At 44.7% G+C, this 263003-nt stretch overlaps 8 protein-coding genes, 3 long non-coding RNA genes, 1 other non-coding gene and 2 pseudogenes across 66 annotated transcripts; 7 read left to right on the top strand and 7 right to left on the bottom strand.

Annotated features, from left to right (window-relative positions):
• The first annotated feature begins 31328 nt into the window (after positions 1 to 31328).
• LOC124095828 (5-hydroxyisourate hydrolase) lies at positions 31329 to 34750 on the top strand. Of its 2 annotated transcripts, none has more exons than XM_046449196.1 (4): positions 31329 to 31538; positions 31952 to 32160; positions 33927 to 34062; positions 34553 to 34750. In XM_046449196.1, the coding sequence occupies exons 1-4, from the start codon at positions 31344 to 31346 to the stop codon at positions 34646 to 34648; spliced, it is 636 nt and encodes a 211-aa protein (XP_046305152.1). In that variant the 5' UTR covers positions 31329 to 31343; the 3' UTR covers positions 34649 to 34750. The 2 variants fall into 2 exon arrangements, with proteins under 2 accessions (XP_046305152.1, XP_046305153.1); XM_046449197.1 differs by having other exon boundaries at positions 32021 to 32160.
• Positions 34751 to 49429: 14679 nt separating this feature from the next.
• On the bottom strand, positions 49430 to 52294 carry CUNH8orf33 (chromosome unknown C8orf33 homolog). 2 transcript variants are annotated; one of them, XM_046449074.2, is made up of 5 exons: positions 52170 to 52294; positions 51773 to 52081; positions 51526 to 51610; positions 51104 to 51250; positions 49430 to 50392 (listed from the first exon to the last, which is right to left on the bottom strand). In XM_046449074.2, the coding sequence occupies exons 1-5, from the start codon at positions 52173 to 52175 to the stop codon at positions 50253 to 50255; spliced, it is 687 nt and encodes a 228-aa protein (XP_046305030.1). In that variant the 5' UTR covers positions 52176 to 52294; the 3' UTR covers positions 49430 to 50252. The 2 variants fall into 2 exon arrangements, with proteins under 2 accessions (XP_046305030.1, XP_046305029.1); XM_046449073.2 differs by having other exon boundaries at positions 51767 to 52081.
• A 1320-nt stretch (positions 52295 to 53614) lies between these two features.
• Trnav-uac (transfer RNA valine (anticodon UAC)) lies at positions 53615 to 53687 on the bottom strand. The gene has a single exon. It is a non-coding gene; the product is annotated as a tRNA-Val (tRNA).
• A 2068-nt stretch (positions 53688 to 55755) lies between these two features.
• Positions 55756 to 74270, top strand: Znf16 (zinc finger protein 16). 2 transcript variants are annotated; one of them, XM_046449072.2, is made up of 2 exons: positions 55756 to 55912; positions 71445 to 74270. In XM_046449072.2, exon 2 carries the CDS (start codon positions 71522 to 71524, stop codon positions 73265 to 73267), a length of 1746 nt encoding a protein of 581 aa, XP_046305028.1. In that variant the 5' UTR covers positions 55756 to 55912; positions 71445 to 71521; the 3' UTR covers positions 73268 to 74270. The 2 variants fall into 2 exon arrangements, with proteins under 2 accessions (XP_046305028.1, XP_046305027.1); XM_046449071.2 differs by lacking the exon at positions 55756 to 55912 and adding an exon at positions 65320 to 70842.
• Positions 74271 to 85416: 11146 nt separating this feature from the next.
• Znf250 (zinc finger protein 250) lies at positions 85417 to 108389 on the top strand. 3 transcript variants are annotated; one of them, XM_046449224.2, is made up of 6 exons: positions 85417 to 85499; positions 93962 to 94056; positions 94291 to 94417; positions 94633 to 94743; positions 96596 to 96655; positions 105888 to 108389. In XM_046449224.2, the coding sequence occupies exons 2-6, from the start codon at positions 94015 to 94017 to the stop codon at positions 107210 to 107212; spliced, it is 1665 nt and encodes a 554-aa protein (XP_046305180.1). In that variant the 5' UTR covers positions 85417 to 85499; positions 93962 to 94014; the 3' UTR covers positions 107213 to 108389. The 3 variants fall into 3 exon arrangements, with proteins under 3 accessions (XP_046305180.1, XP_046305179.1, XP_046305178.1); XM_046449222.2 differs by lacking the exon at positions 85417 to 85499 and adding an exon at positions 85726 to 86001; XM_046449223.2 differs by lacking the exons at positions 85417 to 85499; positions 96596 to 96655 and adding an exon at positions 85724 to 86001.
• LOC124095844 (uncharacterized) lies at positions 100194 to 128090 on the bottom strand. 23 transcript variants are annotated; one of them, XR_009227142.1, is made up of 11 exons: positions 128011 to 128041; positions 123668 to 123746; positions 120730 to 120814; positions 120433 to 120518; positions 119551 to 119667; positions 116493 to 119045; positions 114894 to 114972; positions 113479 to 113561; positions 111356 to 111483; positions 111029 to 111244; positions 109924 to 110724 (listed from the first exon to the last, which is right to left on the bottom strand). It is a non-coding gene; the product is annotated as an uncharacterized LOC124095844 (long non-coding RNA). The 23 variants fall into 23 exon arrangements; XR_009227144.1 differs by having other exon boundaries at positions 120726 to 120814; XR_009227153.1 differs by lacking the exons at positions 120730 to 120814; positions 123668 to 123746 and adding an exon at positions 100194 to 100540 and having other exon boundaries at positions 110587 to 110724; positions 128011 to 128082.
• Positions 122412 to 122759, top strand: LOC124095842 (mitochondrial import inner membrane translocase subunit TIM14-like; annotated as a pseudogene).
• A 1788-nt stretch (positions 128091 to 129878) lies between the features above and the next one.
• On the bottom strand, positions 129879 to 132188 carry Rpl8 (ribosomal protein L8). Its single transcript, XM_046449225.2, has 6 exons — positions 132061 to 132188; positions 131728 to 131875; positions 131510 to 131651; positions 131060 to 131278; positions 130300 to 130415; positions 129879 to 130074 (listed from the first exon to the last, which is right to left on the bottom strand). Exons 2-6 carry the CDS (start codon positions 131863 to 131865, stop codon positions 129916 to 129918), a joined length of 774 nt encoding a protein of 257 aa, XP_046305181.1. The 5' UTR covers positions 131866 to 131875; positions 132061 to 132188; the 3' UTR covers positions 129879 to 129915.
• Positions 132189 to 149155: 16967 nt separating this feature from the next.
• LOC124095846 (uncharacterized) lies at positions 149156 to 151760 on the bottom strand. 2 transcript variants are annotated; one of them, XR_006852652.2, is made up of 3 exons: positions 151347 to 151760; positions 150937 to 151074; positions 149156 to 150294 (listed from the first exon to the last, which is right to left on the bottom strand). It is a non-coding gene; the product is annotated as an uncharacterized LOC124095846 (long non-coding RNA). The 2 variants fall into 2 exon arrangements; XR_006852653.2 differs by having other exon boundaries at positions 149156 to 150279; positions 151347 to 151759.
• On the top strand, positions 151704 to 160651 carry Znf7 (zinc finger protein 7). Of its 13 annotated transcripts, none has more exons than XM_046449211.2 (6): positions 151704 to 151898; positions 153706 to 153749; positions 154120 to 154279; positions 155579 to 155695; positions 158450 to 158575; positions 158697 to 160651. In XM_046449211.2, the coding sequence occupies exons 2-6, from the start codon at positions 153747 to 153749 to the stop codon at positions 160457 to 160459; spliced, it is 2169 nt and encodes a 722-aa protein (XP_046305167.1). In that variant the 5' UTR covers positions 151704 to 151898; positions 153706 to 153746; the 3' UTR covers positions 160460 to 160651. The 13 variants fall into 13 exon arrangements, with proteins under 13 accessions (XP_046305167.1, XP_046305170.1, XP_046305160.1 ...); XM_046449214.2 differs by having other exon boundaries at positions 154153 to 154279; XM_046449204.2 differs by adding an exon at positions 152244 to 152376 and having other exon boundaries at positions 151785 to 151898; positions 153706 to 154279.
• Positions 160652 to 170518: 9867 nt separating this feature from the next.
• LOC124095847 (magnesium transporter NIPA2-like) lies at positions 170519 to 199342 on the bottom strand (annotated as a pseudogene).
• A 43-nt stretch (positions 199343 to 199385) lies between these two features.
• On the top strand, positions 199386 to 201407 carry Commd5 (COMM domain containing 5). 3 transcript variants are annotated; one of them, XM_046449227.2, is made up of 2 exons: positions 199386 to 199506; positions 200429 to 201407. In XM_046449227.2, the coding sequence occupies exon 2, from the start codon at positions 200481 to 200483 to the stop codon at positions 201153 to 201155; it is 675 nt and encodes a 224-aa protein (XP_046305183.1). In that variant the 5' UTR covers positions 199386 to 199506; positions 200429 to 200480; the 3' UTR covers positions 201156 to 201407. The 3 variants fall into 3 exon arrangements, with proteins under 3 accessions (XP_046305183.1, XP_046305184.1, XP_046305185.1); XM_046449228.2 differs by having other exon boundaries at positions 199392 to 199506; positions 200224 to 201407; XM_046449229.2 differs by lacking the exon at positions 199386 to 199506 and adding an exon at positions 199546 to 199842.
• Znf251 (zinc finger protein 251) lies at positions 199386 to 226833 on the top strand. Of its 4 annotated transcripts, none has more exons than XM_046449218.2 (4): positions 199386 to 199506; positions 205592 to 205904; positions 206303 to 206416; positions 224036 to 226833. In XM_046449218.2, exons 2-4 carry the CDS (start codon positions 205778 to 205780, stop codon positions 225667 to 225669), a joined length of 1875 nt encoding a protein of 624 aa, XP_046305174.1. In that variant the 5' UTR covers positions 199386 to 199506; positions 205592 to 205777; the 3' UTR covers positions 225670 to 226833. The 4 variants fall into 4 exon arrangements, with proteins under 4 accessions (XP_046305174.1, XP_046305176.1, XP_046305173.1 ...); XM_046449220.1 differs by having other exon boundaries at positions 199433 to 199506; positions 205673 to 205904; XM_046449217.2 differs by lacking the exon at positions 199386 to 199506 and adding an exon at positions 201557 to 204902.
• Positions 219965 to 240724, bottom strand: LOC124095843 (uncharacterized). Of its 10 annotated transcripts, XR_009227163.1 has the most exons (7): positions 240231 to 240536; positions 233828 to 235078; positions 232879 to 232964; positions 232255 to 232468; positions 231151 to 231309; positions 226048 to 230321; positions 222562 to 225616 (listed from the first exon to the last, which is right to left on the bottom strand). It is a non-coding gene; the product is annotated as an uncharacterized LOC124095843 (long non-coding RNA). The 10 variants fall into 10 exon arrangements; XR_006852632.2 differs by lacking the exons at positions 233828 to 235078; positions 240231 to 240536 and adding an exon at positions 240543 to 240724; XR_009227164.1 differs by lacking the exons at positions 232255 to 232468; positions 240231 to 240536 and adding an exon at positions 240543 to 240724.
• Positions 240725 to 263003: the final 22279 nt, after the last annotated feature.

Here is a 263003-nt window from a genome sequence, read left to right on the forward strand (position 1 = left end):
TTCAAGAGTCCATCAGTGAGCAGTCAAATTGGACAAATTTGACTGCTCAATGATGGCCACTTTTTTAATGCACAAGTTTACTAGTAATCCCTACAGTCATCTGGCAAATTACAAGATAACATTCACCATAATACTTAGTGAGGTAGTTCCTAGGATCCTCCACAGAGGGCAATTCCAAGGACTACAAAACCCACAATGCTATGACACTGTATGTCCCAAATTTTCCTGCTATGCGATAAATTGCAAATATTCTTTACCCACAATCTTACATGGAAAAATTTCCCAGAATTCTCTGCAGTAAGCAGGCAAATTTTGGGATTATATTACCCACAGTTCTTTGGGAGGAGGCTTCCAGAATCCTCTATGGCAAGAAGGAAATTCCAATGACTAACTTTCCAACAATTCTAAGGGGCAGAAACCACCATGGTTGCCCATCAGTGAGCAGTCAAATTGAATTACAGTGCCCATGATCCTTTGTGAATAAGTTTTTCAGGAATCACTGCAGTTTGCAGTCAAAACATGGGACTACATTATCCACAATCCTTGAGATTTTCCCAGGATCCTCAACAGTGAGGGGCATTCCAAGGACTACGTTTTCCACAATCCCAAGGGGTAGTAAGCACCAAGATTATCCAATGGGCAGTCAAATAGGACTATAGTGCCCACAATAATTTTTAACAAGTTTCCTAGGAATCCCTGAAGCAAGAAAATAAATTTTGGAAATGTATTACCTCCAATTCTAAAGAGGTAGGAAGGTCCCAGAATCCCTCACATTGAGTGGTTAAACCCAGGACTAAATTAACCATAATTTAGTTATCCATAATTATATATAATTTTCTAAAAAGAAAGATCCCAAAATTCCTCATTGTGAGACCACTTTACCCACAATCCTAACATGGGCAGAAATTCCTAATATTCCCTAAGTGATCAGGTAAAACTTGGGACTACCTTACCTACAATTCTAAAGGGAGAAATATCCCAGGGTACCCAGTGCCAAGCCAAAAAAAAAATTGTGGGACTACACTGTCCACTGTAGAGAATCAGATGTGACTGCATTACTATCACTGTCCTTGATGGAGTCTGCCTGCAAATGGGATATTCTGTCAAGGTATAGATAGGTAACAGCAGACATGCTTGAAAACGAGGTGTCTGCTGTCCTTGGGAGGACTTGCCTGCAAACGGGATGTTCTGCCAAGTGGGCTAGGAGGGCGCTGAGAAAAATTTTATTATCTGTTCTTAACAAAGAGCAGAGCTCAACATACTCTGGGCCGAGAATAGATTAGCCATGAGAAGTGAGTCACTTCTGATTAGCAAGTAAAACTTCTGTATGCTATGTTTAATTAGCTGAAAGACCTGATTTATTGATGTTGGAAGGCTGCCTTCTTTGTTCACAATACTATAAAAAGATTGCTTGTACACAATAAAGGACTTTTTTTCTGCTGCTGCTTCGCTTGCTCTGCTTCTTCTTTCTTTTCCCATGCTGACCTGCAAGTGAATTACTGCAACAGTCCACAATCCTAATGGGAGAAAGTTTCCAAGATCCTCTATCATGAGTGGTGAACCCAGGAATGTATCATGTACAGACTAAGGCTTAGGAACTCCTAATTCCCTACTGTGAGCTGGCTAAACCAGGGACTACACTACTCACAATCCCAAGAAAAAAGGGAAGCTCCCAGCATTGCCAATGGTTATCAAGAAAAAATGAGGGCATGTTATTCTTAAATTTTGGAACTGTATTAACTAAGGCAAAGATGTTCCAAGAACCCCTGGGCCTATGGTAAACCTGCTACTATACTTTTAAATCTTTATGGGGAAGGAATCTCCCAGAATCCCCCAGTGAGTGATAAACCCAAGACTGCATTACCCACAATCTTCACTGGGGACAGTAACAAGTCCACAGAAAAGGAAGCTTCCACAAGCTTGTAGAACATAGTTAACTGTTTCTATGGCACAGGAAGTTCCTAGAATTCTTTGCATGGAGTGGGCAAATAATGGGACTACATTACCCAAAACCCTCAGGGAGAAGGCTCCCAGAATACCCAGCAATGGGCAGGCAATTTGGACTACATTACACATAATCCTCCCTTGAGACCCTGCTGCTATCATGGAAAACCCTGGGACATTACTGATAATACTAAAATGCAGGAAGTGGGATACTGAGAACTTCCTCCATTTTAGAATTTCGGATAATGATATCCCCTCCCCCTCTGAAATGGTTATGTCTAGAACTACAATACCCACAATTATATGGGCTCGAAGCACTCAGGATTCCCCAAAGTGAGTAGTAAATCTGAAATTACATTAACAATAACTCTTAGGGGAAGAGTCTTCAGGACAGCCATCAGTGAGCAAGCAAATAATGGAACTTTAATTCTCAGAATTCTATGAAGACGCATTTCCCAGGATCTCTTGCAGTGAACAGGCAGAACCTGGGATTACATACTCCACAAAACTAAGGAGTAAAACGGCTCCCAGAACATGGAGCAATGAGCAAGCAAATGTTGGAACTACATTACCCATAATCCTTAGGAGAGGACATTCCCAGGATCCTCTGCACAAAGAAGACAAATTATGAGACTACATTACCCACAATTAAAACAGGGAGCATGCTCCCACAATTCCCCACAGATAGTATAAATTGAGTGACTACATTACCCACAATTCTAAGGGGAGGAAGTTCCCAGAATTCCCCAAAGTGAGTGGTATGCTCACGACTACTTCACCCATCATCCTCAGGGAAGGAGGCACCCAAAATACCAAGTGGTGAGTGGAGAAATACTATGTTAGAACTATGTTACCCATAATACTATAGGGGAGGAAGTTCCCAGGATCCTTTGCACAAAGAGGACAAATGATGGGACTACATTAACCACAATTCTATTGGGTGGAATTCACAGAGCTGCCCAAAGTGAGTGGCATGCTCTTTACTACCTCACTCACCGTCCTTATGGAAAAAGGCTCACAGAATACCTAGTGGTGAAGGGCAAACGTTGAGACTATATTATTCATGATTCTAAGGAGGGGAAGTTCCCAGAATTCTTTGCTCAGAGAGGCTAAATCATGGGACTACAATACCCACAAGTCCATAGGAAAGGAAGCTTCCACAAGTCCCCACTGTGTAATATATGGGACTACATGACCCACAATTCTATGGCATAGGAAGTTCTCAGAATTCTTTACATGGAGAGGGCAGATCATGGGACTACATTACCCAAAATCCTCAGGGAGGAGGCTCCCAGAATATTCAGCAATGGGCAGGCAATTAGGACTACATCACCCATAATCCTAGGAAGGAGGATGTTCCCAAGATCCTCTGCACAGAGCCATTAAATCATGAAACTACATTACCCACAACTCTAACAGGGGAGGAATCTCCCACAATTCTCCACAGTTTGAATAAACCGTGGGGTAATATTACCCACAATTCCATGTGAGTTGGTGAGAGGAATTACCCAGAATTCCTCAACGTGAGCCATAAACCTCTTATTCACCCAAAATATTTGGAGAGTGCCTCCCACAATACCAAGCTAAGAACAGGAAATATTGGGACTACATTATCCATGATTCTAAGGGGAGGAAGTTCCCGGGATCTCCAGTGTCAATGGTTAAGCCTGGGACTATACTACCCATGGTCCTTAGTGGCAGAAATTCAAGAGTACCACTTGGTTTCATAAATCTCACTAGCCTTTGTCCTGTGGCTAATTTTTGCCTAGTCCTACCTCTATCCCTAAAATTACTCAGAATCCTGAGGATATAAGTCCAAGCATGTGGCATGCAGCTTCCATGGGTCTCCTGGCAGAGGTGTGTGGGTAAGATTGAGGACTACATCACCCATAATTCTTAGGGTGAGGAAGCGTCCAGGATCCCCCAAGGAGAGTTTAAAAAACCCAATCCCTAACTCTCTTCTTGTTGTAATGTAGTTCAGCATTTTTCTGGCTCTTCGTGGAGGATCCTGGGGCTTCATCTTCCTTAGGATTGTAGGTAAATGACCTACAGTCCAGATTTTTACCCACTCATGGGAAGAGGTGGAAATAATTCTCCTAATAGTTTCTGACCCTGAGGGCTGTGGATAATGTAGTCCAGCATTTTATCAGTTTATTGGGGGTAGTGCTCCCATGAGGTGACCCCCCCCATTGATTGTGGGTAATGTAGTCCAGTATTTTGTTGGTTCTCTCTGCGGGAACCCAGGGAACTTCTGCCTTAGTAGCTTTGTAATTAAATCCCTATATTTTCTGGCCCAGACGGGTTGATTCTGTGCACTTCTACCTCCCCCTCCTTGGATTATAGATAATATAGTTCAGCATTTTGCCTGCTCATAGGGTGGGGATGGGGGGAAGAAAGGGGGCTCTTGAGAACTTATGCCCCTGAGGGCTAAAGACACCTTAGTGAAGCATTCTGCTGGCTCCTGTGGGGGAATCTGGGAGACTCTGCCACCTCAGGATTGTGAATAATTTAGTCACATGTTTTACCAGCTCACAGGAGGCAGGGGAATACTGTGATTTCTGTCCCCCAGGACTGTGGGTAATGCAGTCCCATATTACAGCTCATGGTGAAGGAATTCCTGTGAACCTTCCATTCCCACCCCCACCCCAAGCATTCTGGGTAATGTAGTCCAGTATTTTGCTGGTTCTCTGTGGGAGATCCTGAGAGCTTCTTCCCCCTTAGGATTGTGGGTAATGTAGTCCCATATTTTGCTAGCTCACAGTGGGGAGCACTCCTGTAAGCTGCTGCCCCTTGAAAATTGTGGGTAATGTAGTCCAGTGTTTTCCTGCAGCCATGGTCCCTTCCTGGGTGGGTTCCCAGTTTGGGGTTACAGTTACCTCACTGTGGACATGGCCACCAAGTGTCCTTAGCCACATCATTTCCTTGGGTGGGTCCCAAGGAGAAGAAAGCTTTTGTCACCACACTCATAGCCCCAAGGTGTCCACAGCAATGGTCTCCCCTGGTGGACCACAAGGTGAGGGTTACCTCACTGTGGACATAGACCCCAAGTATCCTCAGCCATGGAATTTCCCCAGGTGAGTCTTGAGAAGAAAGTTTGTTGTGGGCACAGGACACCCATCCCTGGCAGACAGATGATACAAGGGGTTCAGAAAAAGTCACTCTCAGCACCCTCTGCTGGCCATTGTGGGCAGTTGAGGATGATCAGTGCTCACTGTTCAGCATTGGCCCTGCGCCCCCTTGTGGCAATCCTGGAAAAGTTCTGAAATTCATGGTTCTGATTTTACTAGGTCTTAATTTTGAAAATCAAGCGGCAATAGAATCCACCATTCCATGTTTGACCATAAAGGATAAAGATAGCAAAAAGCAAAATACATAGTCAATAGGCAAAAGTTAATTAATTTCTTATATATCAGCAAAACTATATAGAAAAAATTGGAATTTAAAAACTAGAATAAGAAAAAATAAACAATTCTATTTACAATAGCATCCCCAAAATTGAAATGGTAATATAAGTTTTAAAGTACAACTGCACTTTCAGAAAACCTTGAAAAAATTGAAAGAAATCAAACAAAATATAAATAAATAGAGATATTCATTGTTCACGTCTCTACATAGTCAAGATGAAATTCTCTCACACTTAATCTGCAGATTCAGCACAATCACACTCAAATTTCCAGCAAACTGGGGCTGGGGATGTGGCTCAAGCGGTAGCGCGCTCGCCTGGCATGCGTGCAGCCCAGGTTCCATCCTCCGCACCACATACAAACAAAGACGTTGTGTCCGCCGAAAAATAAATATTAAAATTCTCTCTCTCTCTCTCTCTCTCTCTCTCAAAAAAAAAAAAAATCCAGCAAACTGTTTCTGAACCTAGAATAGATGGCACAGACTACAGAAGGACAAAGAACTCACATATCTGTATCACAACACCTGTTGGAAAGCTGAAGTAGTGAGGAAAACGTGATGCTGTGAAGAAATACACAGGTTGATAAATGGAGATGAGTAGAGAGGTGAAAACTCACACATGCCTACAGGCAGCTGATTTTGTCAAAGGAAAAAGACCTTCAATGAAGAAAAGAGCATCTGCTGCACAAATGGTGATGAAGTGTTTGGAAACCTTATGTGAGAAATGGACAGGGAAAACCTTTATAAGTTCACAAAACTCACTCTAAATAGTCCATGGCTTACATCAAAAAATGTGAAACTACACTCACCTATTCTTTTGTAATCCTACCCCTTTGCCCTGTCTGGGATAGAATATTCCATGGAAACTACCTTTGTGTGTCCCCTTCTCTTGCTCTTGCCTTCTACTTTCCACTCTACACTTGCCTCAGCATGCTTCTCTGGTGTTATACTTTATTTTTTTTTTTTAAACTTTATTTATTTATTTTAGTTATCGGTGGACACAACATCTTTGTTTGTATGTGGTGCTGAGGATCGAACCCGGGCCGCACGCATGCTAGGCGAGCGCGCTACCGCTTGAGCCACATCCCCAGCCCCATGGTGTTATACTTTAGCATTCAGGGAAGCAAGGACTCCTCACCAGTAAACAGCGGGAACACAACCATCAACTAATCTCAAATTATTGTACAAACTGTATAAGATGATAAACAAATATAATTCTGTCTACAGAAATATCCAAGGGCTTTAACTATATTTTTATTGAGACATTTCATCTTATGAAGGTATGATAATTTGTTTAGACTCCAAGGTTTTCAGAAATTGTTCCAAAGTATAACCAGGAACAGTTCTAAAAGGGAAAAAAAAGATGCTTCAACAGAGAAGAAGCACAAGTTGGAGGTCCTAAGAAAAAGAAAGAAATCATCTTTGGGTAAAACAAGGTCTTTATATTCTAGATTTTAATGATAAAAGTATTTTCCTAAATAGGAAAATCTTTATATCATTATCTAGACAGATGATATAGAAAGTTAAAACAATTGAGAAAAAGATTTATATGTACTGAACTGACTATAAAATTTTAACTGATTAATTCAAGGGTATTTCAGGATATTTTCCTAGGCTGATGTGAGCTAAAATTTTGTTCATATTTTGACATGATAAAGACCAATTAAATTGTTAAATTTATTCCTTTAAGGAAGGTCTTTATTGCCTAATGATTCTTGCTGTTTAAGGTGAGGATTAATTTTGGTGAATAAATTTACATCCTTGATTAGACACTAAATATATTTAAACTGCTGAATTAGACTCCAATTTTGACATTGCTCCTTGGAGACTAAATTTAATTGATTCAAAGACACTGCTGATTCTTTAATGCCAGATTCATGAGATCCCAATAGACCTCCAGGAGATGAATCTGATGCAATCACACAAGAGTCTTTATTGCAAGCTTGAGCCTGGACTCACAACCGTTTCTGACACAGGTCTCACAACCCTGGTCCCAGGGAGTGAGTCCCGGTCCTTTGTTCAGTGAGGATTTTATAGGTTTTGGGGGGGTACTCTATGTGTCACAACATCACACAGCAAATCATTTCACACCATGGGAAAGTCAAACAACTCTTAACATTGATTAGCACATTCACTGGCGGGAACAAGTTGGGTAGGGTCCATTTTTAATATACATTACAGTGTGGACTGGAAAGTCCACCCATAACTAGGGGGATTCATTTGAACTGATTGGTTTAAGCCACGAAGGGTGTACATGCTGAACTACATGGTTTCCTAACATGTTATCAACCACCATAAACTACTGGGGGATCATCTGGCATCCCTGATATTTTCTCTGCCTCATGCTGATTGGTGGTTGCTAGGGGGTTGCTATGGGTACTCACCTAACCTAACTGAGCCAGGGACACCTGGCACAGCAGATCTCTCCTGTTATTTACAGACAAACAACTCAGCAGGGTGGCTATCTGCCTAGGAGTGATCTGTGGGTTTTTCCAAGGACAAGGGTCCTGCCCCCTTCCTTGGACAGGCTTTGCTCTGAGATACAGGCTGGTTTCTCAAAAATAGAGTCACATCAGTTTCTCAATTCTTGCATATTACTTTTGTTTGTTGGATAATTATGAGATTTGAGAGAACATTTTATTAGGATTGATCTTCTCCAAATTAAAATTGTACATTGATTTGGAGCAATAAAGGTTGCAAACTTTGTTGAAAATTTATTGGTATTATATAAGTTCTCTGACTGGACCTATTATCCATTATATATATATATATATATATATATATATATATATATATATATATATATTAATATTTATTTATAACTCCCTACACTGGAAAGTAACCTTATTATATTTTTAAAGGACAATTGAGATACCTAATTAAAGGAAAATATTCTGAAACATAGAGATATTTTAAGACCTCTCAGAAAGTGATTGAGGGTTCTTTCTAAATCATTAGGATAAATTAACTCATTTATATTGGGAAATTATAATAATCAATAAAAAGTAAATCTTTTCTTATTATTTAAATACTTGTACTATTATCTGTACTTAAACTGATGATACAATGGCTTATGCCAAGCCTTTACTCTATTTTATTAAATAAAGAAAAGGGGTAAAAAGGACCCCAGAGGCACACACTAGGTCTTACAAAATATTTTTAAATTTTTTTCTTAATTTTAATATTGAGAATCTCACTGCTGCTGAACATGATTCAGTAAATTAAATTAAATTTCAAAGGAGAGTTTAAACGAGTCATCATGAAAATGACTGAGAAACCTGGCACAGGAAGGAAAATTTCCACCTGCAGAGTTTATAATCATGCAGCTTCACAAGTTTATCAGGTAAATAAAAATATATTTTTAAATTTTTTATATTCTTTTTTAATATACATTACAGTGTGGACTGGAAAGTCCACCCATAACTAGATTAATTGTACTGAATGTAATGGTTAGTTATCTATATGTTGATCCTATGGTAAACAGGCTGCCTGGGAGTATCTTTTGAGAAAAAGACAGCATATGAGAAAACTAAACCAGCCAATCATGCTGGTCCTTAGAGATTAAGACTATATTTACTTATCTGAACAACTGTCAAAATAGAAAGATTGTTGAAATAAAATTGTCCTATACAGGCCAGTTATTTATTAAAATATCAACCAATATGTTGTTGCCCTAATCATTCTACAATAGAAATTGGCACCTTTCCTAAGTATTATTCCTAAGTATTCCTAAGTATTATGCAAATGCCTTGTCAGTACAACACAAGATATCTAGAAATAGTGGATAGATTTTAGGCTGGTCTCCAAAAATGGACAAGAACAATTACATGAGGATGCCATAACTCCTAGAAACTTTAACTCTCAGTAAGATGGCACCCAAAAGGATGTTTTAATGATTTTTTATATTACTGACAGACCTAATAGACTCCCTAAATGTGAGAATTAAGAAAAAGGATGATAAATATCCTGAAACCTGTAGGAATACAACTTATATTATCACATCACTAGTTTTTGCCAGCTAATATTTTAGAGCTATAATATGCTGAAGTTAATGTTCAGGATTTGAAACAGGTGCATACCAATTTACCAGAACTAGGCAAGCTCTGGATCTCATGATCCTTGAAGTGACTACTTTAAAGATTATTCCTTGCTTCTACAATACATCCTTTATGGCTCTGTTTTAAACTTACAATATGTGAATTTTCTTAATAGTTTTACTTAAATTACTTCCAAGATCCTTCATAGTCAGATAAGTGCTGATGGAAGGATGGGAACTAAGTTAAAATGCTCTAGAAGACAATGTAATTAATGATGTGAATGAGTCCTCTGTTCTATGGTTTGTGAAAAGGCTTAAATGTCATGCCAAATAAAAATGTCTGTTACTATGGCCAAACACAATGCTTCCTAATAAAATTAGGAAAAGCTTAAAAATCTTCTGATGAGTGTTTGGCAGAATAAAAATAATAACCTTGGTCTTCCAAGTTGATTATGTTATTGAGATAATATGTTTTCTAATAATTCCCTTTGCGTTTCAATAGTAGATCATGATGACCTCGGACCAAGAATCCAATGACTGAAAGATATATTTCCCCAATTTTCTTTAAATATTAAGAAAGGGGGAATATGTGGGGAGCCACATTGACTTACTCAACCATGCCTTCCAAATTTGATGCACCATGGGTATCTAAAAGATCACTGTAGTCTGGCATGGTAGTGCCAAGACTCGTGACTCAGTCTCCCCCACACTCAGATAGCAAGGCCACTCTTCTGAGTAGGCATACCCCTGGGGTTGAGCAAGACTCACCTATCCTTTTGTAATCCTACCCCTTTGCCCTGTTTGGGATAGAATATTCCATGGAAACTACCTTTGTGTGTCCCCTTCTCTTACTCTGCCTTTGGGTGTGGCCTTCCTAGATGTCAGTCAATCTTCTGACAGCAGACACCATGAAGCTAGACTCAATCCTCTGAAACCTGGCCCCTTGCCCCATTTGAATGGCTTCTCCCCAGTAAAAGGGTTTGGCACATGACCTCTGGCTCTCTCTTTTCATGGGCCCCTAAGGTGAGAGGAACTTTCACAGGACGCAAAGAAAAAGGGGTGATTATTTCATTCAGCCCAGTTAACCTGGAGTGACCCTGAGTGTTTTAGTCATGAGAAACATGACAACTCACAAAAGTTAACACCAAAAAACCCCAAATAACCCAATCAATAAATGGGCTAAGGAACTGAACAGACACTTCACAGAAGAAGAAATATAATTGATCAACAAATATATAAAAACAAATAGATGTTGAACTGTAAGGGACCGGCGAACGACAGAGGAAGAGACCACCAAGAGACCGACTCATGCAACAGCAAAAGGGGGTTTATTGAAGATCCAGCATGCTGGGGCTGTGTGCTCACTCAAGGAGGGAGAGCAGCCCAGAGCCCCGAGAACAACTTGAGAAGGGTTTATATACATTTTTTTAGGGAGGGCAGGGACTTTACATACATCACAGTCCCCTTCAACAAATCACCATACACTGCGGGAAAATCAAACAACAACTCTCGAACATGATTAGTACATTCATTGGGGGGAACAGGTCGGGCGGGGGTGATAGGTCAGTCCTAAGAAGGGGGGTACATTCAAACTGATTGGTTTGGGCCCTGAATGCCTACGTGCCAAACTGCACAGGGCCCAGGTTATTTAACAACTAAATGGTCAGGGGGGAATATCTACTGGGCAGTCCCATGAATTGTCCTAACAGCTACAGGAATTTCAGGTTTTGAGTGTAGCATAGGGACTTAACAATACCTGGTCTTTTACATTTTAACTCAGGCTTTGCAGCTTAGAAGCTTTACAATGCCTGGTCTTTAACTTCAATTTCTTTTATCCTTTCAGAACATCTCTAGCAATTAGGGAAATGCAAATCAAACCTACTCTAAGATTTCATCTCACTCCTGTCAGAATGACAATCAGTAAGAATACAGGCAACAATAAATGTTGGTGAGGATGTGGGGAAAATGGTACACTCATACATTGTTGGTGGGACTGCAAATTGGTGCAACCACTATGGAAAGCAGTATGGAGATTCCTCAGAAAACTGGGAATGGAACCGCCATTTGACCCAGCTATCCCACTCCTTGGTTTATACCCAAAGGACTTTAAAATCAGCATATTACAATAATGCAGCCATGTCAATTATAGCAGCTCAATTTACAATAGCTAGACTATGGAACCAACCTAGGTGTCCCTCAATAGATGAATGGATAAAGAAAATATTACTCAATGGAATGTTACTCAGCTTTAAAGAAGAGTGAAATAATAGCATTTGGTTGGAGTTGGAGAATATCATGCTAAGTGACATAGGCCAATCCCACAAAACCAAAGGCTGAATGTTTTCTCTAATATGCAGATTCTAATTGGGGTGGGGGGGGGGTACTAGGAAAGAATGAGGGGAGGGGAGGGGATATGGGGATAGAAAAGATAGTAGAATGAAACAGACATTATTACTTTATGTATGTATGTGACTACATGACCAATATGATTCTGCAATATGTACACTCAGAAAAATGAGAAATTATGAATCTATATATGATATATCAAAGTACATAAATCCATTCTACTGTCATGTATAACTAATTAAAACAAAAAAATTAAAAAGGAAAAATGTCATTTATTAAATTAGTTTTAGTTGGTATAATATGGATATCATATTAGTATTACAGGTCACAACGTACCTATTATGTTAGTTTTAGGAGCTACAATATCATATTCATACACCAGCCAATATATTGGTTTAAATACTACTATATAGATATTCTGTTAGTATTTATTTTCATAGGGCACTATTACATTAGTTTTGGATGCTATAGTATTGATATCATAATAGTATTAAAGGCCATGAGGCAGCAATTACATTATTTCTACATGCTACAGTATGTATATAATATTGGTATTAAGGACACAGGGCAAATATTAATCAATTTAAGACACTGTCCAGAGTATAGCTATCATACTAGTTTTAGTTCTTACAGTATGGATATTATATTAGTATTAAAGGCCACAGTGGGGCTGGGGTTGTGGCTCAGGGGTAGGGGCACTTGCCTGGCAGTGTGAGGCACTTACTTCAATTCTCAGCACTGCATATAAACAAATAAATATAAAGGTCAATCTGATGCTGCGTGTTATAGAGTTCTGCTCCATCACATATTGAAGTTTGAACATTAGAGAAACACACCAAGGCAAGCATATAAAACAGGGTTTATTTTAAAAGGGGTAACACAGACTTCTCCCAGGATGGAGAAGGGGGCCATAGCTCGTATCCTGGTATCCCAAGAAGTGAGGTATTCTGCCTTTTTATATGTTTTAAGGCTTTCTTTGTTCTCTGTCCTCTTCCTCTTATCTTTTTCCTCCCTGCATAGTGACTAGGCCCAGGAAATGTTCAGTGGGATGGCCAAAAGGTGGGCTGAAGGGGGGGAGGGCAGAATGAAGCAGGACAGGACACATTAATTAACAACTTTATAGCTTCCTGTAGGGAGGGGCCATTCCTGGGACAAGTGAACTTAGCAACAGGTTGGAGCAGGGGAAGGTTATCTTGATATGGTGGAGGAAGGGCTCCAAAGGCATCTCAACCCCCTCAGAAGGCAGTTTCCAACTTCCCAGACTCAATTAAATTGGCCTCCTTGATCTGACCTGACTCAACTCTTTATAATTAAAAAAAAAAAAAGATACAGGGACTGGGGTTGTAGCTCTGTGGTACAGCGCTTGCCTAGCTTGTGTGAGGTACTGGGTTTGATTCTCAGCACCACATATAAATAAATAAAATAAAGGTCCACTGACAAATAAAAAAATTTTTTTAAAAAGATGCAATAATATGAATTTTACATTAGGCTAAAGGAAACAGGAAATATTTTTATTATTTTTAGACGCTAAAGTATAAATATTACATTAATATTAAAGATTAAAGACCATAGAAAGACTATTTTATTAATTATGGTACTATATTCCATAATATTACATTAGCATTAAAGGCTACAGTGCAGTTTTTATATTACCTTGAGATTCTGTAGTATGAATATTATTTTATTACAAAAAGCTACAGGGAGCTATCATATTAATTTTGGATGATATAACTTGGATATTATATTAATATTAAATGCAAACTGGGCAGATATAATGTTATTATATGTACTATAGCATGGATATTACAGAAATATTAAAGGCCACATAGAAGTTTCTATGTTTATTTTAGATGCTCTTATATGGCTATTAAATTAATATAAAAGGTCACAAGGCAACTAAAGTATTAATTTTAGATGCTATGCTATGAATATTTTGTTGCTATTAAAGGGCACATGATATTATTACATCAGTTTTAGATGTTAGATTTTGGACTTATATTAGTAATAAAAGTGAAGGGGCAGATATTATATTAGTTTTATGTACAATACTATTATATTACATTAATATTGGTAATCACATGGCAGGTATTTATTAATTTTAGGTGCCATAAGATAGATATTCTATTAGTATTAAAAGCCACATGGCAGCTATTATATTAATATTAGATAGTAAAATATGGATATCATAATAGTATTAAAGGTCATAGGACATATAGTAGTTATATATGTTATAGTATAGATAGTACATTAATATTAAAATACACAGGGCACATTTTTTATTAGTTTTAGATATTGTACTATGGATGTCACAATAATATTAAAGTCCACTGGGTGGCTATTCTATTTAATTTAGATGCTGTATTATGAGTATCATATTAGTATTAACTGTCCCAGGGCAAGTATTTTATTAGTTTTAGAAGCTATAGTTTTGAGATCTCATTAGTATTACAGGCCACATGGCACCTATTTATTTAAGAGATTATGCTATGGTTATTATAATAGTTTTAAAGACCACAGTGCAGCTATTGTATTAGTTTTAGATGCTATATGTGAACATCATATTAGCATGAAAACTGAATTTAAAGCAATTACATTGGTTCTTAAAGCCACACTATGGATATTATATTAATTGTTAAAGCCCACAAGATAGGTATTTTATTAGTTTTACAGGCCACAGTATGGATATTATTTTAATAATAACAGGGCAGTTTTATTAATTTTTGTTGTTATAATATCTATATCATATTAATATTAAAGGTCATAGGACATCAGTATTAGATGCTATACTAAAGATGTTATATCAGTATAAAAGCCACAGGGCATTAATATATCAGGTTTTTTTGCTATTGTATGGATATAGTGTTAGTATTAAATGTCATAGGGCAGCTATTATATTTGTTTTAGATGCTATAGTATGGATAGTATATTAAAATTAAAGGCCTCAAAGCCCTATCATATTAGTTATAAATTGAATAGTATGGATATTATAGTAGTGTTTAAGGATACAGGGCACAAATTTATTAATTTTAAAATCTATAATATGGGTAATATATTAATTATAATCACCAGAGTGCAGCTATTATATTAACTTTAGACACTATATTATGAATGTCATATTAGTACTAAGGGCACAGAGCAACTATTAGTTTTAGATGCTATAATGTAGATATTAGTTATAAAGGCCACTAGGCAGCTTTTTTTTTTTTTTTTTTTTAGTTTAGAGGCTACAGTATTGATATGAATACTAAAGGCCATAGGGCAGCTATTATATCAATTTCAGATGCTCTAGTATGGATATCAGATTAGTATGCAAGGTCATAAAGTACCTATTAGTTTTAGATGCAGAAGTATTACTAGTAAAGGTCACAGGGCTGCTATTGTGTTAATTTTAGATGCTGTAATATGGCTACTATATTATTAATAAAGTCCACAGGCAGATATTAGTTTCAGATGCAATAATATGGATATTTCATTAGTGTTCAAGGAAACAGGATAGCTATTATATGCGTATTAGAACTTCACTGTAGATATTATGTTAGTATTAAAGACCACAGGGAAGTTATTAGTTTTAGATACTAATCTACAGATTATGAGTATTGAAGACACAGAACATCTCTTATATTAGTATTAGATACTACAGTATGGGATTCATATTAGTATTAAAGGCCAGACTGTAGCTATTTATCAGGAGCTGCCATGTAGGAACCAAGAGCCCCTTAGCCTTGAGTGATGAGAATGTGGCAAGCCAGCCATGGGCTGTGTGTGTGTGAACTATGAGCATTGAGCACACAAAGTGAACTAACCAACATTGCCCCTCTGTCTGGGTGGGCCTCATTCTGGTCTTTTCACTCGCTCTACCTATGATTTCCACACAGCTCATGAGATGAGCATGGTCTTCCTAGATGTCAGTCAATCTGCTGACAGCAGACATCATGAAGTTAGACTCAACTCCTGAAACCTGACCTCTTTGCCCTTTTGGGGATAGACTGTTCCATGGAACCTCCCCCTTGTGTGTTCCCTATATAAGAATAAAGAATTCCAGTGGCTCTCTCTCTCTCTTTCCAAGGACCCTTAAGGTCACAGAGCCATCTCTGGATTACTGAAAAGGTATTTCTGTGTGGTTGTGTGCTTTCTTTGTCATTTTCTTGAGTTATTGGAAGAGTCAGATTTTGTGAACCCAGCATTAGGTCATCAGTAGAATAGATGGTGACAGCTAATTGTATTAGTTTTACATGTTATAATATGGATATTATGTTTGGGTTAAAAGGAAGCTTTATACTAGTGTTAGACACTATGTATAGTTTAACACTAAAGGCTACAGGGCAGTTACTGAATTAATATAAGATGTTATGTATATTACATCAGTAATGAAGGCCAAAGTGCAGCTATTATTTCAGTTTTAGAAGCTATAGTATGATATACTATTAAAGTATGTATAATTACATATTTTAATTAAAGGCCATAGGACAGCTATTGTATTAGTATTAGATGCTATGCTAAGAATATAATATTAATATTAAAAGCCACAGGGAATTAATATGTCCATTTTCAATGCTATCGTATGTATATCATGTTAGTTAAATGTCACAGGTCAGCAGTAAAGGCCACAGGGCAGATATTACATTAGTTTTAGAATCTTCTTTTTTTTTTTTTTTTTTGGTACCAGAGATTGAACCCAGAGGTATCTAACCACTGAGTTACATTCCCAGCTCTTTTTTATATTTTACTTAGAGATGGGGTCTTATTGAATTGCTAAGTGCCTCACCAAATTGCTGAGGCTGGCTTTGAACTCATGATTCCTCTGTCTCAGTCTCCTGAGTCACTAGGATTTTAGATATGTGCCACTGCACCTGGCTAGAATCTATATTATTGATATTATATCAATTATAAATGCCACAGGGAAACCATTAGTATTGGATGCTGTAATATGGATATGTTAGTATTGGATGCTATAATAGGGATATCATGTTAGTATTAAAAGGCACAGGGCACCTATTATATTAGTTTGATGCTATAATTTGGCTATTAATATAAATGGCCACAGGGCAGCTATTCTTTTAATTTTAGATGCTATTGAATGGATATTATATTAGTAATAAATGATACAGGGAAGCTATTATACTAGTTTCAGAGTATATAGTAGGGATATCATATTAATATTAAAGACCATAGAACAATATTATATTAGTTTTAAATGTATAATATGGATATCATATTAGTATGAAATACCTCGGTACAGCTCTGATACCAGTTTTCAGTTCTATAGTCTAGAAATCATATTAATATTAAAGGCCACAGCTATTATCACATATTAATGCTTTATCATGGATATCATATCAGTAATAAAGACCACAGGGGCCACTTTTATATTTTAGAGGTCACAGTATGGATGTTATAAGCTACCATATTAGGATTTGAGGCCAGAGTATGGATATTATATTAATATCAAAGGCCACAGGGAAGCTATTTCATTAATTTTAGGTGTTATAACATGGATATCTGATTAGTATTAAAAGCCAAAAAGGGCTGGAGTTATGGCTCAGTGGTAGAGCACTTGCCTAGCATGTGTGAGGCACTGGGTTTGATCCTCAGCACCACATAAACATAAATAAATAAAATAAAGGTATTGTGTCCATCTAAAATTTAAAAAAAAACAAACCTAAGAACAGCTATTATATTAGTTTGAGATGTTTGGGTATCAATTTTACATTAATAATAAAGATCACAAGGCAATTATCACATTACTTCTAGATGCTATAATATGAATATTATAATAATATTAAAGGCCACAGGGCAGCAATTATATTAACTTTAGATTGCTTATCATGAATATAGTATTAAGAGATCATAAATCAAATATTATTTTACTTTTTGATGCTATAATTGGGATATCATAGTAGAATTAAACAGCCCCCCAGGGCCACTGTTATTTCAGTTTTGAAGCCACAATATTGATCTTATATTAATATTTAAGGATATAGAGCAATTGTTATAATAACTGTACATGCTACACTACAGATATCATAGAGTGTTATAGGCCAGGGACCTGTATTCCCAGCTGCCAACCCATGCAGCTGGCCCACTGATCCCTGTTGAGAAGCAGCAGCCAAGCAGCAGAGAAGAGAAGAGGAGCAAAAACCTGGACAGGCTGGAGCACAGGGGCCAAGCATGGGCCAAAGCCTCAAAGAGCCTGCCATACTGGCAAGGGCCAGAGGCATGAGGGGCCTGAAGTGGGGTAGATGCACCAAGCAAGCCATGGTGCATTGACCTGGCATCCCAAGATGATACTGACCTGTCTTTACTGACCTGTCATTCCAGAGGAACAGGGAGGTAAAGGAAGTAGGGCAAACCTGAATGGGATTCAGGGCTGAAGAATAGTGTCAGTGATTTTTCAATCCCCAATTAGCATAATTGTGGATCAATGGTACTTTTTTCAAATGCTGATTAGCATAAGTTTGGACCAATAGTGTTGACCCAATTGCTATATAAACCTAGACTGGCACACTCAGATAGCAACACTTGTTGGGGCTCCTCTTGCACTACTTGCTCTGTGAGAGTACTGTTTCTATGCCCTCGTGAATAAATTCTACTCTCACACTCATGCATCCTGGCCTGTGGATTTCATTCTTCAAATTCACAAGAAAAGAACCCAGAAAGAAGAAGAAACTGACAGTGAGCTGCTGGGGTCTGCTATGGCACTGGAGGGCAGAACCCACCATTGAAAGCTGCAACCCTTCTCTGCTGTAGAGGCTGCAGCTTGTGCAGATCCCTCTGCCAATAGAGGAAGAAACTCCAGTTTCTTTTCTTTCCTTTTCTTTTTTTTTTTTTGAGAGAGAGAGAGGAAAAATTTTTAATTTTTTTTCTTTTTTTAGTTTTCGGTGGACACAACATCTTTGTTTCTATGTGGTGCTGAGGATAGAACCCAGGCTGCACACATGCCAGGTGAGCGCTCTACCGCTTGAGCCACATCCCAGCCCCTTTTTTTTTATATTTATTTTTTAGTTGTAGTTTAACACAATATCTTTATCTTATTTTTATGTGGTACTGAGGATTGAACCCAGGGCCTCGCACGTGCTGGGTGGGTGAGTGCTCTACCACTGAGCCACAATCCTAGCCCCAAGAAACTCCAGTTTCAACAGGGCAGTAATTATATTAGTTTCAGTTGCCGTCATGTGGATACAATATTAAATGCTGTAGTACAGCTATTATATAAGTTTTAGATGATATTCTATGGATATCATATTAAAATTAAAGTCCTCAGGTCTGGGGTTGTGGCTCAGTGGTGGAGTGCTTGCCTAGCATGTGTGAGACATTGGCTTTGATCCTCAGCACCACATAAAATAAATAGAATAAAGGTATTTTGTCCATCTGTAACTAAAAAATATATTTTAAAAAAATTAAAGTACTCATGGCAGCTATGGTATTAGTTTTGGATGCGCTCATATGGATTTTACATTAGTGTTAAAGGTCACAAACCAAATACTGGGCTGGGATCGTGGCTCAGTGGTAGAGTGCTCGCCTAGCATGGGCCGGACACAGGTTTGATCCTCAGCACCACATAAAAATAAAGGCATTGTGTTGTGTCTATCTACACCAAAAAATAAATTAAAAAAAAATATTATGTCACTTTTATATGCTATAGAATTCATATTATATCAGTATTAATGGTATAATAGTACAACCATTACATAAATTTTAGATGCTATGGCATTGATTTCACATTACTATTAAATTTCACAGGTAACATATAAGTTTTAGATGCTATAATATAGATATCATAACCAGTATCAATTACCACAGGACAGCTATTAGTTTCAGATGCTACAGTGTTATTATTATTTAGTGTTAAGGGCCACAGGTACATGTTAATTTTAGATGTTATACTATGGATATATATTAGTATTAAAGATCACAGGAGAGCTCTTTTATTATTTTTAGATGCTACTGAATAGATGTTATTTGCCATTAAATGTGACACAGCAGCTAATATGTTAATTTTTGATGCTATCATATATATATATATATATATATATATATATATATATATATATATATCATGCTGTTATTAAAGGTCACAGGGCAGCTATTAGTTTGCAGGTCACAGTATAGATAACATTAATATTTTAACTAATATATTAGTTTTATATGACATATATGGAAGTTATATTAGTATTAAGGCATACAAGGAAGCTATTGTGTTAGTTTTACATGTTATAGTATGGCTATCGTATTTTTATGAAAAACAAAAGGGCAATTATTATATTAATTTTAGATAGTATAGTCTGGATATAATGTTAGTTTAAAGAGCGCAAGGCAGATATTATACTAGTTTTAGATAATATAGTACGGATAGCGTATAAATATTAATGGCCATAGGGGAGCTATGTTATTAGTTTTATTGGTCATAGTGTGGTTATATTATTAATATTAAATTATACGTTTCAGCAACTATATCAGTTTTAGATGCTATAATATGGAGATCATATTAGTTAGAAAGGCCACTGGACAGCTATTATGTCAGTTTTACAAGATACAGTATGGATTCATTAGTATTACTAGACCACATGGCAGCTATTATTTCCATTTCAGAGGCCACATTATTAATATTATACTAACATTAAACACACAAAGCAGCTATTTTATTACTTTCAGAAACTATAGTATTGATATATTAGATTAAATCTAATAGGCCATGGGATGCCTATTAATTTTGTTATATTATGAATATTTTATTACTATGAAAGGCTGCAGGTCAGGTATTACATAAGTTTTAGATGTTTTATGTGGCTATCATAATGATATTAAAGGCAAGGGGCAATTATTTTGTCAGTTTTAGATGTAAAATTATGGATATTACATTATTATTAAAAACCACAGTGCAGATGTTATATTCATATTGTACATAGAGCATGAATATTACATTAATATTTATGGCCACAGAGTAGGTATTATATTAGTTTAGATATTATAACAAGGATATTATATTAGTATTAAAAGCCACATGCCAGCTAATATATTAGCATTAGATGATGCAATATGCATGTTAGTAGACTCTGATGCCGGGAGGACAACAGAGACGGAGGCCTTGGTCTCTCTGTCTGGGTCCTATTAGTCCCCCCAGAAGTCTGGGTTTTTAAGACCTAGTTCAGTTGTGCTTGCAGCTGATAACTGGGTGAGCTCTGGGGTGTATCTGAGTTCTGCAGTTGATCTAAGTTTTGCAGTTTATATTACATTATGGCCACATTGTTTATAGTCTTTTATCTAAAACACACACTAATTAATATAATAGTCAATAATCCTATAATATTTCTGGTACTCATATCACACTTCCCCCCAAGGATTCTGGGTAACATAGTTAATTTCTCTGCCCTACTGCTCTCACCAGAGGATCCTTAGAGCTACAGCCCCTGAGAGTTGTGAGTAATGTAGCCTAGTGTTTTGCCCACTCACTGAAGAGGACTTTGGGTGCTAAAGTCCCTCTGAGGATTGTGGATAATTCCATCCATTGGCTTGGCCACTCACCACAGAGTGTTCTGGGAGCTATAGCCCCTGAGGATTGTGGATAATGTAGTGCAGTGTTCTTGCTCAATTACCACAAAGGATCCTGGGAGCTGTGGACCCTCTGGGTTCTGGATAACATACTCTAGTATTTTGCCTCCACAGCCCTGCTTGGGAGGATCACAGGAACTGCAGACTCGACTCCATGTGTTCCCTGGTACCCTGGAAATTCTAAGTAGTGTGCTGTACCAATAAAACCTTCACCTCTGGGAGTTAGGGTTACAGGATGTGCAGGTATCCCCAGGGATTCCAAGCACTGAAGTCTGGTATTCCGCCCTTGCAGCCCTCACCCCAGAGGATCCTGAGGCCAGCAGGCACCCAAGGGTAATGGGTAGCATCGTTTGTTGTTTTTGACAGTTACAGTCCTCACTGAAGAGGTTTCTGCAAGCTGTAGATCCACAAGGGTAGTGCAGTCTGTCATTTGGCCCAAGCTGCCCTCACTCCAGAGAGCTCTAGTAACTGCAGGACCTGAAGGATTCTGTGTAGTACAGGCCATCATATCCTTTGTAGCTCTCACCCCAGAGGCTCCTGGGAGCTGACAGCCGCATTCTCACAAGCCACCCTGAGGGCTCTGAGCAGTATAGTCCAGCATTCTGCCACCCAGCACTCACCATGAAGACCCCTGAAAGCTTTGGCCCATATGCTTGCCCTGGTACACTGAGGATTCTAAGTAGCATATCCTACCAGTTCCCTGCCTAGCCAAGAATTCTCCACAAAGTCTTCTGCTATACTGAGGATTTAGGGTAGAGTGATAGACCCAACCTGATCTTTTCTTAAAATTGGGAGCCATCTCACCCCAAAGCCATGAAAAGATAATTTCGGCTTTACTATAAATTACTGCAAATTCTGAACTTGCTTGGAATGCCTGCCCGTGCCTTGAACTCACCCATGCCTGGCTCTCTGACCAAATAGCAGCCCTCTCTGAAACTTTAGTGACGCCTCACAAATCTTGGCCTTCCCTGGCCAGATAACAACCCTCTCTGAGGCTCTAATGACCTTCATAAATTCTGATGTCGGGGCCAGCAAAAATGTAAACTGCCATTAGTGTCTCGTCAGAGTTCTGTTATCTGTAACCCCCCTTTGTGTAACTTTCTGGGCTATAAAGCTGGGCTGCAAGAAAGCTGCTGCTGCTGTCTTGTTCCCGCTGTTTTGGTTGGGAGAGGCAGCCCGACAGGTCGAAATAATAAGCTTGCTTTAATTTGATTTTAATTGGAGTCAGTGGTCTTTTCTTTCGTCCTGGTCTAACATAGAGTATCCCAGGACCGTTTGCCCAAGGATTCTCCACAAAGGCCTCTGGTAACTGCAGCTCACAGAGGTGTCAAGAAACCCCCATTAATTCTGAGCAGTAGTTGTTCTGACCATGCAATTCTTACCAAGGCTTCTGGAAACTGTGGGCAGTTTCTGAGGATTCTGGGTAGTGTAGTCCAGCATTCTTCCCACACAACCCTCAGTGCATGGCCCCTAGGAGCTGCAGGCCACATGCTAGCTCTGGTACCCCAAGGATTATGGGTACTGCAGCCAAGGAACTGCCCATGCAGCCATCACCACTGTGGGACTTGGCAGAGGGCCCACCCCACTGGGAACAGACTCACCAAGCAAATCTCAGCATCATCAGGGTTCTTCTAAAAAATTGTAGTCAATTTTTTGACTTGTGGCTCAGCGGTAGAACACTCACCTAGAACGTGCGAGGCCCTGGGTTCGATCCTCAGCACCACATAAAAATAAATAAATAAAATAAGTGTATTGTGTCCAACTACAAATAAAAAAAAATATTTAAGAAAAATTGTAATCATGTAATGGAAAGAACTCTTTAATACAGCTGCAATTGAAAATAATCATAATTCTTTAATATCAACTACCCAATTAATACACAGATTTCTCCAGCTATTTTAAATAAATTTTAGACACAAACAAATCAGGTTCAAACAGGAGGATGCAGTACATTTGATTAATAAGTCTTAAGTCTTCCTTTACTTGTCACCTGCTTATTGACAAAGGTAGTTTATTCATACTGTAGATCTTCACATCTGTTTTGCTTCTTTGTTTCATCTCATAGTACCTAGAATTGAGGCCCTCCACCCCTGATCTATAACCCTACCCACAAGATTTTTCTTGTAACTGACACAAATACAATACTTACACTTAAGGTAACTTTGAATTTTTTATAGTTTTTTTAACCTTTATTTATTTATTTTTATATGGTGCTGAGGATTGAATTTAATGCCTCACACATGTAAGGCAAGCGCTCTACCACTGAGCTACACCCCCAGCCCCAATAACTTTGAATTTTAACACATCAACTTCTCAATATCTCTCAAGTACTTAAACACTATAAGAAAAATTATTCATTGAAACATGAATAAGGGGCTGGGCTGTAGCTCAGTAGTGAAGCACTTGCCTCACAACTGTGAAGCACTGGGTTTGATCCTCAGCACCACATAAAAATAAATAAAAAAGAAATTGTGTCCATATACAACTAAAACATATTTTTTAAAAAAGCATGAATAAGAGCAAGCAATGAGGTGAAAAACAGCCCTTCCCCTAAGGCCCCAGTGAGACTTCAGGCACTGGGCCCACCCTGTAACATCTTGAGAGGGCATCTGTGTTTCTCCCTTCTTTTTTCTTGGATTTCTCCCCCAAAATACACTCAAGACACACAAAACGCATTGAAATGTCATAATGATGAGCAGCCAAAACCTCAGTAAGGAATACTGTTGTAAAATAAGTCCCTCTAAAATATTACCTGAGAAAGTAAAGAACATGGCAGAACTTCTTCCTTCCTCAGCACACCAGGCAGTGCACAGGAAGCTTCTTCCCCATGTTTTCCTCACATGGACCTCTGTCATCCTGAATCCACAGTGAGTCTCCATGGGTAGGTGCCAAGGAGAAGGAAGCTGTGATCCTCACCATAGACATATCCCCTAGGCATCCCCAGGCTAAGAGGTCTCCCCAGGTGGATACCCAGGATAATGGAAGCTCTGACCCCCATTTTAGACAAGAGCCCTCAGACATCCTCAGGCCATGGTGTCTCTCTAAGTGAGTCCCCAAAATAAGAAAGCTCTGGTCACCATCTTAGACAGATAGATCTTCAAGGTATCTCCAGGTCATGGTGTTTCCCCAGGTGGAACCCCAGGATAAAGAAGCTCTGCTCCTCAGAGCCCCCAGGCTTCCCCAGATGTGGCATCTCCCAGGTGGGTCCCCAGGAGAAGGAAGCTTACAGAGGACACAAAAATGACCCCCCCCCCAAAAGCAGGTGGTCAGACAAAAATGTTATGAGCACCCCTGCTGGCCACCATGGCAGTGCAGGACACTAAGGGCTCGCTGTTCAAGAGGGCCTCTGCACCCTCTAGGGCTAGTCACAGTGAAGCTCTGAAATTCATCGTTCTGATTATTTCAGGTCACAATTTGAGGAATCAAAAGAACTAGAGCCAGGGGGACTGGGGTTGTGGCTCAGTGGTAGCATGCTTGCCTAGCACGTGTGAGGCACTGGGTTTGATCCTCAGCACAACATAAAAAATAAACAAATAAAATAAAGGTATTGTGTCCATTAAAAAATTAAGAAGAAAGAAATAGAGCCAACTATCCTATGTCTTGATCAGAATACATGGAGATAGCAAGCAGCAAAGTACGTGGCCCATAGACAAAATCTCATTGATTTCCTATATGTCAGCAATCATGCAGAGGAAACAGTGGAATGTGTCAGTTGGAATGAGAAACTTTTAAAAGCATTAACATTTAAAATAGCACCCCCCAAAATAGAAGTACCTGCATGTAAGTCATAAAGTCCAACCATACTTGCAGAAAATCTTGAAACAGTAGAAATAAATCAAATGAAATGTAAATAAATGCAGAGATAATCCTTGTTTAGGTCTCAATATAGTTAAGATGAAATTATCTCAAACCTGATCTGTAAATTTAGTGCATTCCCAATGAAATTTCTAGCAAGTTGTTTCAAAACATAAACTAGACAGCACCAACTGCAAAAGGACAAACTTCAAAAAGGCACACATCTGGATCCCAGAACCTTCAAAATACTCCAAAGGCCTGCATTTAAAATGTGAAACTGTAAAACTGTAGAAGATGTTCATGACCACATGTTTCATGATGAGGCTTTAAATATAGCCCCCACACAAACCCATGAAAGAAAAAAACTGATAATGTGGATTGTATTAAATTACTCTGTAAAAATTATATTAAGGAAATGAAAAGACAAGTCAAAGATTGGGCAAAACATTCAGAAAGTATATGTCTCAAATACACTTGTGCCCAAAGTATAGTAAGACAATAAGACAACGCAATGGGTAAATATCTGAACAGATAACTCTCAAGAAAATTATGAGATGGCAAAGTATTGGGGCCAATGGCCAGTGTCTCATTGAAGGGTTCTTCTTCCTGCCCAGGGGAATCTAAGCCACCCCTGTCACATCACATGACTAAACTAATCAGAGTCACTCCAAGTGAATTTGGGGAATAAATAAAGACACAGACATAGAAAGTACCTTTCCTTTGGGTTCAGTTACCACTCTTCAGCTGCAGCTCCCATAAAGGGGGCAAGGCAGGCAACAGCAAGAAAGAGAGCAAAGAGCACATGCTGAATCCTTTTTAAAAAATATTTTTTAGTTATAGATGGATACAATATCTTTATTTTGTTTATTCATTTTTTATGTGGTGCTGAGGATTGAACCCAGTGCCTCACATGTGCGAGGCAAGTGCTCTGCCACTGAGCCACAACAGGAGGCCCTGCTAAACCTTTTTATTGGGGAGAAGCCATTCAAATGAGGCAAGGGGTCAGGTTTCAGGGAGTTGAGTCTAGCATCATGATGTTTTGCTGTCAGCAGGCTGACTGACATCTAGGAAGGCCATGCCCATCTCACCATGAGCTGTGTGGGGATCCTAGAGCAAGTGAAAAGACCAGAGCGAGGCCTGCCCAAACAGAGGAACAACATCGGTTCAGACCACCCTGTGCACTCAATGCTTACAGTTCACTCACACAGCCCATGGCTGGCTGGCCACATCTCCACATTCTCTTCACTCAAGGCTAAGGGGCACTCAGTTCCTATGTGGCAGCTCCAGACATACCTCAGAACTTAAAATCTCAAATAATTAGTGAATAACAAAACACAAATACTCAGAAATATATTTACAAAAGGTGAAGACTGTGATAGATCTGGTCCACATGAGTTCTGGAACTAGACAAAGCTCCCATCCTTTATTTAAGGGGGTACATCAAAGGCAGGATAAGTTTTCAAGGGTGGGGTCTTGCTTCGTGAAGTGTTACAGTCAGCAGGTTGACATCTTGGCAGGTCACACCCATCTCAGGTGCTGCGTGGGACATGGCAGAGCGGGATAGAGATTCACATTATCCCTGGGAAATTGACCAGATAAAATGTCCACTGGTCATTCCCCGACACCCAGATGTCTCTAGCCACTAGGCTTCCATGTGCAGTGACCCACATGCAACCCATGGATGGCTCTTGATGGCAAAGAGGCATAGAAATTATTCTTTCTTTTTTAATATTTCTTTTTTTAGTTTTAGGTGGATTCAATATCTTTTTTTTAATATTTATTTTTTAGTTTTCGGCAGACACAACATCTTTGTTTGTATGTGGTGCTGAGGATCGAACCCGGGCCGCACACATGCCAGGCAAGCACGCTACCACTTGAGTCACATCCCCAGCCCTGGACACAATATCTTTATTTTACATTTATGTGGTGCTGAGGATCCAACCCAGTGCCTCGCGCATGCTAGGCAAGCACTCTGCCACTGAGCCACAACCCCAGCCCCTAGAAATGATTTTTAGTATCACTTATCATGAGAAAAGCACAAAGTAAAACCTTGAGATGCACTGCACACATACTAAGCTGCTAAAGTCTTTCCTTAAGTACAGAATCCACATTGAAGATGATGAGCAGCCACGGGCATTCTCATACATTGCTGGTGGAGTACACAATAGTTCATCACTATCAAAAAGATAACCATTTTTTCCAAAATTAGACAAGGTGTCACCATATGATCCTAAGAATATAGAGAATTGCCTCAAAAACACATATCTAGATAACAGCAAGCAATTACATATAGTATTTCTATTCACAATGGCCCAGTACCTTAAAGAATCTGGATGTGCTTCAATGGTTGAACAAATAGCAGAATTGCCATGAATCCATGCCATGGAGGCCCTGGGGGTCTCTGAGCTCCCCTACGTCTCCACACCTGGACCATGTGGTCTGACTTTACCTTTGCACACCTTGCAGAAGGAAAAGTGGGTTATATATGAAAATACCTGTAAGATGCAGGCTCGGATGCCCACTGGACCCAGATGGCCATTTAAGGGAGTGAGTGTAGAACAGGCTGGGGGCTATACCCCTCTTCTCAGAGTGGCCCAAGACAAGGTCAGAAGGGTAAAGGGGAAGGGGGGCTGGCTGTCAGTAAACTGAGGGTGGAGGCCTCTCTCCACAGGGGCTGAGCACAGGTGCTAAGGAAGGGCCTCCTGCCTCCATCCAAAAGGGCCTCTGGCCACTGCACAGATGCCCTTTCCCAGGTGGTCCAATCCCAGTCAAGGGTCAGCTCAAGGGAGTTTAGTCCATTTCCCCCAAAATGGACATGATACAGCTAGATGAGTTTCAGGACTGAGCAGTTTCAGGACTGAGCCCACTGCCTGTCCAGCAAAATGACCTGGAGGTCCTCACCCAGTCTCTGTCTCTGACTGACCACCTCCTCACAGACTTCACCCTACTGAATTCTAGACCCTACTTCTACAGGTAAGGCCACAGGCTGAGGGCTCTGCATGTTTCCTGGGAGGGCTGACAGTTGCCACATCCTGTAGCAGGCCAAGGCACAGTAGTCACTCCCTCTGCCCTGACTCTGGGGGGGCCTTCCTGGTGGGGGACACAGGGGCCCAGTCCTGGTGTTTGCTGGAAGTCTTTAGTGTTCCTTGTCTTGCAATATTAGGTATTCCTCCAACTCTACACACCCTGCTGAGTTCAGGGAACCTGGGAGGCCAGGACCAATGCCCAGTTTTGAGCTACAAATTCTATTTTTGGAAAAGTCTCAAAAACAGGGCTTCCTGTTGAGAGAGAAGAAAGAGCTTCTGCATGATAAGCTGGAGACATCCTGAAGGGCCATCCACATTCTCAGCTCAGGACCCCACAGGAACTAACCCCTTGTAAGGCATGAGCCTGGAAAATCTATTCCCAACTCTGGAGAGAAATCCAGGGTTTGAGGCAGAGTTGAGTCAGGAAGGGGACACCCTGGTTTCCTGGGAAGTGACTGCTCCCTCCCCTCTGCTGCCAGGCTCCTCCCTTGGCCTCTCCTGGGTCCTCTCCTAGTTTCCTCCAAACTCTGCAGCCTCAGAGGTAAAAGCAAGACAGGGATGTGTGTGTGTGTGTGTGTGTGTGTACATGTGTGCTTGTTTGTGCACATATGTAGTATGCATGCATGCTCATGTGTCATGGGCATGTCATGGGCATGTGGAGGGATGGTTTTGAGGGTGTATGTATATGTGTGTCTGCACATGTGTGCATGAGGGATGCCAGTCAGGAAAGAAATGCACTGCCTTCCTCCAGGGGAATCCAAGATCCTTATCCTCCCTCTGCAGAAAAGACAAAAATGGAAAAACACTTTCTTCTTTTGAAAAGTTCGGGAAAAGAAATAAACCAGTGACATATTTTTTATTACAACCCACACACCTGGTCAAAACGCAGCCCAGCTCAGGGTCTTCATCCCCTGTCACTGTATGCTCCGTCCTGAGTTGTTGGAAGGGCTGGAATTAGGGCTCCCCCTGCCCAGCAGAAACAGGATTAAAATGAGCTGATGTTTCCCTCAGAAGAAGGAGTTGAGCAGCAGGAGGACTGGAGAAGAGGGCATTGCCCAGACATTTGGAGCATGGAGAGACCAGCCTCTGGTCTGGGTCTGACATTTTTCATGAGGTTAGAACAGAGATCTCAGTCTGAAGTGTCCCAGGGCACAGTGATGGAGGCAGAGACTCAGAAGCTAGCAAGCTGCTCAACATCAACTTGGCTGTCACCGTGGAGGCTCTGCTGTTCCCACCATCCTGACCTTACCTGAGCCCAGATGCCCTGCAGTCTTCTAGCTCAACCCGCTTTCCAACACCAGGCCCACTTTCCTTGATGCCCCCCCCCCATCAAAACCCATACTGCTCCACAATTTCTCTTCAGCTTCAAATTCAGAACAGTCTCAATGCTGGTGTGATTAGCAAGGTAGATCAAATGAAACAAAGGTTATCTTTAGTACAGGGGGAGCCAGTGTGTTTAATTCCCAGGGTTGCCATAATAAAGCACAGAAATGTGTGTGACTTAAACCAAAAACCTACTATCTCACAGTTCTGGAGGCCAGAATTCTGAAATCAGGGTGTCAGCAGGGTAATTCTTCCTCTGAAAGCTAGTGCAGAGGGTCCTTCCGCACCTCTTTAGTTTCTGGTGTTTGCTGTAAGTCTGTAGTGTTCCTTGTTTTGCAATATTAGAGAAAAAATTATCCAATGATACTTATTAAAGCACAGGGAAAGACTTTATTCAGGATTACTGCAAGAAAAACAGAGACCCAAGCCCTATGCTTGACCATGCCAAACACTGTTGTTGCCCAGGGACCAGGTACAGCAGGGGTCACAGTTTACACAGAGCACATGGCATGTGACATAAGTGCCCAAAGACTTGGGTCACAGGCCAGAAACAGGAACCACCATAAAAGCCACTGGGTAGTATAGTCTAGTGTTTTGCCTGCACAACCCTCATTCTGGGGGACCTTAGGGGTTACAGGATACATTCACCTGGATAGCCCAGAGGGGATAATGACACTCTATGAGGTGGCTGTGCAGGTCAGGTGAACATATCTTCACAATAGTGGAGGTGGAAAGTCACAGCCTTCTCTCCTACTCTACAGTCTCTCCTTAAAGGGCTGCAGAGCATTCTGGTGCATTAGAGGCTCATTTACTTAACTGGTCCCCAGTAGGTCAGTCTGGCTGCTTCTGGTCTCTGGCCCTAAGGGCATTCGCCCCAACACTCATGAGCAACTCCTGGAGTCATCTTCTTAAGTAGAAGCCCAGCCAAGTGTGTGTGTTCACACCTCAAGTGATGTTCCCTTAACTACCTCAAGAGTGGTTTCCACTGAACACACAGCCTTTGCTGAGGGGGCTTGTAGCTCTACCCTGAAGGAGTCTGATTCCAGACCTACAAATAATCCACACTTATTCAGCTCACTGTTGCATAATTAGAACTGCAACTTGGCAAGGAGAAAAACGATCCCATGTGCCAGAGCAAGACAACTAGTAGCTAACATCCAGGTGTAGATTTTTTCAGATTTTAAATATAGAAAGCCTCTGCTTTTTTTTTTAAGAGAGAGAGAATTTTTTAATATTTATTTTTTAGTTTTCGGTGGACACAACATCTTTATTTTATTTTTATGTGGTGCTGAGGATCGAACCCAGCACCCCGCGCATGCCAGGCGAGCGCGCTACCGCTTGAGCCACATCCCCAGCCCAAGCCCCTGCTTTGTATAAACCACATGATTCTCTACATGCCACACATTGATACAATGATGGAGTCACACCCTGCACAGCATCTCTGGCTTGCCTCCTCTTCTACAGAGCGCGTTCCTCCTGCCCTATCAACATGGAAAGGAGGGAGGACAGAGTGCAGCAAGGTGGGGGTCAGGGTCAGGACCTTCACCCTTCCTATGACAGCCTCTCAAACTCCTAGGGAGTTGCTCCCATGTTATAGCTGAGGAAACTGAGGAAAGGACACTTGACCGTTGGGGTAGTCAGAACTGGAAACCCTCCTGGCCCTGATGAGGGCCTTCTATCAAAATTTTGGGAATCCAGAGGCTACACTGGCCCAGCGGTGGCACTGTGCACTCGCCCCAAGCGGTCTGGGATAGATGTAGTGCCTGACCTCTGACCACACACCCCGCCCCCCACCCCGTTAACCAGCCACGCCCAGACCACGCCCCCGTGGGCCAGGCTTCGCCCCCAGCCCAGGGCCCACACCTACGCCTCACGTTTGTACTACTGACCCCAACCTCCACTTGGTATCCCTCCTGGTGGACATGGCGGTGGAGGGGGAACAGAGGCTCAGGCCTACGGACTGGTGGGACAGGACGGGGGGCGGGGGTGAGGGGCCCGGGTGGCCAGTGCCTCTGCCAGTGCCTCGCAGTACCGGGATGAGAGCTGCAGGTCACGACAAGAGCTCCAGGGCAGCCCCGCGGCTGCTGACATTACAGCGACATCTGAGCTGCCCCGAGGTAAGCGGCACAGGCCTGGACACCAGAGTTCCTGTCTCCTAGGGAGTCATATGCTCCCATGTTTTAGATGAGGAAACTGAGGAAAGGACACTTGACCGTCGGGGTAGTCAGAACTGGAAACCCTCCTGGCCCTGATGAGGGCCTTCTAGCAGAATTTTGCCTGGGCTGTAAGCTCCTAGGGCACTCACGAACCAGAGTCGCAGGAGAGCTCTGGGTTCTGGGAAAACAAAGTCACGGACAGGTTGGAACTGAGGGGCTGGAGGGAAGAAAAGTGGGGGTCTTTAGTGGGTGACAGTGGAAGACAGAGCAGCGTTGTTTGCAAACCTGGTACCTCCTCCTGCTACTCAGCAGTTCCAGTGACCCTTGCACTGGGCCTGACTTCCAGGCATTTGGGCTGTTTACTCTTATCACAGAGATGTGGACAGACTGGGGCCTGTGTACAGAGGCCCTCGGGAGCTCACCCTGCCCCTCTTGTGATCCAGAGCAGTGGCCAGGAGCCTGAGGACAGCCCGTTGACCATACATGTGCTTGACACTGCCTCTGGGCTCCCAATCCCCGGCCTCTGCCTCCATTTGTCCCAGCTTGAAGACCTCAGCCAGCAGTGGACAGAGCTAAGAAAAAGGTAGGAGGTAGGCCCTGGGGATGGGAGGGAATCTAGAGCACCTGCTCCTCCAGCACCAGCCCTTCCTGAGTCCCACCCTGGGACACATCCCAGACAGTCCAGGAGTGAGGGCACTGAGGCCTAGAGGACAGAGATGACTGCTGCTCAACTGCCCCCTCAGCCTGGGGGCCCACAGGTTCACAGCCTGGCCCCTCCCTACTGACTCTCTCAGCTTCACTTTCCTCACTGAAAACCACAGGACAATGGAAGTAGATGTCTCACCAGGTGTGAGCATCCTGGGACAATGCCATAGAATGGGCTGAGGCCTGCTGGGGTAGGGGCAGTGTGTGTTTCCTTGCCACCATGCCCATGGCCTGAATTAATACCCGAGGTGGCAGCTAAAAGGCCTCACTGTCCGCCTGGTTAACAGCAGGCTGAACACCCAATTTCTGCTTTTATTCTCCGTATGCCCTCTGGGTAGGAAACAATAATTACCATTTTACAGATGGGAAAACAGGTGGGATGAAATAAAAGCTGGGCTTCCTCAGCCTGATGTGCTCACAGAGCCCAGGCCTTGGGCCCCTGCTCCCTGCACAGGCTCTGCTGGAGAAAACCCTTGAGTTTGGCTCTATGAGTGGGTTTCCCAAACCCTCCATCTTGAAGGAGGCAGGCTCCAAGCTTCAAGAGACTCTCTTCCACCCCTGGGAGTGGGTGGGCAGCGGGAGCAGGTTACAGAAAGGAGGATAGGCGCTACAGGTTCAGGGTCAAGGATGGGGCTTGTTTTCTACCTGTTCAGCTTTTCACAAAAGTCAGGGGGTGCCATTCGTAAGGGTGCACATCTGTAATCCCAGCAATTCTGGAGGCTAATGCAGGAGGATAGCTAGTTCGAGGCCAGTAACAGCAATTTAGTGAGACCCTGCCTCAAAATAAAAATTAAAAGACTGGATATAGCTCAGTGGTAAAGCACCCCTGGGTTCAATCCCAGTAATAAAAAAAGAAATGAAAAGTTTGGGGATGAGGGACAAGATCTCATCTGAGCATTACTTCAAGTCAGCATGGCACTGCGCAGACCTGGAGTCCCACCCACCACAATGTGCACGTGCTTCCTCTGCCCCTCTCACCAGTGAGACACGCTTTACAGTCCAGCTGGTCACATGATGTGGGGTTTTGAAGAGGAGACTTAGCCAAACCACAGGCCTTTAGAACTCTCCATGAGGGATCAGCCCACTCCATGTGGACCCTTTGTGCTGTTGGAAATGGGCCACCATGTAGATAGGCAGTTATTGACCCAGAAAGCCACACACAACACACTACGTGAAAATACAGCTTATGAAACATGAATAATTTGTTTTGTAAAAATGTTTGTAAATACAGGCTGGGGTTATGGCTCAGTGGTAGAGCTCTCACCTAGCCATGTGTGAGGCACTGGATTCAATCCTCAGCACCACATAAAGATAAATAAAGGTATTGTGTCCATCTACAACTAAAAAATATTTTTAAATATGTTTGTAAATAAACATAGTTAAGCTTAGAAAAAAATCTAAGAAAAACATGCCAAATTTGAAGTGATTATTGCTCATAGGTTAAACTGGGAGATTTTTCCCTTTTTGCTTCTTTATTGATTTCTTAAAGAGGCAGTGCAACAATGTCTCTAGAAACTGCCCCACAATCTCTGTTCAGCCATGTCTGCATCAGCCTGCACAGTGTCTGAGGCCAGGGGGTCAGACCCAGGGGGGATGGGGAAGGGTGGCTCCACATCTGACCTCAGCAGCCCATCCTCTCCCCAGCTACACAGACCCAGATGGCCACTGCCCTGGGCTCCTGAGGACAGGCCAAATGAAGCCAGGCACCTATAAGCTGTCCTTTGACACAGAGGGCTACTGGAAGGAGATGGGGCAGGAGAGCTTCTACCCATATGTAGAGGTGAGTGCCATGGCAGGTGGAGAGGGTGGAAGCCCTGACTCACTGACCTGCAGGCCAGGCTTCATGGGCAAACTGGTCCCACTTCTCTCAGGGAGGTGGCAGGCACATGAGTTTGCCTGCTTTGAGTTCCTACAAGAAAGGGGTCCTGGGACCTGGGGCATCAAGAGACTCCGTGTCAACATGCCCAGCCATGAGCATCCATGAGTCAGGCTTGGGGGGTGATTCACCCCCTCTTCATAGATAGTTTCCATCTACACCAACTCTAGCTCCTGGGCCTTCCCTTACTGCTCCCCCCACCCCCTCCACCTGGCTTTTTCCACATCCAGCATGCCCGGAGGAGGACTCAGCCCTCAGGAAGCTTCTAATCCACCACTGGGTTTCAGCTAACCCTTCCCCACCATCTAGGCCGCTTTCCCAGGGAGCATTGAGGGCAGGTGGCTCCTGTGCTGTGGTCCCTCACTGTCTTCTGGTGCCTTTCTGCTTCTCTCAGATTGTTTTCACCATCATCAATGAAACCCAGAAGTTCCACCTGCCTCTGCTGCTGAGCCCATGGTCCTATACCACCTACAGAGGGAGCCAGAGCTAGAGGGCAGCTATGACTCCGGTGGATAAAGCCAGTGCTGCATCCACAGACCTACTCCTGATGGGTTGCTGTGATTCAGGTCAATAAACTCTGGTTGCATCTGCAGTGCTTGTGTCCCAGCCAGAGTGTGGGTAGGTTACCTTGGATCCTCCCAGCCCTTCCTCAATCATAAATGAATCCTGTAGAGTTGGCTTCTTGATAGCTCTTAGACCTCTGCTCCTCACCCGTCCCAGCCTGGCCTGCTGTCTGGCCCTGTGTTCCCCATCTGATCCTCATACCAAGACTCCTTCATGGTTTCCATCTAGCCCTACACACTGGGGTTTGGCAGACGCCTTTTACAATCACCCTCAGCCCTGCATCCCGAGAGCTGGGTGTTCCCTAGGCAGCTCAGGGGTTGCTCACCTCAAAGCCTAGTATGCAGCCTTGGTCAGGATGGTGAGAGTGGGTGGGCGGGTGGTACAGCAAACCCAGCTGGAGTGCTGTAAACAGGGATGAAGAACCTTTACACACAGCTAATCCTTTGGTCCTGGAATTTTTGTGTTGGGCAGAAGGCATTAATGGTCAGCCAAACTGTGTGCTGATGAATCACCTTGGAAAAGCTACCTGTGGTACTTCTCAGAATGAAAACACCTCCACAGATAGTGAGGGACCCTCAAGTCCATGCTGCACATCTGCCTCTCTGCAGCAAGCCTGGCACCAACAACAGAGATGCCTGTGGGTGGAGGCTCTGAGCCTAGGAAATACATTTAGGATCCCATCAGTGAAGCAAGATGTAAGGCACAGTTGGGATTGCAGACATTCTTTAAGCCAGGCACAGTGACACATGCCTGTAATCCCAGCAGCTCGGGAGGCTGAGGCAGGAGGATTGTGAGTTCACAGCCAGCCTCAGCAATTTAGCAAGGCCCTAAGTAACTCAGCAAGACCTTGTCTAAAATATAATATAAAAAGGGGTGGGAGGACCTGGGGTTGTGGCTCAGCGGTAGAACGCTTGCCTAGTATGTGCAAGGCACTAGGTTCAATCCTCAGCACCACATAAAAAATAAAATAAAGGTATTGTGCCCAACTATGACTAAAAAACAAACAAACAAAAAGGTTTGGGGATGTGACTCAGTGGTTAGGCACCCCTGGGTTCAATCCCCAGTATCAGAAAAAAAAAAAAAAGTATAACAAATAGATATTCTTTATTCAGAGGCAGCGGCAGCCCCCAGCCTCCAGCACCACCCCCATTTTGCCCCAAGTCCTTCCATAGACCTTTTTTTTTTTTTAAATGCAAGCCAGACAAAGAAGTCACATTGTCCACAGGTTACATAAGTGGGTGCAGGTTCACAGACAAATGTCTACAACCTTGAGTACATACACTGAATCAGGGTGCTCATGACCTTGGCTACATACTAAATACATAACCCAATGAAATCTCCACAACGGAGCCTGACTATAGCCATCTTGGGTCTGCCCTACATGTCCCTGCCCTAGAAGCATCTACCCCTTGATGAGCTGGCCTCCCCTCAATGGGCCTGTCAAAGGCTCAGAACCAGCTGTTTCTAACTCAGGAGCAGCAGCCGTGTCTAGGAGATGACACTGTGTTTGTCTCCAAGGGCTCCAGTACAGCTGCACCTGGACGCTAGCCATGGGCCTGGAAGCCACCAGTCAACCCAGCTGGTGTCGTCAAAGACCCCTCACCCTGTGTCACCTGTTTCTTCTGTAACTGCTCCAGACAGGTGGATGGAGCAGAAGGCCTGGCCAAGCACTAGAAGCTTGACAGGCAGGTGTCAGAGGAACCAGGAAGTTCTGTTGGAGGTTCCAGCTTCCTGATTCTTCAGCTGAGAAACTCCTGTCCTCAGCTGGCCCTTGGGGGTCGAGACCTCACCAATTTTGTTTACTGCTATTCCCACCCATGCCCAGGACAGTCCTAGCAGAGCAGTGCCACATGGAGGAGTGGATGTTTTGAGTTCTGCTCAGACCTCACTCCCCCAGAACTCAGGAAGAGAGTAAGGGACATGTAAGTCCCTGGTACCCACAGCCTACATGTTTCCCATTGTTAACTGTATGCCTACCAAACCAAGCATCCTGGGGCCTCCTAGTGCTGTGGCCACCCCCCAGGCCTGTGTCTAAGTCCATCATCAAGTGACTGAGGGACTTGGGCCCACAGATTCCAAGAGCACCTTTTCTGTTCCCAGGACATCTTTGGGCTCTACTTGGTGACAGGAGCCTGGCCTACCACAATGAGCCACTGGAGAACTGGAATTGCAAGGCTGAGAGGTTATGAGGTGCCATGAGGTTAAGGAGGGGTCAGCAAGACCCAAGAGCAAGCAAAACCCCTGAAAGGAAACTGCTGGCACACGCAGGCCTGAGGCACAGATACCTGCAGCACCTTTGCCCTGCTCTCAGGTTTCAGGAAACCCTCCTCCAGGGGTAACTGAGAGGTCACCTCTGTGCTTATCTCAGGGGGCAGAACACAGAACCAAAGGGTCCCACCACAGGAGACAAGGCCACCTACTGTGGGTAGGAGGGGGGCAGCCACCAGCCCTGCCCCAAGAACCCCTAAGTCTACCTCAAGCTTGCGGGACATGAGCCTCAGTACTGCAGGATCTATGCTGGAGGTCACCAGTGCCTTGGTGAACTACACCTCCCTCTTCTCCATGGCAGTATTCAGTGCCTGCAGGTGGCACTCCAGCACCAGGTTCCAGAAGTCTGTCTTCTGCCTCACCTCCTGGATGGCCACTATGAACTTCCAGTAGAGCTCATCCTGCTCCCGCCACATCTGTGCAGACCAGACTGTGAAGGGCCACAGGTTCCTCACCCAGGATGTCTCCCTGGGGAGAAGCCACTTCCCACCTCTGCCCCTGTGTGGGGCACACTGCCTCTATAATGGCACACATTTTCACTAGTGCCCCAGTCCGTGGCATATGGGTAAGTGTGCTCTTCACACTGCCTGCACTCCACCCTCTGTGCACAGAATCAAAGGTGTACAGCTGTCTACACAGTGGGAGACAGGGGAAACATTAACATGAGCCCTCCTGCAGGAAACAATGGGCTGTCCTAGTAGGAGCTGAACGGCCCCACCCTGAAAGCTGCTCTACAGATGGGCAAGGCCAGCCTTGCCTGAGTTAAGGCTGTGGGCTGAGGTGAGGCGTATCCCTGATCGCCCCGAAATGAGAGCCAGGGCATCATACTACCAGCAGGCAATGTTTGCAAGAGGGTCCTCGGAAACTCTACCTGCCTTCAAAATGCCCCACAGGGCAGGTGTAGAGCAAGCCTCACAACAACCACCTGCTGACCAGTAGGACTGTCCCTTCTCACCTTCTACCCTTCTTTCTCTTAATAAGAATTAGAAAACATTGAGACTTTATAGTGAAAGTAAACACCTCTCTAACCCCAATTCCTGGAGGCCACCATGTAATCATTCAGTGACCCTTTTCAGAATGTTCCCTACAGAAGTGAAAATATTTATTCTTACTAGGAAGGAAACAGGATTGTGCTGTCACACTGCAGCTTTCCACACGGAAGTGTTCCTTAGAGCACAGCCAGGGCAGCACATGCATGATCCCATATCCCCAACTACTATACAGAGTCCCACAGACCTGCCCACAACTGCTGAGAGTCAGAATGGCCCCTGGCATTTTGCCAGAAGTAATGGTTGAGAGGCGAGCCATTAAGATGATGGTATTAAGTTAAGCTTAATTATAATTGCTGTGACTGGATGATGCTGGATTGAAACAGGCTGTGTATTCAATTGTATATTAGACCTTTACTGTCCGGGCACCCGCTACTTTGGAGTTCCCGTTGAATTCTCGCGGGGGTTTCGAGAGTGAGTGCATTCTCTCCTGGAACACCACAGCCCGGTGGTATTCCAGGAGAGTGCCAGGTGGGAGTTCCGGTTGGTGTGTGGTGTGTTCCTGGAGGAGCCGTGTGGGTGGTATTCGGGAGAGTTCCCGGGGAGTGTGCTGGTGGAGATCAGAAATAAAGTTTGTTCCTGCTTGAGTGGCTCGTGATTTGTGCCCAGCCAGACCACGGCACACAACCAATCCCCTGTCAGCAGATTCAGCTGACAAATCTGAGCTCCACGCCTCACTCACCTTGAACCACTGCTGCAGCTGCATACCTCTCAGTCTTTCTTTGGATCTTAAAATGTGATTTCATGTGCTGGAGAACAGAGAGTGGGGGATAGAAAGCATTCAGGATTTACATGCATGCATGTAAAAGCATTCAGGATTTACAGGCTTCTGGGAGTCAGCAAGACCAGAAATAATGGCTAGAAGCAACTGGCTTGAAGACTCCAGGAGCTGGGCCCCACCTAGGCCAGACAGTGGGATATGTGGAAGAACAAGGCCTCATCTCCCTCAGCACCCACCCACTACTGAGCCTCAGAATAGTCAAAGGAAAGAGAGATCCAGCATCCCCATCTCTCCCTTCCTGCCCTAAGGGCTGAGCCCTACTTAGGAGATATCCTCAGATATGCCTTCTTTCCTGAGCCCAGGAGAGCATGTGTCATGGAGAGAACAAACACATCAGGTCACTCATAATCATGATCTGCCTGTCCCTTTCATAGTTCCCAACCCTCCTCTGCCTTTCTCACTCATCTCCTGTGACTGAGCACCTCAGCACCCTGCTGGGGAGTGTAACTCAGTCACCCATAAGCTTGGCCTCCCACATATTCCCCCTTTCTTAATATAAAAAAAGAATGTAACTGGGAAATTTTCTTTCAGTCACTTGGCTCTTGGTCCAAGGTCATCACAACCTGCTATTGAAACACAAAAAGAATTAGTAGAAAACATATTATCTTCATAACAGTCAACACAATAATCTGGATGATTATTACCTTGCCAAACACTCATCAGAAGATTTTTGATCTTTTCCCAATTTTATTGGGGCGCATTGTTTTTGGCCATAGTAACAGACATTTTCATTGCCATGGCATTTAGGCCTCTCCATAAACCATAGAGCAAAGGGCTCACGCACATTATTCATTACATTGTCTTCTAGAACATCATTACTTAGTTCTCATCCTTCCATTAGCACTTATCTGACCATGAAGGAAGTTGGATGTAATTTAAGTCAAACATTAAGAAAATCCATACATTGTAAGTTTTAAGACATAGCTACAAAGGCCAAAATTGAACAAGCAAGGAATAATATTTAAAGTAGTCACTTTAGGGATTATGAGATCAGCAGTTTGGCTAGGTCTGGTTAATAGACATACACCTGTTTCAAAGCCTGAATATTAACTTCAGCATATTATAGTTCTGAAATATTAGCTGGCAATAATTAATGAGGCAATAAGTTGTATTTTTATAGGCTACAGGATATTTATCATTTTTTCTCTTTACTCTCATATTTAAGGAGTTAATTAGGTCTGTCAGTAATACAAATACCCTTGCAAAAATCTATTTTAATAATCTTTCCAACAATTGTTCATTGTAAATGTAGTCTTAGTCACTAAAGTCCAGCATAATTGGCTGGCTTGGGTTTTTTATCTGCTGTCTAGCATAAGTTTCTGTCACTGGTGTGGTCAATTTGTTGCTCTGCTATTTGGCTACCTCAGTCCCGGGAGCTGGTGATAACTGGCTGGTGACAAACCTCAAGTCAATGTCCAGTAGCTCAGTTTCTTTTTGGAATGTACACAACTATTATAGGGTTTAAGTGGGGTGTGCCTGTCAATCTACATAAGCAAGATAATATCCATAAGCCAATCATCTTCTGCCCAGTGTAACCATACTGTGAGGAAACTCTATATGCTCGTAGCTGTTAGTTGCAACTGAAGGCTTTTCTAACATTTTCTCCTCTTCTATTAATTTTATTGTCAAAGGAGAACCCTGATGAGAAAAGAAAGGAAAAGAAAAAGCATAGAAAAAATGAGAACCAAGAAAGAGAAAAGCGTCCAGACATGGCCCATTCCTGTAGCTGCATTTGTCTCCTGCTGTGGTGAGCAGGCAGTCACTGTTGACTAGGTCTCTGTCACTAGGGTTCTGATCTGAGCTGGATGTGGGGAGCAAAGCAGCCATGGGGCAGGAGACCTCTCTCAGAAGGGGAGAAGAATTAGGCCTTTGCACCAGTGGGGGGGGTGAGGTTCTTTGCCTCACCTGTTGGCCCCCAAATTTTCTCCTGATGGCCCCTCTGCGACTGTGCCTGTCTTAGGTTGTCCCTCCCTTGAGGAATCTTACCCGTCACTGGCTAACCAGCCATTCTCCGGGGCCAAACAGGGTGATGTGGAGTGTGCATGGCATCGTCCCCAAGAGGGCTCTCTGTCTCCTTGATAGATAATGCCCCCGTGGCCTCCACGCCAGCATTTACCCTAGGATCAGCAAACTCAGGTTTCTTCTCCATGGAGGGCCCAGCTCACAGCACTGGGCTGGTGAGGATGTGTTCAGGAAGGAAGGAGACAGGCCAAAGACAGACAGTAATATAGTGACAAAGCTGAGAGGGACAGATGAAGAGGAGATCCCTCATACAGAACTGGCCCTTAATTGGTGTTACTCACATCTGGTCCATAGCTGCTATCCATACAGATGCAGAACAATCCGTTATTTCAACACTGTCTTTTTCTCAAAAGATACTTCCAGACAGTCTGTTTACCACAGAATCAATATATAGGTATAACTGACCATTACAGTCAGGACAATTCCAGTCCACACTGCAAGACACATTAAAGGTGGACCTGGGAAATGGGTCCATACAAGTCTTTTCATAATTTTTATTTACCTGACAAGCTCGTGGAGCTGCATGGCTATAAACTCTGTAGCTGGAAATTGACCTTCCTGGGCCAGGTTTCTCAGTCATTATCATGATGACTGGTTTAAACTCTCCTTTGATATCAGATTTAATTTACTGAATCATGTTCAGTAACATTAAGACTCTCAATATTACAATTTAAGAAAAAACTTTTAAAGTATTTTGTAAAATCTAGTGTCTCTCTGGGATCCTGTATTCCCCCTTTTCCTTATTTAATAAAATTGAGTAAAGGCTTGGCATAAGTCATAGTATTATTAGTTTAAGTTATAGATAATAGTACAAGTATTTAAATGACTAAGAATAGATTTACCTTTTATTGATTATTAAATTTTTTTAATATAGACTAATCGATCCATCCTAACAATTTAGAAAGAATCCTCAATCTTTTCGAGAGATTATCCTTGAAATAGGTATCTCTTAATTGCCTTTAAAAAATATGATTAAGGTTATTTTTTGTGTAGGGAGCAGTGTATACATCTTACTATATTTTTTATGGACAATAGATCTAGCCAGAGAACTTATATAATATCAATGAATTTTTTTAAGTTTGTAACCTTTATTGTTTAAAATTAATATATAACTTTAATTTGGAGAACATTAGTCTTAATAAAATGTTTTTTTTTAATTTTATAATTATCTAACAAACAAAATATGTAAAAATTAGTATCTCAGTGTCTTAGAATTAATCAATTTTAGTCTCTAAGGACAATTGTTAAAATCGAGATTTAAGTTAGTAGTTTAATATACTTAATGTTTAATCAACAATGTGAATTTATTTACCAAAAATAATCTTTGTCTTAAACAGTAAGAATTATTAGGCAATAAGGATCTTACTTTAAAGAAATAAACTTACATTTTAATAGGTTGCTTATCATGTCAAAATACGGACAAAATCTTAGCTCACATTAGTATAGTTAAATTAGGAAATAACCTGAAATACCCTTTAATTAATTATAACTTGAAGATAGAATTTTCACTTAAAAGCAAATTTATAGTAAACACATTTATCTCAAATATCTGTAACTGAAAAGGCAGAGTATCTGATAAATGTAAATATAAAACATAAATTATGGGTTTTCTGTTGAAGAAAAACAATTAGGCAAATATATATTAACTAATCCATTAGGCATGTGCTAATTATTTTATAGATTAACAAATATAGGTTATCTAAATATCTAAAAAATATATATTAAGAATAAGAACATAACTTATAATTGTATTAACTTTATGTAACCACGTGGTCTTAAAATATTTGGATCCATTTTAATTTATTTTTAACTAGGAGTGCACTCTTCTATGTGACGTCACTTGATGTAACTGAAATAAGGTCCTTGAGTATACATATTTATTTTTTATAGTTAGGAATGAGAATAAGGATTTTTTTGGTCATCACAGGAACATTGCCGGCTTTGTTCCTGTGGCGAGCAAATGCATCCTCATAACCTCCAAAATTAAAAGTAAAATATAAAGAAGCATGTTTGATATCTCTCATCAATAGAATATTATTTAGTAACACAACTATAGAGAAAAGTCAGGTTATTTAACTCAGAACTAACTTAAATTTAGGACTGCAACATAGAAACCTGTGGAATTAAATTTTGTCTAAAAAAGATATCTTTCGTTAGCATTTACAGGTAGGCATTCTTAAAAATACAGGATCTGAACAGCTCCGGTAGAAATCTGAAACACAGTAGTACAGGTTAGTGGCTGGAAGGCGGGACTAGAAGTCCCGTCTGAGTGTGGAAGAACCAATCGGAAGCCAGCGAAAGTGTGGGAGGTGGGACCAGGAAGCCTGCTCTTCCGGCCAGGCACCCCGTGGTTACCATGGTGATGCAAACAACATGGTTTTGCCCATTGTTGGGGCAAAAGTTCCCAAAGTTTTCCTAGCCGATTGCATTTTGTTTGATTTTGTCTGCATTTTCCTCCACCTGGCCAAGATCCTACTGCGGTAGCAGCTTGTTTTGTCTCTGCGACCTGCGGTTGCAGCTCGTGAACATCTTGCACTTTTTTCTGTGGCACATGGGTGCTCCAAAGGTTTTTTTTAGCAACAAACGCTAGCATTACCATCAGATCTTAAGTTAGTCTGTGTTTGGCATTTAGGTCAAGTAATTCAAGGGTTAAAAGCACTGCTGGCCGCAGGGGCTAGGACCCCATAGCGAGCAGCAAGCAGCAGCAGCTAAAGTCTCTTGTCCCCAGTGGCTGAGTTACAGCCATTCTGATTCATAGGACAATCATGTAGTAAAAAGGTCCATACATACTTTCTGAGTATTGACAAAAACAATAGAAAATTGAAACTTATTTCTCTCCAGGTAAACATCACATTTTCTCTCCCTTTTTCTCACTCTCCTAGCGCAAACTTCTAGAACATAAAGGCCAAAAAATCTCTTTTTTTTTTTAAGCTTTTTTTTTTATGTGATTCTGAGGATCAAACTCAGGTTCTGCCCATGCTAGGCAAGCACTCTACCGCTGAGCAACAATCCTAGCCCCCCAAAAATCTTTATTTATAAAGATTTATAAAAGCAAGTATAAAAAATCCACAAAAGCGCGCTTTCCATGGAGAGGACTCAACTCAACAACATAGCCCATCAATCATCTTAATAACTATATTTATTTAGAGTCTCTACAATTATACCCAATATTAAAAATTTTAACGTAACAGATTTTCCTTTTGTCTAATTCACTTACTTTCTACAATTCTGCCCACAATACTCTGCAATCCTAAGCATGCTTAACTTCTGGAGAGAACTTTCAACTTCACTAACTTTCTTTAATATTTAAATTGGAGTCCCCTTAGGAGCCAGCATTTGTTGCTTTTGTCCCGGCGGCTTAAAGACCTTTCACCCCACGTTGGGCGCCAATTGTCGGGTTTCTGTTCTCACGACTAAAAGGCTCAGGGGTCACTCTAGTTAAACTGGGCTAACTGGGTTGCACGAAATAACCACACAAGAGACACAAAGACCTTTTTCTTTGGGGTTGCTGTGACGGCTCCTCTGACCTTAAGGGTCTGCAGAAAGAGAGACAGAGAGAGCACTCACTGACCCCTTTTATTGAGGAGAAGCTATTCAAATGAGGCAAGGGGTCAGGTTTCAGGGGGCTGATTCTATCTTCATGATGTCCACTGTCAGCAGGTTGAGTGACACCTGGGTAGGCCACACCCAAGGACACAGTAAGAGGAGGGGACACACACAAGGCACTTCCATGGAAGATTCTATCCTAAACAGGGCAAGGGGTTAATTACAAAGGAACAGGTGAGCATAGCTTCACCCATGGGGCTGTAGCAAGACACACCCATTTCTGTGACTGAGCACCTCAGCACCCAGCTGGGGAGTGTAACTCAGTCACCCATAAGCTTGGCCTCCCACAATCTCCTGCACCTTCTGGAGAGGGTCTGCCATGTGCCTGTTCTGCATGGACACCTCTTCCATCTCCCAATCCAGAGCTCTTCCAAGAATTGTTCCCCTGTTCTCAAGTCTGCTCCTCTTGGTACAAGCAGGTGCTGCCAGCCACACCAATACTGAGGACCTGGGCTTGTTTTACACATATAAATAGTAGTTTGAATAAAATCCATTCCAAATTTGCCAGGAATACACAAACCTGGAGGTTGCATTTTGTTCAGGACTCCACCAGGGCCATTCTCCATCCAGGAACCCCTGCTACTGCCGGCATCTGAGGAACAATGACAACTGCCCACTGGCCACACTGGCACTTAAGCTTGTGGGACATATGGCTGCAGGGTCTAGGCTGTCAGGTGTCAGCACCTGGTTGACCTGCACCTCCTTCTGCCACAGCAGTGTCTTCCCACCCCAGCCATCCTGTGGCCCCAGAGCAATTCCTTCAGCTCTGTCTGTGTGTTTGCCTGTCAGAGTACCCTTTATGTCATCACCCTTCCCACTCCACAGTTAGGGAAATACCCTATTTTCAATTACAGGATAGACAAGTTACTTCATTTATGGATTTCAACAGAGGGTAGCAGAGGGGCACTGCTCAGTTTTCACAGAAAGGCATGCTGGGAGCTGAGTCTGCAGCCCCACACTTTAGGACAGGGAGAGTATCTCCCAGCCCATCCTATGTCAGCACCTTAAGGGAGCTGGTGAGGCACAGGCTGTTAAGCACAATGTCATAGCAGTTCTCAATTCAGTGATGGCCTCCTCGTGACTTTTCCCTTAGTGTGTTGATCTGCCTGCCCCCTCCTCCACTTAGTTTATTTCAGTCCTTCCTAGAACACACAAGGTTCTGGGTTCTATCCCCAGAACCACACCACACCACACACACACACACACATACACACACACACACACAGGAACCTGTAAAACAGGGCCCCAGAGCACCCATCATGGTCAGCACAAATAAGCTCTACCAAAAAACAAACAGTAAGTCAAGCTCAGTGGAGTGTTTCTAGCTGATACTCATGGTGACACTCAGCACATGGGCCAGGCAGCCATTGATGGCCATGACAGGCACAACACATCAACCCTTGCACTGGTGTTGTCCCTGTGAGCACTGACCACACAGATTTCTCAAATCTGAGCCTGCTCAAGCCAAAAGCTGTGGAGAAGACTGTTCTACAAATGCCACCCCAGATACTGAATAACAGCTGCCTGCTCCTAGCCACTAATTTTATGTACATATTGATTTTTTTCTGATGGTGCTAACAATTGAGCCCAGGGTCTTGCACATATAGGGAGGTGCTCTACCACTGAGCTACGTCTCTAGCCTGATTTTTCTTTTTTGATACTGGGGATTTAACCAAGGGCGCTCTACTTTTGAGCTACACTCCAAGCAACCTTTTCTATTTTTATCTTGAGACAGGGTCAGCATTTCCCAGGTTGGCCTCAAACTTGCAGTCCTCCTGCCTCAGCCTCCCAAGCAGCTGGGACCACAGGCATGTGCCATGGCTGCTGGGACTATAGGCACGTACCATGGCACCAAGCTCACCACTGATTTTAGACAAGAGTGCAGAGTGTATGATAATCATGGTCCCCCAGACTAGCATAAGAAGTTGCTCTGGGATTCTGAGTGAGTCCATTGGTCTTAGAAACCCCATGTTTTCTCCCTGGCATGATGGACTGTTTTAATCTGCATTATGTGCTGAGTCAAGAAACACTAGAGGCAGATTATTTTCTGACGGAGGGGCTCTAACACCTCCTTACACAATGTTTTTGGAAGAAACTGACCTCCATAAGCCTCTTTTTTTTTGGAGGAGGGGGGGGTTACCAGGGATTGAACTCAGGGGCACTAGGTCATCAAGCCACATCCCAGCCCCATTTTGTATTTTATTTAGAGACAGGGTCTCACGGAATTGCTTAGTGCCTCGCTTTTTTGCTGAGGCTTGCTTTGAACTCACAATCCTCCTGCCTTAGCCTCTGAGCCTCTGGGATCAGGAGTGTGCCACCACACCCAGCTCCAATGAACCTCTTAAAGTCACTCCTTATCCTGGAGATCTTGGTGTGTCTTTGCACAGGTGAGAGTGGGATGTCACTTGACAGCCAGAGGAAGGTCCACTTCCTTTAGGCCAACCCTTTTCCTCTCCCCTGCAAAAGTCCACCAATTAACCCCATGCTGCTGCTGTTGCTTGTTGTGTTCCTCTCACCTCTAAGTTCATAAAGCATACCCAGAATAACAGGGTTCTGTGAACCTCCACATTTTCTAGGTCACTCCTTTAGTGAGGTCATCTCTGAGTCTGAGATAATGGACATGAGTAGTAAACACCACTCAGTTTCCTCAGTGTCAGCTTTCAGTTGCTATGACAAAATACCTGAAGTAAATATACTTAAATGAGGAATGAGGATATGGAGATTTTATATATATATATATATATATATATATGTGTGTGTGTGTGTGTGTGTGTGTGTGTGTGTGTGTGTGTGTAAAATAAAAACAGCACACAGGGGGCTGGGGATGTGGCTCAAGCGGTAGCGCGCTCGCCTGGCATGCGTGTGGCCCGGGTTCGATCCTCAGCACCACATACAAATGAAGATGTTGTGTCCGCCGAAAACCAAAAAATAAATATTAAAATTCTCTCTCTCTCTCTCTCCCCCTCCCTCACTCTCTCTTAAAAAAAAAAAAAAAAAAAAAAAAAAAAAAAAACAGCACACAGGTTCTTATCACTGTATGACTCTGACACTATCATTCTGTGCTTCTCAGGAAAGACCAGATGTTCTGGAAGCCCAAGAAGCTCAGCACCCTCATGGTTGGCTGCAATCTGCTATGGCAGTTTTGTCCAGTATATTAATGCTAAACCACATCCAGGAATGAGGCAAATGTGTTGGAAAGTCTTCTCAACCCAGCATCCAGAAGAACCTACAAAAACTGAAGTCAGACACATCCTTCCTCAGAGGCTCCTGAATGACACCAGGTCAAAGCCCCTAGCCTCATCATGGATTTCCAGGCAAACAAGCTCTGACACATCCCTCCAAACTCCTAACTCCTTGCTCTAACCCTAAACCTAACCCTAACTTATACTTCAGAATCATTACCCAAACCCTAACCCCCAATTCAAAACCTAACCCTTAACCCAAATCTTAACCACAAAGATAGCCCAAAGGAAAAAAAGGAAAGATATTCCCTGGTACCTTCTTTCCCTACGCTCTCCAAGTTCCTAAAATTGGAGCTGAAGGTCAGGGTCAAACAGACTGTGAGGAACAGGTAAGAGAGTTAGCAAGTAATAATATGACCCAAAACTCAGGGCTATCCCGGTCCCTCATCCAAAGCCCACAAGGTACCGGCCTGTAGTCTAAGTCAGTTTATTGCCTTTTTATAAGGGAAGCCTGCACAGGAGACCCATGGACATTTTACTCCACTACAGTGGGCATTATAGGGTTTGGTGGAAGGGTGGTAAAGTGAAAGCAACAAGAGGCATCTGGATGAACACAAAGCAAGACAGGGCTCTGTGGCGGGCCCACATCAGGTCTGAACTGCTAGGTGGATCAGGCTCCTACTTCCTGGAAACCATAGTTAGGACAGAGTGCTAAAAGCTCTGTATCAGATAAATTGAGGCATCTTATTGAGATCTCAACTAAAAGAGTCATTAGGATGTTTTGTATCTGCATGGTGGGTGTGGGGTCCCCCCCCAACATTCTGGCTTTATCTGGATCTATCATCTTGGCCTGAGGTGTGACAGGTTGAACAGTGACTTTCCCATACAAATCTGATGTTTGCTTTCACAGAAGCCAATCATGCTAAGATCTATGCAAAAAACAACCCAGGCAAAAAGAATAGCAACTGAGTCTGATTACTTTAGGAGCAGACAGGAAGTAATCAAGGCTAGAACAGCAGGAGAAAGACATCAGAGGCCATCTAAAGCAGGCTTGTGCAATCCCTAATTGGAACCTGTATTGCAGATACAACGAAGTAACTGACTAGAAGTATGATCTGGAATATATGAATGGTCACTCCAGGGAAGGCAATGTGATGAGACGGGGGTAAGGGGGACTTACATCAGGAGTTTAACACAGCAGTCAGGGTCAGAACTACAGTGATAAAATGCAGATTTGAAAAGACAGAGATGACATAAACCACGAAAGCACTGAACATATGGTGTTGGCCAAGAGAACAATCAAGAATGACACAGGTTTTGTGACCTAATCAATTAGACAAGGTATTTATACCACTGAAAAGCAGAAGACAGGGTAACATGGTGTTTCGAACTTACGGAGTTTGAATTGCCCATGGAACACCCATGCAGAGACTGAGTAGACAGCTGGGTTTCAGACGCTATCCACTCTGGGAAGCAAGTTCAGAAATATGAGCAAAGATCAAGCTCAGGTCTCCTAGGTCATCCAGAGACCCCAATTCAATAGTGCAGAGGAACTGAGACTGATGCCTGGAATAGCCAACATTTAGACAGGTATTCTGCTAAGACTCAAATAAGGTATCTATCTGGGTCTATTTGGGGCAAGAAGCTCCTTGGTTCCTAAGAAAATGCACAGGTGGTTCTCTGCTCAGAAATGAAACAACATGGACAAAGGACCACGCCCGGGGGTGAAAACCTGGATCCAGCAGTGTCAGGCCCTATCTCATCCATACCTCTTCTAATACACAGCACACTTTCACTCATTGTCCAATTTTATCAAAAAAGGAGATTTATTAGGGTGATGTGACATAATACATAAAGCACAGGTCTGTGGCACAAACTAGATGAGGCCACTGGTAGGACATCTTTTCAAAAATGAGCCAAATGTACAATTATGTAGCTTCCCCACAAATCCTTATCACCGATGGCTATGGAATCAAATCAATTCAATATTCTTTTTTGATACTGGGGATTAAATCAGAGGCAGTCTTCCACTGAGCTATACCCCAGCCCCGACTCCTTTTCTTTTCTTTTTTCTTTTTTTTTTTGAGGTAGAATCTTTTTTTCTTCTTTAGTATTTATTTTTTAGGTGTAGATGGACACAACACAATGCCTTTATTTTTATGTGGTGCTGAGGATTGAACCCAGGTCCCGCTCATGCTGGGTGAGGGCTCTACCGCTAAGCCACAATCCCAGCCCTGAGGCAGGATCTTTTTAAGTTGCTGAAGCTGGCCTATTGCCTCAGCCTCCCAAGTAGCTGGGATTACAGGCGTATGCCACCACACCCAGCAAGTTCAATAATAACTGAACACTCACTTCAGCTTATCATAGAAGCTAAATGCACCTCTCCTAAATGCACCTCTCTCTCTTCTGGCAGAAGAGATATTTCATTTAGAAAATCTACAAATGGAGTCTTATGCTCATCTGACAGTCTCACACCTGCCCAACAAACTCAGATGCATGGACCAGGCAAGAACCAACCAATCTCATACCTGCTGACAGAGAATTCCTAGAAAGGCACTACAGTCACGACAAACCTTGACAACACCGTGAGGGAGAGAGGACTGTGCCAAGATAGGGGAGAAGCTAAAAGAAATTGAACCTAAACTCTTCATCAGGAATGTCCAGAGTGGCCTTGGCTCTCCCTGCTGGACGAGGTCTGCAGATCCTTTGGCTCTTCTTTCTGAAGGCCTCACCTACAGGCTGCACTTGGGCTGAACGGGCAGCTGTCAATGAAAGGGGAAGCAAAGGGTCAGAACTGAGTAATAGCTCACATTATCTATGCAGTTATGAATCCCACACAATTCCAACTGTTATTAAAATTTACTAATCAGTTTCTCAAAATTATTATATTATCATCACCCCATGTTTAGAATCAGATTCAGTAATCTGACAAATATGTCAAGATCAAGTTGTAGAAACAGGGTTTGAACCAAGGTTACTCAGCCCTAGGAATCATACTCACAATGCTATGGCATCTGGCTTCATGGCCCATAGAGAAAGTCAAAGCAAAGGCAGGTGGGGACACCTTTCCCCACCAAAGGAACAGAACCAGGAGAAGCCAGCCACTTCACTTCCTCCCAACCCCCACAAGATGTACAGACTCCCTGCTCAGGCTTCCCTGAGCCCATCTCCATCCAGGACCAGCCTTTCTGTTCTAGACTTTTTTTTTTTTTTTTAAAGTACTGGGGATTAAATCCAGAGGCTCTCAACTACTAAGCCATATCCCAACCATTTTTTTAAATATTTTTTTTTATTTTGAAACAGGGTCTCACCAAGTTGAAATCCTCCTGCCTCAGCCTCCCAGGCAGCTGAGATTATATGCTTGTACCATTGCACCCAGCATGTTCTGAGGTTCTCCTTTCCACTCCCTAGATAGTTACTCCCTACCCCCTTGAACTAAGTATACTGAACTAACCACTTCCCAAGATACTCACCAGCCCTGAGAGCCCGCAAGGACTCTTGCCACTCGGCCTCCATCTGGGCCCTGTAGTCCCCAAACAAGGAGTGCATCAGCTGCCTCTTTCGAGGCAGGGGAGTTCTTTGACTCTGTAGAGTTCGGATTGCGCCAATGGCCTGCTCTTCTGCAGATAAAAACAAAGGACAAGTGAGTGGGGTTGTGCCTCAGTGATAGAGAGCTTGCCTTGCACATGTGAGGCACCGAGTTCTATCCCCAGCACCACATAAAAATAAATAAAGGTATTGTGCCCATCTACAACTAAAAAAATATTAAAAACACACAAACGACTAGTAACTATGTATGCTCAACTCCTGTTGTCCTATCGCAAAAACAATTACATCCCCTTGCAGAACCACTGTCACTATCACATCCCCCCAACTATATGTGAAGGACCCTCACTCTGTTTTGGGGTAGGTCTCTGCATCTTGAGGCCCAGCTCCAGCTGCTCCACACACCAGGCCAGTTCCCGGGCCAGCTGCTCCGCCTGTGATGAATTGTTACAAGAGGCACTGGGACCCCCCCACCACCACCCCCCGCAAGCCACACCCCACTTCCCGCCAGGCCTTAACCACCCTCGCCCCCAGCAGATCTTGGACCACACCACTCGCAGACTCGCTCCCAGATTCACCGGAGAACCCACCCTTGCCTGGGCCTCGGAGCTTAGGGGAGAGTCCTCTGCGGCAGGCTTCTCGGAGGCCTTCTCGCCTCCATTCGCCACAGAGACCCTGGTCTGGGTTTTCTTCTTCTTTTGCTTCTTCGAGACAGCCACACCTTCATCGCGGACGGGGTGCGCTCCGGAGGCGGCGGCAACGCACGTGGGTTGCGCCCAGTGGAGACCCAAGGCGGAAGGACCCGGGGCATCGGGGCCCCGGCCCGGGAGCTGGGGTTTGCGGGACGCGCGAGCGGCACCAGGTTCCAGGGCTGCTGGCACCCTCCGAGCAGGACGTCCTAGAGCCTGGGGAAAGGGAGGCAGCACGAGAGTCACGGGGCGCCGCCGACCGCCCCGAGCCCCGCCACCCAGGCGTCCCTTCCGCGCCGCTCACCGCCATACGCCGAGCGGCCGCCGAAATTTACATCGGGCCGAGTCCCACGTCGAACTCCGTCCGGGAACCACGCTTGGGACGCAGAGTTCCGCTGCGCGCTCGGAGGTGGGGCGGAGAATTGGGGAAGGGCGGGGCGGGGCGGACTCCCGGGGAGGGGAAGGGTTCCCGGGAGAGGCGGGGCGGCGCCGCCCGCGGGGCTCCGGGAAGGAACCGCGCGACTAGCAGGAGCCTCCTACACCCGTGTTGGCGGGTCTTGCTCGTGTCCCAGGCACGGTTCTAGAGGGCAGCATAAAACTAAAGAGGGACTGGGGCTGGGGCTCAGTGGCAGAGCTCTTGCCTGGCATGTGTGAGGCACTGGGTTCGAGTCTCAGCACCACATATAAATAAGTAAAATAAAGGTCCGTCAACAACTTAAAAAAAAAAGAACTACACAAAGCACACCTCTCAGTGGTGAGGAAAAAAAGTAGGCAAACGAAGTTGGCACAGAGCTACCTCGTGGGTAGGTAGCTTCAGGAGGGTCAATAGACCTTTGGTGGAGAAAAGCGCAGTACAGGACAAAGGCGTGGGCGCGTTGGTGCTGCAGGTGGCATAGTCAGCTCAGGGGAGAGGGAGGGAAGGCCCAGCTCTTGCGGGACGCTGTACACTAGTCAGGAGTTTGCTTTCATTCTAAGGATGGGACAGTCGTTGTGAATCATGGGTGATGTGACCTTACTCAGGTGTGTGCGAAGATCTCTCTGGGAGATGAAAGGGCCAGATGAGGTGGAGAAACACCGAGCAGCCTCAGGACAGAGGAAAGAGCCCAGAGCACTTGCTGGTGGGCTTGGTGTGGCCCTAAGGGAGGCTGGGGAGTAAGTGGAGGAGGCTAGCCCTATCGCACAACCTAACACTGGGCCACCATCTCCGTGGGGCCTCACGATGGAGAGCAAATACCTAAGGGCTTTGGTGAGCTTATTCCAATTCTTTGCCATTATTAGCAATGTCTCCTATGTAAAAGAATTTTTTCTAAAATTTTTGTTACAATTGCGTGAGTTCTGTAGAGCATTCTGGGGAAAATTAAATGTCCTTAATGGTTGAGAGCCACAGTTTAGTCGGAATGACGCCTGGCATTTTGCTAGAGGGAATGGTTGAAAGGTGACCCTGCTCTGGGATTAGGGCGGATCCTGTTGCCTCGGCGCCTGCTACTTTGGAGTCCCCAGTTGAGTCTCCCGGGGTTCTGAGAGAATTGGCACGCTGAGACGGTGGAGGCAGTGTATTCCCGGGAAGTGTGTGTAGAGTGGCGGTGAGAGTTTGGGAATAATGGTTGCTGTTGGAACCTACAAGGCTGGATGTCAGCTCGACTATTTTGTGCCCAGCCAGACTGTGGTACTTAATTAGCTAATTAATTAAATATCCTTTAATAAATAGTGATGATAACTTTATAAAGGTCTTTCACACATTTGGTGGGGGGGGGGTGCTGGGGCTCGAACCCAGGGCCTTGTGCATGTAAGGCAAACACTCTACTAACTGAGCTATATCCCCAGCCCCCTCACACATTTTTTTGTTAATGATTCCTGAATTTGGTTGTTGTTGTTGTTGTTTTTGGGGGGATACCAGGTATTGTACTCAGGGGCACTCAACCACTAAGCCACATCCCCAGCCCAATCTTTGTTTTTTGTTAGAGACAGGGTGCCACTGAGTTACTTAGTGCCTCGCCTTTGCTGAGGCTGGCTTTGAACTCATGATCCTCCTGCCTCAGCCTTCTGAGCTGCTGGGATTACAGGCTTGCACCACCAAGCCCAGCCTGGATTTATTTTTCATTGTTACCAATATTCAAATGTGAACACACATATCTGTATTACTGTGGTATAACAAGAAAAGAATCTGGTCTTTGTCCTGGGTTACTGGCCCACGTTTCCTCCCCAGCCTTCTGTGGCACCTGTCTGAGATTCCATCTCAGGGGAGGCTGAGCTCAGGCTCCCTTACCTCTGGGACTTGAGCTCTGGAGAGCCCATGCTGGGCATCCACCCAACCACTCCTGGACACAGGAGCGCAGGTGGCCTCCCAGATAGGCTCCCAGATTGGAGGCTGAGGCAGTTTGAGGCCAGTCTGGGCAACTCAGGGGGACTGAGTCTCTGAAATACCTAATACAATGTAAATGCTACCTGAAAGGAAAGTGACCACAACACTCGGAGCAACCAAAAGATCTTTATTGCAGCAGTGCAAGAAAGAGAAAGGAAAGAAGGAAAGAGAGAGAGAGAGAGAGAAAGCGCACACAGGAGAGAGACAGAGAAAGCAAGAGAGATAGCAAGAGAGAGGGAGGCCTGGCAGGAGGGAGTTTTTATAGCCCAAATCTAATGGGGCCTCTGAGTCTGCACGCTGCCTTGTTGGCCCAAGAGGGGGTTAAGTGTTCAGCCTTGAGCAGGGTTGAATGTTCAGACTTGAGGCAAACAGGTGATAAAGGACCAGATAGAGGGGGGTTTGAGTGTGTGGGCTATCTTGCAGCCAACATCTGTTCAGCCTGCCCTGCAGACAACACAGTTCAGCCTGCTCTGCACCCAACACTACCTAAGTAGTTATTATACTGTATTATTTAGGGAAGAACAACAACAACAACAAAGGCACATGTTCAATACGGAGGCAATTCTGAAAAAGTTTCAATCAATTTTAATTCACTGTGCAACCTACAGGCATGGAAAGCCAATTCATTCCAATATATTTGCATTTCCAAGCATTTTATACCTTTTGTTTTTATTATGGAGGATATTTCAGTTTTTAATTACGTTATATGGTTGATTATTGCTGGTAGAAAAAAATGATATTGATCTTTTTTAACTTCTGAAGATAAATGACTTTGTCTTTAATAATAATAAAATAAGGCTTTTAAACACACATACACTTTATTCTGGCGCCCAGAGATTTAAGAATGAAGTGTTTATTTTTCATTGCTTATAGCCTGTAATCTTCCAGTTGATGTCTTTTTTATATTTAAAAAGTCAGAGTAAACTTCACAGCTCTTTTTTTTTTTTTTTGGTGAGACTTTGTATTATTTACTCCTAATTTTAGAAGTTGAATATGTCATACTAAAATATTCATATTATTTATGTGAATAATATGAATTCAACAGTATATAATTAATCTTCGTAAATGTTTCACAAAAATGCTCATGAAAATACATTATCTAACCTGGCTTGGCGGCTCACACGTGTAATCCCAGCGACTGGGGAAAGAAGATGGCAAGTATGAGGTCAGCCTCAGCAATTTAGGGAAACCCTCAACTTAGCGAGACCCTGTGGGAGGAAGAGAAGAGTATATACTATCTACTGAACGAATTTGAGTCTTTCCGTTTACTTATGTATTTCTTCCACTTTACGGTTTTGCTTGCGTGCTTTTTCTGTGTCGCCCCCGGTCCTGGGGATTGAACCCGGGCTGCTGCGCATGCCAGGTCCCAGCCATCTGTACGTTGTGATCCAGTCGGATGCAATGCTGGGGGCTTGTGTACTAGTTCTCTCTGCATTTCTGACAGCCACCTTGCTCGGCCCACTCCGACCGCCGACGTCTGCAGCGGCTCCGGGTTCACCCTGGCAGCGTTCCGGTCCAGCGCGGAGTCACCGAGTCTGCTCAACCTCCCGCCGTGCAGAGCGGCTACGCCATCGGGGCGGGGCTTCCGAGGGAAGTTGAGGGCGGGACTCTCAGTCCTCAGAGCCCGGGCTGAGGCGCTGGGTGCCGCGGCCATGCCACCCAGCTGGACGCGCACCCCCCGGGAGGTGAGTTCGCTGGGCGGAGCCTGTGCTTCGGTGTCCCTGGAGTCAGGCGGTGGGCGTGGGAGTGGGGGGATCTAGCGCGGCGCTGGCAGAGGGACCCGGAGGTGCGCGGCCGCGCGGGGGACGGTGGGAGTGCGGGCGCGGGGAAGGGTCGGCTCGGCCTAGTTTAGGGTCCTGGCCTCGGCGGGATCTGAGGGCAGCTTCAGGTAGGGTGTGCCGCGTAAGGCCCAGCGGAGACTGTGCCCGGGAGCCGAGGCGTTTTCGAGTGGCAAGGCGCGCGCGAGCTGGGGCGCAGCGAGAGAAGGTGTGAGGCTGAGCGGTGCCCGGGACTCCCGGGTCGGCCAGGGGCGGGGGGATTGGGGGACTCTCGGTGACGTCAGAGGTGCGCAGGACCCGGACGGGGCGGGATTCGCTCCTCTCCGGGCGGTCTTCCCAGGCGGCCCCTCGGTAAAGGGCGTCCTCTCCAGGTGGAGAGACCTCTGGGGAGGGAGAAGAATTTGGAACTGTGATTGTGGGAGAAGGGACTGGGGAATCGGCCAGGTCCCATCCTGCGGTTCCTGCTGCTAGAGCGTCTCTGCTAAGTGTCAGATTCAGCCTTTAGCCAGGGGAACCCGCTGCCAAGCTCATTCAGGTAGTTGGCAGAATCCGTTGCTTTGTGATTGTCATATACAGGTTCGTCGTTTCTTTGCTGCCTGACAGGCAGAGCAGCCCATGGCTCCTGGAAGGAGCCCGTGTACATCTGCCAGCTAGCTTTGGCTGTGGTTAGATTGGGTCCACCCTGGTAATCCATGCCGTAACCTTAGTTCTTTATGCAAAGTCCCTTGTGCTATATACTGCAGCATATCTACAGGGTCTTGGAAGTAGGATGTGAACATGGGGAAAGAGTGTTCTGCCTAACACAGATTAAGCGCATGTCTAGGGACCATCCCACTGAGAATAAACAGAGAAAAGCAACGTGTAAAATTAGTGCCAGACGAGTTTGGTACCGTTTGTAATTTTTTTAAAACAGGAAAAAAAAAAGTGCATACGTGTATTTGCTTGTGAAGCCTAGAGTAATCTGGAAGGACATTTCAAAGTGGAAAGGAGAACCAAGTGACTGGGACATTTTTAACTTTTTCTTTAAACCTTTTAAATGTTGAGCTATGTGACTCAAAACTCCTATTCAGAACAATGATGAAAATTCAAGGTAATTTAAAATAAAATGTACTGAATAAATGTTGGAGATTATTTAAATTCCCCCATGAATGGGAAGAGTGAAAATTCCTTCCAGGGAATCTGGGCATCTGCTCCCAGGGCAGGCAGACACACCATCACTGACAGTCTTATAACTCCCTCTCAAGTTTCCTGCTGTGCATCTACTGCTGAATGGATGGGAACCTTAGTGTATTCCCTGCTCTGAGTCTCATCTTATACCATCCTTCTGCACACACTTCCAAGTTAATCTTTTGAGACATTTTGTTTTTTGTCTCCTGATTTAGAAATGCAGCCAAAGCCTTACTGCATCAGCCAACCAGTGCCTCCTAACAGTCTGTCCCCAGTGACATCCCTCTGAGCTCTGTCCTTACCTCCTTGTCTTCTCTCATAAGCTTTGTCTCTAAACTTGCTCTCTGGCATCCTCACTCAGTTGTGCCTTCCTCTGTGATCTCAACCCAGCAGCCCTGGGTGATGTCTGCTGTCATCCCTACTCCTTGCACCTTTCTCCAGCCACCCTTCTTCAGAGAAACTCCCTCTCAGATCCTTTCCAGGTCCCCTTGACTGCACCTCACCAATATCCCCTTGACTCTATCTAAACCCAATGTGGAACAGAATATCCCTTCTCCCAGGAAAGGCAGAAAAGAATACCATTGTCAAGGACAGAGTTTATGCTTTTTCACAGAATAGTGAGAGGCTGCTCCCCTGTTATCCTCTAAACACCTGCAGCCTTCAAAAGCCTGTATGCCGCATAGCCTCACTGAGTGCAGGCAGCACCCCAACTGCAAGGCCCATGGGACCCATTACAGTGCCTTTGCCAGGCTCCCTCATTTTTCTGTCTATATGCTAGCTGCCCCACTGTTCCTCTGACCTGACATGCATGCCCCTGCCCTCCTCAGACTTTGCATTCACATTGCCTCTGCCTGGGACTTCTCTTCCCCAGTGTCACAATACTCCATCTCTCACCTTTAGGTCACTTTCTTGGTGAGGATTTCCTGACAACTCTAGTTAAAATGTCCCTGTCTTCCCTTTTACCGCTAACCAGAGCAGTTGTTTTATTTCACTGATGCATTTGCTGTGATGATATCTTAGTGAGCTTTATGAGGGTATTGTTTGCTGTTGTGTCCCACATAAAACCCCAGAACAGATTCTAGCATATAGTGGATGTTCAGAAATCCTGAAAAAGTGTATCCTAGAGGAGAAATCGAGGTCATATGTTGACATTTTCCAATATGAGTTTCTACCAACTTTTTCTGTCTGCCTTCTCTACTTCTGAGGGGCAGGGAATCAGCAGTACCTATTGGGAGTGCAGTGTCAGTAAGGAGATAAAGTTTGTCAAGCCCCACATCCTGGTGGGCCTCTAGGCCTATTGGGGGCAGTGGGAGTGGTAATTTAGTAATTCAGTAATTTAGTCCATGTGAGAAGCCTGTGTGTCTTCAGGTGGGAGTGTCCCATCTCCTGCCCAGAGAGAGTGGTTAGGACTGAAAATGAGCCCAAGTTTGAATATCTTCACAAAATAGGGGGTGTTACTGCCTCCTAACAGACTTGCTCAGGAGGTGAACCCTGGAATGCCAACAGGGAAAGGGAACTGAGAGAATTGAGCAAGATCAGTGAGTGAAGTGGGAGGACATCCCGGGTAGATGGAGATGGGAATACCCCGTGGCTGTTGCTGAGTGCATCTGGGACAACCGAACCGCTAGGATTGGTAGGCACTAGCACATAATGATCATATGTATGTGTATAGCCCCTGGCCAATCAATCTTGGGTCTGCTGCTTCCCTGCAATAGATAGGTCTTATGCATTCACCTTTATGGCATTGTGTCAGGAAGTAGGCTCTGTGACTATTGCTCTCCTCTTATAATGGTGGGCCTGAGCCCTGTAGGGAAATGCCTTCAGAGTTCAAGGACTCATGCAACCCTGGCTCATGATTCTGTGTCCGTATGGCTGACTGTCTCTCCTCTTGGGTCTAGAATCAGGGAACATAGCATTAGTCTTTGATGCCTGGCAACCTCAGGCCCTTTTCAGGTCTCTGGCTGCAGGGGTAGAGTAAGAGACTTCTGCCTGGTGAGAGGATGGATCCCTGTAGCTGACATCTTTGCACACTCACCTCTGTCCTTGCCGGTTTTCAGATTCCAGCTATTTCCAGCCTCAAAACTTGCCCCTAGGAGGCAGAAATGGAGCCCACAGGTTCAGGACCATCCCCTTGGACCCCTGTATCACAGACATGTGTGAGTGATACTCCTCCTGTGACCCACCCTGGTTCTTTAGTCTTTGGGCCCCTCTACTTTGGCATTAATGAACTGGAAGCCATACACCCTCACCATTAGCAACCAGGTACTGGGAACATGTTTCCTACTGGTGTCCTCATTCTGGGGAGATGATGTCCATGTCACCCTATTCTCACCCCTAGGAGCATCAGGCCTCAGGGACTCAAGGGGCTGAGGCTGACCATCAGAAAGTAAGTTGACCTGGCCTGCCCCCTGGTGTCCTGAACAGGCTTCTGACTTCTTTCTTGAGACAGAGGGCTATAACATGATGGTTATCAGAGTCCTTTGCTGTCTGCTGTAGCCCTGACCCCTTCCAAGCCCAGTGACCAGACTGGTGGCAGTCCCTGCCTCGGGATTCTTTCCTATACCTTCCTGGTGGTATTCACACTGCCCAGCTGCTCCTGTTGCCCTGAGAACCCTTTTAGAGAGAACTTTGGGGGGAAAACTTTTTTGGGGGGCGGGGGCGGGGACAGCTCCCTCATGTGGACCTTTTGCTTCTTTTGTTTGGGTCAGTTAGTGGCTATGTTACTCTGGCAAGACCCTGTGTGGATGGGGATGATTAGGCTAAGGGTATACGTGTGTAGGAGAGTCCTGCACGTGTGGAAGACAGCAGATTCTAAAAAGAAGTGAAGAGCAGGTAGAGAAGGGTCCCCAGAAGTGGCCCCAAGGAGCAGGCCTGCTCATCAGCCTGAGCAGAGGCAGAATGTTAAGCAGACTGCCAAGGATCCCTGCTGGGAGTGGTGAGAAGAGAGTGGTGAGAGAATCCCAGAGCCTTGCTCTGCACCTTGGTGGGGGAGAGATAGGCTAATGGGGGTTCATGTTTTAAAAGCCACTGTGGAGCCATCAGAATAGGCAGCCCCAAACACTTGCTCCTCTACATAAATGTTCAAAAAGCAGAAACTGTCAGAAATCTAGAAAATTGTTAAACCTTGACAACAAGCAAACAATGAATCAAGAAAAAGGCAATTTTAAGGGCTGAGGTATATAGCTCAGTTAGTAGAGTGCTTGCCTTGCATGCATAATGCCCTGAGTTTAACCTCCAGTACCACAAAAAAAGAAAAAGGCAACTTTAAAATGGTAGGAAGGTTCTGTGGTACTCTTAGTTGCCTGTGTCTCAACCTGTTCCTGGCATTTTTAAAGAAGGCAGCTTGTGTTCTCATCTTGGGACCATGGTCTCTTGTTCCAGGGTGTGTAATAAATAGATCTTAAGAATTGTTGTTGTTGGGCTGGGGATGTGGCTCAAGCAGTAGCACACTCACCTGGCATGCGTGGGGCCCTGGGTTCAATCCTCAACACCACATAAAAATAAAATAAAGATATTGTATCCACCTAAAACTAAAAAATAAATATTAAAAAAAAAAAAGAATTGTTGTTTATTCTAGCCTGTCTGGGACTCCCAAAAGGACCGATGCAAGGTGTGCATACATGTCTGTTCTTCCTAACTCAGATCCTAGAGCAGGAAAGCAGTAGGCTTAACAGCATTGTAAAGTGACTGGGACCCTCCACAGGCACCTGGGGCATTGATCAGCCACCTGCAGCCCAGGAAGAAAAGCTGGTAAGAGACTTTCTTGGGGGAAAATCAGGATATTCTGAAGCACAATTGGGGGATTTAGAAAACCACATTAATGCCCAGGACAGGCTGTGAACTCAGAAAAGGCCTGTAAAGACCCTAAGCTTTCATCTCCAGCTGGTCTCCAGGCTCAAAGGAAGCAGGAAATGGAGAAGTGCTGCTCACGATGTTACAGAAGGGCCTAGAACAGAACCAGTACACAGATGGTGAACAGTGCTTTGTTTTCCTTTTGTTCTTAAGATTGGTGGTAATCTGTCAAAATAGTATAGTAGCCAAAGGGTTAGGGATATAACTCAGTGGTAGAACACTTGACAAGCATTCACAAGGCACTGAGTTCAATTCCCAGCATCACCAAAAAACAAATAAAATCAACACAAGCTAAGGAAATAACCCACAGTGTATAAAAAATATAAACTGTGTACAAACCTTGTAATCTCAGTGACTCGGAAGACTGAGACAGTCACAAGTTTGAGGCCAGCCTCAGCAAATTAACAAGGCCCTAAGCAACTTGTTAAGACCCTCTTTCAAAATTAAAATATAAAATAAGTAAATAAAATATAAATAAAATAAATAGGACTAGGATGTAACTCAGCAGTAAAGAACTAGGTTAAATCCCCAATTCTAGGTCGGGTGCAGTGGCTCATTCCCTGCACAGGCCAGGGAATGGGTTTCCCTTTGGTGGGATGGGCTCGCTGAGAAATAAAAGCTAAGAAAAGTAGAACAGTGAAATGACCACAGAACACAGAAAGTAATTTCTTTTTTTTTTTTTTTTTTTTTTTTTAGAGAGAGAGAATTTTAATATTTATTTTTTAGTTTTCAGCGGACACAACATCTTTGTTTGTATGTGGTGCTGAGGAACGAACCTGGGCCACACGCATGCCAGGCGAGCACGCTACCGCTTGAGCCACATCCCCAGCTCCAGAAAGTAATTTCAAGAAGGGTACAGAGACAAGCAAAGCTGACCAGACGGGTCCGGCTTCTAACAAAGAAAGGAGCCTATGTTTGCTTTATTTTTAACAGAAGACATCAAAGAAATTCTATGGAAAGTTCTTCACCAAAACAGGATAGAGATGGGGGCAGGTAGGCTGCTCCATTCCTAGCAGAGTCATGCCCATCTCCAGTGCTGCGTGGGACCTTCTGGCAGAGCAGAGGGGAAGTTCACTTGCATCAGGCAGTCTATCCTGGTGGCACTGCCACAAGAAGTTCCCAGTGCCAGTCTACCCACTCCTTGGCTACGATGCTGAAAAGGTCCTCATGTATTTCACAGATGGCTTCCCGCATATTCCCTCTTTTTACTTTGTAAATGTAAATGATGAGCTGTTAGTTCAAGCTCCCACATTTTTGTTCTAAGGGTACGACAACCTATTGATACAAAAGAGAATTAGTAGCAAACATATCATACCAATAACATACCATACAGAATGTTTCAGCGTATTTCCAGGATTAAAGCCATTCAATTCTTGAAGTATTTGGTCAGCTAGAAGGTAGGGTTCGTAAGATTGATTTTGCTTTTTTAAATATCCTGGATGTGACAATGTAACTCCATAGATCCAGGCTACTATTATTGCTATGCCAAATACCCATTAGATGATTTTTAACCTTTCCATAATCCCATTGGGAAGTATTATATTTGGCCACAATAATAAGAGACATATTTATAGTCAGCGTGGCATTTAAGCCTTTTCTTAAAGCAGAAAGCTCATTACCAATATTTATGACAGTAGCTTCCAAGGCATTCAAATTAGTTTCAATCTTTTCATCAATATTTATCTGATTGGGGCTGGGGTTGTAGATCAGCAGTAGAGTACTCTTGCCTAGCACGTGTGAGGCCCTGGGTTCAATCCTCAGCATCACATAAAAATACATTAAAAAAAAAAAAAAAGGTACAATACCTTTTTGTCCAACTACAACTAAAAAATAAATATTAACAAAATTTATCTGATTATGGAGGGCTTTGGGAGTATTTTGAGCCAAATTATTAAGAAAATTTGCATGTTGAATGTTTTGAGATACAGCCACTGAGGCTATTACAGTAGAAGTGATGAATGAAATTAAAGCAGCCCCTCCAAGAATTATGAAACCAAGAGTGCACTTGGGTCTGGTTAACTGAGCATGTATCTGTTGTAAGATCTGAACACCAGCATCAGCATACCATGGGTCTGAAATGTTGGCTGTAGTAAGACAAAGGAGGATTGGTGAAGCATTAACATTCTTCTCCCTCTGTTAAATCTAGTGATGCAGTTAGTTAGATTGTACCTTTTATAGGCTATAAGATATTTATCACCTTTTTTCTTAACTCTTACATTTCTAGTAACTAAAACATACGGAGATTGAACACAGGCTCATAGGCCATAGCAGGAACCCTTTTTGCAATTCCTGCTATCTGTATAATGTAGAAAGTCTGAGGCTACAATTAAGCACCAGAGAGCTTTTCAAATACCACCCTTGCCAAAGGTTAGAATATTACCAATGAAACCTCCAGGGGTCATGGCATCCTTACATAATTGTCTTTTTATCAATTCTTGGAGTCCAGTCCAAAATATATCCACTATTTCTAGAAACTTGTACTGGCAAGACCTTTGCACATTCCATCCATTTAGGAAAGGTACCAAACAAATTCTAATACAGAACAATTAGGACAGTAAGGTATTGGTGGACGTTCTGCAGAGATGACTGGCTTGTTAGGAGAAAATCCCATTTTAATAACTGTTAAACATATGTCCTTGAGTCACAGGGGTAGGTAGATTGACTGGTCTAGCCACCCCTCCCCGCATATGCTGTCTTTTCCTCAAAAGATACCCTTAAACAGCCAGCATGTTTTATCATGGAACCAACATATAAGTAGTTGTCCATGGTAACTAGTATAATTAAATCCAGTCACATGGATGGGTGTAATATGAGTGTCTGTAAAGCCACCCAGCATATGAGTATCATTCGTAAATACTGGGATGGATTCTGCAGTTCACATAGCTGGGTGTACTAAAGGTGGATCTGGAAAATATGTCCAGTAGCCTTCTCCATGGACCCCACTAACCTGACAGCTCAATAGAGCCATCGTAAGCCACAAACTTTATAGCTGGAGACTTAGTTTCTCCTTGTTGTTGAACCATCTTTTCAGCCTGTTGCATCATATTCTTCAGTTGTTTCCATGATGGCAATTTGGACATTTGGTTTCTCTGGGCCTTTTCTGTCCTTTTCACTCCTTACTAGCTTCCTCTTCCTCTTGGGGGGTCAGGGCTGACATCTCTGAATGGATCTTTAGTCGTTTGAAACTTGAACATAATTTGTGGACCCAAGAAAGAGGAGAGAAGGGAAAGGGGTAACAAGAACATCTGAAAATATAATGGACAGAATGTCCCAAATTTGATGAAAGATATAAATCTGCATATCCAAGAAGCTCAACAGACCCAGTAGGATAAACTGAAAGATCCACACCAAGTCTTGTTTTAATTAAATTGTTCAAAGACAACAATGTAACAAGAAAAAAGAGACTCCTCCAGTACAAGGGATCTCAATCAGTAAGGTTAATATCTGATTTTTCTTCAGAATTCATGGAGGTCAAAATGCAGTGGGATGAAATATTAAAGTGCTTAGAGATTCAACCAAGAATTTTAAATGTGGCAAAAATTATCTTTCAAACTAAAAGAGAAACTAAGACATTCCCAAATAGACAACAGCTTGATGTGGTTTGTTATGGTCCTAAAGGTTAAATGAAAGGACAGTAGACAGAGACTCCAAGACATACAAGAAATAAAGACCTCGAATAAAGGTAATTACATACAAGCAAGTATAAAAATTAGTATTATTGTATTTTTGGTTTGTGAATACACCTTTTTATTTCCCACATGATTTAAAGAACAAGTGCATAAAAAGTAACAAGTCTGGGGCTGGGGTTGTGGCTCAGTGGTAGAGCACTTGCCTATGGTCTGTGAGGCACTGGGTTCCATTCTCAGCATCACAGATAAATAAATGAAGGTCCATCAACAACTGGTAAAATATTAAAAAAAAAAAAAAAAAGTAACAAGTCTGAGGTTTGGTTTGCTTTTTAGGGGCTGGAAATTGAACTCAGGGCCTCACACATTCTAAGAATGCATTCTACCACTGGTCTGCACCTCCAGGCCAATCAGCCTATAAAATATTTTGAGCCTATAATGAATAATTTTTGTTTGTACTAGGGATTGAACCCAGGGTCACTCAACCAGTGAGCCCCATCCCCAGTTCTTTTTTGTATTTTTTAAATTTAGAGACAGGGTCTCAATAAGTTGGTGAGGATGGCTGTGAACTCACAGTCTTCCTGCCTAAGCCTCCCTAGCCACTGGCATGACAGGCATGCACCACTACACCTCGCCTAAAGTAATTTTTGATGACTGCAAATTATAAGAGCTATATAGGAGCAGAATTTTTGTGTGCTATTGAAGCTAAGTTCGTATCACTTGTTTTAGGATGTTCATGTAAACACTAAGAAAATATCTGGCAAATGTATACAGAAGGAATTAAAGAGAAAATTACTTTTGCAAAAAATTAACTGAACCCAAAAGTAGGCAGCAATAGAGGAATTAAGGGATGCAATGTAAAAGATGTACCAAAAATAAATAGCAAAGCCAGGCAAGGTGACACACACCTGTAATCCCAGAGGCTCAGAAAGCTGAGGCAAGAGGATTTCAAGTTCAAAGCCAGCCTCAGCAACTTAATGAGGCCCTGTCTCAAAATAAAAAAGGGCTAGGAATGTGGCTGAGTGGTTAAGTATATCTGGTTTCAATCCCTGGTATCAACAACAACAAGTAGCAAAATGTCCTTCCTTTTTACTAACCACTTTAAATGTAAATGGATTAAACTTCCCAGTCAGAAGGCAGGTATTGACAAAATGAATAGAAAAGCACAGTCCAACTGTATGCTGTCTACAGAAGGCTTACTTTAGATTCAAAGATATAAGCTTAAAGTGAAGTGAGATGTGAAAAAGATGTTCCATGTAAATCATAACCCAAAGAGAACTGGGATGACTATGCTAATATCAGACAAAACAAACTAAGTCAAAATTTCTTACCAGAAAGGAAGGAGGTCATTATATGGAGACCTCAGTACCCTTATCCCAAAGTATAGCTAGAACATGTAGACAGAATATCATTAAGGAAAGAGGGGACTTGAGCGACACTGTAAAATAATTGGACTTGAATGCTTCTGTCCTTCTGAAATTCATTTCTGTTATGAATCCCTAATGTATTGATATTAAAATGAGGATATGGGGAGATGATTAGGATCTACATCTACAACTAAAAAAAAAGAAATTTTTTTAAAGGAAGAAAAATATCTAATCAGTAACCTAACTTTACATCTTGAGAAACTACAAAAAGAAGAGCAAACTAAACTCAAAGCTCCAGAAGGAAGCAAATAATAAAGATTAGATCAAAGATGAGTAAAATAGAAAAACCATAGAATCAACACAGGCAAAAATTCTTGAAAAGATTAGCACAAGTGGTAAAACCCTTAGATTTACAAAGGACAAAAGATGATGTGACTGATGGGCTGAGGTTGTGGCTCAGTGGTAAAGTGCTCGCCTAGCATGTGTGAGGCACGGGGTTCGATCCTCAGCACCACATAGAGATGAAGTGAAGATATTGTGTCCACGTAAAACTAAAATAAATAAAAGATGATGTGACTGAAAGTAGGAATATTATTACCAACCTTACCAAAAAAGGAAGATATAATACCGTGAATGGTTTTGTACCAACAGGTTAGATAGGCTGTAAGAAAGCAAAAAAATTTATAGAAACACAAAAATTATGAAAATTGACTCTATCTAAACATACCAGTAACAAACAACAAGTTTGAATTAGTAATTAAAACTCCCAGCAAAGAAAAGTTAAGAATTAAACTACCTTCACTGCTAGCATTTAATGAATACCCAACTTTCTCAATTCTTTCAGCATATTGAAGAGGAGGGAACATTAATTTATTCTGTGAGGCCAGCAATAAATACCCTGATACCCAAGCCAAACAAAGAGCCTATAAAAAAAGAAAATTACAAACCTGTATCACTTATGGCTAAAGATGCAAATCTCTGAAAAGCATAATATCAAACTAAATACAGGAACATCTTAAAAGTATTCTATCCTATGACCACATGGGGTTTAGCCCAGGAGTAGAAGAGTATTTCAGCTCCAAGAGAGCCAATCAGTGTGATCCACCAAAGGAACAGAAAGAAGTATGAAAACCATGATCACCTCAACTCATGCAGAAAAAAACTGGGCAAATTCCAACTTTGATGATTTTAAAAAAACCAAACAAACTGATAAAAGGCACATGGGGAAAACCACAGCTGACATCATGCTCAGAAGTAAAAGACTAACATTTGCCCTAATATTAGGAACAGGAGAGAGATGGCCTGCATCACCACTGCTGCTCAGCATTGTACTGGAAGTACAGATTCCAGAGCAGTTAGACAAGAAAATGAAATAACCAATGTCCAAAGCAGAAAGAAAGATGTAAAATGATTTCCATAAGACAACTCCATATGTATGAACCACAGAATCCACAGGAAAACTACTAGAGCTAATAAATTCAGCAAAAGTTTGGGGCCCAGATCACTGTTTACACACACCAGCAATGAACCAATCTGAAGGGGAATTAAGAACACACTTCTATTTACATTAGCATCAGTGGTAGGGGGAAATCCCAGGAATAATTTTAATCAAGAAGATATAAAACTTATTCACCAAAGACTGCAAAACATTGTTAAAAAAGATCAAAGCAAGCAAGAAAACAGAAGACATCTTGTGTTCACAACTTGGAGGACTTAATATTCTTAAGATGCCCAAACTATACAAAATGGCTACAGATTCAGTGCAATTTCTATCAAAATTTCAGTGGCATTTTTTTGCAGAACCTAAAAGGTTCATCCTTAAATTCATGTGGAATTACAAAGGGCCCTGAATGGCCAGTCTTGGAGAACAGAGTTGGAGGATTTACGTGACTCGGTTTCAGGCTTACTACAAAACTGCAGTAGTCAAAATTGTTTGGTCCTGTCATGAAGATGGAATTGACTATCCAGAAATAAATCCATACATCTGTGACCAGTTGCTTTTTAGCAGGGATGATAAGATCTTCCAGTCTATGAGGAAAGATAGCCCTTCAATACATGGCACTGTAGCAAGTAACCCAACATCCCAGAGTTGGAACCAGGCACAGCAGTGCACACCTGTGATCCTGGCAACTCAGGGGGCTGAGGAGGAAGATCACAAGTTCAAGGGAAAGTTTTATTTTGTTTTTTAATTTTGTTAATTTTGTTAATTTTTTAGTTGTTGATGGATTTTTATTTATTTATATGTGGTGCTGAGACTCAAACCCAATGCCTGGCACATGCTAGGCAAGCCCTGTACCACTGAGCTACAACCCCAGCCCAAGGCAAAGTTTGATCACAAGTTTTGAGTCTCAATTTTTCAAAAAGGGTGGGGGAACTTGGGCTGTATCTCAATGGTAAAGCACCTCTGGGTTCAATCCCCAGTACAAAAAAAAAAAATGAAGCTGGATTCCTACCAATGCTGTATACAGAAATTAATTGAAATGAATCAAAGATATTAAGAGCTTAGAAAGCATCAAAGTCTTGGAAGGAAATAGGAGCAAATCTTCACAACCCTGCATTTGGCAATGAATTCATTAGAACATCAAAGGCACAAGCAACAAAAGAAAAATAAATGAATTTGACTTGATCAATCAAAGGACATTATCAAGAAAGTACAAAGACATCCTACATAATGGGGGCAAATCTTTGTAAATCATGTTATGTGATAAAGGTCTAGTACTGGAATATATTAAAGAAGTCTTACAATCCAACAACAAAACAACACACCTTAAAAATGGACAAGGAGCCAGGTGTGGTGGCACATGCCTGTAATCCCAGCAACTTGTGAGGTTGAGGCAGGTTTGCAAGTCCAAGACCAGCCTCAGCAACTTGCAAGATTCTGTCTCAAAATACATTTTGAAAAATGGGCTAGGGAAGTAGCTCAGTAGTAGAGCAACCCTTGGTTCTATCCCCATTACCGGAGTAGGCAATGGGTTTGGAGGGCTGTGGGTAGGCAAAAGACTGACTACAAATAAATGACTAACAAATGAAAAGAGGCTTAACATCATTAGTCAGTAAAGAACTGCAAATCAAAACCAGAATCAGATTGCCACTAGAGTGTCTGTCCACAATAAAAATAAAAATTAAAAAAAAAAAAAGACATTGCTCTGTAATGAAGGGTGGGTGGTTGCATAGCACTGTGAACGTGCTAAATGCCACCAAGTTGCTTACTGTAGAATAGTTAACTTCCGTAGTGTGAGTTCCATCCTAATAAATCATAAAATGGAAACAGAATCCCCTGCAAGAGGTGGGCATAGTGGAGCCACCTGAATGTGAGGTGTTTCTTTGGGGTCTGTACCACAGGTGGGCTGGCCTTGCACTGAGATGGCTGCTACACCCCATGATTTGTGACAGGTGACAGTCATGTGGGATCCCAGGAGTGTGGTCATGGCTAACGGACTCGAAGCCATGTTGCACACATCTGAAAGCCATTATTCAAACACCATTCACAGAAAGGTATTGTCTCCCAAAGGAAATACTGTCAGATGATTTTGTGCTAGAAGGGCTGACTCCCAGTACATAAGAATGTAGTGCAGGCAACTGTTTACTGTCAGATCTTTTCCTTTGCCTTTAAACATAAGTTTTAGTAATATTTCCTAGATTTTCCTAAATGGAAACTATTTTTCTGATTTTTATAGTTCCTTTTTAAAGAACTTTTTATCATTCTTTGCTACAGTTTGCAGGTTGCAAAGATAAAGTACATCGAATTTAATAAGTCCATAAAGTGATCTTCTACCATTCACAGAATTCATTTTTGATACCTGTCTCAATAAAACTGATTTAAACCATGACTCAGGCTAGAAAGCCCTATTGTCACACCAGTGACATTCAGTCAGGACACCAGATTCCGCTGGCAGACTGTATTTTATGGCTAGCAGGCTTATACTGGTTTTGAGGGTTTTTAAGGGTTGTTTGTTTTTTAAAAAAAAAAAACAACAAAGATCATTTCACAAGCCAAGCAACCAAAAAGCTTCAGATAGGTTCTCTCTGACCTGTACAGAAAATCATTACTGACTGCTGTTTCTAGACCCCATGGAGCCCGGGTTCCTGCAGTCTGTGTGGAATATGACACAAAGGGCAGCAGGAAGGAAAGAGGCACCACTGTCCCTGTAGGCATAGGTAGCAGTTCCATGGGTGTACTGCATCCTGCAGGGGCACTGTGGCTGAGAATGCCTGTGAGAAGCATGAAGCCTCACCATAGACACATGAGTGCAGCAGGCAGCAGCTGGGCCTGTGAGGGCTGGCCATGTGGCCAGATCAGTCTGCAGTGATGCCATTGGCAGCTCCTGGGCACAGATATGTCCATGCTGGAAGCAAGTTCTGGATGTCACAGATAGAATAGGGAGAAGCACTGAGAGAACAGGACAAAGGTACCATTAGGCCAAGGAGGCAGCACAGGGCACTGGAAGGGTACCCCTCACCACCAAGCATCAGTGACTGCAGCTGGCCGTCCTATGTCAGGGAGTGGTCCAGGCAGTATAGGAGACAGCAGGGACAGGTGATGAAGAGAAGGGGGTTGGCATACATACAGTGGTCAGGGAAAGGCTGTCTAGCAAGGTGTGTTTGAGCAGAGGCCAGCAGGAAGGCCACATGGAGAGTGTTCCAGGCAGGGTGAGCACCATAACTTGGAACTGGCTTTGCTTCTTATAAAGGAACAGGCTGCTGCTCATCTGAAGCAGGCTTTATCTCCCATGCTGGTGAATCCTGAGACCAAGCCTGAATGCCACAAGCTGGCACTGAGAGAACAAAAGATGGGCCTAAGAGGTTTTTGGTATGAAGAAAAAAGGTAAAGTGTGTAACAGTATAAGAAAGCATGTGATTTTCCTTGTATGATTTTCCTTGTATGATTTTCCTTGTATGATTGGGAGGGCACCTGAATTGAGGCATATTCCCAATTAGAGCTCACTGACCTTGCTGATGGCCTACTATGGGTGTGACAGGAAGTGGGAGCCAAAAGCCACCCGAGTCTTGACCTGAGCCAGTGTGCAGGCTGGTGCATTCTTGAAATGTGGATCCTAGGGAGAGTGGGTTCCCTCCCTTCCTTCCTTCCTTCCTTCCTTTCTTTTTAATAATGTTATTGTATTATTTTATTTATTTATAAACCCAATGCCTCATACATGCTAGGCAAGCACTCTACCACTGAGCTATATCCACAGCCCCGAGGGTGGGATCTTGATCATCCTTAGCTCCCCTGCAGCCTTGTGACCTCAGCTCTTACAGCCTCTCCCTGGGCTTTTTGCAAGACCAGGGGCTGCTGCTGGCAGTGGGATCTCTGCTTTCTTCACCAGCTCCTCCATAGAGGTGAGGTCAGCAGCTCTGCAGACCCATCTGTGTCTGCTGTTCCTGTCACTGTGGTTCCTTATATAACTTCAGTGTTTGTTGTTTCAGATTGTGGTATTAGGACAGAGGACAAGGAGTTTCACCCAAAGGAAGACGTTTTGGAGGATTTGGAATCACAGGCAGAAATGTCAGAAGACTGTGCTGGTGATATTTCCCAGGTATCTGAGCTTGGAGGACTTTGTGATGACATATTAGCCAGAGACTGGGGTGTCCCTGAAGGCAAGAGCCTGGGGCAGTCCACACACCGGGATGGAGATTTGATGTCAGTAACAGTGCTCCTTAAGGGCCCTTTAGGGGAGAAAGGTCTGGACTGCAGTGGTGTTGACCAAAGCTTCAATCTGAGCCCCAGCCAGATGACACATCAGGAAGTCCCTACAAAAGAGAAGCTGCATCCAGATGACACAGATGGCCAGAGCTTTCAACACAGTGTGTACCTAAGTGGCCCTGAGGGGCTTCCCATAGCTGAAAGCCCACTCATATGTAATGGGTGTGGAAAAACCTTCAGTGGCAACCTTGACCTTATTCAGCATCAGATAAACAGCACTGGAGAGAAGTCCTGTGAGTGCAGTGAATGTGGAGCACCCTTCAGTCAGAACTCGGTTGTTAAAAAACCCCATCGAGCTCACTTGAATATGAAAGCCTACCAGGGGCACACAGGCCCTGCTGGGTGTCAGGGTCTCCCCAGCAGTGAGAAGCCGTATGTGTGTAATGAATGTGGGAGAGCCTTCAGCCAGAACGCAAGCCTTAAAAAGCACCAAAAGTCTCACATGAATGAGAAGCCCTATGAATGCAACGAATGTGGGCAGGCTTTCAGGCGCAGCTCCAACCTCATTCAGCATCAAAGAATTCATTCAGGGGAGAGACCATATGTGTGTGAGGAATGTGGTAAGGCCTTCAGGCGGAGCTCAAATCTCATTAAACACCACAGGGTTCACACAGGTGAGAAGCCTTTCGAGTGTAAGGAGTGTGGGAAGGCCTTCAGCCAGAGCGCACACCTCAGGAAGCACCAGAGGGTTCACACTGGAGAAAAGCCCTATGAATGTAACGATTGTGGCAAACCCTTCAGTCGTGTCTCCAACCTCATTAAGCATCACAGGGTTCACACTGGAGAGAAGCCTTACAAGTGCAGCGACTGTGGGAAAGCCTTTAGTCAGAGTTCCAGCCTTATTCAGCACCGACGAGTTCACACTGGAGAGAAACCTCACGTGTGCAGCGTGTGTGGAAAAGCGTTCAGTTATAGCTCAGTGCTCAGGAAGCACCAGATAATCCACACAGGAGAGAAGCCGTATGGATGTGGTATCTGTGGAAAGGCCTTCAGCCACAGCTCAGCCCTCATCCAGCATCAGGGCGTGCACACTGGCGACAAGCCCTACGAGTGCCGCGAATGTGGGAAGACCTTTGGTCGCAGCTCCAACCTCATCCTTCACCAGCGAGTCCACACTGGAGAGAAACCCTATGAATGCACTGAGTGTGGAAAGACCTTTAGCCAGAGCTCAACCCTTATTCAGCACCAGAGGATTCATAATGGGTTGAAACCCCATGAATGTAACCAGTGTGGTAAGGCCTTCAACCGAAGCTCCAATCTCATTCACCACCAGAAAGTTCACACTGGAGAGAAGCCCTATACGTGTGTTGAGTGTGGTAAGGGCTTCAGCCAGAGCTCACACCTTATTCAGCATCAGATAATCCACACTGGTGAGAGGCCGTATAAATGCAGTGAGTGTGGGAAGGCCTTCAGTCAGCGTTCAGTTCTGATCCAACACCAGAGGATTCACACTGGGGTGAAGCCCTACAACTGCGCTACTTGTGGGAAAGCCTTCAGCCAGCGGTCAAAGCTGATTAAACACCAGTTGATTCATACCAGGGAGTAACTTGTGGGCTAAAAGGAGTAAAACTGAACCATGGTTCCTTTCTGACACCTATGGATCCTTGTTTCAGCCTCTCCCTTCCCAGGCCTGAGGCTCACTCACTGCCCTCCACTCCATACAAAGCCTGGAGCCCTCCTTGGAAACACTCTTTCCAGACTCCCTCCCCTTCCATTGCTTTCAGATCCTGTGATCTCTCGTCTGTTTTTTCTGTTTTATTTTTATTATGAGCAGACTGTCACATTGGTTAGGTGGCAAAGAACATGAGGGCCACATATTCATGAATGAAGTTTATCATGATGATGAAAATTACCAAAAAGTAAAGTGATCTTTGATTGGAGATAACCACAGTAACTCTTTTGTTAGTCGTGGGAGTGAGTTCTCTGTCAGTGACTGACTCACTCTCGCTCTCTCTATATATATATATACACATACATACACACACACACACGCATATATACATACATATATATACACACACATATTTAATATGACATCAAGTGGAGGGAGTTTTCAGGTCTGATTGCTCTCTTATTGTCCCCAGAGGTGGTATGCCAATTATTTATTCTTCTATCCCTCCCTTTCTGCAACTTGTACCCAGACCCCCACTGCCTTGCTTCCCTGTGCATACCTGTGGTCAGTTAGTCATCCTCCTTGCTGCTGTGCTATGACCCAGGTCCCAGCCTCTGGTTTCTGTGCCTCCAGTGCTGGACCCACAATGGCAGCTCTTTGTACCTCCTTTTCCAGTGAGGAAGCTTCCAGGATCAATCTTCTCCCAGATCAGTCTTCATCACCAGACATCTTTTAAGCAAGTACCAGGTGCCCTGCCCTAGGGCCCACCTCCTCAGTGTCCCCTATGCCCTGAAAAGGAGACAGGTTAGGTGCAACATAGATGTTACAAGAGAGGCCTCTGAACTCCAGCCAGCAAGTTGCAAGAACAGAGTGTCGCAGGACCCAGACAGAATCTGACCCACCACCTGTCAGTAAATAAAAGTTCTGTTGGGGTACAGCCATGCCTATTTGCTTACACATATCTACAGCAGCTTCTGTGTGGCAGAGTTGAGTAGTTGTAGACATCATATGGCCCACCAAACCAGAGTATTTACTTTCTAGCCTTTACAGAAGAAGTGTGCAACCTGGCTTTAGGCAGCTACCCTGTGGTAGGTGACTCTCAGGGCCAGGCTTTGCCAGAGGCTCACAGTTGTTGTAGGAATCAAGGTATGATGTCTTGATCAGGAGTATAGTTTGTGCTGTGCAGTGGTTTCCCGTGTACAGTGGATGGTTCCTGAGCAGTTGCCACAGCCTCTGAGGATCCCTCCCTTCTCACCTCTTCCTAACACTATTCCTCAGGAGGAACATGCAGCCTAGCATGGACCTGAGTTCTTGCTTCAGTTTTGTGAGAACTAAACATCCTGGTCGTGGCAGCCTTGGTTAGATATTACCATTCATAGAATATTAGAATCTCAGAATCACTAGGAGAGCTAAAGAAACAGGTTTGGGGCCAACTTCAGGAAAGATTCCAGAACCATCTGTGCAGCAGCCCTGCAACTTGTAGCTGTTCTGTACTTGGGATTCCTAGGTGTCTACAAGAATCTAAGTGGAGAAAGAGAGAGCTATTAAATGAATCTGAACCTTAAAGCAGATTTGGGATGGAGATGTCAACTTGAAAATCACTGGCATTTTTTTTAAGAGAGAATTTTTTTAATATTTATTTTTAGTTTTTGGTGGACACAACATCTTTATTTTATTTTTATGTGGTGCTGAGGATCAAACCCAGAGCCCCGCGCATGCCAGGCGCTACCTCTTGAGCCACATCCCCAGCCCCATCACTGGCATTTTTTAAGATGTGGGACTAGGAATGTAGCTTAGTGGTAGAGCTTTTGCTTAACATGTCTGGGGCCCTGAGTTCAGTTCCAAGCACTGCCAAAATTAATAATAAAATGGGATATGAATCTCTGGAAAAGCATGAGATAATTAGGGAGAGGATTAGGAAGGGAACTCGGAACAGAGGATTGATACTCCCAACACTGAGCATTGGCTAGTGAGAAGGTGGGTCTTGAGACACCCAGCATTAAATATTGTTGCAGGAAGAGCAACACAGCACCTGTGGGGAAGAGGGACGCAAGTGACCAGGAGGGGTTACCACATCAAACGCTGTGGTGAAGAGATGTGGCTGCCCAAAGACCTGCTTTGTTGGAGTAGGAGGGCAGGAAGGAGCCAGGCAGTGTGAGGCTGGTGGAAGTGGAAGGAAGAATGAATTAAGCCCTTCCAAAGCCAAGAGGGGTAAGTTTTGAACAGTCAGAGGCTTCTGCATTGCTCCAGGTACAGAGAAAATGGACAATATAGTTAGTTTTGTAGGTATGGTGGGAAGGTGAGGTTCCAGGACAGAAGAGGCAAGATCATCCACTAAAAATGGGGATAGGGAAGTTGTGGACAATGTGAAGAAAAGAAAAGGAAGAGTTGGCTAGGAGTAGGGAAGGTCTGGACTTGAGCTGGATGGGCTGTGCCCCAAGTCTCAACCCAAAAGCAACATCTGCACTCTGCTCTAAGGTTTCACCTCCACCGGCACACCCTTACCAAGGCAAATCCCTGCAGAGAAACAGCCACCTCTGGAGTTTTGAGATCACTCCCTGCAGCATAGAAAGAAAAGGAAGGCCTACTTTTTTTTTTTTTTTTTTTTTTAATCTTAGGATATTTTTCTCAAAAGACCCTAAATACTTAATTCCTCGAATATCATGGTAGGAAACAAGTTGGGGAAAGCCTTTCTCATAGCAGTTGACTGGAGGACCCCCGTCTTGCCGCTATCCTGCTTTCTCTGCCCTGGCTACTGCCTGTGTCCAGATGGCACTTACAAAAAGGGCTCAGGCCACTCTCTGCCCTTGGTCAGCTCCATGTGTGACCTGGGGGGTTCTGGCTGCTGCAGGGATCGCCAGCATCCCTGTCCACCTCATGCAGGGTGGGGCCACCAATGAGGACAGCACTAAGGTGGCAGGCACATGAAAGCATGACAATCCTGATTTTAAAGGTGGCTCCCCAGGCTGGCACATGAGAGGCACTGGGTTCAATCCTCAGCACCACATAAAAAATAAATAAAACAAAGGTATTGTGTCCATCTACAACTAAAAAAAAAAAAAAAAAAAAAAAAAATTTAAAGGTGGCTTCCCCAGTTTATTTTTTTTAATTTTAAAATCGGCATCATTGTACAAAATGCAAATTGAGAAAAGCAGAAAAGATATCACACATAATTCCACCACTTAAATTCTCTAGCACTTCCAGAGCTAAGGAGGCATGATGTTTACTGAGCTCCCAAGACCATTTTGGCAAGAGCATGCAACGCCTAAGCAAGTCTATGAACAGGAAAACATGCAGTGAGGAGGGAGTACAGCAAAGACCGGATGCCTCTCAAACCGTGTGACAAGCAATGTGGGTTTACTTATTGTTTGAATGGAATCAGTTTGAGCCTTACCCCTCCATATTCCCTGCAAAGAAGTTCAAATACCTTAAGCCCCTGCCTGCACATGGGGACTCGACCCCAACCCCTCTCTCTGACCATAATCAGATCCAAGTCAGTCCCCATTACACAAAATTTACATACCTCCTAGGTATGTAAGCAGCATCCATCATCAGTCTCAAATTTTCCAGTGGGAGTCCATTTGCCTCTGCAGGTAACCATGAGGATTGTCACTGAGAGCAGGGTATTAGACAACTCCCATCTGCTTCTCAGGTGACCACAGGGTGAGCAGGGTGTTAGAGGACAGCCACCACCTCCCCATGGGGTGTCTGAGAGCTTGGCCACCCCTTCTCATAACAGGGGCTGGTGATGACTGATTCTTGCACTCTGAGCTCCAGGTAAGTAGTCCAGCTGAGATGCAGCCAGTTAGGTAGTGCCCCATGCTCTCACAGACCAGGATATACATTTATAACTAATTTTGAAGGTTACTTTTTTTTGGTACTGCAGATTGAAACCCAGGGTGCTCAACCACCAAGCCACATTGCCAGCCCTTTTATATTTATCTATATGTGTGTATATACTTATACACATATACATACATATATATATATATATTTTTTTTTTTTTTTAATTTAGAGACAGGGTCTCACTAAGTTGCTCAGGACCTTGCTAAGTTGCTGAGGCTGGCTTTGAACTTGCAATCCTCCTGCCTCAGCCTCCCAAGCCGTTGGGATTACAGGCATATGCTCCCATACCTGGCTTGAAGGTTGCTCTTTAAAATATCTCTCTCTGGGGTCTGGGTTTTGGCTCAGTGGCAAAGTGCTTGCCTTGAACATGTCAGGCACTGGGTTCGATCCTCAGCACCATATAAAAATAAATAAACAACATAAAGATACTGTGTCCCTCTATAACTAAAATACTAAATAAATAAATAAAAACATTTCTCTCTAGTGTCAAATTGATTACTTAAATATAAGTTCTCATTTTACACCCAAAAAAGACTATCATAGAGTTTTTGTTTCAATTTTTAATCTTAAACAATTGGTAAGTTAGGGTGTTTAAAATAAGGGTTCTTTTTTCAGTACTGGAACTGAACTCAGGGTCAAGCATATGCTGGGCAATTGCTCTACCACTGAACTATATCCCCAATGCATATGAGTGTTTGTCTCTTTTTTTTAAAAAAAAAAAAAAAAAAACATTTTTTTTTTTAGAGAGAGAGAGAATTTTAATATTTATTTATTTATTTTAGTTTTCGGTGGACACACATCTTTGTTTGTATGTGGTGCTGAGGATCAAACCTGGGCCGCACGCATGCCAGGCGAGCGTGCTACCGCTTGAGCCACATCCCCAGCCCTGGACACAGTATCTTTATTTCATTTCTTTATTTTTATGTGGTGCTGAGGATCAAACCCAGGGCCTCGCACATGCTAAATGAGCACTCTACCACTGAGCCACAACCCCAACCCCTCATTTTATTTTGAGACAGGATCTCACTAAGTTGCCAAGGATGGTCTCAAACTTGGGATTCCCCTGTCTCAACCTCCTGAGTAGCTGGGGTTACAAGCATATGCCACTGTACCTGGAAAACATAGGGTTTAAAAAAAAATACCTGCAACTCATATCACAGGCAGAGAACAGCACTTCTAAAACAAAAGAGGGGAAAGGACCAGGATCCCTACAGAAAAACAGGCAGAAAATAAACAAATAGCTTTTGTTTTAGTCTGTTTTCTGTTACTATACCCAAATAACCAAAGCTGATAATTTAAAAGGAAACAGGTTTATTTTGGCTCATTGCCCAGGAGCTCTTAAGAGGATGGTACCAGCTTCTGCTCAGCTTCTTGTGAGGCCACATGGTGGAAGCAGAGCATCTAGAAGAGGGGTCACATGGTGAAAGAGAGGGAGGGGAGGTGCAGGTTGGGTTTATAACCACCAATTCTGGAGATAACTGATGTACCCTCAGGGAAGCTACCTGAATTCCTTCTTGAAGGTGGAGCTCTAATGACCATGTGTGGAACCCAGGGCCTCACATATGCTAGGCAGGTACTATACCACTGAGCTATATCCCCAGCTCCTAATTACCTCTTTAGGACCCCACAACCTCTCAATACCATCCCCATGGACTAAGCCCCAACATGAATTTTGACAGGAACAAACTATAGCCGTCCTCAAACATGAAAAGGTGCTCAGCTTCACTCACAAGATGCAAAATGAAATCATTTCCCCTCAGACTAGCAAAACCCAAAATATTTGACAATATACTTGATTCAAAGTCTTGGAACAACCCCATGGAAAGAAACCAAACAATATTTAGCAAAGATGCATTTACAATTGCACATTGACCAAGCGATTTCTAGAATGTATCCCAAAACTGAACTGAAAAAAACTGAACTGGCAAAAAGAAAGAAAAGATGGGTATAAAACTACTCATTACAGTGCTGATTTTAATAGCAAAAGACAGGAAACAGCCCAGGGTCTAGCAGCAGTGGACTGGGTTGCTCCCACTGTGGCATGTTCACATACTGGAGGGCACACAGCTGCATAAGAACAAAGAAAACCCGAACCCTGTTAGGTAAGGCCTCAAAGATGCAGAACAGAGGCACAGAATGCTACCGTATACTGACATGCACCTGGAGCTGTTAAGAATGGAAGCAGGGCTGGGGATATAGATCAGTTGGGTGCCTGCCTTGCATGTATGAGGCACTGGGTTCGATCCTCAGCACCACATAAAAATAAAACAATAAAGGTTTTTATGTTTTATTTTGGTACCCAGGGATTGAACTCTAGGGCACTCAAAACTGAGTCACATCCCCAGCCCTTTTTGTATTTTATTTAGATACAGGGTCTCCCTGAGTTGCTTGGTGCCTCGCCTTTGCTGAGGCTGGCTTTGAACTCGTGATCCTCCTGCCTCAGCCTCCTGAGCCACTGGGATTACAGGCGTTCACCACTGCACCCAGCCAATAAAGGTATTTAAAAAAAAAAAAAATGGAAGGGTAGGGCTGGGTATATAGTTCAGCAGCAGAGCGGTTGCCTACCATATGCAAGGCCCTGGCTTCAATCCCAGTAACACCACACAACAGACACAAAATTAAATAAATTTCATGTTAAAAAAAAAAAAAAACAACGGAAGGGTAAACCATTACCTTTTAAAAATGGTGACTGAGGGAGAGGAAGACAGCAACAGACTTCTCTGAATTAACTTTATTGTGCATAACCATAAAACAACATTATGTAAAATTGAAAAATCCTAAAATTACCAGGGATTGAACTCACGACTGAGTCACATCCCCAGATCTTTTTGTATTTTATTTAGAGACAGGGTCTCCCTGAGTTGCTTAGCACCTGACTAAATTGCTGAGGCTGGCTTTGAACTCATGATCCTCCTGCCTCTGCCCCCAGAGCCTCTGAGATTACAGGCGTGCACAACCATGCCCGGCCTAGAGTTATTTGTGTGTGCACTACTGGGGATTGTACTCTATCACTGAGTCACATCCTTTTTGTTTTTTATTTTGAGACAGAGCCTCGCTAAGTTGCTGAGGCTGGCCTGGAACTTGGTGATCCTCCTGCCTCAGCTTCCTGAGTCACTAGGATTACAGATGTGACTGTACCTGGCTTAGAGTTAGTCTTTTTTTTTTTTTTTTTTGGTACTGGGAATTGAACCCAGCAGTACTTAACCACTAAGCCACATCCTCAGCTTTGAGACAGGGTCTCGCTAAGTTGCTGAGGCTGACTTTAAACTCACGATCCTCCTTCCTAAGTCTCCCAAGCCACTGGTATTACAGAAGTATGTCAGTGCACCTGGCTAGAGTGAGTCTTAATTACCTAAAAACAAATTATTTCAGTTTACTTTAAAACAAAGTAACAATCTCAAATGGGATATATCCTAGGAACAGGAATTGCAAAGGAATTTTAGACTTTTTAATAATCATACTATTAATAATAATATTGGTATTGTTACACTGATGTGATTACATAAAAATATACAAGCAATTTTGTGTTAAAATAATTGTGATCTAAGATGTTTACTATAAGAGAAAAAAGATATAAATATGAAATCAAAGAAGTGAATAATTATATAAATTCGAATTGAAAACATCAGTGTTTCATGATGTTTCATTTTTTTAAGTATATTTTTTAGTTGTAGGTGGACACAATAATTTTGTCCTTATGTGATGCTGAGGATCGAACCCAGTGCCTCACACGTGCTAGGCAAGCACTCTACCACTGAGCCACAACCCCAGCCCTCATATTTTTTTTAATATTTTTTAGTTGTAGTTGGACACAATACCTTTATTTTATTTATTTTTATGAGGTGCTGAGGATCAAACCCAGGCCCTCGCATGTGCTAGGCGAGTGCTCTACCGCTGAGCCACAACCCCAGCCCTGATGTTTCATATTTTGACATTTAAATAGTTAATCATACTTTGCGCTGTGGTTGTGGCTCAGTGGTAGAGTACTGGCCTGGCATGTGTGAGACACTGGGTTCGATTCTCAGCACCACATATAAATAGATGAATAAAATAAAGGTCCATCAACAACTAAAAAAAAATACTTATTAAAAAAAAAAAAGTTAACCATACGTTCAGGTAACCAATCTAATAAGGGAAAGTTTGGCTTCTGACAGCTATTCCCACAAATGCAGCAGGAATCCCAGACTAGAAGGTCACCATTTTAAGTATGGATGGTGATCTTCAGTGAAGATGTATAATGTCCACTTATGAGCTATTCTTGGCCCTCCCCCAACCAAGCCTAATTAGATCTCTCTCTTTAGCTTGTAGGAAATTAAGGGACAGAAGGACACTATAAAAATGCAAATGGCAAATTCCCAAATTTGAGAAATTCCACAAGACATGTGACCTGACTTCAGTAAATTGCAAAAAGAAAAAATTGGGGTAGGGACACTATGGATTAAAAGATAAAAGAGAAACTGGGCACAGAGGTACACTCCTGTCATCCTAGCAATTGTGGGACAGAATGTGACAGAATGTGGGAGGCTGAGGCAGGAGGATCAGAAGTTCAAGGCCAGCCTCAGCAACTTAGTGAGACCCTGTCTCAGAATAAATTAAAAAAAAAAAAAAAAAAAAAAAGGAGTGGGGATGTGTCTCAGTGGTAAATTGCCTCTGGGTTAAATTCTCAGTAACCCCCATCCCACCAAATGAGACCTATAGACCAAGTGCATTGTGTGTACCTGGTTTGAATATGGATTTACATAGACCAATCATAAAAAATAACTTATGAGACAAATAGGAGAATATGACCCCTGACTGGATGTCTGATTATATGGAATGAGTGAATATTCGTGTGGGATGACAGTTTTGTAATTAACTTTTTAAAGAACCTTTATCTTTTAGACAGATACGGAAATAATTATTAAATAAAAGGCAGTGTGACTATAATAATGCATTGTATTATTGCTTAGCATAGATGTTAATTGTCCTCACCACAAAAATTGTAAGTTTGTGAGGCAACAGACGTTAACTAGCTTGATTCATAGTGTAAACATATATGAGAGCATCATATCATGTCCTGTACATATATTTGTCAGTTAAAAATAAAATCACGTTAAAATTTAATCCTGAAATTGAGTAGGGGGGGTCACTGGATAGGGAAATAGATAGGAAGAGGTTGGTCTATAATTTAAATTGTATGATGGGCACTTGGGGTTCATTATATCATATTCTCTACCTCTGTATATCTTTAAAACCTCCCATAAGAGGATAAAAGGGAAAAGTAGAAGGCAGTGGTCTCCAGCATTTTTCTTCCCACCCTCTACCCAATACTGCCTGTAGTTAGATAAATTTTCCAATTTGAGGGTTGTCTTTTTTGACCTCATAATTTATTTTTGTGAAGTATCCTTTCCACATTTGATATATGAACTTTCCAGTGTGAAATTTTTGTGTTATTTTGTTACCAGGGACTGAAATTGAACCCAGGGGTACTTAACCTCTGAACTACATCCCAGTCCTTTTTGTTTGTTTGTTGTTTTTATGATATGATCTCACTACGCTGCTGAGGCTGGCTTTGAACTTGGTCCCTCTCTTAGCCTCCCAAGCCACTGGAATTAGAGGCATGTTCACCATGGCAGTTTCTAGTGTGTACTGTTTTGATGACAAAGAACAACTATGCATGAAAGACCATGGAGAGGAGAGCCTGCCTTAGTAGCCATTTATACCACACACTTGGAGAATTGTGGGACAGAATGTGGCTAATACTTGTGGTTGCCTACTGAATATCCATTTCCCACTTCTTCCTTATAGATAGAACCTCAGTGTTGTTCAGCATGGTGCTCTCCCAGATGGAAAACTATATTTTCCCAGCCCTTTTAGAGCTAGAGATGCTATTATAACACATTTCAGACCAACAAATATAAGAAGGTGTAGTTCTGAAAAAGCTCTTTAATCTGGAGTTGACTGAGCAAATCTTTTTGCTTCTCCCATTTTACCTGGAATATGAATGTAATTCTAGTGATGGAGCATTCTTCTTGAAACCATGAAGCCAGACAGAAACAATGAGAGCCACATTAAGACAGCTAATGGGAAATACAGGGAGTGTCCAGAGTCCTGGTGGTATCACAGGGTCCTAGATGGCCAACTTCTAGACTTCTTGCTCCTTGGGGGAAAAAAAGAAAAGAAAAAAAACCCCACAAATCTAGTGGGGTAAGCTACTGTAATTAAATTTCTAAGGGATTGATGGTGTGATACCCGGGATAGAACCCAGGGCCTCAAATATGCTAGGCAAGCACTCTGCCACTGAGCCACACTCCAGCTGCACATACTCATTGCCAACACTGAGGCACTGTGTTAAACTGGTAAGAACAGCATAAACACCTTAAAAGGAGTTTTCAGCATGTCACTCTTAACAATGAACAAAGAATCTCAAGTGACCCTTAGAGCTCAGATTTTGGCCTTTCAATCTCTTGTCCACCAAAAGCTGTCAGGACTCTTGAGGGGGCCACGTCCATATCTGCAGTACAGGAGCCCTAGAACACACTGTGTTCAATGGACACAGTAACTAGGTTCAGGGCCTCCTTGTGGCTTGCTGACAATCCAGGCATTTAAATACTAACTAATAATTACAATAGCAGTTAACTGCATTGAGTAGAGTTGGTAAAAGGTCTTGAAATCATCACACACTCAAAAGATAACAATAAAAGAAACAAAGAAGTAGCTGCAATCGAAAGGGAAACTAAATAATGGATGTTCTTTGTAAGTATACTGTACTAAGGTTCAATAAGAAAAGCAGAAGACATAAGTATATATAATATACCACATATATGATGTGTTACAAGGAGTGGACCTCCCATCCTCATGGGATATGGCTGACAGTTTCTATAAGGATATTGTCTTCACACGTGGTGCTAGAACAGGGCAGGCAAGTGATGTAAATTGAGAGTAAGGACTAGCTATTACCTGGAACCCAGGAGAACAGGCTGAAAACCTTTCCAGGAAAAGCTGTGACCCTTCATCTTGGAATTGAAGGAGATAGCAGAGGATAAGCATTTTCAAACTATTTGTTGTCTCACTCCACCCAGATGACCCATGGATACATGGGAGTTACCACAGCATCTATGCTCTTCCCTAGAGGAGGAAGAACACACTCTGTAATTCCCACATTTATTCTGTGTATCACCTGCTGTCCCCTTGGTGATGAATGTCTAGTCCCAGCTACTTGGGAGGCTGAGACAGGAGAATCACTTGATTCTAGGAGTCAGAGGCCAGCCTGCATCACACTGCCAGAACCAACAACTGTCTCAAGGAAGGAAAGGAAAAAAAAAAATCTATGGAGGAAAAGAAGAAAACAGGTTGACAGAGGTGAAGGTCCTGGGATCATAAATTCTCCGTTAGGGACAAGATTACTGGAATGGAGCTGGGTCCTGTCACCTGGCAAACCAATCTAGAACCAGCCAATCAAGGGGCCAAATTCTGACGAGCTCTGTCGAGTTCCACAGCCCTTGGCAGAAGGGGCCCTGTTACGCACGGCTGTGCGCGGTAGATGAAGAAAGGTGTTCAGGCCCTCCACAAGGCGGGAGCGCCTGCCCCTCTCGGCCGGGAGGTCTCATGAAAGCGCTCCGCACAGGCCTCGGCACTCTGAGCTGCGGTGCGGGAGGCACTTGGATTCCAACCGCCTCCGGCCCCCAGCTGGCCAGGGCGGGATTTGTCCCGCAGGTAGGGACCTAAGGCAGCAAGAGTCGAATCCCCGCCGCGCCTCTGCTCCAACCCGTCCTGGCCATCCTCTGCGCATCAGGAGCGCAGCCTCCGACACGCGCCAAGAAGCCCGCGACGCCAGCAGCAGAGGCCCGGAGCAGCGAGAGGCCGAGCCCCACTTCACGGCTCGCGCCCCAGGCGGGCGGAGATCCCAACTCAGGGCCTCTGCCAGACAACTTCCGCGCGCTTCCACAAGCCGGCCAGGAGGGGTCTGAGGAAGAGCGTTCCCGGCGGCACGGACAGCTAGGGCAAGGTTAGGGGAAGGAGTGGGATCCGCTGACACAGGCGGAGCAGTCAGTCCTCCAGCCGCCGGAAGTGCAGGCTGTGGGCGCGGCCCTGGGCAGCACCGTGAGCCTCAGCGGTTCCGCAGCCCCGCCCCAGGGTCCTCGGGGGCGGGGCCAGGCAAAAGACGGAACCAGCGGTTTCACGGCCAGGCGTCGCGCTCCACGATTGGTGGTCCTGGGGCAGGGGGCGGGGACTGGAGGGGCGACCGGCATAGGATTGGCGGCTGCGCAGACGGGGCGGCACGGCCCCTTTGTCTGAGGGCGCTGCGGGTGGCCGGCGGTCGCGCAAGGGTGCGGGGACGGTGAGTGGGGGCGCCGGTCGGTACCGGGTAGGACCCTCTTCCCCATGGACACGTGAGCTGGTGGTCCTCACACTGGTGCTGGCCCCGCGGCGGCCCTCACGGACCAAGGCCGCGCCCTCCCCCCTGCCCAGTCCCCCGGCTCGCCACGCCCCCCGCCCCTCCCTCGGGACGCCCGGACCCTCTTCCCTCCCCTCCCCTTCCCATCCCCCTCCGTCGGACCCTCCGGGCCCTCTCCCCTTCCCCCAGCCCGGGACCCGCTCCGTCCCTGGCCCCTCGCCCTGGGAACCTCTCCACCGTGGGCGCAGCGCCTCGGCAGCCCTAGTCCGAGTCGTGGAGCGGCGGGAGAGATCTTGGCGGAGAGAATGGGGGAGGGGGCTCCCCCAAAACTCAGAAACGATGCGGCGTTTTATTTGTTTGAGTGGACCGTGTGTCGCTGTGTTGCCTCGAATTCCTGAGTCCAGGCGTCCTCCTGCCTCAGCCCCCGGAATAGCTGGGACCACAGGTGCCGCCCCAACTCCGGGCTGGAAACCAGAGGTTTACCGGTTCTGTGTGCGCCTGAGTAACCGTGCGTACTGCCGCGCCCCACCCTGGGGGCCGCGAGCCTTAGCGAAAAGGCCTTCGGGTCGAAGCTAGCACGAGCCAAATGTGCTTCTTTCCGAATTTCTCACCCCCCCACAACTGTTTTATTTAACCGATGAGGTGTTTTCACTATTACTTTGTAAGAGCTCTATATTAATGGATGAGACTGATTTTTTGGTAACAAAACATTTTATTTTTGGCATTTAATTTATGTAATAGAAAAGGAATGCAATGATTTTTTTATGCAAGCATATTAGAAAAATAAACCCTTCTCCCCAGCACCCTGCCAGTATACGCAGAGGTGGCAATGGAGAGTTTCGTGCGTACCCTTCCCAAATATGTGGGTGCAAGCTGCCGGCTGAAGAGCCCTCACCCTTTTCTGTGGCAACTAGAAGCGGAGCTCGGAAGCCCTACTGCGCTCTACTGCGCTCGCCTCCTGCGGGGTGCTTCCGGCTCTCGCTGTTGGGATCTGTTTTGGACATCCCTTGCGTCGGCCTTACGCACGGGCTTTTCTGGGCGACCGGGGTAAGAGGAGTGAGACTCAAGCCCTGTTCCCTCCCATTATGGGGGCCTGTTCCTCCATTCTTGCTGTGGGGACTTTGACTGTTAGTGGTGAGGTTGAGGTTGAAATTGCTTCAATTGTTTTTTTAGCCATTTGTATTTCCATTGTGATTTGCTACTTCATATTGTCTTACAAGTTGAAAACACACCCCGGGTCTTTTAACTACAATAAAGGTTTTTTCTGGTTTTAGTGGTGCCGGGGTTGTTTTTGAGGTAGAAGATTTTAAGTTTGTAATGATCATATATCTTTAAGACTTTGGGGCTTTGTACCATGTTTTAAAGGCCTTTTCCTACTCCAAGATTATTTTTTAAATAATCTCTTGTTTTTCCCCTGGTACTAGTAAAATGTGAAATACAGTCGTTTTGCGTTTGTTTTGTGTTTTGTTTTTTGTTTGTTTTTTAATTTTAGGTGTCGGTCAGCTTGGAATCTAACTTCAATTGTATCTTTCAATTGATTTGAAAAACCACCTTTGTCATGTACCAAATTCTTCCCTGTGTTTGGGCCATTTCTGGAGTTTCTGGTGACTTTGATGTGCATAGGTTTTGGTTTAGAAGCTGCAAATCTGTTGGTCTCTGCACCCCAATTATTTTGCTTAAAAAGACCCTTCCCTCAGAAAATAATAAATATTTTTCTTTATTCTTATTCAAGTTATTTTATGAAGTAGTTGTAAAATTTTAACTCTTACTCATTTGTTAGATTTTCAGTAGATGTGATTTTTTTTTTTTTCTGTTTCTTATTTTTAAAATTTCTTTGTCTTTACTTCGTGGTAGTTTGTTGAATATTTTGAAATTGTTTATTTTATTTTTTTCCCAAAATACTTAACCTGGGGCTGGGGATGTGGCTCAAGCGATAGCTCGCTCGCCTGGCATGCGTGGGCCCCGGGTTCGATCCTCAGCACCACATGCAAACAAAGATGTTGTGTCCACCGAAAACTAAAAAATAAATAAATAAATATTTAAAAAAAAATACTTAACCTGTCATCCTAGCACCTTTAGTGAATTGTCTTTCCTCCAGCAGTTTGAGGCTCTTCACCACACTTACACTTGCTTTGCTCTGTTCCTAAGCTGCCCATTCTCACTGAGGCCCTTGTGGCTGTTTTCACTGTGGCCCTGTGACACGTCTGGCTCCTTCCTCAGTTGGTGAACCCTCTTCGACTACCTTCACCCCCATGAGAAGCATGTCAGCGTGTTAATCCAGTGCAGAGAGTAACATCACTGCAGTTTGTCCAGTCTTTATTTTTGAGACCTGTCATGTGTGCCTTTCAGATTGTCTTTTATTGTTTGTGAGGTTTTATAGTTTTCTTCATACAGATCCTGCACTTTGGGGGCTTTGGTGGTACTAGGGATTGAAACCAGGGACACCCTATCACTGAACCACATCCCCAGCCCTGTTTATTTTTTAGTTTGAGACAGGATCTCACAGTCTCACTAAGTTGCTGAGGCTCGCTTTGAACTTGCCATCCTCCTGCCTCATCCTTCCAAGACACTAGGATTAGAGACGTACACCATTTTGCCAGGCCTGAATTTACACATTTCTAAAATGTAAGCTTGTTTCTTGTTGATATTTGAGAATTGAATCTGGTTTTTTCCTTTTTTTTTTTTTTTTTAAACAAGGTGTCATTGGTATACAGGAAAGCTACCAGTTTGGATTCATCACTCTGATCATATAATCTGGGAAGGTTTCAGGGATTGTGCTTAGCAGTGTTTTACTTTGCACTCACAGGTGACTTAGAAGCTGCCTCATCAGAAGACGCCTTCACCTTGGAGGGCCAGGGCATGGAGATAAAGAGAACTGTTGCAAGAAGCCCAGGGAGTGAGGAAAAGAGGGTGGTAGCTCTAGGGGAGATCCTGGCAGCTTACTCCAGACTAGGAGACTGGGAATGTGTCTGTCCCAGCCTGCAACTGTGAACAGGGTCCTCTGGAAGGACAGGTACATGCTCACTCTGTCACATCAAGACCATCAAGAATTCCAAAAAGAATCACTGATTTCTAGGCTTAGTTTACAAAACAGATGTATATGTGTCTATGCAGACCTCACATTCTGTGCTCTTCATGCTATGGCGGTCCTACCTTAGTTCTTGTGCTTGCAATCCTGCCTGGCTATGATCTCAGGGGCCAGATCCCTTCCAGGCAGAGTCTCATTGTAGTATGGCTCCTTCCATTTCTCCTTATGTCATCATTGCTGCTGGGAGGTTTTGTTTTGGGTTATTGCCTATGAACATTTCCAAAAGCAAGATTCCTGAATCTGCAGAATGAACCCTTTTTGCTGCCATGCTCCTTTTGGCAAGTGAGTGTGTAGGAACTTTGCTTAGCTGTGACCCCATGTGGGTGCCAACAGCACTGTGCATGGGTGCTGTTTGTATTTGCTCCATATTTAGGTAGTAACAAAGCACAATCATAGCCTCCTCAGACTCCATTTCTATATTCTGTGGCAGTGACTTCCATTTTGTCCCAGTCTTTTATCCTGGCATCTTTACAGGACTTTTTAAGAGCCAGCACTTTAATATTTAAAAAAAATATACACACCATGCTTCTTTTCTGTCTGAACTCCTATGTTGTTCTCAAAGAGCAAAGCCTGGAATTGGGCCTGGGGATCCTTGGGGGAAACCATGCAGTGGCACACACCTGTGATTCCCCGCGACTTGGGAGACTGAGGCAGGAGGACCACAAGGTCAAAGTCAGCCTCAACAACTTAAAGAGCCCTGTGTCAAAATTTTTAAAAGGCTGGGGATGTGGCTCCATGGTAGAATCCCTTGGGTTCAATCCTAAGTATAAAAAAAAAAAAGAAAAAGTTTTTGGTGACCCCAGTAGCTCCGCTTCCCTGCCTCATACGTGAGCTTTAGGTTGAGGCATAGTGTTCACCCATCCTGGCGTCCTGTCACAGGCATATTACAGGAAACCCAGACTTTTATCTGCCAGTGCAGAAGTAAATAAAAATGGAAAATTAGGTAGTGCCAATTTTTAAATTCATTGTATTCAATTTTATGACAATACAGCCATATGTGATATGCTTTCTTTGTGTTATGCTTTCTTTTTTTTTAACTTGGCAGTATGTGTAGTTCATCCATACCACAGTATATGATACTACCCTCTGATCTAAGGCTCGCTCAGCTAGCCATCTTTTCCCTCCCTCCTGGTCACACACATATTGGCAACCTGGTATGTCTTTCAGTTTTCCTTCTGTTAATCTCTTTGAATCAGATAATATCATTTCGTCCAGCAGCATATAAGTCACTCCTGTTGTGAGCACTCTCTGCTCACCTATTGTCTGTAAGGCCCTGAGGGTGTCATCTCCCACCTTTGCAAGGGGGAGCTGCAGTGCCACAGACCCAGAGTATGGCAAGCAGGCTGGCCCCAGGTCGTGTGACACACACACACCCTTCTCGGACTTGGGTCATGGTATACAAAATAAGAGCATCATCCACATGTTATCCCACCCCATATTTTCACTCTTAGGTAGCCCTCACAGTATAAATCATTTGGCAGGTGCCAACCGTAGTGACATTTGCTGCAACACCATTGTTGTATCTGCTCTTGCTTGTGTCCATCCCCCTAGGGTACCTGTTCTCTCAGGGCCTGTCTGATTGGCTTAGAGATGTAGGTGGCCTTCTTGAGAAAGAATATGAGAAATTCTGCATCACCATCTCTGCCAGCAGAGGACGTACACTCCTTACCTGTTGCTGTGCCAAAAGTTTTAAATTGTAATCTCTTTGCTCCTGTAATTTCATTAATTTCTTTAGCAAATGTTCCACCATGGACTACTCTGCTGGGCCTCCCTCTGGTTTGTTGGTACAGCAGGAAGGGGTGGTATGAAAGCTGAGTGGGATGTTGGCCTCCAGGAGGTGAAGAGGCTGCAGCTCCCTGAAGAAGGTTGTAAAATTCAGAATAGCTTCCTGGGAGCTGAACTGGGGACTGGAAGGACTTCTGAGCAGAAGACAATCATAGTATTTCCCTGAGAAGGCAGATGGATTGGCTAGGCAGATATGGTGTTGGGAGCCATAAGACTGCTCAGGGGTGATCACAGGGCAGTGTGGTCAGGTTGAGTGAGGATGGTAGACTAGGAGTTGGTGTGAGAGAATGAAGAGGGGAGGAGGCTGTATAGACACGCCTGGATAGAAGGGGGTAGGTGCTGCACTCTGGATCTGTGGTGCTGTGGCTCTCCACTTAGTATTGGATGTTAAATGTCTGTGATGCTACGAGATGTCCATGTGGAGATGCTGAATTGGAGGGAATGGTGATAGCCAGCTCAGAGGCACCAAGAGGCACCAGAGGCTGGATTTCCTGGGCTCAACATCATGGCTCGTGGGATAACCATGCTTGGCACCAGATTTACAGGGAAACTGGTATCATCTACCAGCACAGGACGCAAGCAGGAATGGGAACTGGCCTGCCTCAAAGCCTTGTCATTGTCACATAAGCAGCATCTCCTGTGTCAGGCTTTCAGACCTGGAGACCTGCTGGGAGCCCCCAAATGTGGTTCCTCTGGTTGTTCATCATTGGTCCTTCACCCAGGTGTAGTCAGGGCTGTAGTGTGACTTGGCAAGCTGACTTCTGCCAGGTTTCTAGGGAACCAAATCTGAGTATTTACTGAAGGCCAAATTCTCATGCATACCTAGTGAACGAGGAAGGGGGTGATCGAGGGATGCATTTGAGAAGGCCCCATTGAGAGAGTGGTACCCAAGAGACCAGTTGTGTCCCTGCTGACAACAGTAAACAAGAACTTGGCCACAGAGAGATCAAAGGAGACACTGACCAGGGCTGTTTGGGATGGCAGAAGCTAAGACTGTAAAGACTGCTCCTCTGAAGAGATGAGGGGAATGGAGACCACTTGGGGAGGGTCTACTCCCATGGGAGGTAGCTGGATAAGGGTGTGGTCCCTGGGAGGGTAGTTAAATGACAAGAGATGCAGATCTCTCCGGGTGCATGATGTCATGGAAACAACAGGTATGGCGGGAGACAAGGTGTGCTACTCTACTAAAGGACAGGCAGGTGTCAGGAAAGTGGCCAGAAGGGAGGAAGCAGAGCAGTGAGGCAGGTTTATGTTCACACACCGTCTTTACCTAATCCAGAGTTGGTTAGTGCATATCCCATCTGGAGATACGTAAGTTACTAAATTAACCGTGGGTTCCACTGAACTGAAATTTACTGCTTATCTGTGCTGTTTTTTTTTTTTTGTTGTTGTTGTTGGTTTATTTGGTACCAGGGATTGAATGAGCCCAGGGCTGCTTAACTACAGAGCTATACCCCCACCCCTTTTATGTTTTATTTTGAGACAAGGCTTCACTGAGTTGTTGAGGCTGACTTTGAACTTGTTATCCTCCTGCCTCAGCCTCCAGAGCCTCTGAGATTATAGAATGCACCACCACACCCATGCTTGTAGTCTTTTAAATCCATGCTTCTGCCTGTGTTTGGCTCCATCTGTCCCTTATAGGCAACTCTCTGGTTTGACTGCAGCAGCTTCATCACTGGCTGGTACTTGGTTCATTGGGTACCCACTACATACGTACTTCCCCACTCTTTTGAATTCCATTCTTGCCTATTTTCCAATATATGTTCATGTGAATTGTAAGGCAGTTTTATGCAGAGACTCCTTTGGGAATTCTAAGTAGGATTGCATTGCACTTGCACCCACAGAAACATGAGCTTTTGGAGAACCTCAGAATAGGGAGATTGGGAATCAGCCTGTGTCTCTACTTGTTTCCTTGTCCTGTGCCTCAGAGGCAGTAGTTGTTAGTTTATTGTGTATCTTCCTGATAATTGTGTGTACAGAGATGTGTGTATATTGGACATTTTATAAAGAAACAGGGAATGATCACCCTTGACCTCCTACCCCAGGTGTCTTGATGAGACCTGTTTGTCATTGGTGCCCAGCTAAGCCAGTTTCAGATGCTTGAAAGGATTGACTGGGTTTTTTTTGTTGGTTTTGTTTTTTGGTACTAAGGATTGAACTCAGAGACTCAATCTCCACTGAACTACCTCCCAGCTGTCTTTATTTTATTTAGAGAGAGACAGGGTCTTGCTAAGTTGATGAGGTTGGCCTCAAACATGTAGTCCTCCTACCTCAGCCTCTGTGTGGCTGGGGCCACAAGTGTGGGGCACTGTTAATTATGCTCTTATATCACTTTTTAAAAAATATTTTTAGTTGTAGATGGACATGATATCTTTATTATTTTTTTTTTTTTGGTGCTGAGAATTGAACCTAGTGCCTCACACGTGCTAGGCAAGTGCTCTGCCACTGAGCCAAAATCCAGCCCCTGTACCATGTTTTCAGTGTGTGCTTTGCCTTTGTCACAGGCTAGGCTCTGAGTCACTGTCACAGACCTCCCTCAATGCTCCAGAAGATGACCCATCCTCTTTTGGACCAGCTGTGTCAGGAGACCTCTCAGTCCTCGCTTTCCCTAGCCTACTGGGTTATGTTGGACACTTCTGTTTATTTTGTCCTCTTGCATCCCCAGCACCTACCCAGCCTCAGGCCTCTTCTCATTGATGATGAAGCCTCCCCTAGTCTCAGACTAGATCCTTGGGGTCACTCTGGACTCAGTTCGCTCCGAACCACCACTGCTCATGTTTCTGCTTCCAACACCCTGGCCAAGCCATAGGGTTGAGAGCCCCTACCTTATTGGAGCACCAGGACCACCAAAGGATGTCTAGGAGTGACTATGGATCTGTGGGTTGGGGTCTCCACAGGAGTGAGGGCCTTGAGCAAGACCACCTAGTCCCACACTGGTGGCCATCCCCCTCCTTGTTAGAAGGGTGCTTGGGGAGGCAGCCTAGCCTAATGCTTGTAAACCCACATAACGCATGTACCTTGGGTGTAGAACATGCAGGAGCCCTGGTGAGCTGGCATCCTCTGGCTCAGCAGCATAGTCCAGAGTCCATATGTGGTCATGGTCCAGAGTCCTCACTGGCTCCCCTGCACAGGTTTGACCATGGGGACTCCCAGGGGCCTGGGTAATGAAGGTTTGGGACCCTGAGCCCTTAGAGGGCATCAGGTACTCTTTATCTGGAGCTCAGAGACCTTTGGCACTTCCTAACTAGGATTTTCTGGGCCCATAGCCAGAGAGCCCTGCTGTGGCTAGGAAGGCCCAGGAACCATGTGTTTGCTCAGGGCTTGGACAGGTTCCTGCACTGTAGGATCAGAGTTCTGGCACGGAAGTGTGTGGAACAGCAGGCCTGTGGTGGGTGCTGCTCCTTGGGTCTCACCTCAGCATGCTCTTCTCTGGCTCTGCATGAGGACCAAGGACCCCTGGGGCTCCCCGCAGGAAGTCAGGATCTGTCAGAGGCAAGGCCTGGCCCCTCACATGTTCCCTCCCCTTCCACAGCCCCACAGGAACCTCCAATTTCTGTCATCCTCAGAGGCCCAAGAAACAAAGTGATGGCAACTGCCAGACTCCTGCCACTGCCAGCAGAACATCAGGTAAATTGTCCTTAAGGCCTGTGTAGTATCCCTGGCCACAGCCCCTATGGTTTCTTCCATGCCCAGGGACCCTGTGGCAGCCTGAGTATCACTGCATCCCCAGTACTATGGCTTCTTCTTATGAACCCCACCCTTGGCTCACAGGGTCCCACACTCAGCTGCCTGGGCATGTTCCCACAACCCCATCCTAGACATCAAGATTTGGTCTTACTCCAAGAACTCCTGTTGTTCCAGGCTAAGGTGACCTTCGAGGATGTAGCTGTGCTCCTCTCTCAGGAGGAATGGGATCGCCTGGGCCCTGCGCAGCGGGGCCTCTACCGAAACGTAATGATGGAGACCTACGGAAACGTGGTCTCACTGGGTAAGTCCACCCACATGCTTAATCTGTGTGTTTCTGTGTGAGATCGGTGGGGGCTCAGAGCAAGCTGGTCCTGGAGGCTCACCCACCTCCAGTGTGCTCCGCTGCAGCAGGAGGTCAGTCCTGTCTGTCTTCATGTCCCCAAAGGTGGCATAGGTTGGGTGGGAGTGTATTTGGGTAGATGTTGTATAAACAAAAGGCTTCCTTCCCTCGAGCAGGACTTCCAGGATCCAAGCCCAATGTCATCTCCCAGCTGGAACGAGGGGAAGACCCGTGGGTCCTGGACGGACAGGGGGCTGAAAGCCAGGGCTTGGGGAATGGCCACTCAGGTAAGTGAGGGGAGCTGGCCCTTCTTTCATTGAAGGCTGGGCCTAGGGGTTATAATGGCCTGTCAGGCCTCACAAGTAGGAGTTACTGGACTGGGTAGCAGTCCATGGCAGGAAGTAGGTGTAGTGGTGAATCTAAACCTGGTGGGTACAGCAGGGCTCAACCAGGTAGAGACAAAATCAGGCCATGGATGAATTTTTGTCCCTGCTCAGAGAGAAAAACTTGTTAGCCAAGGCTAGTTGTAATAGGGCTTTCAGGTTTTGAAGATTGCCTGATTGTTGTAGAAGTCTCTCCACCCTGACACTCATAGTGAAGGACTGAAGCTTGCTATTAGAGCTCAGGTGCCAGGTGAAAGAGCCCATTCCTACATTCTATGTGTAATAAGGTGGAATAAAAAAACAACAAAACTGTAATAATTAAAAAGGAGAAAGAAAAGTGTCATTTGAAGTTTCTGCGATTTCCAAATTAGAAAAATTAGATAAGAGTTCACAAGAGAAACGTAATAGTATTACTGGTTACAAAATCATTTGTGTTTCTATTCATCAGCAACAAACAAAAACGTACTTTTTAAGAAATATTTTTTAGTTGTCAATGGACCTTTATTTTATGTATTTATATGCAGTGCTAAGAATCGAACCTAATGCCTCACACAGGCTAGGCAAGCACTGTACCGCTAAGCCACAACCCCAGCCCCAAAAACATAATTTTTACAACAAAAATATTTATAATAGCATCAGAAATGTGAAGTATCCTGGAAATAATGTAACAAAAGATATGCTAGACATTTAAGGGGAAAATTGTAAAAGTAAAAATGGAGCCCAGTTTGGTGGCCCAGGCCTGTGATCCCAGCAACTCAGGAGGCTAAGGCAGGAGGATCGCAAGTTGGAGGCCATTCTGAACAACTTAGCAAGACACTGTTTCTAAATAAAAAAGGGATGTGGATACATCTTAGAGCACCCCTGGGTTCTATCTCCAGCACTGGAATGAATGAATGAATGAAAGATACAGATGGAGACAGGTCTAGACTTAAAACTGTGCAAGATGGCATCTGAGTCTTGTGAAAACCTCAGTCAGCATGTCCTGGTAGAATGTGCCCCTCTTGAGATGGGAAGGTTGGCACATAGTTGATCGACTTCAACATTTCAGATGTGGCCATTTTCCCCTTGAAAATTTGCTCCTTGCTTTTTTAAAGCTAGTGGACAGGACCCCAGTATTCCACACAATCTTATGAACCTGCAAAATCAAACATCCTCAGGGAGCAGTGGGTATGACAACTTCAGAGGAATTTAATTTACCAGTGACTGTGAACAAGAGGACACAATATTATGTCACAGAAATCTTGCACGAAACTTGTTTTCTTGAGACAGGCTTTCCCTATGTTGTCCGGGCGGGTCTCGAACTCTGGGCTCAAGCAATCCTCCTGCTTTGGCTTCTAAGTAGCTAGAACTACAGGCTTGTGCCACCATGCCCAACAGTGCACAGAACTTCACATTGTTTGGTAACTGCTCCCACAGAAGGCAAGAAAACACAGGTTATTTTGCAGCCACTGCCAAACCAAACTGTTGTCCGTGGAGGTGCCTGATGGAGACCTTTGACCCTTTTTAAGCAGTCTTTGAGTTTAATGGCTGAAAAAAACTTAAGATTGTCCAAGAGCACAGAAGCACCTGGTTACTCTGCCTCTGGCCCAGGCCAGAGAGGAGGATGAGACTGAGTCACTTCTAGAGAGCAATGGGCATAGAAGCAGAAGCTACATGCCCCTACTGGTTTTCACTTACTGTTTTAACAGCAGTGGGAATATTTTTCACTTTTGAAGGAATGTTTTGTTGTCAGCTCGTCTCCCTGTTCCTTTTACAGACAACCTCAAATGTGATCACACTGCAGTCTGTGTGCAGGACAGCTTATCTTGTCCGTGGGGTAAGTGCATGTGTGATCTTTTTAATACAGTACAGTTCTTGAGGTATTAATGTTTATGTGTTACCAGATGTGACAGGATTCCCCAGGGTGCTGTGGAGTTTGTTAAGACAACTCACACAAGGAAGAGTGTCTCCTAATCAAGCATTATTTGTTTCAGTAGAATCTCTTTTTTCCCCTTTATGTATTTTGTCACACTGAAAACATAGTTTCCTGCTCTACACTTAAAACCACAACTAGAGCCACCATTCTGAAAGGGAGTATGGTTGGCTCTGTGCTAGGTACAGGGCAGGGGCCACTATCACCAGCCTTCACACCGTGACTCTGCCCCACAAGAAGTCACATGATACTTTTAAGCCATGGCTGATTGAGACTCCCCTCCAGTTATTGTATTATGAAAGTCATCTCATTTACCTTGTTACTCTGGCATCAGAGTCCACCAGAGGTGCTCTGGCAACAGAAGCCACCCATTCAGGAAAGCAAATAATAGAGCAGTAAATTTTTTTGGTAAAATTTTTATTAGTTATTGACAGACCTTTTATTCATTTATTTGTTTATATGTGGTGCTGAGAATCGAACCCAGTGCCTCATACATGCTAGGCAAGCACCAGTACCACTGAGTCACAACCCCAGCCTCCCCCACCCCCAGCAGTGATACTTTAATGCAAATAACTGATTCTTTCTTTGCCCTACAGACTTGTATTTTATAAAGATGGGCCTTAGGGGGTGGGGGGTTGATAAAACTAGTCTCATCAGTTTAAAGAACATATAGCATAACTTTTTTTTTTTAGTATATATTTTTTTTAGTTGTAGATGGACACAATATCTTTATTTTTATTTGTTTATTTTTATGTGGTGCTGAGTATCGAACCTAAGGCGAGGCAAGCACTCTACCAGTGAGCTACAACCCCAGCCCTAGCTTAACTTTTTTTTTTTTTTAGTTGTAGTTGAACACAATATCTTTATTTTATTTATTTTTATGTGGTGCTAAGGCTCGAACCCAGGGCTTCACACATGCTAGGTGAGCGCTCTACCGCTGAGCCATGACCCCAGCCCCCCCAGCATAACTTATTAAAAAATAAAATTCATTAAAAATCTTATTTATTACCCAACAGCTTAGGAGGCTGAAGCAGGAAGATCACAAGTTCAAAGCCAGCCTTAGCAACTTAGCAAGGCCCTGTCTCAAAATAAAAAGGGCTGGGGATTTTGCTGAGTGGGATTTTGCTGGGTTCAATTGATGGCACCAAAAAAAAAAAAAAATCTTAAATAGATGACTGTAAATTTAGATTTTTTTTTTAATGAAGATCCTATTAAATCCTCAGTTTTAGTTTATAAATGCGGTATACACTTAAACAAATTGCTCTGAAGGAAACTTAAAAAAAGATATGGAAATACTCAATAAGAAAAGTGGAAGCAACACTTGAACAAGTTCCTGTTTGTTTTTAGAATAAGGAAAAATGTTTTATTGCTTTGCTGGCAAAGGAGAAACACAGGGACTCCTGTCCCAGAGGCTGTGATTCTTTTTTTTTTTTTGGTACGGGGATTGAATCCAGGGATGCTTAACTACTGAGCCACATTCTCAACCCTTTTAACTTTTTTTTGGTACAGGGGATTGAACTCAGGGCACTCAACCACTAGCCCACATCCCCAGCCCTATTTTGTATTTTATTTAGAGACAGGGTCTCACTGAGTTGCTTAGTGCCTCACCTTTGTTGAAGCTGGCTGTGCCACCAAGCCCAGTTAACTTTTTTTGAGACAGGGTCTCAGTAAGTTGCTTAGGGCCTCGCTAAGTTGCTGAAGCTGGCCTTGAACTTAAGATCCTCCTGCCTCAAGTCTCCTGGGCTGCTGGGATTATAGATGTACACCACTGCCCCCACTAGTTTGGCATTATCTAATGGAGTTGAAATATGAATCCTTATGTTCCCCACACCCAACCCTGATACATAATAAGTACTAAGAAACAAACAAGAATCTTTGTAGAAGCATGCTTCATGATGGAAGACTGAAAATCACCCAGATGTCCATCAACAGTAGAATAGAAAAATTTGACATTTAAATATAATGAAATATACCACAGTGAAAATGATTAAATAACTGAATAAAAGTGAAAACACAACATCAAAATTTGTGATATTCTGCTAATACAGTACTTAGCTCTTTTATGATCTATGTTAGAAAAGTTAAAAGTTGCTAAGTCTAAAACAGAACGATTCAGTTATTTTTGAGGCAGCTGTTTGTTCAGGCTGGACTTGAACTCAGAATTCTTCAGCCTTTGCCTCCTGAGTACCTGGGATGACAGATGTGATGTTTTTTGTTTTGGGACAGGCTTTTGCCATGTCAGACTAGGCTAGTCTCAATCACCTGGGTTTGAGTGATCCTGCCACCTTAGCTCTTGAATAGCTGGAACTACAAGGGCATGCCATTGTGCCCAGCTCATAATGGAACCATTTGAATAATAAAATAAATAACAGGTTAGCCAGGCACGGTGGCACACAACCTATAATCCCAGCAATTTGAGAAGCTGAGGCGGACACAACATCTTTGTTTATATGTGGTGCTGAGGATCGAACCCGGGCCGCACGCATGCCAGGTGAGCACGCTACCGCTTGAGCCACACCCCCAGCCCCCCCAAAAATAATTTTTTGATTCATAACTTTGCACCATAAGAATCAACCCAGAATGGTCATAGAGCTAAATATAAAATCTAAAAACTCTGAAATTTTAAGAAACCATAGAATAAAATTATTTTAACTTTTGGTTAGGCAAAGATTTAATAAGAAGTTCAAGGCCAGACTTGGCAACTTGATGAGACTGTTTCAAAAAAATAATTTTGAAACAGGTTTAATTTTAAAAGGGTTGGGAATATAACTCAGTGGCAAGAGTGCCCCTGTGTTCAATCCCTAGTATCAAAATAATTAAATGACAGATTATTAGCCAAAAGTATAAAATGTACAAGTTCATACAGATGAATAAATTTATTGTATAATAAATACACTGAGGGAAGAGGTTATCTTACAGAAGAATTCCAAGAAAGATATAATATAGATGGGTAGGTAGCCCCTCACCAGAAAGCAAAGCTTAAATCCACCCTTCCAAAGGTAGACCAGACTCCGTAACTCCTATCCAAAGAACAGCATATGAAAGACAGAAAATGAGGGGCATTTTAGAAAATACAGAGCTGATAAGGGAAGACTGAAAGACCATCACAGAGAAGAGGATAACTAAAGAGTCCATTATAGCTGAAATCCAAATAAAGTCTGGGGTTTGGTTAATAGTACTAGACTAATGTTGCTCTCTTGGTTGTGACAAAAGTACCTGAGTAATGTAAGATGTTAAGAGTAGGGGGAGGGGCTGGGATGTGGCTCAAGCGGTAGCGCGCTCGCCTGGCATGCGTGCGGCCCGGGTTCGATCCTCAGCACCACATACAAACAAAGATGTTGTGTCCGCCAAATACTAAAAAATAAATATTAAAAAATTCTCTCTCTCTCTACCTCTATCTCTCTCACTCTCTCTTTAAAAAAAAAAAAAAAAAAAAAAGAGTAGGGGGAGACTGAGTAAGGCACATAGGCAACTCTCTACTGTCTTTGCAACTTTCTGTCAGTTCAGATTGATCCTGAACTAAAAACCTTATTTTTTAAAAAATGTTAATTCACAATACTAATAGAATTAATAAGAACTACATCTCAACTATGGAAGAAAAAGCATTTCACAAAATCCCACACCCATTCTTGCCCATCAGGCTCACAGGTGGAAGACTGAACATGTGTGTCCGGCGGTATCCTAGAAGGTCTGCCAACACAGGGTGGGTGGTGGGGGGCAGCCAATCTGTAGAGGATGGAGCAAAGTGGCCCGTATTGGCAGAGCTCATGGCAGTCTACATGGAAGGTCCTATGAAACGACACAGCAGTCACTAGAGTAAGGGAGCCTTACTCTAGTAAGTAAGACACATAGAAATCAATTACTTTCCCCCATTCCCACAGTGAACAACTACCTTGAAATTAAAACAATAGCATCATTCATAACACTTTCAAGAAACACAAAATACCTAGGAATAAGTCTAACAGAGGTGTTGGGAGACCTGCATAGTGAGACTCCCAAAATATTGCTGAGATAAAGTAAATTTAAAATGTATCACGTTCATAGATCAAAAGACTTTTTAAGCAGGGCGGGTGCAGTGGCACACGCCTGTAATCCAGCAGCTTATGAGGCTGAGACAGGAGGATCAGGAGTTCTAAGCCAGCTTCAGCAAGGCACTAAGCAACTCAATGAGACCTTATCTCTAAATAACATACAAAATAGGGCTGGGGATGGGGTGGGGCTCAGTGGCTGAATGCCCCTGAGTTCAATCTCTGATACCAAAAAAAAGACTTTGTTAAGATATCATCTCCAATTTGAGGTCTAGATCCAGTGCAACATAAATCAAAATTACAGAAGGCTTTGGGGTACAGATTGTCAAACTGATTCTAAAATTCACACGGAAATGTAACATATATTGAACAGTCAACAGCTTTGTAAAAACTTGTGGGATGTATAGTACCTAACTCCAGGATTTATTATAAAGCTATGCCAATGAAGACAGTATAGTATTGACCACAAAACAGAACATTATAAGCAGTGGGTCAGAACAGAGAATGCTGAAATAGATTAGCAAAACAAGAAAATTAATTTTTTACACAGGAGCAAAAGGCAGTTTAGTGGAGAAAGGGTATTCTTTTCAGCAAATCCTACTAGATATATACATGCTGGGTTTTTTTTCTTTCTTTCTTTTTTTTTTTTTTTCCTGTGGTGCTGGGGAGTGAACTCAGGGCCTTGTGCATGCAAGGCAAGCACTCTACCAACTGAGCTACGTCCCCAGCCGAAAAAATTAATTTTTTTTTTTTTAGAGAGAGAGAATTTTTAATATTTATTTTTTAGTTTTCGGCGGACACAACATCTTTGTTTGTATGTGGTGCTGAGGATCGAACCCGGGCCGCACGCATGCCAGGCGAGCGCGCTACCACTTGAGCCACATCCCCAGCCCATAGAAGAAGAGAATTTTTTTAATATTTATTTTTCAGTTTTTGGTGGACACAACATCTTTATTTTATTTTTATGTGATGCTGAGGATCAAACCTAGTGCCGTGCACATGCCAGGCAAGCGCGTTACCGCTTGAGCCACATCCCCAGCTCAGGGCATATATCTTCTATCTGAATAACTTTTTTATGGTATTGAGGATTGAACCCAAGGATACTTAGCCACTGAAGAACATCCACAGCCCTTTTTATTTTTTTAATTTTGAGACAGGGTCTCATTAAGTTGCTGAGGCTGGCTTTGAACTTGTAGTCCTGCTGCCTGGGGCTCCCAAGCCATTAGGATTACAGGCCTGTGCCACTGCTCCCAGCCCAAACCCTTTTATTTTTTATTTTTCAACAGGGTCCCGCCAAGTTGCCCAGGCTGGCCTTGAACTCGCAGTCTTCCTACCTCAGCCACTGCAGTAGCTGTGATTGCAGATGTGTGCCACCACACTTAGCTCTTTCTTAGTTTTTAATTCCTCTGCTAAAATTCTCCATCTGGTCATGCTTGTTCATCCAATATATGGTTATCTCTTAGTCAGTTTTTTTAGATTGATTTAAATTTTTGTTGTTTTTTGAGTTCTTTTTCTTTCTGAGTGTCTCATAAATTTTTACTGAATGCCAACATAAGTGTTAAAATGTGACCTTTCCTGCTGGGCAGCCAGTGTGTAAGCTGGATCAGTCCAGTCGGTACAAGGGCTAGGTTTGACTCATATATATATATATATATATATATATATATATATATATATATATATATATATATATATATATATATATCTCACACTTTATTTTATGTGGTGCTGAGGATTGAACCCAGTGCCTCATGCATGCTAGGCAAACGCTCTACCTCCAAGCCACAACCCCAGCCCCGCTAGGTTTGAATTTTGTTGTCATGATTACTTTGTGTGCACCACCAGAGTCAAACTCCTCTAGCATTTCCTGGTACACAGGGTAGGGGCTGTCAGTCTTCCACACAGACCAGTGCCTCAGAGAGGGTCCCTCCTGCTCTTGCCCTACCCTAGACATAGACTCTATTGCCTGTGACCCAGGGCTTGCTCACCTCAGGAGGTGGGGAACAAGGGAACTGTGCTCACCTGGCCCATCTTTAGTCTGCAGGTGCTCGGTTTTGGGGTCTTGGGCAATACCTCAATGATCCTGCCCTTTGTCTGGCTGTGGGAGACCTGATTATCTACCCATGATCGTCTCCTGCCCTCCATTTTTCTTTTCTCTTCTCCCAGCCACAGTGACTATTACCAGTACTTCAGGTGTGATAGGTTTTCTTTGCTCCCAGTGACTTCTGGCTTGCTCCATATAGAGGACCAGGTAGGTATTTTTCCCTTCCTTCCTCCAGTCCTGAACCTCCCAGGAGACTTTCTCATGAGTGCCTGGGGAGCCAGTAGAGAAGACCCCAGGGGACCACGGAGAAAAGCCCTGTACCGTGGCTCCCTGAGGTTCTCCAGCAGCTGGCTAAGGCATTCTCCTTGCCCACTGTATGATGGCCCCATCTGCCTTCTTCTCCATAGGGCAGGGCAGTGCACATGTACCAAAGTCTTCTTTCCATTGGACACCTGTCTCAGGTCCTCAGCTAGTCAGCCATCATGTGCCCTCGGCTCTCAAGGGTTCAGGAAAAGAAGGGGTTTTGTAGATGATCTGGCTTTTACCAGTTGTTGGGCTGGAAGAGATGCTCTTTCCAGCATTCTCCCTCCAGGAATAGCAAGATAGCATGTGATGAGTGATGATGGCAAAGCAGCGTGTTTCACATAGTGTATAGTAAAGATGATCAGAGGGACTCAGGAACATACAGCCACATGACTCCACACTGAGTTGGGTTCTGTTTCTGTTGGTTTGGTGAGTACCCAGGTGACGGGGTGGGTAGTAAGAGGGGTCAGCTGGAGTTTCAACAGGAAACTACAAGGATTAGTCTGGATGCTGGTGTGGGAAGAGTGACATGAGTTCCAAATGTCTGGCAGCTGTAGGAGGGCTTGTTCTTGGAGCAACAAACCAAATTCTGTCCAAAAGGAGAGGTCTGACTGAGCTCCTGGCTGAGCCCTGGTGGATACTGGAGGGCCTTCATGTTGATGGGGCAGTTATGCTCCAGGCAAGTATGGCAGAGCAGGTTGGTTGGACCTGGAGTGACACCCCCAGCTCAGGCCACCACCATTGGAAACCCCTCATCCATGGAGGCGGTCCTTGAGGATTTGGTGCACTCTGCTCTGCCACCATGCTTGTAGAAGAAACACTAGTATTTTGTATGTCTCAATCTCCAAGGTAACCATTTCTTGGATGACTAAAAACATTACCAATCAAACCAAGCACATTCTATTTATGGCCACCTTTGCCCAAATCTTTTTCCAAACACTTCCATCATAAAACACTTCGTGGATGTTCCTGCCAGTCACCGAAGATCCTTGGCATTGTGCACATTTCTCTTAGGTTCTTACTTTCCAAATCTCTTTGTTGAGATTTCAAGAGGCCCATTATTCAATGTGTCTTCCCAAAGCATGTTTAGAGCCAATTAAAGAGTAAAGCTTCTGTGGGCAGGGGTTGTGGCTCAGCGGTAGGACGCTCACCTAGCACGTGCAAGGCCCTGGGTTCGATCCTCAGCACCACATAAAAATAAATAAAATAAAGGTATTGTATCCAACAACTAAAAAATAAATATATAAAAAAATAAAGAGTAAAGCTTTAGCCAAGCGCAGTGTCATATACCTATGATCCCAGTGACTCGGGAGGCTGAAGCAGGAGGTTGGCAAGTTCAAGGGCAGCCTGGGCAAATTAGCAAGACCCTATCTCATAAAGTAAAAAGGGCTGGGGATGTAGCTCAGTGGTGAAACACCCTGGGAACATGTCACTTATTGCTAGTCTGATACACTTCCCCATATGGGACTCCAGATGAAAGCTATTGGGGCCTGTGGCTTCAGGTCTCTGGACGTGGGGGACAGCTGTTCCCAAGGAGTGGCTGAGCTGAGAATGCCCATTCTCACCCAGAGTAACCTCTGGAGAGGATTGGAAAAGAAGTGTGTGCCCACATGCTCCGGTGCTATCCTTGCCTGTGATCTCAGCATCTGTGGGTCAGCTACAAATTTAGTACCAGATCCTGGTGTGTCTTCCAGCAGATTGAGAATTGCCTTCTCGGGTCTTCCTCCACTGTGGAGCTGCTTATACTACAATATCCCTTAGGGCAGTCCCCAACAGAGGATTGAGGGGACAGGGAGAAGCACTGAAGGTGGGCTAGAATCCCAAGCCCTCCAGGAGGTCTCAGTGTGCCCTGGAGCCTCAGATGCTGGAGGCCTGGTCATCATTCTGCATTGTAGTGGAGCCTGTGGCCCTTTGGCCCAAGGAAGCCTGAAGGACTCAGCATGCCACTGCCTTGGGGAGCCATCGTCTTGCTCCCCCACTCTCTTGTGGGGCTGGGCCACTCATCACTCCTCAATGCAGGGACCTCTACACAGTCTGGGCTTCTAGCAAGTAGCCACCACCACATGAAGTCATAATGTGAGTGGCCCAAGTTACTGGAACATGGTTGTCTCAGCACCCCCTACCCCCTCACACACAGTGGCCCACAGCACCTGTGGATACCCAGAGCATCTCCACTCCAACCTCTCCTGCCTCCACTCTGCCATCCCTGCAGGCCTTGTCCACAGCTAAATTGGGCTGCAGATTCCCACCACCTCCCTTTGTCTCTAGTCTCACCTGCCTGAGTATTCTCCACACTGTTACCTTCTACAACGAGTTCCCAGCACCAACCCCCCCCACACAAATCCACTGGCCCCAGGATTGCATTCCCCAGCCTGCTCACAGGCATGCAAGCCTCCCCACCCTCCCCAGGCCAGGCTTCACTGCTCACTGGCTGCTCTCTGTGCGCACAGGGCTCCTACAGGCTGGGAGAGTCCTGCAATCAGCTCCATGTGGCCTCCTGAGGCTCTGTTCACCTGAGGAGGGCTCCAGGGAGGGCAGGGCCTGGGGAAGCACTAGGCCACGCCCCACTATAGTGTTCTTGGGCACTCTGCAGGGGTACCTCCTTACTGGCACTCCACTGTCAGTCATTACAAGGTCTTGTGGAAATTTAATCTTCAGATTTCTCCAGCAGGGAGTGACCTTCACCAGAAAGCCAGCTTCAGGGTTGTACTGTGCAGTTTTGAGAAGTGTTGACATTGTCATTTTGGATTTGTTGTTTCAGAATGCAAAACCAAGGAAGAGAACCAAAATACAGATTGGCCCTTAAAGCCGATAATTTCAGATGAGGTAACAGTGCATCTGGGGAAAGCATCTTCAGGGAGCATCGTTCAAGAACATTATAACCCAGAGCAGAGCTTCTGCCTGCATGCAAGCCCTGTCGTCCCTGGCGAGGCTCGGGTCTCGAATAGGAGCAGGCCACTGACTCCACACCCAGAAGCTCCCAGTGGAGAGAGGCCCTACATGTGCATCGAGTGTGGGAAGTGCTTTGGGCGGAGCTCCCATCTTCTTCAACACCAGCGAATCCACACGGGTGAGAAGCCATATGTGTGCAGTGTGTGCGGGAAGGCCTTCAGCCAAAGCTCAGTCCTCAGTAAACACAGGAGAATCCACACTGGCGAAAAACCCTATGAGTGTAACGAGTGTGGAAAAGCCTTCAGAGTGAGCTCGGACCTTGCTCAGCACCACAAGATTCACACAGGAGAGAAACCTCACGAGTGTGCCGAGTGTCGGAAGGCCTTCACCCAGCTCTCGCACCTCATCCAGCACCAGCGGATCCACACAGGGGAGAGGCCCTATGTGTGCCCACTATGTGGGAAGGCCTTCAACCACAGCACTGTGCTGCGGAGCCACCAGAGGGTACACACTGGGGAGAAGCCTCACCAGTGCAGCGAGTGCGGGAAGACCTTTAGCGTAAAGAGGACGCTGCTGCAGCACCAGCGGGTGCACACAGGGGAGAAGCCCTACACGTGCAGTGAGTGTGGGAAGGCCTTCAGCGACCGCTCAGTCCTCATCCAGCACCACAATGTGCACACAGGAGAGAAGCCCTACGAGTGTGGCGAGTGTGGCAAGGCCTTCAGCCACCGCTCCACCCTCATGAACCATGAGCGGATCCACTCAGAGGAAAAGCCCTATGCTTGCTACGAGTGTGGCAAGGCCTTCGTGCAGCACTCCCACCTGATCCAGCACCAGAGGGTCCACACCGGGGAGAAGCCCTATGTGTGTGGAGAGTGTGGGCATGCCTTTAGCGCACGTCGCTCTCTGATCCAGCATGAGAGGATCCACACGGGAGAGAAGCCCTTCCAGTGCACAGAGTGCAGCAAGGCCTTCAGTCTTAAGGCCACCCTGATCGTGCACCTGCGGACCCACACTGGCGAGAAGCCCTATGAGTGCAGCAGCTGCGGCAAGGCCTTCAGCCAGTACTCGGTGCTTATCCAGCACCAGCGGATCCATACAGGGGAGAAGCCCTATGAGTGTGGGGAGTGCGGACGTGCCTTCAACCAACACGGCCACCTGATCCAGCACCAGAAGGTGCACGGGAAGCTGTGAGCCTGGGGCCTGGTGGCTGCAGGAGGCAGCCTCACTACCCTCCCTCGGGTTTCAGTGCCACAAAATAATTGCAGGGAGAAGCACTGGGCATGTTCTTCCTGTGGAAAAGCTGCAGAGCATATGTTTTGTTTTCCTCAACATCCTGAAGCTGTATTGAAGAGTGACCTGCCATCATAATGAAGTTTGGGTAACGATAGCCATAATTCCTTGTTTCTTCAACATTAGATAATTCATTTGAAAGGAGTAACTAAAGGAAGTTAAAGTAAAAGGACTTGTCCCAAAATACTCCCTTATGTTCCCAGTGAGGTTCTTTCTCTTCTGAGAATGCATGCCTTTCCTAAACAGTTAGCCAGTTAGCTGTGAAACTTAGAACACTGGACTGTTTTCGTATTCTCTTGAAACACAGAAGTGCTGTGTGGATAAATTGATATACGACATCAAGGATCACATGACATCGCTGAAAATTGTAACTGTGCAAATACCTGTTTGTATGAAAAGAAAAAGAAGTCTAAAGATGTGTTCATTAGAAATTATGTAAATTAAAAAAAAAAAAAAACTCTTTTATCTGGTGCTTTAACTTATCCAAGACCAGAAGGAATGTCCTGCCACTTGAGTAAAAATGCAACTAAAACATGGTTGTTTTCCTTAAGACCTATAGACTCTGCATGCCAGAGATTCTGGATCTCTGGGGCCAGTTAGGTCCCAAGCAAGAAAATATTGCTAAAAAGATGATTCCTTGTTGCGCGTTGTTTTGTTTTGTTGGTACCAGGATTGAACCCAGGGGCACTGGACCCCTGAGCTGCATCCCCATCCCATTTTATTTTTTATTGTGAGATAGTCTTGCTGAGCTGCTTGGGGCCTCAGCCTCCTGTGGTACACCACCACACCCAGCAGTGCATTTTTTTTTTTTTTTAATTCTCACTCTTTTTTACTAGCTCTAATAGTCCATTCTTGTACTCCAGTTGTTTGGGGTTTGTTGTTGTTGTTGTTTAACTCCTGGCTTAAGACAGTCTACTATTCAATGCCTGTGATAAATTTGGTTTATTCATAATTAAAAATTTGAATTTGTTCAGAATTATTTGCTCAGTTTTTAAGGGTATGGTTCTTACATCTGAGTTTATATCAGAGCCATTTCTAGTAGTATCTACCTGCAAATAAAACAAAGGTCAAACGTAAATGTGTCAGTGCCTGGTGGAGGTGTTTCCTTCTTCCTCTGGGGAGAAGAGAGAAGCACTGGGGTGTTGGTCCTCAGCGTTACACGTGACAAGAGCTCGGTAAGAATGGCCCGTCCCTGAGGCCTTGGCTTGAGCAGGGAGCTGCGGTACAGCTGAGCCGCTGCTTGAGGAGGAGCTGATCACAGAAGGGTGGCAGAGAAGAGCAACACTAAGTGTCTCAGTGAGGAGAGCCAAGGTCTGCGCCTTACTGCAGAAAGGAAAGGAGGCCACTGTGGTGTCACTTCAGTGAGGCTGAAAATCCAGAGTTGGGAGCACTGAGATGAATTCTCCAGAGGGCTCAGGTCACTGAAGGGAGCCAACAGAGTGGAGGCCACTGGGCACTGCTTCCTAGAGGAGGTGAGATCACTGATGTTTTTCGGAAGAGATGACAGAGAAGCTGGAATCGATGAGTTGTTACTTCAGAGAAGAACTGAACTCACTGAAGTGTGACCTGGGGCCAAGATGAAGTCTTCAGAGGCTGAGGTGAACGCGGTCAAACTTCACAAAGCTGCCCTCACAAAGGGACACTTCAGAGTCTCCTCTGAAAAGGAGCTGAGGCTACTAAGGGTGTAAGACCTTAGTGGAGGGAGGAGGGAGGCTGCCAGCCCTCACAAGGGGACTCTGCAGCTGGGGTCTCTGTGGCTGCAGGTTGGAGCCCACCACTACTCAAGCCACAATTGCTGATCATGCAGAAAAGCAGAGCACAGTCATGTGCCAATCAGGATGAGAATAGGAGCTCGATTGAATTCAGTACAAAGATTTGTGTAGAAAGACTATATGAAAAAAAGAAGAAAAGAAAGAGAAACAAAGGCTGTATCCCAGGACAACTGAAGTCACAGGGTACAGAGTGCTGGATAGCTCAGTTCTCCAGTAGCCTAGGTTTCCAGGGAGACCTTTCTAAAACCTAGTTTGCTTTCCTGCATTCTCAGATGAAGCATGCTCAGCATCCATCTCCTATTCTTGTTGGCAGGCCACCTTTGATGCACCCAGGTGCAGGTTCAGGTGTCCGTGGAGCTGGGAAGTGGACATCAGTGCCCCTCGTGGAGGGGATTCCAGCTCTGTGTTCTTGCCATTCACCTCATGGCCACCTGGAACACATGGGCAGCTGCCTTTGGGGAACATGAGGTCAGAGGCCACAATGAGCTTGGGCTCCCTTCAAGTAGTGGTGACCTACCTCTTGGGCTTTACCTGCCCAACTACTTGTCATTTTTCAGTACCATTCCACTTTTATTTTGAATTTGTATGTGTGTATGCTCAGAAATCTTTACAGTTTATGCATTTAAATCTTTATATTAATGCATTTAAATCTTTATTAATTCTCCTTATTGGCTACCAAGAATTTGCTATTTAATACTTTTCAAATTTTCTATCATTAAAAAATATCATGGGGGCTGGGGTTATGGCTTGGCGGTAGAGCGCTCACCTTGCATGTGCAAGGCCCTGGGTTTGATCCTCAGCACCACATAAACATAAATAAATAAAAGTTATTAAAAAAAATCACGGTCCTCCTGAAATTTAATTCTGTGTACTGTATACAATCTGACATATTCCAGTTTAAAAAAAAAACAATGATTATAACAAGTATTTGGGTGAAGAAAGCTCAATAATGTTGACACAAAGATCGGCGCTTCAGTGACCACAGGACACAAGCAGGCAGCTCCAAACCAGGAAAAACTGGGAAGTCTGGAAGAGGTCCACTATGCCAAGGAAGTGGAACATGTCGTGGCCTCCCACTCAGGGAGGCTCATCCAGTCCCCCGAGATGCAGAGGTGGAAAAGGTGCCTCCATGCTTTTGCTGATGACATTACCATTAAAATGAAACTCTAGGACTGGAGCTATAGTTCTGTGGCATAGCACTTGCCTAGCATGTGTGAGGCACTGGTTCGATCCTCAGAACCACATAACAAATAAATTAATAAAGATATTGTGAGTCCATCTACAACTAAAAAAAATTTGAAAAAATGAAACACCTCCCAAGAAACATGCAGACTTCATTAAATAAGTCTTGGGCTGGGGCTGCAGCTCAGTGGCAGAGTGCTTACCTAGCATGTGGGAGGCACTGGGTTGGATCCTTAGCACCACATAAAAATAAAGGCATGCTGTCCATATACGACCACATTTTTTTCTTTTTTTTAACAGAAGTCTGGCAGTTACACATACTGTTTTTTTCTGGAGTATCTCTGGGCCACAGCCATACCCAGCTTCTGTCAGTTGTGAGGAAACAATGGTGTAACTCATCCTTTCTTTGAAGAACGATGACAACACACCAGGACTCGGCTTGGCAGGTGCTGGTCAACCCTAAGGAAGAGGGGCACTCGGTAGAAAGGCTGCACAGAAGGACCAATGGTGGAAGCCAGGAGGGTCTTGCCTGGGGCAGAAGTGAGAGCAGCACACACATAGGAGGGCTCCTTCCTACCTGGGCAAATGTGGGGGGCATTTTAGATTTCAGGCTTACAAGTTCCCAAGCTGGGAAACTCAGGTGAGGTGATGTGAAGTTCATGGGTCTCAAGGCTGCCCTCCCTGAGAGGAGTAGTTGCAGGTTTGATTATCCCCCAAATCACCCTCAGGTTCAATAAATTTGCAATGAAGACTCAGAACTCACCTTGAAAGCTGATATTCTCCTGGTTTTGAGTTTTGGTAGTGGCAGCAGAAGTGAAATGCAGTGCCCGTCACAGAAGCATGCCTGCACCCTCATCAGAGGTGACAATGTCCAGTGCAGGGGGCTGTGTGGCAGCTGGACTGTGCACACTCTTCTGCCTTTGTGTCCTGGTAGGCAGGTAAAGAACTGCTGGTGACGTGATGTGTTGGTGCAACTGCTCTGGAAAGCATAGGATGAACATCAGTGTCCTTTAAGAAGTTTATCCCATCCTTAGGAATATATCCTAAGGACATAACTTAAAAAAATAATTAAAACCCTAGAATTACTCACTGTGAAATAGTATACAGATAGTCCCCAACTTAATATTCAACACAGGGTGGATGGGGTGGGGGGGTGGCGGCGGTGCTGTAGCTGAAGGATCACAAGTTCAAGGCCAGCCTCAGCAACTTAGTGAAACCCTGTCTCAAAAAATAAAAAGGGCTGGGGATGTGGCTTAGCGGTTGAGTGCCCCTGGGTTCAATCCCCAATAAAATTTTTTTTTTATTTAGGACTTTTCAACTTTATAATGGCATGGAAGTGACATGCATTCAGCAGAGATTCTATGTTGAGTTTCCCAGGCCTGTGGTACATTCTGTGAGCCTCTACGGTGGTGCCGGGCTACAGCAAGCAGTGGCTTCCTTGCAGCCATGCTATCCCAGTGTACAGAGGTATAGAGCTACAATGTTACGTTGGGTATCAGACACATTTTCAGCTTATGATATGTTCAGCTCACAAGAGGGTTATGAAGACCTCATCATAAAGAGCTTCATGGTGTGGCCAAGTGATAACATTTTATAAATTAAAACATGTCCCTGTCTGGATAGAAAGATTGTTGCTATCATAAAGTAAACTATCAGAGTGATGTCATGGAAGACAGCTAAGTAGGAAACTCGGGAATCTATCCTTCCACCTCTACAACTACCAAGCTGACAGGGACTGTTAGAAGTAACCTGAAAGCTAGTCAGTCAAGCTAGTCGGTCTGGTTAGATGCTGGTAGCATCCAGGAAGAGCTTGAAGAGGCAGGTGGTAAGTTTCAACAGATTTCAACATTCCTGTAGTCCTTGCCAGGGCACCATTCCCTAGCCCCATGGCATGAACTGTGAATGGTGTGCACTAAGGATGTTCCAAAGACCGGGGCTGTGTGTTTTGATGGTTGATTGCTGCTCTTGATTACTAAAGAACTGGCACAGAGGCTAGCTACTATAATTTTGATCATCATGGGTCAGCAAAGCAGTTTCCAGAGGAATTAAAGAGACAATACTTGGGTCTGGGGTTATGGCTTCATGGTAAAGCACTTGCCTAGCACATGTGAGGCCCTGGGTTCAGTCCCCCAACACCCCCTAAAAACAATAACTAAATAAACTGCAACTAAATTTTTTTTTTTAAAAAGAGACAATACTTGTGTTGTTTCCCTTTGGGGGATTTAGACATATAAGGAAAGATTTTTCATGTTACTGACTGACCACACAAATAATGGAACTGAAACATCGGTGCCCACACACATCAAAAAAGTACACAATGCAAAAATAGTTTGGGAAAGTCACAAATAGATGGCTCAAGCCCTCAACAAGCAAGATTTGGCAATCACTGAGGAGAGTCTTAGAATTCCAGAGTAACCACAACAATACCTGCTGCTCAACTCAAAATAGCCACTGCTCAACAAAAAATGACAGAACATACAAAGAAACAGGAAAGTATGATCCATTCACAGGAAAAAATAAAATTTGACAGAAAGAGGAAGCCCAGACACTGGAATTATTAGTCAAATATGTTAAATAAATGATGGAGACATAGTTCAGTGGTAGAGCTTGTGCCTACCATATGCAAGACTCTGGGTTTGATCCTCTGTACCCACCTCAAAAAAGTTAAAACAACTGTCTTATGTATGTTTGGTGAATTAAAGGAAATCATGGACAAAGAACTAAAGGAAATCAAGAAAATTATGTATGAACAAAATGAAAATACCAATAAAGATTTTTTTAAAAATTTTAAAAAAGAAAATACCAAAAAAGAAAATTATTAAAAAAAAATTCTGGAACTGGAAAGTCAATAACTGAAGTGAAAAACTCACATGAGGGGTTCAACAGCAGATACAAGGAGGCAGAAGAAAGATCAGCAAACTAGAAGATCGGACCATTGACATCAGTCTGGGAAAAAAATAAAAACAGACCCCAAGAGACCTGTGGGATAGCGTCATATGTGCCAACATACACGTTATAATATTCTCAAAAGGAAAAGAGAGAAGGAGGAGAAAAAGATATTTGAAGAAATAATAGTCTCAAACTTCTAAAATCTGTGGGAAGATAGATTTGAATATACAAATCCAAAAAACTCAAGAAATTCCAAATGGAAAAAATTCAAATCCACAGAGACATATTATAGTCAAATTGTTGAAACTCAAATTCTGAAGATACCAGTAAGGAACCGAACACATGAGGCTCAGCAGATTTCTGGGAAACTATGGAGACCAGAGGCAGTGGATGACATATTTGCAGGCCTGAAATGAAAAAAAAAAAAAAAAAGTAAACCAAGAATTTTATATCCAGCAAAAACTACCCTTCAGGAATGAAGGGGAAATCAAGACATGTCTAGATAAAGAACATTTGAGGGAACCCATTACCAGTAGCTCTGCTTCACATGAAATCTGAAGGGAGACTTTCCGTTTACAGCTAGCAGCCAGCAGCTCTGAGCAGCTCTGAGTGCTTGAAGAACCTGCACTTGTTCAGGCCTGACAGGAGCAGGATGGGATGCTCTGCTCTAGCGAGCCGCCAGTGAAACCACATCCTTAGCACTTGTGGTTAGCGTTGCCAAGCTGCCAGGCCAGGAAACTGACAGCCAGGAGCTTCAGGAATGGAACTTCTAACTTAGAAACCCCCTCCCCTAGGGACAAAGACCCTTCCTGATGATAGCAATATTTAGAACATCCTCATAATGTGGTTACATTAGGCATAGGATGATTGGCTTATGGATACTATCTTGCTTGTGAATGATTGATGGGCACGCCCCACTGGGACCCTATAACAATTATATGCATTCCAAAAATAAACTGAGCTACTGGACAACGACCTGAGGTGGGTCTCCAGCCAGTTCTCTCACCAGCAACCCCCCACCCCCCACCCCCTGCGACAAGGTAGCCGGGCAACTAGTTGATCAGAACCACAGCATGAAAGGACATTACAGACAACCCAAAGCTGTGAGAAATTAAAAAAAAAAATGGTAAAGGTAACTACATAGGTAAATGTAAAAGCCAACATCCCTGCACTTTTGGTATGGTTTGTACTTCCTTTTTTTAATCTGATTCACTAAACAAAGACATTTAGAAAAATCTATAAATCTGTGTTAATGAGCATCTGACATATAAAGATGTGAACTTTGACAATACAAAGAGGTAAGGATGGGTGTTTATAAAAGTATGAACACTTTTAAATTCATACTTTTAAAATTAAGCTGATGTCAACAAAACTAGGTTATTCTAAGCTTAAGAAGTTGGTTATAAACCCCAAAGTAACCACTAAGAAAAAAATAGAAAAATGTGAACAGACATAACTGAACCAGGTGTGGTAGTGCATGCCTGTAATCTGAGTGGCTTAGGAGGATGAGACAAGAGAATCATGAGTTCAAAGCCAGCCTCAGCAAAAGCAAGGTGTTAGGCACTCAGTGAGATCCTGTCTCTAAATAAAATACAAAATATGGCTGGGAATGTGGTTCAGTGGTCAGGTGCTCCTGAGTTCAATCCATGGTACCCCCACCCCACCCCCCAAAATAAGCCATAACTGGTAAAAAGATTGTAACAGTAATCAAAAACCTCCCAACCCTGGTGTGGTGGTACCTGCTTTGATTCCATCAATTCAGGAGGCTGAGGCAGGAGGGTTCAAGTTCAGGGCCAGTCTGGTAAACTTAGCCAGACCCTGTCTCAAAACAAAAAGGGTTGGGGTGGGCTGAGATTGTGGCTCAGTGGCAGATTGCTTGCCTCACATATAAGAGGCACTGGGTTTGATTCTTAGTACCACATAAAAATAGGTAAATAAAGGTATTGTGTCTATCTACAACTAAAAAATATTTTTAGAAGTATGGGACTATTATTTCTTCAAAAATTTTTTTTAAAATATTTTTTAAAAAAGAGGGAACACCTAGTAAGATTCAAAAGTATATTTAAAGGATTATAAACCATGACCAAGTGTGATCTGTTCCTGGAATGAAATATGGCAACAACATATGAAGATTATTTTGTATGATCATCACACTGTATTAATAAAGAAAACCCACTTACAATATCACTGATACAGAAAAGCATTTCACAGAATTTAACACTGTTTCATGATAAAAACACTCAATAATCTAGGATTAGAAGGTGACTTTGTCTATGTTGAGGAAGGGTGTACATGAAGAACCTAACACTATACATAACAGGGAAAGCTAGCAGCCTTGAGATCAGCAACAAGGTTAGGATGCCCACTTTGGCCACTTCGATTAAACATAATATTGGAAGTTCTAACTAGAGAAGTCAGGCAAGAAAAGGAAGCATTAGGCATCCAAACTGGAGTGGAATAGAAGTAAAATTATACCTCAGCCCAGAGCTGGCAAGAACTCTGAGGACTGCACAAAAATAGTACATAAGAGCTAACAAATGAATTCAGCCAAGTTGTGGGACACAAAGTCAAAACACAGGGCTGGGGCTGGGGCTCAGTGGCAGAGCGCTTGACTAGCATGCATGAGGCACTGGGTTTGATCCTCAGCACCACATAAAAATTTAAAAATAAAGGCATTCTGTCCATCTACAATTGCAAAAAAAATTTTTTTAGTCAAGACACAATTGTTTCCATTTAGTATTGATAAACAACTAAAAAGGAAAGGAAAAAAACAATTTCATTCATAGTAGCATTGAAAGGAATAAATCAAGAGGCAAAAGATTCATACATTGAGAGGCTGGGGTTGTGGCGCAGTGGTAGGACGCTTGCCTAGCATGCACAAGGCACTGGATTCGATCCTCAGCACCACATAAATATAAAATAAAGATATTGTGTCCACCTAAAAAACTAAAAAATAAATATTTTTTAAAAAGATTCATACATTGAAAGCTACAAAACATCACAGTAAGTTGAAAAAAACATAAATAAATGGAAACATATCGTGTGCTCATAGATTGGAAGACTTAATATTGTTAAGGTGATAAACCTACCCTGAAATTTTTTGCAGATTCAAAAAAACCCATTCTATATTTCATGTGGAACATCAAGGGACCCCAAATAGCCAAAACAATCTTGAAAAAGAAGAACAAATTGGAGGATTCATACGTCCTAATTTTAAAACTTTCTACAAAGTTATAATAATGAAAACAGTGTGGGTGTACTCTTAGTTCATTTTGTGTTTGTTACTATAATAAAATACATGAAGTTGGATAGTTTATAAAGAAAAGAGATTTACTTACTCTGTGTATTTATTGACTCTGTGAATTTTCCAGATCTTCCCACGCTGCTCCCCTTTGCCCCTGAATCTGAGCATAAGCAGTTGAAAGTAACCAGGCAGCAGCCTAAATTTTTGGTTTAGAAGTGTCTTCAGTTTTCACCATCCTTAGATTTGGTCCACCACAAAGCCCTCAGGCATGGACACAGTGCAGTGAGATCTTCACAGTGGCCTGACAAGGGTGGCCTTTACTCTGGTTCCCAGCAGGATGTTCTTATTTCTATCTGCATTCTGGTCATAAACTCTTCACCAATCTCCAAGAATTTCTAGCTTCCTATCTACTAAGTCTTCACCAAAATCACCCATAATTCTCCATTTATAGCATTCTAGGCTTTTACTAGGCTGTTCCTCCAAACTCTTCCACCCTGTGCCCATTACCCAGTTCCAAAGTCCCTTCCATATTTTCAGGTGCCTTTATAGGAAATACCCCATTCTCAGTACCAATCTCCTTTTTTAATTCACTTCCTATTGCGATAACACCTTTTTAAAATAATGTTATTGTATTTTCATACCTTTCTTTTTTATTCTTTTTTTAGTTTTTGATGTATCTTTATTTTATTTATTTTTATGTGGTGCCGAGGATCAAACCCAGTGCCTCACACATGCTAGTCAAGCACTCCAATACTGAGCTACAGACTCAGCCCCCCATAATGCCTTCTGATCACCCATAACTTTCATTCTCAAGAGAACTCTAGGCTCTGAAACATGCAATGATTCCTCCTGAGGATGGCTCCTCACTCCTGACCTAATCATCTTTCCCCAGGCTCCACTTGCTCTGAGAGATGCAGCCCCTTGACATCACTACATACCAGGCCTCCCACATATGAACCTCAGGCAGATGAGCCACATTCAGTCATGGCACAGTGGCATAAGGACAGGCGTGGAGAGTGGAAGAAAAGAGGCCAGAACTGAATTTTCACAGATACGATCAATTGGTTTTAAGCAAGGACTAAATAGGTCCCCAAAATTCACATCCTGAAATCCTAACCACACTGGAACTGTACTTGGAAATATGGCCCCTGAGAAGGTGGTAACGATTAATTAGATGAGCTTATAGGGGTGGACCTGATCCAATAGGGCTGTTGCTTTTTTTTTTCCCCCCTCAGGTACAGGGATTGAACCCAGGGTGCTCTACACTAAGCTACACCCATTCCAGCATGCACTCCCCCCTAAAATTCTAGGCCCCACTGAGTGACCCAGGATGGCCTCAACCTTGGAATCCCTGCCCCAGCCTCCTGAATGGCTGGGATTACAGGTGTGTACCACCATGCCCAGCTAGGGCTGATGCTTTTATGAGAGGAAGGGACACTAGAGATCTCTTTTTCTCTGCCCTGTGAGGACACAGCAAGAAAGTAGCCATCTGCAAATCAGGAAGAGAGCCCTCACCAGGAACTAACTGGCACCTTCAACTGGACTTCAGCCTCCATGACTATGAGAAATAAACGTCTGTTGTTCAAGCCATCCAGTCTGTGGTACTCTGTTGTGGCAGCCGAGCTGACTAATACACCATGCAGCATGGAAAGGAAAATCTATTGAGCAGTATTGCTGGGAAAACTGGGTATTCACACACAGAAGCATGGCATTGGACTCACCTTGTGCCATATAAAAAAATTAGCTCAAAATAGATCAAAGTCCCAAAACGTAAGATCTAAAACTATAAATTCCTTAGAAGAAAACACGGTAGGCAGACTTAATGACTCGTGCTTAGCAATGATTCCTTACATGTGATACCTAAATGCACAGGGAATAAAAGAAAAATTAGATAAACTGGACTTCATCAGAATCAAAAATTTTTTGCATTATAGGACACTATCATGAGAATGAAAAGATTAGTCGACAAAATAGAAAAATATTTTCAAATCATATATCTGATAAGGGGCTAATATCCAAAATATATGAAGAACTACTACAACTCAACAGCAAAAAAAGACTCAATTAAAAAAAATGGGCAAAGGGAGGCTAGGGTTATAGCTCAGTGGTAGAATGCTCACATAGCATGTGTGAAGCACTGGGTTCGATCCCCAGCACCAAACAAAAATAAATAATTAAATAAAATAAAGGAATTGTGTCCATCTACAACTTAAAAGAAAATCTTTAAAACAATGGTCAAAAGACTTGAGTAGACATTTCTCCAAAGAAAATACACAAATGGTCAGTAAACACCTGGAGATATGCTGAACATGACTGGCCATTAAGGAAATGCAAATCAAAACCACAGTATCTAATGTTTTGAACAACCAATAAAAAAAAAAAAAAAACACAATATCACTTCACTCCTATTAGGATGCCTCCTATGAAAAAGCAGAAAATAGTACCCATGCTGGTGGGAATGTGAAGAAAGGCAGAACCTGTGCAACTCCTGTGCCACCCAGATTCTGACCTAGAGGCACTGAAAGCAGGGGCTCAACACACATCATACAACGACATCGACATCAGCGTCCACACCCAGGTTCCAGCTGCAGGCGAGGGAGAGGTGCAGGGGAGACACGGCAGAGCCACCCAGTGGAATCTTACTCATCTGCAAAAGGAAGGGACCCGTGTCAGGCTGAAGGTGGGGAGCCTGGACCACACTGTGCTCCAGGAACACATCTCACAGGACTCCCCTTGCATGAGGTTCTAAGAGGCAAATTCAGAGACAGAAAGTGAGCTGAGGGTACAGAGGCTACCTGGTGAAAGGAAAGCAGGGAACTGGGAGCCAGGCCAGCGAGCTGAAAGACAGAGACCAGGCAGAGATACACACGAGAGTTTATTTGTCAGAGCTGACACCTGGCCTGCACCCATGCACCTTCCCTGTCTCTATCTGGAAGCCCGTCCCTACTCTGCTCCACAACACTGTCACCACCTAGAAGATTCTGCTTGAATTTCCCACCAAGGCACCCAAGCTGACAGAGGTGACCAGGGCCCCAGCAGAGGCCGTGCAAGCTACTGAACTAGCCCTGATCCATCTCCCCATTAACCAGACACCCTGAACCCCAACAAATGCTGGTTCAGTGGCCAAGCTGGGAACAGCTTCCCTCACACACCTGAGTGGCTGGCTCTCATGTGCACTCTCCCCTTGGCATTCTGCATGTGCACCCAGGGCTCGTCCCCTCGCTCCAGCTGTACGGTCACTCCGGGCTTGGGACCTGTAGGTCCTGCTCCTGGGAAGGAAAAGGGCCTGGGTTGGTAACCAGACGCAGGGCTATGCTGCAGGCCATCTGCCCTGGGGCTGCTAGGGGAAGGGACGCAGAGGCATAGGGTGGCAGTAGCCTCCTTATCCTCTGGCGGGTTGAGAATGGGCTGGAGGTGGTCATGAAGACGGAGGCCTGTGACTGAGCTCAGGGGCTTTCTCCACCAGGAGAACAGAACTCCCCTGAGGAGGGCCCTGCCTCAGGCCTGCAGCAGGGCTCTGTGGAGGTGTGGCCGACTCAGGAGGAACCCTGCATGGCCTCTCCAGCCTCTTTTCTGAGCAGGCCTTCCTGGACCAGTGCAGCAGTACCATCTTTGGTTCCATGGGCGAGGCTTCCAGCCCACCCTTCTGAGCCCTCAGACCCCAAGGCTATTCCTGGAGCTGAGGCCTGCTCAAGGGCCTCACCCAGTGAGACTAGGTTCTTGTAGGTCTCCAGCATCACTTCCCTATAGACACCCCTCTGGGCAGGACCCAGGCGACCCCACTCGTCCTGGGAGAGGAGCACAGCCACATCCCTGAAGGTCAACTTGGTCTGAAACAACAGGATGCAGCTGCAGCCCCCAGGGTGGCCCAGGGTGGGCACCAGGGGCAGGGGCAATGCAAGCACGCCAAGGGCAGCATCAGGTCACCCCAAGTCACACTTCTCTGCTGTCAGTACCCAGACCAGAGACACCTGACAGCATTTGACAAGAAAATTCGCCATGGAGAAAGCCCTTGCACAACGGAGGACGCTTACCTGGAGTGAAACAGATGGGAACAAGGTCTCCATCGCCTGTGCCCTGGGCTTCCTGAAGGCAGTGGTCAGGAGCCGTCACTCAGGTGCTAAGGGGAGACAGAGGGATACAGGGAGGCCCAGCCCAGCCCCCTTCTTCATTGGTGGCTGCTCAGGGCTGCCATAAGCAGGTCTGTTGCAGTACCTTCCCAGGCCTTCAGGCACAGACCTTCCCTGCCCGCCCCAGCCCCAACTCCGCTGCCCACAGAGATGCCCCCCACCAACCCTCTGCCCCTTCAGAGGAAGACGGTACTCACTTACTGTGTGTGGAGTGATAAAGACAAAACAAGGAGATGTGAAACAAAGGCGCAGGGAAAAGGAATGCACAGCATATGAAACCACAGAACTAGTGGAAGCAAATTCAAATAAATGAGTAACAAGTAATGGTAAGAAATAAGACTAGACTTAACAAGAAGCAAGAGACTCTCCAATTAGATGCACGCAATGTACTGGGTGCCCTAAAATAAACAACACAGACAGGCTGAAAGTGAGAGCGACCAGACACAAATTAAATAGACCTGTTGTACCTACAGACCTTTTCTTCGTCTTTTGAAGTTGTTCTTTTTGTTTTTGTTTTTTTGGGGGGTATGGGATTGAACCCAGGGCCTTGGGCATTTGAGGCAAGCACTCTACCAGCTGAGCCAAATTCCCAGCCCTCAACCCTCAAGTTTTTTATTGAAGAATGAAACTTACATAGAAAAGCCAACAAATCCTGAATGTACAGCTGGACAGACAGTCACACATTGCCCCACCCACAGGACCAGCACAGGGTCAAGAACAGGACCTGTTCCAAGACACCCTCCTGGCCCTGCAGCCTCTGTCCTGACCCCACAGGTCAGCTGCTAGACTTCAAGCAAGCCAGGCAGTCTCTGCTGCTCTGTGCCTGCATCTTCCCCTCAGTGTGCAGCATATGGTTAGCTATGTTAGAGCCATCGAAACAGAACTGATGCCAGGCACAATGTTAGATACCCATGACCCCAGCAACCCCAGAGGCCAAGGCAGGAGGATCATAAGTTCAGAAGCAGCCTCAGCAACTTAGGGAGACCCTAAGCAACTTAACAATACCCTGTCTCTGAATAAAACACAAAAGGGCTGGGGATGTGATTCAGTAGTTAAGCACTTCTGGGTCCAATCCCTGGTACCAAAACAAACAACAACAAATACAGGGGTTTTTTTTCCCAACATATACATTGAGTTTCACAAACAAAACAAAACAAAAAACAAAAAACAAACAAAAAAAAAAACACCACAAACCTGGTAATGAAGAAAGTTTTAGCAAATTCCAAAGGCCCATATCACTTGGCAAAATATTCTCTGACGATATTGTTGTTAAACTACAGATATCTGATAGAAAGACACACTCCCTTCCCAAAAAAGCACAGAGAAATGGAAACCAATGTAGGATCAGGTCCAAGGAAGGCGACTCAAAGAAAAAATGTATGTCCTTAAATACACCTGTTTTCACACAAGAGACACCAAAATAAATTATCTAAGCATCCAACAGAAAATCAGATACAAAATAATAAAGTAATTCAAGGAAAAAGGTGAAATAACGTAAAACACAATTTAAAGAAACAAAACAATCTCAACACTGGTTCTTTGAAAAAGTAAAAAAATACACAAATTCTGGGCTGGGATGTAGCTCAAGTGGTAGCGTGCTCGCCTGGCACGTACAGGGCGCTGGGTTCGATCCTCAGCACCCATAAAAATAAAATAAAGATGTTGTGTCCACTGAAAACTAAAAAATAAATATTAAAAAAATTCTCTCTCTCTCTCTTTCTCTTTAAAAAAAAAATACACAAATTCTGGCAAATTCAGTTAAGGGAAGAAAAAGTGATGGAAAAGAAAATACTCTGAAGGTTTTCAGGTAAAGGCGGTGGCCTTGTCCTCTGGACTGGGATGAACCGTACTCCTGGTGGAAGCCAGGAAGCCGAGCCTGAGCCATGGCCAGCACAGTGCTAGCAGCTGAACTGACCGTTGCTGTTATATAGGATTTGCGTTATGTTTTACAACCATGAAGCACATGGAGCCTCAAGTAAAACAAGTTTTTCCAAGTCTACCAAAATCTGCCTTTAGTGGTGGCTATTACAGAGGTGGGTTTGAAATAAAAAGGACAGAAAGGGAAGCAGCATTAATACTAGGTGTAAGCCCTACAGCCCATAAAGGAAAAAAGAAAAGAGGCTCATTGATAAATTATGTTTTTAAATCACCCAGATAAAGGAGGATCTCCTTATATAGCAGCCAAAATCAATGAAGCTAAAGATTTACTGGAAGGTCAAGCTAAAAAATGAAATAGATGTATGATGAATTTTATGCTCACATTAGTTTATGTATATGAGTACTGATTTTTTATGATAAAACTCCTCAGAGCTCCAATTTTTTTCAAAAATGACTTAGCACAAGCAAAAAAGAAAAAGCAAATACTATGGAGAATAAAGAAGACATAACGTGAGACGCCACCCATAATGTGGCCCAGGGCTTGGATCCCTCAGGAAAACTAAGATGACACAGGAGAGGCTGGGGCTATAGCTCAGCGGTGGAGCACTTGCCTCACACATCTGAGGCACCAGGTTTGATTCTCAGCACAACAAAAATAAATAAAGGGAAGATATGGTGTCCATCTTAAAAAAAAAAAAAGATGACACAAGAGAAACACGTGCAGGAGCCACCAGTGACAGGTCAGTGATGCTGCCTCTCCTGCTGGTCAGCATCCTGGCCAGTGCACCATGTCTCAGATGAAGGGCACACAAGCTCCAAACAGTGGAAGAGAAAAGACAGAACTGCCATTGTTTGAGAATGGTAAAGCCATCTACCTAGAAACCTCAAGAGTCTCAATCCACAGCATCCCCTTTACTCACTCTCTCTCTTTCACTCACCGGTGCTGGGGATGGAACCCAGGGCACTCTACTACCGACCAACATCTCCATCCCTCTTTCTTTTGAGACAGGGTCTCACTAAGTTGCTGAGCTGGCCTTGAACTTGCCAGCCGCCTTCCTCAGCCTCCATAGTTGCTGGGATTACAGATGTGCCCCACCATGCCCAGCCAATAGCGTCACCATATACAAGTCAAACATAATTAAGAGAACTCCTGTGTACTAGCAAGCAGCAACCAAAAGCTGACATTACAACAGCTACAAAACCACACAGTAACTAAAGTCTAACAAAAAAAAAATGTATTGCTGGGAGCAGTGGTACATACCCAGCTACTCAGAAATCTGAGGCAGGAGGATCACTTGGGCCCAGGAGCTTGAGACCAGTCTGGGCAACTTTGTAAGATCCTGTCCCCAAAAAACAACAACAAAAAAACTATACTAAATGAACAAAATAACAAAACTTTATTGAAAGATCTTAAAAAGACTTATAGAGAAACAAAAATTATAAACAGTAAATGACTCAATATAACAAAGATGTCAATTCTCCCTAAATTAATCTGTTCAGTGCAATTACAATAAAAATTTCAATAGGACATCGCCAGGCACAGTGGTGCATGCCTATAATGCCAGCAGCTCTGGAGGCTGAGATAGGAGGATTGTGAGTTCAAAGCCAGCCTCAGCAAAGGCGAGGCTCTAAGCAACTCAGTGAGACCCTGCCTCTAAATAAAATACAAAATAGGTCTGGGCATGTGGTTCAGTGGCTGAGTGTCCCTGAGTTCAATCCCTGGTACCAAAAAAAAAAAAAAAATTTTTTTTTCAATAGGACATATGAAGTGAGACCAAAATGTCTATAAGTATCACATGAAAGAATAATGATCAAGGCAATGTCAAAAAGAACCCAGGGAGTCGGAGGTTTGCCCTACTAGACACCAAGGTTTAGGTGATAGCACTAAGCATGAGGTGTAATTAGCAGGAAACAGAGTAGGAGAAGTCCATGCACGTGCTACAGTGGCCAGGGATGTGCTACTCAACAAGTGTGCTGGCACAACTGGCTTCCCACAAGAAGATAAAGTAGGTGTCTGCCTTCTATGATATCTGGATACATATTTCAGGCAGGTTGAAGATCAAAATGTTCTTTATAAAGTCTATGCAGGAAAAGATTGTACAATTTGACTCCATCAAAAAGAAAAAGTCTTGGGGGCTGGGGATGTGGCTCAAGCGGTAACACACTCACCTGGCATGCATGGGGCGCTGGGTTCGATCCTCAGCACCACATAAAAATAAAATAAAGATGTTGTGTCCACCGAAAAACTAAAAAATAAATATTAAAAAATTTCTTTCTCTAAAAAAAATCTTCTGCACAAGATACAAGAAAAATTTTAAAAAGACAAACTGCAGAGTGAAAAGACATTTGCAAACAAGGATAAATACACAGAATAGATTTTTAAAAATTTTAAAGGAACTCAATTTTTAAAAACGAGGCCTGGGGACATAGCTCACTGGCAAAGTGTTTGCCTAGCATGCCTGAGGCCCTGGGTTCAATATCCAGCACTGCCAAAACAAAATAAAACAAAAGTATTGCAGGGTAATCCCAGCAATTTGGGAGGCTAAGGCAGGAGGATAACAAGTTTGAGGCCAATCTCAGTTTAGTGAGACCCTGTCTCAAAAAAAGGGGGATTGAGGGATATAGTCTTGTGGTAGAGCACTGCTAGGTTCAATCCTAGTTCTGGGGGAGGGAATGACCATAGGATATGACTTGCTAAATCATAAATAAATCAAACTGTCCAATAAATGTCTGAAAAAGAATTTCAATGTCATTAAAAATCACAGAAGCAGGGCTGGAGATGTTGCTTAGTGTTAGAACTCATGCTTAGCTCTACAAAGCCAAACAAAATGAATTATAGAAACACAAAGTAAAATAAGATTTTTCTCCACATAGATAGGAAAATATAAAATACTTTGTGATAGCAAATGCTGAGGACATGAGAAGTGTTAACCAGTAGAGTTGCTCTGGAAATCTGTCTGATGCTACCTGGTACAGCCGAAATGCTGCAAACCTCTCAGGAAATCCAATTCTCAGGTATGTGCCCTATAAAAAATCCTGCTACTGCACTTAAGAATGTTACTATATGACTATGTATAAGAAAGAAATTTTGATGTCCCTCAGGGTAACAGGCAAGTTCAAAGCAGCTTAAAAGAACCAAACACATCAATGTCAAGGAGGAAGTACAAAGTTATAAGATTGAGTAAAGCTGTCAGACAGGGTTATCCATAGTATGATGGGTGTGTAGGGTTTTGTTTTTGTACCAGGGATTGAACCCAGGGGTGCTTAACCACTGAGCCACATCCTCAGCCCTTTTTATTTTTTCTTTTGAGACAGGGTCTCACTACGCTGAGTAGAGCCTTGCTAAATTGCTGAGGCTGGCTTGAATTTGGGATCCTCCTGCCTCGGCCTCAGGGTTTGCTGGGATTTCAGGCATGATCACTGCAACCACTGCATCCAACAGTATGAAGATTATTAAGAGATGAAAGACAACATTAGGTTTGTAGTGATATAAGAAAACGGGCTGAAGTATATTGATCAGAAAATGGGTGCCTCTGAAGAACAGTGGGACTACAGCACTGGGTCTAAACACAGTTTAACTCTTTTTTGGTAGAGCTCTACCACTGAGCTATATTCCCAGCCCTTTTTATTTTTTGAGACTATTTAATTCAGTTGCTGAGCTGGTCTCATACTTGCAATTCTCCTGCCTCAACCTTCTGAGTTGCTGGGGCTACAATTATGCACCACTGCACCTGGGTTACAATATTTTTTTCTTTTTTTAAAATAATTTTTTTAAAAATATTTATTTTTTAGTTATACTTGGACACAATACCTTTATTTCACTTATTTATTTTTATATGGTGCTAAGGATCGGACCCAGGGTCTTGCAAGTGCAAAGCGAGTGCTCTACTGCTGAGTCACAACCCCAAACCTCTTTCTTTTTAAACATTCTTAGTTGTAGATGGACACAATACCTTTATTTTATTTAAGTGGTGCTGAGGTTTGAACCCAGTGCCTCACATGTGCTTGGCAAGTGCTCTACCACTGAGCTACAGCCCCAGCCCACAATGTTTTCTTTAAAAAAAAAAAAAAAAAAAGCTTGAACAATTGTGGCACTATGAGAACTGGCAATTCAAAATACTGGTGTTTGTTCATCCATTCTGCATGCATGCTTTTATTTTAAAATTTGGGGAAAAACATATATTTAAAAGCACAAGACATGTGGGATGTGGTGTTGCATGCCTGAAATCCCAGCAGCTAGGGAGGCTGAGGCAGGAGGATTTTGAGTTCAAAGCCAGCCTCAGCAAAAGCAGTCACTAAGTAACTCAGTGAGACCCTGCCTCTAAGTACAAAATAGAGCTGGGGACGTGGCTTAGTGGCTGAAATGCCCCCGAGTTCAATCCCTGGTACCAAAAACAAACAAACAAAACACAAGACACCTGTAATCCCAGCACTCAAAAGGCTGTAGCAGGAGGATCTTAAGTTCAAGGGCAGCCGGGACACTTTGGTGAGAACCTGTCTCAAAGAGGCTGGGCAGCTGGGCTGGGTGTGTGGCTCAGTAGTGGAGCTTCTAGCCTAGAATGTGTGAGGCACTGGGTCTGATTCTCAGCACCGCATATTAAAAAAAATGGATAAAATAAAGCTCCATCAAAAACCAAAATAAAAATATTTTTTAAAAAAAGCTGGCATCACTGGTGATGTGGCTCAGTCCAGCTTGTATAAGGCCCTGGGGTGGGGTGAGAGGAAGCACAGACCATGGGAAAATTAAAAGATTTCGGATCTTTTGAAAAAATGAGAATCAATTTGGCTGGAGCCAGGCACGGTGGCGCGTGCCTGTAATCCCAACAGCTCAGGAGGCTGAGGCAGGAGGATCGCGAGTTCAAAGCCAGCCTCAGCAAAAAGCGAGGTGCTAAGCAACTCAGTGAGACCCTGTATCACAAAACAGGTCTGCAGTTCAGTGGTGGAGTGCCCCTGAGTTCAAACCCCGGTACCGGCTCCCCCGCCACCCCACCCCCCCAAAAAAAATTGGCCGATGAAAAGCCTTGAAGAGCCCAAAGAGAAAATAGGGCAGGGTGAAAAGAAGTTACATCCAATAAAATGAGGGGTTTGGGAAATGGCTCTAAAATGCAAAACGAGGGGCAGTACCTGTAAGGACCTGGGGGGGATGGGGAGGAGCATTTACAGAGGAGTAAGTCAAGCTCCTTGAAGGGCCTCGGATTACCAGGAGGAAGAGGGCCAAGACTATCCCAGGACACCAGCTGACCTGTGGGGTGACCTACAGAGAAGCCCTGGGGCGTGCATGGGCCCTGTAAGGAGGGACTCTCAAAGTGGAGTGGGGTGGGGGCAGAAGGAATGACCCCCAGGGTGGGGAGTATAGGGATGCGGGGTGAATACTGCAGGAGGGAGACTAGGTTTGGGGGGATCAGCACGGGGCCTTCCCGGGTCCCCGGGGCGGAGCACGCTCGCGAGTGAAAGGGCCTGTCCGGGTCCCCGGGGCAGGGCATGCTGTCAGTCGGGGAAGGGGCCTGTCCGGGTCCCCGGGACAGAAGTCGTGGTCGATGGTTGGGCTGACCCGTGCCCTGAAGGTCGCCAGCAGGGTCCGCGCACAGAGGGACAAGCACTCACCTCAGCATCGCGGGACCCTGCTCGGCGTCCAGCCAATTAGAGCGGAGCGGAAGTGACGCCACGCCGAGCCCTCCCCTGGCCGGACCCCAGGCACCGCCCCGCAGCCGGGGGAAGGACTCGCCGTTCAGCTGGTGGGTGCTGGGGAGCGGATCCGGCACCTCACGCGTGGCAGGCAAACGCCCGGCGCAGTAGTTCCTTTCTGATGAATTCTCCCTAGTGAGCAGTGAAAGCCGTCAGCGGGTCAAGTAACGGGAAGCACCCTTTTCTGAGACAGGAGATTGTTTACAGCCCCCAGCCTTGAACTTCTCTGTAAATGGGACCCAGTATCCCCTCCAATTAAAACAGGGGCTCTTGAGCACCACTGCTCTGGAGCAAGCACTCCCAGGTGGCGTGTCCCTCGGGCCAGACCTGAACCCACTTTGCCCGGGAGGGAGCAGAAAAGCCGCAGCAGCTTACGCTCAATCATAAACTGTGTGCTTTCTGTCACTCTTCAAGATACCCCTAACCTCCCCTGCGCCCCAGTCCTTCAGTGAACACCTCTCTGTGAGCCAGAACCCTAGGATCCCCATTGTGAATGAGTTTCAGGACCAGATCCCCAAACTGCCAGGGTATTGCCTAGGTGGCCCAGGATAGGGGAGGATCACATTAGAAATGGATGCGGACCACCGGAACAAGGAGCCATCTGGCAGGCACAGTAAGGTCTTGTCATTTAAGGACCCTGCTTACAGCCATAACCCTTCAAAGACTGTGCTGGGATGGAGTTACCATCTAGGGAATTTGGAGGTAGGACTCCTCCACCCACTCCAGTCCTGCACAAGTAGGTTCAGCATAAAAGGATCAACTAGCTCCCACTTGGCGCTGTTCAGCATGTCACTGTTGCATGGGCAAATGGGAAGGTCATTTGTTTTGGTGAAAACTAGGTTAGCTTCTTACAACCTGTGGCTCCTCAGGAGCTCCTTCTCCGTAACAGAGGGAAAACATCAGGCTTTATCTACAATTAATATATGCAAGTTTGGGGCCTTTTCCCCGTCTTTGCACCAGAGCAGTTAGGGCCAGAAGCCAACTCCTTGTGTCCAGTCTAGGGTTCTAGGCAGTTGGACAGGCTCTAAAGTAGATTGGGAAACACTTCAAACACCCACAACAGCTCAAAAAAGGGTCAGCAGTTTTGTCACGTATAAACCTGGGATCAAGAACACCAGCCCCAGGCTGGGGTTGTAGCTCAGTTGGTAAACTGGAGGGCAGGAGGTCCGGCCAAGAGGTAAAGAAATTTATAACCCTGCATTCTTCCAATGACCACTCCCCACCCATCCTACTTGTGCAGGGGGATGCCTGCTCTTGTTAACCTGCACAAGGATGGTTAGACCAACTCAGATCCACGCCAACTCTGATAAGGGAGCCATTAGGTTGGAACCCACAAGGAAAAGCTTCACAAGAACATTCAGAGAACAGGAATGTACCACCATTTGAAGGGGAACATGTTGCTGAATTCTAGAGAACAGGGCTTCTTCCAGGAACTGGGAAAACCAGCGGTGAACCTAGTATGCACACCTACTATAAGTCCATCAAGACACTGAGGGTAAGGTCCACAGCACTAGGCTCAGAATTTGGTTCTAACCTGTTTCCTCATTTGTAAAATGGAGTCTTAGCACCACAGGCTGACTACTGAGTCACCCACCCTAGAATGTCATGATCTTGATTCCCTCCTTTTGGATCAAACTCCTGGCCCCGGACACCTGTACCTCCTCTCCAGCCATGAAGCTCCCATGTCTCTCACTAGTGGTCTCATAGGTAAAAGTTTCTTCCTCTTCACTGTATCAAGGGGATCCATGGCAGGGACCCCTCCCTCTGAAACCACATGCACACAGCCCAACAGCAAAAGGACAAACTTTATTGAGCCCATCAGGCCTAGTTCTCTTTTTCCTGCACGGTCTTGGTTCCACGGAGTCGCCCAGTCCGGCGGGCAGCAATGAGACCCACTTTGCGGCCAGCAGGAGCATCTCGGCGGATGGTGGAGGGTTTGCCAATATGCTGGTGGTTACCTCCTCCAAAGGGATGTTCCACAGGCTGCAGGTAGAGGGAAATGGTGTAAGAGTAGTGGTGACCCCACTGCAGAAGGGTTGGGGCAAGATCAAGAATGCTGTGGCTACAACCTACCACTCAGTGCTTCCCCCACTGAAGACTCATTCCCCTGCCACAGGAGTTAGGAAACACCTCTAGAAGGGATTTGCTAACCCACCTGCATGGTTATGCACCTTGAATACCCTACAAACTGATTGCTGGGCTACTTACATTCATGGCCACACCCCGTACACGAGGCCAGCAGTTCCTCTTTGCCTTATACTTGTGGTAGGCACGACCAGCTTTCAAGATAGGTTTGTCAATTCGGCCACCTCCAGCCACCACACCTGTTGGAGAGATCAGAATCCTCAGAGAACCTCCTCACCACTGGGTCCTTGACAGTGAACCCTTCCCAATGCAAACCACTCAGTACTGTCATATGCATCACTCAAGAGCCACCATACTTTTACAGCCACCACACTGAGCCCACCAGCCTCCACCCTAGTGAGCCAAATTCGAGTTCCTAAGAGAGCACTCCCACTTCACTGTATCTGAAACACAAGATAGGTCACCCAACCTCTGAATTCCCCCAAGGCAACTAACTGACCAAGTGCACTGCACCAGAGCTCTGCCAAACAAAGAACCTGGGAACCAAATCCTTTCTCTCCCTCTCAATAGTAGATGCCTTTAAGGAAATCCTCGTATATGATCCTGTTTTCTCTGAAGAAACAAGTGAATTAACTAAATGATGTAATATCAGAAATCAGGAAGCCTGATTCATACACACACACAAAGGTCGAGAACCATCTGGTTCAATCTCAATCTGCTCCAAACCTGTAGGGAAGTAGGTACCACCATCCTGCTCTTTACAGCAATGAAGATTCCAATCATTTCAAACTCAAACTTAAGCCCAAGGCTAACAGGTGGCAGTTCATAGGCAGCTCACAGCCTGAGCACCCACTTCTGCATTCAACCGCTGCCAGGCACTCACCGACAACAGCTCTGTTGGCCGAGGAAATGACCTTTTTGGAGCCAGAGGGCAGCTTCACACGAGTCTTCTTGGTCTCAGGATTGTGAGAGATGACCGTGGCATAGTTACCGGAGGCTCGGGCCAGCTTGCCCCGGTCCCCAGGCTTCTCCTCCAGGCAACACACAATCGTACCCTCAGGCATGGTTCCCACAGGGAGAACATTGCCAATATTGAGCTGGGCTGCCAGGAGAAGCGGAACCAGGGTCAGTACAGCCAGAGACAATGCAAAGCCAGGCTTCTTGGAAACGCCCAAAGCGTAGAGCACCTTCAACATCTGGGCTCCCACCTTTCCAGACACCCCGTGGAATACCGTATCCAGGCGGGCCTCGCGGGAGGCTTCTGGCGCGGGCGATCCAGAGGTAGCCCCCACCTCCCCTCCGCCCCAACTTTCCTTCCCGCCGCTGGGCTCACCCTTCTTTCCGCAGTACACGAACTGGCCTGTGTGGATGCCCTCGGCGGCGATAAACAGCTCCGTCCGCTTTTTAAACCGGTATGGATCCCGGAAGACGACCTTGGCGAGGGGCGCGCCGCGGCCCGGGTCGTGGATAATGTCCTGCGTGCCGAGGTGAGGTGAGCGCGGGTCTCGGCGGACGCCCCGTCTCCCCCACCCACCGGGCAGACGCCCCCACCTTCACGATGCCTTTGATGTAGCCGTGTCGCTCTGCGAAGTCCACTGCGCGCAAACGTGCGGCGCCCTTGCGGTGTTTCACGTGCGCGCGGAACACGGAGCCGGCACCCTTTCTCTGTCCACGGATCACTCGGCCCATGACGGCTGGTCTAGGGGGGAATCAGGTCAGCAGGCGCTGGCCCCGCGTCCCGCCCCATCCCAGCCTCCCGTGTTCTCATCCCTGGTCGCGCGCGCCTGCGCCTTCTCAGAACAGTCTCCCAGGTACCACGGCGGGCCCCAACGCGGAGGATGGCGGCGGATGGTCCCAAGCCCTCAGCACCTCAGACAGACCTACCTGCTACGGAGCGCGGCCAAAAGAGGAAATGCGGCACCCGCGAGTCGCCTTATCTTCCGGGGCGGGGCCAGAGCAGTGCCCTCTTCCGGGCGCAGAGCACGCCGGGATGTGTAGTCGCCCTAGCGCGCCCCCGCTGAGCCTCCGCGCAAGCGCACAGGGGAGTGGGCTGCGGCCTGGCCCACGCCGGCGTCTGGGGGCGGGGTGGAGGTCGCGCTTGGCACTGAGTGGGCTCTAGGATACGTGGAGGAGTTTGTCTAGGGCCACACGTAACGACAAGCCGCGGGGCAGGCGCTCTGCGCCCGACCGAAGAGGGCTCCCGCTGATGCAGGGCGCCGGGTCGCCGAGTAGTGAAGGCTCTGCCTTGGGGACCTGGTGCTTAGGGACCGAGAAAACGGGGTTTGACCAGCCGGTAGCGAATGCCCGCCGCCCGCTAGCACGGGCGCTGCTGGCCGCGGGGACTTGGGCCCAGCCGGATCCTTGAGGCAACGGGAGAGGAGCCGGGGGACCCTGGCCCTGCCCGGAGGGAGCTAGAGGGCGGCTGTGGGCGTCGACGCGAGCCGCGGGCCTCGGGGACAGAATGTACTCCAAGCCCCGCCGGAGATGAGGATCAGGCTGTGGGCAGGAGTCCCAGGGTGTGGAGGGGGCAAAGTGGCACGGGGTGGGGAGAGTGGGGAAGGGAAGGTGGACCAGAAGGAGAGAGAAACGAGGCAGGGCACAGCAGAGGGGTATCCAGTAGGGTGCAAGCTGTGGTGAGAGGGGAGTCCTCAAGTAGCCCTCCCCCACGAATGAGTAGTGTCTGCAGAGGAAGCCATGATGGGGAGGCCAGCGAGGGAGGGAAGGAAGTGAGGGCAGCAGTCCCGGTGTGTGGGACAGGGTTGTAATCAGGACTGGGGTGGAATGGAGGCACGAGAATGGCTGAGGGAGGAGTGCCATGTGGCCACCTGCTGAAGTTAGGGGAGTCTAGAGACCTGTGCAAGAGACCCTCCAAAGAGACAGCTGAGCTGGGGTTGACAGGGGTGAAGGAGGCCACAGACCAAAGCAGGCCCAGGGCATTTCTGACAGGGATGGGGCAGCCAAAGGCTTCTGCTGAAAAGTAGGTCTGGTGGATGGCCATCTCCTGGGACTCTGCCTCAGCCAGCAGCTGCCATGAGTCCAGTACCTCAGCTCCCTTGGCCTTTACTCCTCCCTCAGCCGAGCTGCAGCTTTGGTCTGCTTGGTCTCCAGTTCCTTTGCTTCCAGGCTTCAGACTCCTTGCCTGCTTTTCAGCCTGTAGCCACTGCTGGGTCCCTGCAACTGAATGGGGCCTTGTGGCTACAAGGGCAAGGTAAGCAGCCTAAATCAGCTGGTGGCCCCTCTGATCAGTTGACTGGGCCCCAATTTTAGCCTTTCTTTATGTGTTTTTTTTTTTTAATCAGTTTCTGATAAACAACACATTCTGATTTCTTTTTAAAAGTCTGTCTTCTTGTGAGAAATCCAAGTCTCCTTATCATGTAATTGTTGAGTATCATTTCATCCCTACTTCTTTGTTATCTACTGCCCTGTTTCCTTTGGTTATCCTGGCTCCGGCTCTCCCAGCTCACCCAGTGTTAATCTGACAGTTTTAGTGATCTTTGCCATTCCTTATCAGGTGGAATTTCTTTCCTGATCCCAGGACTTGGGATAGTCTTGTCAGACAAGCATCTCAAGTCCCATTCAGCTCCCTCCTGTAACTGACCACATCTTGGCATAGCTAACAGTAAATAGTTACTTGTTTGCTGAAGGAAAAACAACAACAAAGTGCCTGAGACCCTTCATACAATGGGTTTGGTTTTTTTGTTTTTTTTGTTTTTTTTTTTTTTGCAGTATGGGGGATTTCATGTATGATACGCAAGTCTCTGCCACTAAGCTACATCCACATTGTCTCATCCCACTGATGAACACACACTGCAAGGAGGGAAGAAAGATAGGATGAGTCAACATGCACCGATGGGTGCTGGGTGGTAATGTTGGGTGGCTGGTCAGCCTTGAATGGCTAAGCAAGGAAAGGAGACTGAAAACCGTGAGAGCCTTATTTGACAGGCGAGCACCTAGAAGATGGGGGCTGCTGTGTCAAAACCTTCCTCAGCCATAATTAATCCCCTGAGCATAACTCAACATCAGATCATAGCCTGCCAGATGGCCTAGGCCCTCCCTTATCACCTAAACTATGTCACAACCCCCAATCACTCTGTGAATGAAAACATCAGGACCCTTACAAAGAAAATTTGCTGAGAACTATTCAAAGGGTAGTGAAACAATTAAAAGGACAGGAAAGTAAGACAAAAACAGAGGGATTCAAATTCCTTAAAACCGCTAACCCTCTGAGCACCACACCATTCTCTCCTTGAGGTGTCCATGCAGTTCCCATGCTGTAACTTACCTTACTTCTCACTGTCTCTGGGCCCACTGTACCTGTGCTGACCCACATGCTTTTTTTTCCTCCTTTATTTTTGGGGAGTGCCAGGGGTTGGACTTGGGGGCACTTGACTACTGAGCCACATTCCCAGCCCTATTTTGTATTTTATTTAGAGACAGGGTGTGAGGGGAGTTGCTTAGCGCCTCACTTTTGCTGAGGCTGGCTTTGAACTCCCGATCCTCCTGCTTCAGCCTCCTGAGCTGCTAGGATTACAGGTATGTGCCACCGTGCCCAGCTCATGCTTTCTTCTTCTTCTTTCTTTCTTTTTTTTTTTTTTTAATATTTATTTCTTAGTTTTCGGCGGACACACATCTTTGTATGTGGTGCTGAGGATCCAACCCGGGCCGCATGCATGGCAGGCAAGCACGCTACCACTTGAGCCGCATCCCCAGCCCTCATGCTTTCTTGTTAAAAGCAATTTACCTGCAGCCCTGCCTGGCTTAAATTAACAGGATTTATTATATTCCTCAGCAAGCAGGTTCTTATGTGCAGGAGAAATGCAGACCCAAATAAGAAGAACACAGTTACCCTGGTAATCTCATCTGTTAAATTTACACGGATGAGATCCCAGAACTCAGACGATAAGGATAAGCCCCTACTAACCATAAAATTTGTAAGAACGGATTCCAATTAGAACCAGTCAGCATGGGCCAAAGTAACCTAGAGTTGTCATAGCAGTGGAGACTTGAAAGTCTGATGTCATCCTGTTGTCAGTCAAAAGGTAGTCCTGGGCAGACTCTGGAAACTTCTCTGTAACCCCCAATAAAATTAAAGGGCACAAGGATGTGCCATCCTTCTGTCTGAAAGTACCCACTGTCTCCCTTCAGAGTATCCCCTTTTCCCTTTTCCTGTCCCTCGTAATAAACCCATGCCTGCCATTGTGATCTGCGTGTCCTGAATCTGAGTGGCTTGGTGGTCCTGCTGTGGGGTTCTGAGGAGTATAGTACTGGCTTCAAGTCAGACTTGGGCGGGTGTATCTGGCTGGCAGCAGTGGCTTCCCCATCCACCTGCAGAGCAGCTGCTGCTTTTATCTACATCCTCAGGACAAAAGATGCATGGGGCCACATTGGGGTGACACAGGGTGACAAGAACTGTGCTTATCACCTGGGACACTTGTCTGCCCTTTCTGTATACTAAGGACATGGGCCTGTCCAAGGTCTTCGGTGCCTAGATTTAACATATTGGGGTCTCATCCATCCTGTTTTCCTTTTTTAAACTTTTAAAAACTTATCTTTATTAGTTTATTTACTTTTTGAGATGATGTTGCCTGGGCTGGCCTTGGATCCTGGGCTCAACTTCTTGGTCCTCTTGCCTCAGCCCTGTTGAGTAGCTGTGACTACAGGTGTCACTGTCACCTCCTTAGCCAGGAAAGAAAAGAACAAAGAAGGGGTCAGAGTCCCAGGGTCCCTTTTGACAGCCTACCCCCAATGACCTGAGAACCTCTTGCTAGGCCCCACTTCCTTAAGGTTCCACCATCTCCCAATAATACTGTCCTAGGGACCAAACCTTTAACATGGGCCTTGGGCAACATTTGACATCCAGACTAGCAGAAGGGTACAGGAAGCAGAAGGCATTGTCCCCATCCTGCAGGCACCTGGTGGGAGTAGGAAAGGGAGGTACTCCAGGTCAGGGTACCAGGAGAGGGATTTTCCCTAAGAGCTCCTACTTCCTATGCATGAGTAAGGGGAAATGTCAACAGGAGCAGGTGGAGTGGTTTGAGGGACTAGGGGATGCAGGTGTTGGGAATAGCTTGAAGGTGTCTATTAAAATTTTCCTGAGGAGTTAAGGTAAACTATGTGAAACCCAGTGGGTTAATGAGCCCTGAATCTCCAAGACCACAGCCCCTTGTATATCTTTTTTTTTTTGTAGACAATACCTTTATTTGATTTATTTACTTTTTTTTTTTTTAGAGACAGAGAGAGAGAGAGAATTTTTTTAATATTTATTTTTTAGTTTTCAGTGGACACAACATCTTTATTTGTACATAGTGCTGAGGATCAAACCCAGGGCTGCACGCATGCCAGGCAAGCACGTTACCGCTTGAGCCATATCCCCAGCCCGAATTATATACTTTTTATGTGGTGCTGAGGATTGAACCCAATGCCTCACACATGGGAGGCAAGCGCTCTACCACTGAGCCACAATCCTAATCCCACGTATATCATTTCAACCTGTCATAAGCTATGGCTGAACGTCCTCCAGGATGCCACATGCATGAGTGAAGAACTGAAGGAGGACAGTTTTGTTTGGTTAAATGCATCCTTTCATAATGAAAGAATAACAGGATTTATGAAAACAAAATTTGTGGGGCTGGGGATGTGGCTCAAGTGGTAGCACGCTTGCCTGGCATGTGTGCGGCCCGGGTTAGATCCTCAGCACCACATACAAACAAGGATGTTGTGTCCGCCGAAAACTAAAAACTAAATATTAAAATTCTCTCTCTCTCTCTCTTTAAAAAATAAAAAATAAATAAATATTAAAAAATTCTCTCTTTAAAAAATAAAAATAAATAAAGGCGTTGTGTCCATCTACACCTAAAAAAATAAATATTTAAAAAAAAATTTGTGAACATCTAAGTTCACAAAATTGTGTGGGCACCCCTGAAAGAAGCCATTGTTCCTCCTCCAGGATGGTTGTGGCTGTTAGGACATATTGTTGCTGAAACTCAGTCCTTGTCACCCATGCCAATCCAATAACAAGAACATAGTTTTGAGAAAAAGGAAAAAGAAAGTTTATTATTCTGTTAGCAAAAGAGAAACACGGTGGACTCCTGTCCCACAGGCTGTGATTCTGCCATCAGCAGGAACAGAGAGCTTTTAAAGAGATGATTCAAAGGCTACATTCCATGTGCTCTCTGTTGGAGTTGTAATTCACTTGTTAAGTTGGGTGATACTCATTTCTGAGGTCCTCTGGTACCATCCCAAAGTCTGGATTACCTCATTCCTGTGGTGGGTGTGTACACAGGGACAGATAAATCTGCCTGGGATGGGGAAGAAAGTTAATCCTGTTTCCCTGAAATTAGAGAGGGGGAGAGATTAGGGGGGAGCAAGGAGAGAGGAAGAGAAAGAAACAGGTGCATTTTAAAAATAAGTCCCAGTGATCTAGTGGCAAGGGTTATATTCAAAGCATTAAGTGGACAACTGTTACAGTATCATGTGACCACAAGCTCCCCCTGCTGGACCCCGTCCACAGAACACTTCTGCCCTCCCAACTTGTTCCTCAATCCAAGGAGTCTTGAGGCAGGAGTTCAGGGGCATCTAGATTGGGGAGACAGGATACAAGAAAAATGCTGACTGAAATACAAGACCAGGAGATGAGTCATCAGTTCCTTGCTTAGGATAAGTTCCCTTATTTTGACAACTCCTGCTACTGAAGGGTTAAAGCCTGTGGTAAGTCCCACCACCGGTTTGTATTCTAATTAGCTGAAAATAAAGTAACCAATGGGAACAAATGAAGCAAGGTCTTTAGTAGGGAGAGGGGAAGGAGGTATAGTGCTGCACATAAGACAGCACTCCACCAGATGTAGGGCCTTGAGTGACTGTCTTCTACGTATTGATACTTTCACTTTTATTTTCAGTAAATCTATGCTCCACCTGTTATTTCTCTGTGTCTTGCTCAGTTCTTTGTTCAGGATGCCAAGAAGGTGGATCCCAACTAGACATCCCACCCATTATTAGTCTGAGAGGACTAGAGGCATCTAAACATCCAGTTCAAAGGTAAAGGCTGATCGGAATGTCATCAGAGTTGACCAACATCAGTAGCAGATCAATGCTCCCTTCTATGAGTCTCAGACCTCCTCCTGGGTCAGGTCACAGTTCAGAAGATTTGAAAACAAAATCTTCTGCAGAGTGCTGTGTGGGATATGAAGCTCTTCAGCACACTCATTTATTTGATTCTTCTTCCCTCCCCTGCTCAACATAATGGTTTCACTTTCCAGTTGAGTGGTTAAAGAATGTGTCCTGGGTTGAATCCAATTCTGCAACACAATAAAGGTACAACCTTGTGAAATAATAGGAATTTTATGCTCCCTCACTTTAATATGGGGACAACAGTATTTTTTCCATAGGATATTTTAAGTATTAAATGAAAAAATACACATGAAACACATAGAAGTGTGTCTACACAAATCACCAGGATTTCTAGGTACAGTGATATATGCTAGTAATCCCAGCTACTCAGGAGGCTGAGACAAGTCAATTGCAAGTTCAAGGCCAGCCTGGGAAACTTAGTGAGCACTTGTCTCAAGATGAAAAATAAAAAGGACTAGAGAGGTAGCTCAGTGGTAGAGCAGTTGTCTAGCATGCATGAGGCCTGGTTTTTCAATCCTCAGGAAGTGCTGGGGGGCATGTATCACCAGAGATCTTAGAAGTTCCACTGTGGCCCTTCTCCATAGATACCTTAGTGACCAGAGGCAGCAGCAGGAACACTTCCTAAGAATCTATTTGTTGATCTGTGAAAATTTATCCTGCTGTGCTTCATGTGAAGCTACCTGCAGTACTGGTTGTTTTGATTTTTTGTACTGGGAATTGAACAGGATGCTGAACCACTGAGCCACATCCCTAGCCCTTTTTATTTTTTTGAGACAGGGCCTCCCTTAGTTGCTGAGCCCAGCTTTTAACTTGCAATTCTCTGCCTCAGCCTCCTGAGTCTCTAGTATTACAGGCCTGTACCCTGAGGTTCAATCCGCATATTAGAAATACTGAGGCGTTAAAGTGCTGCCCCCAACCCGCGCAAGCAGCTGAACTTAACGTTGCTCGTGTGAATTTCCAGGGACACCAAAAAAACACAGACACACTTCACCTTTAAACAAGCTTCAGGACAGCTTCTTCATTCTCTGCCTCAGGCTCCCCAAATGGGAGAGCAAAAGAAAGTCAAGAGAGGTTGAAGAGGGGGAGAGAGAGAGAGAGAGAGAGTTTGGAAGTGGGCTTTTATTGGGGGGACCCCTATTCTTAGAAAGTTCCATTCAAAAAAGATCAGAAGGGGCAGGGTTACAAAGGACAGGTGAGTGTAATTTAACCCAAGGGGCCATGGGAGACACGCTTACTTCTGAAGATATGCCCTCAAACTTCCTGGACTGGGACAATGTTCAGGTCACTGAGAGATGTAGTTACGGTCAAAGCCTTTCCACTCCAGGATGGAAGGCATGAATCACTCAGAGTGGCTCCCCACACCAAAAGAAATCAAACATGTAAGTGGGTGGGCAAAGAACCTTTACTTTTGCCAGAAGGGCGAGCTTCTGAACCTGGATAGCAAGCACACTTAGAAGGGCAGTCTGCCTGTTTCTATCCCTAACAGCTCTCCCCCCTTGCTTAAATAGAAGGAGCTCCAGGTTACAATCTACATGATTAGCTAATTTTAAAATTGAGGCAAGCAGAGGGAAGTATTTTTTTTAATTATAGGTGGATACAATATGTTTATTTTTATGCAGAGTTGAGGATCAAACCCAGTGCCTTCACACATGCTAGGTGAGCAATCTACCTCTAAGCCACAACCCCAGCCCAAAGGGAAGTGTTATAGTTAAAAATAGCTACAATTGGATCTTTACATCCCAATTAAAGCTAAATAACTATATCCTGAAAATGGATTATCACACTTTCTATTCTCACACCCAGCACACATACACACACAATTCTTCAAGGCTATGTAATTAAGACAACACACCAGGAGACCAGAAGTTAAATCAAAAGTCGTCTGAGGTTATATGGTCAACAGAGATGACCAAAAAAAAAAAAAAAAAAAAATCAGAGAGGACAAGGTTAGTAAAATCAAACCCACTGAGGGCAGTAATATGCCCTGTTATGAAAAATAATATCAGGCATTTTCCCAAACAGTAAGGAGCAGCTCCGGATGGTGGTGGGCAACCACACACACAGAAGAGTCACTAAAGACTTGCAGTTACTGTTACCTTATGAGCACTCTAAAGTGCACACCCCTAAGTGGAGACTGAGGATAGTAAGCAGTCATGTGGGGCATGAAGAAGCCGATGAAGAGCTCAGGTGCAACTAAACCATCTCTATCTGTGGTTACATCAAGAGACTGGACTCTGCTGACCCCAGGGATGATATAAAAGCTGAGCACCTCTGTTCATTCTTAGCTAGCCCTGCCTCCTCTGGCTCCAGCAGAACCCCTATCACCACCACCAATATAGAGTCTTGTTCCCACCATGCTGGTAACAATCCCAAGAATTATTTGATAGAATGCTGTCACGTTTCTCACGACTAAAACACTCAGGGTCACTCCAGATGAACTAGGCTGCATGAAATAATCACACAAAAGACAGAGATACCTTTTTCTTTGGGTCCTGTGACAGCTCCTCTGACCTAAGGGTTTCCAGAAAGAGAGAGAAAGCATGCACATGCTGAACCCTTTTATGGAGGAGAAGCCATTCAAATGAGGCAAGGGGTCAGGTTTCAGGGGCGTTAGGATGGCCTTAGGCCTGAGCCTAAGCAACTCCACTTTTTAAAAAACTTCATTTTAAAAGACCTGCAGTTTCACCAGGCACATCCACAGATCCCTCCAGGGTGGCCTCAAACAAGTTACTTCCCCTCACCCTGATAAAAGAAAGTGAAGCCCCTGGCAGGCTGATAAGAGGGAAAGGTGAGAAGATCATGGGGGAGACACCAGACCAGATGTTTCTGACCCCAGGGTAAATGATGTCACTGAGAAATCCATGGTAGCTGATAAGGATTGAAAGGGGGGTCAAAAGCCCCAAAATTTAGCATAAATAATAGAGCTGATGAACGGGATTCAGCCAGCCAAAACAAGGATGCCCTAACCCTAACCCTAACCCTCTCACCTGGAGAGCCTGATGAGGACCTGACATCCCATCACTTGTCATCATTCCTGATCCTCTGTACGATTCTCACCACTCTCAAACTCTACCACCTGTCTGGACCTTGGTGAGTGCCGCAACTCCTCCCTATGACCCTCTCCTCAACCGGCTATCCACTCTACACCAGGAAAAGCCTGCCTTGGTTGTCTGAATGTGCATCTGCTTGACTCAAAGCCTAAGACTTAAGACCTTAGCATGCAGAAGGAATGTCTGTCATTGTCATGATTAAATGTGTTTCTTAATCTAGAATTGTTTGCTGTGGATTGATTATGTCTATTGCAGTGCCCAGCATTAAGGATTGTCATTTTCTTGATTAAGAACCTACAGAGTGAAACTGTATGGAGTGATTTGAGTGAAAAAAGCATTGAAAGGGGCAGAAGCGCATGGACATTCTTTATTTCTCCCTTCAACTGCACATGTCGCAATTTTGCCCCTTCGCGACAAGGGGGTTGAATCTAACTTCCTAATGTCTGCTGTCAGCAGATTGACATCTAGGAAGGCCAAGAGAAGGGGACACACAAAGGGCATTCCATGGAACATTCTACCCCAAATAGGGCAGAGGAGTAGAATTACAAAATAATAGGTGAGTGTGTCTCAACCTCAGGGGTATGCCAACTCAGAAGACTGGCCTTGCTATCTGAGTTGGGGTGTAGGGGGGGACTGAGTCACGAGTCATGGCACTACCATGCCAGACTACAGTGATCTTTGAGATCCCCATGGTGCATCAGGACTGGAAGGCATGGTAACTCAATGTGGCTCCCCACAGGATGCTATTTAATTTTCAAACATACCAGATTTACATAAACCAACCATTTCTAAATTTCTTGTTTTACATCAGGCTTATGTTTTGGGTGAAATTTTAACTACTTTTAATGTACTCTTTGTCTTAGAAAAGGTGTGGTTCAGGGCTTCAGGTGTAGTCCAATGGTAAAGGCTATTGATCAGCATGACTGCAAGTCCAGGGTTTCAGTGCCGGGTAAGCAAAGTGTAGTCCCTGCCTTTTGTTTTTTTATTTTTTTATTGTTTTTTTTTTTTAAAGAGAGAGTGAGAGAGATAGAGGTAGAGAGAGAGAGAATTTTTTAATATTTATTTTTTAGTATTTGGCGGACACAACATCTTTGTTTGTATGTGGTGCTGAGGATCGAACCCGGGCCGCACGCATGCCAGGCGAGTGCACTACCGCTTGAGCCACATCCCAGCCCCCTGCCTTTTGTTTTTGGGGTGTAAATCAGTATCTATCTGCACACACACCATGTGGTTCAAATCTGTGTTTTAACTTGATTTTTGTCTGCTTGATCTGTTTCTGAGAAGAGTGTTAACATTTCCAGCAATAAATGCAAGCCTGTAATCCCTGTGGCTGGGGAGGTCCAGGCAGAAGGATCCCAAGTTCAAGGCCAGCCTCAGAAATTTAGCAGAACTCTGTCTCAAAATTTAAAAAAAAATATAAAAGTGCTGGGGATATAGCTCAGTGGTTAAGCACCCTGGGTTCAATCCCTGGTACCAAAATAAATTTCTGGCCATAACTGTTAGATAATAGTCATCTCTGCTCTTCTATCAGTTGTTACTTTCAGTATTTAGAGGCTGTATTGTTAGGTGAGTGTTTCTTGCTGGACAATTTCTTTTACTAGTTTATAAATTTTGCGCTTAACCCTTCGTATTCTAACCTGCCTGTCTACCTGGGCTGATTCTGATGCTGCCACCCCATCTTTGCTCTGGCCCAAGTTACCTCGGGTGCCAATGACTGATTCCCAGTTTCTTACCAGTACCTACTCGCACCTTTTGTGGTAAAGAATCATGATTAGCATGCAGCATTTTACTCCCAGGACACAGTGCATTTCCCAGCCTATCTTAAACTTGCTCTTGACTACTGAAATGGCTAAGCTTGCTTTCCAGGTGTGCCTAACACCTAAACACACACACACACACACACACACACACACCTAATAACACCCCTGAGTGGGGCCTCGACACATGCCCGCCCACCTGTGAGGATGGCCTTAGGCCTGAGCCTAAGCAACTCCATTTTAAAAGCTCCAGTTTCAAACCTGCACTCTCACCAGTGTGGCCCCCAGGCATCAACAAGTCACTTCTCCCCACCCTGATAAACTCAGAGTGAAGCCTCTGGCAGGCTGTCCTCGTCTGATAAGAGGGAAAGAGAAAAGATCAGGGTGGGGACCACCAGACCAGATGTTTTAACCCCAATGATGTCAATGATGGGGTTAATGATGCCACTGAGAGATCCGGTGGCAGAACTGAAAGGGGGTATAAATTTGGCATAAATAATAGAGCAAATGAACAGACATTCAGCCAGCCGATATTGATGCCCTCACTGAGAGCCTGATGAGGACCTGGACCGACATTCCAACACTTTTCATCATTGCTGATCCTCTGCATTTTCCTTACCAGTCTCAGATTAATCTACAGCCACATCTTGACCCTGGTGAGAGCCACAACTTCTCCCTACGCCCCTCTCCTCAGCCAGCCGTCAGCTCCACCCCAGGAGAAGCCTGCCTTGGTTCCAGACCTGATTACTGCGGTCTGAGTGAGTGTACATCTGCTGGACTTAAAGCCTAAGGCTGGAGACTTTTGACTGACAGTTGAATTTAGCATGCAGAGGGAATGTCTGTCATTAGCCTGTCATGATTAGGTGTGTTTGCAGTGCTTAGAATTAATCTAGAATTGTTTGCTGTGAATTAATTAATCTAGAATTGTTTGTTGTGAATTGTCTATTGCAGTGCCCAGCATTAAGGATTGTCATTTTCTTGATTAAGAACCTATAGAGTGAAATTGTATTGCGAGATTTGAATGAATAAAGCATTGAAAAGGGCAGAAGCACATGGACATTCTTTATTTCTCCCCTCAACTGCATAAGTCGCACCTTTGCCCATAGCAACACTGCCCCAATTCCCAGACCACCAAGAGGACCCTGAGGACCCTAAGGACCCCCACAGCCTGGTGCCCTCACAGTGTCTCCCCACAGTGCCTCCTGCCCCCAGAGGCCCCTCAGTAGCTCACCGGCCCTCAGCTGCTATCCCAATAGCTCCAGCGGAGAGCCTGAGGCCCTGAAGGCTGGAGGCTGCTGCCGGCAGGCAGAGTCCTCGGAACTGGGGGGGGGGGGTGCACGCTCTCTCCTCCTTGCTCCTTCTGACTTGTCGCTGGCGGTGGCCCTGCATCTTTGATACAGAGATTCTGTCTTCAAACTAATAAGTTTCAGTACGGCATGATGGCACATGTCAGATCAGGCGAGGCGGGCAGCGACCAAAGGAGGCAGATTTAAAAGGGCCGCTGAACGAGGCTTTATTGAGATATCACTCCCAGGCGGAACTCGATCGGACCCACAGAGGGGACAGAAGAAAGGTCTGAGGAGAAACCGCGTGGAAGCTCGACTGGACTGGACTTTTATGGGGTTTACAGCAGGAAGGGAAGGGCTTGGGACAGGAAAAGGTGTTTTTAGGTTCCCTTGACCCTTTGGAGTTGGTCAGGGGAGTTGGCTGAACTCCAGGATTGGCCAGGGGGTCCTGCTGATTGACAGGTATTAGTCAGGAGATCTGGCTGTTGATAGGTATTTCTGCCGACATCTGATTGATGTTCTTTTCCCACGTGGGCTGCTTTGTTCTAAGTTGCCACTAAGTGGCCACCAACAACCTAACAGCACACATCTATAATCCCAGAGACTCAGGAGCTGAGACAGGAGAATCACAAGTTTGAGAAGAGTCTCAGCAATTTAGTGAGACCCTAAGCAACATAGTGAGACCTTGTGTCAAAAAGGGTCAGGAAGCAGGTTGTAGTGGCTCATGTCTATAATCCCAGTAACTTTGGAGGCTGAGGTAGGAGGATTGAAGCAATTTAGAGAGACCCTAAGAAATGTAGATACTCAAATGAAAGAAAGAAAGCAGGCAGGCTGGGGATATGGTTCAGTGGTTACGCAGCCCTGGGTTCAATCACCAGTGCCAAAAGAAAAAAAAAGTTCCTTTTGTAAGTGGAGGTTAGCTCTGCCTCACATTTTCTGTTAATTTTTTCAGATTTGAAGATGAAGGCTGGGATCTTATCATCTCCTCTGAGGAGGGACTTCTTCAAGCAGGCAGGAGTGACCAGTTGGATTTGGAGCTGCCTCCCCGATCTGAGTAGCAGGCCTGAGGATGGGTCGGATACATCCATCCTGCTGTGGGCCTCCCCAGGGTCCCTGCAGGAAGTGCATGTTGGCAGGCCTTCCAGGAGCCCTGCCAGGATGCAGGGAGGCTACAGGTGCGCCTGCGGCAAGGTGTTCAGATACAACTCGCTGCTGGGGGGGTGGGGGAGGCTGTACCAGTGCAGGGAGCGCGAGTGTGGCAAGGCCTTCAAGCAGAGCTCCATCCTGCTGCGCCACCAGCAGATCCACATGGAGGAGAAGCGTTTCCAGTGCAGCGAGTGCAGGAAGTCCTTCCACAGAGCGCGCAGCTGGAGGCCCACTGCCGTGTGTGCGAGAGGGACCAGTCCTTCCAGTGCGGTAGCACCAGAAGTTCCACACTGAAAGAAGGCCTTCTGCGGCCACTTCACCCTCAGTGAGCACCGCCACATCCATAGGGGCGAGTGGCCCTATGAGTGCCCAAGCTGTGGCCAGTGCTTTGTGAAAGAAAAGTGACCACAACACTCAGAGCAACCAAGAGATCTTTATTGCAGCAGTGCAACAGAGAAGAGAGAGGAAGAGAAAGAGAGAGAGAGAGCGCACACGTGCAAAGGAGACAGAGCAAGAGAAGAGAGAGAGGGGCCCGGCAGGAGGGAGTTTTTATAGCCCAAATCTAATGGGGTCTCTGGGTCTGCAAGCTGCCTTGTTGGCACACAAGGGGGTTAAGTGCTCGGCCTTGAGCAGGGGGTTGAGTGTTCAGCTTTGAGCAGGGGGGCGAAGCGCTCAGCCTTGAGAGGGGGCTTGGGCGTTTGGGCTTGAAGCAAACAGGTGATACAGAACCAGACAGAGGGTTTGAGTGGCCAGGTCATCCTGCAGCTAACTTTGTTTGGCATGCCCTGCAGACAACTTACTCAGCCTGTCCTGCACCTAACACTTTGTCCGTGGGTCCTCACTCCTAAAACACCACTGGCTGAACGTGGAGGAGGGCGCCCGGCAAAGTGGCCTGCACCTTGCACGCCCGCAGAGGCCAAGCTAAAGTGTGCTGAGTGCTGAAGACCCTACCTGTCAGGTTTCTGACTAAAAGGCTCAGGGGTCACTCCAGTTGAGCTGGGCTAACTTGGCTGCACAAAATAACCACACAAGAGACACAATACCTTTTTCTTTGGGGTCGCTGTGACGGCTCCTCTGACCTTAAGTGTACGCAGGAAGAGAGAGAGCCATAGCACACACTGACCCCTTTTATTGAGAAGTTATTTAAATGAGGCAAGGGGTCAGGTTTCAGGGGGCTGAGTCTATCTTCATGATGTCCACTGTCAGCAGGTTGACTGACACCTCGGTAGGCCACACCCAAGGGCACAGTAAGAGAAGGGGACACATACAAGACACTTCCATGGAAGATTCTACCCTAAACAGGGCAAGGGGTTATATTACAAAGGGACGGTGAGCATAGCTTCACCCATGGGGCTGTAGCAAGACACACCCATGCACCAGACACCAACCCTCGAATCCAAGAAGGGTGAGGAAAGCTCTGCTAAATTTCTGTGACTGAGCGCCTCAGCACCCAGCCGGGGAATGACTCAGTCATGTGTGAGGTTGGTCTCCTACACCTACCAACACCACTCACTGCTCATCCTGCACCTGCGGTGCACACCAGCGAGCGGCCCTTCACGTGGGCAGTGTGGCAATGCCTTCGGCTGCAAGTCCAACCTTACCCCACACCAGAAGATCCATACGCAAGAGAAAGCCCTTCACGGAGGCATTCCGCAGGAGCTACACACTGAGCAAGCATTACCAGCGGCATGGTGGCCCACTCTGGGTAAGCACCCAGAACCCCTGCTGACAACGCCAGGACAGCAGGGACTTGGCCAGGGTCTCCTCAGCAGCTTGGGAATAGGTTGGGGGGTGAGGCACAGTTGCAGGACCTTGTGGGACTGAAGGCTGGTGGAGCAAGGCTGCCTCTCCAGCCATCCCCAACAGACCTAGTGGGGATTGTGGGTGAAGTATTTATTTTTAAAGTCATTTATTTTCCAAACATTAACTTCTGATCAGAAAGAAAAATGATAGGTTGAGTTTTTCCGGCTGTTTATCTAAGATTGGCCAAGATGTGACCCTGCTTCAAGGGGCAGGAGAGTGAGCCAAGACTTGAGGTAGGGTCTGCTAGCTCCCCTAGCCTGAACCAGGGAGTGAAGCCCCAGGCCAGCCTCAGGAATGCCAAGCTGGATGTGGCTGCAGAAGGACCTGGCTGGGGAGAAGCCTGCCCACAAGCCCTAAAATCTCAGGGAAGAAGTCCCTGAGGGCCAACTGGCATATGAAGTCCTAGGGAGCCCTCCTCACCAGCCCACTCATCCCAGGAACCCCAGGAACTCTGATAGGCTGTCTTGGCCTATGAAAATCACTAGAAGAAAGAACTGCTAGCCTGGAACCAAGTTGAAGGCTTGAGAACCCGTATTTATAAATTAACATGGTTTTTCTTTTATTCATTTATGTATTTGTTTGTTTATTTATTTATTTATTTTTAGTTGTTGATAGTCCTTTATTTTACGAATAGAACCCAGTGCCTCACACATGCTAGGCAAGTGTGCTACCACTGAGCCACAGCTCTTAACATGGTTTTTCCAAACATAATGTTATCGTAGAACATTTGGAAAATGTCAAATTTTACATTAAAAAAAAAAAAAAGTATGGTGGCACAACCTATAATCCCACCAACTGGGGAGGCTGAGCCAGGAGGATCAAAAGTTAAAGGCCAGCCTCAGCAAGACCCTTTCTCAAAATAAAAATAAAAAGGACTGGGGATGTGACTCAGTGATCTAGTGCCTCCAGGTTCAACCCCCAGTACTAAAATAAATAAATGAATAAATACATGAAACTTTCCTTTATCCCACTGTTTTAGTTAGCTTTTTTGCTGCTGTAACTAAAGGATCTGACCAGAACAACTACAGAGGAGGAAAAATTTATTTGAGAGCTCATGGTTCCGGAGGTCTTAGCCCACTGAAGGCCAGCTCCATTTTTCAGGGCTCAAGGTGAGGTTGAACATCATAGCAGGAGAGTGTGGCAGAGGGAAGCAGCTCACATCATGTGACCAGGAAGCAGAGAGACTCACTCTCCAGATACAAATATGTACACTAAAGCCATGTCCCAATTCCCGCCTCCTCCATCCATACCCCATGACTTCAGTTAATCACTGATTAGGCTTATAACCCGATCATTTCTCCCTCCAAACTCTCTTGCATTGTCTCACATGTCAGCTTTCAGGGGACAGCTCACATCCAAATGAAAACACTCGCCTCCAGAGATAGCAACTATTGATGTTTTGGTGTGTTTTCAGTGTCTTTCTAATGCTAGTGTGTACAGACACTTATTTGAAGAATTGGGGTTACATTCTTCTTAGAATTTTTATCTACTCATTGGGTAACAATCCCTGTGTACCTTTGCTCTTTAGTGTGAAACATGATTTATTTAACAGCTGTCTTATTTTTAGACATCTTTTCCATGTTTCATGATAATAGTTGACTTCACATGGCACATGTCTGCAGTTTCCTAGGGGTTGAATCTGACTTTATCAATAGTGCTGGGGACAGGGAGGCACTTTTGAAATTATTTTCATTAGGGGCTGGGGATGTGGCTCAAGCAGTAGCGCACTCGCCTGGCATGCGTGCAGCCCGGGTTCCATCCTCAACACCACATACAAACAAAGATGTTGTGTCCGCCGAAAACTAAAAAATAAATATTAAAAAAAATTATTTTCATTAATCATGAAAAATGTCACTATTTGCTTTTTTTTTTTTTTATAGCAGGGATTTAACTCAGGGGCACTCAACCACTGAGCCACATCCCCAGCCCTATTTTGTATTTTATTTAGAGACAGGGTTTCACTGAGTTGCTTAGTGCCTTGTTCTTGCTGAGGCTGGTTTGAACTTGCAATCCACCTGCTTCAGCCTCCGAGCTGCTGGATTTTCAGCAGTTGAGTCTGTTACAATGGTTTTGCTCCCACCATGCAAGGTAGAACACATGGACAGAACTCTATGGGTGCCTGTGCATAGAAAATGTTTTTTCTAACAAGATATCTGGGTACCATCTGTCCTTCAACCAGAAACCAGGGGTAAATTTCTGCCCTGGGCCATATTCTGCCATCTCCTTTCTGCCCTGACCACTCCTGATCCTTCCCAGTTGGCCCTGTGTGGCATGCCCTGCTTCTTGTTTCTAGGGACTTGTGTCCATAAACCAAATTCTTTCATTACATCCATTTCTGTGTGTGTGTCTTATCACACCTGATTTAAAAAAAGCCCTAGTACATTTTAATCACTGTGAGACTTGAGTGGGTCCAGGAGAGTACTAGCCTTGTTAGAGTGCCCCATCTGTCCTTGCCTGTTTAAAGTTGCATAGCTCTGGCTTGTCTGTCAGGATACCAATGTGCTCCTGGAGATACAGCATCTCTTTGAAAATAGCTTTTTAGTCGGGATGTTTCCGGAAACATTTACAGCTTGGAACCCTGCTGAAACAAAGGCTGGAGACACCTCAAGGGCAATATAGGGGGATTCCCACAAGGGAGTGCCCTAAACCATCCCAAGTTGAGATTTCAAGTTAAGAAGTACTAATTCTTCAGCACTTACTAGGGGAACTTACAGGGCCCAGCTTCCTAGAGACCAGATAGGTTCTACCAAAGTTTGTCTGCAAGGAGGGGGGTCTGGCTACGGAGTTTAGAAGAGGGCTTCAGGGATTTAGTTCAAGTCTGGGGCTAGTTCCTACCTGTTTAGGAACAGAGTTATCTCCCAGTATATTTGAGGAACAACTTAAGCAGCTTTATGGGTGCCTAGGAACATCCAAGGTCCCGACTTGGATTCAGACCTACAGGGAAAACAGCTGGCCAAATCCTAAGTCAAGGCACTCTGTGTCACTCAGGAAACAAAAAGAACTCAGGGAGAACCAGGGGCCCTAAAACCCCAAGCCCAGATGGATCCAAGGGAAAGTGATCCGGGCTGGCCCAGAGAACAATGTAACCCTGCAAGGGTCTCTGATAGCTCAGTAGAACCACGGCTCAGCAAAAAGCAGTGTGGAGGCCCTGGAGCGTCCTGCAGTGGATACAGAGGTAAGAGGCAGCCCCCTTCCCCACCTCCAAATAGAACCTTCAGGGCCTCAGTGCCCTATCACCTGAACACTGGGCTGGTGCCCACCCTGTGGACATCCTAAGTCAGGCTCTCTATAGACCCATGTGTCAGCTCCCCCTCGCACTCCTTGTGTTATCCTGGGTGTGCCCTGCTTACAGGAGCAGGCCAGGTTGGGGTACAGGGTTGCCAAGCCCCATCAGTTCAGGACCCTGAATTATGAAACTTGCTCTGTCATGTAGGCCAGAGACGCCAATGTGCCTGGTTGGATCTAAGGTTCTGTGAAGGCATCAGGGCACTGGGGCAGTGCTTCCTTGTCTGGCATGAGAGCTGCTGGAGGCTCAAGGCAGGAGTACACTGCTTTCTTGGGGCTTGGAGAGGAACTAGAACATTCTCTTACCGGGACTCCCTGCAGGGGGCTGAGTCCAGAGGGATCTGGATTTGGATCGGGCACTGGTCGGTGTGAGGCGAGTTTGAGTGCCCTAATCACTGATGGGAGCCTGGAGTCAGCCCAAGGTCAAGCAGAGTCCACCACTGCCTGGAATGGGGAGGCATGCAGGTTCAGCCAGACGGTGCCTCAAGCTCCCTGAGTATCCCAAGAAAGGCTGATACTGGGAGCTACCCGTGGCGGGGGTGCGGGCGACCCAGAGGATAGCAGAGAGTGGATCTCAGCGCTCCCGCAACAGCACAAGTGACGGGGTTTCGCGTGAAGCCAGGGAGACCCCGCTCAGCAAGAGGACGCCCTGGCCTGAGCTGGCGGCTCGGTCCGAGAGAGCAAGGGGGACGCCGCCTTCCTTATGGGGGGCTTACCACGTGTTCCAGCGCTCCCTGACGCTGCGGCGGCATTCAACAAGAAACAGGCTCCTGTTGCCCCCAAGCGGTCTTGCCCACGCCCCGGAGCTGGCGACGGCCTCACCCTGAACCGAGACGTCTGCGCGGCGCCGGCGTGCCGACCGGGGTTTTCTGCTAATGAAAAGCTGACCGACTGCGCCCTGACAGGGCCGGCGTGGGGAACCAGCGCCCGAGACTGACCACAGGAGGTGCGCCCGGTCGAGGCGACTCCTCTCCCGGGGTGCGCTCAGCTTGCGAGAAATTGGGGCCGGAGCCCCGGAGCCACGATCCAGGGCGCGCGGAGATGCCCGGCCCCGCCCCGATTCCACTCGCGCCCGGAGTCCAGCCACGCCCTCCTCGGACCCTGGCCCCGCCCTCCGGCTCCTGGCCCTGCCCACCGCCCTTGTGTCTGGCCCCGCCCACTATGGTTTTCATTCACGCCCTCCTCTTACCCAGGCGTCTCTCAGGCTCCTGGCCCCGCCACGCCTTCCCCACGGTCCAGTCCAGACAGGTTCCTGTCCCGCCCTCCCGGTAAGCGACACCCCCGTGGCCCCTGTCCCGCCCGCCACAGACCCTAGCCTATTCCTCGAGCTCCTGGCCCAGCTCTTGGGCCTACTCTAAACCGCGCTACAATTTGCCTCTCCTTCGGGCTCCGGCTCCGCCCCTTCCTCCCAAACCCGGGAGGCGGGGCTGGGAACCACCGAGACGGCCGAACCTCCGAGCGGACCAGAACGGCCGGAAGTGGGCGGGGTGCGTGAGTGAGGCCCGTTTCTGGCGGCGTCGCGCGTTTACGGGCCTTGGGCTGGCCTCCGGTAGGGTGAGTCGGTGCGGCGCGCTGGGTTGGCCTCTACTTAGGGAAGCCTGGGCTGCTTACAGAGGCGGTGAACGCTGGGCGGAGGACATGGTCGGGCAGCGGCCGCCCTGGACTCCGTCGGCGAGAGGCGGCAGTGGAGCGTGTGAACCCCGCAGCTACCCCCAGGTTGCTCGCGGACTCCGGCGTCCTGCCTGAGTAAGGCGAGCCCTAACTGCGCTTTCCCTCCCGCCCTGGGCTGCTCCGGAGTTCTCCCTGGTTTTCCTGCATAATCACTTCTTCTAGGGTCCCGTCTTTTCCTCTCACTTTCTGCTCCTGCAGGGCTTCGAATCGGTGACAGTGGCATCAACATTGGTGCCACTGATGTTGGGTGGGTTAGACTGTCTTCGAGTCTGGACCCCCATTCAAGGCCTTCCTTTCTCTTACTCTTCCAGCCCTGGCAGCAGCACCCTAAATGTCCAGGCTCCAAAGGAGCATCGCCCTCCAGTGGTCACTACTGCCGGGGTCGTGCTCCCTGTCCCATTGGCCTGGGGCCACTTTCTTGGCCAAAAGCTCCTCTAAGAAGCACTTCCCATTCTGACCTCTCACGGGACTTCCTGAGGTGTTAGCTACATCAGTAACTTCTGGGGCTGGTGCCATCCTGGTGACAGATGCTAGCCATAGCTGATCCCTGGATGGAGTTTATGTACTTGGAGCATGCTTCCTGCATTTGATCCTATCTTCCCTGCAGTACATCATCCTGTCTTGTATCTATTTCAACCTGCAGTTGCTGCATGCCTGCTGCCTGTGATCTACCCTCACTGGCTCCTTCAATCTTATTCTTAATTGCCTCAGGCCCTTTGCACATGATGTTCATACTGCCGGGAGTGTTCTCCCCACCACAGTCACCTTGGCCTAGATCCCTGAAGAAGTGACCCTTTAGACTAAATGATTTGTTTTGTTTTGTTTTATTTTGGTACTGGGGATTTAACCCAGGAGCACTTTACTACTGTGCCACTTCCACAGTCCTTTTTATTTTTCATTTTGAATCAGGGTCTCACCAAATTGCTAAGGACGTTGTTAAGTTGCTGAGGCTGGCCTCAGACTTTCAATCCTGCTGTCTTAGCTTCCTGAGTCACTGGGATTATAGGCATGTGCCACTGCACTCAGCCTAAATCAGTTTTCCAGTTAAAGGTTTTCATAGTTCCCCATATCAGCACTACCACGATTATGATTTTTTGGTTATTTTGTTCCTTCCTCCACTAGCCTGGTCCATGAAGGTAGGATTATTGTGCATTCACCACTGCCTCCCCTTTGCCTATTTGAGTGTGTGGTACATGCCAGCCACTCCTGTGTGGACTGATTGACATCATACACAAACACATTGAAAGATGCATAAGGCTTCAGGGGCCACATACTTAAGCATCAGGGTTGCTTCGACCCAACTCATGTGCCTGCTGTGCAGGAAATACAGTACCGCCTTGATTTTCTTAGGCGTTAAGGAACTTCTACCACCCTGACCTCTAACCCTTTCATAATTCCCTGCAGGTGTCCCAGCCAAGACCAGTGGACACCATCCATCAAGCCTCATGGTAGGAAGCTTGGCTGCCTCCATTCCCACACTTGCTCTGGGAAGCCTCTACCTCCTACTTTGGGCATCTACCCTGCTTCCTGGGCCTGGATGCAGACCCAGACCCACCCTCAGCCCTCACTGGCTCTTGCCAGACTCAGGCACCCCCCTTGGCACCCCAAAGGCAGTGAGCAAACCTCTGCCAGATCGGCCTATCTGAGGCTTGTGAGAGGGAGGGTCATATGGTTACCAAGAGCCAGGTCCCTCCTCTCCTCTTAAACTTCCCTTTCCTCTGATTTTGGAGGAAGGAGCTGGGCAACTCTTGCCCAACCCCTTGGTACACCTGCCTGAGATATGCTGTGATGCCGTGCAAGAATGGGGCTGGCACCCAGGGATCCCTGGGGTGCTGGTATTTGTCCTTTCAGGAGGCGGTGACATTTGGTGACGTGGCTGTGCACTTCTCCCGGGAGGAGTGGCAGTGTTTGGACTCTGGCCAGAAGGCCCTCTACAGGGAGGTGATGCTGGAGAACCACAGCAGCGTGGCCGGACTAGGTGAGGTGGCACCTTGGTCCCCCTCCCTTGCACAGTCAGTCAGCACCCACACAGCCAGCCAGGCCTGCATCAGATGTGGGGGAGGCTGAGTGCTCAGACTGTCTTGGGCCAAATAGGGGCCTCAAACCTGTGCTAGGCTGGTTCCAGACTTTGCACATATCAGGTGACTCGGCCCTCACTGGGTAGGTGAAATTCTGAGAGTTAATAAAGCCTCTTTTTTCTTAAGCTACTAAATTAATGTTTGTTTTTCTTTTTTGGTACTGGAGATTGAATGCATGGCACTTTACAGCTGAGCTATATCCCCAGCCCTTTTTATTTTTTGAGACAGAATCTCACTAAGTTGCTGAGGGCTTCACCTAAGTTTCTGAGGTTGGCCTCAAACTTGTGATCTGTCTGCCTCAGCCTCCTGAGTCGATGGGATTGCAGCCATGTGCCACTATGACTGGCCAGAATAAATTTTTTGAAGACAGTGTACAGAGCAGATAATGCAGCTTGTGTGGGCAGCAGTGGCATGTCACATCTATTACCAGTTGCTGGAAGACTTCTGATTTCAATTCTAAGATGTCCCTGAGGTTTAGAGGTGTGAAAGCATTTTATACAAAGTCTATCTTACAGTATATCAAGGGTGAACACCACACCGATTCACATTGTACCTTTACCCTTCTCTCATGTTTGGTAACGCTGGTTAGTTTTTTGTTTTTTGTTTTTTTCAGTACTGGGGATTGAGCCTGCCAGGGCTTCATGCCTTCTAGGTGAGCATTCTGCCACTGAGCTGCATTCCCAGCCTTGTCACATTTTCACATAATGTACTTTGGGTTTTGTCTTATAGCTTATGCCTTTGAGGTTTTATTAGTTATTCCCTACTTCAAACTTTTTGAAATGGCCTACATTTTCTCCTGTGAATTTTATAGCTTATCTTCCTTATTAATATCAAGGCTTCACCATTGTGTTGGAGTTAAGGAAAAATCCTGTTTTATTTTTGTCTGAGCATTGAAACATTTCCCCAACATGATTTGCTGACAACCTCCTTTTCCTGTTGATGGTCTTAAAATATGAAGTAGTGTATTTCTGCGCTATTCTTTTCTGAGAGTCTGTGGGCCAGCTTCCTGCTTGGTTTGTTTCTGTTTCGTTGCTTTGGTTTTTGGAACACTTCAGCCTCCCAAGTGACTGGGGCTGAAGGTGCATCATCGCTTCTGGCTAGTATGTGCTAATATCTGGAGGGCAACTCGCCCTTTTTATTTTGGGGGGATGTCAAGCACTAGCCATGCTCCTAGCATCTCCTTCTCTGACCACACACAGCAGGATTCCTGGTCTTCAAACCTGAGCTGATCTCTCGGTTGGAACAGGGACAAGAGCCATGGGTTATCGACCTGCAGGGAGTTGAGGGGACAGAAGCACCATGGACCTCCCAGACAGGTGAGGTATAGGTCCTGTAGCAGAGAGCCTTTGGGAAGGAGTAGCCTTCCCAAAAGTGGGAACTAGAGAAGTGGGAGGTTGGGGTGAATCCCAAGGGCTTGACTGGGCTGCTGGGGGTGGCATAGGCAAGGACAGGGGTGGAAGGAAGCACAACAGGTCTGGGACTTCCCTGTAATGGCAAGAACACAAAACACCTGTGCATTCAGTAAAAAGTTTGTTTTTTGAAATTGTACACATTTTGTTCAGTTTCTAATTTTACTAATATACCTATCGAGAAAGGCACAAATCTGTGGATCTGAGGAAGCATTAAACTTTGCTTTCCACTTCCTCTACTCAAACAAATTGCCCCTGCTGCTGTCTCTGGAACTTCTTGGGGCCTGGGGAACCAAGCCCTCAGATCAGACCCTGGTGCACTGGCCTCCTGCAGCTGCTGCAGCAAAGTAACACAAATCAACAACAAATGTCTCACTGTGGAGCCCAGAAGTCTGCAGGGCTTGGCCCTTGTTACCTTTTCCAGGATTGGGGACTTCATGCAGTTGTTGGTGTTCCTTGGCTTGTAGATGTGCCATTCCAGACCCTGCCTCCTTCACTTGGCAGCCTTCTTATTGTTTGTCTGTCCTATGTAGCCAGTTCCTTATAAGAACACCATTGTTATTGGATTAGGGGCCGCCTGACATCCTCATGTTAAATTACTATGGGTGCAGCAACCTATTTCCATGTTCCCCTCTGCCCCTCCTGCAAAGGTTCCTTCTGATCCTCCCCGGGGAGGAGACAAAGCTGGAGGGTGGCCAGTTAAAACCAAGCCTCCGAGTAAGGTGCCTGCATGGTGGAGGAAGGTTGTGGAGAGCACAATGTGGCAGAAAAGCCAGCTGCAGTGGGCAGAGTACGACAGCTTGATAGGTTTATGTGCAGCAAGTTGTACCCATAAGGGGATGAAGCAAACACAGGGTAACCCATAGTGGTCTCAGGACAAGATTGTGGGCCCTAGAGTACGGTATACAGGAGCACACAACCAGAGGCATGGAGTAAAGGAAATGCTCAGGCAAGTTCTTTGTCCCCGACTGGTCACAGCTGGCATCAGATATTGAAGGGGACTAGAGGGAACAGAGGGTGGATCTGCAGCAGTCCCTCCCCATGCCCTTGCCTACCACCAGAGCCCCCCAATGTGTGACTCCTAGCTCCTTGTTCCCAGATAGTGACGAGAGTCATAAGTCAGGCACTGCTGTGCCTTTGCTCTGGGAGGACATGTGTTCCCTCTTCCAAAGAGGCTTTGCTTTTTCACAGTGCTTGCCTTTTCCCAGGGATTGCCCAGAGTTTGCTGGAGAAGGACCTTCATGTTCCAGGGAAGGGGAGAGGACCTTGAGCTTCAGTTACAGGGGTACTATGCAGGAGCTGTCAGTGTTAAATAGAGTCAGAGAGAAATGGGCCAGGCAAGGAGGTCAGAGGCTGCCGAGAGAGGAGGCTTCAGGAGGCTGGGCAGCAGGACAAGGTGGGACCATGGCCTGGTGTTGTGCAGGGTCAGGGCAGAACTGGGAAATGTACACCAAGCCTCTTTTGGATGTATACACAGGGACCCAGAGCGTGGAAAATATGAGCATAGCCAGGTTGTCTATGATGTCCTGGTCCTTTGGTTGGTGGTTGCAAGTGACTGTGAGCTGCTTGGTTCTGGGTAGCCCAAGACCTGGGCATTTCCACCAGGCCTTAACCTTACCAGGGATGCATCTCACTCTCTTTTGGTCCTCTTGAGTTTCTGGCAGGGGGAAGAGCAGGAGCAGTACTTGCTGGGAGTCTTAGTGTCCTGCTTTCTCACCTCCAGGCAGAGGAAGGCTTTGGAGGAGGGATGAGCAAGCCCTGCCCAGGGAGCAGCTTTTCTGTGAGGCTGGGGTGGGGGAAGGCTTCCTCAAGGCTCCAAATGCTGTCCTCATCATCATGGCCTTGTGCAAGCTGCTCAGCTCTGAGCCAGTCTGCCTCCCGTGAGTGAGGCTTCTGCCAACCTCACTGGGTTGTGGAAGACCAATTAGGAACCACTGGGATCTGTTCCCATCATGCAGAAGAGTTAGGTAGGTGGGACCCCTTTCTGGAAGACATGGAAATCACTGGAAGCTGGAAACCCAGCCACTAATGGTTAGGAGTGAACAGAGCTGTGAGGCTGAAGCCCTGACTGGGTTGTGAATTTGCCGTGGGTGGAACCAGGCTGATTGTAACTGTGACTGTGACTGTGTGATTATGATCATGGAGAAGTGTGGTTTCAACAGAGGTGCTCTCTGGGATTTTGGAGTAGGACAGGAGTCTGAAGGAAAGTCCAGGAGGAAAGCAGATGTCAGGAAGGCTTCCTGGGCGACTGATGGGTTGGACCCTCCAGAAACCTGTCACAGGGAAAGGGAAGTCAGTGTGGTCTGCTGGGTGTGACCACTCAGCTTCCAGCCTAGCAAGGAGTGTCAGGTGCAAATAAGTGGCAGCTGGAGGGAGCAGAGAGTAGCCATGGGCAGCCCAGGCACTCTGCCCTCTTCTGAGCTCCCTGGGTAACCCCCCTGCAGCTCTAGAGCCTCAGTCTCCCATTCCTGCCCATTCCCTTATTCATAGGTCAGACCCTTTTCTACCTTCCCATTTACCAGCTGGGATGCTGGGGGCCTCCGACTCCGTCTGAGAATCCTTGTTGGCAAACTTTCCACCTTCAGGCTGGCTTTGTCCAGTCCCGTTTTGCATTCTTCACAGTGCCCCTGGGATGTACCTCTTCTCACAAACTCCTCTTAGGTCATGCAACTCCCAGCATTCTGCCTAGCAGAGAGGAGCACTTCACCACTGTGGACCAAAAAGCATCAATGAAGCCAAGTATGAGGCCTCTCCAAGTACATCTTCTCGCATACATCTCCCCTTGGGGTGTGTAGCAGTGCTCCATGCAGCCCATCCTAGGAAGGGCTGGCCTTCCCCACTACTTCAGTCTTTGTCCTTTCTGTGAGCTCAGTACATATAGAGTATTTTCATTTCCTGTTTATTTCAGATTCTACTGTTAGGCTTGCACATGAGCAGGGGGACATGGACCTTCTGAAGCCTCAGGGTCCTGGCTCTGCAGACACTTCCAATTCTGAGGTCTGGTCAGAGAGACTTCCAAGCAGCCCTGTGCTGAGAGAAAGGGGCTCCCTTCTCCAGAAACAGTGTTTGATTCAGGGGACCCTGGCTCCCAAAACCTTCACCAAGGACACTACACAGGAATCCAAGGAGCTGGGGGCCAGTGGCCTCAGCTGTCAGCCTGGTAAAGGTCAGAGAGCTGGTGCTCAAGGGATGTCACAGCAATGCCAGGTGTGCGGCAGAGACTTTGGACACACTCCAGATCTGGCTCCATACCAGGAAATTAGTGTACAAGAGAAGCCTAACTGCTGTCAAGAATGCCAAAAACAATTGTCTGGCTGCTTTCAGGGGAAACTTTCAAGTAACTGCTGTGGCGAGAAGCCATACGAGTGTGAGGAGTGTGGAAAAGTCTTCAGGCTGTGTTCACAGCTTAATCAACACCAGAGAATCCACACTGGGGAGAAACCATTCAAGTGTGTGGAATGTGGAAAAGCCTTCCGCCTGAGCTCAAAACTTATTCAGCATCAGAGAATTCATACTGGAGAGAAACCATACAGGTGTGAGGAATGTGGGAAAGCGTTCGGTCAGAGCTCCAGCCTCATCCATCATCAGAGGATCCACACAGGAGAGAGGCCCTATGGCTGCCGGGAGTGTGGGAAGGCTTTCAGCCAGCAGTCTCAACTAGTCAGACACCAGAGAACTCACACCGGAGAGAGACCCTACTTGTGCAAGGAGTGTGGCAAGGCCTTCAGCCAGAGCTCAACTCTTGCTCAGCACCAGAGGATGCACGCCGGGGAGAGATCTCAGATGCTCAGAGCCTCAGAGAGCCCAAGCCTTGTTGTGCATCAGACAAGTCACACTGTGGAAAAGCCCTTTAAGTGCAACGAGTGCGGGAAGGCTTTCCGGTGGATCTCTCGCCTGAGCCAGCACCAGCTGATTCACACTGGAGAGAAGCCTTATAAATGCAATAAGTGCACAAAAGCCTTCGGGTGTAGCTCACGACTCATTCGCCACCAGAGAACTCACACTGGAGAAAAGCCATTCAAATGTGACGAGTGTGGGAAAGGCTTTGTTCAGGGCTCACACCTCATCCAGCATCAGCGGATCCACACTGGAGAGAAGCCCTACGTGTGCCACGACTGTGGGAAAGCATTCAGCCAGAGCTCCAGCCTCATCTACCATCAGAGGATCCACAAGGGAGAGAAGCCCTATGAGTGCCTCCAGTGTGGGAAGGCCTTCAGTATGAGCACGCAGCTCACCATCCACCAGAGGGTGCACACCGGGGAGAGGCCCTACAAGTGCACTGAATGTGGGAAAGCCTTCAGTCAGAACTCAACCCTCTTCCAACACCAGATAATTCATGCAGGAGTGAAGCCCTACGAGTGTAGCGAATGTGGAAAGGCCTTCAGTCGGAGCTCTTATCTTATCGAACACCAGAGAATACACACTAGAGCCCAATGGTACTATGAATATGGGAACACCCTGGAAGGTTCCACCTTCGTGAGCCGTAAAAAGGTTAACACCATAAAGAAACTGCACCAGTGTGGTGACTGTGAGAAGATATTCAGGTGGCGCTCACATCTGATCATACACCAGAGGATTCATACCGGAGAGAAGCCTTACAAGTGCAACGACTGTGGCAAAGCTTTTAACCGTAGCTCAAGGCTTACACAACATCAGAAAACACACATGTGATAGACCTTCCATCTGTAGGAATGAATAGATGTGAGTAAACCTGCAGCCTTAACTTGCTTATGTTACATGAGGTCATTTATACTGGCAGGAAAGTAGAGTGTTGGGATGGATTCAGAATTGCTGTTAAGAATGTCCTGCTTCATGCAAAATGTTTATTTACCCATTAAATAAAGCCTATACCCCTCACACTCAGGGTGGTGTCTGTAGTTTTGAGTTTATAGAGGGCAGGGCCAAGGGCCCACTTAGAGGAGCAGGCATGAGGGGGACCATATGAGCCCTGCCACATAGCAGGTTAAGGAAGTCACCTCAAAGGGGCTTCAACAATGAGGACATGTTTGCACTGTTAGAAGACATCCAGAAGTGGCATTCCTAGAATTCACTTCTGACTACTTTGCCTGACAGCTTCTCTTAAAAGTCATCCCTGGGTAGAGCCACCCAGGGCTAGCCCTATCCCCTTAAGAGGTAGGCTGGGTCCCGAGTCTGTCCCTCAGTGTGGTTGCAGCTGGCATTCATGGAGCAAGGGTCTCAAAAGTCACACCTGTTGTCCAGGAGCTTGCTGTGTGACCCAGGATCTTTCTGCCTCCCTGAAACTTGGAGCTTTTTGCTTACCTGAAAATGTGTACTGTTGATGTAAGGAACCCATCTTTTTGTCCCTGGCAGAGGATAAGCACTTGTGACAGTGGGTAGACACAGGGCCCTGGGTTGGAGAACCATCTTGTTTGGTCCAGTGCCCCACTTTGCAGGGGACACACCTGGAGAGGTCAAGATGCATTTGTGCTGTGTGGCACATTTTCTTGAAACTTCTCAGCCTGAACCAAAAACTGCAAGGACTGAGAGAGCCAAAGAATGTGCCCTTTCTGGAAGCCATGGAGAGCCCACTGCTTCTCAATAGATCTGGAGATGGAAAGCAGGTTACAGTAGTGGCCAGGGCTTCTCGGCTTCTCTGAATGCCACCTGGGTGGGTGGGTGGGTGGTGGGTACACATGGGTACACATGCCAGCTGAGAAACAAAGGGGGAGTAGCCACCTTCCTGGTGAGTGGTAAGAGCCTGCTCTGGTGGGAGCTGGGTTTTGTTTTTGTTTTTGTTTTTTAATACCTTTATTTATCTTTATGTGGTGCTGAGGATTGAACTCAGTGTCTTGAATGTGTGAGATGAGCGCTCTACTGCTGAGCTGTAGACCCAGCCCCAAGGAGCTGGGGTTTTAATTCAGGATTTTTCCTGCCAACACAACCTTGAGAGGTGGTCTGGGTAAAGCACATTGGCCTGTCACTCCTGGATCACACAAGACACCATAGGAAGGCTTGGGCTGTCCACAGCTCATGATTGTGACAGTGACTGAAACTGACTTCACAAGAACCTGCTGCTCCACCAACCACTCTGGTGAATCTGTCAGGTTGGGCATGTTTTGAATTTGTCTCAGAGCAACTGAGACCACAACGCACAGGCTTCCCCAAAGTACATGAGACCCACTGCAGTACTGGCATACGTTCTGGCCCATGGCATTAGTCTCAACTGTAAGCATGTTCTGGAGGCATGTGGGCTCTTACCCACTTAGGCCAGGGTTAGTGACCTCTTCCTTGATAGCAGTGTGCTTCAGAGCTTTGCCCAGGGACTGTCCTTGTGCCTGAGGGATGTAACCCAGATAGATTGCCTATCAGTGGAGCATGTGTAATCTTGACTGCATCTGCCCAGGGCAGCTATTGGGCTCCAGCTTAGTGTCGCTAGCTGCCTGTCTAGATGGTGACTCTGCCTCACAGAACATGTTGATATGACTGTGTTTCGTCTCAGGACTCAGAAGAATTGGCAATGAGGGCTCAGTGAGCTTGCTTTGTGCAGCTTTCTACCTCCCAGGGCCTAGGGCTACTCTGACATGGAGCACACAGGGAGACTGCTTCCAGTCCCATGAGAAGGTGGACCTTACTGCCTGCCACCCTGCTGAAGGCTCGATGAGCATCAGTTAAGCAACTCGGACGGTTTGTTGTCTTTATTGATTTTGTTTTGTCTCTTCTGCGGTTTTCCACCTTCCTGGCTGCTTGGCCTTTCTGTTCCCTACTCTCCTAGCCTTTTCTGCAAGGGTCTTAGTCGAGGCCAGTTCTGCACAGACCTCTCTTTCCTCTGTTGCAGTGGTCTCTGAGTAAACCTGTTTCTACTATCTTCAGCATCTGGCTTTGTTTTCTTCCATAAGCAGGGACCAACTGTCACTTCAGGTGCAGATCACCGGGCTCAGGACTAAGCTGTCTGCCCAGAACAGGCCAGGCTGAGTACCAGTGTGTGTAGACCGACATGGGATGGGAGACTGCTGGGCCTCTTCCTTCTGCCTCCCACACACTTTCCATGCTGCTCTTCACCAGGTTTCCTGTAAAAGAGCCAAGGAGTCCCAAAGTGTGTCCTGCTCTAGATAGACCTCATTCTGCTCTGAGAAAGTATCTCTTCACCTTTCATTTCCTAAAAAGCTCTTCCTCTGCTAAAACCTAATACATTTTCTTGAGCCTGGAAGATCCAAGCAGGGGTCTCCTTGGCCTTTGGAGGGACTTCCTTGAGCCCCCTGATGGTGACACCCTGGCTGTCTGGCAGAGGCCTTGAAGCTGAGTCCCTTCCATGGATACCTCCTGAGGTAGGGGATGGAGACTGGGCCAGGCCTCAAAGTGCTGTTTGAAATGGTTTTGCATACCTTCAATTTCTTTCTCCCTTTTTTTTTTTTTTTTTAATTCTTCAGCTAAAACAGCAGAAGGGATGATTTATTTTACACAATTGAGAAACGAGTTAGTCCAGAATGCCCAAGTTCCCAGGCAAAGAACCAGTGGGGGATGCTATGAGCAAGGTGGGTCTTCTCTCAGTGGTGGTCTTGGTGACAGGATGGCAATGTAGGTTCTACATCCACCGAGACAGAATCTGGGGAGTATCAGGCAGTCAACAACTCATACAAACATCCTGGCCTCTGGCAGTCCTTATTTTTGCTCCTTTGGCCTCCATGGTGTACAAGCTATTTTACTTAGACCTCTGCTTCATCTTTCTGCTTTTGCTTTTCGGCCTATGCATTTGCTTCTTCCTCCACTTAGCTCTCATGATGCAGAGGTTTCCAAGATGATGGTGCTAAGGCCAAGAGTGGGTACCTTAAATTTCTTTCAGCAAACCTTACTGAGATGGGCTCTAACAGTGGTAAAGGCCAGATGGCCTTCCTCCCTCCTGTGAGGGCCTGGGTGAATTAATTACTCTCTCTGGTATCAGTAATAGGGTTACTGACTACTTTGAGGATAACTGTGAAATTAAAGATCTGTCGAGATATAGAACATACAACACTGAACATGGGGTGCATGTTAGCTGCTGTCATTGTTAAAGGCACCTGTTTCCCCACCTCCATGTGGAGTCTCTTGGTGCAGGAAATGGCATCTGCATCCTTCCAGTGGCTTAGGCCCAGTACTCCTGGAGTGGCCTTTCCCAGCCAGGGTGTCACCATCAGGGGGCTCAAGGAAGTCCCTCCAAAGGCCAAGGAGACCCCTGCTTGGATCTTCCAGGCTCAAGAAAATGTATTAGGTTTTAGCAGAGGAAGAGCTTTATTAGGAAATGAAAGGTGAAGAGATGCTTTCTCAGAGCAGAATGAGGTCTATCTAGAGCAGGACACACTTTGGGACTCCTTGGCTCTTTTACAGGAAACCTGGTGAAGAGCAGCATGGAAAGTGTGTGGGAGGCAGAAGGAAGAGGCCCAGCAGTCTCCCATCCCATGTCGGTCTACACACACTGGTACTCAGCCTGGCCTGTTCTGGGCAGACAGCTTAGTCCTGAGCCTGGGGGCCCTGGCTGTGAGGGCATCTGAGCTTCCTCCTCAGGCCTCTGGAATGCACACATTATGCACCTCTGGGATAGTGGAAGAAACATCCTGGGTGTTTTGAAGATAAGGGTAAGTGGGTTGAGGCTACCCAGAGTGCCCTAGGCACCAGGCCCTCTCCTGTCACCCAGGAACCAGCCACAACTGCTCTCCTTCCCAACTCACCTCCAACTTGCAGCTTGTTCTGTGAGCCACTCTGAGTTGGTGCTTTACTTGCCTCTAGGTCCCTCTTGGCCCAAGAGAATGCACCAAGATGCATGCAAGGTCTCAATGTGTGCTTCCAGTGCTTCTGCCAGCCTTGCCCAGGTTCCCCAGGATTGGGATCACAGCTGTTCCCTCATCTAACTGCCCAGTGCACTTGGCTTGAGCAGTGGTAGAAGGGTAGGTTCCAGCGCATAAGAAGTGAGTTCAGCACCCAGGGGCCTGTCAGGGTGGTGAGATGGGCCAGAAGAGGAGCCACTGGCTAGGGCTGCGCTCACGCTGTGTGCTGTCCTCTGCCCCATCCTCACGGCTCCCAGGTGCCTGCCTCACCACTGCATGGGAGCTGGGACAGCAGGCATGCTCAGGGCTGGACCTCAGGCAAGCTTCTTGTCCTTCCAGCATGTGCCTTCCACTCAGCTCTTCTCTACCCAGCAAGTCCTTCAGGGGCCCAAAGAGCCTCCTAATCATTTGTTTGAGAGCTGACCCTGGCAGGAGCTCAGGCTCCAATCCTGGAGTGTGCACTCCAGGTCGGTGCCGCTCCCCCCACCCCCCTGCCGGCCTGCGCGGGCAGCTGAACTTAAGATTGCTCATGTGAATTTGCAGGAACAACAAATAAAACAGACACAAATTACCTTTACAAAAGCTTCAGGATGGCTCCTTCGCTCTCTGCCTCAGGATCCCCAAAAGAGAAAGTCATGAGACTGGTAAGAGAGAGAGCATGTTTGGAAGTCGGCTTTTATTGGGAGGACTCTTGTTCTTTAGAAAGTTCTATCCTAAAAAGGGCAGAATGGGCAGGGTTACAAAGGAGAGAGGAGTGAAACTGGCCCATGGCACTAGTCTCAGCTGTAAGCATGTTCTGGAGGCACGTGGGCTCTTACCCACTTAGCCAGGATTAGTGCCCTCTTCCTTGATGAAGGGATGAAGACCCACCTTTACTGTCGCATTTTTCATGACTAAAACACTCAGGGTCATTCCAAGTGAACTGGGCTGCACTAAATAATCACACAAGACAGAGATACCTTTTTCTTTAGGTCCTGTGATGGCTCCTCTGACCTTAAGGGTCCACAGAAAGAGAGGGAGAGAGCACGTGCTGAACCCCTTTATTAAGGAGAAGCCATTCAAATGAGGCAAGGGGTCAGGTTTCAGGGGGTTGAATCTAGCTTCCTAATGTCTGCTGTCAGCAGGTTGACTGACATCTAGGAAGGCCACACCCAAAGGCAGAGCAAGAGAAGGGGGACACACAAAGGTAGTTTCCATGGAACATTCTATCCCAAACAGGGCAAAGGGGTAATATTACAAAGGAACAGGTGAGTGTAGCTCAACTCCATGGGTGATGCCTACATCTGAAGATATGCCCTCAAACTTCCTGGACCAGGGCAATGTCCAGATCACTATGAGATGTAGTGACCAGTCAAAGCCAATCAACATATAGGTATAATTGACCATTACAGGATAGAAGGTGCGAATCATTCAGAGTGGCTACCCCACATAGTCCCCCTTTCTTAATATAAAAAAAAGCAACTGGGGAATTATATCTTTCAGTCACTGGATTCTTGGTTCGAGATCATCATGATCCACTATGGAAACGCAAAAGGAAATTAGTAGAAAACATATCATTTCAGTAACACAATCAACTTGGAAGATTCGGGTTATTATTACTCTGTCAAACACTCATCAGAAATTCTTAATTTTTCCCCAATTTTATTGGGAAGCATTGTGTTTGGCCATAGTAACACAAACGTTTTCATTTGGCATGGCATTTAAGCCTTTCCATAAACCATAGAGCAGAGGGCTCAGTCACAATGTTTATTACAGTGGCTTCTAGAGCATTTTAATTTAGTTCCCATCTTTCCATCAGCACTTCTCTGACTATGAAGGATCTTGGAAGTAATTTAAGTCAAATATTAAGAAAACCCAATATGTTGTAAGTTTGAGACATACCATAAAGGCTGTAATTGTACAAGCAAGGAATAACATTTAGTCACTTTAAGGATCATGAGACCAGCAGCTTGCCTAGTTCTGGTTAATTGACATGCACCTGTTTCAAAGCCTGAATATTAAATTTAGCTTATTATAGCTCTGAAATATCAGCTGGCAATAACTAGTGATACAATAAGATAAGTTGGATGCTTACAGGCTACAGGATATTCATCATTCTTCCTCTCAATTCTCACATTTAGGGAGTTTATTAGGTCTGTCAGTAATGTAAATATTTTGAAGGCAGAAGTCAAACATAAAAACATCCTTTTGGGTGCCATCTCACTGAGAGTTAAAAGTTTCTAGGAATTATGGCATCCTCATGTGATTGTTCTTGTCCATTTTAGAGACCAGCATAAAATATCCACTATTTCTAGATATCTTGTGTTCTACTGACATGCACAATCCATCCACTTAGGAAAGGTGCCAGTTTCTACTGTAGAATGATTAGGGTGACAATACATTGGTGGATATTCTATGTAAATAACTGGTCTGTATAGGAAAAATCTATTTTAGTAATCTTTCTGACAATTGTTCAAACAGGTAAATATAGTCTTAATCTCTAAGGACCAGCATGATTGGCTGGTTCAGTTTTCTGATATGCTGTCTTTTTCTCAAAGGATACTCCCAGACAGCCTGTTACCATAGGATCAACAGCTAGGGATAACTGGCCATTACCATCAGCACAATTCATCTAGTTTCATTGGTGGACTTTCCAGTCCACACTACAATGTACATTAAAAACAGACCTGGGAAATGGGTCCATAGAAGTCTCTTCATGATTTTTACTTACGTGATGAGCTCGTGAAGCTGCATGGTTGTGAACTCTGCAGCTGGAAATTCACCTTCCTGGGCCAGGTTTCTCAGTCATTTTCATGATGACTGGTTTAAACTCTCCTTGGAAATCTCATGTTCAGCAGCAGTGAGATTCTCAATATTACAATTAAGAAAATTTTGAAATATTTTTTAATATCTAGTGTGTGTCTCTAGGGTTCTATTTTCCCCCATCTCTTTATTTAATAAAATTGAGTAAAGGCTTCGCATAAGCCATAGTATCATGGATTTAAGTTATAGATAATAGTACAAGTATTTAAATGATAAGAATAGATTTACCTTTCATTGATTATTGTAATTTTCCAATATAGACTAGTTAATTTATCTTAACAATTTAGAAAGAACCCTCAATCTCTCTCTGAGAAAAGGTCTCAAAATATCTATATTTTAGAATATTATCTGTTAAATAGGTGTCTCTTAATTGTCTTTTAGAAAATATGATTAAGGTTACTTCCCAGTGTAGGGAGTAATATATAAGTTTTAGCATATTTTTATGGGTAATAGGTCCAATCAGAGAACTTATATAATACTAATGAATTTTTAACAAGGTTTGTAACTTTTATTGCTCAAAACTAACATATGACTTTAATTTGGAATACCTTAGTCTTAGTAAAATGTTCTCCCAAATCTCATAATTATCCAACAAGCAGAATATGTAAGAATCAGCAGTGTCTTTGAATAAATCAAATTTAGTCTTCAAGGAGAATTGTCAAAATTGGGACATAAATCAGCAATTTAACATATTTAGTGTTTAATCAAGGATGAGAATTTATTCACCAAAATTAATCCTTGCCTTAAACAGTAATAATCATTAGACAATAAAGACCTTCCTTAAAGGAAATAAACTTAACATCTTAATAGGTCTTTATCATGTCAAAATATGGACAAAATCTCAGCTCACATCAGCATAGTTAAATCAGGGAAATAGCCTGAAATAGCCTTGAATTAATCAGTTAAAATTTTTATAGTCATTCCAGGACATATAAATCTTTTTTTTAATTGTTTTAACTTTCTATATCATCTGTCTAGATAGTTATATAAAGATCTTTCTATTTAGGAAAATACTTTTATCATTAAAATCTAGAATATAAGGACCTTGCTTCACCCAAAGATGATTTCTTCTTTTTAGGATCTCCAAAATGTGCTTCCATTCTGTTGAAGCATCTTTTTCTTTTACAGTTTTTCCTGGTTATACTTTGGAACAATTTCTGAAAACCTTAGAATCTAAACAAATTTTTGATAAGAAATGTCTCAATGAAAATATAGTTAAAGTCCTTGGATATTTCTCTAGACAGAATTATATTTGTTTATCATCTTATAAAGTTTGTACAATAACTTTGAGAATTAAAGATTACTTAAAGGTTGTATTCTCTCTTGAAAGCAAATTTATATTTAAATACACTTATCTCAAATATCTGTAACTAAAAGGTAGAGCATCAGATACATGCATGTATACAGCATATACATTATGGGTTTTCTGTTGAAGAAAAACAATTAGATAAATATATATTAATTAAATAATTAGACATGTTAATTAATTTATTGATTAATAATTATAGGTTATTTAAATACCTAGGCAAATATATATTAAGAATAAGGGCATAACTTATAATTGTAGTAACTTTATATAACCACATGGTTCTGAGATATTTGGATCCATTTCAATTTATTTTTAACTAGGAGTGCACTCTTATATGTGATATCACGTGATGTAGCTGAAATAAGATCCTTATGTATACATATTTATTTCTTGTAATTATATAGTCAGGAATGAGAATAAGGATTTTTTGTTCATCACAGGACTATTGCTGGCTTTTGTTGCTGTGGTGAGCAAATTCATCCCCATAACTTCTAAAATTAAAAGCAAAATATAAAGAAGTATGTTTGATATCTCCCATCAATATAACATTATTTAGTAACACAGCCATAGAGAAAAGCCAGTTTATTTAACTCAAAAATAACTCAGATTTAGGGCTGCAACATAGAAACCTGTGGAATTAGATTTTGCTTGAAAAAGAAAACTTTTGTTAGCATTTACAGGTGGGCATTCTTAAAAATTCAGGCTCTGGGCAGCTCCAGGTAGCAAGTCTGAAACAGGAAGTACAGGTTAGCAGCTGGAAGGTGGGACCAGAAGTCCTGTCTGAGTGACAGTGGAAGGACCAATGGGAAGCCTGCAAAAATGCAGGAGGTGAGACCAGGAAGCCCACTCCTCCAGACAGGCATAGAGCGGTTACCATGGTGACAGAAACAGCATGGAGCCCATTGCCCATTGTCCTGGGCAAAGGCTCCCTGAGTTTCCCTAGCTGGTTGCATTTTGATTTTGTCTGCATTCCCCTGCCTGGGCAGGATCCTATGGGTGGGTAGAAGCTTGCCTTGTCTCTGTGACCTGTGCTTGCAGCTTGTGTTCTTTGTATTTTGTACTTTTCCTTGCAGCACCTGGGTGCTTTAAAAGTGAGTTTTAGAGGCAGACACCAGTGAAGGCAGTCTGTGTTTGGCACCCAGGCCAGGTTGTGTAAGGGTTAAAAGCACTGCTGGCTGTAGGTCTTAAAAAACAGACCCCATAGGGGAACAATGGCTAAAGTCTTTTGTCCCCAGCTGCTGAGTTACAGCCATTCTGCTCTGTAGGACAAGAATGTAATTAAGAGATTCAGTATAAACTTTCTGAGTGTTCACAAAAACAATAAAAAAATAAACTTCTCTACAGGCAAAGAATCCTTGTATCAATTCTCACCACAAAATTTTCTTTCCCTTTTTCTCATTCTCCAAGTGCAGACTTCTAGTATGTAAACCCCCAAAATCTTTACCTAGTATTTCAAAATATAAAGATTAACCAAAATAATCCAAAAAAGTCCACAAAAGCACTTTTCCCATGTGAGAGACCATTAATCATCTTAATAATTCTTTACATTTATTTAGAGTCTCTAGAACTATAAAAATATTTTTTTTCTTTCTAAAGACAAAATATTCCCAAATATTAAAAAGTTTAACATCACAGATTTTTCTTCTGTCTCATTCACTTACTTTCTACAATTCAGCCCACAATACTCTGCAATCTAAGCATGCTTAACTTTTGGAGAGAAATTCCAGACCCACTACATTTCTAAAAAATCACCCTGGAGTCCCTGTTCGGGTGCCAATTGTCGTGTTCCTCATGACTGAAACACTCAGGGTCACTCCAGCAGAACTGGGCTGCATGAAATAACCACACAAAAGACAGAGATACCATTTTTTAAAAATATATATTTATTTTTTAGTTGTAGTAGGACATAATATCTTTATTTTATTTATTTATTTTTATGTGCTGAGGATCGAGCCCAGGGCCTTGCATGTGCTAGGTGAACACTCTACTGCTGAGCCACAATCCCAGTCCAGAGATACCTTTTACTTTGGGTTCCACTGACCATAAGGATCTGCAGAAAGAGAGCAAGTGAGCACGTACTGAACCCTTTTATTGAGGAGAAGCCTTTCAAATGAGGCAAGGTATCAGGTTTCAGGGGGTTGAGTCTAGCTTCATGATGTCTTCTGTCAGTAGATTGACTGACATCTCAGAAGACCACACTCATAGGCAGAGCAAGAGAAGGGGAATCACAAAGGACATTTCCATGGGACATTCTATCCTAAACAAGGCAAATGGGTAATATCACAAAGGAACAGGTGAATGCAGCTCAATTTATGGTGCAACAGGCCTACTTCTGAAGATGCATCCTAAAGCTCTGGGACCTGGGCCATGTCCAGGTCACTACAAGAGTGACAGTCAGAGCCTCTCTGCCTATGGGAAGGAGAATGCAAAATCATTCAGACTGGCTGCCCACAGAACCTTGTTCATAGGGAGACCCAACCAGGGGTGCAAAGAGCCTCCTAGTCATTTGGCTGAGTGCTGGGCCCTCAGGCTGAATGCAGGAAATGGCATCTGCATCCTTCCAGTGGCTTAGGCCCCTGGTGGGGCCTCCCTGTGAACCAGAACCTCACTTGCACACACCTGGGTTCCTCAGTGTCTGTGCATAAGCCAGAACTTGGAGTGACCTGAGAGTTGGAGCAGATGAGGGGTGCCCCACTCTGTACATGTATGAGTGCCTCTTGTCCCTGTAGCAACTGGCCAGCTGGAAGAGGCTACCTGCTTACCAGGGTTCTTGGCTTGAGGCTTAGAACTTGTCCTGGGCAGAAATGGAGCAGGTGGAGTTTGTGGCCACTGCCCTCCACAGCAGCACCATCTTGTTTTCCCAAAGCCTGCAGAAGCAGACCTAAGCAGAGGTGGCCCTGTCCTCTTGTGAAGGGGACAGAGCTCTGCCCTGGAGGCCAACAGGCAGGGAATAGTTCTTCAACACAACACATTTCTTCCTAGCTGAAAAAGGAAGGGGAATTGAATATGTATTTATTTACTTTTACAAAAATAAACACTGTCCAGGCGTGGTGGCTCACATCTATAATCCCAGCAGCTTGGGAGACTGAAGCAGGAAGATCACAGTTCAGGGCCAGCCTCAGCAATTTAGTGAGGCACTAAGCAACTTAGCAAGACCCTGTCTCAAAACAAACAAAAGAGGCCTGGGGATGTGGCTCACTGGTTAAGCGCCCTGGGTTCATTTCCTGGTAGAATAAACAAACACAGGAAGAACAGCACAAAAACTACCGAAATGGCAACAAGTGTAGGAAGGCACACAAGTGAGGGTGAGGGTATGGTGGGAGAAGCAAGTGTAACTTCATGGATGTATTTTGGTGTAGATTTGTTAAAAAGATCAAAGGGGAAAAACAAACACTAACCTGAACACAAATTGAAATAACTGAGCTAAACTTCATATAAAGTTTATATAAACAGTGGAGGAAAAAAGGCAGTGTCTCCATACCAGGAGTCCTGCAGATGTCAATAGATGTGGCTGCTCAGGCCTCTCTTATAGAATGGAGCGGTATCTGCTTCCTTCAAATCATCTTGGGATTACTTACAATACCTGCTTTGGTGTAAACATGTAATTACTTGGCACACTGTACTGGTGAGGGCATAATGACAGGAAAAAAGGTCTGTATGCTGGGCTGCCTTGCATAGGTGAGGTACTGGGTTCAATCCTCTGCACTGCATATAAATACATACATAAAATAAAGGTCCACAGACAACTAAATATATACATATACATATCCGTATGCATTCAGTACAGAGGCAGGTTGTTTTCTGTTGTTGTTTTGGTAGCAGAGATTTAACCATTAAACCATATCCCCAGCCCTTTTAATTTTTTTAGACAAGGCCTTGCTAAATTTTCCAGCCTGGCCTTGAGTTTATATCCTCCTGCCTCAGCCTCCTGAGCCACTGGGATCACAGGCGTACACCACTGCACCCAGTCCAGAGGCAGGGTTTTTTCCCAAAATATTTATCTTCTATGGCAGAGGGCCACTTGTACAGTGGACAGAGGACAACCTAGATCTCACAGAGAATCCCAGAACTGACTAGGTAATAACTTTTTTATGTCATCTGGGCACACTGGTGCACCTGTCCTCCCAGCTATTCAAGAGGCTGAGGTGGGTGGGTCACCCTAGCCTAGGAGTTTAAGACCTGCCTGAGCAACAGCAAAACCCTGTCTAGAAAAAGAAGTCAACATCATGGGGAAAATTTAATGAAAAAGTGTGGGAGGAATGTTTTGTATTGAAGATAGTGAAGAGGATAACCAGCGTCATGCGTGGCTCTTGGTCCTGGCCTGCCGAGAACCTTCTTTCTTGGGTATTTTTGAGATGCTGGGGAGGGCATGGGAGTTTTCTCAGGTTCCAATACCATGCTGTTTTTCTTACTATTGCTCTGTAGTATAGTTTAAGGTCTGATATAGTGATGCCACCTGCTTCACACTTCCTGCTTAGAATTGCTTTAGCTATTCTGGGTCTCTTATTTTTCCAGATGAATTTCATGATTTCTTTTTCTATTTCTGTGAGGAATGCCATTGGGATTTTGATTGGAATTTCATTAAATGTGTATAGTGCTTTTAGTAGTATGGTCATTTTGATAGTATTAATTCTGCCTATCTAAGAGCAAGGTAGATCTTTCCATCTTCTAAGGTCTTCTTTGATTTCTCTCTTTAGGGTTCTATAGTTTTCATTGTATAGATCTTTCACCTCTTTTGTTGATTCCCAAGTATCTTTTTTTTTTTTAAGGTTATTGTGAATGGGGTAGTTTTCCTCATTTCCTTCTCAGAGGCTTTGTCACTGATATACTGAAATGCCTTTGATTTATGGGTGTTGATTTTATATCCTGCTACTTTCCTGAATTAATTTACTAGTTCTAGAAGTTTTTTCGTGCAGTTTTTTTTGTTTTGTTTTGTTTTTGTTGTTGTTGTTTTGTTTTTGTCTTCTATGTTTTTGTGTTTGATTTGCAAGAAATTTATTGAGAATTTTTGCATCTACGTTTATTACAGATATGGTCTGAAGCTTCCTTCTTTGATGTGTCTTTGCCTGGCTTTGTGATCAGGGTAATATTGACCTCATAGAATGAGATTAGAATTACTGCCTTTTCTTCTATTTCCTGAAATAAATTGAAGAGTATTGCTATTAGTTCTTTTTAAAGGTCTTGTAGAACTCGGGTGTGTATCCATCCAGTCCTGGGCTTTTCTTGGTTGGTAAGCTTTTGATGGTTTCTTCTGTTTCCTCACTTGATATTGGTCTGTTTAAATTGTGTATATCTTCCTGACTCAACCTGGCCAAATCATATGACTTAAGAAATTTGTCGATGCCTTAAATGTCTTCTATTTTATTGCAGTATAAGATTTCAAAATAATTTCTAATTATTCTTTGTATTTCTGTAGTGTCTGTTGTGATATTACCTTTTTCATCATGTATGCTGGTAATTTGAATTCTCTCGCTCCTCTTCATTAGCATAGCTAAGGATCTGTCAATTTTATTTATTTTTTCAAAGAATTAACTTTGTTTTGTCAATTTTTTTCAATTGTTTCTTTTGTTTCAATTTCATTGATTTTAGCTCTAATTTTAATTATTTCTTGCCTTCTACTGCTTTTGCTGCTGGTTTATTCTTCTTATTCTAGGGATTTGAGATGTAGTGTGAGGTCATTAATTTGTTGACTTTTTCTTCTTTTAAGGAATGAACTCCATGCAATGAATTTTCCTCTTAGTACTGCTTTCATAGTGTCCCAGAGATTTCAATATATTGTGACTATGTTCTCATTTACCTCTAGGAATTTTTTAATCTCCTCCTTAGTGTCTTCTGTGACCCACTGTTTATTCAGTAGCATATTGTTTAGTCTCCAGGTGATGGAGAAATTTTTATTTTTTATTTTGTCATTGATTTCCAATTTCATCCTATTATGATCTGATAAAATGCATGGAAGTATTTTTTGTATTTGCTAAGAGTTGCTTTGTGGCATAGTATATGGTCTATTTTAGAGAAGGATCCATGTGCTGCTGAGAAGAAAGTGTATCCGCTTGATGCAGGTTGAAATATGCTATATATGTCAGTTAAGTCTAAATTATTATTGATTGTGTTATTAAGTTCTATAGTTTCTTTATTCAACTTTTGTTTGGAAGATATATCCAGTGGTGAGAGAGGTGTGTTAAAGTCACCCAAGAGGGGCTGGGGATGTGGCTCAAGCGGTAGTGCGCTCGCCTGGCATGCGTGCGGTCCGGGTTCAATCCTCAGCACCACATACAAAGATGTTGTGTCTGCCGAAAACTAAAAAATAAATATTAAAAAATTCTCTCTCTCTCTCTCTCTCTCTCTCTCTCTCTCTCTCTCTCTCTCTCTCTCAAAAAATAAATAAATAAATAAAGTCACCCAAGATTATTGTGTTGTGGTCGATTTGACTCTTGAACTTGAGAAGAGTTTGTTTGATGAACATAGCTGCACTATTGTTTGGAGCATATATATTTATGATTGTTATGTCTTGTTGGTGTAAGGTTCCCTTGAGCAGTATGTAATGTCCATCTTTATCCCTTTTGATTAACCTTGGCTTGAAGTCTACTTTATTTGATATGAGTATGGAAACCCTTCTTGCTTCTGCAGTCCATGTAAGTGGTATGATTTTTCCCAACGTTTCACCTTCAGTCTGTGTATGTTTTAGATAGGTAATCAGATGAGTCTCCTGGAAGCAGCATACTGTTAGGTCTTTAAAAAAAATTCAATCTGCTAGCCTATTTCTTTTGATTGGTGAGTTTAAGCCATTAACATTTAGGGTTAGTATTGAGACATGGTTTGTATTTCTAGCCATATTTGTTTATTTTTGTTATTTTACTTAAATTGGTTTTCCACTTTGATTAGTTTTTCCTTCAGTGTAGAGACATGGTTTGTATTTCCAGACATATTTGTTTATTTTTGTTATTTTATTTGAATTGGTTTTCCACTTTGATTAGTTTTTCCTTTAGTGTACTACTTCCCTCTGCTGATTTTTATTGCTGTTTTTCATTTCCTCTTCGTGAAATATTTTGCCAAGGATGTTTTGTAGTGACAGTTTTCTAGCTATAAATTCTCTTAAGTTTTGTTTATCATGGGAGATTTTTATTTCATCTTCAAATCTAAAGCTTAATTTTGCTGGATATAAGATTCTTGGTTGGCACCCATTATCTTTCAGAGCTTGATATATGTTGTTCCAGGATCTTCTAGCTTTTAGGGTCTGTGTTGAATATCTGTCATTATCCTAATTGGTATTTGATTATATGTAACCTGATCCCTTTCTCTTGTGGCTTTTAAAATTCTCTCCTTATTCTGTATGTTGAGCATTTTCACTATAATGTGCCTTGGTGTGTGTCTGTTGTGATTTTGTACATTTGGCATCCTGTAGGCTTCTTGAATTTGGATTTCCAATTCATTCTTCATGTTTGGAAAGTTTTCTGATATTATTTCACTGAACAGATTATTCATTCCTTTTGTTTGGACCTCTATGCCTGCCTCTATCCCAATAACTCTTAAATTAGGTCTTTTTATGCTATTCCATATTTCTTGAATGTTCTGTTCATAGTTTCTTATCATTTTTGCCGTGTGGTCTATGTTCTTTTCAAGATGATTTATTTGATCTTCATTGTCTGATGTCCTATGTTCTAGGTGGTCTACTCTGTTTGTGATGCTTTCATTTGAGTTTTTAATTTGGTTTATTATTCTTTAATTTCAAGGATTTCTGTTTGGTTTTTTGTATAAACTCTATTGCCCTGTTGAGGTGATCTTTTGCTTCTTGAATTTGTTTATGTAGCTCATTGTCAAAGTGATCTTTCACTGCCTGTATTTGTTCTCTTATGTCTTCTTTGAGATCCCAAAACATTTTAACCATGTATATCCTGAAATCTTTCTCTGTAGTTTTTTCTGCTGTAGCTGCCAATTCTTCTAAAGATGTGTTGTCTTGATTTGTTTGTGGCACTTTCTTCCCTTATCTTTTCATATTGTTCATGTGTCTTCCTTTCCAGTTCTGTGGATCTGGTGTGTTATTGTTTTTACTCTATAGATTTGTAGTGCTCTTGTAGGGTTCCAAGATCTCTCCTTTGTGGGGAAGGACAATGTTAACAGATCCCAATATCAACAATACATCACCTTTAAACAAATTGTTGTTATTAAGACATTTACAGTTTAGCCTCAATGTCCAGAAATGTTGGATTCAATTATTATTTAAAATATAATCAGTAGTTTCATAAAAAGGTTTACAGTTTCTGGTGGTGGACAATGAACTGGGGTTCAGGCACAGGATGATATGTTGAGGGGAGAAGATATGAGGGTATATAGTTAATATATCTTAGGAAATGTGAAGGAGAAATCTAATGAAGAGGGTTAGTAGCAGGAGAATAGATAGAAGGTAACTTGGGGTAGACAATTACGTGGGAAGACAGTAGAGTACACAAAACAAACACAAATATGTTTTTAGGGAAATACAGGATGTTAAAATAGTATAATTTTGAGGGTAAAGGAAGAAGAAAGAGAAAAAAGGAAAGAAAGAAAAAAGAGCAAAGAAAAAAGAAGAAAAAAAGAGGGAAAAGGGGCATATGCAATTCCTCTATATTATATTATTCAGGTGACTCAGTCCTCAAAATCCTATTTCATGCAACGTTCTTGGTTTTACATATGTTGGGGATGTGAGGGCCAGAGTATAGAAGGGTAAAAGAGAAAGAAGAGGAGGAAAAAAAAAAAAACTCTTAGAGATCCGTTTCTTTCTATTCTCATCCAGTAAGTGGGGTTGTCTCATCCAGTGGGTGTCTCAGCCCTCAGGATGGTGTAGGTAACCAGGGTCTGAAGACTAGACCTGGTGTGGAGCATCTGGAAGTGGGGAGTGCTAGCCACCAGTCCCCAGCAGGGAAATAGCACCTCACGGGTCTTTTTTTTTTTTTTTTTTTTTGTAACTACTTGACTGATTTAAGCCTCTGGTATCTCTTCCTCTGTTACCTGGAGATTTCCCAAATCCTAATCTCTCTATTATGCTCCAGGCTTCAGTCCCCTCCTCTCTCTTATTTATCAGGTCCCAACTGTGGGACTTCACACCCCCAGGCTCACTCCAGGCGGGCAGCGCCCTGTTCGGACTGTACTTCTGTCCAACTGAGAGCTGTTTTTGTGTTGGGTGGTCACTGTCTGAGTTAACGCTGTTGGGGAGGGGGAGGAATTGGAAATCAGGTACCTGCTCAAATGGCAATCCGATCTGAGATCCACACCCACCACACAATGGCAAGGAAGGTTTTCCAAGATGGAGTCAGTATGCTTCCAGTGCCAGGGTGTCTGGTGATGTGGGGGAAGCTGGATGATGGCCTTGTGCTGTGGATAGGTAGCAGCCAAGTGACCTGCGTGGGAGCAGCGCGCAGTCTGGAGTTCTACAGAGGTGCTGATAGGTGTTTCTGCTAAGCCACTTGTGAGCCATGCATGAGCTAGAACTGAGAGCTTTGGGTCCGAAGTCCAGAGACTTACTCCTGCCCAGAGGCTCTGATTTCTGCGTGTGTGGTCGCAGTGCTGGTTATTTCTGCGAAAATCCACTGGCCCCTGGAGATCCGGTCTTGTAACTGCCCCCACCTAATATGGTGAGAATGTTTAGCCAAGATGGTGGTTGTCTGCTTTCAGTGCCCGGGTGTTTGGTGAGGTTGGGGGAGCCAGGCGATGGCGTTGTGCTGTGGGTAGGTAGCAGCTGGTGACCTGCGTGGCAGCAGATTGAAGTCTTGGCGATCTGCAGATGTGTTGACAGGTAATTCTGCTAAAGTGCTCACTGAGTCTTGCGTGAACTGGAACTTTGGGCTTTGGGTCCTTCTTGAACACTGAGGCCCAGAGCCCTGTATGGTGATTTCTGCAGAGAGTAGCTGTATAGGTCCTCTAACACTCTCAGAGATGCCGTATTCTGATTAGGTGAGATCTGTATCACAGAGCAGCAGAATGCTACCTCCCTCTGGTCTGAAATCTTGAAACTGTCCCCATCAGTCAATTCTTGAAGAACTAATTCCATAGGGTTTTTTCTTGGTAAGTAATGAGGAGGTGGTTTTATTTTGTTTTAAAATTGACCTCTAGGGCTGGGGGTATAAGTCAGTTGGTAGAGTGTTTGCCTCACATACACTACGCCCTGGGATCAATCCCCAGCTCTGCCAAAAAAAAAAAAAAAAAATTGACTTCTAGCAGTGCCTTTTAATGTTACCTCCAGGATTTCATCAGTAAACCTATTCCTGCCTCTGACAGTGTCACCAGAGGAGCTCCTCCCACCTGTAGAGGGGCTGCCACATGGGGACTGCAGGGACTCAGTCTCCTTCCTTCAGTACCTTCTGAATCTCCTTCCTGGAACAGACTCTTCCACAGCTGGAAAGAACTCCCTCTACACCCATCCCAAGTGGATGCACAGACAGCTCTGGGACCCTTGATCAGCAAGGTCCTTGGGTAGCAGAGGATTCTGTCTCAGGATCAGTGACACCTGTGGCTGTGGCTGTGCATTTTACAGAAGGAATGAAAGCATCCAGATCTTCACCAGAAGGAATCTACAAGTGTGTGATGCTGGAGAACTGGGGAGTTTGATCTGGTGGGGTGAGCCCTGCTCTTAACCCCACGCACACCTCCACTCCCTCCTCCCCTCAGGATATGACACTGCACCCTTCCTTGCCCAGGAGCCTCCCACCTCATCTGGCCAAGCCTATACCTCTCCCTCTCTGGACCCGGCAGACCTGGACTTGGTTCTCAGCAGGCGTACACAGCTCTTTCCTCCTCCACCAGCAGAGCTTCCTGGCCTCACACCTGACTGTGTCCCAGCTGGATAGAAGAGAAGGCCAGGCTGAGGCTGTGGACACAGAGAGGGTCCTGACCAGGTGTGCAGGAAGAGCAGGCTCTGGGGAAGGCAGTCGTTGGTAACATTCAGAGGCAACACTTGCAAGAACAGACTGTGGGAAGAACATGGGAAGGAAGAATTCCAGGGCGCCAGGGAGGGGACAGAGGGAAGCCAGCATCATACCTTCGAGGGTTGGGCTGAGGCAGGGAGAGCTTTGGCCATGGCTGGGGACAACCCAACGGTGGTATGGGCGGCTGTTCTGGCCCATCAGCTGCAGAGGGAGGGTGTGTCTTGAGTCACTTGGTGGGTTAGTTGGTGATCTTCTCACACTTCTCGCAGTTACTTTCAGGCTCCTCTCCTAGCTCCCCTGCCTTGCTGACCTGTAATTCTGAGATCTTTGGGTGTGCCTTGTCCTTCCCAACAGGTCTCTTCCTTAGGTCACTCCTCCCCTGTCCCCCTGGTGCTCACTTGTGGCTCCTTGACATCATTGTAAATCCAGGGCCCCACGGTGAATGGGATCTTTCGTTCCTGATGTTTCCCTTTCAGATTCCTCAATGAAGATCAACTGGGATCAAGAAGGAAGGACCTTTTCAAGAAGCGGAGTCTTCTGACAGCCACAGGTGGAGCATCAGAAGCACTCCTTTGGGATTTCTTGCTGAGGCCAGAGGAGGGCAGAAGCAAGGAGGTGCTGGAGCACCTTCCAGGAAAGCATCAAGAAGGCCCTGCCTGGGAGAAAGGCTTCAGAACAGTGGCCATATCCCATGAGGAAATGCTCCCTGGAAGAATGACCTGCAATTTAATGAATTTGGAAGAAACTTCAGTCAAAACTTATCCCCTAAAACGTCACAAAAGTTTGGGGCTGGGGCTGGGGCTCAGTGGCAGAGCACTTGCCTCACACATGTGAGGCTCTGGTGTTTAATTTTCAGCACCACATAAAAATAAATAAACTAAATGGAGGGCTGGGTTGTGGCTCAGTGGCAGAGTGCTTGCCTAGCATGTGTGAGGCACTGGGTTCAATTCTCAGCACCACATATAAATAGAGGTCCATTAACAACTAAAAATATATTTTTTATTTATTTTTTTATAGGTAAGATAAATCAGAGGATAATATATTGGGATAGTTTTGTTCTTGTTTACAATCAAAAAGCCTTACATGATCAGGGATTGATAGGAGTGGGAATGACAAATGTACATTTCAGACTTTCATCAATACTGAAAAAATAAAGCATTTTTATAGACTTAAAACTTGTCATTAGTGCATTTAGATTTTGAAGAAAGAATCAAAATGTAAAATACCTCTACAATTATACAATGTTAATAGAAATTGGCCACATACTGAGGCCATTTTTAGTGAGCTACCATTGTTTAAATATAAGAAAAGTAACTTCTTGGTCCAAATTAGTGAAAACTTAAGGGGCTAGGGATGTGGCTCAAGCGGTAGCGTGCTCGCCTGGCATGCGTGTGGCCGGGGTTCGATCCTCAGCACCACATACAAAACAAAGATGTTGTATCCGCCGATAACTAAAAAAATAAATATTAAAATTTAAAAAAAAAAAAAAAGAAAACTTAAAAAAGATTGTCTTTAGAGAACATTATTTGAGGACAATGCTTTTTCAGACAGATTCTGATATTCAAAATCACTATAACATAATTTAACCTTTAAATCGCACCTTAAAAACCTGTCAGATTTCCATTTCTCCTTGAGATATTCTCACCAGTGTGTTGTTCAATTCCACAGGTTAAGCTTTCTTCATTATTATTAAGAACTTCATACATAGTAGGGAGATTGCCATTCATTGCTTTATTATCTTTTCGAAAAGACACAGGCAGACTTGCTAGACTAAAGCTGACATCTTTAAAGGCATGCAACAAGAATATCCCCACAATGATTGTGAAGAAGCCACTCAGAGTCCCAATGATATCATCAGCAGGCATATCTTGCCACTCCTTAAAAAGAATAACTTGTAAAGAAAATGTAATATATTGGTGTTACAAGGGAAGTGTTGAATATGTCCAGGGCCCGGTTTAGGTAATTGATCTGTGTGCTCACACAGATGAGGAGGCTCAGAGGCAGAACCCAGGCCAGGGGATGCCGCACCACAGGCTTTCCAGCTAACAGTTCTTTGATGGTGATGCCCAAGCCCTTTGCACAGGACACTGAAAATGCTCCAATCACAGAGCAGATTGTTATGTACACAAGAATATTTGTCTGTCCATGGCGAGGTCCCACCACAAAGATTAATATCAAAGACACAATGACCACAATTGTTGCAAATACCACAAAACCTGGATCACCTAACTTGTGTGACATTTCATGTAACGTCTCAATCTCCTCTTCCTTTGGAGCATGGATGACCATAACTGTAGATCCTAGAATGCTTAGCAAACATCCAATTTTCCCATGAAGATCAAGTCTTTCATTTAGAAAGTATGAAGAAAGAATGGCACTTTCGAGGACGCTGAGAGCTCCCGTGGAGTCACTAGCGTGGCTGGTGCAAAGGCATATGCAGCGAAGTTGGCCACCTCGCCTGCCCCCATTGACAGTAGTCCAGCCCACCACAACCGTTCTTTAAGATATGCATGGCCACCTTGACCTGCTCTCATGGATCCTTTTCTGGCAAGTCGCAGAAGGCCTTTTTTTTTTTTTTCAAAATGAAACTCCCTCTTATGAAAATGCTGGAGGTCATAGCCAATCCCAAACCAATATAGAAATCATATTTTCCACGCCCTGGGCTCATTTCGTTTGTCACTTAAGAAGCTCCTGTGAATGACATTGATTACGGAACAGAGAAACTGCAGCACCGAAGGCAGGGGGCGCCGTCTTGACATATGTAAGTCTCATGGGACTGAGGGCCACCACCGAGGAGAAAAAAACATATTTTTTTTAAAAATAAAAAATAAATAAAATGGAGATATTATGTCCATGTATAACGAAAAGATTTTTTAAGTCATAAAAGTTCTACAGAAGTGACAGTGACCCATAGTTGTGGCATATGTGGAAGAGCTTCAAAGATAATCCAGGTATTACTCTACACCAGCAAATTCATAGAGGAAAAGAACCCAAGAGTGCCAGGGATCAGGGAAAGATATTTTAGTCTCAGTTCAAATATCAGGGAACATAAAAGAATCCTCAGTGGAAGAAAACCACAAGGGGGCAAAATTGCAAAGTATGCAGTCGAGGGGAGACATAAAGAATGTCCATGCGCTTCTGCCCCTTTCAATGCTTTATTCACTCAAATCACTCCATACCATTTCACTCTGTAGGTTCTTAATCAAGAAAACGACAATCCTTAATGCTGGGCACTGCAATAGACATAATCAATCCACAGCAAATAATTCTAGATTAAGTCTAAGCACTGCAAACACACCTGATCATGACAGGCTAACGACAGACATCCCCTCTGCAGGATAAGTTCAAAAGTCCTAAGTCTTAGGCTTTATGTCCAGCAGATGCCCACCCACTCAGACTGCGGTGACCAGGTCTGGAACCCAGGCAGGCTTTTCCTGGTGTGGAGGGGACAACCAATTGAGAAGAGGGTGAGTTCACTCATGGTGTGAGTTCACTCCTCACCCACCAGCATAGGCCCATACTGAGAAGGAAGTTTTGGGGCATCTGAAAGCTTCACATGGAGCCCCTCAGCACCTGGCCTTTCATCTAGAGAGAAGTTGCGGCTCTCACCAAGGTCCAGACGAGGCGGTAGAGTTTGAGAGCGGTGAAGATCACGCAGAGGATCAGGAACGATGACAAGTGGGGTGTCAGGTCCTCATCAGGCTCTCCAGCTATAGTGAATCCCGTTCATCAGCTCTATTATTTATATTAAATTTGGGGGCTTTTGACCCCCCTTTCAATCCTTATCAGCTACCACTGGATTTCTCAGTGACATCATTTACCCTGGGGTCAGAAACATCTGGTCTGGTGTCTCCCCCACCCCATCTTCTCGCCCTTCCCTCTTATCAGGCGAGGACAGCCTGCCAGGGGCTTCACTCTGTTGATCAGGGTCAGGGGAAGTGACTTGTCTGAGGCCACATTGGAGGGCTCTGTGGGTGTGCCTGGTGAGCCTGCAAGTTTCAAACTGGAGTTTTTAAAATGGAGTTGCTTAGGCTCAGGCCTAGGGCCATCCTCACAATGACTGATAACCTTCCTGCAAGCTCCCACTCTGTCCACCACCAGGTCACTCCTGGAGAGGCCTGTGGGCACCCTGCACACGGGGAGCTTATAGTCAGAAATCACAGCTCACTCACACTGTAGGGAAACCCCGTGAACACAGAGGAAGTGGAAAAACCGTCCATCAAGTCACACCTTAGTGGCTCTTGGAGAATTCAAACAAGAGAGCCACCTCACAAATGTGAACAGTGTAAAGGCAATTTCAAAATTCACATCTTATTCCCCATCATGAAATTCATACTGGGGAGAGTCCCCACCATTCGAGAAATTTGGGAGGTGCACTGGCCAGAACTCCACCCATCCCTATCACACCCTTCACATTGGAGGGGCCCTATGAATAAATGACCCAGAGAAGCCTGTCACTTGTAGGGCACACTGTATTCAAGGCCAGTGGACACACATGCAGAGAGCCCAAAAGTGCAACAGGTGGGTAGGCTAGCACTAGCTGCTTAGGCCTTACTTGATAACAGACAACTCACACTGCAGAGGAACACTTGCCCTGCAAAGCGTGCAGAGGCCCAGCCAAAAGCACTCAGTTTGGGCTGGGGATGTGGCTCAAGCGGTAGCGCACTCGTCTGGTATGCATGCGGCCCGGGTTCGATCCTCAGCACCACATACAAACAAAGATGTTGTGTCCGCCGAAAACTAAAAAATAAATATTAGAAAATTCTCTCCCTCTCTCTCTCTCTTAAAAAAAAAAAAACAACTCAGTTACTCAGAGTTACAGAACACCCATGGGAGGGAAGAAGGCAACCTCTCAGGGACTGCTCAGAACTCAGCATGAGAAGATTCACACAAGGGACACATCACACAGGTGTGAGCGTGTGGGAAAACCAAATTACAGACCTCTGAGAAGTCATACTGCAGAGAAATCCCAAATTGCAGAGTGGCTAAACCTTGTGAGAGTTCACTCCTCCCCCACCAGCATAGAGCCATACTGAGAAGGAAGTTTTGGGGCATCTGAAAGCTTCACATGGAGCCCCTCAGCACCTGGCCTTTCACCTAGAGAGAAGCTGCTCAGTGTTATGATAAATACAGTGATGTTTCTAACTGTATTAACCACCCTAAATTTCATTCTGTTAAGAACTGAACCTGCATGGCAGACGTGAGATGGCCTCCAGGTATGGCCCACACATTTTTTGTGGGGCAGGGGTATTGGGGATTGAACTCAGGGGGGGTTTAGTGCTGAGCTACATCCCAACCCTTTTTATTTTCATGTTTTGATTCAGCATTTCACTAAGCTGCTTAGGGCGTTACTAAGTTGCAGAGGTTGGTCTTGAACTTGTGATCCTCCCGACCAGCTTCCTGACTTACTGGATTCCTGGTGTACACCTCCATGCCTGGCCCACACATTGTTTTGAAGGCACAATTCACAGTGAAGAGGGATTGTGGAAATGTCCCATAAGATGGTACATGTGCTTGGACCTCCAAATTTTGTAGACTTTTATTAAAGTTCTCAGCTGTTTCATACCAATATCTATCTTGCTGCAAAATGTACAGCATGTGAGTAAGATGTCAGGAAGAGAGATTTAAAAGAAAGTGCAAGGATATGTGCATAAACCTTCTCCTGTAGAGTGATGTGGACTTCTGACTGGAGACCTAAGCACTGCTTGTTGGTCCCAAGCAGGAAGCAAGCAGGGAGGCCCTGAGACAGAAGCACAGCCCTGTGCTCCACAGAGGTCATCAGGTCATAGAAGCAAGACCTAGGCAGCCTGACAACATTAGCCCAGAGACACATGTGGTCATTATTCTAGGGAGGCCCCAAGGAAGAGGGTCAGAACCATGGTGGTGGGGTCCCATCTGGAGAGGTCCTTCAGAACCAGTGAACAGGGAGATGTACAGTCACAACACCTGGTAGGAATTCAAGGGTTCCCAGGAGTGAGATGCTCCACCCTAGTAGATGGATACAAAGAGTGATAGGAGAAGCTTGGTGGTTGTCAGTCAAGCTACTCTGGGAAGCTGATGTCAAGATGTATTAGACAAGGGAGGATGTTCCTGGGAGATGCCTACGTGAGAAAATGGAGCAATCGGACAGACTAGTTAGGCCATGATGGCCATCAAGGCGCATTTGGCCACAGTTAAGGCAAGGCAGAGGGAAGGTTTGCTGTGAGTGTTCTTGGAGGCTGATTATTAGGCTCTCAGCTGGCAACGCCAAGTGGACTGCTCAGTCCTTGGCAGGGAGCAGCCCTGGCGGCCTCAGCAGACTGGAGAACTCTATTGCCTTCATCTCCTACACCCTCAGGTAAGGGACACACTCATGACCACACAGCCCAGTCCACCCCCTGTGCTCTGCAGGGAACCCATCTCGGGAACACTGGCCCCATGTTCTCACTTCCTGAAGTGGGATGAACTAGAATCCATTGCTGAAACTGGTCTGGGGTGACCTCATCTTCTCCTGTCCTTTGTTATTCATTCTAAAATACCTCACCTAGGGCTGGGGATGTGGCTCAAATGGTAGCGCGCTCGCCTAGCATGCGTGAGGCACTGTGTTCGATTCTCAGCACCACATAAAAACAAAATAAAGATATTGTGTCCACCTAAAACTAAAAAATAAATATTTAAAAAAAAAATAAATAAAATACCTCACCTAGCAATTCAGTCCCTGAGCTTCATCACACAACTGTTTCCTCCTGGGCAAAATAGGGTACTCTCCACCCCACAGGTTGTGGGTGCAGGTCCCTGTGAATCCTTGGTGACATTAGTGGTCCTGGGTAAAACACAGGTCTCAGCACTCCGGACTCCTCTTGGGCCAATTCAATGGCTGAGAACTGACAGCTCCCTCTGTGATGGCTGAGCCGTCCCTCGTGCGGCTGTCTTTTTCTTCCTCTTCTCTTCCCCCAGCCCCAAACCTGTCCTGAATGCTCTACCACTGAGTTACATCCCCAGCTGTGGGGAGCCACACTGAATGACCATACCTTCCAGTCCTGATGCCTCAGGCTCTGGCCAACCACTGCATATGCTGTGGCCTGGTCCGAGACCTGCTCGGATAGCAAGGAGGTCTTTTTTGTAGGGCGTGACCCTAAGGTTGAGTTACACTCACCTGTTTCTTGTAGTCCTGCCCTTTCTTAGATAGAACTTTCTAAGAACAAGAGTCCCTCCACCCCCCATAAAAGCTCACTTCTGAACATGTTCACTCTCTCTCGTCAGCCTCTCATGACTTTCTCTTGCTCTCCCTTTTGGAAAGCCTGAGGCCGAGAGCTAGGGAAGCCATCCTGAAGCTTGTGTCAAGGTAAATTCTGTCTGTGTTTTATTTGGTGTCCCTGCAAATTCACATGAGCAATCTTAAGTTCAGCTGCCTGCACTGGTTGGGGGCATCACCCAGCCCTTTTTATTTATTTATTTATTATTTGGGTACTGTGGATTGAACCCAGGGACACTTAATCACTGAACGACATCCCCAGCCCTTTTTATTTTTTTATTTCGAGACAAGGCCTCATAAGTTGCCCAGGATGGCCCTGAACTTTCGATCCTCCTGCTTCAGCCTTGCGAATTGCTAGGACCACAGGCACCACACTGGGCTCCCTTGGGCCTCTGAGGTAACGTGGAGTTGAACCTAACCCCTGGTCTGCGTGGCAACTGCTCAGGAACTCAGCTTTCCACATCCTCGTTCCTCCGTCCTCCCCTTGATAAACACGTGCTAATTGTTGGGGGACCAGCAATCCCAGGCTTGCCTGAAGCCTGAGAGTCCCAGGGGAGGTGTGTCAGGAGCTAGGACTGAGTGCAGGAATGTCCCCATGGACCAGGAGAGTGGAGGGATGGAATCATGTCTCACACATGTGCAAGTGAGGAAGGATGTCAACTATCCCTCAGGAACAACCCCTTTTGATAACTGGTATTCTGTTCAGACAAGAGTCCCATCTAGCCAGCTATGCAGACATGTGGCCTTCCACTGCGCTTCCTGACAGGATGCAGCAGGGCACCAGAAAAGACCCACTTAAGCCACAAGGCCACCTGAACTTGCCAGTCGCTCCTCCACTGGATCAGCCTCCGCCTCCAGTACCAAAACTGTGCCTTTCTCCCCTTATTCTTAAAAGGACATCTCCAGGGGCTGGGGATGTGGCTCAAGCAGTAGCGTGCTCACCTGGCATGCGTGCGGCCCGTGTTCGATCCTCAGCACCACATACAAATAAAGATATTGTGTCTGTCGAAAACTAAAAATAAATAAATAAATATTTTAAAAAAAAAAGGACATCTCCATTTGTTTCGATGGGAAGCTGGCCTGAGAGTTGTTCTTCCTGGCATCTCCTATTCTCTGGCCAAAGAACCACATTTCTTTCACTGCAAAGTTTGCTCAGTTTTGCTACTGGTTCCACAATTCTGAGAGGGAGAAAGAAGCACTGTAGGTCAGAAATTGGTAACATGACCACCCTCAGTTTTACTTGTCCTGTCCTTCATGTAATTGGGTTCATGAGGCTAAAAACCAGGCCTACTGCACATCACATTCTGGAGACCAGCAGTGTGTCCTGTCTATTATGGGGCATGCCACAGTGTGGATCCCTTCCAGTCGATGCAGTCATACTGCAGGGTTTTTTGCTGTTATAAACAAGGCTGCTATGAATGTTCTTCCTTATGGGTTGAATTGTGTCCTTCAAAAGCATGTTGAAGGGCTGGGATTGTGGCTCAGCGGTAGAGTACTCACCTAGCATGGGCGGGACCCGGGTTCGATCCTCAGCACCACATAAAAATAAAATACATTGTGTTGTGTCCATCTACACCAAAAAATAAATATTTAAAAAAAAGAAAAAAAGCATGTTGAAGTTCTAACTCCCCTGAAACCTGTCGATAAATATGGTCCTATTTGGAAATATAGCCTTGGTAGATATTGCCAAGTTAAGATGAGGTAATGCCAGAGCCAGGCAGGCCCTGTCTGGAGACCGATGTTGTGGAGGCAGGCTGTGCCAGCTGACTCACTCTATGACATGCAGAGCAGCAGTTTCAGATGAAGCCTAACCCTTACTACATTTTGTAAAGCAGTAGTTTGCCATGAGCTGCTCCATTTTGAGGAGCAGTGACAGGTGGAACAACTCTATACCTTGTTTGTACTAGTGCACAACCACCATCTGCCCAGCACAGCCCTAAGGCACAGATTGATAAATAATTTATTGGCATCAACTTATCATGGGGCACCTGGACACATGACATCCCAAGCTATATCAGAAAACTGAAGTGGAAGCTTATCAATCTCACCAGACGCAATCCCCTCCCTTGAGATCTGTAAATGGAGGAGCCCCCCACCCCTAGACTAACCCCATCACCTGGTCACTTGTCACAAATCTGGCCCAGGAAAATCCCTACAGCGAGCTTCAGTTCTGGTTCCTTTGGGCTTCAACACAGCACATTTTCTCCTGCCTGTGACAACCAGGCCCAGACCATCCCAACTGACACTGAGACTGAAACTGCAGTCAGACCCTCAACCTTGGCAACTCTGGGGAACTGGTTGGATAAAAACCTTAGTCCAGGGCTGTGGCTGTGGCTCAGTGGTAGAGGGCTTGCTTGGCAGGTAAGAGGTACTGGGTTCAATTCTCAGCACCATTAAAAATAAATAAAGATCCGTTGACAACTTAAAAAGTACTTAAAAGCATCCTGTAATTGTGTGGTGCCTGGACCCTTTCAGATTTATAGAGAATCAGATGTGACTGCGTTACTATTCCTGTCCTTGATGGAGTTTGCCTACAAACAGGATATTCTGTCAAGGTATAGATAGGTAACAGCGGACATGCTTGAAAACGAGGTGTCTGCTGTCCTTGGGAGGGCCTACTTGCAAACGAGAGGCTCCTTCAAGGTTTAGATAAGGTAACTGCAGACATGCTTGAAAACAAGGTGTCTACTGTCCTTGGGAGGACTTGCCTGCAAACGGGATGTTCTGCCAAGTGGGCTAGGAGGGCGCTAAGAAAAATTTTATTATCTGTTCTTAACAAAGAGCAGAGCTCAACATACTCCGGGCCGAGAATAGATTAGCCATGAGAAGCGGGTCACTTCTGATTAGAAAGTAAAACTTCTGTATGCTATGTTTAATTAGCTGAAAGACCTGATTTATTGATGTTGGAAGGCTGCCTTCTTTGTTCACAATACTATAACAAGATTGCTGTACACAATAAAGGACTTTTTTTCTGCTGCTGCTTTGCTTGCTCTGCTTCTTCTTTCTTTTCCCATGCTGACCTGCAAGTGAATTACTGCAACATTTGGCGTAGTCGGCAGGATCCAGCACCGAAAGGGTAAGCACCCCAGGTTAAGAAAACGAAAGGGGGACTTTCGGGATTAACAAAATATCAAAAGGTATCGCCCCAGGTTGAAAGAAACTTTAGGGGGACTTTCAGAACTAACAAATATCGAAAGGTATCGCCCCAGGTTGAAAGAAACTTTAGGGGGACTTTCAGAACTAACAAATATTGAAAGGTATCGCCCCAGGTTGAAAGAAACTTTAGGGGGACTTTCAGAACTAACATGGGAAACTCCCAGTCCTTAAAGGAACAATATGTGGAGTTACTACAAGGATTATTATATTCCATAGGTGTGAAAACATCTCATAAAAGACTCAAGGAGTTATTTAAAATTATAGAATGTCATTGTCACTGGTTCCAGTATCAAACTAAGGTCCAGTTAAATTTAGGGGAATGGAAATTGGTTCAGAAAGAGCTCCGTAAGCAGCATCAGGCTGGAAATGTTATTTCTTTAAAGATTTGGACATTGTGTAACGCTATTACTCAGGCATTACAATTATTAGAAAGCAATAATGATAAGGGCTCTCTTTGTGAAAGTCAAGTTAATACATCAGAATCTGATAATAAGGTTAACAAATCGGAGCCCAAGAAAGATATTTGTGATACTATAGATGACTCTCCTAAATCAGATCTGGGTGATGAGGAAGATTCAGAAAGTTCAGATAGTGACTCCAGTATGAAAGAAATTATGGAAGCCTTTGTAGAAAAAATGAAATTAAAAAAGCAAAGGTCTTCTCTTAAACCTACTACTTCTTCTAATGCTTCTCTCTTTCCAGTGACAAGGTATAGAGTTGATGTGGGTAGAGAACAACAACGTTTTTCATTTCCTCTTACTATGATACATGATGATGATGATCTTGCAGATCCCCCTGGTGGAATTGTTGATCCACCACTTTTGTTTCCTATAACTAGACAACAAAACCTTCAAAATCCCCAAATGATTGATGTTCACTATACTGCAGTGGAATACAAGTTTATTAAGGATTTAAAAGCTGCAGTCTCTCAATATGGCCCTCAGTCTCCTTTTGTGTTAGGTATGTTAGAAAATTTAGGAACTTCTAAACTACTTATTCCTTTGGATTGGGAGGCATTAGCCAAAACAGTTTTGGAGGGATCTCAGTGGCTACAATTGAGAAGTTGATAGGAAGATGAGGCACAAAAACAAGCTAGAGAGAATGAGGCTCAAAATCCCCCGGGACCTATGGAGGATAAGTTAATGGGGGAGGGTAATTACCGTGCCTATAGAGAGCAGGCTCAATATACAGATCCAGATCTTCAACAAGTTCGACAGGTTTTCTTAAGAGCTTGGAGACATGTGATACCCATTGGTCAAGCACAACCTTCCTTTACTAAAACTGTACAAGGGGCTACTGAACCTTATACTGATTTTCTTGCCAGACTGCGTACTGCTGTAATGAGGGCAATAAATCAAGATCAAATAGCAAAGGTATTATTGGAAACATTGGCATTTGAAAATGCTAATCCTGAATGTAAGCGTATTTTGGGGCCATTAAAAGGGCAAAACGCCTCATTGAGTGAATATGTGAGAGCTTATGCTGGAGTGGGAAGAATTGAACATCAAGCTTCTGTTTTTGCTACAGCCATGGCTGGAGCCCTTAAACCCAATAAATCAGGAACTTGTTTCAATTGTGGAAAAGCAGGTCATTTTAAAAGGGATTGTAAAAAAATAATAATGATAAATAAATACATAAAATAAATAGATAAATAAATTTTATGATACTTTCTAATTACCGGCTGATCATTTTTTCTAGGACTCTTGCTTTTTCCTAGATTCTGTATTTTTTGAGCTCATAATTTTGATCCTACAGACCTAAGTTAATGTTTTTCTGATCAGTTCTATTTTTGATCAACTGTGAAATATTTAAACATTACAATGGAAATTTCACCTAAAATAGCTACAAGGCCTTTATTGTGTTATGTGTACACATTTGTATTATGTGTTGTATGTCTGTTTGTGCGTATGTCCATATATCATGTACATGATATAAAGATTGATATATATGTAAAGAGCGCTCATAAAAAATTTAAAAAAAAAATAGATTCAAATATTTGTAATTCACTGATTTAAATGGTTCAATTTAAATTGGGTAAACAAATAAAAATAAGATGTCTTTAACATGTTAATGACTGATATGCTCTGATTCTAGGACTTTTCTTCAACAACAACAACAACAAATGGCTAAGACTGTTCATTATACTTGTCTAATGTTTTGATAAAATAAGTAAATTAATTAGACATAAGATTACTTGTTTATGAGTACTTTTGTTAAATATCAGGTTAATTTACAAGGATAATATGCTAAATGTTAAATATACCATTAAATACTTTTAACTCCTTAAATTACATAACATTAATAATTTTTTAAGTTGATAAATAATAAAAATAAATAAATAAATGGTTACTTTATCATCCCTAATATTTAGACACTATATTTTCATAGTATGGTAAACAAATGTGATTAATTGTGTACTACAAATAACAAAATATCTCTTATTAAAATGGAATAATTTACTTAAATTCAAAAATTTACAAGGATTATTTCAAGGTGTGAATAAAGAAGAGGTTAAAAAAAATTAGAAGGTTCTAGTTATGGATTTAATAAAAAAAAAAAATGTGTTCCTAGAAGTGAGTAAATAAAAGGGTTTAAGCAAATGATAAAGAAGGTCTATGTATGTTGGCTATATAGGTTTAAGCAAGTGATAAAGAAGGTCTATGTATGTTGGCTATATATGTAAGTTTTTTAAGCAAATAATCTTGAAGAAATTAAAGATTATACAACTATGGTTAAACAACAATTATTATTTTGCAATATTCTAATATGTTATTTCTTTTAGAGCTAAACTTAATTAATATAAAAACATCAATAGTAATTATGGTACTATTACTCTTCTTTGTATATTAAATTTGTTCATATTTTCCAGGTATATGTCATTAAGATAGAAACTTTAAAAAAATTATATCAAGCTGGTATTCTCCAAAAGGTTACATGGTAATTTTAGGCTTATAAAAATAACATATTAGAAATTTATTTATATCATTTAATTTCTATAACTGGGCCTATTATCAATAAGATATATAAAGTTTTGTGTTATTTTTTACACTGAGGTACAATTTAAATGTATTTTTTAGTTAATGAGAGCCTAATCTACATAAAGGTTAATATTATAAAAAACAAAGACATTTTTCTATTTTTCTACAAAAAGCTAAAAGCTTTCAGCCTTTCTTTATTACATGTTTTAGATGTATTATCATATTGTGTTAGTTTTTACTCAAATAAACTTAAACAATTATTTATATAAAATTTTTAATCTAATATTTAATAAAAACAAAAATAAACTTTAAAACTACAACACTTTACTTAAAATTTATAAAGAGCCCTACTTACCTAAGATAAGACTCTATGTCCTATCTGACTACATGTAAAAATAACAACAAAAATAGTAGGCCAAATCTCTGTATATTTTACTCATATTAGAGCACATTCTACACTGCCAGGACCATTAACTAAAAAAAAAAAAAAAAAAAAAAATCAAAATATTGATCAACTATTATTCCCCTTACAAAAGGCTCATCTAGAACATGCTTTACATCATACAAACACTAAAGGACTTTATAAAAAATACAAAATAACTCAAAAACAAACATGTGAAATTATAGCTAACTGTTCATCATGTGCTCCTTTTAATATTCCTTATTGTCCTCCTGGTGTTAATCCAAGGGGACTCCATTCTATTGCTCTTTAACAAATTGATGTTGTTATAATTCAGTCATTTGGACAACTAAGATATGTACATCATACTATTGACACTCATACTCATTTTCTATGGGCCACAGTTTATCTTAAAAAAAAAAAAAGCTAATGCAATCATTTCTCATTTATTATCTTGTTTTTGCTCTCATGGGAATTCCTTAAGAACTTAAAACTAACAATGCACCTACATATACCTCACAAAAATCACATTCATTTTTACAAAAATATGACATTACACATACATTTGGCATACCTTATAATAGTCAGGGTCAAGCTATTATAAAAAAGACACATCATACGTTAAGAAAATATATACTAAAAATAAAAAGGGGGGAATATGGCTATGGCTTATACACCTCAAAATATACTTCATAAAACTTTACTAACTTTAAATTTTTTATATGTCTGGTCAACTTCCAAGGTTCCTGCAGCCCAGCAACATTTCTCTACATTTAAATCTCAGCCATTATTTCTAAAAATTGGAAATACCTATGTGGAACAGGGATGAAAATAAAGAATGGATTTCTAGGTTGTTGCACCACATGGGGGGGGGGATTTGCTCTTATTTCTACAGGTAAAACACCTTTCTAAGTACCTTCAAGACTTATCAACTTGCAGAATGAGTGACCCATTTGTCAGACAATTTCAGGAGCTGACTATGCAAAAAACTTCTACAATGGCAACGAAAACAGCAGACCCCCCAACATGGGGACAGATAAAAAAGTTGACTCAAGAAGCTGAAAAAACCCTTCAAAAGACAAATCAGCCTTTAAATCCTGTTAATATTTTATTAGCTATGCTTGCAGTTATTAATTGCCAGGTAAGTATAGTTTCTGCTCATTCTTCTGCTTTTTGGGCCTATGTTCCTAACCCTCCTTTGGTGCACAATGTTTCCTGGGGAGAACCTAAAGTTCGTGTGTGTACTAATAATACTAATTTTCCCCCCTCCTGCATGTGGGGGAATTAAAAATATTCCATTCCATAAAAATCTGTATAATATTTCTAATGTAACTGTAGCTGTTGAAGGAGTCCCATTGTGTATAGGGGCTCATTCTTTCTGTTTGCCTCTTATAGCACATAACAACTCTCTTTCTTATAATAGTTGGGGAGTTAATTATCATAGTTATCCTACTGCTGTTTTTACTGTCATGATATCTTCCCGAGGATTTAATACCTCTAGTATGTATGTTAATCAATCATGGCTATCATCTGAAGAATGCTTTGTCAGAACTCATCTTCCTTTATGTTCAGCTAAATATTTTAAAACATTTTTAACTCATTTAAAGTGGGAAAAATGTCACAATCATCACCCTAAAACAGTAGTCAAATATCAAAATATCACTATAGTTGGGTGGAGTCCTGATCATTCTGAATTTATACAAAGTTGATCAAATCGTACTTTAAGATGGCATTGACATAATGGGACAATAAATGCTTGGGGTAATGAGACAATTAAAATGCAACATTATGCTTTGGTCCCTCCAATGTTACAGCATATAAGGTTTTCCAATATTCAAGGGGATATATGGAAATTATGGGCAGTATCTGGGAAACTCACTGTATGGACTGGAAATTTCATGTTAGACGTATCCCGTTCCTCTCCTTTTGAAGTACATCTACATAATAATCTGACTTATTTTGCTTCTGCATGTGTTAAATTCCCTTATTCTCTTATGATTGGAAACTGGGAATGGAATGTAACTTGGGGAACTATATCATGTATAGACCGTTATCTTACTCAATGTGTAAATAGAACTAATTGGGAATTAATAGAAATTAATAATTATTCTTTAGTTATTGTTAAAGCTCGCACAGAATTGTGGGTGCCTGTTAATTTGACTCATCCTTGCTCTGATTCATTGTCTGTTACTCATTTGTACAATGCTGTTCAAGTTTTGTTACATCGCTCTCTACGATTAATAGAAATAGTTATAGCTTCATTCCTTGCAGTTGCTTCTGTAACTGCCACTGCTACAGTAGCTGGAGTTGCTTCACATCAAGACATTCAAACTGCGAATTTCGTGAGAACATGGCATCAAGATGCTCATTTATTATGGCAACAACAAAAGGACTTAAACTCTCAATTGGCTACAGATGTGATCAATTTACAACATACTGTTTCCTGGCTTGGCGATCAAGTGACTATCTTGGCTACCAGAAGTGTTCTGAAGTGTGACTGGAATTCTTCTCATATTTGTGTGACTCCTGTGCCATATAATACCAGTGATTCCTGGGAAACTGTTAAAAGACGGTTAAATGGACATCAAATTTAACTTTAGAAATTATGAATTTGGAAAAAACTATTATGGACACCTTTAGTAAGACATTACCTGAACTAACAGGATCTAACATTTTACAAAAATTGTCTTCAAGTATTGCTAATTTATATCCCTTAAGTCATTTCTCTACCTTGTTGTCAACTTCTTTAGGTAACACTGTAATAATTTTTGTTTTGTGTTTTGTTTTGTATATAGTCTTCCAACGCTGGAAAAAGCGAAGGCAACTGAAACATGAAACCTCTCTTTTCCTTCTGCTATGGCTCTTTTACAAAAACAAAAGGAGGGAAATATAGAGAATCAGATGTGACTGCGTTACTATTCCTGTCCTTGATGGAGTTTGCCTACAAACAGGATATTCTGTCAAGGTATAGATAGGTAACAGCGGACATGCTTGAAAACGAGGTGTCTGCTGTCCTTGGGAGGGCCTACTTGCAAACGAGAGGCTCCTTCAAGGTTTAGATAAGGTAACTGCAGACATGCTTGAAAACAAGGTGTCTACTGTCCTTGGGAGGACTTGCCTGCAAACGGGATGTTCTGCCAAGTGGGCTAGGAGGGCGCTAAGAAAAATTTTATTATCTGTTCTTAACAAAGAGCAGAGCTCAACATACTCAGGGCCGAGAATAGATTAGCCATGAGAAGCGGGTCACTTCTGATTAGAAAGTAAAACTTCTGTATGCTATGTTTAATTAGCTGAAAGACCTGATTTATTGATGTTGGAAGGCTGCCTTCTTTGTTCACAATACTATAACAAGATTGCTGTACACAATAAAGGGCTTTTTTTCTGCTGCTGCTTTGCTTGCTCTGCTTCTTCTTTCTTTTCCCATGCTGACCTGCAAGTGAATTACTGCAACACAGATTTAGTCTGTGACATATTTAAAAATGTGTGTGCGTGTGTTATAATTGTGTGAAATATAATGTGTGATTTGAGTGTTATTAGAAATTAGACTGGGGGGGGCTGGGGTTGTAGCTCAGTGGTTCAGGGCTCACCTAGCACGAGTGAGGCACTGGGTTCGATCCTTAGCACCACATAAAAATGAAATAAAGGGAGGGCTGTGACTGTGGGTCAGTGATAGACTGCTTGCCTAGCATGTGTGAGTCACTGAGTTCAACCTCAGCACCACACACATAAATAAATAAACAGATTAAAATGTATCATGTCCCTCTATAACTAAAAAAAAAAATATTAAAAAAAAATAAATTAGATTAGAATGGAATAAAAGAACTTGAGTTTGCCCGGGTTATGACTATCAGGTGACCCTCAAGTATTGTTGAATTGCCACCACTGAAAGTGGTGTAGCTTGTGAATTCATTGTTATTCAACAAATTCTGACATTATGGAAAAATGCAAATGGTTTTGGTTTCTGTTGGTGGCACAGCTTGCTCATGGCATGTATGCATACAAGAAAAGGAAAATTTGGACACAGACTCAAAGGAGAAAGTACCACATGGAGAAGGAGCAGATTGAAGTAAGGCCAGGGGTCTTCCAGAGGCGGGAAGAGTCAGGGAACAGTCCTGTAGGCTTCAGAGAGAACACATCCCTGCCAACACTTTAATCTCAGACTTCTAGCCCTGGAACCATTAAATCCATCTCTGTTGTGCCACCAACACTGCTATAGCAGCCCTAGAAATATTCATATATTTTATAAAATCTTTTTGTTTATAACTTTTTGTTTCTCATAGAGAAATACCTAGGATTGGGGACTGGAGCTGTGGCTCAGTGGTAGCGCACTTGCCTGGCATGTGTGAGGCACTTGGTTCGATTCTCAGCAGCATGTATAAATAAATAAACTAAAGGTCCACTAACAACTAAAAAAAAAAAAAATTAAGTCATTTTCTGTGCAATTCAATATTAAAAAAAAAAAAAGAAAGAAAAAAAAATACCTAGGATTGCAATTTCTAGGTCCTAGAGTATCTGTATCTTTAAACTTTTCTGTTGTTTTTGCAGTACTGGGGATGAGTCCAGGGCCTTGGGCATGCTAAGCAAGTGCTCTGCCACTGGAGTGCATCCCCTAACCTGTATGCTTAAATTAAAAGAAACTGCTAAGCAATTTTTCAAATTAGTTGTCTAGTTTACACGTCCACAAACAGTAGATAGCTGATGCAATTACTGTACAAACTTTCCCAAATATGTGTAGTCAGTTCTATTTCAGCTCTGCTGAATGGGTGAAATGATATCTCATTGTGGTTTTAATCTGTACTACCACACTACCAGTAGTGGCAATAATCCTTCATGTAGTTATTGCGTGTGTGTGTGTGTGTGTGTGTGTAATTCTAGTAAAATCTTTTTAATATTGATTTGCAAAAGTTCTTTATATATTCTGGGTATCAGGCCTTTGTTTGGCACGGTGCTCTGAATATTTCTTCCACTGTATGGCTTTCCTGTTTTGTTTTTATTATTATTATTGAAATTGAAAGCCTTTTTTTATTTAAAACTCACTAACAGGTATGGTGGCACACACCTGTAATCCTAGCTATTCAGGAGGCTGAGGCAGGAAGATCACAAGTTAAAGGCCAGCCTGGGCAACTTAATGAGAACCTGTCTAAAAATAAAACAAAGAGTCTAGCCAAGTATGCTGGTGCACACCTGTAATCCCAGCAATTTGAGAGGCTAAGGCAGGAGGATCACAGGTTCAGGCCCAGGAAAATTGCCACAGTGAGGAACCTCCCATTTCCAGTCCCCATTGGGTTTCAGCAGAGTGCAGCTTCCCCTGCCTGTGATGACAACGCGTGGCCCACTCCCACACCTAGAGCTGACACCGTACACCGTGAAACTGCCGCCTATCTGGACCCTCTGCTTTGACAGCTCTGCCGACTGGAACTGGTCGTTAAAATCCAGTTCCAGTGACTCTTTGCATTCATCTCTCAGTGCTCTTGGCTCAGTATTCTGTAACCTTGCGGCTGCTTTCTTTCTGTGGCCCATTTATATGTCACTGTGTGAAGTGGGTGTGCCTAGAGGATGGGAATAAAAGAACCCGTGACAGCCCGGCTTACGCCCACCAGACGACCCAGGAGCGCTCAGCGAACCTCCGCGGTGGCGGTGGGGGGCATTCGGCAAGTTCTGACGCTGCGGAGAGGCGGCGGGGCGGCCCGTGTCGAAGGCAGGCTCGCTCAGTCGCTTCCACTGGGCCCCGGCGCTCCACCTCGGTGTGCAGCGGCGTCGCCCTCCTCTTTGGAAGGCTTTACGGGCCCAGGCTCGCACGCCGCGCGTCACCCGTTCAGCGCGCACAACCCCACACTACAGAACTTCGGAAAACCAGAGTCACCCACCTTAAGTGGACTCTGCGGGAGTCACGGAGACCCGGGCGAACCGCGCCGAGCAGCTCGCCCGGCTTCCCTCTCCCGACACCGAGCGGCAGAAAAGAGCGAGCCTGCAGCTCCGACCCACTTCGCCGCCGGGCGGGCCATAGAGTCCCGCCCTCCGCTTTGCTAGAGCGGCCCGGAAGTGTCTCGCGCCCCCGTCCCCGGCCCCCGGGTCGCGAACCATAGAGCCGAGCGCTCCGCTTTCCTAGAGAGGCCCGTGAGAGTCTGGGGCCACACGGAGGCCGCGCCCAGCTTCTGGCTTGCTGCTGCGGAGGGCTCCAGGTGCGGGGGCGTGAGGGCGCGGGAGGGGGCACTGGGGCGACATCCCCGCGGTGGCGTCGCGAGCGGAGACCCGGCCCCTCGGTGTGGGAGATGGCCCTACGAGTTTGTCTTGAGCGCCGGGCGGACACGGCCGCGGGGTGCGAAAGGGCCGTTTATCCGGAAGAGGGGAGCCGGGCCTGGGCAGCGGCAGCACGTCAGAGCCCAGGGGCCTCTGAATACTCGTGAGGGAGCGCCCTGCTCCCTCTACCCAGCTTGTCGAGGTGGACCGTGCACTCCCCCTGGGGCAAATGTGTGGGCACGTCGCCCGTGACGACGATGTCACCACTGTTTTTTCAGGTAGTGCCACAGCCCTCTTTACGTGGTGCACTGCCTCTACCTGGTCCTCCTGCAGGGGAGGCTGAGTGTAGCCCCTGTGCTAACGCGGCCCTTCTTAGTGGGCAGGTTTAGACGCTAGTTTTTGGCTTGGGCAGCTGCATTTGTAGGCTGGATTTCCTTTGTGAGGTGAAAATGATTAGGTCTTGCAGGGACGTTGTGAATATTCTGGGTTGAGTAGTGAGGGGTCCCAACTGCCGTGTCCTGTGCCTGCGGGTATTTCTCCTAATATAATCTTGTATCTGTTAGTTTAGGATTTACATACGCTCTCTCTCTTTTTTTTTTTTTTTTTTCTTGGTTCTCTTCCTTTTCACCCACTTCCCTACCAACTCCTGCTCATCTCAGACGTCACTTCCTCTGAGAAGCCTCCCCTCTTATCAGGACCCATGTGGGCCTCTTTTCCACCTGCTCACGGGGTCATTTCCCTGGTCCCATCACACCTACTGTCACTGGTACTTCAATCCATCAGCATCCTAATGGTGGGGTCCACATGATCCTTAAGGTCCTAAGGATGTGGCAGTCACTGGCCTTCCCTCCCCCTTCCCTTCAGGGAGCTGTGGCTGGGACCTCCCCTCTGGCTGATCAAGGAGGAGGAAGCAGCGATGTCTGCCTTAGGGACTGCAGCTCCATACCTGCATCATCCTGCTGACAGTCACAGTGGCCGGGTCAGTTTTCTGGGGCCCCAAGTCCCTCCAGAGGTGGCAGCAATGGCCCGGTTTCTGGGAGACCTGGACAGGAGCACATTCAGAAAGTTGCTGAAGCTTGTGGTTAGCAGCTTGCAAGGAGAGGACTGCCGAGAGGCCATGCAGCACCTGGGTGCCAGTTCCAGCCTGCCAGAGGAGCAGTTAGGTGCCCTACTTGCTGGCACACACACACTACTCCAACAGGCTCTCCGGCTTCCCTCTCCCAGCCTGAAGCCTGATGCCTTCAAGGACCAACTCCAGGAGCTCGGCATCCCCCAAGACCTGGTTGGGGACTTGACCAGTGTGGTTTTTGGTGGTCAGCGCCCCCTCCTGGACTCTGTGGCCCAGCAGCAGGGTTCCTGGCTTCCCCACATTGCTGACTTTAAGTGGAGGGTGGATGTGGCAATTTCCACCAGTGCCCTGGCCCGCTCCCTGAAGCCAAGCATCTTGATGCAGCTGAAGCTTTCAGATGGGTCAGCATATCGCTTCGAGGTTCCCACAGCCAAGTTCCAGGAACTGCGGTACAGTGTGGCGCTGGTCCTGAAGGAGATGACAGATCTGGAGAGGAGGTGCGATCGCAGACTGCAGGACTGAGCCTCCCTTGTCAGCATTGCAGCTGGTGCCAGAATGCAACTTGCATTTCCTCTAGTTGGATGCTAGACTGCATGTCACCCCTTCCCCAGGTTTTTTTTTTTTTGTTGTTGTTGTTGCTTCTGAGTGTGGTAAAGTGACAGTCTGGGGTCCAAATCAGGGTCCTCTGAATATGCCTTTGCTCAGCCTGACCCCACTAAGCATCTGGGCCCTTTTTCTTGTTTGCTTTCATAAATGCTGTTTTTGGTGTGGGCACTTTTGTCTGTCTTAAATCCCTGCCCTTGTGGGGCTGATATCGTTGTGGGTTGGGAAGCGGGGGAAACATTACAAAATGCATAGTAAACAGTGGGTACAGCTTATCAAGGGGTGACAAATGTGTACTTAGTTTTGAGCAAGGTGGGGTATAGGCTGTGAGGACATGCCTGCCCCTATAAGCTGTATCATGGCTGGACTTCCTGGAGAACATGGTATCTGAGCAGACTTGAAAGACAGGAGTTGTGGGAATGAAGTCCACTGGGGGACCAGCTGGTGCACAGGTGATGAGTAGAGAGAGACCAGGTATATTGGATGTCACGTGCCTCCAACCAAGTAGGAGGAGGTCATTGGAGGGAGGTAAAGCTGGGGAGGGTACACAGGTCAGGTCTGAGAAATTCTGCTCAAAGTATTGTGGTTGAAGTCTAAGCCAAAGTGGGAGTCCCTGAGGGTTTTCAACAGAGGAAGGATGTACTCTGGTGGTTGTTTTAGAAGGATAACACTTCTATTATTTTAAAGGATAACATTATCCAGGGGTGGTGGTAAATATGTGTAATCCCAGGCACTTGGGAGGCTGAGGCAGGAAGATTGCAAGTTCAAGACCAGCCTCAGCAACTTATTGAGACCTTTTCTCAAAATTAAAAATAAAAAGGATGGGGATGTAGCTCAGTGATAGAGTGCCCCTGGGTTCATTATCCAGTTCCATGAAAATAAATAAGTAAAAGGATAATACTGTTTCTGTGTTTAGAGTAGTATGTAGGGGAACAGGGAGGAGGTTGAGAGTCCACTATGAGGGGTGCTGTTGTAAGGTGGAGCTGCTGGATAGGGTAGGGGGCCTTTCTGAGTGCCTCCAGGGTAGCTATGTTGGGGGGGGGGGTGTATGGCCAGCTTTGTAGTCCTCAGAATAGCCATTCTCTGGCTAGGGGTCTTAGGGCTGTCAGACTATCTGCTTGAGGGGTCCCTGCTTCCTGCACTTTTTTAGTCTACATCTGGTTGGTTCTCTGCTGAGAAACCAGTTCATACATCTCATAGGATAATCAGGCCTAAGTGCAGGAACTTCTGAGAACAGCAAATAAAGTTTGCTGTTCCGGGCCAGCCTGTTACTCACATAGGCTGTTTGAAAAATGCTTGGTTTCTTCCATCTCAGTGAACACCTTTTTTTCTCTTGAGTGAGAACTACAGCTGTGGCAACTTAGGTGTGGGCCACAGGGAAAGGAAAAGGCTGCCTTTTGAGGACAGAGGGCTGCCAGGGAGGCTGCTGTGTTTCTAGAGCTGGAGGATTCACAGGCCTGGCTCAGCTAAGGGTGCAGAATGCCCCTGTGTCCTTCAGCCTCAGCTGGGTCCCCCAGGACCACTGGCCCACCTTGAAGGGAACAAGGAGATCCAGACCCGCAAAAAAGGATGTACACAAGTAAGCAGAGTGCCCATGTCAACCTTATCCAGTGACAGAGCTTTTTATGTCACATACTTATGATCTCAACTATTAGATGTGTTGGAGACTATGTACTCATGATACATTTGGAAATAAAACAGGAATGTAGGGACAAAAATTTTTTACTTAAGTCCCTCCATACAGTGGCACTGAGGCCAGAGGATCCCAAGTTTGAAGCCAGCCTGGCAACCTAGTGAGACCCTGCATCAAAATAAAAATTTAAAAATGGCTGGGAATGTAGTTCAGTGGTGGAGTGTGCCTGGGTTCAATACCCAGTACTGGAAAGAAAAAAAAAGTCCCTTTGCCCACATGTAAAGCATCTTGACACTGCTACGAGTCTATCTAACTGTCCACATGGCTCTGTGGTAAAGTTCAATCCCCAGTACTAAAAAACAAAAACAAAAAGAACAGAGAAAGAAAGGTGCCAGGCAAAGCAGTCAGAGTGAATTCTAGGCACACCACTTCTGGACTTCTAACATGAGCCCAAACACGTCGGCTTCACTTGCTTTATCTTTTCAAGCTTTTTCACGAAAACAAACTTACAGCCCTTACCTCCACTGGCCAGGGCTCTAGGCACACACTGAAAGGGCAGAGGCAGAGGACTTGGAGAAGCAGGTAATACCATGTTCCACCTCACAGAGGGGCTTTGATGTACCCTGAATAGAACTGAGTCAAGACCCTTCACTTAGTAGTCTTCGTGTCTGCTTCTTAAGGAGGGAGAAAAACTGTTAAGGAAAACTGTATTCAGGATGTAATGCTTTGTAAGGTCAACTACCCAGGACCACCTCAGAAGGCAGAGGGGAGATGGCAGCCCAGGCACATGGGGACATATAGGCCATGAAGCTGGTGGGGGAGTGGATGGATAAGAAAACTTGAGTTTAAGGGGACTTCTGGTGAAACTGACCTATCAGGGTTCTTGTTAAAATGGGACAGTGCATAAAAGAACATGGAAGCTGGAAAGTTGTTATGGTGAGCAAGCTATGCCATTAACACAGACTGCTCATATTTGTAAATTCCACAATATCAGAATTTGTTGAATAAATTCACAGGCTACATCAGTTTTTTCATCACTGTTAATTTACTGATACTTATGGTGTGACTGTGGTAATCACAAATTATTCTGTTCCAATTTTAATTACTAATATCGTTAACACCAAAGTGGATTTATAAGTTACAGAACCGTTAGGGAAGGGATAACCATGGCCTCAGAGTTTGTTTATTGCAGTGCTGGGGATGGAACCAAGAGCCTTGTGCTTGCCGGGTAAGAGCTCTCTACCCATGAGCTATATCTCCAATCAACCCTTTTTTATTTTAAGACATGTCTAAGTTGGCTAAGCTATTCTTAACTTGCAATCCTCCTGCATCAGCCTCCCGAATCGTGCGCTTTTTAAAAAAAACATTTTTAGTTATTAACACAATGCCTTTATTTTATCTATTTATTTTTATATGGTGCCAAGAGTCGAACCCAGGGTCTCGCACGTGCTAGGCGAGCGCTCTACCGCTGAACCACAACCCCAGCTCCAGCCCTGCCGTCTTTTTGTAAGGTTTATTTTTTGCAGCACTGGGAATGGGTCCCCAAAATCCAGGCCAGCGCTGCACACTGAGCCGCAGCACACCCCCAGGTTGTGCATAGCCAATTTGGGGCGTCAAGGTCATCCCTTAGCTTCACCTTATTTTTACTTCCCAGTAACCCCGCCGTACTGCCTCCTCCATTTTACCAAGTGCTACTTTGAACTAACCTATTGACACTGTCGGGAGACTGCGGAGATGAAGCACCTGTAGTGCGGAGCCGGGCGGGCTGAAGCCGCAGGTGGGGCAGGACTGCCGTTCCCCTCCAGCAGTCCGCGGACCACCGTTGGCTTGGGTCCTTGGAGTCCTAGACCAGCCCCGGAAATGAGCGGGGCTGGGCTTCATCCCGCTTCCGGCTCTCGGTCTCCAGGGAAGGGCTGCCTGCGCATGCGCAGCTAGATCGTCTCGCCCCGTCTCCGGCTGGTCGGCGCACTACGCTGCTGCTAGCTGCCGAGCTCGGTCTTCGGACCCGACGCTTCCTGTGAGCCGGCACCGAGGTGAGGCTCTTCGTGGCTCCTCCCGCAGTGCAGGTAGCCGGCGGCGGCCGGGCCGGCGGCTGTGAGGGTGTTACACGGGAAGCCACGCACTAAGCGAACGAGTTCGATGATTGCTGGACGCGCCGGCAGGCAGGTTCCGGCCGAGGGCTCTAGTGATGCTGGGGACACTGGGGGAGGGGGCACAGGCGGCTCTCAGAGCCTGTCGGGCGCGCGCCCGCGACCGACCACCCGAGAGGCGGGCGGAGGCTGCGGGGAGTACGAGGCCTTGCGGGCGGGGGTGAGACCGGGGCGTCAGTCCACGCTGGGGCTGGGCCCTCGAAGCTCGCCCGCACCGCGCCGCCCGGGGTAGCGGGAGGCCTCAGGGCGCGGCACGCCAGCCTCAGGCCCCGAGATTGGACGGCCGGAGCTGCAGCGCCCGCCGCCGGCCCTCCTGCGCACTGGCGGGAGCGGGCCTAGGGTGTGGAGAGGGTACACAGGCCCCAGGAGGCCTCTGCGAGAATGCAGGCTGCCTCCTTCCTCTGGTCGCGTCTCCGCTGTTCTTGCCGAACACGCCCAAGTCTCCTGAGGGAGAGCTGGGTGGCCGCAGACCGTGGCGCCCCCTGCTTTCTCTCGGATTCCATGGCGGCCGCTTCGGGGGATGGCAGCCGAGTCCGGCCGGGAGACTTGACGTTCCTCCCCGCCATCCGCAGTCGGAAGCCGTCTCCGGACCTGTGAGCCTTGAGGTGGGGGAAGCCGAAGAGTTGATAATGTGGACCCACGTCCTCCCGCAGGGGTCGCGGCTCTGAGCTTAGCGGGTCCTGGCTCCACAGCCCCCCGGACCGCGAATCCGCTTCCAGGAGCGCGCCAGGCACCACGCCGTGCGGTCCCCGGGCGCGATGCCGCTGACTTTCCAGGACGTGGCAGTGTACTTCTCCCCAGCGGAGGGGCAACAGCTGGGGCCCCAGCAGCGGGCGCTGTACCGGGATGTGATGCTGGAGAACTATGGGAACGTGGCCTCCCTAGGTGAGAACTCCCTCTGGCTTCTGGAGCGGGGGTGGGGCAGGGGGAGGGGGTGCCTCTCTAAGGGGCTCATGGGCTGCTTTGGCTTTTTGGATCCCAAGAAGGTCCCGCCCTCATCCCCGGGTAACAGTCTGATCTCTGCTGAAAGAACACTGCCCGTGAGAGAGCCTTGCTGCCCGATTCGAGGGACTTCGCTCCCTTTGCCAGTGGCCCAGTGGTGGTGTTCCTCCCTGCCGCCCCCAGGAGAACAGGGTGAATTCTTCCTTAAAACAAAACAAAAAACACTTCAGCCCCTGGCTTTCTCTGACCAAGCATGGCAGCAAGCAGGCACTTCTCACCTGGCTTGGGAGACCTGGTGGGCAGAGGCCGCACAGGCTCACCCAGGTTTTCACCCTCAACAGGATTCCCTGTCCCTAAGCCAGAGCTGATCTCCCAGCTGGAGCAAGGCGAGGAGCTGTGGGTCATGGATCTTCTGGGGGCTGAAGAATCAGAGGTCTTGAGAAACTGCCGAACAGGTGAGAATGGGCAGGAGGCTAACCCTAAGAACCCCCCTCCCAGTTCTACACTCACTGCAGCAGTGAGGGCGGTTGGGTTGTTGTGCTTAGTCCAACCGCTCCAAGAGCAGATGTAGTCACCACAGACATGTGGCATGTGCTCCTTGTTTACAAGGGCTTCCCTTACTGCTCCATTTGCTTTACTCTAGAAAATGTATGCAGTGCCCAGTGCCCGTTGTATGCGTTTTGTGGCACCTTCATTCTCTTCTTTACATAATACTCTTTCTTGCTGGCTTTCTTTTGACAGTAGCTATGGGTTGCCTGTCATGTCCTTTTCTTCTTCACCTTTTCTTTCCTCTAACTCAGTTTGGTCAGTAGTATTCTCTCTCTTTCCTTCTTGAGACCTGTGTCCTCATGTGCACATGCTTTTGCTCTCTCGCTATCAGTGTATTGTGGGCTGGTCTTGAATTTATGGACTCAAGCTTCCTACTGCTTCGGCTCCTGAGTGAAGTCACAGTTCCTGGGTCAATAGTATTTTTTTATTTTTTTGGTACAGGGGATTGAACCCAGGGGCACGCAACCACCAAACCGCCTCTCCCCATCCTATTTTGTATTTTATTTACAGACAGGGTCTCACTGAGTTGCTTAGTGCCTCACTTTTGCTGAGGCTGGCTTTGAACTCACAATCCTCCTGCCTCAGCCTCCTGAACCACTAGGATTACAGGCATGAGCCACCGTGCCCAGCAATAATATTTTTTTAAATGTGTACTTTTTTCTGTTGGATCCAGCTTCTCTACTTTTTTCATCAGCTACTGAGGCTTGTTATGCTTTCTACCTTTTTCTCCTCCTTCCTCTCTATTTTTTTTTTTTGTTATTTTATTGCTCTACACTGTCAGAATATGTAATTCCTTTACCCTTTACTATTACTCCTAGCCCCACCTTTGATGTTGTTGTTTTTTGCTGTTAAGTATATATTTTTTTTACCTTTTAGTTAATTGTTGAACCTTTTACCAGAAATTTCTGCATCATTTCTCTGTTGGCTGGAGCTTGTCTTCCAGTTACTCAGAAAGACTCTTGTAAATAATATGCCCCAAATTTATGCACATTCAAAACCACCTGTTTGAAGCCTTTTGCTTCTGGCAGTGGGTGCTAAAATTGTTGACTTGCGATGCTTCTTTTTGTAGAAAGGTGGAGTTATAAGACTGAAAGCATGGCTGTAGTTCCAGTTTGGAAAATTTTAATGTTATATTTTTGTCATCATTTAGTCCAAGATATTATGTTTTGTGATTTCTTTGACCCAATGATTAGTTGGATGTGTGTTACTTTTCAAAACAATTGGTACTTTTCTATTTCTTATTGTTGTTGACTTGTCATTTAATTCTACCAGGGTCAGGGAACCTATTCTTGTATAATTTCATTCTTCTCGTTTTTGCTTGCTCTTGTTTTATGACTCTAGGATCTCTCTCAGTAAGTATCTGCGTGCATGTAAAAAGGGTGGGTTCAATGGGCTGCAGCTGGGGCTCAGTGGAAGAGCACTTGCCTAGCACATTCGAGGTGCTGGGTTCTATCCTCAGCACCACATATAAAATTAATTAATTAATTAATTAATTAATTAATTAAAGATTTTTTTTAAAAAAAGGGATAGGTTCAAGTAGCAATTAAGTCAAGGTGCTTCATGGTACCATTTAGATATCCCCCAGCCCTTTGCTCATTTTATGTGTAGTTATTTTATTTATGTATTTATTTATTTATTTTTTGGGGGGGCGGTACTGGGGATTGAACTCAAGGATACTCAACCATTGAGCCACATCCCCAGCCCTATTTTGTATTTTTTAGAGACAGGGTCTCACTGAGTTGCTTAGCATCTCGATTTTGCTGAGGCTGGCCTTGAACTCTTTAATATTTTTTTAGTTGTATATGGACACAATACCTTTATTTTATTTTTATGTGGTGCTGGGAATCAAACCCAGTGCCTCACTCATGCTAGGCAACTGCTCTACCACTGAGCTACAAACCTGGCCCTGGCCTTGAACTCTTGATTCTCCTGCCTTAGCCTCCTGAGCCCCTGGGATTACAGGCGTACACCACCACACCCAACAGTGTAGTTATTCTTTAGTTACTAAGAGAAGGTGTTAAAATACCCACATGTGATTGTGGAATTGTCTTGTCTTTAATTTTCTCAGTGTCTGGTTCATGTACTTTGAAGCTGTGTTATTTGTATTATTTTTACTTCTAATCATCATTTTTAGGGATAAGAGGATCCTTTATCATCTCTGGTAATATATTTGGTTCTGACTATATTTCATCTGATATGTCATAGCAGTTCTAGCCTTAGCCTTATTCTTTTTTTTTTTTTTTGGTACTGGGGGTTGGACTCAGGCACTCAACCAACCCCCAAGCCACATCCCCAGTCCTTTTTTAATTTTTTTTTAAACTTTGTTTTATTTGTTTATTTATTTTTTTATGTGGTACTGAGGATTGAACCCAGGACCTTGCACGTGCCAGGCGAGCCCTGTACCACTGAGCCTTTTTAAAAATTTTTTATTGTCATAGAGGGATAACATGCCTATATTTTTATTTTTTTAGTACAGTGCCTCACCTGTGCTAGGTAGGCAGTCTACCACTAAGCTATAGCCCCAGCCCCTTATCTTTTAATTGTAGTGCTTAATCTATTAATATTTAATGTCTCGTTGTGTGTGTGTGTGTGTGTGTGAGAGAGAGAGAGAGAGAGAGAGATAATGGGGATGGAACCCAGGGCCTTATGTGTGACAAGCAAGCACTCTACCACTGAACCACATCTCCAGCCCTTTTTTTTTTTTTTTTAATTTGAAACAGGGTCCTTTTTTATTTCTCTTTTTTGCCTTTCATGTACTAATTCATTATAAATCTCAACCATCCCTTCCCTCCTTTATGGTAAAGTTATATGTAATATATCTGTGTACATTTGAGACAATATTATAATTTTCTTTTTAAATCGTCATAGATGATTAACAGCAGAGTTATGTCCTGATGAACCCATCATAAGTTGGAAATCACTTAGTGCATCTAACCTACCAAATATGCCAGCTTAGCAGCACAGCACACTGGAGAGTACAGTTGTTGCCCTGTGATCTTGTGGCTGCCTGGGAGTTGTGACTTCTGCCACTGCCCAGCATTGCAAGAGAGATCATAGTGCCCAAGAAAAGATTAAAAATTCAAAATAATATAGTTTCTATTGAATATATATCACTTTGTGCTGTCATAAGATTGAAAAAGTCTTATGCAAAACCCTCCTCAAAGGTCAACGTGTAAAAGGCTAAACTGAGGAGCCATTGGGAAGTTGGGCTTGGGGGAAGAAGCAAGGTCAGTGGGAGAATGCCACTGGAGAGTCTCTGGGACCCACGCCATCCTATCTGTTTTGTGCCTGGCCGCCATGGAGTAAACAGGCTGCCATGCTAGGCTCCTGCCACAATGCGTACTGCTGCCACAGGCCCAGAGCACAGGCCAAGTGACTATGGGCTAAGACTTCTGAAACTGTGGCCAGAATAAGTGTCTCCTCCATTTACCTATCTAAGGTATTTCATCACAGTAATGAAAACCTAACAGTTGAGGAACCATTTGTATGTAGTTTATGAAAAAATAAAAGAAAAAAAATAGACTTTTTGCTGTCTCGACATGTAAGGAGCTTAGAAGTTGCTGCGGGATTCTAACAAGTAAAGAACTGAACAAACTGGAAAATCAGTGACTCTTGGATCAATCAGAGTTGAGGTCCCAGGGCAAACCACTGCACCCAAATTGGATAGGCAACACAGTCATGATTTGTGAACAGGAACCTCCAGGGGAAATGGTGCAGGTAGGAAACCTGAAGAGAAATGGACAAATTGACAGAAGCTCAGTGTGGACAAGTCTGAGCTATAAAAATGACAGGAGACCTGTCATGGAGGCTCATAAACATTTGAGGGTTTTTTGTTTTTTTTTTTACCGCCAGAAATGTGATGAATCCCACAGTGAACATTGGGGGAAATCTCCTTATGCTTCTGGCAGGGGAAAGGGAAAAGAAACTTCTGAAATATGTCAGAGCACTATTCCTCACAAAGCTGTTCTCTAGATAGATGGCCTTGCCAGAGCCTGCCTGACCTGAGCAAGGAAGCTCCCAGCCCAGCACTCTGTTCTCCCTGACCTTGTGAGGGCCCTGGAGCACAGGTTTATGGTGCTGCATGCCTCATTGCACAGCCAACATGGCAGCACTGAGGCATGGGTGCCACAGCTCCCTTACCCAGCTTGTCACATCTGCCTTTTAACAAAGACCTGTAAGACACTGAAAGAAAAATGCAGTGTGGAGAGACTGAACAAACATTAGAATGAGAGTCATAACTGGCAAGAGTGTTGGAATTACCAGATCAGGGATTTTTTTTAAAACTAATATGACTAAGGCTTTAGTGGAAAATGTATGATGTACAGAAACAGATATATAATATAGGCAGAGAGATTGAAATTCTAAAATAGAATAAAAAATGCTAGAAATGAAAAACACTATAATAGTAGTAATGACAGATGCCTTTGATGACTCACTAATAGACTGGTCAGGGTTTTGAGTATAATGTTATTTGAAGGCACACTTGGATTAGTTGTAAGTGTAGATAGAAAACCAATTAAAAACAAAAGTACAAGACAAGTATAATGAATATGGCGACAAGGAGACAAAGTGGAGTAATAGAAAATACTCAAAACCACAAAATAAGTAGCCCAGTGATAGAGCATTTGTATAACATGTGTAAGACCTTAGGTTTGATCCCCAGCAGTGAAGAAACCATTTTTAAACCAGAAAATGCAGAAAAAAGTATAGAAGATAAACAGGGACAAAGATCAACTGTAATATATAAAACAGGGACAAATGTTGTCAATATTAATTTCAACAATATTAGTCTTTTTTTTTTTTTTTTTTGCGGGGGTATCAGGGATTTAACTCAAAGGCGCTGGGCCACATCCCCAGCCCTATTTTGTATTTTATTTAGAGACAAGATGTCACCGAGTTGCCTAGTACCTTGCTTTTGCAGAGGCTGGGAACTCTCCATCCTCCTGCCTCAGCCTCCCTAGCTTCTGGGATTACAGGTGTGTGCAATTGTGCCCAACTCAACAGTCATTTTAAATGTCGGTGGTCAGCCAGGTGTGGTGGCCCACACTTGTAGTTCCCACTGCTTGGACTAAGGCAAGGAAATTGCTTGAGCCCAGGAGTTCAAGGCCAGGCTGGGCAACATAGTGAGACCCTGTCTTGTTGTTTTTTGTTTTTTTGTTTTGTTTGTTTGTTTTGTTTTGTTTTTTGTTTTTTTAAGGACAAAAATAACCTTCATTGATCAGTAGATGATAGAGACCATCCGAGTGGGTCAGAAGCAAGACCTAACTATGTCTTCTACAAGAAACCTCTTATAAACATAAAAATGCATATAGCTTAAAAGTAAAGACATGGAAAAAGATGCTAATAGGAATCAAAAAAAGAGGGAATGTTTACATTATTTTCAGTCACAACAGACTTCTGAGCAAGGAAAGGCACCAGGAAGAGAGGAATAATGCATAATGGTAAGGGCTTTATACATCAAAAAGACAACAATTCCTGATGCACCTAACAGCAGCAACAGAAAACTAAAGGCAAAATCTGATAGGCCTGCTAGGGGAAAGAAATGAGTCTAGTACTATAGTTGGAGACTCCAGCTATTGTCTCTATCTACAATGGACAGATCCATCTGCAGACACAACTGAGCTCATTACCATTCATCACTGGGATAGACATCCACAGACTCCTTCATCTAACAACAGCAGGTTTGTTCTGTTTTTATGGTGCTGGTGATCAAACCCAAGGCTTTTTGCATACTGACCAAGTGCTCTACCCCTGTACTACACTGCCAGCCCGGATTATAGTCTTCTGAAGTTCACTTGGAATGTTCACCAAGACAGACCATATTCTATGCCTGAGCACACTTTGATGTGTTTAAAAGGATAGACTGCCAGATGTGGTGGCACATGCCTGTAATCCCAGCTACTCAGGAAGCTGATGTAGGAAGATCACAAATCTCAAAAACTGGGATGTGGATCAATGGGTTTAATCCCTAATACTGAAAGAAAATGTACAACATGTGCTGTCAGACCACAGTGATATTAAAACTAGAAATTAATAACAAAAATATAGGTAGAAAATTCTGAAATTTTGGAGTATAAAGAGCATGCTTTTTTCCTCCCACCCCAGTACAGGGGGTTGAGCCCCAGGTGTTCCCCAGCCTTTTTTATTTATTTTTTTAATCTTGAGACAACACTTAGTTGCCCAGGCTGGTCTTGAACTTGGGGTCCTCTTACCTCAGCCTCTCATGTCACAGGGATTATAGGATTACATGCTCTGCTATACAGCATACTTCTAAATAATGTGTGAGTCAAAGAAGAACTCTGAAGAAATTTTTAAATATTTTGAATTAAATGAAGATAATATCACCTAGCAAATTCTGTGGACTAGAGTGAAAACATGATGAGAAATTCAGGTCAGTGAATGCATTTATTGAAAAGAAGATCTTAAAGTCCTAGCCATGGTGGTGCATACCTGTAATCCCAGCATCTTGGGAGGCTGAGGCAAGAGGATTGTGAGTTCAAAGCCAGCCTCAGCAATTTAGCAAGGCCTAAAGCAACTCATGAGACCCTGACTCTAAATAAAATATTAAAAAGGGCTGGGAATGTGGCTCAGTGATTGAGTACCCCTGGGTTCAATCCCTGGTATAAAAAAAAAAAAAAGTCAATATTCTAAGCTTCTACCTCAGGAAACTAGAGAAAAGAAGAGAAAATTAAATCCAGAGTGAACAGAAGAAAAGAAATAATAAATGTGAAAATGAAAACAGGAAATCTGGGCTGGGGATTTTGGCTCAGTGTAGAGCGCTCGCCTAGCACAGGGGGGACGCAGGTTCGATCCTGAGCACCACATAAAAATAAAGGCATTGTGTTGTGCCCATCTCCACCTAAAAAATATTAAAAACAAACAAAACATGAAATCAGTAGAGAAAAATCAATAAAACCAGGAGTTGGTTCTTTGAAGCGATCAATAAAGTTGATAAGCATCTATCTAGATCAAGAAGGACAGAGAGAATACAAATCACTGATATCAGAAATGAATAGTTCTTGTGACATGGAGAGGTCAAAAGGATATTATAAACAGCACTTTGCTCACAAATTGGATAACTTAGATGAATTGAACTAATTCCTTGGAAAATCAATCTCTCCAAACTCACTCAACAATAAGTAGACAAACTGAATAGGTCTATGTGTATTAAAGAAATTGAGTTAACAATTAACCTTCCAAAACAGTTCCCTGGCTCAAATGGGTTCATTTGTGAATTCTGACCCATTTAAGTATGAAATTATGCTATTTTTCTCCTCTTTTCCAGAGGATATAAATACTTCCTGGCTCATTCTATGATGTCAGCATTATCATACGAGCAAAATCAAAGACACTACAAGAAAATAAAACAGTGGACAAATATGAATATGGATGTAAAAGTTATCAACAAAATATTAACAAATCAGATTCAGTAATGTATAAAAAGAACTATACCATGACTAAGTGAAGTTTATCTTAGGTATGCACAACTAGTTCAACATTGAAACATCAATGTAGTTCACACTTAAGAAGAAAGATCACATGGTCATATCAATAGATACAGAAAAAGCATTTGACAAAATTCAACATTCATGATAAAAACTCAGAAGGTTTGGGTATAGAGGGGAGATTCCTCAACTTGGTTTAAAAAAAATACCTACAAAAATTTTTAATGGGAAAAAACTTGAAGCTTTTCCTCTAAGATCAGGAACAAGGCCAGAACGACTCCTTTTACCACTGCTTTTCAACACCGTACAGGACGCTATAGCTAATGGAATAAAGCAAGAAAAGGAAATAAAGGCTATTACATATTGGGAATGAAGAAATATAACTGTTTACAGATGACACCATTGTCTAGGTGATAGGCCATCTATGGATAGGAAGACTCAATATTGTCAAGATGTTAGTCATTACAGTGGCCCACACCTGGAATCCCAGCTACTCAGGAGACTGAGGCAGAAGGATCGCAAGTTGGAAGCCAACAATCTGGCCAGCTAGTAAGAAGCTTCTCAAAAAGGCTCTGGATGTAGTTAAGTGATAGAGCGCTTGCCTAGCATGCCCAAGACTGGGTTTAATCCCCAGTAACTGCGCAAAAAAAAAAAAGATGAAAAAAGTCACTTTTCCCAACTTGATCTATAAATTCAACATAATTCCAATTAAAATCTCAGTAGGTTATTTTGTGGATGTCAAAAAACTTACTCTGGGGGGCTGGGGTTGTGGCTCAGCGGTAGGGCACTCGCCTAGCATGTGCAAGGCGCTGGGTTCAATCCTCAGCACCACATAAAAATGAATAAATAAAGGTATTGTGTCCAACTACAACTAAAAAAAATATTTTAAAAAAATGACTCTGAGGTTTATATGGCAAGGTAAGAGACCTAGAATAACTCACTCAGTATTGAAGGAACGGCACAAAATCAAAATCGGACTCATACCATCTGATTGCAAGGTTCACTGTACAGCTACAGTTATCAGGGCAGTGTGGTACTGCTGAAGAAGTAGACATAGACTATTAAAGCAAAATAGAGAGCCTGTAGTTATCAGATGATCGCATGCGAAGAAAACGAATGTAGATGCCCTCTGCCAGAGGCGCACCATGATCCCAGCACTGAGGAGGCTGAAGCAGGAGGATTGCAAGTTCACTTGGATCCTGTCTCAAAAATAAAGGTCTGGGGTGTATTTAGTGGTAGAGCATCCTTGAGTTAAATCCCAGTACCACACACAAAAGACCCATTAAGTCCCAAGTTTTAGGGCTGGGGCTAGGACTCAGTGATAGAGCACTCACCTAGCATGCACAAGGTACTGGGTTTGATCCTTAGCACCACATAAAAAATAAAGTGATCATTAAAAAAAAAAAAGTCCCAAGGTTTTAGTTCTGTGATGGTGTCAATGAAATTAAAACAGGTTCATTGAGATAGGTTGGAAATCATAATCTAGACTTTACACATAGTTATATTAATCTTAATGTTATATATTACATAATTTTATAATTCCATCTAAGTGTTTATTGGTATTCCACATCTGGAATACTGGGACAAAATGGGTTCAGCAAGTCGTAGTCTGCTCATACTTAGTCTGCAGCTGTAACAAAATGCTATAAACTGAGTGCTTAAACAGAAATTCATTTTCTCACAGTTCTGGAGGTTGGAAGTCTGTCAGTTTGTCCGTTTTTGGTGAGGATTCTCTTGCTATCTCACAGATGATTATCTTCTCACTGTGTCCTCATCTGGTAGAGAAAAGAAATCTTCTGGTCTCTGTTAAAAGGGCACTAATCCACTAATGGGGCCCCACTCCCAGTTATCTTTCAAAGGCCTCATCTCCAAATGCCATTGAAAGTTAAGACTTTAAATAAGCTGAAGGTCACAGTTCAGTCCATAGCAGACTTCATAGCCCTAAATATAAAACTTCTAGATGATAAGAGAAAATGTAGATTTGAGCTTGGGTTCTATAGTAAGTTTGGGAATGTGACATCAAAAGCATGATCCATAAAGTAAATGGTTGATAAGCTAGATTTCATTAAGATTAAAAACTAATGCAGTTGGGTATGGTGATGCACATCTGTAATCCCAGCAACTCATGAGGCTGAGGCAGAAAGATCACAAATTCAAGGTCAGCCTGTGTAAGTTAGCAAGACACTATCTCAAAAAAGTCTGAGGAGGGGCTGGGGTTGTGGCTCAGTGGTAGAGCACTCACCTAGCATGTATGAGGCCCTGGGTTCGATCCTCAGCACCACATAAAGATAAATAAATAAATGTATTGTGTCCATCTACAACTAAAAGATATTAAAAAAAAAAAAAAGGCTGAGGATGAAGGTCAGTTGTAGAGCATTCCTGGGTTCAATCACCACTACCAAAACCAAAAACTTTCACAAAAGACAGTAAGAATTTTCAGACTCAAGAGATGTGTCCATCTACAACTAAAAAAAAAAAAAAAAAAAAAGACGAAAGGCCTGAACAGACACCTGGCCAAAGACACACAGATGGCAGGCCTGTGTAAAGATGCTGCTTGTTGTGTCACTAGAATGCAAGTTAGAGCCACAGTGAGATGCCACTGCATGCTTTTTTAGAATGGCACATCCAGGAAGTTGACAGCACCCAGTATCAGCGAGGATGGGGAACAGCGGAAAGTGCCTTCATCGCTGTTGAAATGCACGGTGTTGTGGCTGCCACGGAAGATGCTGGCCAGTATCTTACAGAAGTGCACACACAAGATCACATTCACAGTCTTGGTGTTTATCCAAAGTGAACTGAAAATTCATGTTCACACAAACCCTGTACACAAATTTTATGAGCACTTTATTCATAATTGCTAAAAGTTGGAAGCAACCAAGATATTCTTTAATAGATGAGTGGAATGGGATGATATGTGGGGCTAAAAAGAAGTGAGCTTACCAAGCTATGAGGAGCTGTGAAGGAGTCTTAGTGTGCATGACTAGGGGAAAGAGGCAGCTTGAAAGGTTGCGTGTGTATTCCAGAATGATGCTCCTGCAAAGTTGAAACTGTAGACGCAAGAAAAATACAAATGGGTACCAGGAAATGGAAGAGGGGTGGGTGCACAGAGAGACTTGGGGACAGGGGGACTCTGGTAGTGCAGTGGTGGATCCAGCATGCATTGTCAGCACCCAGGGACTGCAACACAAGAGCAGCCCCGTGGTGGCTGTGGACTCCAGGTGGTGTGTCCCTGTGGGTTCATCCATTCTGGCACTTGTACCACCCTGATGCATGATTTCCTGAGCACATGTTAAGATTCAGGGTGAACTTGTGCCTTCCTCCAGGCACCACGTATTCTGGGGTTTTCTTTGGGAAAGCACACATCATTGGGAGGTGAGACACGGGTCAGGAATTGAAATTTTATTCTCATAGATCTGGGGATACCCCAAGGCCATACAGGCTAGTCAGCAAGAAGGGCAAGGGGTGGGGACCTGGAGCATCTACCATTAGGGTCCAGGGTATGGGCAGAAGCATGGACCGGAGAGAAGTTCCATGCTGATGGCTTAGTCCTCTTGTGCATTTAGTCAGGCAGCTGGTAGGGTTGGGGCTTGAAGCAGTGATCTTGTGACCCCACGAATCAGAGGGAGTAGTTGGAGAGCTTGGGTTGGACAGGGCTACGGTGGATCCATGTACTCCAGAGAGCCTTGTGTCAAAAGTTTGGTGCCCTGGGTAGCACAGTTGGGAGGTGGGGGCTTGTGGGACCCTACCAGTACTCTCTGCTTCCTTGCTCCTGGTGTAAGCAGTTGGCTCTGCCACACACTTCTGCCATTTCCGTCTGGTGCCCTCACTAGAGGGCCAAAGCAAGAGGTCTGCCTGATCTTGGACTAGAACCTCCAGAACCACGAGCTAAATAAAAATGCTATCTTTATAAGTTAATTGCCTCAGGTATTTTGTTATAATAACACAAAGCTCACCAATACAGGCTATTAGCTAAAAACGTGTTATGCCGGCATCAAGGAACTCATGTGAGTAAAAGAATGGAGCTGGGTATGGTGGCACATGCTTGTAAACCCAGTGACTAAGGAGGCTGAGGCAGGGGAATTGCAAGTTTGAGTCCAGCCTGGGCAACTTAGACCCTGTCTCAAAAAAGGCATAGGGGTATAGTTTAGTGACGGTGTCCCTGGGTTCAATCTCCAGCACAAGATCAAAATCAGAATTAATACTGAAGCACTCTGGGCATGGTGGTACAGGCCTGTAATCCCAGCAGCTCACGAGGCTGAGGCAGAAGGATCACAAGTTCAAAGCCAGCCTCAGCAATGGTGAGGCACTAAGCAACTCAATGAGACTCTGTCTCTAAAATACAAAATAGGGCTGGGGATGTGGCTCAGTGGCTGAGTGCCCCTAAATTCAATCTCTGGTCCCCCCACCACCCCGCCAAAAAAAAAAAAAAAAAAAAGCTGAAGCAGCACAGAAATGTCGCCCTTTCTGCGCCATCTAAGCTGTCTGGATTTGCAAATGTTCTATGATATTAAATTATTTTCATCTTATATTTTTTTCTTTGCAATGCTGGGGGTTCAACCCAGGGCCTCATGCATGCTATGCTAGGCAAGTGCTCCACTGCCAGCCATATCATTAGCCCTCATCTATTTTTATCTGCATGTTATTTATTACCCAATATATTAGGATAATGAGCCTATGAGCAAATAAAATCTCAATTCTCCACCTTGTGTCTCTTTTTTGATGGGTTTTAAGTAGCATTCTATTAACAGTTACACGCAAGCAAGTTGTTACTAGGTTACCTAGTATCATATGCTTTGGGGGCCTGACACCTAGCATTCAGACTAATGCCAGTTTGCCAGGTTTTTCCTCTCACAGTGAGCTATCAGTCACGATTCTGGGTTATCTAAAATTTATGGGTAATGCTTTCCTCCAGCATCTTGTTAAGGATTTTATGTAGTGAGCACATCCCTCCACCATCTGGATGCTACTGGCATTTCCCTTGGCCATGCTAAATTTTTTTTTAGAAGATTTTTTTTTTTTTTGAGAGAGAATTTTTTTTTTAATATTTATTTTTTAGTATTTGGCGGACACAACATCTTTGTTTGTATGTGGTGCTGAGGATCGAACCCGGGCCGCACGCATGCCAGGCGAGCGCGCTACCGCTTGAGCCACATCTGCAGCCCTGGCCATGCTAATTTTGCAAGCAGTTTTGTGTGGTTAGAGCTTCCTGGGCCCACTGAGTGAACCCTAGCTGTGGTATCTGTCCCAGGGATAGACGTCACAGACCCCTTTGTGCAAAGAAGACCATCTTTTAGGACTGTTTTGGCCTGTTGGTGCCCTTGTCCTCAACACACTGCAGCTCAGTGGTGGCTCTGTCCCCTGGGACCCGGCGTGCATTTCTGGGTGGTATCACTTGCTGGAGTCCATGCTGCAGGGTTGTCAGGGCTAGCAGTTTCTCAGATGGGATGGCCCTGGACAGGCACTGGTGCCTGAGTCTCTTGGGTGGGTTGTGAGTGAGGTCTTAGAAGGGAAAAGATGGTTTTCATTGGTTTCCATCTTCCAAGGAGCATGATGAGGACTGGTACGGTTTGAGGAGTAATTGCCTCACCTTCAGAGAAGAGGGCATGTAGTTATTCTAATTAATATTCATAATGGGGAACTTTAGAGATGAGCTTTAATTTTTAAACAAATTTTTTAGCTGTTGATGGACCTTTATTTTATTCATATTTATGTCCCGTGCTGAAAACTGAACCCAGTGCTTCACACATGTGAGGCAAGTGCTCTACCGCTGAGCCACAACCTCAGCCCATCAGCTCTAATTTTTAAAGCCTTTACATAAATAGGAGCATAAATATTATCTATTTTGAAATAACCTGAAGACCCTTGAATCATTTAAGAATGACAAAAAACAAACCTGCATTGCTAGCAAGATACAGTGAGAAGTTGTGTTAGCATTATGTCTCTGTGACAAAATCAACTTAAACGGAGGAAAGATTTATTGACTCACCATTATCTGACCCTGCTGCCTTGGCCTGTGGCAGCACAGCACATTAAGGCGGAAGTGTGTGGCAGAGAAGTCTTGAGCAGTTTTGGCAGCTGGAACATAAAGAGGAAGGGCCAGATCCCTAAAGCCCTTGCCGCCTCCCACCAGGTCCCTCTGTGTAAGGGTTCAACCCCCTGCCAATAGCACCACTATCTGGGGGTTAACTTCAACATGGGCCTTTGGTGGGCATTCCAGATCCTAGCTATAACATATATTAAAAATCATTTGGGGGCTGGGGATATAACTCAGTTGGTAGAGTGCTTCGCTTGCATGCACAGTGCCCTGGGTCCAATCCCCAGCACCACCAAAAAAAAAAAAAAAAAAATATATATATATATATATATATATATATATATATTATACACACACACACACACACGTGTGCGAACACACATAAATAAATAAATATCATTTGGAAGCCTTTTGCAGTAATGGATACCCCTAATCCCTGCGGTTCAGGAGTCAGGGGCAGGAGGACTGGATTTGAGGCCTGCCTGGGCATTTAGCAAGAGCCTGTCCAAAATAAAATGGCCTGAAAATGTAGTCAGTGGTAAAGCACCCCTGGGATCAATCCTCAGTACTGAAAAAAAAAAAATTTTTTTAATAATATCAACCTTCAAGTTGCCCTCAAAAAGATGACATAGACAAAGTTTATGTCTACAGAATTTTGCAATATTGTTTGGATTCCTCTATAATAGTACATTTTGGGTTGGGGGGCGGTAACCGGGATTTAACTCAGGGGCACTTGACCACTGAGCCACATCCACAGCCCTATTTTGTATCTTATTTAGGGTCTTACTGAGCTGTTAAGCACCTCATCGTTGCTGAGGCTGGCTTTGATTCTCAGCCTCCTGAGCCGCTGGATTACAGGCATGCACTACTGTGCCTGGCTTAAGAGTACATTTTTTTTTAAACGATTTTATCCCATTTTAGTAATGGCCCATGTTCACAGTTCATGTTAGTGCACTGAACCCCTATTTAGATAGGAGTTGCTTTATTATTAAACCCAGTTTAAGAAATATACACAATTTTGTTGGGTGCAGGTATGCACACCTGTAATCCCAGCTGCTCCAGAGGCTGAGGCAAGAGAATCACAAGTTCAAAGCCAGCCTCAGCAATTTAGTGAGGCCTAAGCAACTTATTGAGACCCTATTTCAAATAAAAAATAAATTAAATGGGCCATAGATGTGGCTCAGTGGTTAATGGACTTAGGGTTCAATCCCTGGTACCTAAAAAAAAAAAAAAAATCCAGTCTGATTCTTATAGATTTAAATGTACTATATCTGTTTTTCATATATATGTACCTAGTAACAATGCCATTAGCTTGAATTTTTAGGAAAAAAGCAACCATTTTTAAATATACTTAGATTTCCAAGAGATTTTCTTTATTTTAATATGGTATTTTAAGTAATGAGATTTCCAAACAGAGAAGTATAAATTTTCTCATGCTGTATGTATTCTATTATTTTATTTAAAAAAAACAAAAAACTTCAAGTCTAAGGAGTGTGGTGGCGCACACTTGTAATCTCAGTAATTACTCTCAGGAGACTGAAACTGAAGGATCACTAATTCAAGGTCATCCTGGACAGCTTAGCAAGACGGTATCTCAAAAATGAAAAATGGCTGGGAATGTAGCTTGGTGGTAGAGCAATCCTGGTTTCAATCTTCAGTGCACGTGCACACACACACACACACACAAATCTTACATAAAAATTTTAAAAAGGGGTGAGACAGAACACTTGCCTATCATGTGTGAGACCCTGGATTCCATCCCCAGAACAGAAGGAAGGAAGGAAAAAAAGAAAGAAGCTAGCTAGCTATTAGCTATTTTAAGAAGAGAGAAGTTTGGCTTAAAGTGGATAAACGTGTAGGTTCCAGCTCCAGCTAGCCATAATTGGTCCTCTGTGGGAGAAAGTGGGCCCTCAGCATAGTCCAGTCAGGGGGAGGAACCCAAGACCTTGATCTGCCCCCTGGTGCCCAGAAGGAGATGGAGAGACTCCTGCTCATTGAAGTGAGAAGAGTAGATACCTTCTCAGGTACACACATAGATAACATGCATGTGTGCAAAAACCCCTATCTAGAAATTTTCTTTCCCGTTCTCTATTTGTCTTTACTTGCAATCTGCAACACGGTAGATTTTTAAGCCTTGGGAGGGTGTTATGGTAGAGCACCTGCCTAGCATATAGGAGGCCCTGCCTTTTACCCCAGTGTTGCAGACAACAATGATAACAAAAAGTTATGTCTTTATATCCAACAGCAAGAGTGTTCCCACCTCACCGTCTGCCTCAGTGATGACCCTTGGCATTTACTTTTAGAATCACTTTGTGAAATGAGAAAATTGTGATTTTGATTGAGGTTGCATTGAATCAATTTCAAGAGAAGTGGATATCTTTGTAATCTAAATATTCTAGTCCATAAGTATACCATATCTATTCACTTGCCCAGGTCTTTATTTCACTCAATAGCAATGTATTATGATTTTCTGGTCATAACTGATCAAGAACAAAAGAAGGGACAGATGACCAAAATAAAAAGGGGCCACAATACAGATCCACAGGCTGTAATAAAAAGGCATCTGAACACGTTTAATGCCAAGAAGTTTTAATATGGAGATAAAACACAGTTTGCCCAGAAAACACAATTTGTCAAGGTTGACACAAGAAAGCATTAATACATGATCTTTTAAGTATTAAAGAAATTGGTTCAGTAAATAAAATTCCTATCTCAGAGAAAATGCCAAGCCCAGATGGTTTCGCCAGCTTATACCAAACATTTAAGGAAGAAATAGCACTTATCTTCCATATGTATTTTCAGTTAAAGTTGGTTTATGCTGTGTGTATTATTTTAGAAACTGATTTTTCAGTTTATGTCATAGACTTTTCCTTTAACTATATATTCTATTATATAATTATAATGTCAGAAAGGTATTCCATTATATGACTTGTCTATCGCTGACTTAAACAATACTCTTTTTTTTTCTTTCTTTTTTTCTGCAGTGCTGGAGATAAACCTAGGGCCTCCTGCATGCCAGGCAAGTGCTCTATCACTGTGCCACACCCAGCCCTGTCCTCTGTTTTTTGAATATTTGAATTCTTTCTTGTTTCCCCATAATTAGGGAGAACATTTCAGGGATGGTCATAATAATCATTTCTTTGTGCAAATGACAGTTGACTTAGCATAGACTCTTGAAGAACAATTTTGGGAACAAAGGTGTGTAATATTAATTCTTTTGCTATGTGTTACCAACTTTCCCTTTAAAAAGCTCTATTTATTTATAGTCCATCCCACAGTACAGGACAGGAATTATTCCTTTACTTCTCTGTGTGGGAATCAACGCAGCACAGCAACCTCCACCCGCCTTCTTGCTCTAGCCGTGGCAGGCTCCTTGCATTCCTGGACTTGGTGGTTCTCCATCTCACCCAGGCCTGCCTTCTGCAACTGCTGACCCATTGGCTCTTGCTCCCTCTGAAGCCACGCATGCTCCTGGGATCTTCTGACCACATAGGCTGCAGGAGATGGTTCTGTATTTTCAATAGTTTCCATTATCCGTGTTATTTCATTTTTTTAATATTATTTTTTTTAGGTGTAGTTGAACAAAATGCCTTTATTTTATTTATTTTTATGTGGTGCTGAGGACCGCACCCAGGGCCTCGCAAGTGCTAGGTGAGCGTTCTACCGCTGAGCCACAATCCCAGCCTCTGTGTTATTTCATTTAAAAAAAAAAAAAAAAGTATTTGATTTTCTTCCTCAATATACAGTGAGCTTCCTGAGACCAGAGGCTCTCTGGCTTCCTATTGTGTTCCTTACCTGGAGCAGCCTGTTGGCAGATTCATTTGCTAGTTTGATAGGTGAAAAAATCATAATTTGCTTGAGTTTCCCTCCTGTGGTACCTGGTGGACTGAGCTTTCATCCTGTGACTGGCCATTTTGCCTCTTGCGCTCCTGAGTCATGCATAGCACATCTGCTACTGGAACATCTGCCTTCCAAGTAAGGATCTGTGTAAGAGTGTTGCTGAACAGTGGTGTCCTCTAGTAATTCCTTTATGTTTTGTGTAACAGATTCTGATACTGGGACTGAGAAGGAACTGTCCATTTTAAACCAGGAGTGTTCTGAAGATGTGAAGAGCCCAGCATTTGTATCAAGAAGATTCTCAAGGGCCAATTCACAGACACCTGTGTTCCAGGATCCTTGGGACCTGGAGGGGAAGGGAAAAGGGAGCCTGGGAAACACTGCTGGCCAGAGTCTGAAGAAACCCCATCTGCACAAGAGAGTTTTTAGAGAGGAATCTGTCCTATGTAGGGAGCAGCCTCCAAGAGAGAGTGTCCAGGAGTGTTCTTTAAATGTTGATAGACATTTAAATCCAAACCAAAATGTTGTTAGACTTCAAAGGAATAAAACAGGAGAGAGAGTCTTTAAATGTGATATATGCAGCAAAACCTTCAAATATAATTCAGACCTCCGTCGACATCATAGGCGCCACACAGGGGAAAAGCCCTATGAGTGCAGTTGGTGTGGGCGAGCCTTCACACACAGCGCGAGCCTCATCCTGCACCGCCGAGTCCACACTGGCAGCAAACCGTTTAAATGTGAAGAATGTGGGAAGACTTTTGGGCTCAATTCCTACCTCATTCTGCATCGGAGAATTCACACTGGAGAAAGACCCTTTGGGTGCAGTGAATGTGGGAAAGCCTTCAGTCGAAGCTCCAGCCTCATTCAGCATCGCGTCATTCACACAGGAGAGAAGCCTCACAAGTGTGAGGAGTGCGGCAAAGCCTTCAGCCAGAGCCCCCAGTTAACTCAGCACCAGAGGATCCACACTGGGGAGAAGCCGCACAAGTGCAGTCAGTGTGGCAAGGCCTTCAGCCGGAGCTCCAGCCTCATTCAGCACCAGAGGATCCACACTGGGGAGAAGCCCCACAAGTGCAGTCAGTGTGGCAAGGCCTTCAGCCAGAGCTCCAGCCTTTTCCTCCATCATAGGGTCCACACTGGAGAAAAGCCCTACGTGTGCCAGGAGTGTGGCCGGGCCTTTGGTTTCAATTCTCACCTTACTGAACATACACGGATTCACACTGGAGAGAAGCCTTATGTGTGTGGTGAGTGTGGCAGGGCCTTCAGCCGGAGTTCCACTCTGGTGCAGCATCGCAGAGTGCACACAGGGGAGAAGCCATATCAGTGCTCTGAGTGTGGGAAAGCCTTCAGCCAGAGCTCCCAACTCACCCTGCACCAGCGTGTCCACACTGGCGAGAAGCCCTACGAGTGCCGGGCCTGTGGGAAGGCCTTTAGCCGGAGGTCAACCCTCACACAGCATCAGCACATTCACACGGGAGATAATCCTCGCCAGCGTAGAAAGGGTGGCCCCAGCCTGATGCCCACTGGAGAGCGACGTGGCAGAGCCTTCAGCCATGGTGCAGACCTCATTCTGCACTGGACAATCCACACTGGTGAGAAATCCCTGGGGTGCAGTGAATGTGGGAAGACTTTCAGCCCTACCCCACAACCCGTTGAGTACCAGAGAAGCCGCCACGCTGGGGAGAAACCATATAAATGTCAAGAATGTGGAAAGGCTGTCAGCGAGGGTTCAGACCTTACTCAACATCAGGTAGCTCATGTTGGAGAGAAGCCCCCTCTAAATGATGGCTCTGAAAGATATTTTATTCATATCAAAAAGATTTTCCAAGAAAGACATTTTTAAGTTATAAAATTAGGAAACAGTTTAGCAATTGTTCATTTTACGTTGGATAGGCTAGCAAAATGAAAGTTAAATAAGAGGGTTTACATATTACCAGCAAATCAAAATAAACAGGTTGGATGACTATTAAAGTCATTAAATTTGAAAGTAAACATGAGAGAATTCAGTCTGGAAAATACTGTTGTATAGAGGTTATTGTTGTGCTCAGGGTGACCCCTGTCGCACTACCTTCAGACACTGAGAGGAGGGGGAGCACCAATAGTGAGCCACTGGCTCCAGCCCCAAGGTGTCACTACCTTGTGTCTCCCTCCTGCCTGAGCTCAGCTTGTTATTGGGAATACCCAGTTCCAGTACCGCTGGGCAGGGTGAGCCTTCCCTTACCAGCCTGCAGGCAGGGTGTCCTTCCTCCCTTGGAGCCCAGTTTGGGCACTTGTAGAGTGAAGATTGATGTGTTTTCAGTTCTGAGATCTGCAATTGAGCAGAGGCCTCGGGGCCAATGAGGCCAAGCTGCCATGAAGCCCCATTCTCAAGAGCTGCAAAAAGGAAAGAAAATCCTCACAATGCTCGAAGAAAATAGGAGAGGAAATAACTGCAGTTAAGACACACCAAGAAACAACCAGGCTTGTTGTTATTTTTGTTTTTCTTTGTTTGTTTGCGTGTTTTGAAGTGCTAGGGATAGAGCCCAGGGCCTTGTGCATATAGGCAAGTGACCTACCACTGAGCTACACCCCAACCCCAAAGGCCAACCTTCTTGAGTACAGTTTACATACAATAAGATTCACTCTTTAGCATACAGCTCTGTGGGTTTCAGAGTCACATGGTGTGCAGTCGCCACAATCAAGCATACAACCTGCCTCAGCACCCACAGCTCTCCATGCCCAAACGGGAAGCCCTAACCCCTGCATACCCTGCTTTGTTTTCTGTTGCCATGGCTTCACCATTCCCAGAATCTCATCCTGTGGAGCCATTTCAATCTGGTGTTTTTTACTGAATATATTGGAGAGTCACCCATGTTGTTGCATGTATCTGTAGTTCATTCTTTTTACTGCCCAGCAGCATTCCATGTTATGGATATATGGATGGAGCTGTTCAACCATTCCTCCATTAAGGGATTCTTGAGTGTTCCCATTTATAGTATATAAGAATAAAGTACCTATAAACACGTAACTATAATCTGTTTTGTGAACCTAACCTTTCAGTTCTTTTAAATGTCTCATTTGCATTGCTGGGTCACTAGTAATCTTAACTTTTTAAGAAAGAGTTTCACTGAGAGTCTAAGGGCATGAGGGCCCTTGAAACCTTGATTTCCATTCTGAGTCTGTAGGAAGAATCTTTTCTATCCTCTACTTAATTCCCTCCATGCCCAGTGGGACATCACCCTTTGGGACCAGGATACAGCTATGTGGTAGAGGATTTGCCTGTCATATATGAAGCCCTGGGTTCCATCCCCAGCACCATCAGATCACCTTTCAAAATCCCTTCCTTAATGCCTCTGCTCTTACTGTGTTGTTTTGTATTTCAGTGCTGGGGATGAACCCAGGGCCCTGCACTTGTTAGGATGTGCTATTGAGCCACATACTCAGCCCCTTAGTGTTTTCTTAGGGAACTTGGGGTCATGTTTGTGTTTGGTTTGACACTGTTTCTGTGGTTTGCTCCACTTATTCCCCCTAACTTGTTTTATGTCTCATGCTATAAATTTCTTAAAGCCAGAACCTCTTCTGGATGTAGTCCCAGTGGAAGGATCTGCAAATCATGGAGGTGGCAGTGGCTTATCTGAAGGACTATGATCTCTTTCTGACCTCCGGCACAGCATCTGATCTAAGGAGTAGCTTCCACTCTTGTATTCTGCATCACCATAGCAACCATCTTGTTTCACTTTTTCTACCTACTTCTACATTATGCTGGGAGCTCTTTGTAGCCAGAGTCTGTCATATGCCCTTTATTATTCTGTGAGGGTTTTTTGTTTGTTTGGTATTGAGATTGAACCCAGGGCCTCACCCGTGCTAGGCAAACACTCTACCACAGAGCTACATTTCCAGCCCTTTTTTATGTTTAATACTAGGGATTGAACTCAGGGACACTCAACCACTGAACCACATCTCCAGCCCAATTTTGTATTTTTTTATTTACAGACAGGGTTTCACTGAGTTGCTTAGTGCCTCACTAAGTTGCTGAAGCTGGCTTTGAACTCATGATCCTCCTCCCTCAGCCTCCCAAGCTGCTGGGATTACAGGCATGCACCACCACACCTGGCTCTTTTTTTTTTTTTTTTTTTTTTGAGACAGGGTCTTGCTAAATTACCCAGCCTAGCCTTGAACTTATATCCTCCTACCTCAGCCTGTGATCCCTGAATAGTGGGATCACAGGCATGTGCCACTCTTACACCTTTTCTCTCTAGCAAATGATGCAGAATACGTGTCTAGGATGTTTTGGGAAGGAAGAGAGAGGGAGGGAGGGAGAAAAGGAAACACTACACAGCACTCAGCCTTGTTCTGTTCAGGAATATGCTGGGTTAAATAATTTATTGCTGGACATAGAGTGCACATCTATAATTTCAGCAGCTTGAGAGGCTGAGGCAAGAGGCCAGCCTGGATAACTTAGGAAGACCTTGTCTCAAAATAAAAAACAGATAAAAAGGGCTGGGGAAGTAGTTCAGTGGTAGGTTCAATCTCCAATACTGTAAAAAACAAACAAACAAAAATCTCCTTCCTCACCTACTGGAGAGCCCACAGTGAGGTCCCTCTCAAAATGCCCAAACATACCATGTTTGTGGGGGAGGGAAGATTTTGGCAGGGCTGGCCTAATTTGGCCTTTATTTACTATAGACCCTGAAACTAAGATGTTAGCAGGATCCACAGCAGGTTGGCTGAGCATCCAGACAGTGAGGGGACACCCCCATGGTTAAAAATGAGGACAAAAGAAACTCTGTGTATAACCACAAGAATGGGAAGTTATACTCCCATGTATGTATTGTATGTCACAATACATTCTACAATCATGTATAACCAAAAAATAAAGAAACTCAAGAGTGCCACGCCTGGAAACTGGTGCTTTGGCAGCTGTGAGGTCTGCTTACAGCCTCTGCAGAGATGATGAAGTTGGGGTGATTCTAGGGTGGCAGTGGAAGCTGCAGCCCCAAAGAGCTATCCCTGCTGTATCAAGGTGAAGCTAGAAAAAACTCCACCCACTGGCACCAGGAGGCACCTGACAGAATTGACTCAAGAAGATGGAGCTGGGAGGCCAAGGTGACCAGAGTTCAACGGGAACATCAAACAAGCATGTGGAGTGATTAAAAACATCTAGAATCAGATCTTTTAAAACAATAGGGCTGGGGACATAGCTCAGTTGGTAGAGTGCTTGTCTTGCATGCACAACGCCCTGGGTTCAATCCCCAGCACTACAGGAAAAAAAAAAAAATGCTCCCCTGACCACCACCACCAAAAAGAAGAAAAGCAGGGAAGAGAAGGCACACAGGAAGGAAAAAAGAGAAATTATAAATATAGCAAAAATGAAGAATTACTGAATCTGGCTCAGTGCAGTGGCACAGCCCGTAATCCCAGGATCTCAGGAGGCTGAGGCAGGAGATCACAAGTTCAAGGTCAGCCTCAGCAATTTAGAGACCATGTCTCAAAGTAAAAAGGGCTGGGGATGTGGCTCAGTGGTTAAGTACCCCTGGTAACTGTAAGGAGCGGCAGGAAAGCTCCGTAAATTTAACAAGCCAAACAACCATTTACCTGTCCAAGATTTTATTAGTGGGACCGTAGCAGCCGGTCACAGAAGAGAAGAAGTGGGGGAGAGAGAGAATGAGCATGGGGAGTTGGCTGTTACTTCTTTATTGACCAAGGGTCCATTTCTGGGCAGGACAGGGTATTAGTCTCCTAGGGGTGGGAGGTCACAGTTTGCGCCATTTCAGGGATTGGAGGTGATGGTTTGTGCCACTTAGGTGGTAGTTCACGCCATTCAGTGCATCATGGACCTGAACTCCCGGAAGAGATGCACTTCGGGCGCCATCTTTACCAACATTCCTCCCTTTTTTGTTTTGGTTTGGGGGCATCATACTAGTTCTGGCTTCTTCCTGCTGAGTAGGGGTGTTGTTTAGAGGGAGGGAGGTCAGTTGGTTGGAGAAGGAGGGCCAGGAGGCCCCACATCCATGTGCTGAAAGCATGGATTTCCTCCGGGGAGAAGTCCATGAACGTGCCCTGCAACCACAAATTGTTGGATATAATGAGCCATTCATTGGGGTGGCCCAGGGGGAGAGATAAGCCAACTATCTTCCCCTAGGGCTTGTAAGAATTGCATGCATCGGAGGGTAACAGGTGTCATCTTCATTAAGAGGAGGATCAGAGGTACAGTGCAAGCCACAAATCTGCAGCTACGAAAAGGAACAAAAGAGACAGCATTAATTTCTGGCATGTCATCCATGTCATCCAGGGCTGGTAGATAAAAAGACCTATGCTCAGGAGAAGGCAGGTTAGAACATATATGGCTAAAAACCAAGGGCTTATTTCTTTGGAATGGTGGGGTAGAGATGGCCCTTCGGTGGAGTTGTCATTTGGTATCTTCGTCTTTCAGCACTTGGTGGAGGCTTTTCAGTATGAGTAGACATAAGTGTTGTCCAGCTCATTGGCAAGTAGCTGGTAATCCCTGAGGAGGAACTGATTGAAAGTTTGGTTAGAGATTTTGTTAATTTGTCCTTGAAGGAATTTAAAATGCAAAGAAGGAAGACACAGAATAAAAAGACCCCAACTAGAGGTCCTAGCATCGGGAGACTCCAGCAGATAAGGGGTTTGTGAAGAGGTCCCAATAGGATTGTTGTACCAATTGCAGCCTTCTTTTTTCTAGTTGTTCCTGTAGTTTTTTAATCTTATCTTTCACTATCCCTGACTGATTAACATAAAACAACATTCTTTCTGTAAGAATGGGCAGAGGCCTCCTTTTTCCACTGTGAGTAGATCTAAGCCTTGGTGGTTTTGTAGGACTACTGCTGCAAAGAAATCTAATTGATTTTGGAGGGTAAGTATGGGCTCAATCACCTGTTGGAGGTCATCTATGAATGATTTGGACAATTGATTATAGTATGTGAGGGAGGTAGTCAAACCTGCTGTACCCATTGGCAAGCCTGCTGTAATTCCTAAAGTAGTGAGGAGAGGTATGAATTGGATCGCCCTTTTGGGTCTTATGTGTGTCATGAGAGGGATTGGTATTTCTGTATCTCCTGGAACTGTCTTTATAGGGAAACAGGAGAACAAGAATACATGTGCATGTTTCCAGTCAGGGGGCAGACAGCGGTATACAGTTGTCCCACATAAAAGTGATGCCTTGAGACTGGTGGGCAGTGGGCCTTATTACCCTTTGATAGAGAGACGGGTCTGAGTGGGGTGCATTTACCCCTAAAACTCCCGGAGGGATTGCCGGACACTCAACGGTCAATTCCCTCATTCTGGTGAGTTAGGGTTCAGGCGCTCATGGGATGGGGGAACTCACCGATCCGCGAGTCAGTGGTGGATGTCAGGCAGGTGATCAGAGGAGTGGACTACGACAGGAACAGTTGGGCTCAGAGTTTGGGAGCCGGTTCTGCCTTGGGTGACAGGGAGATCCCCCGTCCCAGGTTTGGGCATCAATGTAAGGATCTTACAGTAACCCCTCCAAGAAAAAAAAAGAAAAAAAAAACTGGTGAATCTGAATAGTTATTTGAGAATTTTCTGCTTTATTACAACTGTTCTATAAATTTGAAATTAGTTCAAACTAAAAGGTTTAGGAAGAAATTAGTAAAAGGATACAAAGTTCCAGTTAGGAGGAAAACTGGAGAGGTCTGTTGTACAACCTGGTGACTACTGTTAACAATGTATTGTGTTCTTAAAAACTGCCAGAATGGGGCTGGGGATGTGGCTCAAGCGGTAGCGCGCTCGCCTGGCATGCGTGCGGCCTGGGTTGATCCTTAGCACCACATACAAACAAAGATGTTGTCACCCCCGAAAACTAAAAAAAAATAAATATTAAAAAAAAAAAAAAAAACTGCCAGAATGGATGTTAGGGTGTTCTCACCTCACAGTGAGATCATGCACGTTGATGGGCTAGATTTCTCCATTTCAGACCACTCATAACATACGTACTTTTAACATAATTGTGTACATTACATAAGCTATAATAAGTATGTACACAATATGTACAATTTACATCAATATCAAGAACTTCTGTGCTGCAAACAGTAGCATCCAGAAAGTAAAAACAGCTGGGAATGTAGCTCCGTGGCAGAGGCGGAGACAAGGAGTTTTACTCCCACTGCTGGGAGGGGTTAAAAAAGACAAAAGGAGGGTGAAAATACTGGCTAAACCATCCATCTGCTAAGGAACCTTCGGACTGCCTAGAGCTAGTCTAGCCCCCCTCCCGGGCTCCCGAGACCGCGAGCACCGCCCCAGCCCTTCCCTGGCCCGTCTTTCTGAGCGCCTCACATTCTTCCCAGAGCTGGAGCCCGAAGGCTCCAAACTGGCTGCGCGCTCTGCTTGCGCCGGGAGGTACACCCTCCGGGAGTGTCCGTCCCTGCCCCCAGTCCTGAGCCCCCGGAAGCAGCTGCTCCCTGCCCCCCACCTCCGGGGCGCCGCTCTAGGACATCTGGAGGGCTTCAAGTCGGTGGTCACGGAAGCTGAGCCCGGAGGAGTCCTTAGTCACTCTGGCGTAGGGCCCTGGGTCCGGCCCTCTAGAGGCTGCTCTTAGCTTGGCAGAGCCCAGCCCTGGACACTCCTCCTGGAATTGGGAAGGCTGCTTTTCCGAGAGTCAGCCTGCCAAGGATCCCAGCTCAACCCTGAAGAAGGAAAGTGACTTCAGAGCAACCGACCCGGTGTAGGAGGTTGTCTTGACCTAGTTATGCAGTCAGCATAGGTCAGACACCACTTGTGTCTTTCTACAATGTCAGAATTTACTGAATAACAATAAACTCACACCTTCATAGGTTTCAATTCACTGAATACTCGTGGGTCAGTCATTTGGTAGTCATGAGCCAGGTGATCACAGGTTATTTTATTACAGTCTTAATTACTAACATTTATAAGGTGCAAGTAACATACCACACTTTAAACAAATACAGAAAGACTAAATTAAGGCAGCCTCGGATTACAGGACACTTCACCGAGCAAATGGGCAGGGAGCAGATGAAAATACAAAAGCATCACTGCAGATAGTCAGATCTGTCATGGGCCAGAGGTCAGAACTTACCCTAGGCACAGGTATGGAAGGCAGGCAGTTTCAAAGTGTCAGCTTGAAGTCCTTGCCTACAGGAGAAACCAAAGGAGCTGAAGTTCCTGGGGAAGAAAGTAAGAGAATCTTGCTGTGGCAATTTTCCTGGGCAGGGCTCATGAGGAATGATCAAGTAATAGGGTCAGTGTGTTGCCATTTCCAGTCTTGGGGGGGGGGGTCTCTTTTTATATATCAGTTTGCACCTATGGTAGTGCTAGGTAGATGGGGGTTATCTGTACAAACAAGGTATAGAGTCATTCTAACTTAGCACTTAAAATGGGTAACTCAAGGGGTTGGGGTTGGGGCTCAGTGATACAGCACTCACCTAGCACTGGGTTTGATCCTCAGCACCACATTAAAATAAACGTATTATGTCCAGCTACAACTAGAAAGTAATATATTTTTTTAAATGGGTAACTCAGGGCTGGAGTTGTGGCTCAGTGGTAGAGTGTTTGCCTAGCATATGTGAGGTACTGAATTCATTCCTCAGCACCACATAAAAATAAATATGTAAAATAAAAGTACTGTGTCTACAACTAAAAAAAATCTTTAAAAAATAAACAAAAATATGGGGCTGGGGATGTGGCTCAAGCGGTAGCGCGCTCGCCTGGCATGCGTGCGGCCCGGGTTCGATCCTCAGCACCACATACAAACAAAGATGTTGTGTCCGCCATAACTATAAATAAATAAATAAATAAATATTTAAAAAAAAAAAAAAAAATAAACAAAAATAAAAAAACTCAAAAAAGGGGGGGGTGGGTAACTCATGGCAAACTGCTGCTTTTCAAAATGGAGTAACTGGGAGCTAGGAAAGGCTTGAAAACTACTGTTCCATATCTCATGGAGTAACTCAGAGCAGGGCCTGATTTCCACAGAGGGTCTGGTGCCAACCAGTGGATTCGGGTTCCAAAGCCCACTGCAGCCTCACCAAGGCCAGCGGTGGCGGTGGCGGCAGAAGATGTGGGCCAGCAGGGGTTGGAGCAGCCCTGTGCAGCTGGAAGCCTGGAGACGGGAAAGACAGCAAGATTCAGCAGGTGGGACCTCGCCTCCGGTTGGGCAGGCGGCAAGGTCAGTATCAGGTCCTCAATTTTCCCACTCGTCTCCGTGGCCTGCCAAGGTTCCAAGGAAGGGAGGGCAGTCTAAGTGCGGAGCAATGGGACATCCTGGTGGAGACAGGACCTCGCCCCCAGCCTGCTACACCCTTGATTCTGTCAGGCACACCCACTGCACACAGAACAGTGGGAGCACTGGTGCCCCAGAAGGATCCACGGAGACCAGACGGGCAGAACCGCCAGACCCACTCTGCTCGGCCGCCTCTGCTCTCCTCCGGGGCGCTACCGGGACTGCCAGCACACCGGCCTGTAGGGCCATGCCTCCAGCCCTGGCCACATCCACCGTCTCAGGGTCACCGCCCTCGACCCCTCGCGCTCCTTCCAGGACTTCACTTTCCACGGGTCCAGCCCTACCCTCCGCCGCCCCAGGTTGCGCCCTCCGCCCCAGCGCCCAGCACTTAGTGCTTCCTTAGTGGTGGCTTCCCCCAGCCACGCCCTTCAGGCCCGCATCCCTCTCCACCCCTGGCCACGCCCCTGCGGCTCAAGTCTGATTCTAGTCGTGGTTCAAGTTCCCTTTCTGGCCACACCCAGCATCCCAGGGTCCGCCCCATCCATTGCACCAGGCCACGCCCCCTGGCCTGCATCTCAGGACAGTGAATAACCCGAGTCACACCCGGACCCCCGTGGTCCTGCCCCCAGACCCCATACACGGAGCTGTAAGCTACCTGAGCACTTGCTCATAGGCTTAGAGGGCTCGCTTTCCCTTGGGCCACCCTGGCCTTTGGATCACACCTCTGAGCCTCCATCAGATCCTTGCCTTACAGTATCCCTTCCCGGGAGAGCTGGGGTCCAATGAGTAGGTGAACCAGCTCTGGCCGGTTCTTAACCCTTCTGGAGCAATCAGAAGCCCAGACACTGGTCAGCAGGCCCTCCCCCTGTCCTCCAGACTGCCTCTGCGTTGCCACCTGGAAAATGAGATGTCAGCTCTTTTAGAATCGTTTATAAGCTTTATTGAAATATAATTAACTTGTGCTGGGTGCAGAGGCGCCCCTGTAATCACAGCGACTCGGGAGGCTAAGGCAAGAGGATGGCAAGTTCGAGGACAGCCTTCACAACTCAGGGAGACCCTGTGTCAAAATAAAAAAATTATATATATATATATATGTTGTAGTTGGTCACAATACCTTTATTTTACTTATTTATCTTTATGTGGTGCTGAGGATCGAACCCAGGGTCTGGCACGTGCGAGGGGAGCACTGTACAGCTGAGCCACAACCCCAGCCCAGAATAAAAAAAATTAAAGGCCTGAGGATGTATGTCACTGGCAATCTTCCACGAACACAGACACGTTTAAATCCTATACACGTTTTATTTGTATGCCTAAACACTTCCGGAAAGGGGAATTGCTGGGGCAGTGTCTGGCAGTATTCATGCTGAGACTTGCTACCCAAGTGAGCCCAACTGGCCATGAGCCCTGCCCCAATTCTGCCACTAGCTGGACAAAAAGTTGCTTTTCCCACACCCCGTGTTGACAAATAACAGTGCCACACCCATTGATGGGGAAACTAGGTGTTTGGGTTTTGAGGAGGTACTAGGGATTGAACCCAGGGACACATTGCTACTGAGCTACATCCCAGCCCTTTTTTATTTTTTAATTTGAGACAGGGTCCAGTGAGAACTAAATTGCTGAAGGTCTTTCTAAATTACAGAGCCTGGACTGGAACTTGAGATCCTCTGGTCTCAGCTTGTTGCTGGGATTACAGCAGTGTACCACTATGCCTGGCTCTGATTGTAGTTTTAATTTGTATTTCTCTCCGGATGAGAACTCAAACAATTGTCATGGTTAAAAGTCACGAGTAGCTACTTTTGTGTGACTTACAGTCATACACATCTAACACAGCTGAACATTTGATAGAGCAGTCTGCAGCAGAACCAATAGCCTGAGTTGAGTCTGCACAAACAGACCCTGGAGAAGGCAAAAGCATGGCCAGGGACAGATGGTGGGGTGTGCAACTCTCAGGAGGAGCTGACTTAGGATCTTAATCATCTGCATCCTCCCACATGATTAAGGAATTATCTAAGAAGGTAGGAAAGGGGCTGGGGGGTGTATAGCTCAGTGATAGAGTGGCTTGTTTAGCACGCTCAAAGCCTTGGGTGAGACAGCCACTGGCCAGCTCTATTTGGGTACACAATATAAGCTTGCTTTAATTTGATTTAAAATTGGAGTCAGTGGTCTTTTCTTTGCATCATGGTTTAACAGTTATACTCCATATATGAAAAATATGTGAAAATACATTCTACTATCTTGTGTAACTAATAAGAACAAATTTTAAAAATTGTCTGAAAAAAAAAATTCTCCTAAAACAAAGAAAACAGATGCTACCTGCTACTTACATGACTGTTTTCTTTTCTTTAAATATTTTTTAGTTGTTGATGGACCTTTATTTACTTATTTATTTGTATGTGGTGCTGAGATTTGAATCCAGTGCCTCACACATGCTAGGCAAGCGCTCTACCACTGAGCCACAACCCCAGCCCCTACATGACTGTTTTCTATGCAAGAGAAAACTATTACACAAGTGGCTTAGTCTGAAAGGCCCCATTGTGCTACTCAACCCTGGCATTTGCTACCTTGTAAATAAGACCCTCCTAGTGTGTGGAGGGAGAGCAACCTGAAGTATGTGCCACAGAGGGATGCCATTCATTTTCCCTTACTGATAATGGGATGCGGCTTCCTGCTCCCTGGAATTTCACCCTTCAGTACACGAACACCAGGGGATTCTACTCAGCAATGAAGGAGGTGTGTTCTCCTGAGTTCATTGCTTAGTGTAATGGGAACTGTGAAAAGCAGTAAAATTAATAACATAAATTGCAGGTTAAATGCTCTCATAAAACCAAATTCTGAATGCTTCTGAGACAAAGTTCAGATGATGATGGGGCAAGTCAGCATGACAATGGTACTATGGTGACTTTAACATTGTATCCATCCCCATGGGGATGGAAAAGATTTAGCAACAGGTTACCAAGCTTTGATAAAGATACATTATTTCAAAAGCAATAAAAGTTGAAGTTTCTCAGTGGTGTTGAACAGTCCATCTGGCCTCCCCTTGCAGCAGAACAGCAATCAACATTGGCAGCTTTCTAGTCTCAAACTCATTCCAAATGTTTCTTTGCCAGTTGAATGTGACATGAGTGGATTTGGTGAATTGTTCTTTCAAGTGTTAAAAAGGAACATGGTCCCATTTTTTAGAAGAATCTATTCACTGAATTCATTCAGGAGATCTATTTACAGGAATAATATAGTTGCATTTGGAGAATGCAGTTAGGAAGATTGTATCTAGAAACAATGGTGTGGACAAATCAAATCACACATTCACAAATCAGGTCAAGGTGTCTTGGCAAATTGGCCCTTCAGTGACCTGCGTTCAGCAAACAACTGCTAGTGGTTGAGCAGGTCAGGATTGTGCCTTCCTCCCATTACAGAGTAGTGACTGGCTGGTGTCCAGGAGGAGAGGCAGGCAGCCAGCCTGAAGTGACCTGCATGTGCATGTCAAGGTTTCAACTTGACTCTAAGTGTAGGTCAGATTGACTTGATCTGAGCAGGTGCAAGAAAATGAAATGCAGAGCCCTCTTCCAAGGTGCTGCCTGTACAGGAGAAGAATCACTCCTCCCAAAACTGACTTCCCACTGTCAACTCATGCTCTATGCGAATGATACCTCACACCCCCCACGAAACACACTCTCTGTAGATTTAAGAAACTCTGTCCTGACAGGAAAACCACTCCTTGAGGGGAGGAGTTACTCATCACAATGGGATGACACAGGATTAACAACTGATTATTGATGACAACAGGATTAACAACATACCTAAAGCTATGGAGGAGGTAAGACAGTAGAATGACATGATCAAAGAAAGGGAAAACTGCCAAAAATTCCATATTCAAACTATTTTTCAAAATTGAAGGGAAAATAAATACATTCCTAGATGAATAAAGATGAAGTGAAGTTGTTGCTAGAAAACGTATTACAATAAATACTAAAATGAAGTCGTACAGGTTGAATGCATATATGGAGTGCAGTACATCTGTACTGTCATGATTCCAGCTCCATGAAGTTTCTATTGAAAGCAAATCTTCAGACAGGAAGTGGGTAGAATAGAGGTAGACCCAGGCTAGATGCAAGGGGTTGGCAGAAGTGCCCTCAAACTAGGATCAGGTTTTTGTTTTGTGGGGTTTTGTTTGTTTGTTTCTGTTTTTTGTTTTGGTACTGGATTGAACCTAGGGGCATTTAATCACTGAGCCACATCTTTAGCCCTTTTTTATATTTTATTTAGAGACAAGGTCTTGCTGAGTTGCTTAGGACCTCACGAAATTGCTGATGCTGGCTTTGAACTTGAGATCCTCCTGCCTCAGCCTCCTGAGCTGCTGGGATTATAGGGGTGCACCTAGGATCGTTTCAACTTAACTAACAGTCATTGAGTTGTGTCCTCACCATGGATGTGTTTTATTATATCAGAATTATCCCTAATTAAACTTGTCTTTAAAGTAGAGAATTTACGGGCTGGGGTTGTGGCTCAGTGGCAGAGCGCTTGCCTCACATATGTGAGGCACTGGATTCAATTCTCAGCACTACACATAAATAAATGAAAAAAATAAAGGTCCATCAACAACTTGAAAAATATTTTTTAAAAAGTATAGACTTAATTAAAAGAATTATAGATGGTGGTGTTCCCAAGTAGTATGCAGAAATAAATGCTGGAAGAACTTGATTTTAATCTTGGCTGACAGTGATGACAAGAAGCAACTGATGGTAACATGTCACAATTTCAGATATTAAGAAATAAAAATGTGTACATTAGAATTAATGAAATATGGTAACTGCAATAGGCTAGATTGGGCTGCAGTAATAAATAAAATTAAAAAAAAAACTGTAAATGCTTTAATTTACTTTTCCTGTAAAATCCAGCACAAGCTGGGTAGTGTTGGGGGGTGGCTCTGTGCTGTAGTGATTCAGGGACTCAGAGACTTCCTTTTTATGGCCTTGCCACTATGAAGCTCCTGGAGACTGCTGTAGCAGGGTCTGAGAGGGCTGGAGGACTGAAGGAAGTGGTGCACATGGCTGTCTCACATTTGAAAGGCTAGTTATGTGGTCCCACTCAATAAAGACTGGAGAGTTGAAATAATTAAATGAGTACAAAACATCTGTACCTCAGAAACATTAATGCTATTAACATTAATATCCTTACTTTGCTGATGAGAAAAATGGGACACCCAGTAATTAAACATTTTGCCCAAACCGGACAGCAGGCAGTCAGGCTTAAAACCCACATGCTTCAGGACTACCCTTCACTACTCTTCCAATCTTGCAGAAGACTAATATTAATGATCCATGAGATCATTCATCAAACTCTGACTCTGGCTGTTTTCAAACATGCCAGCAGTTTGTTTGTTTAATTTTTTTTTTCAGTTATAGATGAACACAATGCCTTTATTTATTCATCTGTATGTGGTGCTGAGGATACAACCCAGTGCCTCACACGTGCTAGGCAAGCGCTCTGCCACTGAGCCACAGCCACAGCCCATGCCCAGTAGTTTTAAGTTTGTCTTGCTTCTTAAATTTTACCCACTCCCTCTTCATCAGATGAAGGGCTAACCATGTCCAACCAGACTATTTTGTCCTATCTATTCTCCTTGTTTCACAGGTTTTATTTTGAGTGAAAAAACAAAACCTCTTTTTTTGGATTGATCTTTCTTCACTCGTTTCTGGTTCTTTTTTCCAAGCCCAACCAATCCCTCCTATCCTCTCAATCCTCTCTCTTTGCCTCTGAAGGATCCTGAACTCTAGGCCAGCAGTATTCAAGACTCAGGCCACTGCACTTTCTTGCCAAGTCCCTGAGCCTAGAAAAATCCCACCGACTCTCCAGCCGACTCAGGACCAGCGTCAGACTTGTCCGCTGTGTAAAGGCTACCCTTACTCCCCTGTGCTGGCATGCCCCTTAAAACCCCACCTGTAATCGCAGAACCGCAAGTTCAAGGCCAGCCTCAGGAATTTAGCAAGACCCTGTCTCCAAATAAATAAAAAGGACTGGGATGGAGCTCAATGCTAAAGCGTCTGTAGGTTCAATCCCCAATACCAAAAACGACCCCCCCCCCGCCCGCCGCCTCCTCCGGCTGCTCGCTGACCACTTAACGCGGGCTTCAGAGAAGCCAGGGAAGGCGCGCCATGCCAGATGCGGGCTCCTTGCCTCGCAGTCGCCGAGGTTACGCGCCTTGGCCTCACCTCCTCGGCTCCGGCCGGGGGCGCCTCCTCCGCGTAGGTCTTCATCCTTCACCTCCACCTTGGAACACCCCCCGCTGTCCAGGACCACGGTCATCCAGGAAGGGGGCTTGGCTCGGAGGAAAAGGGGCCAGAATTCCTCCTTGGGGAACCTCAACCTTCCTTCCTGAGAAGACCGAGGCCGCGTCCTCCGGCACTCCACGCTCCTCGGCGCGCACCCGGCGCCTTACCTACTCTTTCGACCAAGGCGCCAACGTACCGGCCTCCAAAGGGTGCCCAACAGCACGGAACTCTAAGTCCCACCCCTGTAGATACCTTAGGTCACCGCCGGATCTTTTCAGGACTGCACCTCCAGGAAAGGAGGAGGGGAAGAGCGTGGGGTTCACCTTCCTACATCCGCTCCTAGTCCCCAGGGAACCAGCCAGGGTCTGGAACCACCGAGACCTCGGTCTTCCCAGCCCTAGAGCGGCAGGGCAGGCCACACTTCCGGCCCGTGGCCCACTGGCCAGTCCTTGCCGGGCTAGTGCGGCGGTCTCTGGGACGGCCTGAAGGCCTCGGGATCCCCACAGGCGCTTGCGCAGCGGACCGGGATGGGGGGTCCGCACAGGGGCGGAATCTTGGGGCTGCCCCTGTGGGAGCTGGGGATCAAGGTGTGGCACTGCGAGGAGTCCTTGGCGAGGGGCGACACGGTCAGGAGACTACCATGAACTGAGTATGTGATCAAGGGGTGCGGTCTGTGGAGAGTGTGGGGCGTGGCCTGGAGGGAGTGGGCGTGGTCCACCGCGGGTGGGGAGTATCTTCAACACGCGAATCTTCTGTGGACTGGGAGTAGTGAGGGCCTAGGGAGCGTGAGACCCCCACCACTGGCCTCATTCTGGGCCCTGATTTCTGGATTTTTGCATCCAAAAAGTCCAGCAGTACTGCTCACTTTGGAGTCTTTCTGGGCTGTCTTCCAATACTAAGAAGAAGAGGTGAGAGAAAATCATTAATTTATTCACTCCTTCCACCTAAGGGTGCCAGGGGCTACCCCCTCTTTTTTTTTTTTTTTTTTTTTGCTTCACATCTAGTGTCCTGTGGCTGGAAGCTTCTCCCCAGATCTGTGCCCATCTCCCACCTGGATTAGATCACTGGGAGAGGTCTATAGGGGGACGGCCTTAACAGTGACACAGGTAGAGGTCCTTTGATCCAGGCAGGACCCTCCTCTTAGTGACAGTGGCCTAACATGTGCCAGGGGTGCTGATGACAGGAGGTACCTCCAGCTGGAGATACGGAGTGTGGGCAGCAGCCCCTTGATCACTGTCCCAACCTATCCTACCTTCAGCTTGCTATCTGCAAGTAGCTAGAGCAATCTTTTCTATTTTTCCCACTTTTCATTTTTTGTTGTTGTTTTGTTTTGGTACCAGGGATTGAACCCAGGGGTGCTTAACCACTGAGCCACATCCCCTAGCCCTTTTTTATGTTTTATTTTGAGACAGAGCCTCGCCAAATTGCTGAGGCTGGCTTTAAACTTACGATCCTCCTGCCTCAGTCTCCTGAGACACTGAGCTTACAAGCATGCACTACCACTCCCAGCTCCCACTTTTAATTTTGAGAATGTTCAGACCCATAGAAAACTTGAAAAAAAAATAATACTACAATGCACACCATACAACTTTCACCTAGAATGCAGGGGTTGACATTTTTTACCTTGATTATGTCTTTGTATATATGTCTACTTCCTATTGCTAAAACAATAATTTTTGGTCTTCATGAATTGCCGCAGTCTGGCTGGGCACAAAATAATCGAGCCGCCACGAGGCACTTGTAGGTTCAAACAGGAACTACTTTATTGCCCAAACTCTCACCACACTCCACGCACTCTCCCTGGGAACTCTCTCCGCCCTCAACAGGGCTCCACGAGAACTCAACAGGAATTCCAAAGTAGCAGGGGCCAAGGCAGCAGGAGTCTATATACAACTGAATACACAGCCTGTTTCAATCCAGCATCATCCAGTCACAGCAATTATACACAGCTTAACTTAATTATCATCATCTTAATGGCTCGTGCACTCCTTCTGGCAAAATGCTAGGCTCCATCCCGACTCAGCTGTGGCTCTCAACATCTCCCCACTTCTGTTTAATTAAACAACAAGCATGTGGCTTAGGGACCCTGCCTGTCTTAGGTTGTCCAATACTACATATGGTCCTTACCCGTCATCTGCCAAATATGGTTAGGTATCAGTCCTCTAGGATTGACTCCAAGATTAACTTGTGGTAAAAAGGTCACACAATTTTGACATTGTTTTATTATTTGTCTAGCTTGTTCCTTAGTTATTTTAAAATGCTTTTTAAAAGTATTTGCATTGACATGGAAGGATTTATGAAAATTTGGAGCTTCTTCTAGCATAGAAAAAAATATGTATGTCATGTGTAGTTTTATCTGCTAAATCATTGCCCAAACTAAGGGCTCCAGGCAATCCTGTATGTGCCCTGACATGTCCTATAAAGATTGGATCTTTTCTGTCTGTCCCAGATTAGACTTTGTATAGTGGAAAACAAAGAGAAAACAGTAGAGGAAGGGGAAATCCTACCGGCATCTTCAAGGGATACTATAGCATTAACTATATACTGACTATCAGAAAATAAATTAAATACAGAATCTTTAAACATCACAAAAGGGCTGGGGATGTGGCTCAAGCGGTAGCGCGCTCGCGTGGCATGCGTGCGGCCCGGGTTCGATCCTCAGCACCACATACAAACAAAGATGTTGTGCCCGCCGATAACTAAAAAATAAATATTAAAAGTTAAAAAAAATAAAAATAAACATCACAAAAGCTTGTAATACTGCAATAAGCTCTACCTTTTGAGCTGATTGTTTGGGTACTAAAAATGTAAAAGTTTGATCAGGGGTAACTACAGCTGCTGTACCATTATTTGACCCATCAGTGAATATATTTGGAGCATTCATAATAGGTGTTTTTCTTGTCATTTTTGGAAAAACTACAGGATGTGAAGACCAAAAAGACAACAAAGGATTAGATGGTAAGTGGTTATCAAATGAAACATTAGATTTGCACATGATTATTGCCCAAGTATTTAACTCATTAGCTAACTCATCAATTTGATCCATTGTATATGGAGTAATAATTTTATTGGGAGAAATTCCAAATACTCACTTTGCTGCTTTTATTCCTTTGAGTATCAATTGTCCTACAGCCTCAGGATACCTAGTAAGAATAGGGTTAGGAGAATAAGATAAATGTATCCATAATAATGGACCTTCTTGCCAAAATACTCCTGTAGGAACATTTTTTGTTGGTAGTACAATAAATAATAAAGGCAAACTTATATCAATTCTATCCAAATGCATATTTTCCATATATGTTTCAATGATTTTTTAATGTCTTTCTTGCTTCAGGCGTTAACATGCGGGGTGAATTTGGATCTGATGGACCTTTTAGGAAATCACATAAAGGTCCCAACTCTCCTGTTGGTATGCCTAGATAAGGCCTTATACAATTTATGTCTCCTAATAACTTTTGAAAGCCATTAAGTGATTTGAGTTGATCTACTCGTATTTGAATTTTTGGTGGACGGACCATGGTTGAGGATAATAGAACTCCTAAATAATTAATTGGAAAATTTAATAGTACTTTATCTATTGCTATTTCTAGATTATAATTTTTTAATAAGTTTGTAAGTGTGGCATAACATTCTAGCAATGTGTTTTTATCTTTGAGTGCTAATAATACATTGTCCTTATAGTGAAATATTTGTAGTTCAGGATTTTGGTTTCTAAGTGGCTGAATTGCTTTGTTAACATAAATTTGACACATAGTTGGGCTGTTAACTATCCCTTGAGGGAGTACTTTCCATTCATATCTCTGATCGGGACCTTCATGATTCAGTGCAGGGATAGTAAATGTAAAACGTGGACTATCCTCAGGATGAATTGGAATTGAAAAAAAACAATCTTTAATATCTATAACCAAAACATACCAGGTTTTTGGCAAAGCAGACAATTGGGGAATCCCCGATTGAGCAGGTCCCATAATAACCATCTCATTATTAATGGCTCTTAAATCTTGCAATAATCTCCATTTACCAGATTTCTTTTTGATGACAAAAATGGGAGTATTATGGGGAGATATCAAAGGTTGTATATGTCCTTCCGCTAATTGTTGTTTGACCAGGTCATGGGCTGTTTGTATCTTTTCTTTAGTCAGGGGCCACTGAGGAACCCATACTGGTCTTTCTGATTTCCAGGTAATTTTTATTGTCTCAGTTACCCCTCCTGAAAACCCAATCCATGTCTACCTATTTCTTGATCTATTTGTATTGGTACCACTATACTTTGTCCTTTTTCTCCTAATACTTTTCCTTTCCTAAAACCTTGTCTAGCCATAATAGTGGGCGCATTTGGATTGGTATTATTTGTTAATGTCAAACCTAATTGATCTAGGACATCTCGTCCCCATAAATTTATAGGAAGATGATCCAATACATATGGCTGTATAGTTCCTTCACATCCTTCAGGATCCTTCCAATCTAATACCATTGCACTTCTATGGGATTAGTCACCACTCCTAGGCCTCGAAGTGTTTGAGTGGCTTGTTGTAACAGCCAATGTTTTGGCCATTCTTGACAAGATATGATGCTAAGGTCTGCACCTGTATCCAGTAGCCCATTAAATTCATGTCCTTGAATATTTAGTTTTAGCATTGGGCGAGAGTCTAAATTTAAAGACAGCATAGCCCAATCTACACCTGTGGAGCCTAACCTCCTGGAACCTCTTTCTATAGTACAGCTGGAAAATTTATCATGTAGGCTGGGTATTATTAATAACTGTGCTATTCCATCTCCTGGTGAAATTACTGATATACCCCTTGGAGAACTGGCTATAATTTTTATTTCACCTTCTTAATCAGGATCAATTACCCCAGGACTTATCATAAGTCCTTTTAGAGTAGAAGAACTGCGTCCCAATAATAAGCCTACTGTTCCTCGGGGAAGAGGTCCTTTTACCCCTGTGGGAATGATTTGAACTCCCATCTCTGGAGTTAGTACTGCTCTGGCGGGGGCACAGATGTCATTAGCCCAATGTCTCCCTCTATGGCATTGTGGGCAAATACCCGGTATTCTACCCCATTGATCATATCCAGTTTTGTTAAACCCTCCTCCTATGGGGCAACTCCTTCTAAAATGTCCTGTTTGTTCACAATTGTAGCATGTTTTTGGCCTGGCATCTAAAGCATGTTGTACTGCAGCTGTCAAGACTTGCCCTTGTTCATTAATGTCTCTACATAATTTAATATATGTGTTTAAATCTTCATGTTTCCATGGTCTAATGGCCTCCTTGCACCATCGATTTGCCTGTTCATAGGCTAGCTGTTTAATTAATGGCATTGCTTGTTCTGTATCCCCAAAAACTCTGGTAGCTGTTTGAATAAGCCTATCTACAAATTCAGTGTAAGGTTCATTAGCTCCTTGTATTACCTTAGATAATTGACCGTGAAAATCTCCATGTCCTTGTAAAGTCTTCCATGCCCTAACTGCATCTGCAGCAATTTGTGAGTATATGGCAGGATCATATCCAATTTGTTGCTGCTGACCCTCATAAGGTCCCTTTCCTAACAACATATCTAGATTTCTCTGAGGATAACCGGCTGCTGCATTTCGCCTAGCCGTCTCCGTGCAAAATTCCTGATTGGCAACCTTCCATTGTCCTCCATTTAGCACAGCTTTGCACATACTAGTCCAATCTGCTGGCGTCATGTTCAAGTTGGTAATGGATTCGACCATGCGTACAGTGAAGGGCGCTTGAGGACCATAGGTTGTTATGGCCTCTTTCAGCTGCTTCACTGTTTTGAAATCTAAAACATGGTAATTTCGCTGCCCTCCTCCCTCCTCAAATACAGGGCATGCTAATCTTTGAGGTCCTGTCTCAGGATCCCGTCTATCAACTACAGGGGTTGAGGGCCACTCAGCATACGCTGTCTCCATAGGTGGAGCTGTTGGTTGAATTACGCCCTCTGGTAATAGAACGGTGTTAGTAGCATCTTCCTGTTGTAACTTTTCCCCTGATAGCTTTTTCTGCTCTAACATTTTTTTTAGAGAGAGAGAGAATTTTTAATATTTAATTTTTTTTTTTTAATTTTCGGCGGACACAACATCTTTGTTTGTATGTGGTGCTGAGGATCGAACCCGGGCCGCACTCATGCCAGGCAAGCGCGCTACCACTTGAGCCACATCCCCAGCCCACTTTTTCTGCTCTAAACTTTCTTCCCCTTTCTGACTATCTCGAGAGGCCTCCTCTTTTTCCTGATCTAATATGTATTCTACCATAATCTGAACTGAAAGCTTTGGACTAGGCAAACAAAATCGTATCATCATCCACAATGGCAATGTGCCAACTGACAGAGTTCCTGGGTTTTCCTTTTCTATCCTTTTTAAATCTTCACCATGATGGTTCCATTGTGATATGTTTAATAACCTCTCTTTAATGAATCATGGGCTACACCTTTGTATCGTCTTAACGTATGCCCTAACTGTTCTTGATTTTACTGAGATGCCTCCTTCCTCTAGCAATTTACTTAACACCCTTTTGGTTTGGTTTTTACTAATTTTTAATTCCACCTCTCAACCGCTCCTTCTGGCAAAATGCTAGGTGCCATCCCGACTCGGCTGTGGCTCTCTACAATGAATGTTATGATTTAGATATGAGGTGTCCCACAAAAGCTCATGTGAGAGCCAATGCAAAAAGGTTCAGAGGTGAAATGGTTGGGCCATGAGAGCATTAACCTAATCGGTGCTAATCCACTGATCGGGATTAACTGGATGGTAACTGTAGGACATAGGGTGTGGCTGGAGGAGGTGGGTCATTGGGGGTATGTCTTTGGAGCTTATATTTTTGTCCTTGTAAAGCAGAGTTTATTCTCTCTGCTTCTTGCTGGCCGTGTCCTGACCTGCTTTTGTACACCACAACCTTCCACCATGATGTTCTGCCTCATCCTGACCCTTGAGGAGCTGGCTGTCTATGAACTGAGAACTCCGAAACCAAGAGTCTCTACATAAACTTCCCCTCTAATTGTTCTTCTTGGGTCTTTTAGTCACAGCAGGGGGAAAAAACTGACTAAATAGTTATCTTAAGTCCAGGAGCTAATTAAAGGTTGTACATTACTTTTTTTGTTTTTCCAGGGATTGAACTCCGGGACACTCAGCCACTGAGCCACATCCCCAGGCCTATTTTGTATTTTATTTAGAGACAGGGTCTCACTGAGTTGCTTAGTGCCTTGCCATTGCTGAGGCTGGCTTTGAACTTGAGATCCTCCTTCCTCAGCCTCCTGAGCTGCTGGGATTACAGACATGCGCCACCATGCCCAGAGTGCATTACATGTGATTGTGTCTCTTTAGGCTCTTTTTTGGGGGGTGGGGTACAGGGGATTGAACTCAGGGACACTCAGACACTGAGCCACATCCCTGGCCCTATTTTGTGTTTTATTTAGAGACAGAGTCTCACTGAGTTGCTTAGTGCCTTGCCATTGCTGAGGCTGGCTTTGAACTTGAGATCCTCCTGCCTCAGCCTCTTGAGCTGCTGGGATTATAGGTGCGTGCCACCACACCTAGCTGCTTTAGGCTCTTTTAATCTGGAATATGCTACCTTGCTTTTTGTCGTTGTTGTGACACTGACTTGGTACAGATGCATTCCAGAGCCCACCCATGTTGACACTCACTGCCCTTCATCCCAAGTGGTATGGAGTCATGGTCTTGGCAGAGGTGCTCATTAGCAAGTAACGGCCAGTACATTTTTTTTTTCTCTTCTGCAAATAGGAAGCAGGTCTTACTTTGAGAATAGCGTGATCTTTTTAAAGCATAAATGTCACTACCATCTTCCACTGCCCTCAGAATGAGGAGCCAGATCCTTAGAAATTAGAGCCAGGGATGTGGCTCAGTGGTTGAGTGCTCCTGAGTTCAGTCTCTGGTACCCTCCCCCCCAAAATGGCAAGGGTGTAGCCAAAGGGAGAAGATGCCTTGGCCACACTGGTGGCTGAATGGTTAAGGCCTGGGGCAGTGTGGGAACTATGGCCTAGGCAGGAGAGGTGATAAGCTAGAGTCAGGCCAAAACAACATTGGAAGTGCTGGATGTGGAGACTGAGATCAGGGGACCCAGTGGCCAGACAGGCATAGAGGGGCTAAGGAAGGCCCACAGGACCAGAGGCCACAGACACATCTCGATAACATGCTTCCACATCCATTGCCTCAGCCACCAGGGGCAGGACTGCAGGCCACACCTCTAACCCATCTCCTGCTCCCTGGGAACATCTCCTCCTGGCTGCAGCACTTCCCTTAAAGTGCCTTGCAGCCCCCACCCTGGTGCAGACTTCCCTGCCTAGGTGGTCCTGCTATCCCTGCACTCCTGGCTGTGTTGTCTCTGACACTCTATTCACACCTTCCATGCAGCCCTTTGCTCTGAGCTATCTCTTGATCTTGACCCACTGCTCTGAGGTGACATGAACAGTGCCTGTGGCTGTATGACTCCTCCTGTACTGAGCTAGAGGTCATCTTAGAGGTGAGACCTGAAGGACAGAGGAGAGTTAAGTAGGAGGTGCGTTTAGGAAACAAAAAATGAGACCTTGTCAGAGAGGGGGAGTGCTGTGGCAGAGAAGGGTAGAGGCAGAAGGCCCACCCTGAGCTGAGCTGTCAGCAGGGACCTGAGCTGTCAGCAGGATGGGCCTAGAGCTTACCCAGAGGCTGACTGGCTAGGGTGTGGGCAGCAGGTACAGCAGATGGCTGGGGAGATGCGGGGAGGTGGAGTCACAAGGTAGGGTGATGGGGTATGGGAGGAGGACATGTTGTCCCTGTCAGCAGCATGCTTTTCAGGAAGACCTGCCCAGCTCTGGCCTAAAGCAAATGCTTTAACCAAATGTATTTCCTTCAGTCCCTAACTTAAAACTGTGCAGTTCTCAAGTGCCAGGTGGGGAAACCGAGGCTTAGGGAGGTGAAGTGACTAATTGAGGACACACTTATTTGGGAACACCCCCATGTAACTCAGCAGCCCATTCTTGAGTGTGTGGCCCTGACTTGAGATGGCTTGGCTTAAGGAGGAGTGAAAGCTAGGGGCAGGGCAGGGAGGCCTGGGTCAGCTCCCAGCCCATTTGTAACCACACAGTGGTCGAGACTTGTAGGAGGGTTTGGTGGGAGGAGAGAGCCAGACAGTGGCAACAGCGAGAGGGAGAAGGCTGAGAGTGTTGTTAGAAAGAAGTGGCAGTGACATCACAGCCTTAAGAATCCAAGGAAGGGGGCTGGGGCTGTAGCTCAGTGGCAGGGCGATTGCCTGGCATGTGTGAGGCACTGGGTTCGATCCTCAGCACCACATAAAAATAAATAAACGAATAGAGATATTGTGTCCAACTACAACTAAAAAAATAAATATATTTTAAAATAGAATAAATAAATGAATTAATACTTTTTTTTTTTTTTTTTAAAGAGCCAGGTGTGGTGGCACACGCCTTTGATCCCAGCACTTGAGAGGCTGAGACAGGAAGATCACGAGTTTGAAGCCAGCCAACAGCCTGGCCCAGGGCCACTGCAGATGGTGCTAAGCCTAGTGGGCAGCCAGCCTTCATGTGCTCCCATGCTTTCCTTCTGACCACTCCTCCCACTGTCAGTTATTTCCAGGAAGAGCCCAGCCATGGTGGCCAAGTCTCAGGTGAGCTGGCCTTCAGAGAGCAACTGCCATCTGGGCCTCACAGTTTTAGCCTGGAGTCCCTCACCCAGCACACCCTTGGGGCTCAGAACAGCATCTTCCCTGGATTCAGGCCCACCTTGCCAGCTGCTCCTTCCCACCAAGCTGAGCCGATCACAGGGCTTGGAGAGAGACCCCAGTTTTGAGGGTACAGTATTTCCACACAGTTATCCTTTCCCCTGCCCACCTCTACCCACCAACACTTTTCCCCAGCATCTACCTGGAAGGCTGGGAGATGCACACAGAGCCTCTACCTGTACCCTCAGATTGGGTGAGGGGTTCTGAGCAGCAAGCACCTATTATTATAGGACATGATGACCTTCAAGGACGTTGCTCTGTAATTTACTTTGGAAAAGGCACAGTACCTGGGCCCACAGCAGAGAGAGCTCTACTGGGACATGATGCTGGAGAGCTACCATGCCCTGAGGGCTCTGGGTGAGCACCACACAGTGGGGCCTTAGTTCCTGCATCCCAGTGCCTGGTCTCTGGCTCTCTTGGTGCTCAGTAGACCAAACACCCCGGTCCAGGTCAGTGCCCTTGTTCTATAGGGAGTGTCTAGTGGACTCATCCTCTAATCCCTTTCTCTTTGAACCTCCTCTGGGGCCCTTCTCCTCTGTTCTCCTCAGTGGCCCTCAGGCTGGGCAGCTTTGATTTTCCAGCACTGACAGTTATCTTCTTGATGAACAGAGTTTCCAGAGTTCAGATCCAGGGTCATCTCTGGGAGAGGAATGCCAAGGATTGTGGCCCTGTGGGTCCTCCCTGTACAGGTGAATGACAGCAAGTTTCCCAGGGAAGTGCGGTATGTAAGCTGCAAGCAATGTAGCATGGAGGGCAGATGGCCTTGATTGTCCTTTGTGGGGAGCCACATTGAGGTACCACGCCTTTCAGTCCTAATGCACCACGGGGATCTGAAAGATCACTGTAGTCTGGTGCTGTAGTGCCATGACTCCTGATTCGGTCTCCTTGCCCCCACCTCAGAGGCCAATCTTCTCAGTGGGCATACCCCTGGGGTTGAACCACACTCACCTGTTCTTTTGTAATCCTACCCCTTTGCCCTGTTTGGAATAGAATGTTCCATGGAAACGCCCTTTGTGTGTCCCCTTCTCTTGGTCTGCCTTTGGGTGTGGCCTTCCTAGATGTCAGTCAATCTACTGACAGCAGACATCAGGAAGCTGGACTCAACTCCTTGAAACCTGACCCCTTGCCTCATTTGAGTGGCTTCTCCCCAATAAAATAGTTCAGCACTCACTCTCTCTTTTTGCACAGACCCCTAAGGTCAGAGGAGCCATCACAGGACCCAAAGAAAAAGGTCTCTCTGACTCTTGTGTGATTATTTCATGCAGCCCAGTTCCCCTGGAGTGACCCTGAGTGTTTTAGTCCTGAGAAACGCGACAGTCCTTTACCAACTCCCCTCCTGCCCCTATCCCTCCAAGTACAAGTCCACAGTGACACCATGTGCTGCTGCTCAGGTGAGATGCTCATTTTCTTGGTGTCTACATGATAGGCCAATTAGGACTTGGGTTTCATTATAAACAGAACACTGCACTGTGTCTACATTTGGAACATGCCATCAGCAGAAGGACCCTTTCACTCATTCCATCAACATTCCTGTCACTCATTCCATCAATAAGCCCGAATTGAGTGCACCCATGTGTAGTCATTCTTCTACGTGCTGAGGTTAAGATTAAGCAAAACCAAGTCTTTGCATGGAGTTTGCATGTTAGTCTGGGGGTTGGCATCCAGCTAGAGAGGAATTCTCTGTCCTGAACCTGATGTCCTATTGTTGACTCCCCATTAGGCTGCCAACTCCGTGGGGGCAGGGTCTCTATTCCTAACTGAACTCCTGGCACCAGGATCTATGTCTGGCTCTTAGAAGGCACATGGCAGGCACTGAGCAGGTGTGCTCCTTTAGTTGTCAGCACTAAAATGAAAGGGAAAAAACATAGTCTGTTTAGGGTTCAGTGCTAACCTGTTTCTGGTGTCCACTGGAGGTCTTAGAACATATCCCTACATGGAGATTGTAAGTGGGGACACCTGTACCTTCCTTCTCCTTTCACAGGCATGCCTTTAATTTCCCCTTCTGTGTTTCAGATTTTCAAGTCAAGACAAAGTGTCATCAGTTAACTTCAAAGGAAGAATCTTTTGGAAAAGAATTTCAAGCAATGACTCAGAAAGTTTCCCTAAGAGGCAATCCAGAGGCATCTAAGTCTCAACAAGCTTTTAGGACCGAGGCAGGAGCAGAACATTCATGGAAAAAAAAATCACAGGAATGGGCACAAGGAAGTTCTTTTCACAAAAGAAAGGTTCCAGGCAAATGGCCAGCACCCCTGAAAACCAACACAGCAGGGAAAGACCAGAAATATAACAAATTGGAATGTGTGTTTCTGGGTACAGAGGCATCAGAGGGATGGGCCACGACAAAACACTGGTGGATAGAGGGTAGGTAGCCAAGGTGTTCCGTGGGAACCAGGCCTGAGTGGTCAGGTGGCAGGTCCCAATGGGTCAAAGCCTATGGATATCATGTGTGTGGGAACTTTTTCAGCAAAAACTCACACCTTTTTTGACTTCAGAAAATTCATACTAGAGGTGCTGGGGGTGTGGCTCAAGCGGTAGCGCGCTCGCCTGGCATGCGTGAGGCCCAGGTTCGATCCTCAGCACCACATACAAACAAAGATGTTGTGTCCGCCGAAAACTAAAAAATAAATATTAAAATTCTCTCTCTCTCTCTCTCTCTCTCTCTCTCTCTCTTTCTCTCTCTCTAAATGTATTGTGTTCATCTACAACTAAAAATAAAAAAAGAAAAAGAAAATTCATACTAAGAGAAGCCCTGTGGATGAATTCAGTGTGGGAAAAAATTCCATCATGACTCAATCCTTAATGGACGTCAGAGAGTTCACTAGATAGAAACCATACCTGTGTAATGAATGTAGCAAGGGATTTAATAGGAATTCAATTGTGTGTGTGTGTGTGTGTGTGTGTGTGTGTGTGGTCCTGGGGATTGAACCCAGGGCTTTTGGCATGTAAGGCAAGCACTCTGCCACCTGAGCTATATACCCAGCCCCAAACCTTTTTTTAAATATCTGTATATTTTTTTTAGTTATAGATGGACACAATACCTTTATTTTGTTTATTTTTTAAGTGGTGCTGAGGATTAAACCCAGTGCTTCACACATGCTAGGCAAGTGCTCTACCACAGAGCCTCAACCCCCGCCTTCAAATCTTATTAAACACCAGTTGGTAGATAATGGAGAGAAGCTCTGCAAATGCAATGAGTGTGGGAAAGCCTTTAATCAGAAAGCAAATCTCATTAAACATCAGAGTTCATACAGGAGAAAAGCCCTTGGCATGTAGAATTTGGGGAAGCTTCAGCCAGCTGTCACACTCGACCCTGCATCCAGGTTATGTCCTACAGAAAGGCCCTATAGATGCTAGGAGTGTGGCAAAGGCTTTGGTCAAATATCACTCCTGACTGGTCACCAAAGAATGAAAGTCGGGATGAGCCCTATGTGTGCACCGAGTGTGAGTCTTTTTCAGACGTCACACTTGATTTATCACCACAGAACACACTCCAGAAGGAAGCCCCATGAGTTCCACCAGCGTGGGAAAGCTTCAGCCAGAACTCCACCCTCATCAGACACCAGCTCGCCCACAGGTGCAGAGCATGTACCAGCCAAGTGGATGTGCCACGTCCACAGCATGAGCTGCCTCCCAGCACTGCCACAAGAGTTCAGGAGGAACCTTCCCTTGGTGCCTGCAGAAACATCTAGGAATATGGCAAAGGCAGAAATGCCTTCTGCTAGCTCGTCAGGCAGTGTCTGAGGTTCCTAGTACAGGACCCTGTGGGTGCAATGGGTGTGGAAGAAGCATCTAGTAAGAAAGGCTTTGGTGCACTATGGCAGAAGGTAGACTTCCAGGGGTCACGGTTGCCAGCTACTCCTTTGAACCCCAGCAGGTTCTTGCCCATGGTAGCTGCCCCCTGTGGTGTACTATTATGGAATGGGGACAAAGACAGCCTTAGGAGAAGCCAGTGATATATTATGTGGCCTGATCCCAGAATGTAGGCCAAGAGAGAAGCAGGTTAAGAAGTGAGTCCCCAGGATGGGTCATAGGAAAAGGTGAAACTATTCTGATGGGGGGCAATCTACCAGGGATTGAACTCAAGGGCACTGGACCCCTGAGCCACATCCCCAGCCCTACTTTGTGTTTTATTTAGAGACAGGGTCTCACGGAGTTGCTTAGCTCCTCCCTGTTGCTGAGACTGGCTTTGAACTCCCGATCCTCCTGCCTCAGCCTCCTGAGCTGCTGGGATGACAGGCGTGAGGTGAAGCTGTTTGGTGGTGGCCAAACCTGTATCCGGAACAGTGTGATAAGCAGGGCTGCATGAAACCTACATAGAGGAGAGAAGCAGGAAACTGCCGGGGAGGGCAGGGTCAACTGGAGAGTCAGATCAGATGGAGTCCATGAGGGAAGGCTTGGAAGCTGAACCTGAAAACTGGTAGGATGATGGCAAAAAAGGGCCAGAAGGCCTAGAGAAGGAGAAAAGGGAAAGGCCCACTCTTGATGCTAAAGATCAGGAGTGGCAGACCTGGATGGGGGCTTGGCCTGTGGGCTCCTCCTGATGTCTGTGGACACATGTAGTTTTTTTTAATATTTATTTTTTAGTTGTAGTTGGACACAATACCTCTATTTCACTTATTTATTTTTATGTGGTGCTGAGGATCGAACCCAGGGTCTCGCATGTGTGAGGCAAGTGCTCTACCACTGAACCACAACCCCAGCGCCCCTGTCCACCTAGTTTTTTTGAGTAGAAGGTTTTGGAGTTCAGTGCCATGGACATCTCTGCCCGTGGAGTGCAGGCATCTTGAGGCTCACTGTGTGTGCCTGCTGGGCCTCATGCCAAATGCTGTGCACAGCCATCTCTGGCATCCAGATGTGATGCAGAGGCTTCTCTGAGACTGCAAGTCTTCTTTCCTTCCCTCCTTTCTTTGTCTCTTCCTTCCTATTCTTTTTTTTTTTTTTTTAACAGGGTCAATCAGGTCCCAGGCTGGCCTTGAACTCCTGGGCTCAAGCAATCCTCTTGCCCAAGTCTCCCAAGTAGTTGAGACTAAGCATATGCCACTGTACCTGGCTAAAATGTATACTATCCTTTGGTTTATGTGCTTTTAATTTACATAACATGTTGATAAGCTTTCCAGTACTGTAATCAATACCTGTGACAACCAACTTACAGAAAGGAAAGGTTTGTTTTGGATCACAGCCTTAGAGGTTTCAGTTCACAGTCAGTTGATCCCATTGCTCTTGAGCCTTTGGTAAGGCAGCACATCATAGTGGAAGAATGTGGTAGAGCAAACCACTCACCTTGTGGCCCGAAAGCAAGAAAAAGGGCAGGACAGAGTCTCACAGTCCCCTGCAAGGATATGGCCCCAATGACACGAAGACCTCCCACCAGGCCCCATCCTCAACTCCACCACCTCTAACAGTGCCATGCTGGGGAGCTTTTAGGGGACAATGTTTATTTGTTTTTTGGTACTGGGGATTGAACCCAGGGATGCTTATCTGCTTAGCTACATCCCCAGCCCTTTTTATTTTTTGAGACAGGGTCTAATGTGGGGAGCCACTCTGAATGATTTGCGCCTTCCATCCTGAAGCAAGAGGCTTTGACCGATCACTACATTTCGTAGTGATCTGGTCATCGTCCCAGTCAGGAAGTTGAAGGCATGACTTCAGATGTAGGCATGTCACCCATGGAGTTGAGCTACACTCACCCATTCCTTTGTAATAATACCCCTTTGCCCTGTTTGGGATAGACTGTTCCATGGAAATGCCCTCTGTGTGTCCCCTTCTCTTGCTCTGCCTTTGGGTGTGGCCTTCCTAGATGTCAGTCAACCTGCTGACAGCAGACATCACTAAGCTAGACTCAACCCCCTGAAACCTGACTCTTTGCCTCATTTGAATGGCTTCTCCTCAATAAAAGGGTTCAGCGCTCTCTCTCTCTCTCTCTCTCTCTCTCTCTCTCTCTCTCTCTCTCTCTCTCTCTCTCTCTCTCTCTCTCCCCTTAAGGTCAGAGGAACTGTCATAGGACCCCAAAGAAAAAGGTATCTCTGTCTCTTATGTAGTTATTTTGTGCAGCCCAATTCACCTCAAGTGACCCTGAGTGTTTTAGTCGTGAGGAACTCAACAGTCTAAGGCTCTTCAGCCCTCGCTAAATTGCTGAGTCTGGCCTTAAACTTGCAATCCTCCTGCCTCAGCTTCCCAAGTCACTAGGATTACCAGCATGTGCCACGACACCCTCCTCTTTGGGGGATATTTAACATGCAAACTGTAGCATGTAGTTCAGTGTAAGTCCCATTTAATTTTTTTTTTTATGCAACTCTTCCTTTTGGGATCTCCTCTTGCTATGTGTAGCTGATTCTTTGTTCCCAGCTGCTGTAGAATATATACTTCAGGTTGCACTCCCTACATTCTATTTACACATCACCTAATGATGAACTTCCACGTTGTCTCTTAGTCTCCATTGCTGCAAACAGGGCTGCACTGAGTATCTGCTTTCACAGTCTCTATGGACCTAGGCAAAAATTCCTCTGGGTTACCCACCTGCAAAGGGTTTGTTGGTTCATAGGATATCATAGGATATGCCACCATCCACACCAGGCTGCCTTTTGGGGCTCCTTATGCCACTCACATTCTCATTAGCAGTGCTTGGGAATTCCTGGTTTGCCATGTCCTTGTCCACACTGAGTGACACAGAGTTCCCTTGTTTTTTTTTTTTTTTTTTTTTGAACCAGATGTGTAAACAAAGACACATCACATTGTTTCAATTTTCCTTTCATGGATTCCAAGTGAGTTTGATGACCCCAATACTATCCAGCCATATATATATATATATATATATATATATATATATATATATATACACACACACACACACACACATATATATATACATTTTTTAACTTTTCTATTGAGTTCCTTTATTTTTGTCTCTTAAAGATTTGCAAGAGTTCTTGTGTATTCTAGATGTGAGTCATTTTTCAAGTTTAAATTGCAGATCTCTTCTAGTGTACCATCTATTAAATTAAATGACATCTGTTTAAATAGAAATAAATTTAAAGTAATAATATTAGCTTTTTTTTTTTTAGTTTTGCCTTGAGCTTTGTGGTTTGGGGAAGTTTTTGCTCTGTCCGATGTCATCAGGATACTTTACTGTGTTTTATCCTATTCTTGTTTTAATTTTACTTTCCACATTTATGTTTGTAATCCATTGGGAAACCAACTTAGTACACTTGAGGTGTAGATCCAGCTTAACTTTTCTCCATATAGCTCCCCCAAAGATTAAACAATCAATCTTTCCCCATTAGTTTTTTCCTATTTTTTTTCCTTTTTATTTTGCAGTACTGGGGATTGAACCAGGGGTGCTCTATCATGGAGCTACATATACCCTTAGCCCTTTTTTACATTTTATTTTGAGACAGTGTGTCACTAAGTTGCCCAGCCCAGCCTTGAACTTTGAATCCTTCTGCCTCAGCCTCCCAGGTAACTGAGATTATAGATGTGTACCACCACACCTGGTTTATATTGATCTTAAAGGGTTTCCATCTAAAGATTTTCAGAATTATTCTGAGAATAATGAATATAGGATTTTGGTATATATTCTCTGTATGTATAGTTATTAAATAAATATGTTTATATCCTCAGGGTTTTGTTTGTTTGTTTTGGTACTGGAATTAGACCCAGAGGCACTTTTACCACTAAGCCACATCTATAGCCATTTTTTTTTTTTTTGACAGGGTCTTGCTAAATTTCTTATGGCCTCAATAATTGCTGAAGCTCTGTAACCGATGTGATTCTGCAATCTGTATACGGGGTAAAAATGGGAGTTCATAACCCACTTGAATCAAAGTGTGAAATATGATATATCAAGAACTATGTAATGTTTTGAACAACCAACAATAAAAATTTTTAAAAAAATGTAACCAGGTGAAAAAAAAATAATTGCTGAAGCTGACCTCAAACTGTGATCCTCCTGCATCAGCCTCTCAAGCCCCTGGGATTACAAGCCTGAGCCACCATAGCAGCTATTCTTAGTTTTTATTTCTTGGTACTTGGGGATTGAACTCAGGGGTGCTTTACTACTGAGCCACATCCCCAGCACTTTTTATTGTTTGTTTGAGGCAGGGTTTTGCCAAGTTGCTGAGGCTGGCTTTGAATTTGTGATGTTTCTCCTTTGGCTTCCTAAGCATAGAGGTATGTGCCACTGTGCCAGGCTATATTCTTAGTTTTTAAAGTTTCCATTTTAAAGGAATGTTGACGTTTATGAAAAATTGAGATGAGTCTGTGGTTTCATCTTTAGTTCAATGATGTGGGGAATTAACATTGATTTTTCTGATGTCATCCTTATATTTTTACATATTCTTGAACCTTCTGCATTTTCATATGTGTGCATTCAGCTAACAACATTTTATGAAGGAATTTCACATTTGTATTTTTAAAAAAATCTTTCTAAAACTTTATTAGTTTACTTTTTTATGTGGTGCTGAGGATTGAACCCAGTGCCTCACACATTCTAGGCAAGTGCTCTATCACTGAGCTGCAACCCCAGCCCCACATTTGTTTTTAAGTGAGATGAGCCTTTAATATTTTTTCTTCTGCCATCCTTATCTACTTTAAGAATCAAGATTAGCCAAGCATGGTGTCATAGGCCTCTAATCCCAGTGATTGGGAGGCTGAGGCAGGAGGATAGCAAATTTGAATCCAGCCTCAGCAACTCAGTGAGACCTTGTCTCCAAATAAAAAAGGATTGGAGTAAAGTGGCCCTGGGGGTTCAACCCTAGTTCACACACACAATCAAGATGAGAGTGGCCTAGGAAGTGAGGTAGGCAAAGGGCGTGGGGGCGCTTGCCTGTAATCCCAGGGACTCTGAAGGCTGAGGCAGGAGGATGGCGTGTTCAAAGCCAGCCTCAGCAAAAGTGAAGCCCTAAGCAACTCATTGAAACCCTGTCTCTAAATAAAATACAAAATAGGGCTGGGTATTTTGGTACCAGGCAAGTATCCCTGAGTTCAATAACCAGGACTGCCCTCCCAAAAAAGAAGTGAGATAGGCATCCTCCTTTTTTTTTTTTAATGTTTGTTTTTTAGTTACAGTTGGACACAATATCTTTAATTAATTAATTTATTTTTATGTGGTGCTGAGGATCGAAACCAGGGCCTCGCCTGTGCTAGGGGAGCGCTCTACTGCTGAACTACAACCCCAATTTTTTTAGGTAGGTACTGAAAGATCCATCAAACTCACCTATTAAACTGTCCCTAAATGGTGTGTGGGAGAAGTGTCTGTCACAATTACTAGTTGTCCTCCTGTTTTCTTTTGTACCAACTTTGACAGTTTTTCTTTTCCCAGAAATTTGAAAAGATTTCATTTAAAATGTGTTCCTATATTATTATTTATACCATGCTTATTTTTTTTTAGTCTTCTTTCCATTCTGCACTTAGTATATTTACAAATTCTCTCTTTCTGAATAGAAATTCATTGGATTAGAGATAGGGAAGGGAAGGGAGAGGAGATGGAACAGGAAAGACAGTAGAATGAACAGGAGATAACTTTCCTATGTTCTTATGTGAATTCATGACCAGTGAAACTTCACATCATATACAATGCAAGAATGGGATCAAAATTCTAATGGTTTGTACCCCATGTATGTATATGAAAATACACTCTACTATCGTGTATATCTCAACAGAACAAACGAACAGAACACGTGCCTGCTCCCTTAGCTTCTAAGCCAACAGATGTCACATCTGTGGAGTTGTCATCAATAGATCCTAAGGCACCTGTCTGTCACTCTCAACCACTGTCACCATTTAATATGATCAAACATGGGTTGCCATCAGGAGGCAGGGTGGTAATGAACATGTTCGTTGCATTCTCAGACTTTCAGGCCTGTCCAATTCTAAAATAACTATTAAACATTATAAAATCAAAAAAAGCACTGTGTTGTAAATGTTAAAAGTGTCTTGGAACCATGAATGTCTGGATCCAAGTCTGTCCCACACTAACTAGGAGACTGCTGGCCTGTTGCCTTCTGCATTTGTTTTCCCTCTGTGAAATGGAAATGACAGCTCGGGATACTTTTGTGATATCAGGGTTAAATGGATGTTATTCCATAGTCAGGCCAAGTGAGAGAGGGTCCCAGAGCCCCTGAACCCCTGAGAGAAGATGTTGGGAGGTAGGAGATATCTCTGAATGACATGGTTGCATTTTGTCCCCACTAATACACACCCCTCCAGTGGGCCAGGCTCACCAGGGAATCAGAGTGGTGAAAGAAAATAAGCTACATCATTCTCAGTTACTGCAACACTATTCACAGTAGCCAAGAGACAGAAGTAACCAAGACTTCATCCACAGATGAATGGATAAAGGACATGTATCTACTTCATGAATTTTACTCAGCCTTAAAAAGGAAGTAAATGATGACAAATGCTAGAAAATAGATTAACCTGGAGTATATAATGCTAAATGAAGTACACCAGACACAGAATGGCAGATATTGTGTGATCCACTTACACAGAGTAGTCAAACTCACAGGAGACACAAAATAGGAGGATGATTGCCAGGAGCCGGGGGAGGAAGCAATGAAGTTAACATGTACTGTGCACAGTTTCCATGTGGGAAGATGAAAAAACTCTGGATGTGGATGGTGGTGTTGGTTGCAAAAGAATGTAAATGTACTAATGCCACTGAACTGCACACCTAAAAAAGGTTAGAGTGGTAAAGTTTATGTGTGTTTTACCACAATCAAAAAATTTAAAAAATATATATATTTTTTGTACCAGGGATTGAAGTCAGGGGCACTCAGCCACTGAACCATATCCTCAGCCGTATTTTGTATTTTATTTGAGACAGGGTCTCACTGAGTAGCTTAGCACCTCCCTGCTGCTGAGGCTGGCTTTGAACTTGAGATCCTCCTGTCTCAGCCTCCTGCGCTGCTGGGATTGCAGGTGTGTGTCACCACACCCGGCTCCCACAGCTGGCTCTATTTTGTATTTTATTTAGAGACAGGGTCTCACTGAGTTGCTTAGTGCCCCGCCATTGCTGAGGCTGGCTTTGAACTTGCAATTTTCCTGCCTCAGCCTTCCCAGGCACTGGGATTACAGATGTGCTCCACTGTACCCAGTCTAAATATATATATATATGTATGTATGTGTATGGATATATATATATATATTTGACATTTTAGTAGTTGTCAATGGATATTTATTTATTTATTTACTTATTTATATGTGGTACTGAGGATGGAACCCAGTGCCTCACACATTCCAGGCAAGTGCGCTACCGCTGAGCCACAGCCTCGACCCCCTAAATATAAAGGAAAAAAAAAATCTATTTATTGTGCATAAGTCTTGCATCATCTTCATTAATTCTTTTTGTTTGTTCATTTATTAACAAATATTTATTGACCTGAGCATTGGGGATGCAACAATGAGCCAAGAAGGCATTGGGAAACTGATATTCCAAGTGCACATGTGTGTGGGTAGCTTGAGTTCACCAAGGTAGCAGCCTAGATATGAAGGAATAAGATCCCAGGACTGAGCCCAGAGCCGTCTCACCTTGAGAAATCAGGAAAGTGAGAAGCTAGAAAAGAGGAGTAAGATGGTGAGGCAGCAACATCTGAAAGGTGAGTATCCATTCCTCTAGGGAATGCCTTATTGACCTTTCCAAACCATCAATTCTTAGTTTGCTGATATTCTGTATTTTGCTGTTCTTTATTTTATTGATTACTGATTTTTTTTTTCTAATTTGGAATGCCACTCTCCTTTGCCAACATCTAGAGCATAGGTGAATATTTTCCAATTGTTCTTATCTTATAAAAACTCTATTTTAAATTCCCTCAATTACTTTATTCCAGAAATTTTTATTGTTTATTGTTTTTCAGCCTATTATTATTATTGGTTCTAGGAGATTGAACCCAGGGCCTCACACATGCTAAGCACAGTACTTGGTCACAGAGCTACACTCCAGTCCTAATTTATTAAATTTTTATTTCCTTTTTTTTTTTTTGTACCAGGGGTGTTGAACTCAGGGGCACTCAAACACTGATCACATCCCCAGTCCTTTTTTGTATTTTATTTATTTTTTGTAGTTGTAGATGGACAGAATGCCTTTGTTTATTTTTATGTGGTGCTGAGGATGGAACTCAATGCCTCACCCATGCTAGGCAAGCGCTCTACCACTGAGCTACAGCCCCAGCTCTTTTTTTTTTGTATTTTATTTAGAGTCCCACTGAGTTATTTAGGGCCTCACCATTGCTGAGGCTGGCTTTGAACTCAGCAATCCTCCTACCTCAGCCTCCTAAATCGCAGGGATTACAGCGTGCACCACTGTGCCCAGCTTTTATTTCCTTTTTAACTGAAGAATTTAGTGGGGCTATTTCATTGTATCTGGGATGTATCTCACTTATTCCTTTGTAATTACTTTCAAATTTTATTCCTTTTGTGCCAGATTATACTCTGAATGACACTGATCCTCTAGAATTTGAATCAGTGCCATGGTCAGTTTTTGTGAATTTTCCTCGTTTGCATCTTCTGCATTTTAGATATAATGTTATTTCTATATCTCTTAGTTTAAGTTTGTTAACCATGTTATTCAAGTATTCTGTATTTTGGCTCGTTTCTGCCTGATTTATCAGAGGTGTTAAAATTCTCTGTTCACAGTGGTTGACTTGTCTATCTCACCAAAGATCAGTTTCAAGTATGTTAATGAATATATTAATAATTATTTATAATTTGCTGAGAATATAATTTCCCCTTGGTCCTTTATAACATTTTGTACTTATGTTCTACTTTTTCTAATATTAAAATTGCTATCTTGCATTTACTTTGTGTCATATCCCCTTAACCTATCTTTTTCCACATTTTAATTTTCAGTTACATAAATGCTCACACCTGTTGGGAAGGAGAGTAGAAATAGAAAATAATCCCCACTACTAGGTCTACCCCTTTTTCTAAGAAAATCCTCGCCCTCTATCTTTGCTTACACTCACATAGAAGGTGAAGGCAAA

This window comes from Marmota monax, unplaced genomic scaffold (genome assembly GCF_021218885.2).
Source record: "Marmota monax isolate L192 unplaced genomic scaffold, Marmota_monax_Labrador192_F-V1.1 WCK01_AAM20220418_F8-fsc00073, whole genome shotgun sequence".
NCBI classification, from domain to species: domain Eukaryota; kingdom Metazoa; phylum Chordata; class Mammalia; order Rodentia; family Sciuridae; genus Marmota; species Marmota monax.

Excerpts from the sequence above, each read along its gene's own strand:
- Znf251 (XM_046449218.2), top strand. The coding sequence starts at position 205,778 with ATGCCGCTGACTTTCCAGGACGTGGCAGTGTACTTCTCCCCAGCGGAG. Across the intron at positions 205,905-206,302 it reads TGGGAACGTGGCCTCCCTAG|GATTCCCTGTCCCTAAGCCA; the intron begins GTGAGAACTCCC and ends CACCCTCAACAG. Across the intron at positions 206,417-224,035 it reads CTTGAGAAACTGCCGAACAG|ATTCTGATACTGGGACTGAG; the intron begins GTGAGAATGGGC and ends TTTGTGTAACAG.
- Commd5 (XM_046449227.2), top strand. The coding sequence starts at position 200,481 with ATGTCTGCCTTAGGGACTGCAGCTCCATACCTGCATCATCCTGCTGAC.
- Znf250 (XM_046449222.2), top strand. The coding sequence starts at position 85,896 with ATGCGGCGTTTTATTTGTTTGAGTGGACCGTGTGTCGCTGTGTTGCCT. Across the intron at positions 94,418-94,632 it reads CGGAAACGTGGTCTCACTGG|GACTTCCAGGATCCAAGCCC; the intron begins GTAAGTCCACCC and ends TCCCTCGAGCAG. Across the intron at positions 96,656-105,887 it reads CAGCTTATCTTGTCCGTGGG|AATGCAAAACCAAGGAAGAG; the intron begins GTAAGTGCATGT and ends TTGTTGTTTCAG.
- Rpl8 (XM_046449225.2), bottom strand. The coding sequence starts at position 131,865 with ATGGGCCGAGTGATCCGTGGACAGAGAAAGGGTGCCGGCTCCGTGTTC. Across the intron at positions 131,652-131,727 it reads ACATCAAAGGCATCGTGAAG|GACATTATCCACGACCCGGG; the intron begins GTGGGGGCGTCT and ends CTCGGCACGCAG. Across the intron at positions 130,075-130,299 it reads TACGGGGTGTGGCCATGAAT|CCTGTGGAACATCCCTTTGG; the intron begins GTAAGTAGCCCA and ends CTCTACCTGCAG.
- CUNH8orf33 (XM_046449073.2), bottom strand. Across the intron at positions 51,251-51,525 it reads GAGACCTACCCCAAAACAGA|AAGAGCAGGCCATTGGCGCA; the intron begins GTGAGGGTCCTT and ends TTTTATCTGCAG. Across the intron at positions 50,393-51,103 it reads CTTGCGGGCTCTCAGGGCTG|CTGCCCGTTCAGCCCAAGTG; the intron begins GTGAGTATCTTG and ends TTTCATTGACAG.
- LOC124095828 (XM_046449196.1), top strand. The coding sequence starts at position 31,344 with ATGGCGGTGGAGGGGGAACAGAGGCTCAGGCCTACGGACTGGTGGGAC. Across the intron at positions 32,161-33,926 it reads TGGACAGAGCTAAGAAAAAG|CTACACAGACCCAGATGGCC; the intron begins GTAGGAGGTAGG and ends TCCTCTCCCCAG. Across the intron at positions 34,063-34,552 it reads GCTTCTACCCATATGTAGAG|ATTGTTTTCACCATCATCAA; the intron begins GTGAGTGCCATG and ends TGCTTCTCTCAG.
- Znf7 (XM_046449204.2), top strand. The coding sequence starts at position 154,090 with ATGCCGTGCAAGAATGGGGCTGGCACCCAGGGATCCCTGGGGTGCTGG. Across the intron at positions 155,696-158,449 it reads ACCATGGACCTCCCAGACAG|GTCATGCAACTCCCAGCATT; the intron begins GTGAGGTATAGG and ends AACTCCTCTTAG. Across the intron at positions 158,576-158,696 it reads CGCATACATCTCCCCTTGGG|ATTCTACTGTTAGGCTTGCA; the intron begins GTGTGTAGCAGT and ends TGTTTATTTCAG.